Here is a 288,358-nt window from a genome sequence, read left to right as displayed (position 1 = left end):
GGTACAAGTGTACGGATGTTTGCAGCAGACCAAGTCGCCGACGCAACAAGGTGCAAATGTTTCAAACATTCACAATATTGTTCCTCTGGTTCTTACGCACTTGCAAGCAAAACCAATGCAAGAGCGCCTTTGTGAGAGGATGCCTATAGCTCAACTGCCGTTTCAAGTTTACACAAGCCGGTATTGCTGTATCACATCAAAAACACCATTAAATTGCCTAGGGAGATGTTTCAATGGAACCGAGAAGTAGTAATACGCCGATACTTAGTCATCTAATTTTCAGTATGGGGACAGGTGCAAGTGAGTCATCAGGAGTTGAGTTACCTTGTACACCAGAGTGCTGATCAATTTGGTCTCAAATATGTACCCCAGGGGGATCCAGTTCAGGAAACGCAGGAGAGTCTCGAGTGTGGCTTGGACCAGAGGGGCATTCTGGGAGTTTTCCTGCAGAAAAAAATGCATTTAACTTGTGTTGGGTATTCAACATGTCAATTTCATATCATATTTAGAATCCCTGAGCCATTGCTTACCATGACAAACTGGCAGAGCTGGAATATTTGCGAGAATTCATTGCACATACTGAAAGAAAAAGAAAATCATTACTAAATAGCATGTCAGTGTACAATTCCATCTTATCTACCCATGCCTTCGAATAATGTGATGATAACATTTTTACAATTCAGTTGCCATGAAGAGACTGGTAATGATACCAACCACTAACACTCAGGGAAACATACTCTTTGTGATATACAATACATCTCCAAGCAGCCAAAGCATTTATTGTATAAATAAGCATTCAATTGTACCGTGTAGACTACATTGTATCCTGCGCATATGACAAACTTGAAAGTTATTAGGTAGCTGGATAGGAGACGTTATGTACCTGTCTTTCAGGTGCTTGGCCTTGACCTGGGTCATCTGTCCACTGGAGAAGTCAAAGACCTCCTCACTGAGCAGCTTGAGGATGATCATGTTGTTCTGACACAGACTCTCGCTGGTGCGGCTAGCACCCACGATGTCACTGATGAAGGTAGGCCAGTGCTTGGGCCACTCCTGCTTCAGGATCTACACAAGCAGAGGAGACACGTTGCGTTTGATTGTTTCGGTTTTAACCATTTGTAATGACAGGACAGACGTGTTTCTTACAAAATTGCTTTTTTTTTTTTACCTGTACGAGGATCATGTTAAGTTTTGCAATGTACACTCCATCTTTCTGAAACACAGATTAAAAATGCAGATGAAATTTGGGAACGAGCACAGAATTTCAACATGGAAAACATTGCAGCGAGAACAGGGTCAAACACAGGAACGACTCTTTACCTCAACATTTGCGGCATCAGATGAGGTCTTGATAATCAGACCAACGACATACTTCTTTATTCCTGAAAACATTGCAGAAATGTTTGACTCAACATTGTCAAAGATCAAATGTTTGTGCCTGCATAACACGGAACATTAGCTATGTAGTCTAGCCACGTTATTCCCTTATCTTAATGTCACTGTTCATTCCCAAGGTTCGTATCTCACGCTTGGCCCTAATATAGTGGTGTTATTCCAAACAACCTATGCAGGGGGTGTTACCTTCACATTGATTTCTTGGAAGAATCTTCCAGCGTGTCTTGATCACAGTCTCCAGAATTTGCAGTGCATAGTACTGGAATGGAGAGGAGGGAGAGGCTTAGACTATCAAGAAAGGCATATCACTCACAACTTAATCTCCACTAATAAGACAGATCTTTTATGTTTGATACATTGGATAAAATACATCAAAAGCTAACAAATGTAATAAACCAGATCTACGCATCTCTATGGCTCCAACTGGACTGCCAATGCCTGGCTGTAATTAAATGCTTTTCGATGTTGACTTATTTATTCGCCCTGGTTAGAGGATGTAAACCGATCACAAGGAATGAATCACTGGCACACATACTTTAGTCTTCATGTTCTGAGAAAACTCCAGGATGGTGTCGACTCGTGTCCATGCGTCCGGGTGATCCTTGAGGTTGGTCAGCACCTCCTGGGCCATGCGTTGCTGTGGAAGACGAGGAGAGAGAAACTGTTCTGAGATCTGTGTGGCTTTAAAGGTCTAATCCGCAGTTGAAACAAAGCATGAACCCTGCCACTAAGGGATGGAGAAATGTAAACACTGAGTATCAAAGCCAATCAGAAATGATCCAATCACTGATTACTTTGTTTTTGTACAAAGCCCCTGGTTTTGAAGTCACTGCAAACAGCCTAAATGATGGCTGTCTGACTTAAGTATGTAGCATATGACAGAGCAGCAGAAGGGCAAGGAGCAGCTCTCACCTGTGATCCAATGTCATAGTACATGGAGTTGACTACATTGTCCAGCAGATTGATGTCCAGCTTTTGACTGAAGTCTAGCAGCTGTCTTGCTGCATGATCCGCCAACATTGTCATGTTTGCTGGCATAGAGCTCTAGCAATGGAGGGGTAGGGAAACATGAGAACAAATGGCAGAACTTAACTACAGACAGACCTGTAAATAAAACCTAACCAGAAGACCAAAGATATTATTTTCACTCCCGATATTACTACCTATGGCTACACCCACCCACGTAACAACAATGGCGAAATATTGAGTGTGACTAAAATTGCGACATCACTCGCAAGCCTGTAAACTTAAATAGATTTGGAAATTGCGACACCATGGACCACAAGTGGTACTTATGGCGCGTTCAAGTGCTCGTCGGAACCAGGAGAATCGAAAATGTCCGATTTATAAATGGGTTATAGTCAAACACGTGCCGGGTTTAAACCAGTTAGTCATTCGGACATTTCCGAGTTTTCTAGTTCCGGGAAGCACGTAAACGCGGCAATACAGCAACCCCTCCCTCCATCCAGCGATTCAAGAGTGCTGCTAGTTGATAACGTTACTGTTTAACTCAAGGCTAACTTAGCGTTTACTATTGTTAGCTAGCGTTACCTCTATTGTGTATACCACTTAGTTACGTCTAAATTAACTGACCTCAAAGTTGACACAGGTCTAGCTTATCGCATAAACAAACGTCTGGCTAATGTAGTTATGTTAAGTCTGTAAGATGATAAAATTTCACTTCACTCACTCGTATTAACAAACTAAGTAATATTCACAATTATAGCTAGCAAGTTAGTTTAGCTATAAAATCAGCCAGATAGCTAAAAGGCTAGTTAGCTACCACTAGTAGCTAGCTGGCTAACGTTAGCTACATCACTACCCAAACTCAAGAGATTCAACCCACTAAACAGCTAACTACCAAACTTACCTTATTTAGTTTTTCCGTTGTAATAAAAAAAAGAAGAGACTTTTGCCCTTATTTTTCAACTGTCGTCTGGCTGGATGTCAAGCTATCTCATGGCACACGTTCCAGTGTGGTTGACATTCACTAGCTAGCTTCCTGGCTAATTAGCTAGCTAGCCAAATTATTTATGTCCTAATAGCACGTCGTTAGCTGTATGTCCTGCCACTGAAGCGAAGTTTCAGTATGATAATGTACATGTAACAATTTACCAAATAGCAAATAAATGTCCACGGACTAGTCTAGAAGTAGCTTAGCAATGACTGAACCGTTGCTGACGGCGAGAAATGTTGTCAAGTTAGCCTGCTAATGCACAAGCCAATGATGACTTAGCTTCCCTTGGCTAGCAAACAATTTACGGAGTCACACGTATAGCGTTATTCCGGTTCATAATCACAAATTAAAATAATCTTGAATTTATTATTGGTTCTATTCGTATATAATATTTGATAGCAGGGCTGTGTAAGAGCTTGTACGCTAGCTCTTCATCTCATGCTTCAAACCCAAGACCGGTTGAAACCGGTTAAGACTGGGATATTCCATCTAGGTTTTTCGGCCCATGGCGCCGCGTAAAATTTGGACTATGTGCACGCCCTTGAGTGATCCGATTGGTTTGTCATAAAATTGTACAAGGGTTGTCCTGTTATTTTACGGGCTAAAGATGCTGTCAATCAAAATGAACATCCATCCTTCAGTACCCATGCGGCTGTGTTTTCCGTTGGTCTGCGGGGTCCACACACCCCAAAACATATATAATCAATTTGGGTTGGTAAATGACTTCAAGTCTATGTACTGTACATAGACTTGAAATCACTGGCCACTTTAATAATGGAACACTAGTCATTTTAATAATGTTTAAATGTTTTCATACGGCTTTACTCATCTCATTTGTATATACTGTTTTTAGTCCATGCCCCTGAAATTGCTCATCCTAATATTTATATATTCCTTAATTCCATGATTTTACTTTTAGGTTTGTGTGTATCAAATCAAATTGTAATAGGTGTAGACCTTACAGTGAAATGCTTACTTACAAGCCCTTAACCAACAATGCAGTTTTCAGAAAAGTATTTTGTAAAAAAATACTAAATAAATATTTAAAGAGCAGCAGTAAAATAACAATAGCGAGACTATATACAGGGGGTACCGGTAGAGTGTCAATGTTAGGTTAGTCGTGATAATTGAGGTAATATGTACCTGTATATGTAACTCTAATATGTAGGTAGAGTTAAAGTGACTATGCATAGATAATAAACAGAATAGCAGCAGTGTAAAAGAGGGGGTGGGGAGACAATGCAAATAGTCTGGGTAGCCATTTGATTAGCTGTTGAGCAGTCTTATGGCTTGGGGGTAGAAGCTGTTAAGAAGCCTTTTGGACCTAGACTTGACGCTCCGGTACCACTTGCCATGCGGTAGCAGAGAGAACAGTCTATGACTAGCGTGGCTGGAGTCTTTGACAATTTTTAGGGCCTTCCTCTGACACCGCCTGGTATAGAGGTCCTGGATGGGAGGAAGCTTGGCCCCAGTGATGTACTGGGCCGTTCGCACTACCCTCTGTAGTGCCTTGGGTTGGAGGCCGAGCAGTTGCCATACCAGGCAGTGATGCAACCGTTCAGGATGTTCTCGATGGTGCAGCTATGGAACTTTTTGAGGATCTGAGGACCCATGTCAAATCTTTTCAGTCTCCTGGGGGAGGGGGGGGGGGGGGGGGGGGGGGGGAATAGGCTTTATCGTGCCCTCTTCACAACTGTCTTGGTGTGTCTGGAGGACCATGATAGTTTGTTGGTGATGTGGACACCAAGGAACTTGAAGCGCTCAACCTGCTCCACTACAGCCCCGTTGATGAGAATGGGGGCGTGCTTGGTCCTCCTTTTCCTGTAGTCCACAATCATCTCCTTTGTCTTGATCACGTTGAGGGAGAGGTTGTCATCCTGGCACCACACGGCCAGGACTCTGACTTCCTCCCTATAGGCGGTCTCATCATCTCATAGGTTTTTATTTTATTTACATCGTTGTGTGTATTATTGTGAACTGTTAGATACTGCACTGTTGGAGCTAGAAACACAAGCATTTCACTACACCCGCAATAACATCTGCTAAACATGTGTATGTGACCAATAAAATGTGCTTTGATGATGATTTATTTCCAAATTGTTTTATGACAACTAGTACAGAAATATAAATATCCCTTAATGTACATGAAATACATAACACCTTTATGTTCCCAAATGTTATGTATATATGAAATGAAAGTATGATCCTGAAATATTTTGCAAATGTTAGGCTACACATATTTAGTCACAAAACATTGACAAATAATTGTCTAAAGAAAATGGATCACAAACATCCAAAAGTAAGTGGTCATAGTGTTGTATTTCCTGCATAGTAGGATATCACAAAACAAAGAGTACCCTAAACTGTTCAATGTGACAATTTGTATAACCATAACCTACTACTACAATTGACTCTGGTCTGTGTATCACACTAAATTGTATTTGCCATTTTCTTTTAATAAACAAGAAATTAACCAATTGTATTTACACATTTCCCATATATATATATATATATATATATATATATATATATACACACACACACACACACATATAGACAGATAGGCTAAATGTATGGTAGGATATTTTATAGTAGAAGCATCTCTACCACTGTGTGTCAGTGTTGTAGACGTTTGCGCACAATGTAGTCCGCCTACGTGTGAGAAAATGCACTCCTTTGACTTTTCAGTCATCCTCGTCATTTTTCTTGTCTGCTATTGCGGTGTTTTCCCTATCACTCTCTGACTTCTGACTGTTTCGGCTGTACTGGCCGCTTCTATAGCTTGGGCTGCTCTCTGTACTCTTGGGCCTTTTGATGATGTCACTCCCTTCATTCTTTTCATCGTCCAGGGGCAAGTAATGCTCATTGGCATCTGAGTAATGGTCATCATCATCTGAGTAATGGTCATCTGAATAATCACAATCATCTGAATAACGCCCAATGTCCTCCCTCTCCCGCCCTACTTCGTCATGGCCTTCATCCTCCTCTTTCATGTACTTTAATTCATCTTTCTCAGCCTCCTGCTCTCCTTCCAGTTCTTGGTCAGCAAAGCTGTCTTCATAATTGTCTGGGTAGTCATCCTGGAAGACCGTGTTGTAAATAGCTGGTGTATCGGTCTCATCCTTGTCACTGAGGAAACAAAATAAAAACATATAAACTCTTTTACCATGGCATTGTTGAATACTCGTTTCTGATTGGCTTGAAGTGCATTCTAGAGCGTGCATTATTTAAGAATGCTAGGATTCAATATATTTTGTTATTTCTTACATGTTATATGTTTGAGTGGCCTATGAAAGCAACACAAGTCGAACTGAAAACAGTATTGCCATTGTTGAATTCGACTTTTATAATAGCAAGCTAAACGTGTGTTCGTAAATTCAATCTGGAGTGCCAGAGTGCGCTCTGGGCGTCCGTAAATTCGGAGCGTTGTCAGATTGTCCTTTAGTGAATTCAGAGCGCACAGTGGACGCTCTGGCCAAGGAGAAACGTTGATCCGAGCGTTCTGACCTCACAACGGCAGTCAAGCACTGCTAGCTACAAATGAGAGAACAACTCACTCAGACCATTTTACTTGGCCTAGCAGAGTTGGTTAGGCTGTTTTCATGTTATCCAGATCGTTGGTGACTGTAACTGTACTGCTGGCAACAATTTTAATTGCGCCTTTTTGCCGACGTTTACCAGCCATATTCAACCGGTATTGAGTGGTCGTACATTCATCAGTTATTCTGCGCTAAAACTGATGGTTTGGATAGTTAAACTAGCAGTATGTTTGTTTCGTTACCAAGGCAACTACTGTAGCTATCTAGTACATTTGCTAGCTATTTCAGTGGATTTTGAACACATTTCTAGCGGAAAATGTGTACATTATAGCGATGGTATAAAAGGGATAATAAACTCGGGGCTCTATGCATTCTCTGTAAAGTAATATACACCTTCCATGTCCTTCATTATTTTCCACAGAACGCATATCCCTCATTGATTATCCCTTACACATGGCTCAACTACTTTAAAATAATATTTCTATTGATTATGAGTAACTTTACGACTGTGTTAAATATGTTATGTATTATATGTCTATTCACTATCACCATCTGAGACTGTAATACTGTATACAAGATCTAAGACCACAGCACAGGTTATGAAGTAGGCCTAAAACGTTTTTTTTTTTTGCAACGTGATACTGTATTGTCTTCGTAGAGATTTTGACTAATGAAGTATGTTTACAAAATGTATAATTCACTGTCATTGAGCCAGAAGTCTACCTTTGTTTGGAGTCACTGGAGAAGGAGGTCCTGCATGCAGAGTCTTGGCCACCTGGCCGCTGGGACTTGGGCACCTTGCCACTGACAAAGTCCTCACTCACTCCACAGCCTCGCAGGGTGTCTGTGTAGTGCTTCTCTGCAGCATGTTTGGCATTCATCTGTCAATAGACAGAAGTGAAAAATTGTATACACCATGACCAGTGATGGGTAAAATAGTCAGTCATACATTTATTATTCATGCAATATATATTTATTGTGTGAATGAGTGGACTGAGGAGATGAGGAAATAAGCCACTTATAACTACTGAAATGCAACCCATGTCATGTCACTCCACGTGTGTGTGTGTGTGTGTGTGGGGGGGGGGGGGGGGGGGTTCAGGCTCACCTGTGCGACCTGCTCCAACAGCAGAGGCCTCCCCTTCACTCTCTCCTGGATCTCCCTCATCTCCTCCCTGTATTCCTTCCTGCGCTGAAAGTCCTGCTTTCTGTTTGAAACACAGACAACCTCTCACCCCTGTGATCCCACAACCCTCAAATAACCCTCAACCCTGACCTATTCAACAAAAACATCACTTTTACAACCGCAGCTTACTGTTACTGATATGGAAATCATTCCGAAACAATTACTTGAAACTGAAATTGGGATAAGGAACAAAAGGGTATCCACACATTAGTATGTTTTTAATGTCTTATAAAAACAATGAAGAGATCCATCCATTTTCTTCAATATAATATACTAGAAAAAGAGTCACAATTGAGACTATTGAGGCAATGTTCGGTTCAGTCTTTTTAATAGTGTTAAATTAACACTTTAGGTTTGCAATTCCATTCACTACTTCCATATGAAAATGTGGGGCGGGCTGTGGAGTGGGTGTTAGTACTGGTCTCAGGTAGGGTGAGTTTCTTGGTTGCTACAAGTATTATTGTAATGTTATGGGTTTCTATGGGTACCTGAACTGCTTGAGCTTGGACTGGTTGGTCTGAGAGAGGGGCACGTGGGTGTCGTTGGCCTGGGCGCGCTTCGAAACCACCTTCGCAAGCTTCTTCTCTCTCTGCTTCTGCCTCTCACTCCATCTCGCTTCCTCTTCCTCTGCCTTCTTTCTCTGCTCAAGTACCTTTCTACTCAAGGAGACATGGTAGTCATCGATGACAGGAAGGCATGGGTAGAGGAAGGACTTTGTCAAAAGGGAAAATGAAGGCCAATGACACTAGAAGTAGGACTAGGGGGGTAATAATGTCAGAGGTTGGGCATTTGGTTGTTTTGGAGCTGGGAGTGTATAGGAAGTCCATAGGGATAGGAAGTCCACAGGATTCAACAGACAAGGGTTTCAACTTTCAGGGCATAACTATTCCTAAAAAGAGCAACTAAATTCTGAAGCTCTCACTAGCTCCTCTAAAAAGGAGACGCTCCTTGCTATTCTATGTGGGTAGTACCTTACGGCCTCTTGCCGTTTTTTGCTGGCATCGGTGACTTTGGCAGGCAGCTGTTCCAGACTGCCTGAGAGGGAGGAGCAGAGGCTAGAGTTGTGTGAACGGACATGCCCAGTTATGCTGATGTAAGGCCAGCGCTTGGCCCGCGGACTCATCTGCTCCTTCTCGATGTCGGCCAGGATGCGTTCGCGGTGCGAGGGGATCTGTGACGTCCGGAGCTGGAACGGCTCGCACGTCGTCAAAGGTTTCACGTCACGCCGGCTCTCCAGCTGCTTCTTGAACCTCCTGTAGCTGGCGTCGAAGTCGGGCACCTCCGTATTTATCTTAGGCCTGTAAGAGGCACTGTTGTCATCCTCAAATCCAGCGGTGTCCCCACTGGCTTCATCCTTGGCCCACTTCCTTTCGCTAAGGTGGCGTGCAAGCATGCTGGGTGGCATGGAGGCGCTGTTGAGCAACTCCTGGGCCCTCATCTGCATCTTGATGGCGCGGTACAGCTGCTCCTCCTTCAGTTGCTCACCCGACGCCGCCTCATACACTGCCTTGGGCACTGGCTTGGCCCTAAATGGTTGGACTCTCTCCTTGCTGTTTGGCTGGAGGTTGCGGAGCTGCTCCTCTCTCTGCTCCCTCTTGAGACGTTCGCGCTCCAGGAAACTGAAGGGCTGCTGGGTGGAGCACAGACGCTGCTGCTCCCGCTCACGCATGGCCCGCCGTGCCTCGTCGCGTTCTTGGAGCTCCTCATACAGGGGCAGGCGCACGTGGGCGGGTACGGAGCTGGCACGGAACTTGTGCTGGCACTCTGTCAGCTCCTCCAGCTGCTTCCGTAGGGCCGTGTTCTCCAGCTCAATCTCTGACCGTGTCTTCACACCTTTCTGGTGCTTCTGGTTCTCCCGCAGCGTCATGTGGAACGGCTTGGGGACGGTCACTTTGGGTTTCCAAGTCTCGTGTTCGACATCTTTTCGCCCTTGCTTCCGGTCTTTACCCTTGATGCCGTTCTTGTTGTCCCCAATGAGGCTCTGGTGGGAGGATGTGGACAGGTGACACTTGCGAGGTGACAGCTTGAAGTCCTGCCACATGTTCTTGATGTGCTCTTTGGGGGAGGACTGCAGACCCTTCTCCACATTGTTGTCGACAGTACCTTCCTCGTCAGATGTGTCCGACAGCCCAGAGCCCCTCCTCAGCTCCAGAGCAGAGTGGGCCTTCCTCAGACGCCTCACAGGCATGGGGCTGATCTTCAAGTACGACCTGGTGAGCGAACAAAGATTTTACACCCTTCTAATATTAATTGACACGTTAGAAATGGTAGACGCTGAGTACAGTACACTCCAGGAGCAGAAATAATGTACCCTACCAACTTCAGCTTATCATCTTGATGGTTAATCAAGAAAAACAACTAATTCCAAACAAGAGCCACAACACACCTGTGTGCCAGTGCCCCCTGCACATTTTCTGAGGGTGGTGTGCTTTTGAGCTCCAGCTTCTTGCGGTACATGCCCTCTAGCTCGGCCATGGTGCGAAGGTGGGCCCTCTTCAGCTCCTCCAGTTTACGATAGTACTCCTCGTTGGAGAAGTAGAACTCACGCAAGTCGATGTGATCCCCTGTCACTCGGTAGTCTTTGATAATCAGGGGGCTGCCCTTCCCGGGGGCATCCCCATCACCGTACTCAGACCCCGAGTCGTCATACTGCAGCTGAGAAGTCAAAGAAAGTCATGAGGGAAATTAAGCAAAAAACATTTACGTTGTGCACGGATTGTGGAGCATGTGTCTGGAATCCATTCCATACAAATAATAAAAGTAGCCTACAAAGGACATTATTGGTCAAATGTAAAATCGACTTTGTCTCGGACCTAACATCGGTGCCAATATATCCTCCAAACACCGGCTTCTCTGGCATTATCCCTTAAGTAAGTCATTGGAAGCAACGGGTATCTTGGATAGGATTATGGTTGCATGGAAGAAAGAGCCTTTCACCTGTATTTCTATGACGTTCAGATATTTCTTGAATGGGTGGCCCCATTTTTGTTAATATGCCAAATGTATGGAAGTGTGTCATCATGTAAGAGTAGTACTGATGACTGGACATATTGTGGATGGTTATGAAGTGTGTAGAGTAGAACATAATATGAGATGGCTACTTGAGGCCTAAGCTCATTATCCCCAGCTCTGTGGGTTTGGATGACCTATCCATATGGTCACGCACAGAATGTGGGTGATAATGGAAGGAGTGTGTTCAACTTTCACATTAGCTGCTCGGCCCCCAACCATCTCCATCTTTTTTCTAGGGGTGATGAATGGACGAGATCAAATCATACATTTACAAATATTAAGAAAATATGTCTAAAGCTTGGACAAGCAATTCTAACTAGTATCCTACTGGTTAGAGTACAAGCCAGATAAAAATGAATGTACTTTCTAATGTATTTATTTTTTGAGATGCCCAGATGTAGGGAAGATCATTGTCCAGTGAGGAAAAATAAAATGGGATTTGAAATAATGTTGTCCAAAGGAAATTAAGCATTTAGGATTACTGGCACTATGACGTCAGCGTAAGCTAGTCAATGAGGGAAGCCAAAAATAGGCCAGTCACAAGTTATACAGGTGAAATCCTCTCCCACACAGGCAGGTTGACCTGAAAACAGTCAAATCTCTGTAGTAACATTTGAGAAAAACATGGGTTTATGAGAATCCACCGACATAAGTACATGCTTGACCTGAATTTTCCCAATCTTTAACATGAGTGACATTAAATATATTCATTAATAGATTCTCCACTTAATTTACATCACTATCCAGTATCATAGGATATACATTAGGCCTACTTACATCAACTTGTATGCAATGTATGATCAATATGTTTCATGACTAAGCTATCTAGCAGATCAATGAGGGAGGACCAAAGAATTAGCTTATTGATTCCATTCCTCTCCAGATCAACATAAAGATTGGAGGTAACTTATAACGTTGATGGATTGGTTAGTGGGATGAATGGCATCTTGCCAAGTGTTGGATGGCGCTCCAGTCCTCTTTCCACCCTTATGCTGCATTTCAACCAATAATTTCAGAATATTTCTTGCTTGCTTAGCTCAGCTTTCAAATACCAAACTCATCTGCCGATATCTTACCTCTTTTTCGTAGTCTCGATTGTCAATACGACCAGCTGCTGGCGAACATGGAAGGGCTCGCTGCCTTTCATACAACGCCAACGGAGCCTTGGTATGTGGGTCTACCGGCGTTTTCAAACAGGAGGTAACCAGGACGTTGGCGCGATGGGCATTCGCCATTGTTTCCCCTGTTCTTGCTTTCTTTGTCAAAGTTTAATGTAGTAGAGACGCTACAACTACTTGGCAAGCGCTATCAAAAGAACAGCAGGTGCTCTCCAGAGCAACATCGACGCGTCGTGTGGTTGTGAAGGAAATGACTAGCTGTTTCAGGAAGTAAGAGTTATTTTTTTTAACTGTTAAGGTACACATTTATTAGTATTTAGAGCCTAACAGATTTCTTGTTGGCAGAGTATTTCATTTTCTTAACATATAGTTTAATTAATTTTTTTTCAAGGTATGAAAATGTGGTGTTTTGTTTCTAAAATTACATTTGTGAATATGAAATTTGGCCAAAAGAATAATTAAATTAATTACATAAAATAGTTTCAACTTATTTTCTATTATAGGTAAAGAATCCAAGCAGTACATCTCTCCAAATAGTGTAAAATCTTCATAAATGTAATTTTCAAATATACATCTACTGATGTCTTGGCACAGATTCCTTCTGGGTGGTCATTACAAAAGGTACAATTCGATTTTTTAAAAACTTCTTCATATAGTGGTTGGCAGGATAATATGTCTGAATCATTTTAAAAGAAACTTCCTTAATTTTGTTAATAAGTAGGTATATGTGTGGCAATATCCAAACTTTTCTCTAGCTGTTGAAAAAGTACCAAATTGTCATACTTGAGTAAAAGTAAAGATACTTTAATAGAAAATGATTCAAGTGAAAGTCACCCAGTAAAATCGTACTGGAGTAAAAGTCTTGAAGTATTTGGTTTTAAATATACTCCAGTATCAAAAGTAAATGTAATTGCTCAAATGTACTTAAGTATCAAGAGTAAAAGTATAAATAATTTCAAATTCCTTATATTAAGCAAACCAGAAGGCACCATTTATTTTTATTTTTTTAAGGATAGCCAGTTGCATGCTCAAACACTCAGATATAATTTACAAACGAAGCATGTGTTTAGTGAGTCCGCCAGATCAAAGGCAGTAGGAATGACCAGGGATGTTCTCTTGATAAGTGTGTGAATTATACAATTTCCTGTCCTGCTAAGCATTTCAAATGTAACAAGTACTTTTGGGTGTCAGGGAAAATGTATTGAGTAAAAAGAACAGAATTTTATTTAAGAATGTAGTGACGTAAAAGTAAAAGTTGTGAAAAATATAGTCAGGGAGAGTACAGATACGCCAAAGAACTACTTAAGTAGTGATTTAAAGTATGTATACTTAAGTACTTTACACCGCTGCTTTTTCCCAACCAATATTATCAAATAAACCATTCCAGTAAGGCATGACATAAGGTACAACATATCCTGTTGATACAAGATACAACATCCTGTTGAAACAAGGCTCATATAGCTCCATTGGACTAAAAGAAAAACAAATCTTTCCTACTGTTGAGTCAACAAGCTTAATTGTAAGTATGTTCTGAGGGTCAGGTCTTGACACGTTCCTGAATAATAAAGCAACGCCTGAGGGAATGGCATTTTAAACAATTGCAAAATCTTCAGGTGTTACAGGGATTTTGTAAAGTGATAAGAATTCCTTTTAAGTAAAATACTTTGCCTTAACAAGTTGGCTCAGGATATTATTTCAGAACCAATGTTCTAAAGACAAAGAAGTATTTTTATACAATATGTCCCGATTATTCCATATATAATATCTGTGTGGAGAAAAACTATGCTTACAAATTAAGGACCATGACAAGAAAACCTGCAATGAAAAGCAGAGAGTGTCACTGGAACTTTTAAGGCCACCAAAAGTAGACGACATGAGTATTAAAGTTCCACATGGTGGGTCTTCTTAGGAATTGTTTTATCCAATTGATCTTAAAAGTAGTATTTAAGGTAGTAAAGTCCAGAAAATGTGTATTCATTGGTTTTCCTAATGTAATGGGTACAGTGTCTCCACAGAAAGTTCAAAAGCATCTGGTCTCTCTCTTTGCTTATTTTACCTTCAAGATATAAAGATAGCGTAGCATGTCTAGAGATTCCTAATAACCAAGGCTGAAGGTCTCTTCCTTTTAAAGATAAGATTTCTGATACTTAGTAATGGTTATGCCTAAATAGGTAAGTTCTTCCACTGGAATACCATAATATGAGGTTGTCACACAATCTTTGACCACCATGAGTCCACATTTATTAATGTTAAGACATAGACCAGATGCTTTGGAAAAAGATTATCACATTAATCGAAATGGGAATCTGACTAGCATCTTTCAGAAAAAGTGTTGTATTGTCAGCCAGCTGGCTTATAATAATTTCTTTATCATCTATGGAAATACCTTGTACAGGACTATTATTTAAAGTATTTGGGTGATTAATAAAAACATACAGTGAGATAGACAACCTTGCCTAATTCCTCTCTTTAACTCAAAATGTAGGTGTGGTGCCACGTTTCAGTTTGACAGAGCTGTTACCATTCGTATATATCAGACCTCAGGATAAGACCCAGATGCAGACAGTTCAAAGTAACAAGAGTTTATTACAACAGGGGGCAAGTGACAGGTCAGGGGCAGGCAGAGGTCAGTAATCCAGAGCAGTGTCTGAAAGGTACAGAACGGAAGGGAGGATCAGGGCAGGCAGAATGGTTCAAACAGGGACTAGAGAGAAAACAGGAGTGCGGGCTTGACGAGACGAACTGGCAACAGACAACAGAAAACACAGGTATAAATGCACAGGGGATAATGAGCAAAATGGGCGACACATGGATGCGGATGGAGACAAGCACAAGACAGGTGAAACAGATCAGGGTGTGACAGTACACCCTCCCCAGGGACGTCACCTGGCATCCTACCCGGGCACATACCTGGTTGACCGGGGTGCCGGCGGTGGAATTCAGCGATGAGGGCTGGGTCCAGGATGTTCCTAGCGGGGACCCAGCACCTTTCCTCTGGACCATAACCCTCCCAGACAACCAGGTACTGCAATCCCCTGCCCCGAGATTGAACACTCAGGAGACACCCCGCCGTGTAAGCCGGATGGCTATCGATGAGATGGGGGGGGAGACAGAGGTTTAATCCCTGATACATGAAACATGGGATGTATACGGAAGGTGAGGGGCAACAGAAGACAAACAGCAGAGGGGCTAAGGACTTTGGAAATGGGGAAAGGGACAATAAAACGTTGGGAACGTTTGCGGGACTCTCCCCAGAGGGGCAGATCCCGAGTGGACAGCCATACCCTCTGCCCAAGACGATACGTGGAGGTGGTCTTGAGAAGAGCAGACCGAACTCTCTTCCAGGTACGCCGACGGCGGACAAACATCTGGGCCGAGGGTATGTTGACCTCTTCCTCGGGAAGAGCAGGGGTTGATAACCCAAGGAGCACTGGTGAGAGCCCAGTGGCCAAGCAGGGAAGGGTGTTCCGGACGTACTCCACCCACACGAGTTGCTGGCTCCAGGTGGTGGGGTTGGCCCGAGACGAGGCACCGAAGAGTCGTCTCCAGGTTCTGATTGGCACGCTCCAAACTGGCTGTTAATTTGGGGAATGAAACCTGGAGGACATGCTGGCCGACGATCCAATGAATGTGCAAAACACCTTCCAGAACTGGGATGTGAACCACGGTCGGGGGGACTCCCGGGTGGCGCAGTGGTTAAGGGCGCTGTACTGCAGCGCCAGCAGAAACTCTGGGTTCGCGCCCAGGCTCTGTCGTAACCGGCCGCGACCGGGAGGTCCGTGGGGCGACGCACAATTGGCCTAGCGTCGTCCGGGTTAGGGAGGGATTGGTCGGTAGGGATATCCTTGTCTCATCGCGCACCAGCGACTCCTGTGGCGGGCCGGGTGCAGTGCGCGCTAACCAAGGTTCCCAGATGCACGGTGTTTCCTCCGAAACATTGGTGCGGCTGGCTTCCGGGTTGGATGCGCACTGTGTTTTAAGAAGCAGTGCGGCTTGGTTGGGTTGTGTATCGGAGGACACATGACTTTCAACCTTCGTCTCTCCCGAGCCCGTACGGGAGTTGTAGCGATGAGATAAGATAGTAGCTACTAACAATTGGATACCACGAAATTGGGGAGAAAAAGGGGTAAAATTCAACAACAAAAAACACACAAAAAAAAGAAAATCACGGTCAGAAAGCATGTCCATCGGAAGTCCATGGATCCAGAAGACGTGCTGCACCATGAGCTGGGCCGTCTCCTTGACAGAAGGTAGCTTGGGGAAGGGAATGAAATGGGCGGCTTTGGAAAACCTGTCCACAACCGTGAGGATAGTGGTGTTTCCATCAGTCGGAGGGAGACCAGTGATGAAGTCCAGGGATATTTGTGACCAGGGACGATGAGGGACAGGAAGAGGTTGAAGGAGGCCAGCCGAAGCTTGCCGATGATTCTTGTTCTGAGCACAGACAGTGCAGGCGGTGACGAACGCTGAGACGTCCGGAACCATCAAAAGTGTTGTCGCACAAAGGCCAGGGTCCGACAAGAGCCATGGTGGCAGGCAAGCCTGGAGGAATGAGCCCATTCCAGGACAGGGGAGCAGGCAGCATCTGGAACATCCGGTTAGCCGTCTGGGAACCCTGCGCCACAGACATGGTTCCCTATTCCCCCAGATGCGGGTAGCCACCAGGCACGAGGTAGGAAGTATGGTCTCGGGGTTAGAGGGTGTAGAAGCGGGGCAATAGAGGCGTGAAAGCGCATCCGGCTTAACATTCTTAGACCCCGGGTGGTAGGAGATGGTGAAGTTGAACATGGTGAATAGCCTGGCCCATCGAGCTTGCCTGGAGATGAGACCCTTGGAGTTGAGACCCTTGGCGGTGCGGAGATATTCCAGGTTCTTGTGATCCATCAACACTATGAATGTGAAGTTCCACCCACTCTAACCAGTGTCTCCACTCCTCGATTTCCCACATCATAATTCCTCTCCATGGCGTTAAGGCAATGGGAGAAGGCGACGCAGAGATGCAGCTTAAAGTCCAGGGCAGAATGCTGGGACAGAACGACCCCCACTCCGATATCCGAAAAGCCTACCTCCACCACAAACTGACGGGACAGGTCCGGATGGATCAATATGGGAGCTGTGATGAAGCAGTGCTTAAGGTCCAGGAACGCCCGGTCAACAGCTGGGGACCACGTGAATGGGAACTTGGGAGAGGTGAGTGCTGACAGGGGGGAAGCCATGGCGGTGCTGTAACTCCGGATAAAACAGTGATAGAAATTGGCAAACCCTAAAAAAAACATTGCAGCTGCACTCTGGACGTGGGTTGGGACCAATCCACCACAGCTCTCACCTTTCCCGGATGCATCTGCACATTCCAGCAGAGATGTTGTATCTAAGGAAGGAGATGGTGGAGTGATGGAACTCACATTTTTCAGCTTTGGCAAACAGCTGGTTCTACAGGAGATGCTGGATTATTTGTCAGACATGGAGAACTTGTTCTTGAGCCGAGCGGGAAAAGACGAGGATGTCGTCGAGGTAGATGAACACGAACCGGTTCAACATATCCCAGAGAAGGTCATTAAACAGGGCCTGGAACACAGCAGGAGCATTGGACAAACCGATTGGCGGCACCAGGTATTCATAGTGTCCGCTAGCAGTGTTGAAGGCTGTCTTCCACCTTCCCATATCCGTAACAGGCGGTAGGCATTCCGCAGGTCTAACTTAGAAGAGATAGTGGCCCCCTGGAGTGGCTCGAAAGCAGAGGCAATGAGTGGTAGCGGGTAGAAGTTCTTAACCGTGATGTCATTGAGGCCCCGGTAGTCGATGCACAGGCACAGGGTTTTGTCCTTCTCCACAAATAAGAACCCTGCGCCGGCGGGGGAGGCAGAAGGACAGATACCCCCTGCAGCCAGGGAGTCCTCTGTACGTCTCCATAGTCTTGGTCTCCAAACCCGACAGTGAATACAGCCGTCTCCGGGGTGATGTAGTACCCGGGAGAAGGTTGATCCCGCAGTCATAGGGTAGATGCGGGGAGAAAGCGAAGTGGGCCGGGCCTTGCTGAAAACCTTATGGAGATCCTGGTACTCCGCAGGAATGGCGGAGAGGTCCGAGGCTTCTTCCGGGGCAGGCTGCGCCAACTTCAGGCAATGGACCTGGCAGAACAGGTTCCAGCCCACGATAATACCAGCAGTCCAGTTGATAAGGGGATTGTGGCACTGGAGCCAAGAAAACCCCAATACCACAGGAACCTGAGGAGACTTGATGAGCATAAACTGTATAGAGACACTTTGTGGTTTCCGGACACACGCAGGTGGATAGGAGTAGTATTATGGGTGACCCTGCCTATAGAACGCCCATCCAGTGCTCTAACGTCCTTGGGACTGGAGAGGGGCTGAGTGGGGATGCCCAGCTCAGACACCAGGGTGTTGTCCATGAAACTCTCATCGGCCCCAGAGTCAATGAGAACCCGAAGAGACTTAGACTGGTCGCCCCACAGCTGGATGGCATGGAGAGGGATGCGAGCAAGGGGAGAAGAAAAATTCTCCTTAAGGCCTACCAGAGTACTCGTACCTACAGAGGAGGCTGGTCTCTTGAAAGTACAGGTAGACACATAATGACCGGCAGTTCCGCAATACAGACAATTCTGGGTGTTAAGTCTGCATAAGCATTTGGCTGGAGGCAGCCTAGCTCTGAAGAGTTGGTGGGATCCTTGGGTGAATGATTGGGAACAGAATCAGACCTCCTCTCCCTCCTACGTTCCCGTAGCAACCCATCGATCCGGATGGTCAAGGCGAATCGAGATCCATAGGCACCTTCCGGGCTGCGAGCTCATCCTTAACCTTCTCCGATAATCCATGAAGAAATGTGTCGAACAGGGATTCCGGGTTCCAGGCACTCTCGGCAGCCAACGTGCGTAAATAAACCGCAGTCTGCCACACTACGAGAGTCTTGGCAAAGCTGGAGTAACTTCCGAGCAGCATCTCTCCTGGACAATGGAGAATCTAAAACCCTTTTCACCTAAGCCATGAACTCCTCCAGGCTGAAACACACGTCAGATTGTTGTTCCCACACCGCCGTAGCCCAGGCGAGAGCCCCACCCCCTGGACATTAGCATTATGAGAGAACTTTGAGCGGTCTGAGGGGAAGGACGAGGGCTGCAGCTCGAAGATGAGGGAACACTGGGAAAGAAACGGCCAACAGGTTCCTCCAGCAAGCATTCCGGAGGTGGTAAGCGGGGTTCTCGGGAAGCCGGGATGGCCTGGAGAGACGCACTGCTTATTGCAGTGTTTTGGGGGGGCTGGGAGGCTGTAGCTGTGGCCCGGCTGCCTCACAGATAATCTGTGTAATTGCTCCAGCCATGTATTCAAGGCACAGTCATGGCGTTCTGCCAAGGTCTGGAATCCGTCCATAAGACCTCAAAGTGACTCCTTGTGTCTTCCAATGGTTGCTCCTTGGTGGTGATGACGTTGCGGAGCTGGTCCGAGTCTGCTGGGTCAGTCATGGCCAGTTCGTACTATCAGACCCAGATGCAGACAGGTCGAAGTAACAAGAGTTTATTACAGCAAGCGACAGGTCAAGGGCAGGCAGAGGTCAGTAATCCAGAGCAGAGTCCGAAAGGTACAGAACAGAAGGTAGGATCAGGGTCAGGGCAGGCAGAATGGTCAAAACCAGAAAAACTAGAAAACAGGGACTATAGAGAAAACAGGAGTATAGGAAAAACGCTGGTAGGCTTAACAAGACTAACTGGCAACAGACAAACAGAAAACACATAAATGGATAATGAGGAAATGGGCGACACCTGGAGGGGGGTGGAGACAAGCACAAGACAGATGAAACAGATCAGGGTGTGACGGTATGGAGAGTCTTAATAGCCTTAGAGAATAAATCCACAAAGCCAAATTTCCCAAGGGAGTGGAAGAAGAACTGATGCTCCACTATGTCAAATACTTTGTAAAAATAAAAAATAATAATATGAAGCTATCCTCGGTTATTAGGTCTGAGTAGTTAAGTATGTCTAATACTAGTCTGATATTGTTAGAAATATATCTGTTCCTAATAAAGCCAGACTGTTTCATCAATGATTGCATCTAGGACTTATTTAATTATATTAGTAGTAAGGCTAATATGTTATAGTCATTATTAAGAAGACAGATTGGACGCCAGTTATCGATGAGCAGCACTTCTTTTTTAGGCTTAGGTATCAGTGTTATTAACCCCTGACTCATTGTAGGAGGGAGAACATTGTTTTTAATACTCTCTAAAAAAACTTCAAATAGGAAGGGAGCTACTTGTTCAGAAAATAATTTGTACAATTCTGCTGTAATTCCATCAATACCTCGGGATTTATTGATCTTTAGAGGTTTGATAGACTCGATAACTATGATGAGTTCATCACACTGTTTAGATTCTGTATCACTGATAGTGAACATTATTCAGTGAGTCAAAAAACATATCTGTGGATTCCTGAGAGAGCTATACAATTTCCTGTAAAAAATTGCTACAGTATTTAGTGATTCATTTTTGCTAATCTGTAATAACACAATGTTTAAATTATGGATAGTGTTATTTGTAGAGTGACATTTCTCAATGATGAATTCTGTTCTCCCTCCTCAAGCCATTTTTCCTGATCTAATAAAAGCTCCTTCTGCTTTTAATCTATGTACTCTATATTATCCAGTTTATTGAATCTATGTACTCTATATTATCCAGTTTATTGAATCTATGTACTCTATATTATCCAGTTTATTGAATCTATGTACTCTATATTATCCAGTTTATTGAATCTATGTACTCTATATTATCCAGTTTATTGAATCTATGTACTCTATATTATCCAGTTTATTGAATCTATGTACTCTATATTATCCAGTTTATTGAATCTATGTACTGTATATTATCCAGTTTATTGAATCTATGTACTGTATATTATCCAGTTTATTTCGTAACTCAATCAGTTCCATCTCTCCTCCCCTGAGAGGCTGGCTGGGGACCTCTGAGAAAGGAAGTTATCTTAATGATCACCTTTTCCTCCTCAGCTCTTTTGGTTTTAGCAAGATTACTACCATATTTTCTAAGGTATTTGGCCACTATTTGGCCACAAATTTAAAGAGCTCCCAGTTCTTGCAATAGGATTTTTCTAAACAAGCTCTTTCCCAAAAATGTGAGAGCAGATCTTTTTACCTCAAACTCAGCTATAATGAGGAGCTATTTAGCTTCCAGTTAGGATGCTCTACCAAGGTTAGTATCAGGGGTAAATATTTTAGCTTCCAGTTAGGATGCTCTACCAAGGTTAGTATCAGGGGTAAATATTTTGATATCAATGTAAATGGCACCTATGGTCTGTGAGGGGAGTAGTAAAAATATTTGTAGAAACACACTCACAATCAATACCTTTTCGATAAGCCAAAAATCTATTCTTGAACTATCTGGAACCTGTTTTATTACTCCAAGTGAATGATTTGTTGGAAACCTCTCTCTCCATATATCTGTGAGATGAAACATTTTCCATAAAGAGTTTAAACCAAAATTCTGATTGGTTGGCGCCGACCTGGTGGCCATCTATCTGTTAAATGATCTAGTGATATTAAAGTCCCCTCCTATCAATAATAACGAATCGGGAAATTTGGAAAACCAATGAAGTACTGTATATGTTTCTCTACAGATTCAAGCAACTCATCATCCTCAAAAAAGCAAACACAAAATATCGTTGCCCCATTGTGACTTCCAAAAGTTGGCATCAGCAGAAATGTAGTGCGACTCCTGAAAAAAAAACAAATCTGATCAAAGTTGTTTAGCAAATAAAAATAAGGCCTTGCACTTCACATTATCAGAAAAACAATTGGAGACCTCCACAAGTCTGGTTCATCCAGCACAACAGTTTTCAGCTGTGCTAACATAATTGCAAAAAGGGTTTTCTAATGATCAATTAGCCTTTTAAAATGATAAACTTGGATTAGCTAACACAACGTGCCATTGGAACAAAGGAGTGATGGTTGCTGATAATGGGCCTATGTAGATATTCCATTTTTTAATTTAATTTTATTTTTTTAATAAAAGCTGTTTCCAGCTACAAGTCATTTACAACATTAACAATGACTACACTATTTCTGATCAATTTGATGTCATTTTAAAATAGACAATTTTTGCTTTTCTTTCAAACAATGTCATTTCTAAGTGACCCCAAACTTTGGAACAGTAGTGTATATGGGGAAAGTTGCCGTTAACACCATTTCGTTGGTGTCATGACACAAGCCTGAGATTTAAAGATGAACAGCTGGTCAGTGGGGTCAGTCACTGAGGGAGCCCAAGGAGGAAGTACACAACAAAAACATGGTGTGTCAAAAAAAGAACTGTTTTATTAAACTACAGAGGACTTCTGGACATACGGGTCTTAGCAAGCTGCCGGTCCTATGACTCCTTGTGGCACAAGCACGTGCAGTAACACAGGCTGGGTTCTTGCTACATCGACAAATCTCCTCGTAACTCCTTATCGGGTGTTCACCTGCAAGAAAGGGGAAAATCTTATTACCTTATTAGGACACAGTTTAAGTGAAAGGAGGGGGGCTTTCAATTATTAGAGCAATTTATATAGTGTTGTGCGTTTTTTCTGGTGCTGTGTTCCATACTAAAATGGGCATACAAGATGTAATGCAGGTTGAATTAGAGGGCAGATCTCCACTAGTGACACCAGAGGGTTGTCTGGTCTCTTACCACGTCGTCAATCTTGAGGATGCTGCGGACCGTCTCGGTGGCGAGGGTCAGAGCGCTGACAGACACCAGCAGAGGCTGCACCACCAGCTCCTCTAGAATGTTGGAGATACCGCCCTGAGAGAGGGAGAGGAATGGGGAGACGAGTCAATTCCCTATTCTACATGATAAGACAATCGCATATCTGGTATGCAACTGCATTAATGTAAATCTTAATGACAAACTGTCAAAACGGAGGTTCTGTATCGAGCTGGTGAATGGCTGGGACACAAGAGACTACAGTCGATGAATAGGCAAATAGGTTTACTGCGAGCACACCAGGACAATGAGGTGTTGTCACGGCGTGACTCTAGCCTCACGAGACAATCACATTTGTTCTAAATCTGAATGTTCAACATTGCATCCTGAGAACAAACTATGGCAGGGTGAAAATAGGCATAAAACAAAACAGAATCCAGGAGAGAGTGGCAGGGCCGTACCTTGCGGACATTGATCCCGGCAGTCTTCTCGCCTTGGGCGTGCCTATTGCGGAGCTCTGTGACAGTGGAGATGGGGTTGAGGCCGGCGTTCTCGGCCAGTGTGGACGGCACCACCTCCAGGGCGTCTGCGTAGGCCCTCACGCAGTATGCCTCCATGCCTGGCAGCGTGCGGGAGTACTCAGCCAGGCGCAGGGCCAGCTCGATCTCAGGAGCACCGCCACCGGCGATCAGAGCCCTGGGAGGGAGAGAAAAGGCATCAGTCAAGGGAAAGAGAAACAAACTAGTGACAGCAAATATCAATTAGGCTGTCTTCTAAATAAAAATCCCTGAGTGTCACCAGCAAAGCACCACCACACCACCTCCATGCTTCACTGTGGGAACCACACATGCAGAGATTATCCGTTCACCTACTCTGCATCTAACAAAGGCACGGTGGTTAGAACCAAAAACCTCAAATTTGGACTCAGACCAAAGGACAGATTTCCACCGGTCTAATGTCCATTGCTTGTGTTTCTTGGCCCAAGCAATTCTTCCTATTGGTGTCCTTTAGTAGTGGTTTCTTTGCAATAATTTGACCATAAAGTCCTGATTCACGTAGTCTCCTCTGAAGTTGACAGTTGATGTTGAGATGAGTCTGTTACTTGAACTCTGTGAAGCATTTATTTGGGCTGCAATCTGAGGTGCATTTAATTGCCGATTTCTGAGGCTGGTAACTCTAATGAACTTATCCTCTGCAGCAGAGGTAACTCAGGGTCTTCCTTTCCTGTGGCAGTACTCATAAGAGCCAGCTTCATCATAGCGCTTGATGGTTTTTGCAACTGAACTTGAAGAAATGTTCAAAGTTCTTGAATTTTTTTGCATTGACTGACCTTCATGTCTTAAAGTAATGGTGGACTGTCGTTTCTCTTTGCTTATTTGAGCTGTTCTTGCCATAATATGGACTTGGTCTTTTTTCTTCTGTATACCACCGCTACCTTGTCACAACACAACTGATTGGCTCAAACGCATTAAGGAAGGAAAATTCCACAAATGAACAAGGCACACCTGTTAATTGAAATGCATTCCAGGTGACTAACTCATGAAGCTGGTTGAGATAATCCCAAGAGTGTGCAAAGCTGTCAAGGCAAAGGGTGGCTACTTTGTTAAACAAAAAATAAAATTATATTGAGATTCACTTTCTTGGTTACTAGATGATTCCATGTGTTATTTCATAGTAGAATAATAGTGAAGACATGAACTATGTAAAAAAATTAAAAATAAAGAACCCTTGAATGAGTCCAAACTTCTGAATGGTACGTAAGTTACCCAAACAAGGAATTTAATGACTGCATAGAAAATAGTTTATTGCAAATGACTGGTAAGCTGGATACTGGTGTGGCCCCACTTCTTCTGTTATAAAAGAGGGCATTTTAGATCTGACAAAAATGGTTGATATCAAAACAGAAATATCAATGTTTGGTTTCAAGATCTATTGGGATCACAAGGTCTGCTAAGCTCTTTAAAAAGGACAAAGTGCACATCCTTCACAGCCATTTTAGGTGTAGTTGCAGTCCTTCAGAGTATTATGTTCCTCTCAACAGGTCCAGAGCCAGAGGTGAAGCCCCTGACCCAGGTTGAAGAGAGGGTTGCTCTGTCCCCCGGAAATGGCCACTTGTGACATGGACAGCCACGAGTGGGCAAAGCTTAGAGGGACTTGTGCTTACTTGTCTATGTAATTATTCCACATTATCACGGCATGCATCTACAGAGGCTATTGTTGCTCAGACAGCTGACCAGAGTGGCCGCAGCACCATACCTCTTCTTCACCAGACAGCGGATGACACACAGAGCATCGTGGATGGAGCGCTCCGCCTCCTCAATCACCAGCTTGTTGGATCCGCGCACCACGATGCTGACTGTCTTACCAGGGCTGGTGCAGCCTGTGATCTATAGAGACGAACAGGCCAGAGAGAGAAACAGCATTAATTGACTTTCATTGGGAAACAGCGATCAGACACATGCCAAAGTCATCTTAGAATATGCTTTTCTAAAACCTTAAAAACGAAATTACAATGAACATTTTTTCATTCATGGAGGTTGGAATACACATAGGCTACATGCAATGCCTAAAATCATCACTGTTTTCAATGACCACTTAAAACATTCCAAGGGTATTAGCATTAGAATAAGAGTATTTTCTTGCATAGTTGTGATGGCAGCAAGAAAGCAGTCTCGTATCCAAGCCTGGGAAAGATTGAGATTAGTTTAAGTGAATTAGCGTACCTTGACCAGCTTGCCAGAGCCATCCAGGCTGACCTCCTCTGCCAGCTCGGCGGTGCCCATCATCTCGGGAAGGAACTGATCAATGTGGGCGATGGGCTTGGTGCCAATGGTCTGTAGGGGTGAAAAGTGAATTCAGATTCAACAGTCAGCCTTTGGCTATAACAGAATATCATGAACTACAAAGTAAAGACCAATAATGTGATTTATTTTTATACCTTGCAGATGAATTCAATATCCTCCCTCTCGATCTCCTTGACCACCATGATCTTCATCTTGTTCAGGAAGTGGAGGGCCAAATCGCTCAGAGCATCTCTGAAAGAAGTACGGAACTATTTTTTTTTAACCATGTCATCCAGTGATCAAGATAGCATGCAGACAGGAGGTCCACCTATGGGAAGAGTATAATATACAGAGGAACCCATGGTAACAGTGCTAATACCTGCCTTTCTGATTACACTCAAATACATTTCTAGACATTGTGAGAGCAATTGGACAAAGTGAATCGATGCCATGACGGTGATGATGTAACGCAATGCCATGACGGTGATAATGCGTCGGGTGTTACCTGAGGATGGACTTCTGGATGAGCAGGACGTTGCAGCCCGCCTTCTTGATCTGTTTGACCAGGTTGAGGATGTAGGCGCGCTCCTCGCGCAGCACACGGTCCATCTGGGCATAGTCTGACACTACTATCTGGTTGTCCATCTGGATTACGACATGAGGGACATAACAATAAAATAATAATAATAATAATAATAATAATACGGAGAAAGAATAACAAAACAATTGTAAGAAAATGTGAAGATTGAGGGGTAAGAAAGCGAACAGATAAAAAATGAATCGTCCACCATAACGTCAGGGACATTGACAAACATGGAAGCCAATTTCACGGAGACAAACAGTCAGTTTGTGATGTGATGGACTTACATCAGTTTTCGGCGGGGACAAGCAGAACTGGATGAGGGCGATCTTGGCCTTCTCCACACGGGACACGCTGGAGTTGACCACCTTCTGGGTCAGCACCAGGCCATCCACCAGCTCACAGTCATCAATGGTCCCACTGCAGAGAAACACACATTAGGTCATTATGGGTAGAACATCTGTCTAAGGGCAGCAGTTTCTACCTGGCTGATTCCAAACAAAGGTTCTCGACCATAAGGCAAAATAATTAATTAAATGTTGTTTTTTAAACGCAATCATTTGCGTTGTCGATTAAGATCAGATAAATGTGTGTCCATCCATGCACAAGGAAAAACACTCAAGTAGGACATCAGTATGGTTTTGTTGCTGATTACACAATTACAATTTTGTTGCGATAGCTTGTCAGAAGGTGACTGGCAGGGAAAGCAAAGTGGAGCCATTCTGCTAATTGACCGCCTGAGATTGATCTGGCACATCAGACATGTCCACATCCCCACAGAGAGAGAACTGGGGAGTGAAAATGTGCCTATCCAAACTGACTTTCAACTGTAGGAAGCTGTCAAAAGCTTTAGGAAAGGTATGGTATTAGTACAACACTGATCCTACATTAGTAGCCTAGGGTCTACTGCTGGATCATGTTCATTACACACCTAATGGCAGAAAAGGAACTGCGGAAGGAGGGACTATCTGGACTTTTCTAATAAGAAAAGCAAATTTTCCGTTGCAAAATGTTTCAACATCTCCTGTTGCGTGCCCTAATGAACATGACCCAGAAGTCAAAATAGGATTACAAACAGGGTTGTTTTCTAACATTTAAGTCCTTTTGCAGACGTTCTTATCCAGAACAATTTACAGCAGTGAGCACATAATCTGGACCCACCAGCCTTCCCCTCCCTCCTCACCCCAGCTTCTTGACAATGTGGATATCGTGCAGGTCCACGCCAGTGGCGGTGGCCGGGTCGATGACGCGCATCACGGCGTCCACGCTCATGGGCGCTAGCAGGCTGGAGTACTGCGACACCACCTTGGAGCACAGAGAGGTGGTGGCACTGTTCAGCAGTGTCTCGCGGTCGCTCAGGAGTACCGGCTGGCTCATGCCCGTCAGCACCTCGACGCCCTTGTCCACCGCCTTCTGGAACGACTCAGAGATAGTGGTGGGGTGGATACCTGGTGGATAAGCAGAGAGCAGGCAGTTAGTATTAAAGCTTTAGGAAGCAGGGACTCAGAACAGATTCTGGCCTAGGAGTTTATTGTGTAATCCAGGAGTCAGCAAGCCTGGTCCTGGAGATCGTCAACGATGCCATTGGTTCCACGTCACTTACCCTTCTGAAGCAACTTGCCGCATGCGTCAAGCAGGGCACCAGCAATCACCACCACCGAGGTAGTGCCGTCACCAGCCTCAATATCCTGTGCTTTGGACAGCTCCACCATCTGAAAGACAAACAGGCAAAACACAGCGTCAAACTCCTGATATTGATGATCTCTTAAAAGGGACAGAAGCTAGAAAGGAAAGTCCCCAAAGATGCCTTTCAGAAATAACCTTTAAAGAAATGTTGAATTTTAGCTCAAATGACAGTCCCCTGCCGGATGTTCAAATAAAATGTTATTGGTCACATACTTAGATGTCATTGCTGATGTAACGAAATGCTTGTGTTCCTAGCGCCAACAGTGCAGTAGTATCTAACAATTCACACAATTCTAAAAGTAAAAGAATGGAATTACTATATATAAATATTAGGACGAGCAATGTCGGGGTGGCTTTGACTAAAACACAGTAGAATATAATGCATACGACATGAGTAAAGCAGTATGTAAACGTTAGTGACCAGCGCGCTACAGTATTTTCTCTCCTGTGCGTTATTTCACTAACACGTCGCTACAACATCTGTATGTGACCAAAACAAATTTGATTATTAAAGTGGCTAGTGATTTTATGTCTACAGTGCATTTGAGAAGTATTCAGAATAGTTATGCACCAACACACATTTTGCCCCTAATTTATAATACTGTTCTTATTTGATTAATGGTGGTCGGACCCATCTATGTGAAGCTAGCCACAATAAGGATTAGCAACAAGTGGACTTTGTGGTTATCCTTCAAAATAAAAGTATGGCATAATTCTATTTGCATCACTGTCCAATCCAAGATGGTTGCCAATCAGTCTGTCCGTTTGTATGTCTGATCTTTGAGAGGAGTCAAGAGTTGTTTTAAATGACCCTGATCCTGTTTACTGAAGCAAATCATTTATGTGAAGGTGGCTGCTGTATATAACAACTATTACTTTTTTAGATCAGCATTTTACGAAATTTACTTGTACAAAGATTTCGGATTGAGAAGGCCTTAATTTTTTCCCTACACCTTTCTGGAGTTGGAGCTCGCCGAGTCAGGAGCGTCTGTCTGCACGCCGGGCCTGCTGCGCGAGCACAGGTGCACACTGAAGGCTAGGAGCGGAGAAGCGGCTATTGGATTGGAAAACCTAATGCACCGTGGGAAAATCTACATTGTTCTACACAACGTCTACGGGTCGTTGCACACCTGTGCTGAAATACCGCTCAAGCCGGCATTGTATCGGTTACTGTGCCTGCTCTTTACTCAATGCCATCCTGGATTAAATAGGCTGAATTAATTAACGTCGCCTTATGCCCTACAATTTGCAAACACTCAGAGACCATCATGTCAATACCACCAGGAACTCGGTCTCTCTGCAATTACATTTGTGCCCCTCTTAAACGCAACTGGACCTACACTATGGCATACTTCCAAAATCTCAAACTGTTGAATGACTTTGTGTCAAAAGACTGTTAGTTTTATTGACTGACAATGGTGCTGGCTCCACCAAGTCCTCACACACTGGGCAACAGATAAAGTGTTATGTTTTTACTGTTGATCTCTGGTAATGTGCGACCAAACCCTGGGCCGATAAGATACCATGCAATTTCTACCGATTCATGATTTGAAAAACAGAGCAGGTTTTGGCCTCTTGCATGTCAGAAATCCCAAAATAGACATGATTAGAATATGGGCCAAAACGACAAATGCAGACGCAATGGTTTATTCAGAAACTTGGCTAAAGAAAACTGTCAAATAACTTGATTTCTATTGATGGGTACAGGGTTTTTAGAACGATCGGATGAGTAAAGGAGGGGTTGCAACTTATGTGATATCCGAGTTGAACACCTCGGAAATTACCCTCGATTACCAAAGCCAAACATTTTGAATTGCTTGCGGTTAAAGTGACCTTATATAAGGACTCCCACGTCACTGTAGTTGGCTGTGACAGACCGCCCCCGGCGTCGAGGGACGCACTTAACTCTTGATGTCCTGCACAAGCAAAATGACTCTGAATGCAATCTTTTAGGAGATTTGAACTGGGACATGCTTACATCTGTACCAGACTCTTAAAAGAACCTTGTGACTCTGAATCTCGCTCAATTAATTAATGCGCCTACAAGACCGAATCCCAGAGCACCTAACAAATCAACGCTATTGGACATTCTTCTAACGAATACCCCTCACAAATACACATGGACTGGGATATTCTGTAATGTCAGTGATCACTGTGCAATTGCGTGTGTTAGAAATACAAACAAAAATATGACCAAAGCCAAACACATATTTATTTTTTTAAACAAAAAAAAAAACGACATTTTAGACAGTTTGATGAGCAAGCGTTTTTACATGATCTGTATCATACTGTCAATATTAAGTCTGATTCCCGACTGACACTGCCTGGAACTATTTTTATATGAAATTTGTGTTGATTTGTGATAAGCATGCCCCTGTGAAGACATTAAGAATCAGTGGAAGGGACAATCCCCGGTGTTCAGAGAACTTGGCAGAATTAATTAGAAAGAGAAATCTCTTGGGCTCAAGCTAGACCTACAAATGCAAGCACTTAATATCTGCTGGTTCAGTTTTTGATAATGGTGTAGCCCAGGCCTCAATTGTAAGCTCTGTTACAGTCCACTATGATATAGGCCCTCGTGAATATGATATAGGCCCTCGTGGCCCTCTTGACCAATTCCATACCCAGCATTTGGAAATCAGCTTATGCCGTCCCACTGCTAAAGGGTGGAGATCCCTCAGATGCTAATAACTATCGTCCTCTCTCTAAACTACCTACCCTGGCCAAAGTCTATGAATCCCTAGTGAACTCAGTTAAACTTCTAAATTGAAAAGAACATACTGAGTGGGGTTCAGTCTGGCTTTAGCTTGGGGCACAGCACCACAACTGCAGCTATGGCAGTGGCAAATGACATCATTAATGCGCTTGATGAAAAGCAACATCGCGCTGCTCTGTTTGATAATAATCCACAAAGGCCTTTGATTCAGTTGACCATGAATTGTTGCTAGCTAGACTCAAACGTCGGTCTCAGTGAAGGGGCAGTAAATTGGTTTAGGAACTATCTTTCTGACAGAACACAATGGGTATATACTGACAATCACAAGTCTAGCTTTCTGGAGATTAACAGAAGTGTGCCCCAGGGTTCTATTTTAGCACCTGTGTTCTTAATTTGTATTAATGATTTGGGAAATGGGATGCAACCAGCAAAGTTCTATCTATATGCAGATGATAGTCATACACTACTGTTCAAAAGTTTGGGGTCACTTAGAAATGTCCTTGTTTTTGAGAGGGGCGCCCATTATCAGCAACCATCACTCCTGTGTTCCAATGGCAAAACGCAAATTCCACTATTGTGCCTAATCCTTGTGGCTAGCTTCACAACACATAACCCGGTCTGGTCGAGCCTCACTAGCCAGATGAAGCTAGCTGGCTGCTTATAACGTTAGCTTTGGGCAACAGTGTTAAGTAGCTGGCTAGCTATTTATTTTCAATTAATTGAAGTTCAATTTCAATAGGTGAACAACAAGTGGCAACCTAGCTAATAGTTACAAGGATTTCTAAATCATTGCTAAGAATAAATTAAAATTACTGCAGTTCCTACTGGTCATTGTTTTCAGGCTGGTTGTATGGGTGCTAGCTATCTACCAAGCTAAAGCTAGCTACCCCAGAAGTTGCGGTCAAACAAATGATGCTTTATTACCAACATGGTATTGTAAACATTGTTTGTGGCCGGTGTTTGCAGACTTTTTTTGTGCAGCTTAGACAGTGTTACTGTATATTTTGTGACACGCAAAAGACCCAAATGGCGTTCCATGGTATGCATGTCGTGAAGCTATTACTGTGTAACTCCGGTTGGGCAACATCTGAAAAACAGCGCACTTAGTGTGTACAGGTGCTTGACCAGTCGGCGAAAGCCAACTTCACCCACGACAAAACGGTTGATTGTCAAGGGCAATGAATTCCATTATCTAGGCTTTAAGGGATTTGGCCTTTGAGTTGTTTCGCCAAAATTTTCTTAATCTTTCAAATGACTGCGCAACTTGTTGACTGCTCGATCCACAGCACACAGCAGGCCGATACCAATGTTGGCATTTAACTAATATCGCCCAAACTTCTTCCATTTAAGAATGATGAAGGCCACTGTGTTCTTGGGAACCTTCAATGCAGCAGAATTTTTGTTGGTACCTTTCCCCATATCTGTGCCTCGACACAATCCTGTCTCGGAGCGCCAATGACAATTCCTTCGAACCTCACAGCTTGGTTTTTGCTTGGACATGGCACTGTCAACTGTGGGATCTTATATAGACAGGTATATGCTTTTCCAAATCATGTCCAATGAATTTAAATTTACAACAGGTGGACTCCAAGTTGTATTACATCTCATGGATGATCAATGGAAACAGGGTGCACCTGAAATTAATTGCGAGTATCATAGAAAAGTGTCTGAATAAGGTATTGGTTTATTTTTAATACATTTGCAAACATTTCTAAAAACCTGTTTTCGCTTTGTCATTATGGGGTATTGTGTGTAGACTGCTGAAAACAATATATATTTAATCAATTTTAGAATAAGGCTGTAACATAACAAAACGTGGAAAAAGTCAAGGGGTCTGAATACTTTCTGAAGGGCAGCAGTATATAGGGCAGCAGCCTCTAAGGTGCAGGGTTGAGTAACCGGCTGGTAGCCGGCTAGTGATGGCTAGAGCAGTATTTGGCTAGAGCAACAATTGTAGAGGACAGCACAGAAACATATCCCCAGCTCCTTTCTCTCAAACCTTACCATCTTGGCTGCAGGGTGCAGCACCTGCATCTGTTTCAGGATGGTGGCCCCGTCATTGGTGATGGTCACGTCACCCTTCCCATCCTGAATCTGTAAGAATCAATTCCTCTTTTAGTTACAGACAAAATGACCAAACCTTGAGAGATGGTGATGAGAAGTTGATGTAAATGGTTACATTTAATTACCATTTTATCCATGCCCTTGGGGCCAAGGCTGGTTCTGATGCATTCAGCGACAGCTGTCAACCCAAAAGAGGTGTTACTTTCACAAAGAAGACCTACCCATCTAACAGTAGGATACCTTCTATAGAAAATGTTTACTGCTTGACTACTGAGGCAGACAAGGGGACCCCAAACGACTATTGGTTAAAGAGCACATACATGGATGTTCATGACAGTTCATTTGGCCAATTCTTGATCCCAACAAATCTAAGCAACTAATGGCTAGTTTAGCTAGTGCACTAATGTCAATCACAATAGTGTTTGGTGCTGCATGAAGGGTGTACAGAATAATGATTTGCTCTGTAACAGATTCTTGTGGAGTCATGCTAGCTAACTGGGTACCAACTTGTGGCTAACGGTTACACTGCCCATACTGAGCCAGCAGTAGCATCCATTCATTAGCAAAGGGAGTGTCGCAGCAGCTGATGCTATGGCAACTCACTGTGGGGTCAGTTATTCGTCCAACAACGCAATACGAATGCTGTATTTGTAGTTTACCTTTTCCTGCGGAGATGTTACTGAACCGAATCTGTGCTGGCTTGTCACGGTCTACATATGCCCCTCGTCCTTTGTTTTTCATCCCACCACTTGGCATCTTTGGTGCAGCCATTGCTTATTTTCGACGGAATATTTGACTAAAATACTTATGATGGGGACAGCTGTACCCCAAAACACAGAAACGGCTGCTCGACTTCAGATGGGTTGAGATTCAGATTTATCTCCCGCTCTGACTAGAACCTTCCAGAGCCACCGGTTTCGACTCTTGTAGAAAAAGGACCCTCCTGTCAACTTCGAAGGCGCCTTGATATGACGTTTTAGATGTCCAACAATTTGCCTTGCGGTTTTATATGTTGGGATGAGACAAGGCTAGTAGGTCACTGTGTGCATCGAATGCATATATATATTCATATTTAAGGTACTGGTAGTGATATTGTATACAATTAAAGGGACCTGTGGTGTTGATCAAAATGATAATGTCCACCCTCATCAATATATTAATCTATCTGATTCGACTAGTTTTGTCTACTTCTGATGAAGTCATGTTCCTGTAACATTTGCTGCATGCTGAGAAACCAAATGACTGAACCACAGAGTTTTGAAACCATCTTTGACTGAACTGTGTTCTTGCTCTACATAGACATCTGATTATCGTACAAATACTGTAATTCATTTGCCATTCAAGGTTCGTAAGCTTGTGCTTATTTGTGTTCTCAGATAAAGCTAACTAGCTACCTTAAGAACTAGCAGCACATCATAACATCAAATGCATCAACATCCACACAGGGCTGCGAGTGTGACCTAGTGCTAGCAATGTGTAGACAGGTCTCAGAGCAAGCAGCCTTTTCCAGTATTGTACAGTAGTACACATGAGATTTTACTTCTGAGTTAACAGAGATTATAGCCCCCATATCTATCTTTGTAATGCAAAGTGTGCATGCAAGCTTTGCTTCAGCTACCAATGATTGTAACCTCACCCTACAGTGTGTGATATGTTATTAGCATTGTGATGTGCATATTATATTACTCTTAGATAACCTACAGTAGTACTGATTCTACTTAACTCTGTCAGCTAACTTGTTGTAGTAGGTTTGCCAGACATAAGTGTACTTTCATCTTTCTTACTGATCTCATTCATCTGTGATCTCTGTCCATTTTACAGCTGTATTATGTTGCCCCTGAAGGAGAAATATAGACCAATAGTGAAGAAGCTGCTGGAAGCTGGATGCTGTGCCCGCTGTGTCCTGAGGTTCTGCTGCTTGGGGGTGCAGTCAGCCTACCGCCAGTCTTATGAGGTCAGTGCTTTTGCTGCATTGGATTGTCTTTGTACTTAAAGCAGGGACAGACATACAGACATTTCAGATTCAAGTGCAAAGACAGTTAAGTAGCTCCAACATTCTTTTTTGTAGGTAGTCTCGGCTTAAGGCTTTGCGTGAAAGCCTGTGGCAGACGCTACTTTGTAGGTAACCTGAGTATTCTCCTTTAGAATAATTGTGCCCGTGATCTAACCATATATTGGGTGAACTGAACTGCTGGCAGACATTTGAATATATTTTTTTGATGCTGAATAATGTTTTTCTGTTTGTCCTGCTCAAGATACAGCAAAGGAGCTTTGTGCTTTCATCAGTGATTCAGAGAATAACGAATCCCAAGATGCAGCCGTGCTGGAGCAGCACACAGAAGACCCCCCTCGTAAAAAAATTAAGATGGATGCGGCGGAGACGGACGTCCAATCAGAAGGCGACTCTGCCGTGGTTCCCGCGGTGATGGAGGAAGGCGACTCCGAGCCAGCGGACTCGGACGTGTGTGCGGTGTGCCTGGGAGTTCTACAGGAGTTCTGTGATGAAGCCTATGCCATAAAGGTGTGTTTGGTCACTATTAATCCTATTGCATTCGGAGCCACTGTTGTTTTACATGATACCCATGACTAAGTATGTCTTTAGGTACGTCCCAAATGACACCCTGGTCAAAAGTAGTGCACTATATAGAGAATAGGGTACCGTTTAGGACACAACGTTGAAGATTAAAATAAGAAAGACCTTTGTATCTGCCTAGTGATCAAATACTCCATCATCGTCAATCAATGCTCCAGTCTACCAGAATCTGCCTCAATTACCACAGCTTGAGGCCTAGGAGGACTGAACCAACAATGGAATTTGGGGGGATTCATGACACTGTTTTTGTGTGTGCAGATATCGGATGTGGTGAAGGCCAAAAACTACCAGTTTGACACGATGGTACTGTCCGTCTCCCTGCCGGCCCAGCTGTCTGTCAGAGAGGTCAGTGGTTATATTGTAGGCCTTAGCTGATAACTGATGTCACGCAATTGTGTAGCTATCAGCTTTTTATTTCACCTTTATTTAACCAGGTAGGCCAGTTGAGAACAAGTTCTCATTTACAACTGCGACCTGACCAAGATAGAGCAGTGCGACAAAAACAACACAGAGTTACACATAAACAAACGTACAGTCAATGACACAATAGAAAAATCTATGTACATGTAACAGTATAACTTTAGACCGTCCCCTCGCCCATACCCGGGCGCGAACCAGGGACCCTCTGCACACATCAACAACAGTCACCCACGAAGCATCGTTACCCATCGCTCCACAAAAGCCGCGGCCCTTGCAGAGCAAGGGGAACTACTACTTCAAGGTCTCAGAGCAAGTGACGTCACCGATTGCAACACTATTTAGCGCGCACCACCGCTAACCAAGCTAGCGTTTCACATCCGTTACATACAGTGTGTGCAAATGTAGAAGAGTAGCGAGGTAAGGCAATAAATAGGCCATAGAGGTGAAATAATTACAATTTTGCATTAACATTGGAGTGATAGATGTGCAGATGATGATGTGCATGTAGAGATACTGGGGTGCAAAAGAGCAGGAGGATAAATAACAATCTGGGGATGAGGTAGTTGGGTGTGCTATTTACAGATTGGCTGCGTACAGGTACAGTAATCGGTAAGCTGCTCTGACAGCTGATGCTTGAAGTTAGAGAGGGAGATATAAGACTCCAGCTTCAGTGATTCTTTTTCAATTCGTCCAGTCATTGGCAGCAGAGAACTGGAAGGAAAGGCGGCCAAAGGAAGTGTTGGCTTACAGTATATTCAAATGGTTTGTCTCAAAACAACTTCCATTCAATAGAAAAGTATGATTATTTGAAGCTCAGTTGATTCTGTCATAGCCACACGATCAGTATAGCCTGGACCACAGTCGTTCTATTCAGTGTGATGTGTGGCAGTGCGAGACTACTTTACAGTCAATAATGCAGTATCTTGTCCCTGGGTTGGCCATTAGAGGGCATAGTTACCTCATAGTTAGTGGTACTGCTTCTGTCTAGTATAGAGACTAGAGTAGACTAAAGTGCAATCCCGAAAGCCATTGTTTCTACAGATGTGGCATTCCCATTAAGGTGAGCATGACGGATGCTTGTAAACAGACAGGATGTTACTCAGGACATTTCTGAACATGTACCCTCCTCTCTCTCTGCCACACCCCTACAGCACTCTTGTTGGCTGCATGTAAAGAAGGAAGTGAGGTAAGTTCGCTTCACCAGAGTGGCGTCCATCTATCTAGCCTGATTTCTTTCCGTTAAATAAATAATTCTAATCCCAAAGTATCATCACATCACTCCAAAACATTGAAATATTACAGTGTTCATTACTATATTATGAACACACATCTTTACCTTTTCTAACATGTCATGTCTTAACCCATAAGAGTCTAAGGGGGGGAGGGGGAGGGGAGGGCGGGGTTCTACTAAGCTATATGGAATTGTCTTAAGGAGGTCATACCAAGGATCATTTAGCTATTTGATTTTGAATTTTAAAGACCCCTTGAAGTATCCCAACAATATATTAACACATTTTTTGAATGAAAAATGTTATTTGGCCTTACTGCTATTAGCCCATACAAACGCATTGAATAACAGATTCACTACATGAAACAACAGATAGGATGATGTCATCCAGGTGAAGGAGGCCTTCAAGTGGACCATACAGGGTCTGATGTCCAAAGAGCTTGGTGGCGTACCTGTGGTGACCAAGGTCAGTGACCAGTGACCCGGAAGTAGCCATCCAGTGGCCTCACATGCTGATGGGTCGGACACCACTGTTGAAAAATACTTATTCAACAAGTAGTGCCTTGTAGAGTAACTATCTATAGAAATAACCTGTAATGAGCTAGCCTGGATCCAGATCTGTTTGTGGCCTTGTCAAGTCAATTGCTATCATTGACAAGAAAAACATGACCGGGAGTTGACATTGCGGCACAAACAGACTTGCACTCAGGCTAGTAATGTGAGAAGTGTTCTCTTAGTAAATTTACCCCGGTAAAATGAAGGCAAATAGAGCCAATGTAAGTGACAAAATTCTATTCATTCCTGAAAATATTTATTCTTGATTTGATTTTATTTTCCTCTTTATCCCACAGATCAGTCGACAAACTGAACAGTTTGAGGTGGGCGTGGGGTTCACACATCCAGAGACGGACTCAGACTGCCACTTCCTGTAAGTTCTCCAAGCACACTCCTCCTCAGGGTATAGACCAGATGAATAGATTGACTAGACAGCCAGATGGATGGATGGATGGATGTGCGGAAGGACTGATTGACTGACAGATTGATGGATAGATTTTATAGGTGCAAAGGCATGGAGAACCAGCAAAATACATGTAATGTACCATTTTTACGAAACTAATTTCTACTTCTCTGCTTTATTCTTGCATTCAGGGCTGGCATCTGTTCAGACTGCTTCAGACCAACTAAGAACAAACAGGTGAGTGAAAAAGCCAATTGGAGCCATGTCACGTGACATTTGAACAAAATGGGTCATTGGTATAAATGGTTTTGATAAGTTCCATAAATGTTTTTGTCACCAATGGCGACATGCTGCTCATTCTTTGTCGTTCCATGTCTCTCGGTGTTACGGTCCTTTCTCTGATCTCTAGTTTGTCTCACAACAGAATGTAAATCTAAAGTAGGTGGTCACTTTATTCTCGCTTTTTGTTTCTGTTTCTCTGTCTTCACTCTTTTGAGGGAACTCACAATCTAACTGCATGCATTGCTTAGTGATATTTATTTTCTGTCTCTAGAAAGTTCCCCTGTCCCCCTACACGGCCAGCGAGGAAATGCATCGCTCAAGAGGTCCAGTGTCTTCACGTTTCTGTATTTGGGTAAGGTTGTTTATGACATCCCTTTTGGATGATTTGAACCAACGGAGGGCTTTGAGATGATCAAGAGTGGGGTCATTTCACTTCGGGAATGTATTCAGTTGGGGGCGAATACTAACGTCCTCTTAGGTAAGTCAAATGTTCACTTATTTCTCCGTTGACGTCAATGCGATGTAAAAGTTGGACTTAGGGAAAAGTTAGGATTCACCCTTCATGGTTAGGGGCTCGTAAGTAAGCATTTCACTGTAAGGTAAGGTAAGAAGCAAAACAGTGAGATACACAAATAGTCATACACAAACCCAAACACAAAGGGAGGTATTAAGGTTGAGAGACATTCACAGTGATATACTTACACACACACGATAACAAATTAATAAATGTTATTTTTTTATCATCAACGAGTCACCCAATGTCAGTACCTTAACTGTTCCCAGTTACATCAAGGAGTTTGTCCACGGAGACTTTGGTCGCACCAAGCCCAATCTGTGTGATATGCTGAAGACTGAGACTGATATCCTAGAGCTGGACGTTGATGTGGGTATTTTTTAAAAGTTGCCATAAATGTATCTACTTTTTTGTGGGATATTAAAATAAGACACTGTGCACAGTGATTATTGTATAAAAAAAATAGCGAGACACAGTTGAAAAGTTCATTCATAATATAAAGGGATAGTTAAGCATATTTCGATATTTGTTTCCTTACCTTGAAATCAGTCTGTTCTTTCAAGCTAAGGAAACAAATATAGAACATTGCAGGACTATGATTGAACATGCAGGTGAATCAAAAGGATTCTGATGAGTTCAGTCTTTCTCTCTCTGTGCGTTCCTCAGTCTGTAGATGTGGACTGGCCACCCTCCATCCCGGAGTGAGCCTCGTCTCACTGATGCTGTTGAGGATGCCAAAAGGAGCCCTAGTTCTTTCTGATGGGCCATACCGTCACCTATTAGGCTCCGTTCCACTGATCTCTAGATGATATGGATAGTGTCAATATATTTGTTTTTCTTTCAATAGATTATGTTGAAATGACTGAATCTGTACAGCACGTGCGCTGAGCTGAGGCCTTGAACTGATCTTAGATATACATGTCTTTGAGAGCCGTAGCAGGGACTGGGTGTGAATGGCACCGCTGACGGAAAGAACTACAATCCAAGTTAATTGCACTCACCTGGTGTCCCAAGTCTGAATTAGTCTCTTATTAGGAGAGGATGAAAACCAGAAGTGTTTCGGCCCTCCAGGTCAGACATTGAACAGCCCTTCTATATAGCTTAGGGGTAGTCTATGGTCAGTATTTTGTGTGTTTTTCCCTCAATTGATTTACAGAGGTTTTTGTTCAGCCTTAAAATAAATGGTTTACCTGTGGATTGTCCCGTAGGCAAAATGAGAGCAATGCTATACTTTTTTTTTTGTATGAATGAACATATTTGAATGTGATGTCTCCCATCAGTATCATGTTCCCCCATTGTAAATCCCATCCACATAAAGGCCTGGGACATGTTCAGTTGTGCACACAATGGAAAAAAAATTGGAACAGAAAACCAAAACATTTTATTTCATAAGTCCAGGTATGGTGCTTTTCCATTTTGACTTACCCCCACACCAATGTTTTATGTTAAAGGGAAACGTGAGGATTTTGGCAATCTACTTCCCCGGGGTCACAGGAACTCGTGCCTACCATTTTTGTCTCTGCGTGTAGTTTGAAGGGACTTGCTAACCATTGATACCGCATTTACTAACTAGCGTTAGCGCAATGACTGGAGGTCTATGGGTAGCAGATACCCACAGACCTTGTCATTGCACTAACGCTAGTTAGCATTTTCTCATGAAACTACCTCTAGCTTCCTTCATATTGGACATAGAGAAAATTGTATCCACAAGTTTGTGACTCTGGGAAAGTAGATAAAGGGCCTCATTGCCAAAATCCTGATGTGTCCCTTTAATGTAAGCTCTAGTGTTTTGTCCATCAGGTGTGTGACACTAAAGACTTGTGGCAAGCAGAATAACAAACCTCTGCATCATTCAAGACTGTTGCTTTTTGAGGTGTAAAAGTTCAGTTAACCATCTTTGTAAATTCAAGCTAAAAAAGTACCCAGTGCCTTGGCTCCAAGTCAGAGCATGTCCGTCGGAGCAATGGTCCAGTGAGACACGGGTGCCGGCCCACGTAGATGGAAAAATAGATTTACCCCAGTGTTTTACCCAAAAACATACCAGTGGGAATGCGCCAGTAGTTTCTTCCTCCCGGTTTTATTTGATTTGGTTCCTAATGAACATGACCCTGGATGAGACCCTTGCTGAATATTGTGTAGGGTATTGCTTTCCAAAGGGTACACACTCATTGAAATATCAGACGGGGGGGATTAAAATAAAACACTGATTTACGCCATGAAAAACCCTGAAATGTATTCTTTAATTTAATTCAAAATAAATACTACCACGGCATTGCAAGTTCACTATTGGTTTCTTGCCCTAATGTTTTGGTAAGAAAACAAACAAGCAAACAATCCAAAAAACAATTGGATAAAAAACAGACTTTAGTAATGCATCCAACAATATCATCCTTCAGCGGCTTAAAGAGAGGTGCCTTTTTGACTCTGAACAAGACTGGGTAACACTGCCTAGAATGACACAAACATAAATAAATCTAGTACTATGGTACAAAAAAGGAAGGGAATGATAACGACCTGATGTAACCACATATCACTGCAGAATTGACCATGGTCCCACTTGAACGGGTAAAAGAAAACATTACAGTGGGTGTCAATTTATTTGACCAACAGCGAAAAAGGGTCTCGTCTCCATGGAAACCTCTTCTGGAAAGACAGGTCGAGGCGACGCTGACACCAGTCACAAAATGGGAGCGTCCAGTCAGTCTTTAACGTTGTAGTTTACGTTGTTTTAACCCAAAATGTCATTCTCAGTCTTCCTTTTCCTCCGGTCTTGGTTCTCCTCAGCAAGCTTGAAGTACAGTCACACACAAAAGTTCATGTCTGGCCAAGATGCCACTAAGAACAAAAAAAGGCATTGCATATTTACATCAAAAAACGTGGGGGAACTGCTTTCCTTTTCTCTCTCCATTCTCACAGTCCTCATCATATCATCATACACAAGTATATTCATGGCTCAGTTACACGTGATCTGTGACCCGACATGGTTACTGATTATTGATGCCTTCCGCCCACATTGTCGCTTTGGGAAGATTGATGGGGAGATTCAATTTTTTTTACAGATACAGATTTCATAGTCTGTCACAAGCCATATCAGCAGAGCTCAGAGCTGGCTCTGATGTTAGAGAGTGTGTGTGTGTGTGAGCATGTGTGTTATGACAGCATAAGGTGGACCTGTATAAGCCACATTCCTTGTGTAAACATCTATACCACTATTTTTTCTATAGCTATGAAAATAAGTTATTAATCAAATGACTGTGGAAAAAGACGCAAAAAAGGCTTGTATATTCATAGTAGCTTTTCCCTGATGGGTGTGTAAAGCTAAACTGGTAGCTGAGTTGAATGCGGTTGTGCTCTGTGTTGCCTGAGTGAACCGTGCAGTATCTGGCAGTTTAGTGTTTCTGTCAAACAATAACCAAGTAGAAATCTCTGGCAGAAAATGAAAAGGTCAAAAAGGATGAAAAGTAATAACACTGACAATGAAATTGGAATGAAAGAAACGGTCAGTTCTGTCTTTTTTGTTGTTTTTAGCAGATAGTGACTCTCGTTTTCCATGGGATTGGAGAATGTGCACCGCCATGGCATTGTATATGAGAAAAATAATTGTTTGAATGAACCACGAGCCCCCCGACCTAAACCCTGTCTGTATGATACGAAACATCTGCACACATAAGGCAACATTTTTGGTTTTGTTCCCTAGAACGGCTCTTCCAAACCAAGTGCAAAAAAGTTCAAACTAAAATTTTAAAAAGACAAAGAACGTAACAGGTCGACAACCTAATACTGACGGATAAAAATACATAACAAAAACATTGCCTTCTGCAGTATATAGCGTTGAAAATGTAAGATACTTTTTTTGTGTGGAGAGACCAGCTTGAGTCTATCCCACTGTGCAAAACCCCTTTTACAGTCCCTAAAAAGACAACTTCTCCCAGTCTGCACTCGAATACAGAGAAGGAGAAAAGAGGGGAGACTTTTCCTACAATGGCTACGTGTTTTCCTCGAAACGGACGCACGGCGGGACGGGGGGGACAATACTGGCTGGTTGGCTGGCAATGACCTTCACTCTCGTCCGCTGGCCGAATACGAGAATTGTGGGAAATGAGGCCTCCGTTCACTGTCACCCTCACCCATTCCGTCTTCATCGTCTGTAGAAAGAGACAGAGTCAGCGAGAGAGGGGAGTGAGAAAGACAGGTAGGTCTGGGCTCAATAACAAACTATGACCTGCATGAGTTAAGTGTCATTACTTAAGCCTCTCACCGTTGCCGCTTCCTATAGACCACCCTCTGCCCCCAGCTGTGCCCTGGACACCATATGTGAATTGATTGCCCCCCATCTATCTTCAGAGCTCGTGCTGCTTGGTAACCTAAACAGGGACATGCTTAACACCCCGGACATCCTACAATCTTAGCTTGATGCCCTCAATCTCACACAAATTATCAATGAACCCACCAGGTACAACTCCAAATCTGTAAACACAGGCACCCTCATAGATATCATCCTAACCAACCTACCCTCCAAATACACCTCTGCTGTTTTCAACCAAGATCTCAGTGATCACTACCTCATTGCCTGCATCCGTAATGGGTCTGCGGTCAAACGACCACCCCTCATCACTGTCAAACGCTCCCTAAAACACTTCAGCGAGCAGGCCATTCTAATCGACTTGGCCCGGGTATCCTGGAAGGATATTGACCTCATCCCGTCAGTAGAAGATGCCTGGTTATTCTTTAAAAGTGCCTTCCTCACCATCTTAAATAAGCATGCTCCATTCAAAAAAATGTTGAACCAGGAACAGATATAGCCACATGCAACTTTTCAGGGAAGTTAGGAACCAATATACACAGGCAGTTAGGAAATTTAGGAAATTTGCATCCTGTAGCACAAACTCCCAAAAGTTCTGGGACATTGTAAAATCCATGGAGAATAAGAGCACCTCCTCCCAGATGCCCACTGCACTGAGGCTAGGAAACACTGTTACCACCGATAAATCTTCTATTATTGAGAATTTCAATAAGCATTTTTCTATGGCTGGCCATGCTTTCCACCTGGCTACCCCTACCCCAGTCAACAGCCCTACACCCCCCACAGCAACTCGCCCATGCCTCCCCCATTTCTCCTTCACCCAAATCCAGATAGCTGATGTTCTGAAAGAGCTGCAAAATCTGTACCTCTACAAATCAGCCAGGCTAGACAATCTGGACCCTCTCTTTCTAAAATGATCTGCCAAAATTGTTGCAACCCCTTTTACTACCCTCTTTAACCTCTCTTTCGTATCGTCTGAGATTCCCAAAGATTGGAAAGCTGCCACAGACCTATATCTATCCTACCCTGCCTTTCTAAGGTCTTTGAAAGGCAAGTTAACAAACAGATTACCGACCATTTCGAATCCCACCGTACCTCCGCTATGCAATCTGGTTTCAGAGCTGGTCATGGGTGCACCTCAGCCATGCTCAAGGTCCTAAACGATATAACTGCCATCAATAAGAGACAATACTGTGCAGCCGTATTCATCGACCTGGCCAAGGCTTTCGACTCTGTCAATCACCAAATTCTTATCGGCAGACTCAACAGCCTTGGTTTCTGAAATGATTGCCTCGACCTGGTTCACCAACTACTTCTTAGACAGAGTTCAGTGTGTCAAATCGGAGGGCCTGTTGTCCGGACCTCTGGCAGTCTCTATGGCGGTGCCACAGGGTTCAATTCTCAGGCCGACTCTTTTCTCTGTATACATCAATGATGTCGCTCTTGCTGCTGGTGATTCTCTGATCCACCTCTATGCAGGCGAGCACCATTCTGTATACTTCTGGCCCTTCTTTGGACACTGTGTTAACCTCCAGAAAAGCTTCAATGCCATACAACTCTCCTTCTGTGGCCTCCAACTGCTCTTAAATGCAAGTAAAACTAAACGCATGCTCTTCAACCAATCGCTGCCCGCACCTGCCCGCCCGTCTAGCATCACTACTCTGGACAGTTCTGACTTAGAATATGTGGACAACTACAAATACCTTGGTGTCTGGTTAGACTGTAAACTCTCCTTCCAGACTCACATTAAACATCTCCAATCCACAATTAAATCTAGAATCAGCTTCCTATTTCGCAACAAAGCATCCTTCACTCATGCTGCCAAACATACCCTTGTTAAACTGACCATCCTACCGATCCTCGACTTCGGCGATGTCATTTCCAAAATAGCCTCCAACACTCTACTCAACAAATTGGATGCAGTCTATCACAGTGCCATCCGTTTTGTCACCAAAGCCCCATATACTACCCACCACTGCAACCTGTACGCTCTCGATGGCTGGCCCTCGCTTCATATTCGTCGCCAAACCCACTTGCTCCAGGTCATTGACAAGTCTCTGCTAGGTAAAGCCCCGCCTTATCTCAGCTCACTGGTCACCATAGCAGCACCCACCCACAGCACGCGCTCCAGCAGGTATATTTCACTGGTCATCCCCAAAGCCAATTCCTCCTTTGGCCGCCTTTCCTTCCAGTTCTCAGCTGCCAATGACTGGAAATAACTGCAAAAATCACTGAAGCTGAGACTCATATCTCCCTCACTAGCTTTAAGCACAAGCTGTCAGAGCAGCTCACAGATCACTGCACATAGCCCATCTGTAAATAGCCCATCCAACTACCTCATCCCCATACTGTATTTATTCATTTATCTTGCTCCTTTGCACCCCAGTATCTCTACTTGCACATTCATCTTCTGCACATCTACCATTCCAGTGTTTAATTGCTATATTGCAATTACTTCGCCACCATGGCCTATTTATTGCCTTACCTCCCTTATCCTATCTCATTTGCACACACTGTATATATACTATTTTATACTGTATTATTGACTATGTTTGTTTATTCCATGTGTAACTCTGTGTTGTTGTATGTGTCGAACTGCTTTGCTTTATCATGGCCAGGTCACAGTTGTAAATGAGACTAGCCTACCTGGTTAAATAAATGTGAAATAAAAAATAAATAAAAAACTTAAGGTCACTTGAGTAACAGTGTTACCCTAGAATAATCACTAAATCAAAGCCAGTACCACAGCACAACACCCCCAACAATTCAACAGACTAATCATCCTATGGCAGAGTCTATGGCAGGAAACCCCTATTCCAAAGAAGTGGGCCGAACCGTGCAGAGGGATCCGATGGACACTTACATTTCTCCGGGGGAGTGATGGTGATCGTCTGTGCCGTGAACTCCTCATCGAAATACCGGGTGTCTGTCTCTGACGAGACCTGTGGCATGAAGGGGGGGACCAACTGTAGGGGAGAGAGAGAGGACATCGTTGTCACATGTAATATATAATTGATATGCCATTTAGCAGACGCTTTTATCCAAAGTGGATACATTAGTTTGTGGATACATTTTTGTATCGGTGGCATGAGGAGTCAAACCCAAGATCTTGACATCATGCTTTTATCAACTGAGCCACACAGGACCACAGTGACATGTGACACACTGATGTCTGTGGCTTGTGTGTGACATCCATATTTGCATATTTGACTGGAAAAATGCTAGTCATTTTCACCCGCGTGGAATATTCCGAATTCGTTCAGAAGTCGGTGGGAGGGCAGAGAACTGGTTTAATGAAATCCTAAGTGATCAGGTGTAGAAGAGGAGACTCACCTTTTTGTCGTAGACGTCTTGCCAGTCTATAGCCACAAAGAAACTGTGGCGCATTATCTCCTTCGCATCGTCTGGACCGCCACCGAGTCTGATGGAAATAAAGAAAAGTACAAATGTGAACACTTTCTAGAAAACCTGTCAAGAAACAAGACAACATGAGCTAGGTGCAAATCCTGGAATAACATCAAGGGGTGAATGAGAAAATGTTCTCCCTTGGGTTTACCACTAACCTAGCTGCCTCTCAAGCTTTTAGTGACAAAACAGCTTTGTAGCAGAACAATAAGCAAATGCAAAATTGTGATGAGCTAGTATTTCATAAAGCAGGATCAATGAGTGAGCCAGTTACTCCTATACAAAAAATACTAAATGATGGGAAGTTACAGTTGAGGACTGGTTAGCTGATTAGCATGAGTCAATAATCCACTTCAAGTTGATCTGTTACGAAGAAGGAAATGTGTTGTGTCAAAACTATTTGGCAGAGTTTGTTAGCTGATCACTGACCCAGCTTCGTATAATCCCCCACTGGAGCCTTGGTGTGTGTGTGTGTGTGTGTGTGTGTGTTCGTTCGTCTGTCTGCATACCTGTGCCTCTGTGTGTACATCTCTCTTGCTTCAATGCATGCATGTCTGTCTGTGTGTGTGCCCGAGCGTCTGTTTCTATCTCTCTGTACCGTTTGTTGGGGTCCTTGATGAGCAGGCCGGAGAGCAGGGACTTGGAGTCGGAGGAGAGCGTGCGTGGAAACTTGATCTCCTCCATGAGGATCAGCTCAAACAGCTTCTCGTGGTCCTGGTTGTAGAAGGGCAGCCGACCGCACATCATCTCATACATGACCACGCCCAGACCCCACCAGTCCACCGCCCGGCCGTAGTCATTGTCCTCCAGCACCTAGCATAGGGACATCATGACATAATACAGTATGTTTTACCCACTTCATATGTATATACTGCATTCAATTTTGACCGATTAATTAGGGCCGATTTCAAGTTACGTTTTTTTGCATGCCGATTACATTGCATTCCACGAGGAAACTGCGTGGCAGGCTGACCACCTGTTACGCAGGTGCAGCAAGGAGCAAAGTTAAGTTGCTAGCTAGCATTAAACTTATCTTATAAAAAACATTCAATCTTCACATAATCACTAGTTAACTACACATGGTTAATGATATTACTAGGTTAACAAGGTTGTCCAGCGTTGCATATAATCAATACGGTACCTGTTAATTTGTCATCGAATCACAGCCTACTTCGCCAAACGGGTGATGATTTAACAAAAGCACAACCTTTGCACAAATGTACCTAACCATAAACATAAATGCCTTATTTAAAATCAATACACAGAAGTATATTTTTTTAAACCTGCATATTTAGTTAAAAGACATTCATGTTAACAGGCAATATTAACTAGGGAAATTGTGTCACTTCTCTTGCATTCATTGCACGTAGAGTCAGGGTATATGCAACAGTTTGGGCCGCCTGGCTCATTGCGAACTAATTTGCCAGAATTTTACGTAATTATGACATAACACTGAAGGTTGTGCAATGTAACAGCAATATTTAGACTTAGGGTTGCCACCCGTTCGCTAAAATACGGAACGGTTCCGTGATTCACTGAAAGAATAAACATTTTGTTTTCGAAATTAAAGTTTCCGGATTTGACCGTATTAATGACATTAGGCTCGTATTTCTGTGTGTTTATTATATTATAATTAAGTCTAAGATTTGATGAAGCATGCTGACTGAGCGGTGGTAGGCAGCAGCAGGCTCGTAAGCATTCAATCTAACAGCACTTTCCTGTGTTTGCCAGCAGCTCTTCGTGTAACCGATGTGAAATGGCTAGCTAGTTAGCGGTGGTGCGCGCTAATAGCGTTTCAATCGGTGACGTCACTCGCTCTGAGACCTTGAAGTAGTGGTTCCCCTTGCTCTGCATGGGCCGCGGCTTTTGTGGCGCGATGGGTAACGATGCTTCTTGGGTGTCAGTTGTCTATGTGTGCAGAGGGTCCCTGGTTCAAGCCCAGGTAGGGGTGAGGAGAGGGACGGAAGCTATACTGTTACATTCGCAATGCTTGAAGCACTTCAAGCCTATCAACTCCTGGCAATACTAAAGAACATCCAATAGTCAAAGGTATATGAAATACAAATGGTAGAGAGAGAAATAGTCGACGCCTCATAATTCCTATAATAACTTGCGGCTCAACTTGAAAGGGGTTCCTTAGTTATTTTACCGTTCATGTCTTCCATAGAGAATGTCTTGGTCTACTTCAAACAAGGTCTGTCTTTCGTGCATGCTTAAACCGCCTCGATGTTTTGATACTCGTGTAAATCTCACTCGGATAAGGTAAAGTTTGTCAACATATTTTCATATATCAACTGTACAAAAAAAATTATTCGCTTATAAACTCAGCACAAAAATAAATGTCTCTTTTTCAGGACCCTGTTTAAAGGTCTTACTTTCAAAGATAATTCGTAAAAATACAAATAACTTCACAGATCTTCATTGTAAAGGGTTTAAACACTGTTTCCCATGCTTGTTCCATGAACAATAAACAATTTATGAACATGCACCTGTGGAACGGTCATTCTGGCACTAACAGCTTACAGACGGTAGGCAACTAAGGTCACAGTTATGAAAGGCCATTTAGGCCATTTTATTACCTGTTCAGGAGTCTTATGGCTTTGGGGGGATAAAACAACTGTTGAGAAGCCTTTTTGTCCTAGACTTGGCACTCCGGTACCGCTTGCCATGCAGTAGTAGAGAGAACAGTCTATCACTGGGGTGACAGGGGTCTTTGACAATTTTTAGGGCTTTCCTCTGACACCGGTGTAGAGGTCCTGGATGGCATGCAGCTTAGCCCCAGTGATGTACTGGGCCGTACGCACTACCCTCTGTAGTGCCTTGCGGTCAGAGGCTGAGCAATTGCAGCTGTAGAACCTTTTTAGGATCTCAGGACCCATGCCAAATCTTCACGACTGACTTGGTGTGTTTGGACCATTCTAGTTTGTTGTTGATGTGGACACCAAGGAACTTGAAGCTCTCAACCTGCTCCACTACAGTCTCGTCGATGAGAATGGGGGCGTGCTCTGTCCTCCTTTTCCTGTAGTCCACAATCATCTCCTTAGTCTTGGTTATGTTGAGGGATAGGTTGTTATTCTGGCACCACCCGGCCAGGTCTCTGACTTCCTCCCTATATGCTGTCTCGTCGTTGTCGGTGATCAGGCCTACCACTGTTGTGTCGTCTGCAAACTTAATGATGGTGTTGGAGTCGTGCCTGGCCATGCAGTCGTGGGTGAACAGGGAGTACAGGAGGAGGCTGAGCACACACCCCTGGGGAGCGCCATTGTTGAGGATCAGCGTGTGTTGTTACCTACTCTCACCACCTGGGGGCGGCCCGTCAGGAAGTCCAGGATCCAGTTGCAGAGGGAGGTGTTTAGTCCCAGGATCCTTAGCTTAGTGATGAGCTTTGAAGGTACTATGGTGTTGAATGCTGAGCTGTAGTCAATGAATAGCATTCTCACATAAGTGTTCCTTTTGTCCACGTGGGAAAGGGCAGTGTGGAGTGCAATAGAGATTGCATCATCTGTGGATCTGTTTTGGCGGTATGCAAATTGGAGTAGGTCTAGGGTTTCTGGGATAATGGTGTTGATGTGATCCATTACCAACCTTTCAAAGCACTTCATGTCTACGGACGTGAGTGCTACGGGTCTGTAGTCTTTAGGCTGCCTTTGTGTTCTTGGGCACAGGGACAATGGTGGTCTGCTTGAAACATGTTGGTATTACAGACTCAATCAGGGACATGTTGAAAATGTCAGTGAAGACACCTGCCAGTTGGTCAGCACATGCCCGGAGCACAAGTCCTGGTAATCCGTCTGGCCCCGCAGCCTTGTGTATGTTGACCTGTTTAAAGGTCTTACTCACGTCGGCTACGGAGAGCGTGATCACACAGTCATCTGGAACAGCTGATGCGCTCATGCATGCCTCAGTGTTGCTTGCCTCGAAGCGAGCATAGAAGTGAATTAGCTCATCTGGTAGGCTCGTGTCACTGGGCAGCTCGCGGCTGTGCTTCCCTTTGTAGTCTGTAATAGTTTGCAAGCCCTGCCACATCCGAAGAGCGTCGGAGCCAGTGTAGTATGATTCAATCATAGCCCTGTATTGACGCTTTGCCTGTTTGATGGTCCATTGCAGGGCATAACACGATTTCTTTTAAGCTTCCGGGTTAGAGTCCCGCAACTTGAAAGCGGCAGCTCTACCCTTTAGCTCAGTGCATATGTTGCCTGTAATCCATGGCTTCTAGTTGGGGTATGTACGTACAGTCACTGTGGGGACAACGTCCTCGATACACTTATTGATAAGGCCAGTGACTGATGTGGTGTACTCCTCAATGCCATCGGAAGAATCGCAGAACATGTTCCAGTCTGTGATAGCAAAACACTCCTGTAGTTTAGCATCTGCTTCATCTAACCACTTTTTTATTGACCGAGTCACTGGTGCTTCCTGCTTTAATTTTTGCTTGTAAGCAGGAATCAGGAGGATAGAGTTGTGGTCAGATTTACCAAATGGAGGGCGAGGGAGAGCTTTGTACGCGTCTCTGTGTGTGGAGTACGGGTGATCTAGAATTTGTTTCCCTCTGGTTGCACATTTAAAATGTTGATGGGAATTTGGTAGAACTGATTGAAGTTTCCCTGCATTAAAGTCTCCGGCCACTAGGTGAGTGGTTTCCTGTTTGCTTATTTCCTTATACAGCTGACTGAGTGCGGTCTTAGTGCCAGTCTGTGGTGGTAAATAAACAACCACGAAAAGTATAGCTGAAAACTCTCTAGGCAAGTAGTGTGGCCTGCAATTTCTCACAATATACTCTACTTCAGGCGAGCAACATCTAGAGACTTCCTTAGATTTCGTGCACCAGCTGTTGTTTACAAATATACACAGACCGTCCCCCCCTCGTCTTACCGGAGTGTGCTGTACTATCTTGCCAGTGCAGCGTGTATCCCGCTAACTTAATATCCATGTCATTCAGCCACGTTTCCGTGAAACATAGGATATTACAGTTGATGTCCCGTTGGTAGGATATTTGTGATTGTACCTCGTCTAGTTTATTGTCCAATGATTGCACTTTGGCGAGTAGTATTGACGGTAACGGCAGCTTTCTCACTCGCCTTTTCCGGGTCCTGACCAGGCACCTGCGTCGCTTCCTCTTGAAAATAACGGGGATGTCGGCCTGGTTAGGTGTTTGAAGAATGTTTCTTCAACAAACAAGACGCACAAGACAATCTTTGTCTAATCCGAAGTGAGTGATCACTGTCCTGATATCCAGAAGCTCTTTTTTGCCGTAAGATACGGTTGCACAAACATTATGTACAAAATAAGTTACAAACAACGCGAAAAAAAACATAATAGCACAATTGGTTGGGCGGCCGTAAAACTGCTGCCATTTCTTCCGGCGCCATGTTCAGTTTATGTCTCAGTTGTTGAATCTTATATTCATACAAATATTTATACATGTTAAGTTTGCTGAAAATAAACGTAGTTGACAGTGAGAGGACGATTATTTTTGTGCTGAGTTTATTTATCCAATATTGATCAGAGTTACCTTGTCCTATGGATATCTACACAGTTATCAAATTGGCAAGGTGGTATAAGCCTACACGAAACAGACCTTATTTGAAGTCAATCTAAAAATGTCCTATGAATAAATGAATGACGGAACCGCTTTTCAGATTTTGCTGGAAGGTGTCATGGAGATTATGACTCACACTTTGGTATTCAATTCTTACCATGCCCATTATTAAAATAGGATTTCCTGCATATAGAAATGACAGTTTTTGTTTTCAACATTCATCACAGGTAACTCTATTTTTATTATTCAAACAGTTGAGAGTATTTGTGTCTCCTAAGCAGACTCTTCAGTATCATTGTCACTTCAGAGAGCTCTGTGTGTATGTGTGTGTGTACACAAACATATTAATTTTACAGATGGCAGAGAAAAGCAGAGCACCACTGTGGGACTATTACATTGAATTGGCACCAGGGAAAGCAAGGTGTCTTATTTGTGATGAAGATGTAAGCATGGGGTCAGCAACTGCTAAATCAAAAAATACCACCAACCTGTGGAATCACCTTAAAAATCCCCCATCCAAAAGCCCATAAGGAAGCAAATTATGAAAAAAAGCAAACGCAAATTCTTCACAAGGAAAAAGTGATACAGACAAGTCACATACAGACATCGCAGGCTAAAATCTTACAACTTTTTAATAAAAAATCAAAATGGCAGGACAAAGACCCAAGGGCCAGGAAGATGGATGAAGCAATTATTGAGATGATTGCCATTGACAACCAGCCATTCACAGTGGTGTCTGACGTTGGTTTTCAGCAGCTGGATTACTCTTGATGAACCCAGGATCAAAATATAAATGATTTCGCACCGAAATGCTAGATAAAACACATGAAAGAGTTGTGATGAAAGTGAAGAATCTGGTGGCACCAGTGGATGCTCCACACATGGCATTCACAACTGACTGCTGGTCAGGCACTACAGAGTCCCTGATGCGTCTTACTGGACATTTCATTGACAATGTCTGGACAAGAAAGCAGGTTGTGCTGAATGTCAAGACTATGAATGGATCACAGATAGGAAACTACGTCAGAGAGATGTTTTTGACCATGTTGGAATACTGGGAAATCCACACAGAACGTGTAGTGCTGGTCCTCAGGGACAGTGGGGCAAACATGGTGAAAGGTATGAGACTGGCAGAGCTTCCAGACTTCAGCTACAGTGCACACACCCTACAGCTTGTAATCAATGATGGCCTGTCCAGTCAGAGAGCTGTGCTAGACATTATTGCCATGTTGAAGAGCTGTGCAACTCACTTCGACCACTCTGTACTGGCCAAACAGAGGCTGAGGGCCATTCAGGAAGAGCTTGGCCTTCCCAAACACAGCATCATCCAAGCAGTTCAAACTCGCTGGAACTCCACACTACACATGTTGCAGAGGATGTTTGAACATTGGCGTGCACTGAATGTGTTGGCAGGTGAATACGGACACATCAGCGGTTTGTCTGCTGCACAGTGGGACATTGTCTCAAACCTAAAGTTCCCTGGTGCTGGAAACTGTCCTGGATCCACGTTACAAGAGCTATGCCTTCACCTCTGGGACAGCACAGTGGCTGAAGGAGGAGTCTGACCTACTAAGGAAACCAAATCCAAGAGCCACAGCAGATGGGACAAGTGAAGAGGATGACCCAGATCCAGGCGCAAAAAGGCAGAATCTGGGTAGATCAGCCACCCAGTCTGGTGGACAACCTCTACGCTAGAATCCTCGGAAATCTAAGAGGGCAGGGATGAAGTTTTGAAATTGAGTTGGAGTGTTAACTCACAGCGCCTGTCATTGACAGAAAGAGCGGCTTGCCTTTTGAGTGGTGGAAGCAGAATGAGGACAGACTTCAATCACTCGCTCCGTTGGCAAAGAAGTTTCTCTGTCTCCCACCTTCTTCGGTCCCAAGCTAGACTGTTCAGTGAGGTGGGGATCATTTATGAGAAGCGGAGGAGCAGACTGACAGGGGACCATGCAGACAAGCTCTGCTATTTGCACTACAACTTAAAACTTCTTAACTGAGAACATTAACCTCTTGAACCTCTGGGGGCAGTATTTCATTTTTGGATGAAAAACGTTCCCATTTTAAACAAGATATTTTGTCACGAAAAGATGCTCGACAATGCATATAATTGACAGCTTTGGAAAGAAAACACTCTGACGTTTCCAAAACTGCAAAGATATTGTCTGTGAGTGCCACAGAACTAATGCTACAGGCGAAACCAAGATGACATTTCATACAGGAAGTGAGCCAGATTTCGAATGCGCTGTGTTCCAATGTCTCCTTATATGGCTGTGAATGCGCAAGGAATGAGCCTACACTTTCTGTCGTTTCCCCAAGGTGTTTGCAGCATTGTGACGTATTTGTAGGCATATCATTGGAAAATTGACCATAAGAGACTACATTTACCAGGTGTCCGCTCAGTGTCCTCCGTCGAAACTATTGCGTAATCTCCAGGTGCGTGCATTTTTCCATTTTGAACAGAGGAGAAACAAAACTGCCACGAGTGATTTATCATCGAATAGATATGTGAAAAACACCTTGAGGATTGATTCTAAACAACGTTTGCCATGTTTCTGTCGATATTATGGAGTTAATTTGGAAAAAAGTTTGCGTTGTAATGACTGAATTTTCGTTTTTTTTTTCTTAGCCAAACGTGATGAACAAAACAGCGATTTCTCCTACACAAATAATTTTTGGAAAAACTGAACATTTGCTATCTAACTGAGAGTCTCCTCATTGAAAACATCCGAAGTTCTTCAAAGGTAAATGATTTTATTTGAATGCTTTTCTTGTTTTTGTGAAAATGTCGCCTGCTGAATGCTAGGCTTAATGCTATGCTAGCTATCAATACTCTTACACAAATGCTTGTGTAGCTATGGTTGAAAAGCATTTTTTGAAAATCTGAGATGACAGTGTTGTTAACAAAAGGCTAAGCTTGTGAGCCAATATATTTATTTCATTTCATTTGCGATTTTCATGAATAGTTAACGTTGCGTTATGGTAATGAGCTTGAGGCTATAATTACGCTCCCGGATACGGGATTGCTCGTCGCAACAGGTTAAAGACCCATGAAGAAAAAAAGGAAGACCCGTGCTTCCTTTTAGCATATGTTCTGAGCTAGTAACTTAAACTTTAGCTTTTTTACATGGCACATATTGCACTTTTACTTTCTTGTCCAACACAGTTTTTTGCATTATTTAAACCAAATTGAACATGTTTCATTATTTGAGATTAAATGTATTTATTTATGTATTATATTAAGTTAAAATAAAAGTGTTCATTGTTCATTCAGTATTGTTGTAATTGTCATTATTACAAATAAATAAATACAAATCGGCACCTGCTTTTTTTGGTCCTCCAATAATCAGTATCGGCGTTGAAAAATCATAATCAGTCGACCTCTAATTCTAGTCAAGGCTCATCCTATATAACTACTGCACATTTATTGTCCATAATGTCTATACACACCACCATATACATATATATTTTGGACTGACATTGCTCGTTCTGATATTTCTTCTTTATATTGTGGATTTCTGTGTATTGTTAGGTATTACCACACTGATGGAGTTAGGAACATAAGCATTTCGCTGCACCTGCAATAACATTTGTAAAATATGTACGTGACCAATAACATTAGATTTTATTTTATTAGTATGTGACCTGACTGTATCCTCTTGGCCCCCTTGGGAGCATTCGGCATTCATACCGTTCTTCTCTACACCTGACTCTTTTCCGTGCAAGGGCTTTTGTCTCTTGGTAGTAGAGCTCTGCTTTAATCAGTACACTGATGTGGTTAGTATATTAGACACCTAGAATATTTCCTCCCATAAGAAAACATGGATAGATCTCACAACATGGCATTCTGGGTAGTGTAGTGTACATCAGTGTGAGCGCTGACCTCTGGAGCCAGGTACTCTGGCGTGCCGCAGAAGGTCTTCATGGTGGCCGTGTCGGTGATGCCCTCTTTGCAGAGGCCGAAGTCCGTGATCTTGACGTGCCCGTCTTTATCCAGCATCAAGTTCTCCAGCTGCCAATGAGAATAAATATCATGTTATATGTTGAATATACGCCCCTATAATATATCCATCCTCAACAGAATGCTCTTTTTATAAGTTTTAAGTCAAAATCTTCACTTTGTCTCCCATTGGACTTAGTTAGGATTGGAAGTAAGGATTCGCTTCTAAGAGAAGTCTACACATGGTGTTATGATAGATATAGCAATGACTGTCCAACAGTTTGGCTAATATGAATGAATGTACCTTCAGATCGCGGTACACTATCTTGGCAGAGTGAAGGTAGTCTAAAGCGGAGACGATCTCAGCTCCGTAGAATCGCGTGCGGTCCTCGGAAAACACTCGCTCTCTTGACAAATGGAAAAACAGCTACGAGGAAAAATATGTATTTATACATCTGCATATAAAAATATATAGTTCCATTCACTAATAGCTCTCTAAAAAACATGTTATGGGCCTGTATTCACAAATTGTCTCTGAGTAGGAGTGCTGATCTAAGATCAGTTTTGCATTTTAAATCAGAATGAATAGGAGAGGGACTTGATCCTAGATCAGCATTCCTAATCTGAGACGGTTCCTGAAAATAATTATTTAGAGTCCTGGAAATAATTCTGTATGGTGGAAGAGGAAGGTGCACCTGTCTCAGGGAATCCTCATCAACACACCTACAGTGTCTGTAAAAAAATAAAAAATGCTAATCTTTCCCCAGGCATCTCTTACCTCTCCTCCGTTCACATACTCCATGACAAAGCACAACCGGTCCTTGGTCTGAAAGGAGTACTTCAGAGACTAGAGAAAAATAACAAGAGTTGCACCATCGTTGTTGTTTTGTTTCTTTACATCCACACAAACAGATGTTCAATTATCTTGTGAATTCATATCTAATGACACGTGCAACAGTAGATCAGCTTAAATGTTTATTCAATCAGACTTTGCTTTGACTGAGTCTGTGGCTGTGAGTCTGTGGCTGCATCCCAAGTGGCACCCTATTCCCTATATAGTGCACTACTTTTGACCAGAGCCATATGGGTGCCATTTGAGACATGGCCTCCAAGTGAATAATACAGGCTTACAGTATAAAGTTTGCCTTCAAGTCTTTGCTAAACAATACTCACTGTTAGGAATGGATGCCGGGTGTTTTTCAACACTCTGCTTTCTGTGAGGGTGTGAGCAACTTCGTCCTGAGTTACAAGGAAAGAGAGGAAAATCCAGAAACGGGGGTAGAGAGAGAGGGAAAGAGAGTGGGAGAGAAAGACAGAATGTTAGGATGTAGAAGGTACAAGGCGCCAAATGGTGATATCTGAATCCATTCCAACAGGGCTCAGTTCTTTCTACCAGTGTTTCGACCACCGGTCTGTGGGATGGTCCCAGACACTCATTTAGTCAGTTCTATAGTGCTAGTTTAGTTTAAATGTACTTCCAAGCAGGAAAAAACATAGTTCTAGTTTGCTGATGTACATATTACCTCTACTAACCTGTACCCCAGAACATTACCCTGTACCGGTACCCCTGTATATAGCCTCGCTACTGTTATTATACTGGCGCTCTTGAATTATTTGTTACTTTTATTTAACATTTTTTACTTATCTATTTTGTACTTAACACTTATTTTTCTTAAAACTGCATTGTTGTTAAGGGCTCGTAAGTAAGCATTTCACTGTAAGGTCTGTTGTATTCGCCGCATGTGACATAACATTTTATTTGGTTGATTTGATCCCTAGACTAAAAAAGGTTGAGAGAAACTGCTTTAAAACCAGCCAGTACCTTGGCGATGATGACTTCTTTCTTCAGGATCTTCATGGCGTAATAAGTTCCGCTCGCCTTCTCCTTCACCAGAATGACTTTCCCAAAAGTGCCTTTTCCCAGTAGTTTCAGATAGTCAAAGTCATTCATTGTCTGTCAGAGAGAAGAGGAAAGTAGAGGAGAAAAGAAACGAGAAGAGGAGAAGCCTTCATTGAGATGAGAGAAACAATCTTGCTTGGTGTTTATGTGCCCATCTACCAATGTATGACCTGCGCTCAGTCCCCAGAGCGGCTCACCTTCCGTTTGTGTTGGCTGGTGGAGGTGTCCATCTCCTCCTCGTTGACCTCATTCTCGATCTGCGACGTGGGGCTGCACAGGATCCCCTCCTCCTCCTGCTTGGCCAGGGAGTCGGCCACCATCTGGATGGCTTCGGCCCACTCATCTCTGGAACCAACCAACAGCAGCTCACTTTACTGCGTGTGTATGTGTGCGTGTATTTGTGTGCTGAGGAAAGCACACATTTCAAAAAGTGCAGGGTACAAAATAAATGTCATGGAGAAATCTAGAGACATACCCCCATTCTGTCTGGATGCTCCTGTGGTTTGTTAAAACTAGTTACATCAAAACATGCAACTGCTGCTGTGGAAGTTTTATGCTTAGATTAACATGTTTTAGCAGCATCTAAACAGTGTAAAGGTATTCTTCTTCAATTTTCAATAGCGTTTTCCCTAATGGCGAGAGATGAGGAGGCAAGGCTGTAGTAGAGGAAGAGGAGAGAGAGGAGGGAGTGAGAGAGAGGGAGACCCACCTCTCATCGGGCGTGTCCACGTGGAATGTCCTCTCAATAACCGTTGTCCACTGTAAACAGCGGATGATGAACGTGTTGGGCTTTGGCCTCTCTGTCTTCATCAGCTGACACTCTAAGGAGAGGGAGAAAGTGGGGGGAGAAATAGAGGGTGTGTCGGGAAGGAAAGAGAGGGAAGAAAGAGGGAGCGAGAGAGAGAGAGAGAGAGGTGGGAGAGAGCAAGAAGGTAAAAAATAAACGAGTGATTGAATAAATCCTTCATACCATGGAGGTTGACAAAGCATCACAGAATAAACATTTGTCACTCACTACTGTTTCAGGAGATAACGGTGGCAACATAGTGTTGTACTATACTCAAGTAGCACTAATTTAACTGAACGTTTGACAGAGACACATTGGCTCTTGGGAATGCACACTGCCTAAAATGGGACCTTTAATGATATTTCAAAATTAAGAAAATTGTAGCACAATGCCTTAGGAAAGTATTCAGACAGCTTTACTTTTTCCATATTTTGATTTGTTACAGCCTTAATCTAAATTTGATTAAATAGTCCCCCCCCCCCCCCCCCCCCACAATCTACACACAATACCCTATATTGACAAAGCAAAAACAGGTTAAGACATTTTTGCTAATTTATTAAAAATTACAGCCTCGAGTCTTCTTGAGTATGACGCTACAGGCTTGGCACACCTGTATTTGGGAAGTTTCTCCGATTCTTCTCTGCAGATCCTCTCAAGCTCTATCAGGTTGGATGGGGAGTGTCGCTGCAGAGATATTTTCAGGTCTCTCCAGAGATGCTTGATCGGGTCCAAGTCCGGGCTCTGGCTGGGCCACTCAAGGACATTCAGAGACCTATCCAGAATCCACTCCAGCGTTGTCTTGGCTGTGTGCTTAAGGTCGTTGTCCTGTTGCAAGTTGAACCTTCACCCCAGTCTGTGGTCCTGAGCGCTCTGGAGTAGGATTTCATCAAGGATCTCTCTGTACTTTGCTCCATTCACTTTCATTCACCCTCCCCAGCAGGGACTAGTCTCCCAGTCCCTGCTGCTGAAAAACATCCCCACAGCATGATCCTGCCACCACGTTTCACCATAGGGATGGTGCCAGGTTTCCTCCAGGCTTGACACTTGGCATTCAGGCCAAAGAGTTCCATCTTGGTTTCATCAGACAAGAGAATCTTGTTTCTCATGGTCTGAGTCTTTAGGTGCCTTTTGGCAAACTCCAAGCGGGCTGTCATGTGCTGTTTACTGAGGAGTGGCTTCCGTCTGGCCACTCTATCATAAAGGCCTGATTGGTGGAGTGCTGCAGAGATGGTTGTCCTTCTGGAAGGTTCTCCCATCTCCACAGAGGAACTCTAGAGCTCTGTCAGAGTGACCATCAGGTTCTTGGTCACCTCCCTGACCAAGGCCCTTCTACCCGATTGATCAGTTTGGCAGGGCGGCAAGCTCTAGGAAGTCTTGGTGGTTCCAAATTTCTTCCAGTTAAGAATAATGGAGGCCACTGTTCTTGGGGACCTTCAATGCTGCAGAAATATTTTGGTACCTGTCCTCAGATCTGTGCCTCTACACAATCCTGTCTCGAGGCTCTACGGACAATTCCTTCGACCTCATGGCTTGGTTTTTGCTCTGACATGCACTGTCAACTGTGGGACCTTATATAGACAGGTGTGTGCCTTTCCAAATCATGTCTATTCAATTGAATTTACCACAGGTTGACTCCAATCAAGTTTTAGAAACATCTCAAGAATGATCAATGGAAACAGGATGCAACAGAGCTCAACTTTGAGTCTCATAGCAAAGGGTCTGAATGCTTATGTAAATAAGGTATCTGTTTGTTATTTTTAATACATTTCCAAAGGATTTTAACAACCTGTTTTCACTGTGTCATTATGGGGTATTGTGTGTAGATTGCTGAGGATTTAAAAAAAATATTTAATACATTTTCGAATAAAAATGTGGAAAAAGTCATGAGGTCTGAATACTTTCCGAATACACTGTATATTGTAATACAATATACCCAACACACTAAGAAGCGGTTTCCTGGGACAGATTAAACCTAGTCCTGGACTCAATCCTTTTCAATTGAGATTCTCCATTGAGCTTGCTTTTTAGTCCAGGACTAGGCTTAATCTGTGTCTGAGAAACCGCCCCCAAATAGTTTAAAATGGGGACTGATAATGGCAAGGAGAACCTACTTGCTACAGAGAAGTTATTGAGGGGATAGGCCAGGTCTGCGTCCTGGGGTTTGTCTTTGTAGCCGATGAAGGATCCGTCTGTCTTCAGCAGGAAGTAGCGCGGCCTCCAGTTCTTTATGTACTCACCTGCAACAAGTCCAGCAGGGATTGGGTCATACTGGAAACTTAGCCTATCAGTTTTTATAGTTACTGACTGACTAGCTGGCTGTAGCAGTGGTCAGACCTTCACTGCATTCTAAATGGTACTCTTCTCTTTATAGTTCCAGGGCTATGGGCCCTGGACAAAAGTAGTGTATTATAAAAGTGAATAAGATGTCATCTGGGATGTACCCCTATGTACGGCTTTAAGGAAGTGCATTTTTATTTAACAGCATGGCAGGATGATTCATCATGGTTCAAGAAGGTTAATACATAATTAATTAATACGACGGTCCATGCTTGTGTTTGCTTGCAAGATCTCCAGGCGGACCTTGTTGTAGAGGAGCTCCATTTTGCTAATAGCCTACATGGTATTATTTAACTTTTCTTTTACCACAAGTGACAGTGTGTGCAAAAAATGCAGTAACGACTTTGTAATGACAATTTAATACAAGTATAAAACTGATTGTTTGCTAATAGTTTAACTCTAAACCACTAGCTACCCTTCAGTGTTTAGAAGACTAACTGGATTTTGTACCCAGCACAAAAGTGCCTGTAACAATTCAGTGGCTCCCGGGCTCTGAAAGGAAGGAACTGGGGAGTTAAGCCATCCTCCGAGAACTCAAATTTGTCTCTCGCAGTGTCACAGCCAGAGGCTAAATAAATAACCACACACACACACTCCATGTGTTCAACCAGTCAACACAGCTTAAAATCATCCATACCACATGCTGTGCATACTAGCTATAAATGAGGGGTTGGAACCGGTTCAGGGAACAGATCCGAAAACCGGAAAAGAACAAAATTAAACGAAAGTGATCTAAACTGTTCCGGAACAGAACCGTTATATTAAACTCATGGGAACCAGTTAATAACGTTATTTTATGTTCCGGGCATTTTTTTATGGTCCCACAAAAATCTCAGAAATTCAAAGACATTAAAAGTTCCTCCATAGAAGCTGCTTCTCTGTAGGTATAGTTATGTGGGCCTAATTCAGATAATGCATGTCATAAGATGCCCAGCGCTTCAAGCCAAGCCTCCTCCATCTTCTCTCGACTGAACATTTTCAGTCGCATCTTGCGCCCTGCTCTATCCACACTGATTGGTGAAGTAATTTAATGCTGAACGAAATGTAAAAAAAATAAAACGTTTTCAGAGGTTACAAAAGGAACGATATATAGAGTATGTTTTTGGTTCGAAATGGTTCAGAACTTTATTTTGTTGTCAGAACGGGAAAAATAATGGTTCTGTTCAGAACAAAACGATTAGAAAATAATTTTGGTTCCAACCCCTGGATATCATAATACAATATTCCATTGATTCCCTTCCCTGTTGGTTCAATGTTTATGTATATACAGGTATTTGGGGACCCGGGGGTGTTTGAAAAGGGGTGTTTGTTTTTGAAAATTAAACAAATTCCAAGACAGTAAACATCACCGATCATCAATCAATCAATCGACTCACCTCTCTTCTGAACCCAGCCTTCCTTGACAACGTTTTGGTCACTCATAGTGGCGTCGCCTTGACCGTCAGCCCAGCGCTCAGACCCAAGGGGGTGGGGGGGTTCAGCAGTCCTGACCTTGCTGTCTCTTTCTCTTCCACAGACACACACCCACTCTCCTCACTCTGTCTCTGTGTGTTGTCTCTCTCTCTCCCTTACTCCATCTTTTTCCCCAACTCCCTTGGCTCTCTCTCTCTTCTCCTTTCTGCTACCTCCTCGCCACTCGTTTTCCTCTCACTCTCTGTCTTTACTCCCCTAGCCGTCTCTCTCTCACACTACCTTTCTCTCCACGTCTTCCTTCGCTCTCTCTCTTAAGGCACTCCAGCGGTGACTCAGCCTGGAAGGAAGCAGGGGAGAGAGAAAGGAGGGGGGGAAAGGTCCATGGATTGCTCCACACACACACACACACACACTACATCCCCACCCCCTCTCGTTCCTTTACAAACACCTACGTGAGAACTGGGGTCATTGTTAAGACCCAGAATGCGCTTCCCGTCCCCTCCCACCGGCAGATTTGTCCCCTTTCCTCCCTCTCTCTGCTCTTTGGCGGGCCAAATTCTGCTTATACAGCGCCATTGACCAGATTTTCTAGAGTAGGCCTACATAATGCTTTTGACATACTGGCTGCTTTTCCCATTGATCTCCAATTGGGATTTGGAGTGATTGACTGAGGTCCGTGCTAATGTTGTCATCATTGTAGCCAATAGCCAATATACTTAGATGTGACTAAATATACGCAGTGAAAAGTAACTGAAGATCAATGCTTTTAGAGATATCAGACTGGCCAGGTTGGGATTCAAGTTATATACAGTACCAGTCAAAAGTTTGGACACGCCTACTCATTCCAGGGTTTTTCTTTATTTTTAATATTTTCTACATTGTAGAATAATAGTGAAGACATCAAAACTATGAAATAACACATGGAATCATCTAGTAACCAAAAAAAAGTGTTAAACAAATCTAAAAATATTTTATATTTGAGGTTCTTCAAATAGCCACTCTTTGCACTGATGACAGTTTTGCACACTCTTGGCATTCTCTCAATCAGCTTCATGAGGTAGTCACCTAGAATGCATTTCAATTAACAGGTGTGCCTTGTTCATTTGTGGAATTTATGAAATGTATTTTCTTCTTAATGTGTTTGAGCCAATCAGTGTTGTGACAAGGTAGGGGTGGTATAAGGTAAAATACCAAGTCCATATTATGGCAAGAACAGCTGAAATAAGCCAAAATAAATGACAGTCCATCATTACTTTAAGACATGGTTAGTAAATCTGGAACATTTCAAAAACTTTTAAAGTTTCTTCAAGTGCAGTCGCAGTAACCATCAAGCGCGATTATGAAACTGGCTCTCAAGAGGACCGCCACAGGAAAGGAAGACCCAGAGTTACCTTTGCTGCAGAGTTCATTCGTTCATTAGAGTTACCAGCCTCAGAAATTGCAGCCCAAATAAATGCTTCACAGAGTTCAAGTAACAGACACATCTCAACATCAACTGTTCATAGGAGACTGTGTGAATCAGGCCTTCATGGTCAAATTGCCACTACTAAAGGACATCACTAAGAAGAGACTTGCTTGGGCCAAGAAACATGAGCAATGGACATTCGACCAGTGGAAATTTGTCCTTTGGTCTGATGAGTCCAAATGTTTTGATTTTTGGTTCCAACCAGTATGTCTTTGTGAGACGCAGAGACAGTTGATCTCTGTATATGTGGTTCGCACCGTGAAGCATGGAGGTGGTGTGCGAGTGCTTTGCTGGTGACACTATCAATGATTTATTTAGAACACTTAACCAGCATGGCTACCACAGCATTCTGCAGTGATATGCCATCCCATCTGGTTTGCGCTTCGTGGGACAATCAGTTGTCTTTCAACAGGACAATGACCCAGAACGAGAGTGATGGAGTGCTGCACTAGATGACCTGGCCTCCACAATCACCTGACCTCAACCCAATTGAGATGGTTTGGGATGAGTTGGAGTGAAGGTAGAGGCCAACAAGTGCTCCGCATATGTGGGAACTCCTTCAAGACTGTTGGAAAAGCATTCTAGGTGAAGCTGGTTGAGAGAATGCCAAGTGTGCAAAGCTGTCATCAAGGCAAAGGGTGGCTACTTTGAAGAATCTCAAATAAAAAATATATTTTGGATTTGTTTAACACTTGTTTTGGTTACTACATGATTCCATAGGTGTTATTTTGTAGGTTTGATGTCTTCACTATTAGAAAATAGTTTCAAAGGGTATGTCAACTTTTGACTGGTAATTTAATTTAACCAGGTACATTGACTGAGAACACGTAATAATTTACAGCAACAACCTGGGGAATAGTTACAGGGGAGAGGAATAAGCCAATTGGAAGCTGGGAATGATTAGCTGGCCATGATGGTATGAGGGCCAGATTGGGAATTTAGACACTGGCGTTAAGACCCCTACTCATACATAAGTGCTATGAGATCTTTAGTGACCACAGAGAGTCAGGACACCCGTTTAACATCCCATCCGAAAGACAGCACCTTACACAGGGCAAAGTCCCCAATCACTGACCTGGGGGAATGGGATTTTTTTTTTTTTTAGACCAGGGGAAAGTGTTCCTCCTACTGGCCCTCCAACACCACTTCCAGCAGCATCTGATCTCCCATCCAGGGACTGACTTGAACCAACCCTGCTTAGCATTAGAGTTATGACAGTAGTGGGATGCAGGATGGTATGCTGCTGCTAGATCGAGGCTATTTGGTTATTTTATTCCCATCAAAGCGCATATGTTGCTCAATCGAATAAAGTTTGTGTAGAGTTCTCAAGGCACACATTATCTAACAGTGTAGTAAAAGCGGCAAAGTCTTGCGTGGTCCTAATACGCAGCCCTGACCTTGCCACAGTCTCTGACGTTGTTTGTGCATATCCTAATAGACAACTTAGAATAATCCATTGGTACCAGAATAGACACAAGGTGGCCGTAAAGGATGTGTACCTTTTTAATAAAGGGATTTAATTCTGGGTCCACAATCATATTCAAGTTCAGGAACAGCTTCTGTGGTTAAATTCATGTCCTTTGTGGAGAGACAAAAATGTATTACCATTTACTTATCTCTAGTAACCAGTGATACAAGGGTGCCAAAATAGAGGCCAAACTGCCTGTGACAACCCATTAGTTTATTTTTGTTCAAAGTGAAGCACTACTACCGTACTAGGAGAAAACTGTCTTACATGCAGTATAGTGTTTTGTTGTCAGAGATTGGACGCCTGTCAAAAGCGGCCGACTGATGTGAAAGACCTGGCTCTGGGATGGAAAATAAATGGAATCAATCCAATGACAACAAAAACAATGGCTGACATGACCAGACTTTCCATTTTAGCGGCCATTACAGGTCACATGTGCAAACCTTTTCCGCAATAAGAGTCTCTGCCATCAATGTACAAGACATGGCTAGGCCTTGCACCGCATACAAAAATAAGCAAATATTGAAACAACAGCTTTTGTTTCAAGGGCGTGTGGTGTCATTTGCGCTTACATAATAACATCCGCCTGCCATATAACATTACACGCTTAATTATACAATAATAACAACAGGCACAAAGTCATTACTGGGTAAGGATGATTTTTAAACAATGTTCACGTGCCCAACAAACGGATAAAATGTCAAGTGATTGGGGGATAGAAATTGTAAATCGAGCCAACTAGCCACTGAACGCGGCTAACGAACGTAGTAAACGTGAGCTAGCTGACAGTGTCCTCTTGAGGTTTTACCTTTTTTTACGACTAACTACATTTCTTCCTAGGTTGTTGGCGTTAGATATATATATATATATATATATATCATATGAACATGTGGCGTTGTTTCAATAAACATATCATTTGTTTAGGGCGCAAAGACTGCGCCGAAGCCAGGCAGTAACACCACCCATCATTGTAGCTCACGCTTGAGAATGCCCGAGCCCTCCGGTTGCAGCATCCAAGCAGCATCACATCCCAAACTTGCAAATGACGTGCATTCATGCTAGCTAGCCCGCTACAGGCTAACGGTTGTGCCCATCCATTTTACGTTGACAATATGCTTCCACAGGCCCAATAAAACATTGAACCCCAACCCCAGCGCTTCTTAAACCCTTTCTGATTTTCTTTTTATAATGAGTATTTCATTAAATGTTACGTATTTTACCTGGCAAGTCGAATAACGATAGCTAGGGACACCCCCCCTTCGAGCGCTTGCGTGCTTCCAACGCAGCAAAATATTTGGAAAGAACAGTCAGTCAGTGATAAAAAATGAAGAAAAACCGGGATGTATCCATTGCTGCTGATGCTACGTCCAATTATAATGTCCGAAAATAATCATTTGTAGACAGAAATTGCTGCGACAGTCCTCCCGGCTCTGTGACTAGCTTCAGCAGCTGCCGCTTGGTCTAAGGAAATCTCGTGACGTCACATGTAGCCAGATTTCGGGCGACTTCCCTCTCCTCACCGCATCCATTCGCTTTTGTTGGTCCCCGGCTTTTGTTGGTCCCTCTTCCCGCTTGGCTTGTACGTTTGTATGAACAGATGCAATCCAGTATAGGTTTACACTTGGTCATGACAATGCCGGTAGGCCATTGAGACATTCGACAGTGTTCAAACCATTGAGATGAATTTGTGATTATTGATAAAACGTTAGGGATTTGTTATTTCCAATTAATTCATTTGGAATCCTATTAATTCAGGTCATATCTTTCACTATCTGAATGGGGGCTTTGTTTAAAGAGTATCATACCAGTCTAGCCTGGAACACATGCAACTCCTGGTACAGCAAGATCACAAGATCGTGCAACGAATCTATTCAAATAGGTTGTTGTATTTGCCGAAAATTTGAACTATAAAAAAATAAATATATATATCCATCTCCATCTCATGTTTGGAAATAACATGCCATTGTCTGATCATGTCTGATGTAGGGTAGCAGTGATGTTGGACTATGGGTGTGTTTGCATTCTGCCAACATTTTAAGATTAGAAAAACTTTTCTATTTGGCCTGACTGAAAGCACTTAGGGTGTGGTGCCTCCACCCATATAAAAAGGAGACAGTTTGACTTTAGAGTCGGCTACTTGTACAGAGGAGACAGAGCTGATGTTTCAAGAGAAACACTACCCTCTAGTGTTATTAAAGGAAAACTGAAGGAATCCAACACGAGAGAACCCTCTCACCCCCAACTGAGCACTACAGTATATAAGGAATTGGGTGTCAGTTTGGACGCAGACCAGCCTAGATTAGTTTTCATCCAATTACTTGTAGGTTACGAGTTGTACTGGTTTCCGTGAAACCGCTTGATTAAAGTGGTGAATGAGTTGACCCTTTCTCCCAGCGTCAGTTTGCTGAGTGCCATTGGTTTGCTGCAGGGTTGGGTTTCTCTCTCTTGGTAACTAAAGCAGAATGTGCTGCCAAGTCAGTATGTATGATGTGCATCCCAATGGCACCCTATTCCCTATAAAGCACACTACTTTTGACCAGAGTCCTATTGACCTTGGTCAAAAGCCATTTATAAGGAATAGGATGCCATTTGGGATATAGTCATTACCATATGAAGAGAGAGGACCGAGGGCTCTGATATGAACACAGATTGAGCAGCACATCTCCTCTCTCTCTGACCCCTAAAGCACCAGGTAAGACTGATAGAATTTAAGTCTGCTCCCGCTCCCCCTCTGGCACTCGAGGTCGCCAGGCTGCTCATCATTACGCACACCTTTCACCACCTTTACGCCCACCAGGGCTTCATCGGACTCACCTGGACTCCATCACATCATTGATTGCCTCCCCTATATCTGTCACTTTCTCAGTTTCACTTCCCTGTTGGCGTTGATGTTGTTTTGTCTCTCTTGTCCAGACTCTGTTCTTGTTTAGTTTCATGGCTGTTTATTATTAAATCCTCATCCTGTACTTGCTTCCCGTCTCCCAGCGTCTGTGGTTACGGAACCGTTACATTAATAGGAGGGAATACAAATGATTATAGGCCTAGCCACTATTTAACATAACCAGTTGATAGAGACCTGTATTGAACATATACATTTAGATTAATTCTGATTATGTTAAAACAGTTGTGGAATAATGCATTTGTTTTCCGGTCAATATAGAAGTTTATTTTGTATTTATAACTTTTTTGACCATCTACTTCTTACTGTTGGTTTCAAAATTCCTTTGACCGTCTTTAGAATTGTGTTGATTCAAGAGTTCTAGCCAAAGTTCTAAAATGCCTAGTAGCTGATTTTTGTGAATACAATCAACCGCTATAGCATCTCTTGGATAGCACGGTTGAGGGTGGCAGGGTTGAGGGTGGCAGGGTTGAGGGTGGTAGGGCTGAGGGTGGCAGGGTTGAGGGTGCTAGGGTTGAGGGTGGCAGGGTTGAGGGTGGTAGGGTTGAGGGTGGTAGGGTTGAGGGTGGCAGGGTTGAGGGTGGCAGGGTTGAGGGTGGCAGGGTTGAGGGTGGTAGGGTTGAGGGTGGTAGACACAATGTAGGGGGACTGGCTCGTTTAAAAGACAACCTGGAGCAACACTGATGTGAGAGAGAGAATGGTTTTACTCTTTTTCAACAAGACACTGTACAACTGGCAGCAATACGTTTAATTGCTTTAAGTTGTAGAAACAATACAGCCACAAATTGTATCGAAAAATATTTACATTCATTTTTCATTTACATTAAATATTTGATAGAACTTCTAACAAGTAGGCTTTTTTTAAAAGCTGTTCATAAGGGTACCTGCACAGAAGTGTGTGAAGGAAATAACTAACTACCACTATGATGATACTGTAGTTATGAGGAAGTCATGTCCATTTGAAAACACCTGTGTGCTGATACTGCTCGCTACCGCACTGTATTTAGGTCAGAGGATTCTTCCCTGTTGAGTCATGAGCTGAATATCTGGCGTTGTGTGCATATGCACATGTTGACATTGACCTTAACTTGCTACCTTACATGCAATATGTATGCATATGGTCTTTGACCTTAACTCTGCTCTTAGTTATTCTTATTTTTACTCTGAAATGAACTCTTCTCATTGTAATTGCAGAGTACCATGTCAGGGGAAGGATGTGCGAGGTCTGTACCCTGGTCAGCTGGGTAGAATCCACATCGTTCACTCTCAGGATCACAGTACCAAGGCACTGGACTCAGTGGATTAAAATCACACTGCAGTTTTTACGCAGTAGCTCTTTTCCCATGGTTGCATGGCGTTACGGCCCAAATGGCACCCTAATTCCCTACATAGTGCACTACTTTTGACAAGGGCCCAACAAGGGAAAGGGGTGCCATTTGGGACACGGCCATTCACTCGGACTGCTATTGGGTAGTGGTACTATATGAACATCTACAACTAGCCTACTACCAGGTAGACTCTCCACGTAGATATGCGTTCATCACTTTTCAGAATAACAAGTGTGTTGGCTCGGTGTAAGGTTTATAAACAAAGACACTGTGTAAAGATTTCCGGTAAATATTTGATTGACATCCAGACACTATCATTTGGGACTGAAGGGTTCTATATTGTGTTGATTTGTGTGTTCATATGTCGTGATTTGTTCTCGACTGTGTAGCTACATAATAAACTGTACAAGTAATGTAGCCTACTACATACAGTATATACTGTGGCTAGCAACTTGAATGTATAGGCTCTACAGTGCCCTCAGAAAGTATTCCTACCCTTGACTTATTCCATGTTTTGTGGTGTTACAGCCTGAATTCAAAATGGCTTACAGATATTTTTTTCTCACCCATCTACACACAACGACATAGTGAAAACGTCCCTTTTTTTAACAAATGTATTAAAAAGGAAATACAGAAATATTTAATTTACATAAGTAGAATCACCTTTGTCAGCGATTACAGCTGTGAGTCTTTCTGGGTATGTCTAAGAGTTTTACACACTTGGATTGTACAATACCTGCACATTATTTAAGAAATCCTACAAGAGCACCTCCTCCCAGCTGCCCACTGCACTGTGGCTAAGTAACACGGTCACCACCGATAAATCCATGATAATCAAAAACTTTAACAAGCATTTATCAACGGCTGGCCATGCCTTCCTCTTGGTTACTCCAACCTCGGCCAACAGCTCCACCCCCCCCCCCCCCCCCCCCCCCGTACAAATCAGCTGGGATTGACAATCTGGACCCTCTATTTCTGAAACTATCCGCCGCCATTGTCGCAACCCCTATTAGCAGCCTGTTCAACCTCTCTTTCATAGCGTCTGGGATCCCCAAGGACTGGAAAGCTGCCGTGGTCATCCCCCTCTTCAAAGGGGGAGACACCATGGACACAAACTGTTACAGACCTATATCCATCCTGTCCTGCCTATCTAAGGTCTTCGAAAGCCAAGTCAACAAACAGATCACTGACCATCTCGAATCCCACCGTACCTTCTCCGCTGTGCAATCTGGTTTCTGAGTCGGTCACGGGTGCACCTCAGCCACGCTCAAGGTACTAAACGATATCATATCCACCATCGATAAAAGACAGTACTGTGCAGCCGTCTTCATCGACCTGGCCAAGGCTTTCGACTCTGTCAATCACCATATTCTTATCGGCAGACTCAGTAGCCTCGGTTTTTCTAATGACTGCCTTGCCTGGTTCACCAACTACTTTGCAGACAGAGTTCAGTGTGTCAAATCGGAGGGCATGTTGTCTGGTCCTCTGGCCGTCTCTATGGGGGTGCCACAGGGTTCAATTCTCGGGCTGACACTTTTCTCTGTATATATCAATGATGTTGCTCTTGCTGCGGGCGATTCCCTGATCCACCTCTACGCAGACGACACCATTCTGTATACTGCTGGCCCTTCCTTGGACACTGTGCTATCTAACCTCCAAACGAGCTTCAACGCCATACAACACTCCTTCCGTGGCCTCCAACTGCTCTTAAACGCTAGTAAAACCAAATGCATGCTTTTCAACCGTTCGCTGCCTGCACCCGCACGCCCGACTAGCATCACCACCCTGGATGGTTCCGACCTAGAATATGTGGACATCTATAAGTACCTAGGTGTCTGGCTAGACTGTAAACTCTCCTTCCAGACTCATATCAAACATCTCCAATCCAAAATCAAATCTAGAATCGGCTTTCTATTTCGCAACAAAGCCTCCTTCACTCACGCCGCCAAACTTACCCTAGTAAAACTGACTATCCTACCGATCCTCGACTTCGGCAATGTCATCTACAAAATGGCTTCCAATACTCTACTCAGCTAACTGGATGCAGTTTATCACAGTGCCAGCCATTTTGTTACCAAAGCTCCTTATACCACCCACCACTGCAACTTGTATGCTCTAGTCGGCTGGCCCTCGCTACATATTCGTTGCCAGACCCACTGGCTCCAGGTCATCTACAAGTCCATGCTAGGTAAAGCTCCGCCTTATCTCAGTTGAGTGGTCACGATGGCAACACCCACCCACCCGCTCCAGCAGGTGTATCTCACTGATCATCCTTAAAGCCAACACCTCATTTGGCCGCCTTTCCTTCCAGTTATCTGCTGCCTGTGACTGGAACGAATTGCAAAAATTGTTGAAGTTGGAGACTTATCTCCCTCACCAACTTTAAACATCTGCTATCTGAGCAGCTAACCGATCGCTGCAGCTGTACATCGTCTATCGGTAAATAGCCCACCCAATTTACCTACCTCATCCCCATACTGTTTTTATTTATTTACTTTTCTGCTCTTTTGCACACCAGTATCTCTACCTGCACATTGCCATCTGATAATTTATCACTCCAGTGTTAATCTGCTAATCTTTTTTTTCCTACTGTGTTATTGACTTGTTTATTGTTTACTCCATGTGTAACTCTGTGTTGCTGTCTGTTCATACTGCTTTGCTTTATCTTGGCCAGGTCACAGTTGTAAATGAGAACTTGTTCTCAACTAACCTACCTGGTTAAATAAAGGTGAAAAAAATGTTTTTATTAAACTGTCAAGTTGGTTGTTGATCATTGCTAGACAGCCATTTTCAAGTCTCGCCATAGATTTACAAGCCTATTTAGTTCAAAACTGTAACTAGGCCACTCAGGAACTTTTAATGTCATCTTGGTAAGCAACTCCAGTGTATATTTGGCTTTATGTTTCATGTTATTGTCCTGCTGAAAGGTGATTGTGTCTGTTGGAAAGCAGACTGAACCAGGTTTTCCTCTAGGATGTTCCCTGTGCCTAGCTCTATTCCTTTTCTGTTTATCCTAAAATACTCCCAAGTCCTTAAAGAGTGGTTCTCAGTGATGTGTTGGATTTGCCCCAAACATAACACTTTATATTCAGGACAATAAGTGAATTTCTTTGCCCATGTTTCTTTTTTCAGTTTTATAGTGCCTTACTGCAAACAGGATGCATGTTTTGAAATATTTGTATTCTGTACAGGCTTCATTTTAACTCTATCATTTAGGTTAGTATTATGGAGTAACTACACTGTTGTTGATCCATCCTCAGTTATCTCCTGTCACAGCCGTTAAACTCTAACTGTTTTAAAATCACCATTGGCCTCATGGTGAAATCCCTGAGCAGTGTCCTTCCTCTCTGGCAAGTGACTAGTTGTAGTGGATGGCTGTATTGATGCACCATCCAAAATGTAATAAACAACTTCACCATGCTCAAAGGGATCTATGTCTGTTTTTTTGTTTTACCCATTTACCAATAGGTGCCCTTTGCGGGGCATTTGAAAACCTCCTTGGTCTTTGTGGTTGAATCTGTTTTCAATTTCAATATTGCACACAGTGAGTCCATGCAACTTATTATGTGATTTGTTAGGCACATTTTTACTCCTGAACTTCTTTAGCCTTGCCATAACAAAGGGGTTGAATACTTATTGACTCAAAACTTTTCGCCCTTTCATTTTTTACTAATTCTACTTTGACATTATGGGGTATTGTGTGTAGACCAGTGACACAAACGGTGAGTTCGTAAATTCACTCTGGCTATCTACTGAACTCTATCTACTGCTAACCCTATCTACTGCTTTCAGAGGACTCTTGTTTGAGTGTACCAGTGCTGTAAAGTCTGCTTTCAACTCACCCTCAAACACGTAGATCCACTGAACGCAGCTTACTCTCCAGATCCCAATCACCTGAATTCTGATCACCTGTTCACACACCTGTATGTCATTATCACACAGTATTTAATTATGTTCTTTGCACCCCATCATTGTGAGATATTGTTTTGTAACACGTCTTTCAGATCGCTGGTTTCCCCCCCCCGCCGCCGCCTGTGTATGATAGTTTTTGGCTGCCTTATTAACAATGACTTTTGCCTATTCCCTGCCTATTCTTTAGCCTATCAGATTTCCTGTTATCTACCTATTTCCTGATCTCCAGGACTACGTTACTAGCCTTTTCCCTGCCTGTACTGTTGCCCTTTTGGATCCCCTGTGTGTGACCTTCTGCCTGCCCCTGGACCCAGCTACCTGCCTCCTCCTGTGGTCCTTTACAATAAACACTTGCTGCTCCCTGCGCTTGATACCAGGTCGGTCTTCCCTCATGTTCATCACAAGTGCAGAATAACTGATGATTTTACAAAGGCTCAATACCCGTTGTATATGCAAGTCCTGTTAGTAAATGTCGCAAAAAAACGTAATTAAATTATTGCCAGCAGCACAGTTAGTCACCAACGCTCTGGATAACATGAAAACAGCCTAACCAGCTCTGCTAGGGTGAGTGAGGTGTTCTAGCATTTGTGTCTGAAAGTAACTACCAAGGTAGCCAACGTTAGCTAGTTAGCTTGGGTGCTTGACTACCGTTGTGGGGTCAGAACGCTTGGACCAACAACTCCTCAGCCCCAGTGTGCGCTCGGAACGTTCGGCGAGAAAAACGCTCTGAATTTAAAAACGTCCGGAGCGCACACTCTGGCACTCCAGATTGAATTTACAAACATGCCTATAATATCATCTTAATCATTTTAAATTCCGTCTGTAACACGTTTGTGTGAAAGTCAAGGGGTGTAAATATATTTTGAAGGCAGTGGTATATGGTTCTATGTAAAGCAACTTGAGACGTCTTATTCAAAACACTGAACTCTGTTACTCTATTCCATTCTGTAACATCTGTTTTTACCCCGCAGAGTAAAGTTTGCATCCTTGGATTACTCTCCGGAGCCTTACCGTGAACACTATGAAGACTCCCCGAGGAGTTTCGACCTCCAGACATTCCACCTCTACCTTCAGTGTTGCTTCACTACTAGCTCTGGAACCATGGTGTTACGTTCGGTTTGCTTATGCTTGAGAATCTCAGAATCAGCAAGCAACACAGCGTTACGCGCTGGACTAGAGCTACTTCACTACCTCTCTTTTCATCTCTTGATTTGGTCCTTTACATCAGAGTGTAATGGATTCCAGGTGACTACCTCATGAAGCTGGTTGAGAGAATGCCAAAAGTGTGCAAAGCTGTCATCAAGGCAAAGGATGGCTACTTTTAATTTTCTTCACTTTTTTTGGTTACTGCATGATTCCATATGTTATTTCATAGTTTTGATTATTCTACAATGTAAAAAATAAAGAAACCCTTGAATGAGTAGGTGTCAGTACATTTATGAAAGTCCAAAAGTGTAATTAAATCCCAAAATCTCAGCAACCGTTAATCAAATGACTCTTTATTTATAAAACACATTTCAGACATGGATGCAGCACAATGCTTAACAGGGGAAATGAATAAAAAATTAAAAACATAAATATTTGCTACACGAGGATAAACTAAAGAATAACAAAAACTAAAGGATGAAAAGCAGAACCCAAATATGTTTATAGATCCCCTTTAAATATGTTCAGTTTCATCCCCATCAGGTCCTCTGGCAGGCGATTCCAGAGGCTGGGGGCATAGTAACTAGAGGCTGCCTCGCCATGTCTCTTGGTCCTAGGCTTTGGGATAGTTAAAAGACCAGTGCCAGATGACATCAAGGACCTACTGGGTTCATAACTGGCATGTATTGGGGTGCACAATCGTGGATTGATTTCAAAACCAATAGAATCTTAGAATGAATTTTAAAACTCAACGGCACCCAGACCGGAAAGCATCACAAGTAGGCTTGACTAGGCATAGATGAGTGTCTCTGTATCAGCCTGAGAGAAACAGCTGCACCGTGGCAATGTTCATCAGTGTCACGGCTGTTCCCTCTCCCCCTCACCAGGCTGCCCATCATTACGCGCTTCATTGGACTCACCTGGATTCCTTCACTTTGCTGATTGACCCCTCTGTCTGTTCCTCAGTTTGATCCCTGTGTCAGCATTAATGCTTTGTTTCCCGGTCCAGATGCTGTCTGTGTTTTTTGTTTTGTGTCCATTAAATGTCCACTCTCTGTACTTGCTTCTCTTCTCCCAGTGTTTTTGTTTGGTGACGCCGGGTCCGGCTGCCTAAGGAACCGGGGATGCCTCAGCTGGCTCGTCAGGCTTCCACCCCGTAGCTGGCTCGAGAGGAAAGCGAGAGGTTTGCTTTCCTCGGTTGGCTCGACAGGCTCCCATCCCGCGCAGCTGGGCATGATACTCAAAAGACTCAGTCGCCAAACTAAATGTCCTTGCAGCTGAGAGCATTAGTAAAAATAGTGGCTGTCTCCCCTCCCTTTTCCCCTTTTCTGAGTATGAAAAGCTGTAGTCCGTGGGAGGCTTCAATAAGGGCGGCACTACAATCTGAAGACCCATATGTTTCAGTGAGAAACATGCAATGAACTTTGCACTCAGTAATGAGGTCATTCACAATAATGGTTTTCTAGTGATTGCTCTAACATTTGAAAGCGCCATATTCAATGTGTGGGCCACTCTGCCACTAGGGCATCAGTCTCAAGGTAACCAATGGAACGACAAATAAATGAACGTTTACAACCATGTTCTCTGAAAGTCTCCAATCTATCAGAATGGTAGGAGATGACAGTTTGTATAAACTCTGTAGAAGGCGGATTTAGAGGAACATAATTTAGGTTACTCACAATCAGTGGCGGTTCTAGCTTGTGTGGCTAGACTAAACCAATTCACCTTGGTGGTGTGCAGACTGGTTTTATATTATTTTTAATGATTTCGGCACAAACCAGAAAAAGCAATATGTCTGTGAAACTATATATTCACAGTATTATGAATGAATTGTGGTTTATTTGGTAGCATTTCGTAGTGTGACTGATTTTACTAATTGCATTAGTACTGTACAAAGTTAGAGGTGCGCTATTTGATAGATGCCCCCACTCCCCCTACACCGGGCTTCCAGTGGGGTGACCTGAGGTCAACCAACCCTCGCCCCCCTCCCCATCTTGTACTTCTGAGTGGGAGATCTTCCCAGGTAGTAGCCTGCCTAGCTCACAAACTACAATCAGGGTGCCCACTCCGACAAGGTTAATTGACCCACAGTCCCACACGGTGACATGATATCATTGACGTGACGTGCAAATGAGCGATAGAAAACCGATGGCGCAAATGACACCATTCCGATTTTTCTTTTGTGCGGGCGCCCCCTGCCACCCCCGGCAAGATGCCCATGTCGCCTACACCTAAATCCGCCACTGCTCACAATAACCATAGAGCCATTTCTACGGGAGTTGATATGGTTTCCAAGTCTTCTGTTACTTAGTCTGCCAGGGAGGACTGGAGCACTACCAGACCCTGTCTGTCAATCTCTAAAACAGTTTGATGTTGCTGGGACTGGAGCACTACCAGACCCTGTCTGTCAGTCTCTAAAACAGTTTGATGTTGCTGGGACTGGAGCACTACCAGGCCCTGTCTGTCAGTCTCTAAAACAGTTTGATGTTGCTGGGACTGGAGCACTACCAGACCCTGTCTGTCAGTCTCTAAAACAGTTTGATGTTGCTGGGACTGGAGCACTACCAGACCCTGTCTGTCAGTCTCTAAAACAGTTTGATGTTGCTGGGACTGAAGCACTACCAGACCCCGTCTGTCAGTCTCTAAAACAGTTTGATGTTGCTGGGACTGGAGCACTACCAGATCCTGTCTGTCAGTCTCTAAAACAGTTTGATGTTGCTGGGACTGGAGCACTACCAGGCCCTGTCTGTCAGTCTCTAAAACAGTTTGATGTTGCTGGGACTGGAGCACTACCAGACCCTGTCTGTCAGTCTCTAAAACAGTTTGATGTTGCTGGGACTGGAGCACTACCAGACCCTGTCTGTCAGTCTCTAAAACAGTTTGATGTTGCTGGGACTGAAGCACTACCAGACCCCGTCTGTCAGTCTCTAAAACAGTTTGATGTTGCTGGGCCTGGAGCACTACCAGACCCTGTCTGTCAGTCTCTAAAACAGTTTGATGTTGCTGGGACTGGAGCACTACCAGACCCTGTCTGTCAGTCTCTAAAACAGTTTGATGTTGCTGGGACTGGAGCACTACCAGACCCTGTCTGTCAGTCTCTAAAACAGTTTGATGTTGCTGGGACTGGAGCACTACCAGACCCTGTCTGTCAGTCTCTAAAACAGTTTGATGTTGCTGGGACTGGAGCACTACCAGACCCTGTCTGTCAATCTCTAAAACAGTTTGATGTTGCTGGGACTGGAGCACTACCAGACCCTGTCTGTCAGTCTCTAAAACAGTTTGATGTTGCTGGGACTGGAGCACTACCAGACCCTGTCTGTCAGTCTCTAAAACGGTTTGATGTTGCTGGGACTGGAGCACTACCAGACCCTGTCTGTCAGTTTCTAAAACAGTTTGATGTTGCTGGGACTGGAGCACTACCATACCCTGTCTGTCAGTCTCTAAAACAGTTTGATGTTGCTGGGACTGGAACACTACCAGACCCTGTCTGTCAGTCTCTAAAACAGTTTGCGATGTTGCTGGAAATAATCCTGGAAGCCCTGCGGTTAGGGTAAATCCTGTCTCTTTAAAAAAAAGTGCTGGTTACTCCCACAGCAAATCAAAGTTGTCACAAAACGAAACATTCCTGTCATTGCAAAGTTTCTTCGGGTACTCATTTAGGGCAACAATCATTATTTGGAGGGATGATACTGGTGTGAAACAAAAGATTAAAACTATAAGGAAGTACAATGTTATGGCCCTTGGGCCATTGAATGTTTGGCACTTAAAAAAAGAAGAAGAAAGAAAGTAGTAACAACAAAGACTTAAACTATTCAACAAGCAAACGTGACATGTGCTTTTATCAAGCGACTACCCAAATTCATTATGCAAACCCAGTGAACCTGATAGGAAGACATGAGCCTGGATTGTCTGAAAAATAGGCCGTGTACACACAGATTGTACAACACGTTTGAGACAGTGTTTGTGATACAATGGAGAGTTTGTCTGCACAAAAATGTTTACACACCCGTTGTCTCTGGTGAGTTACACATCATTTGTACAATCTGAGTGTATAGGGGGCCATAGTGTTTGGTTACTGAATACAGAATCACATTTCTCAACGCTTTGTTGATCAAACGCAAAGAAAGACAAAGAAAAGAGGATGGCATCTTAAGTACTTGCTTGATTGGTTATGCTTTCCATTCAAGGTTTTGTGAGTTAAATGGCAGGAAGGATGGGGCTCATTTTACACGTTGTTATAGCTCCAGTCTTGAGTTCTCATCTCGACACCCACAGTAATTGACATAATCAGGTGATCACAATGACTATACAAAAAATAGAAATGCCAGCTAACTGGTTAACCATGTATGCTTAGTGTGGTACACATTGCAAACGTGTTTTCATTGTGTTCAGTTGTGTAATACACAGTACTATCATCGGATCGTGTGTTTGTGGAATGTTTGATTTTGTGCTAAAGTGAAGTTCATTTGAACAGGTCACAGTTGGTCTTGGATGGACCAAAGTGTTAGTAACCTAAACCACAAACACAGATGGATAGTAATGATAAAATGAGGAGTCAATTATGACAAGAATCCTGTCAGGTGTAGCCCACTACTGCTTACCAATCCTGGTTTAAAGTGATGGTTAGAGTTTGCATCATCTTCATGTCACTGTTCTCCTCATTCATTATGCTAACGCAGACTTGCCCTTTAACGCCTAAGCTTCACTCCCACCTTTGCAATTAAGATCTACAGTGTCTGTGTACATACTGTACTTTCCATTACTTTGCTGACGTGATGGGTTATTACCCAATGGCCTGAGAACAAAATGTGAAGAATTGGCTCACCTGGCTACCCGTCCTGCTACCCATCCTGCTACCCATCCTTCCCGTATAAAAACTCTGATGTGTTGTCTGTCAGACACAGAGGAGTAGGTACAGCTTGATCAGCTGTGTTATTTTCCACTGAACACTGTTCATCGCTTACCTGAACGACTGGTAAGGGCATTTTTATTGAACGGACTCATTGTTTTGACCTGTATTGAGTTATTGAATGTTGAATGTTCAGTGAAAAAGTCAATATTATGGTTGTAGAGGTACTTTGAGAAATATGGAAATACTTTGAGAAAATGTGTGTTTTGGTAATTGAGGTCTCACAACATCGCCGATTTGCTAGCTCAGAAATATACAAACGTAAATACCTAAATAAATATACATTTTAGAATGTAAATACAAGAATAAATGAAAAAGTACATGTTGTTTTCATCCCTCACGGGTGATAGCTTTGAAATACATTGGTTATGGGGAATACACTATGCGCACAATTGACAATACATTTTGAAACATACATGAGTGTTGGTTGAAAAATCCTCAAAATGATCTGCTCAGGTTTCATCTTATTTGCCTACAACAACGCAAAGCCTCTCATGAACTTGAAGAGTTTCATTCCAGAATTATATCCTGTAGGTACCTTCGTGTGTGTGTAAAATATTACTGTTCTCAGATTTTTTTATTAATAGATTTTAGATGTGTATTCAAATGGGTTTTGTTGCAAAAATGCTACATACTGTTAAGCTGGAATGGAATGTTGGTATCCTGTATATTTGACTGTGATACGTGGTTGTCTCCCCTAGTTATCTTAAGATGAATGCACTAACTGTAAGTCGCTCTGGATGAGAACATCTGCTAAATGGTCAAATGTAAATATTTTACATACAGATCTCCTATTATCATATTTATTAGTTTGTTTTATATATTGACTTCACAAATATATAATTTGTACAGATCTTTATTACAAAAAATGTAGTTATTTATCACATTTGACTGTGTAAAACCCCAGCAGTACTACTTATTCCTGTGAGAGTGAGAAGGATATATAGCATTTTGCAACGAAACATGATTATTTGCCTCTCTGAAATGAAACCGTCAAGTGATAGATTTCAAACAAATACACGTCTGTCATTGAACACCGCGCCATGATTAGACGGTGAAAAAACGTCCATCTTTTTCACAAGTTCTTTAAACAATAAAAGCTAATTTACCAACATTTCAGAAAATGGATATACTGTAAGCAATCATTTCTGATGAAAAAACACAAATGTGAAGAATTGGTTTATACAGTGCATTCGGAAAGTATTCAGATCCCTTGACTTTTTACACATTTTGTTACGTTACAGCCTTGTTCTAATGACAAAGCAAAAACAGGTTTTAGAAATTGATACAAAAACTAAAATGGAAAAATCACATTTACATAAGTATTCAGAACATTTTACTCAGTACTTTGTTGAAGCACCTTTGGCAGCCATTACAGCCTCGAGTCTTCTTGGGTATGACGTTACAGGCTTGGCACACCTGTATTTGGGGAGTTTCTCACATTCTTCTCTACAGATCCTCTCAAGCTCTATCAAGTTAGATGGGGAGTGTCGCTGCACAGCTATTTTCAGGTCTCTCCAGAGATGTTCGATCGGGTTCAAGTCTGGGCTCTTGGCTGGGCCACTCAAGGACATTCAGACACTTGTCCCGAAGCCACTCCTGCGTTGTCTTGACTGTGTGCTTAGGGTCGTTGTCGTGTTGGAAGGTAAACCTTCGCCCCAATCTGAGGTTCTGAGCAAGTTTTCATCAAGGATCTCTCTGTACTTTGCTCCATTCATTTTTCCCTCGATCCTGACTAGTCCGCCAGCCCCTGCCGCTGAAAAACATCCCCACAGCATGATGCTTCCACCACCATGCTTCACCTTAGGGATGGTATTGGCCAAGTGATGAGCGGTGCCTGGTTTCCTCCAGACATCTCCCATCTCCGCAGAGGAACTCTGGGGATCTGTCAGAGTGCCATTGGGTTCTTCGTCACATCCCTGACCAAGGCCCTTCTCCCCGATTGCTCAGTTTGGCAGGGCGGCCAGCTCTAGGAAGGGTCTTGGTGGTTCCAAACTTCTTCCATTTAAGAATAATCGAGGCCACTGTGGTCTTGGGGACCTTCAATGCTGCAGACATTTTTTGGTACCATTTACCAGATCTGTGCCTCCACACAATCCTGTCTCGGCACTCTACGGACAATTCCTTCGACCTCATGGTTTATTTTTTTTGCTCTAACATGCACTGTCAACTGTGAGATCTTATATAGACAGGTGTGTGCCTTTCCAAATCCTGTCCAATTGATTGAATTTCCCACAGGTGGACTCCAATCAAGTTGTAGAAACATCTCAAGGATGATCAATGTAAACAGGATGCACCTGATCTCAATTTCGAGTCTCATTGCAAAGGGTCAGAATACTTATGTAAATAAGGTATTGCTGTTTATTATTCATAATACATTTGCAAAAATGTCTAAAAACGTGTTTTCGCTTTGGCATTATGGGGTATTGTGTGTAGATTGAGGGAAAGACTGTAACAAAATGTGGAAAAAGGGAAGGGGTCTGAGTACTTTCCGAATGTGCTGTATAGCGTTTTGGAATGGAACTCTTCAGAAAAGCCTTACAGCTTCTCTTTGTAGGATAATCATGTATATTTTTATCCTATATCTTTCCATACCATTCTAAACAGATCACCCAAAGACAACATGAAGCTGGAGCTGCTGGCGGTGTTGGCTGTAGCAGCCCTGGTTCCCAGCCTGTCTGAGGGGCTGCTTCTCTCCAAATGTGAGCTGAAGCCCAAACTGACAGAGGCTGCTGACCAATTCAATCTGACTGAGAAAATTGCAGCAAAGGGAGTCGAACTGGACGACGCCTTGGCCAAAAGTGGGTTGTGAATTCTATGTAGGCCTATTGTGTTTGTGTGAGTTTCGAGAGATGACTTAAAGGTGGTGTGAGAGCATAAAACATCAATGTCACTGAAAAAGGTCTCAAATTTAGGGGAAGTTCAATATTTTACAACTTAATGTTAAAGGGGTCGTCACCCTAGTAGTCTATGGGCCATTTTCTTTAAAGAGCCACTACAAACTTCAGCTAAAATCAATGGGGGCAATTTACCAAATTGAATGGCCAAATCAAATGAAATAAACTCAATTATTTGACCAATTTGATCAATTATTTGGCCATTTAAAAAAAAAAACATTGCATGGTTGCCCCTAGCCAGGTTAGCGGAAGTTTTTAGTGGCTGTTTAAAGACAAACTGTAATCCATGTTTTGTTTTATCTTATAGACTACTTTCAGGGTGAGGAAAAATCAAGTAAAATACTGAACTTCCCCTTTAAAACGTCCAAATATATAATCTCTCTCTCTATTCTCTTCCTGCTCTCACTGTGACTTGGTTGGTCCAGTTATCTGCAGTTTGGACCTAAAGTCTGGTTTAAACACCAGCCTTATGACCAACCTTGTCCTGCGCAAACCTTTCCTGCATAAATCCAAAAGGCGCCCCATCAGCAGGAGACCTGTGAGACTGTTTGGGCACAAACGTCCAGGTAGAGATGTTGAGTCAAAGGAAGATCGAGTCAGTTCTGAGGGAGAAGAGGACAAGCCTAGACCTACAGGAAAGCCTGGGGGAATGAAACCCAAACCTACCGGGAAAACAGAGGGAGTGAGCCCAAGATCAGAGAGGCCCGAAGGGAAGAGGACGAGACCAGGGAGTCCCGCGATAGGAAGGAACAAGCGTGAGGCTGAGGAGTCCGCTGGTGATAAGGAAGAACATGACAAAGTTGAGGCGCAAGAAAGCAAAGGGGCTGAGGTGGAAGATTTTCGCGGCTATGAGGATGAGGGTGATGAAGACGAGGTTGACGAGGATGAGCTAGACGAGGAGAACCTGGAAGAGTTAGAGGCGGAGCTGAACGAGCAAGTAGGAGAGGAACCGAAAGAGAGAGAGGGGAACAGGAAGAAGAGATGCATCCCAAAGCAGTTCAGAGGTCCCGGACAGAGCCGCAAGCCGAAGCGCAAGCCATTCAAGCCGATCAAGACCCTGTCCTTCAGCTTTTTCGGTCTCTTCCAGCTGAGCAATCGCCTCGCCTGCGTCTCCTCCAACACCACTCGCTCTCTCAATCTCTGTAAGACAGAGTGCAGCTGTGAGTACAAACATCTTTCCTTCCTCAGCCTGTTTAGCAGAATGTCAACAAATGCCTGCATGTATGTACAGTACATGTATGCATGAAAGAATGAATAGGCCTGCCTACATGAGTGAGTGAGTGAGTGAATGAATGAACGTCAGGCTTGTGATCATGTCAAACCGTTACGTTGGTGTTCAACAACACACCTCCAGGTACTGCTGTTTTAAAACTTCCAAATATATAATCTCGCTCTATCTCTCTCCATTTCCTGCTCTCACTCTGACTTGGTTGGTCCAGTTATCTGCAGTTTGGACCTAAAAGTCTGTCTTAAACACCAGCCTTGTAACCAACCTAGTCCTGCATATATGAATGAATAAATGAATGAATGGACAAACAAACAGATGGATTATTCTTGTGTCATGAACAAAGACAAGAGATTAGAACTAGTGGGTTTCGTAATCAACCTCTCACTTCTCTGTAATCACACTCACTCTGTTTAGTCCTACATTAGCGAACATTTTCAAGGTGCAGGGCTAAGATACCTGCAACGTGCACACAAAGACCTTAAGTAATTGACGGGAACTGTACTGACTGTATGACTGTGTTTCTGCCCTTCCAGCCTTCGTTGATGATGACATCCGTGATGACATTGCCTGCTTTGTGAAGTCTCGTGCCTGGATGTAAGTTAACTGCCAGTACTAGTGAATAGTGAGGACAATGACATTGATGCCACACTGATCTTGATCCATGAAACATGAATTAGAGTGAAGCAGCCCCCTGACAGCACAAAAGAGGTGTTGTTTGGGCCTTAATTAATGCAATCTAATTCAATAGAAATTTGACATTCAAAATGCAATAACATAAATGGTTACTTTTGTACGGTAAATAGTCTTTTAAACCGTTGTACAACTTTGAAGCAAGCTGTATTATTGACAGAAAAATATACAATAACAAAATAATAACCATTTTAATTTGTGTATCACAGGAAGGCTCTGAAGTTCCCATGGAAATGTGCCAAGCTGCAAGCCTCTGAGTACTTTGAGTGTGACCAACCACTTAACAGTACTATGAGTACTTTGAGTGTGACCAACCACTTAACAGTACTATGAGTACTTTGAGTGTGACCAACCACTTAACAGTACTATGAGTACTTTGAGTGTGACCAACCACTTAACAGTACTATGAGTACTTTGAGTGTGACCAACCACTTAACAGTACTATGAGTACTTTGCAAACAACTGTTTAACAGAGCATTTTCCTTCTTTCTCTCAACTCTTATCTTCTGCTATAAGCTTCACAAATATGCTACTTTCTATTACCACTAGATGGCGTGCTAGGAATTATTTGAGCCGTTATCCCTTATATTGGGACAACAAGTGCCTCCTACAGACATTAGGCAACAGCATCATATTCTCCTTCAACTGTCCAACTACCACGAGTAAATACATAAAATGATCATAAAGACTTTTGGTTTCCAGTGAATTATTTTCTATATGCCAACACCTGATTTGCTTGTGTTAATTAATCCAATTCTGTTAAATTAAGTATTCAATTTTAATCTCAAAGAAATGAAACCCAACATGTATTATTAAGTTGTCATTATTTGGAGGGATGATCGTGGTACGAAATGAGATATGTAAAAGAAGCTACCCACTGGGTATAGACATCAATTCAATGACATGGTGGGATAAGTACCCAACTATCATACTTGAGTTAAAGTAAAGATACCTTAATAGAAAATGACTCAAGTAAATGTGAAATTCACCCATTAAAATACTACTTGAGTAAAAGTCTAAAAGTATTTGGTTTTAAATATACTTAAGTATCAAAAGTAAATGTAATTGCTAAAATACACTCAAAAATAAAAGTATAAATCATTTCAAATATCTTATATTAAGCAAACCAGAAGGCTCCATTTGATTTTTTTATTGACGGATAGCCAGGGGCACACTCCAACATTTAGACATAATTTACAAATGAAGCATGTGTGTTCATTGAGTCTGCCAGATCAGAGGCAATAGGAATGACCAGGGATGCTCTCTTGATAAGTGTGTGAACTTGACAATTTTCCTGTCCTGCTAAGCATTCAAAATGTGCTTTTGGGTGTCAGGGAAAATGTATGGAGTAAAGAGTACATTTGTTTCTTTAGTGAAGTAAAAGTAGTCAAAAATATACATACTAAAGTAAACTACAGATACCCCAAAGAACAACTCAAGTAGTACTTTAAAGTGTTTTTACTTAAGAACTTTAAACCACTGAGTCAATGTCTATCCCATGTTGGTTTAATGTCATTTCATTGAAATGATGTGGAAACAACATTGATTCAACTAGTGTGTGCCCAGTGGGGATTAACAGAACATGTTATGAGCCTTGGGTCAGTGGATGTTGGGGCTTTAAAAAAACAAAATGGGGGTAACAATAACATGGAAAAATTACAAACATACTGTTAGATGAATTTAGTTCTTATGTGTTCATTAACCAATTCAATTAAAACACTGTCCATTTCTAAGAATTTGTACGGTTCTTAATTGCATAAAATGGACAGAGACCAGCCACCAAAATTAGCCAATAGCGTTTATTCTAGAGAGCTCTGGTCATAATACTATGTACATTGGTTTATATACCTCACATTTCATCGTAAATGTCCCTCCTCCTCTCAGATACAATGGAAATATAGTTCACAAGCCTTCTCACATTGTCTGCCGCCTGTTAAACAATCTACTACAAGCCCAAGGTCTCTCCCCTCCCTGGGTAGGGACAGAATGTCCTGTAAGGAACACAGTATTCCAGACGGTCTGACGATAGCTCCATTAGTTTCTAACAAGGAACAGAAAGTCCTTGTTCTAATTCTTGACTAAAACTACACACATTATATTCAGTGTTATGATTATAATAAGATTCATACATTCATACAGTGACAGGGTAGTATTCTGTTTAGTTATAGTTCTAAGCTAAATGTATACATAATTCAGTCATTATTCATAAACATCCCATAACACATACCTAAGAAAAATATAGCCTGTGCACTGATTCAAATATCTTGTGGTTCCTCTAATCACAATTTTGTCATTTTGAAAACATGATTAACAAAGAAATCTGTACACGTTGCATAACTTGATTCTTCATCCATTGATAACTGACTGGGAGCAGAAATCAGCCCAATATTAGCCAAATAATGGTAATTCTGCACAAAACCCCTGATTTAGACAGGCCCACTGGGCTAAAGATGGACCAGCTCTCATTTGCCAGAATTCCACTATGGCCATTCTGCCTCTGATTACTTATAAATCCCACTGACTACAGCACAGCCTCCAAAGAAACACGCTGAAGAAAGCCACTGAGTGCTGGAGCTGGGGTGCTGGAGAATGGGAGCAACTGTAATGATATGACAACAATGACAGTCAACCCAGCAAACCAAAACTGGTTCTGTGAATGTTTCCAGAACATTCATTAGGTTGCCCCAAAAGTTATAATAACACAAAACGGTCCAGTTGTGCTGATGATTATACAATGTTTGTATAAAACATTTGCCTGATGTTAAAAGAACGTTCCCAGAACACAGTTTCTTATTACATTACCTGGAAACCCAATAAGAACATTAGTGGAATGTTCTGTGGTGCTTTTTACAGATGTTGTGCACAACATTTGAGTGAATGTTAGAACATTCTAAGGATGTTTCATTTTTTTTAATTCTGAAAAAATCCAAAACAACATTTCAAAGTTTTTGGGATATTATCATCCGAATGTTAGATAAAACCCTAAGTTAATGGGAATGTTATTTAATGTCCTGGGAATGTTCCTGGTTTTCTGTTTGTTCTGAACACTCCATAGCCTTAAGGCAGGAAACACACCATTACAAACGTTGGCCATGCAAAACAGGGTTAAAACTATCATGTTGACCTAATGGACTGTCAGTCCTTGCATCCCTTAGCACTACAGAAAATCAAGTGGCAGGGCTGATGTTTTGTTCTTTTTAAAATTAAGCAGTAGTCCTTTTTTCCCCCTTCCAATGACGGCCTGTAATATATTCGTTGTGGGGTTTATTTTCAAGCCATTTGACAATACATCTATAAACAATGAGGTATGTGAGTGTTTGTTGACAACTCCTTTAACGATTTGCTCAGGTTTCATTATTGTATTTGTCTACAACAGTAAAGTTATTTCATCAGCTGGAACCCTGGGAGGTATTTAAAGCCGCAATATGACGTTGTTTAATGTTATTGTTTCAGTGTACATTTCCGCTGTGCCCATGGTGCAGACGACCGCATTATAACCTCAATATAGGATACTATATCCTTGGTTCACAGCATTTCACACTGCTCTGAACAGATCACCCAGATACAACATGAAGCTGGAGCTGCTGGTGTAATTAGCCGTAGCAGCCTTGGTGGTCCCCAGGCTGTCTGAGGAGCGGCAACTCTCCCAATGTGTGCTGAAGACCAAACTGGAGGAAGCAGCCCTCAAAGTCAGGCAAAGAAAATACATGAAAAGGGCATCAATGGATGACACAATTTTTTTGTAATGAAGTTTGTTGATTGAAGTTACCCCGAAGATCACTTCAAATATCAAGACCTGTCTTTGATGTCCATTACTACCTATTAATGTAGCATTGCTTTAAACCTTCAAATATCTAATGGTCTTGGTCTTACTTTCTATGTTTCCTTTCTGTTCATAACATGACATGGTTGTTCCAGTTATCTTACAGTATTCTGCGACATAACCCTGTGGTGAAAGACAAGGTCCCTTCGACGAATAGGCATCCTGGCCATGAGGGCCAGATACCCACAGTTTAGCTGGAGGCCACAAGATACCATTCAAAGGACCCGAAAACAAGGAAGAAGATGGTAGCCATGAGTCAGAAAGAGACAACGGATCTGAGAGAAGTCAAGCCAACCTCTCACAGAGAGGTAGATGCCAACGACGAGAGATGCAGACGAGACAGAGGGAAAACACAACGAGCTCAGAGTGAAACCTTCAGTGAAATGCAGACGTCCATTGTTCAGGAGGCCGTTCAATGACTGGCCAAAGAGAGACGCAAAGTCGAAGGAAAGTGACGATGAGAGCAATAGCAACGAAGAAAGACGGAGAGCGAAAGCGGCGAAACTCAGATCGCAAAGGAAAGTCGGAAGTCGGAATGCAGATGTCGATAAGCCAGAAAGTGAATGTTATGAGGAAGACGCAAGCGACGACTAGTCAGAAGGAGGAGGGGGAAAAGAGAGCCATCCACAACCCGGGGAGAAAACACAACTAACTACAAATGGCCAAACCCATGAGTCTCTATGTTCGGGCGGTAGGTAGTCTAGCACTTGGGAGCGTTGGTGCCAGTAACCAAAAAGTCGCTGGTTTGAATCTCGACTAGGTGAAAAATCTGGCGATGTGGCCTTGAACAAGGCACTAACCTTAATTGCTATTGTAAGTCCTTATGGATAAGAGCATCTGCTAATTGACTACAATGTAAATATGGTCTGCAGGGCGATCAGATTGCCTGTGCTTTGATTACTCGATCTCTCAATCTCTGCCAGACAATGTGCAGTGGTGAGCAAAATACATCCTTCTGCCATAAACCTATTTAGCATAATGTTAACATATAATGTATGATTGGTTATTCATATATTCTACATTGAGATGAGTGTTCGTGGACTTGGCTAATTGAACAGAACCAAAGCTGCAGACCATACTATTTACCAAGAGAGTTTTCATCTGTATTTTTTTGTAAATGTCTATCTACCACCACAAACCGATGCTGGCACTAAGACCGCACCGATGTGAGTAAGACCTTTAAACAGGTTAACATTCGCAAGCCTGCGGAGCCAGACGGAATACCAGGACGAGTACTCAGAGCATGCGCTGACCAGCTGGCTAGTGTCTTTACCAAGGTCATTATAGTAAACTTAAACTAAAATTGGAAAAAACGATTTAGTAAACTGGAATAAAATAATTAAGAAAAACATTTGTAAAACTATACTGAAACTACCATATTTGACTGCAAAACGAAATAAAATAAAAAAAACATAATATTATGATGTTCAGTTGTATTTTGTTTTGGGGGGTTTTCAAATGGGCTTTTCAAGCTTTTTTTTAATGGGTTTTTTCAAGCTTCTGATTCTGGCTGGTAAATGCTGCCAGTAGATAGCAATGTTTCAAATAGGCCTAGCTTGTGCATCACTATCACTAGCTATCACCAGAGTGGAAGAGGCGAAGCGAGAGGATTAACTCGGCCCAAAATCTGTCCCTGCGAGATAAACAGATTATTTTGCAGGAAAGTCTATGAGAGAGTATCAAATTACGTGAGGGTTATTTGATCAAATAGAGTAATGTTTAGGTTGTTACAAATGTACTGATATAAGTGGACGCATGTGGCATTCGGCAACTTTCAGAAAAACGACTTGTACCTGTTCACACGCGTTTCTGCCGTCTCATTGCTTAGAATGGTCCCACCTGATCTTGTCTCCTCCCATCTGCTTTCCATCTTTGAGGACATGTATTTTCATTGTCAGAATGGTTTCTTGAAATCTTGTCAATATAATAAATAATCTTTGCTATCACTAGCTAACAACAGGGAATAATTCTGAAGCAGAGACAGTAGAGAAAGCAAGACACCCCCTCATTTTTTTCTGATTGGGGCGGGGCCACTCTGGTGTGCTTATTGCCCCTGCCCCGCTGAACAGGAGTCCCAGAGGGAAACAACTCACTGGCAATTTTTTTGTTGGTCGAGGCGGGGGCAATAAGCAGACAATGGTTGCGTTCCCCTGGTCAGAAGTTGCATGCATTAACCAATGGTTGCGTGCCACATCATTGACTGTGTCATCGACTGACAGATTGCTATAACATATGATGTGATTATATGATACTTAAATACCTGTCCAGACTTTGTAAGATTCATCAGGCGTCAGCAATGTCTGAACAGAGGAACGCGCCCCAAGTCACAAATAGGGCGCCTCCCATACAGTGGGGCAAAAAAGTATTTAGTCAGCCACCAATTGTGCAAGTTCTCCCACTTAAAAAGATGAGAGAGGCCTGTAATTTTCATCATAGGTACACTTCAACTATGACAGACAAAATGAGAAAAAAAATCCAGAAAATCACATTGTAGGATTTTTTATGAATTTATTTGCAAATTATGGTGGAAAATAAGTATTTGGTCAATAACAAAAGTTTATCTCAATAATTTGTTCAAGTTCCTCTGTGTCCACATCACTAAGGAATTAACATGGTCCACAAACACCCACACAGTTCTGAAGATGGCACGACAGCGCCTCTTCTCCCTCAGGAGGCTGAAAAGATTTTGGCATGGGCCCTCAGACCCTCAAAAAGTTTTACAGATGCACCATTGAGAGCATTTTGACTGGTTGCATCACTGCTTGGTACGGCAACTGCAAGGCACAAACGCTACAGAGGGTGGTGGCCAAGCTTCCTGCCTCCAGGACCCCTATACCAGGCGGTGTCAGAGGAAGTCCTAAAGAATTGTAAGACTCCAGCCACCCAAGCCATAGATTGTTCTCTGTAACCTTGGTACCAGTGCACCAAGTCTGGAACCAACAGGACCCTGAACAGCCATAAGACTGCTAAACAATACTACTAAATGGCTAATCAAAAGGCATCCAGGACCTGCATTGTTGCACTAACTCTCTTGCACACACTCACACTGACACCCCAGCATATTGGCAACACACACACACACCACACCACACACACCACACACACCACATCTCACACACACACACACACACACACACACACACACACACACACACACACACACACACACACACACACACACACACACACACACACACACACACATGCTGCTGCTACTGTCCATTATCTAGCCTTTTGCCTAGTCACTTTATCCCAACCTATATGTACATAGCTGCCTCAATAACCTTGTACCCCTGCACATTGACTCGGTACTGGTACTCTCTGTATATAGCTTTGTTATTTTTACTCATTATTGTTATTCACTGTGTATTTATTCATTTTGTCACTATGTCAGTTTTTGAAATGTATTTGATCTTTAACTCTGCATTGTTGGAAAAGTACCCGTCAGTAAGCATTTCACAGTTAGTCTACACCTGTTGTTCACAAAGCATGTGAGAAATGACATGTCATTTGATTTGTTTGTCTTGCCCTCAAGCTTTACTTGATGATGAAATTAGTGATGACATCGCCTGTTTTATGAAGACTCGTGACTGGGGTGATTTGGTCCTCATATCATCTCCTTTGAGGTACCACTTTATGTTAAATGTTGCCATTTACTTGCTACATACTATCAGCAGGTCAAATTTAGTGTGATTTCACAGATGTAATTTTGAGGTGTTCGATTAGTATACAAACTCAAATGTGACGTGTCAATCAAGTTAGAAGTTGTTTTTCAATGAAGGTTTCCTCTCTATTTCTATACTACCTAGCTACTTGATCATATCAATACTAATACAAAAATATATGTTTTTTTTACGTGTGTATTACAGGAAGGCTCTGCACCTTCCAGGGAAATGGGCCAAAGCGCATTCCTCTGAGTACTTTGAGTGTAAATGAGTAACCAACATTCAACAGGGGATTTTCCACCTTCTACTTTCAGGTCCACTTAGCAAATGCAGTTGAAGTCAGAAGTTTACATACACTTAGGTTGGAGTCATTAAAACTGGTTTTTCAACCACTCCACACATTTCTTGTTAACGAAGTATAGTTTTGGCAATCTGTTAGGACATCTACTTTGTGCATGACACAAGTAATTTTTCTAACAATTGTTTACAGACAGATTGTTTTGCTTATAATTCACTGTATCACAATTCCAGTGGGTCAGAAGTTTACATACACTAAGTTGACTGTGCCTTTAAACAGCTTGGAAAATTCCAGAAAATGATGTCATGGCTTTAGAAGCTTCTGATATGCTAATTGACATCATTTGAGTCAACTGGAGGTGTACCTGTGGATGTATTTCAAGGCCTACTTTCAAACTAGGTGACTCTGCTTGACGTCATAGGAAAATCAAAAGAAATCAGCGAAGATCTCAGAAAAAAAGTTGTAGACCTCCACAAATCGGGTTCATCCTTGAGAGCAATTTCCAAATGCCTGAAGGTACCACGTTCATCTGTACAAACAATGGTACACAAGTATAAACACCATGGGGACCACACAGCCACCATATCACTCAGGAAGGAGACACGTTCGTTCTGTCTCCTAGAGATGAACGTACTTTGGTGCGAAAAGTGCAAATCAATCCCAGAACAACAGCAAAGGACCTTGTGAAGATGCTGGAGGAAACAGGTACAAAAGTGTCTATATCCACAGTAAAATGAGTCCCAAATCGACATAACCTCAAAGGCCGCTCAGCAAGGAAGAAGCTACTCCTCCAAAACCGCCATAAAAAAGCCAGACTACGGTTTGCAACTGCACATGAGGACGAAGATCGTACTTTTTGGAGAAATGTCCTCTGGTCTGATGAAATAAAAATATAACTGTTTGGCCATAATGACAATTGTTATGTTTGGAGGAAAAAGGGGGAGGCTTGCAAGCCGAAGAACACCATCCCAACCGTGAAGCATGGGGGTGGCAGCATCATGTTGTGAGGGTGCTTTGCTGCAGGAGGGACTGGTGCAATTCACAAAATAGATGGCATCATGAGGAAGGAAAATTATGTGGATATATTGAAGCAACATCTCAAGACATCAGTCAGGAAGTTAAAGTTTGGTCACAAATGTGTCTTCCAAATGGACAATGACCCCAAGCATACTTCCAAAGATGTGGCAAAATGGCTTAAGGACAACAAAGTCAAGGTATTGGAGTGGCCATCACAAAGGCCTGACCTAAATACTATAGAAACTTTGTGGGTAGAACTGAAAAAGTGTGTGCGAGCAAGAAGGCCTTACAAACCTGACTCAGTTACACCAGCTCTGTCAGGAGGAATGTCCAAAATTCACCCAACTTATTGTGGGAAGCTTGTGGAAGGCTACCCGACACGTTTGACTTGAGTTAAACAATTTAAAGGCAGTGCTACCAAATACTAATTGAGTGTATGTAAACTTCTGACCCACTGGGAATGTGAGGAAAGTAATTAAAGCTGAAATAAATCATTATCTCTACTATTATTCTGACATTTCACATTATTAAAATAAAGTGTTGATCAGGAATTGTGAAAAACTGAGTTTAAATGTATTTGGCTAAGGTGTATGTAAACTTCCGACTTCAACTGTATGTTCTGCCCATCGCCTAGATGGAGTGCTATGGAGGATGTTAGCCCCTGATGCTCGAACAAAGTTGACAAAAGGCCTCTAATAGACAACGGTCATTGCTATGCAGGATCCTTGGGACATCCCTACCATAAACCCTAACCGTAACCCCTACCCCTACCATTACCCTTACCCTAACAATAAACTTAACAATAACCATAACCTAACCCTAACCTAAACATTTAACCTTACCCACTTTACGTTTCAACTTCAATGGGTTAGCACAGACCAATAGACAATATCCTCTCCTGCAACTGCCAGGAATAAGGAAGCTGAAACCAACAGATGCCATCTTGCTGCCTTTGTTGTTCCCTAGAGCTGTACTTGTAACATGTCCTACTTTTTCCCCCATTATCTTTCGTATACCCACAGAGTTCAATTTGAATGTTAGTAGTTACGTGATTGTCCTTGTAAGCTTTCGTTGTTTATTCCAGACAAGTTATCTGTCTGCAAACACGGCATCCCTTACATGAGCAGTACACATGAAAACAATGCATAAAAACAAACCACATTCATGGGTCTCGTATTACTCTTGAGCTGGTGTCATGTGACCCCGTCAGAACATGAAAATGAAGAGACGCTGATCTTTAATTCTCAGTCGTGGTCATGAGATACCCGTGAGAATTGTTATGTGTGTCAATCTAATTCACGCCCAACTTACTTCTCAGGTGTCACACAAAGGAGGACCCTTTGTGATACCATCGAAGAGACGTTTTTTCAACACATTTTCTGGCCTGAATCGAATGGTGAAACACAACACTGGGTGGATCTTTGGTACATTTAGGTAGTCCTTTGACCCATTTCAGAGAGCCAGATGTATTGCCTTACCTTGGATTTTTTTTAAAAGGAGACAAGAACGAGTTTTAGTCAAAGGTCACTCTCAGGGGGCTAGGGCGCCAAGAGTATATCTACTGTGTAACTCTCGTCTTCCCCCTCACAATTGAGGAAAGACCAGACAGAGACAACATGAAGATGCAGATGCTGCTGGTGTTGGCTGTAGCAGTCTTGATGGTTCCCAGTCTGTCTGAGGGACGGATCCTCTCAAAATGTGAGCTGAAGAGCTTATTGGAGGAGGCGGCCTTCAAATTCAACCTGACTGAGAAAGCCAGAGAGAATTATCTGACAAACAAGGACTTTGTGGCAAAAAGTAAGTTGCATAACATAACTCAATGATTTTTTTCATTCAACAATCTGAACAATTTCTTAAATGCTATGGGCTGGTTTCAAGGAACACGGATTAAGCCTAGTCCTGGACTAAGAAACATTTCTCGAGATTCTTAATTGAAATGGCTTCTTATTCCAAGACTAGGCTAAATCTGTGTATGGGGAAATCGGCCCCTAGGAGTCCGATTGTAAAGTAACTCTCAATTGTCATTGCCTCTTCCAGTCGTCTGCCACGTAGAGAAGGCCACAGGTTTCAACACCAGTTTTGTGTCTCCTTGGAGGGATGATGATGGCCCTGATGGCAGCCCTACCCACCCTGCTAAGGATGATAACCGTCCGACCCGTCCTACCCACCCTCAGCACCCTCCTAGGAGGGGTAAGAGACACGCTGGGGATTCTCACGGGGATTCATCCAGTGCTGAAAGTCATCAGTTCAGCTCATCAAAAGAGGACTCCAGAAAAGAAGACTCCAGCGAAGAGGAGACCAGCGAAGAAGAGACCATGTGGACCCTCTACGGCTTGTTTCAGCTGAGCGACCGTGTGATCTGTGCCAACGGCTCCACTCCGTCTCTGAACCTTTGCCAGATGAACTGCAGTGGTGAGTTCAATAAATTTGACCTATCAAAACTAAATATGACAAATAACACAACAAGATCATTAATAGAGTAGTTGGATGTTAGATTTGATCTTGAGTTTGGTTTTTATTAAAATGGCTTGTTCGAGAGTCAGTGGTGTATCCCTGTTGCGCCTTTTTTTTTCTCTCTCTCAAGATTTGATCGACGACGACGTCAGTGACGACTTGGACTGTGTGGAGACAATCAAACAGACAGTGTAAGTGTTTGGTTTTGAGGTTGATGCTTTTTCTCCATTTTCTTATTGTGTTAATATACCGTGTGCAAGTGCAGCAATTCTTACTAACTTTTGGATTGTCCTTTTTTCGTTTAAACAGGGAAAGTGGGCCCAGGGATCATAAAATGGCTTTAATGAGAATGTAAGTTATGCAAATGCAAAATGTGTGTTTTCAATTTTAAAAAGAAATCTATTCTATTTCCGTCATGTTGAGTTGAAATGGTATGATATTAGAATGTCACTTTAGGTTGTCCTTGTGTGATTTTTTTTGCGAGCACCTCTAGGGGTGTAACTGAACATGGAAATGGAAACGCTTTCCGATGTAATCATTAATATTGTTTTAATGATCCTTATAGGTTTAAGCTGCTCTTCCAGAAGGAATGTGTCATGACGGTTGCCTCTAGCTACTTCTCCGAGTGTTGAATGAGAAGCCATGTCAGATGACGACCCCCCCAAAGTGTCTTTTCGCACACTAATCGTTCACTCTTTAAGCAATACATTGAGTTACATAGGGTGAATTTACACAGGCAGCCCAACTCTAAGCTTTTGCCCAATTATTAACCAATTGCAAAAAATGACCAATGCCAAAAGATCATAATTGAGCTTCCTGTGTAAATGTAGCCATGGTGTGTAACAATTAGTTCTCATCAGCCTCATTTTCACAAAGTACACCAAAATAGAATGTATGTAGAAAGAATAAAGTTTAACAGTATATTTCTTTGGTTTGTTTAATTCTCATTTGTTGTTGTTGTTGATGTGAACACCTGCACCAACTTTTAAATGCAATTGGGATAAATATATAACAGGTTAAAGCAAGGCATACCTTGGATGTAACACTGGGATAAACTGAACAGGAAGAGGGTTTACTCCGCCCAAAATCTGTTCACAAAATTTGATCAACAAAATTTGCTACATGAGACTTACAGTGGATATCATAAGTATTCACCAACCATAGATTTTTTTAAAATTGTGTTGCATTACAAAGTGGGATTGAAATGGATTTAATAGTGATTTTTTTGTCATTGATCTAAAAATAAAAAAAAGACTCCCTACTTGTCAAAGTGAAAAGAAAATTATACAGTTTACAAATGAACTATTCACCCCCTTTGTTTAGGAAAGACTAAATTAGTTCAGGAGTACAATTTGGCTTAACGAATCACATAACAATTTACATCAACTCACTACCCGTTCCTCTGTCCCTCATACATACAACATCTGTAAGGTCCCTAAGTCAAGTATTGAATTTCAAGCACAGATTAAACTACAAAGACCAGGGAGATTTTCGAAAGCCTCATTAATATTGGTAGATGGGTAACAATAACAATTCAGATATTGAAGATCTCTTTAAGCATGGTCAAGTTAATCATTATTTTGTGGATGATGTATTAAACCACCCAGATACAACAAAGATACAATCTTCCTTCTGAACTGAGCTACAAGACAGGAAGGAAACTGCTCAGGGATGTTACCATGAGACCATTGGTGATTTTAAAACAGCTACAGAGTTCAATGGCTGTGATGGGAAAAAACAGAGGGTCGATCAACAACATTGTAGTGACTCCACAATAATGACCTAATTCAAATCCCAATCAAAGTTTATTTGTCACGTGCGCCAAATACAACAAGTGTAGTAGACCTTACAGTGAAATGTTTACTTACAGGCTCTAATCAATAGTGCAAAAAAGGTGTTAGGTGAACAATAGGTAAGTAAAAAAATAAAACAATAGTAAAAAGACAGGCTATATACAGTAGCGAGGCTATAAAAGTAGCGAGGTTACATACAGACACCGGTTAGTCAGGCTGATTGAGGTAGTATGTACATGTAGATATGGTTAAAGTGACTATGCATTTATGATGAACAGAGTAGCAGTAGCGTAAAAGAGGGGTTGGCGGGTGGTGGGACACAATGCAGATAGTCCGGTTAGCCAATGTGCGGGAGCACTGGTTGGTCGGCCCAATTGAGGTAGTATGTACATGAATGTATAGTTAAAGTGACTATGCATATATGATAAACCGAGAGTAGCAGCAGCATAAAAATAGTGTTGGGGAGGGGCACACAATCCAAATAGTCCGGGCAGCCATTTGATTACCTGTTCAGGAGTCTTATGTCTTGGGGGTAAAAACTGTTGAGAAGCCTTTTTGTCCTAGACTTGGCACTCCGGTACCGCTTGCCATGCGGTAGTAGAGAGAACACTCTATGACTGGGGTGGCTGGGGTCAGCCCCTGTGATGTACTGGGCCGTACACACTACCCTCTGTAGTGCCTTGTGGTCAGAAGCCGAGCAATTGCCGTAACAGGCAGTGATGCAACCAGGATGCTCTCGATGTTGCAGCTGTAGAACCTTTTGAGGATCTCAGGACCCATGCCAAATCTTTTTAGTTTCCTGAGGAGGAATAGGCTTTGTCGTGCCCTCTTCACGACTATCTTAGTGTGTTTGGACCATTCTAGTCTGTTGTTGATGTGGACACCAAGGAACTTGAAGCTCTCAACCTGCTCCACTACAGCCCCGTCGATGAGAATGGGGGCGTGCTCGGTCCTCCTTTTCCTGTAGTCCACAATCATTTTCTTAGTCTTGGCTATGTTGAGGGATAGGTTGTTATTCTGGCACCACACGGACTCCTCCCTGTAGGCTGTTTCGTCATTGTCTGTGATCAGGCCTACCACTGTTGTGTCGTCTGCAAACTTAATGATGGTGTTGGAGTTGTGCCTGGCCATGCAGTCGTGGGTGAACAGGGAGTACAGGAGGGGACTGAGCACGCACCCCTGTGGAGCTCCAGTGTTGAGGATCAGCGTGGCAGATGTGTTGCTAACTACCCTCACCACCTGGGGGCGGCCCGTCAGGAAGTCCAGGATCCAGTTGCAGAGGGAGGTGTTTAGTCCCAGGATCCTTAGCTTAGTGATGAGCTTTGAGGGTACTATGGTGTTGAACGCTGAGCTGTAGTCAATGTGGATCTGTTTGAGCAGTAAGCAATTTGGAGTGGGTCTAGTGTTTCTGGGATAATGGTGTTGATGTGATCCATTACCAACCTGTCAAAGCACTTCATGGCTACGGACGTGAGTGCTACGGGTCTGTAGTCTTTAGGCAGGTTGCCTTTGTGTTCTTGGGCACAGGGACAATGGTGGTCTGCTTGAAACATGTTGGTATTACAGACTCAATCAGGGACATGTTGAAAATGTCAATGAAGAAACCTGCCAGTTGGTCAGCACGTGCCCAGAGCACAAGTTCTGGTAATCTGTCTGGCCCCGCAGCCTTGTGTATGTTGACCTGTTTAAAGGTCTTACTCACGTCGGCTACGGAGAGCGTGATCACACAGTCGTCTGGACCAGCTGATGCGCTCATGCATTTCTCAGTGTTGCTTGCCTCGAAGCGAGCATAGAAGTGATTTAGCTCATCTGGTAGGCTCGTGTCACTGGGCAGCTCGCAGCTGTGCTTCCCGTTGTAGTCTGTAATAGTTTGCAAGCCCTGCCACATAAGACGAGCGTCGGAATCCTGTGTAGTGTGATTCAATCTTAGCCCTGTATTGACGCTTTGCCTGTTTGATGGTTCTTCGCAGGGCATAGCAGGATTTCTTGTAAGCTTCCGGGTTAGAGTGCCGCAGCTCTACCTTTTAGCTCAGTGCAAATGTTGCCTGTAATCAATGGCTTCTGGTTGGGGTATGTATGTACAGTCACTGTGGGGACGACGTCATCGATGCACTTATTGATAAATCCAGTGACTGATGTGGTGTACTCCTCAATGCCATCGGAAGAATCCCGGAACATGTTCCAGTCTGTGATAGCTAAACACTCATGTAGCTTCGTCTGACCACTTTTTTATAGACCGAGTCACTGGTGCTTCCTTCTTTAATTTTTGCTTGAAAGCAGGAATCAGGAGGATAGAGTAGTGGTCAGGTTTACCAAATAGAGGGCGAGGGAGAGCTTTGTACGCGTCTCTGTGTGTGGAGTACAGGTGATCTAGAATTTGTTTCCCTCTGGTTGCACATTTAACATGTTGATAGAAATTTGGTAGAACTGATTGAAGTTTCCCTGCATTAAAGTCTCCGGCCACTAGGAGCGCCACCTCTGGGTGAATTGTTTTCTGTTTGCTTATTTCCTTATACATGCTGTCTGAGTACGGTCTTAGTGCCAGCATCTGTCTGTGGTGGGAAATAAACAGCCACGAAAAGTACAGCTGAAAACTCTCTAGGCAAGTAGTGTGGCCTGCAATTTCTCACAATATACTCTTCAAGCGAGCAAAATCTAGAGACTTCCTTAGATTTCGTGCACCAGCTGTTGTTTACAAATATGCACAGACCGCCCCCCCTCGTCTTACCGGAGTGTGCTGTACTATCTTGCCGGTGCAGCGTGTATCCCGCTAGCTGAATATCCATGTCATCATTCAGCCATGATTCCGTGAAACAGGATATTACAGTTTTTGATGTACAGTTGGTAGGATATTCGTGACCGTACCTCGTCTACTTTATTGTCCAATGATTGCACGTTGGTTAGTAGTGTTGACGGTAATGACAGCTTTCCCAGTCGCCTTCGCCGGATCCTGACCAGGCATCCGGCTCTTTGTCCTCTATACCTGCGTCGCTTCCTTTTGCAAATAACGGGGATGTCGGTCCTGTGGGGTGTTTGGAGAATGTCTTGTGCGTCGTCTTTGTTGTAGAAGAAATCTTTGTCTAATCCGAGGTGAGTGATCGCTGTCCTGATATCCAGAAACTATTTTTTGCCGTAAGATACGGTTGCAGAAACATTATGTACAAAATAAGTTACAAATAACACGAAAAAAACACATAATAGCACAATAGGTTGGGTGTCCGCAAAACTGCTGCCATTTCTTCCTGCGCCATTTTAACACTCCTGACATAGTGAAAAGAAGGAAGCATGTACAGAATACAAATATTCCAAAACATGCATCCTGTTTGCAATAACATACTATAAAACTGAAAAAACGTTGGCAAAGAAATTAACTATTTGTCCTGAATATTTGGGCCAAACCCAACACAACACATAACTGAGTAACTGCCTCCTATTTCCAAACATGGTGGTGGCTGCATCGTGGTATGGGTATGCTTGACATTGGCAAAGACTGGGAGTTTTTCAGGATAAAAAGAAACGGGATGGAGCAAAATCCTAGAGGAAAACCTGCTTCAGTCATGTAAGGGAATTTTTATGTTTGTGCTTTTCTGATAACTAACTATCTAATGCAAGTAGCTGACTGTACAAATCCTCTCTATCAGTAGCTGCAATTTGGCAGTAGGACAAGACCTTGTTTTGAGAACGAACTAAATATATCTCAGTTTCAAGGTCTCAGCTTAGAGAGAAGAAGCCTTGTGAGGTATTGGTCTGTCACATGTTATGAACCAGTATTTGTTGGTCACATGAATTAAATAAAATGGTAATGATTAATTAATTATGCTAAATCATGCAAATATAACTTGTCTGTGCATAGCCATATATAGCCAGCAGCATACCACCCTGCATCCCACTGCTGGCTTGCTTCTGAAGCTAAGTAAGGTTGGTCCTGGTTGGTCCCTAGATGGGAGACCAGATTCTGCTGGAAGTGGGGTTGGAGGGCCAGTAGGAGGCACTCTTTCCTCAGGTCTAAAAAATATGTATTTATCTCAATGACCCAGGGCAGTGATTGATACTGCCCTGTGTTGGGTGCTGTCTTTCGGATGGGACATTAAACAGGTGTCCTGACTCTGAGGTCATTAAAGATCCCCTGGCTAAACTCCCAAGCTGTCCCTCATACAGTCACCTAATCATCTCCAGCCTACAATTGTCTCATTCATCCCCCTCATCTCCCCTGTAACTATTCCCTAGGCCGTTACTGTAAATGAGAATGTGTTCTCAGTCAACTTACCTGGTAAAATAATGGATAAATAAAAAATAAAACAACTGCTGGGACTGCCCATTCAGAGTTTCTGATTGACATGTGTACTATGGTGCATTGAGTTGGTTGGAACCTCTCCAGTGCGCTGACAAAAAACATTGATTCATTTAAGATAGACTTTGAGTGTTCATCTGTATAAAAATAAACAAAAATGATCAAAAGGAAAATCAAGGCGAGTAATACATAAAAAGGTACCCATAGTCTTAAAGAGAGAAGACTATTCAATAGTTTCAATAGTTACTCAGGCCCAGAAGCTAGGATATGCATATAATCGGTAGAATTGGTTAGAAATCACTCGGAAGATTCTAAAACTGTTTAAATAATGTATGTGAGTATAACAGAACTGATATGGCAGGCAAAACCCCGAGGAACATCCATTCTGATTTTTTTTTTTGAGCTCCCAAATCATTCCTATGTCGGCCTATTGAATTTCCAACCAAAAAGCGCCCAGATTGCAGTACCTATGGCTTCCACTGGATGTCAACAGTCTTTAGAAAGGGTTTCAGGCTTATTTTTTGAAAAATGAACAAGTAGTTGTAGTTTTTCTAAGGTGTCCCTCATTAGGACGCTAGTCTTGTGGCGCGGGTGAATGAGGGAGCGCACTTCGTTATTTATCTCCGGTATTGAACATACTACATTCCGTCTTAAATTGTTTCATTCATTTACATATTAGGGTACTCAAGGATTGATTAGAAATGTTGTTTGCCTTGTTTGGACGAAGTTTACCGGTAACTTTTGGGATTCTTTGTCTGCATGTTGAACTGGTTGAACGGGTGGATTACTGAATCAAACGCGCCAACTAAACATACTTTTTTGGGATATAAAGAAGGACTTTATCGAAACAAAACAACAATTTGTTGTGTAGCTGGGATTCTTGGGATTGCAAACAGAGGAAGATCTTCAAAGGTAAGTGATTTATTTTATCGCTATTTCAGATTTTTATGACGCCTCTGCTGGTTTGGAAAATATTTTTACTCTAGGTGTATGCGGGGCGCTGTCCTCAGACAATCAAATGCTATGCTTTCGCCATAAAGCCTATTGTAAATCGGAAAAGTGGTTTAATTACCAAGATTCTAAGCTAAAGAATGATGTGTGACACTTGTATTTTCATGAATGTTTAATATTAAGATTTTTGTAATTTGAATTTCGCCCTCTGCAATTTTACCGGATGTTGTCGTAGTGGAACGCTAGCGGGACACCTAGCCCAAAGAGAAGACTAGAGTGAGGGCGTAACGGTACCATGAAAAGCCCCGCTGACACCTGTCTTTAGGCATTTAGAAATGTCTTTGTGGTCTGCAGCCACTAATAAATAACTCAAGGTATTTTTGAGTATGTGGTGTTATTTATATGTATAGTGAGTAGCAGCAAGAAAACCGATTACCGAGTGTGTTTAGGAATAATACTAAGTGAATGTGGATGTGAAAGTTGTGTGACTGTGAGATATGGGATGTTAAGCTGAAAGATTGGTATTTGGATAACAAGAGTTGATTGCGCAGTGGTCTAAGGCACTACATCGCATCTGTGCCACGAGAGATTCTGGGTTCAAGTCCAGGCTCTGTCGCAGCCGGCCGCGACTGGGAGACCCATTGGGCGGCAGACAATTGGCCCAGCATTGTCTGGGTTAGGGGAGGGTTTGGTCGGAGGGTTTGTCCTTGTCCCATCGCGCACTAGCGACTCCTTTGGCAGGCCGGGCACAGTGCACACTGACACGGTCGCCTGGTGCACAGTGTTTCCGCCAACACATTGGTGCGGCTGGCTTCTGGGCATTGTGTCAAGAAGCAGTGGGCATTGTGTCAAGAAGCAGTGCGGCTTGGTTGGGTTGTTTCGGAGGACGCACGGCTCTGTACAAGAGTTGCAGCGATGAGACAAGACTGTAACTATCAATTGGATACCACAAAATTGAGGAGAAAAGGGGGTAAAAGTAAAAAAATATATATATAAAAAAACAAAAACAAGAGCTAATTCAAATTTTGAGAATATATGGATTTAAATGATTTACTATTAAGATAATAAGATTGAAATGTGGATAATAAGAGGAATGAAATTGAGCTATTAAGTATTGAGTGAATGAGAGCTGTCATGTGTGAAAGAGGTGAAGGAATGCCACAACCAGTTCTGTGTGAGCTGACTTTTCCAGTTCTGTGTGAGCTGATCTGTAACGTTATCTAGCGGTATGTCCAACACCGCCGTTGGATCTACAGGTAGAGTATAACATGTCTCAGAAATCAGATACTGAACATGTCTCAGAGGACAACGTCTCGTTAGGAAAGAGGATAACGTCTCGTTCAAAATGAGGATAGCGTGTCTCATTGGTAACGAGGGTAACATGTCTCTGAGGTTAACATGACTTTAGATTACATGAGGATAACATGTCTCATCAGTGGAGTTTGATGTATAACGTTATTATGTATGGAGATATGAAAGAAGAGAGAACTATTTCCGAATATGCTGTTAAACAGAGCTAGTGTAAATATCTAAACCCCTGTATGAATAGAACACTCGTCTTGATGAGGAATTTGTGATGTAACACAAATGTAAAATGGTTATTATGATGATCTGATGAGGTAAGAATAGAAAAATAATATTATGCAACTAGCACACCCACACGTAGACGTACGTAAGTGGTGAAAAAAAGTATTCTGAGGAGTGTTCAGAGTGGTCCTTTTAGGTTAAAGCATTGTACAGGACTTGACTTTCCCTGACCAATAGAACTAATGAACGCTTGGAAGATTTCCTCCACCCTGGTAATGCATTTTGAAATAAGCCCATATACCCTGTTAAATAGAATCAATGAATGTTGAACATGATTTTCTGTTAACTAAACTTAAAAGGCTACAATTTATTGTACTCCCGATGGAGTTTTCGTTGCTATCCCAAATGATGACGTTCTAAACCAATTCTCAGGTGCGAGACTTATTATGGACGGAGGGAAATCTACTGGGGACTGAGACAGTTCCAACCCAGTTAATACATATGGATCCCTCCAAGCCATTACATAGGAATCTTAAAATAACAGACATTTAATAAATATTGAAGCAGAAAATTAATATCCAACAGAGATTGGTAACATAACAATGTAGTCACTTTTTGAAGGTATACTAAAATGAAAACAATGCCTTCCAATATGGAGAAAGTTATGATGTTTGTTTTGTTTTAACCCTTGCAATAGGGGGAAAAGCATAACATTGTTTGAGAGTGATCCGAGTGATCCGATTTCTTCTACTGGAAAGAGTAGAAGGGTTTTAGTTGATGGAGACTAGTGAAAGTAACAAAGTGAATGATACTTGGCTTTAAGATAGCAATCCATTAATGCAATATTTTAGTAATTTGAAGGAGTATAACAGAGGGATTGAGCATTGATTTTAAATGAGAGGCTGCTCACTCTTCCAAGGCCTGGTCCACTGCTCTTGTGTTTAAATCATCTGTTGTTTGTGATTAGAGATAACCTTCCTGTGGAACAATTAATAGCCGCCAGTACACACTGAACTCAAACAGGCTGTAAGAGACACAGTGGGGACATTTTGGACAGTTTGTACATGATTGTACACTACCGTTCAAAAGTTTGGGGTCACTTGGAAATGTCCTTGTTTTTGAAAGACAAGCACATTTTTTGTCCATTAAAATAACATCAAATTGATCAGAAATACAGTGTAGACATTGTTAATGTTGTAAATGATTATTGTAGCTGGAAACGGCAGATTTTTTTATGGAATATCTACATAGGCATACAGAGGTCCATTATCAGCAACCATCATTCCTGTGTTCCGATGGCACGCTGTGTTAGCTAATCCAGGTTTATCATTTTAAAAGGCTAATTGATCATTAGAAAACCATTTTGCAATTATGTTAGCAGAGCTGAAAACTGTTGTCTGATTAAAGAAGCAATAAAACTGGCCTTCTTTAGACTAGTTGAGTATCTGGAGCATCAGCATTTGTGGGTTTGATTACAGGCTCAAAATGTCCAGAAACAAATAACTTTCTTCTGAAACTCGTCAGTCTATTCTTGTTCTGAGAGATGAAGGCTATTCCATACGTGAAATTGCCAAGAAACTGAAGATCTCATACAACGCTGTGTACTACTCCTTTCACAGAACAGCGCAAACTGGACCTAACCAGAATAGAAAGGAGTGGGAGGCCCCGGTGCACAACTGAGCAAGAGGACAGACGCCTCTCAAGTCCTCAACTGGTAAATTATGATATACCGGTATTGATGCAGGGACTGGTTTGGGTTTTTACTTGACCTTCTATACCGGTATTTGAATGTTTGGTTTGTTAAATATGATACGCCATATGTAATGTCCATTTTGAGGTTACGTCGCTACTTGAGTCATCTCTCTCCGCGCCACTTTCCACTGACCTAGCCACGCCCCCTGTCACTCAAGGAGCATAGTTGATGTTCTTCAACCACGAGACACTTGCCTTCGGTCTGCATGGTCAATGTAGCAAATTCAAGTGTTGATGGTAATAATGCTATTTTCACTTTGCTTCTTAATATAAATCCACTAGCGTTCTATGTCACTATTAGTTTGTGTTGCTTACATCAGCAAACAACTAGTTTGTATTTTCTTAGCAAATAGCCCTAAATCTTGTGAGACGCTAATTGTTACCGGCTAATAGCTAGGTAGCTAATAAAGGTACTGAGTAAGAGCAAACGTAGCTAGCTAATACAGCCCGAAAAGACCTAAATCAGCATGTTGTTTGTGAAACAGTATCTTATAAATCAAAGAGAAATATGCAAAGCATGAACATGTTAACAACATGAAGTAACGAAAAACATGCAATTTAGCCAAAGTTTATAGGGTCCCCTAGGAAACACGTATCAACACTTACGTTCCTACACTGTCACAAATCCTCCCTGGCATTTTAATTTGTTGTCATCTCAAACAACACTATTCAAAGTGCCCACTATTATATTCTAACGATTGAATTAGATTAGTCATTCTATTTCCATGATTCCAACAGTTTTGCTCTAATTCGCAAGTCAAATCGCAATTGCAACATTTGGTTAAAAATAAAATAGGTGCAGCACTTACGTGGCAGTTCGGAAATTATCTAAATTGAGCGGTGGTGTAAAGTAAAAATACTTTCAAGTACTACTTAAGTCGTTTTTTTTTTGTATCTGTACTTTACTATTTATATTTTTGACTACTTTTACTTTTACTACATTCCTAAAGACAATACTGTACTTTTTACTCCATATGTTTCCCTGACACCTAAAAGTACTCATTACATTTTGAATGCTTAGCAGGACAGGAAAATGGTCCAATTCGTGCACTTGTCAAGAGAACATCCCTGGTCATCTACTGACTCTGATCTGGCAGACTCACTAAACACAAATGCTTAGTTTGTAAATTATGTCTGAATGTTGTTGTGCCCCTGGATATCCGTAAAAAAAAAAATTTTAAAAACAAGAAAATGGTGCCATCTGCTTTGCTTAAATAAGGAATTTGACATTTGTATACTTTTACTTTTTATACTTAAGTACATTTTATCAATTACATTGACTTTTGATACTTAAGGATATTTAAAACCAAATACTTTGACTTTTACTTGAGTCATTTTCTATTAACATATCTTTACTTTTACTCAAGTATGACAATTGGGTACTTTTTCCTCCACTGCAATTGAGTGCAGGAAATGCAGAAATGATAAAAGTGCTGAAATTTGTTTTGGTTGAAGTTGAATTGAACAGTATAAAACAATCGGAATGGAGAAAGACTCATTGAAATCACATTTGCAACCCTAGGATCACTCTTTAGCAAATGTGGAAAATTATTATTCAAAAACAAAAAATACAGTCAAATACCGTCATACCACCGGCCTGAGAAGGGAAACATGAAAAGATGGTGAAATCGGGTAATTAGTGAGGAGTTGTGATCTGTAAGTTACCTTGTTGACACTCCAGAGGACCCCACAAACTGGGGACTCAGCTTCTTACAGGTCAAGCGGAGCAGGAGGTTCCTGGTGGAGAGCAGTGGCGATCCGCTTGCTCCTTCTGGCTGCGGGCTGGAGTCTCACGTGGGCATTGTTCCATAACTCTTCTGCACACCTGAACCACTTCGGTCTGAACTTCGGTCTGGCGCGGAGTAAGGGCAGGCTGATAACCCAGAACATACTGGAAAGGAGTCAGCCCAGTGGAGGAGTGTCATAATGAATTCTGGGCGTATTCTGCCAAAGGAAGGAATCTGGCCCACTCCCCCTGCATGTCCTGGCAGTGACTCCCTCAGGAATCTCCCCAGCTCCTGGATCATCCTCTCCACTTGCCCGTTAGACTGAGGCCGGTACCCAAAAGTGAGGTGGACAATGACCCCCAGCTTCTCTATGAAGGCTTTCCAAACATGGGACTTGAATTTGGGGCCGTGGTAAAAAATGATGTCCTCCGGAAGGCCATAGTAACGGAAGACCTGCTGGAACATGCCTCAGCGACCAGGAGAGTGGTAGGTAGACCAGAGAGGGATTAAACAGCAGGATTTAGAGAATCTGTCAACAACAACCAGAATAGTGGTAAAACCATCAGAAGCGGGAGATCCGTTAAAGTCTATGGATAGATGTAACCAAGGCCGCTGAGGCACGGGAAGGGTAAGTTGTTTCGCTGCAGGAGCATGCCGGGGAGTTTTGGATTGAGTACATACTGAACATGTACACCTTACATTGGTATACAATATACAGTATACATTTATTTCCAATGGATCACATCTTACTAAGATGAGCAATTTACTGAAAGTACCAATGCAGCCATTTTTAATCTCAATATCAAATAATTTCTGGGTAACATTACTGTGTATGTTTTCAATTAAAAAACAGGCAAAAATAAACTTTAAGAGCAATTTCTCTACAAAGAATTTGCTGGGAGTGGTATGAGTGGGGAGGGGAAAACTGATATTAGCAGAGGTTTGGAACTCTTATTGGTCTATTAAGCAATTTACCAGCAGCCCAAACTAATAGTGGAAATATCAAATACAGGATGATCGTGTTTTTGACTGCACTGGGCCTTTAAGCTCATTCTTGTACCTTTACACAAGTATATCCTCAAGTTACTATTGAAACTGTCTTATTTTGGTTGCTTGGTTTATTAGACCTATCCTCCACATCCACCCTTCATAAGGCCAAGATATAGCTGTAGTCACCCACTTGACCCAACAGGCTTCAACACACATGGAAGAGGTAAATAGTAACAGCAGTGAGTCTAGAGGCCTGGCAGGTGTGAAAGGTGAGAGTAACTAACAAATGATTGAGACTTGCGCTGGTGTTGTACTTCACTTGTCACAGAGCCACGCAGCAGATATTTGAACATCCTGGGCCCGGAATGAAGATCAGCCCCGAGACTGAACGTCCTGTGGTACCCAACGGACCAGCTCAAAGTCCTGTGGTCCAGAACAAACCAACAGTGGAGCCCGTTTGTGAGGTCCAAGACCAGCAGAAAAGCCTGGCTTGGTTTAGGGCATAAGGCACACCTCCCGGTTGACATTTCTCACACCCTGTCCAGAAAGACTAGAATAATATACAGAACCTTTGCCCATTTTGCACACCGAATTGTTTGTTTGGCAACGGTTGAGTGATATGGTCGGAGATTGTCATCTTCCACAGGTCGTCTGGGATCAGACACTAAATAGATGGATAGGAGCTAGAGGCAAACTTTCATTAAAATAAAACTGACTGTCAAGGTATTTGAATGGTGAGCATTTCATAGAGTATGTTTAGATGTAAATTGCATTGCTATTTCATTTGAGCAAGCCTTTACCAATAGGGATTGTACCCCCCTTTCACCAGTGGGGAACAGGCTGTGTGTCCTCCCATGGGTAACAATAGTAGCATGTACTCTGAAAAATGACAGGTTAAAGTCTCAACTTAAGCCTCATGTAGGATTAACTCCTCATACTGCATCAGCCAATCATGGCTCTGCCTGGTGTTCAACCCCCCCCCCCCCCCCCCAACAACAGCTGTTTGTGCTCGACCATTTAGCCTGGGAATACACAATTGAATGTTTTATCCATGTTTAGAATGCTGGGCACTGCCACGTACAATATGTGCATGTTATGTAGTAAATAGTGGTGTAGATTACAGGAACCCCAATTTAAAAAAAAAAAAGTGCTGGAAGCATCAAGCTTATCAATAACCCACCAATTTGACAGCACATATTGTAATAAAGTTTATTTACAGGCTGTAATAGAACAAAGAAATGTCTGTACACTTGTGAAGTTGGGAGGGACTACAGGACACATAGAAAAAGAAAAAAAGACAGGAAACAAGGACATTTAAAAGTTGAAAGTGCTTTGGTTCTCAGGGATCTGGAAAGCGTAGCCGTCAGTTGTGATTTCCGGAGCAACAGTCTCATCCTCCTCATCCTGAAAGCAAGACAGATGGTGTCACCAGAACAATAGTTTGAATTGCAACTTCAACCACTCATTTACCATGGCCCACGTTTCACTCAACAAAGCTGTTCTCTACCAATCTGCTGCACCATACCAATAACACATGTTCACATTATTGCGACTGTAAAAGGTCAGATGTAAAAAGGCCAACTTGAGGAATAAAACCCAGCTCATGTTCAATGTCTCCTTGAATGGACCTGAAGGAGACGAGCTAAAGAGGACATAAGTGTATATGGACTTAGTCATTGCTTGGTAAATGTCTCACCTCGCCAGAGAAGTACTTCTCAATGAGACTGAGAGATGCCTTGTAGACCATCTCGTTCTCGTGGGACTGCAGAGCCTCGATCCTGTCCAGGCCGCCACACTCCTCGATCATCACGCACAGCTTCTCCACCTCGCCGATCTTCTCTCCTGCCTGAGAGCACGAGTCACTTATTATGGGCTTTTACACACAAAACCATTTTTAATTTTAAACCAATAAACAAATCAAATTTGAAAATAGCAGATCAATGCTAAAACATGAATGTCTCAACAACCGGGCTATGGGAGATACTTGGAGTGGTAGCTCCCATGCATAAATCGCAGAGATTAATATTTGCCAGTCAATCAAAACCCACAGATCAGCACAGTGCAGCTGTCTCTAGGAACCACAAGGCAAACTGTCAGTGTTCTAGGGTGCTCATTAGCCATAATGTGTTACTGATAGAATTCTGGGTTGCAATAGGAACCTCTTGACCTTCATACTGAGCGTGTCAGACTTAATTAAAAGCACTACCCATTGTCTCTTCTCACATACCAGAAACTGACTTACCAGGAAGATGTTGGTTATGGCATCCAGAATGACCAGGATGGTCTTGCTGTCCTTGGCAGAGAGCAAGTTGAGCAGGGGCTCCAGCACGTTGGCCTGGACCAAGTGAATCACCTGCTCCACCGTTCCCCCGCTGGTGTAGTTGGTGATAGCCCACACCGCCTCCTTCTGGGTCTTATAGTCTGCCTGGTTGAAGAAAGAGACACAAGGCAGGGTCAAAGAGATAGCAAGGACTCATCTTTGTATTTGTGCCATTATAGTGTCTATGACAGCACGGTCATCGAGGCAATATCCACCAGAGTAGTACATTTCCTTCACGATTGGTTGATCATTCCTGATGACCCAGTTGGACATGACACCAACAGGGTAACCAGGAGGGATCAGCCAATGAAATCCCACCCAGTCAAGTACATTCAAATTGTGGGAGCTCTTATTAACGGCACTGCCCATGCTAACACAGCATTTTGGCCACTAGAGGCCCCCCATCACTATGGGCAGGGCTCCCTTCATGTATAGACTCATTCACAGCTTTAATTTCTGCTGTCGGCAAGGAGTGCTGATGTTTGCGGAGCAGCACAAGACATAAACCAGGCGTAAGGTCAGTAGGCATGAAACTGAAGAACAGTCAAAACGGGGAGGTAAAATCTGGGGCTGCATGTAGCAACCATCTAGGATCAGGTCCTAAAAGGACAAATCAACCTAGTCCATCAGCCCTTGATGCATACTAGCCCATGAATGGTTTGCCCCCTAATGAACAACCCACGAACCCTTGTCATACCTTTTTGAGAACGTCCACCAGCAGTGGCACGAGGCCGGCGTTGACGACTTCCTGGATCTGGGTGTCCTTGCCAGCTGTGACATTGGACAGGGTCCAGGCCGCCTCCTTCTGGATGTTGGACTTGTGGTGGCGGAGAAGCGCGGGGAACATTGTCAGCGCGCCAGAGTTCAACACACACTGAGTCTGCTCATCGGTGCCAGTCACAATGTTACCCAGCGACCGCAAAGAGGGAGTCTGGGAAAAAGGGGGGGGGGGGGGAATTAGGATGCAAGCTTCACACTTGATTGATGTCTGACAACAAGCTTTCCTCAGCAACTTGGAATGTCTCAACAACCGGGCTATAGAAGCTACTTGGAGTGGTAGCTCCCATGCATAAATCACAGAGATTAATATTTGCCAATCAATCAAAACCCACAGATCAGCACAGTGCAGCTGTCTCTAGGAACCACAAGGCAAACAGACAGTACAGGGACAATAAAATAAAAAGCCTAGTAACCGCGACAAAGGGACGTACCACGATGGTGAGCTCCCCGGAGCCGAGCAGCTGGACGAGGCGGGGCACCAGGCCGGACTGCACTACCACCTCGATGCGCTCGTTAGGGCCGTCTGTCAGGTAGGACACGGCCCAACAGGTGTCAGCCAGCACCTCCTTGTCGTTGTGATGGAGCAGGCACACCAGCGTGGGCAGCAGTAACTGCACAGCCGCCAATGGCGGGGCAGGGTTCTTGTTCCGACACAGGTTGGACAATGTCCATGTCACATTCCTCAGGTAACCAGACTAGAGGGAGCAGGGAGATGTCTTTAGAGATCAATAAGCCACAGTTATCAGCTATATTTAGATTTATGGATGCATCAAATTGAGGTAATGTGCCAAGATAAGATAAAACAGTCAACTGTATATAGCACGATATCATAAATAGTTGACGTCAGAAGTTTACATACACCGTCACCAAATACATTTAAACCCGGTTTCACATCCTGACATTTAATCCTAGAAAAAAATTGCCTGTCTCATGGCAGTTAGGACCACCACTTTATTTTAAGAAATGTGAAACGTTAGACTAGGAGAGAATGACCACATTCCCAGCAGGTCTGAAGTTTACACACTCAATTATTATTTGGTAGCATTCGATTTAAATGGTGAAACTTGGGTCACGTTTTAGGTCGCCTTCCACAAGCTTCCCACAATACGGTGGGTGAATTTTGGCCCATTCCTCCTGACAGAGCTGGAGTAACTAAGTCGGGTTTGTAGGCCTCCTTGCTCACACACTTTTTCCAGTTCTGCCCACAAATCTTCAATAGGATTGGGGTCAGGACTTTGTATGGCCACACCAATAACTTGACCTTGTTGTCCTTGAGCCATTTTGCCACAACTTTGGAAGTATGCTTTAACCAAGCTTTAACTTCCTGACAGGAAGATATGGATTTATTGAAGCAACATCTAATTTTCCTGCCTCGTGATGCCATCTATTTTGTGAAGTGCACCAGACCCTCTTGCAGCAAAGCACCCCCAACAACATGCTGCCACCCCATGTGCAGTTACAAACTGTTGTCTGGCTTTTATTGGTACACACCCAATAGGCTAATTGGCGTAATATCAGTCAATCAGGAGCTTCTAAAGCCATGACTGTTTAAAGGCACAGTCAACTTAGTGTATGTAAACTTCTGGCCCACTGGACGTGTGATACGGTGAAATAATCTGTCTGTAAACAATTGTAGGAAAAATTACTTGTGTCGTGCACACAGTTGATGTCCTAACCGACTTGCCAAAACTATAGTTTGTTAACAAGAAATGTGTGGAGTGGTTAAAAAAACGGTTTTAATGACTCCAACCTAAGCGTATGTTAACTTCCGACTTCAACTGTAGCTGATGACAGAGTGGTATTTCCTGCAGCACTTGCTAACAAATTCCACAACAACCCATAAGCTTCCTCATATGTAAACAGCTTACAGAGAACACAGACAGGTCAGGAGCAGCCAGCAGAGTCAGGAGGGGTTCAATTGCACCGTGCTTGATGACCAAGTCCCTATAGATGGAGCCATCACCTGAGGAAAAGGGAGGAATCAGGCCAAGTAAAAAAATGTGGTCACAGAAGACAGTTGATCCGGCATACAACCACAGAGTAAGGCTTATTGCAAAAGGTATATTGAATTAAAACACGATCATGTAGTAGTATTTTCAAAAGAATAATGCTGATAAATTGATATTGTTACCTGCCTGGTAGCAATAATCTTTATCAGAATTTATAGTTCAACAAACAAAGATGTTTGAAAGATACAGGGTTTGACAGGAAGTTATTCCAACAAACACGGGAAAATCTTTCAGATCACTGTTCCTGTACTATCAATGACAATGGCAACAGTCATGCCATAGTCACTTTCGATACAGGTAAAAAAAAAATAAAAAAAAAATAGTGTGCCTTCTCATACCAGCGATGTTTCCCAGGGCCCAAACAGCCTGCTCGCTGATGTGGGGGTGCGGGGACATCACCAGGCTGATGAAGGCGGGGATGGCCCCTCCGGCCACCACTGCGGTGGTTTGGTCCGAGTTTCCAGAGGCGATGTTGGTCAGGGCCCAGGCTGCCTCGAACTGTATGGGAGGACACTCTGCAAGGCCCAGAAAGCTGACAAAGTTTGAGATGAGCCCGGCGCCGATGATGCGATCAATGGGAGGGTGCCTCTCTCTGGACAGCAGCTTCCTGTGGTGAACGGCCAGGTCAAATGTAACGGTTAGGGACAGACAAGGCAACAGAACAGAAACAGTGATTACTCAAAACCAGTTTCCAATGAAACGCTTACTGACTTACCTGGCTGCCTGGGTAGCCTGCACCTGATGATCAAGGCTTTGGCTATTTACGCCAGCCACAATCTCCTCAACCGTCCAGTGCTGTGCAGGCTATGGAAACATGACAGGATTACAGATGAATTACGTGACATGCCACCTGTGGAGCGTCTGCATGTGTAACAGTATAGCTTCTCGCCCCTACCTGGGCTCGAACCAGGGACCCTCTGCACACAGTTGCCCTCGAAGCATCGTTACCCATCGCGCCACAAAAAACGCGGCCCTTGCAGAGCAAGGCTGAAACGTCACCGATTGAAACGCTATTAGCGCGCACCCCGCAAAATAGCTAGCCATTTCACATCGGTTACACATGCATGTCAATGGAACAAAGTGACGAATATAAGTGCTAACAGGCCTCTGAGAGTACAAGACAACAAGGCGCCAAATCAATCTCTTGAGAAAAGGTCCATCATTGGCTTGCTCACCCTCTGTTGATGGCCTGTACACAGTCATAATCCAAAGCTTGCCGTTGCCTGTTTGAGTTTCAAATAAGGGTAGTTACAGTATGGATGCAAAATAATACCTGTGCATTTTGGTCCTTCTCTTGGAGTGGAGACGTAGGCTCATCTGGGCAGATACTGACGTTCCTTCTTTTGAGAAGCTGGTCATCTTTCTTTGCCTTTCGAAGTTCAACGTTGACCTCGACTCTTCTGCGCCTCAATTCCTGCACATAAATAATGTCAAGTTGAAATACTGTAAACTATGTGTCAATCAAGATTAGGCAACAAAGGCGGTATCAACTTACGTTGGTATCTTTGCCCTTGTTTTTGAATTGGGTGATTCGATCGGCGTCGTTAGCAGTTGTCGACATTGTTTTCGTTGCTTATTGAACAAGGCGATGACTTCGCTGTAGTATTGATTACTAACGTGAAGGGGAAAAGTTAAAATATTAGCTATGTGCGTGCTTTAAAAAAAAGAACCAACGTTTTTCCTAGCTAGCAAGACAGTGTCGCTTTCCTGCTGCCCGGCAAACTATAATCTAACGTAGATCACCATGTGGCCGGTTGAAATCGCGCAAACTGACCATTTAATCATAACCAGTACACCAGAAAACAAGTAATAATTTAACAATATATCAACGCATATCATTTATATCGAATGCACCCAGTAACTGCTATATTATAACCATTAAAATAAACAATAACTAACAAACGCATGAAGACCAGACTCACCTTGTTCTTGTTCTTACTAGCAATGACGTTAAACGTGAGGCCACCTTTAAATTTCCGGCTTTCTCGATCTGTGATTGGCCCATTCGAGTCAAAGCACCTCTTCATTGGCCCCTATTTGAAAAAGTCGGAAATGAGTCGCTAGTGGTGATGCGCTGTTATCGCGAGACGATACTACAGCTTTTCACGAAATTTGACGATATTTGCCTGCGACATGTCGCAGAGCACAGTAGTTGAGCTAAAATTGGCAGTAAATATGTTGATCATGAAACCAAATATACACAATTCTATAGAACTTTACACGCCTTTATCATCACGTTTTTAATTTTATAAACTGTGCCTGCGATAACTGGGAACGTGATGACCCAGTGGCCTAATGGATAAGGCATCAGCCTCCGGAGCTGGGGATTGTGGGTTCGAGTCCCATCTGGGTCGTATTTAGCTTCCGTTTTACGTGAAAGGACACAGAAAGAAGTAAATGATAGCAAATGATTGTTCATAGCTACATGGGATGATAAAACCGGGGAATTGCACTCCGACTCCAATTTGTCTCTTACGAATGTTACTGCATTAAACTATGGAGCCTTGACCCACGAAAATGTACCATACAAATCAATCAAATACGTAGCAATAAGGTTTAATCACGACTTTAATGCTAATGTTTGAAATCTGCAATACCGCAAGCATCCAAGCGTCGCCTCAAAGTTTGTGACATTGTGACCAAAAGGGGGCAGTGGTTCTATATGCGTATGACTTTTACCTGTATAGGCTACACATTCACAGTGGCAAACAGAATAAATCAGAAACAATTAGTTGACGAATTTCTATACAGTATTTATCCCGGTGTTTCACCCAACAGGCACATACTTCTGTTTCCATCTATGCAGTACGGTGTTGTGCCGAAATCTCCACCTTGACAGTGTATTAGGCAAAGAGATTTATTTATCGACTAATACACATGAAGCAAATAGCCAAACCGAAAACTGCAGACATTACAAGTGCCTCCCCGCGATCAAACCGCCCTAAAAATGTTTTAATGAAACGCAGCCTAACGCGATCATTGACAGCTTCCATAAAGGACACGTTTAAAAAATAGCTTTCTGCTACTAAGATCAGTGAAATGTAGGCTAAACTGACAACGGAGTGAAGAGCAGAAATCTCAACTAGCAGGCAAGCCGCAGCAATGAAGAATTGAGTGTGTGCGCGTTCAGGCGGGGGTTCTGGCAGAGGGGGAGATTTTCGGCACAACACCGGCACCGGTGTCTGACTGGGCGATGGATCTAGCGGACCTGCTCTCATTTCCGGCAGAGAGGAAGAGGCGAAGCCAAAGGCAATGCTTTGGCAATGTTAACATATGTTTCCAATGCCAACAAAGCCTTTTGAATTGAATTGAATTAATTGGGTCCAAAATCTGTCTTCTCCAGCAGGTGGCATTTTAAAGTTTTTGCATGGAGGTCAATGAGCGTGTCGAATTTAGTTAACAAAAACATGTAATGCCTTATTTGCTACGTGTGGATTATTTGATCGAATATACGTTTCGTAATGATTACGTTGTTACGAGTGTACTGATATAAGTAGAACACGTGACATCCTGGCAATTTTGAGAAAAACGCGTTATATCGGAATTGTGCCTGGTCGTCACTAGTTACTACAGCCACAAAGTAAAAAAAAAACGCTTATTTCTAAAATGTCTATTTTTAAAATGTTATTTTAAACCTAACCATTACCACATTGCTAACCTTATGACTAACCTTAACCTTAAATTAAGACCAAAAACAACATTTTTGTTTTAATTAATATTAAAATATTTAAAATTAATATTAATATTATATATTAATATTAATATATTAATATATTAATATATATAACCTTAACCTTAAATTAAGACCAAAAACAACATTTTTGTTTTAATTAATATGTATTCTAAACATGTTCTAACTTTGTGGCTGAAGTAACTAGTGGAAACGTTCACACAAGAATCTGTCCCACCTGATCTTGCCTCCTCCCGACTGCCTCCCATTTTTTAAAGACATTTATTTTCACTGTTTGAGCGGGCACTAGAGTATCTGGTCAATATCATGGATAATCTGTATTGAGGATCAAAGCCAGGCCACGGGTACTTTTCAGAAGCAATTTACATAACAATGGCTAACTGTGAACTTTAAAACCATGTTACTTAAAAAAAAAAATACTGTTCAAATGCGACAGCCTATGACAATCCGTAATCACTAATAATCATTACCATCAGTAATTAGTGGAATTAAAGGCTAAAGTCTGAGCCACGTTTTTTTCCAAAGGCCCCACACACAGTAGCCAACTAAAGACCGAAGGGTGTTGCATGCATATAATTCGGAATTTAATAGGCCCTCTATGGCTTCATGAATGAAGTGTCTCTGATGTCACTTTGTTTACCTCTGCGTCGGAGTGACACGCCTTCCATTCCAGGCATATAAACCTCAGGAATTCAGAGACACTCCAGCAGACTTCGAAATTGATCCAAAAGTACTTTTCAGGATGACAGTGATTATTCTACTCCTGCTGGTACTTGCGTTGACTTTTTCTGAAGCGGAGGACAATGGTAAGTCGAGTAACAATTCTTGCTGCTTTCCAACTGTGTCTAATCACATTTACATTTTACATTTTAAGGAGAAGAATGTTGACCGTGTTATTGTAGATCAGAAGATCCATTAGGAAATAGCAATTGCTTTTAAAACCAATACACTTAAACTTTTTTTTTTTTTTTGTATCTATTGTAAATGTGATGACATGGTTTTTTAAAGCAATCGAAACATTTTCTCAGAGGTGCAATAAAGAAATAGATGTATTGGCTTATCAAATCGACATTTTATTTATTTATCACTTGCGCTGAATACAGCTGATGTAATAGACATGACTAAATGCTTGCTTACGAAACTTTCCCGGTGATGCAGAGTTTAAAAATAATCATAAAAAATAGTAACTAACACACGAGGATTCAAATAAAATACACAAGAAGGGAGCTATATACAGTGAGTACCAGTAGCCTACCAGTTCAATGTGCAGAGAGAGGTACGACGGATTTGAGGAAGATGCAGTACGCACATGAAGTCAAGGTAAAGTGACTAGGCATCCGGATAGATAAAGAAAAGATTAGCAGCAGAAAATTACGAGTGTAAAAGTGTGTGTTTGTTGGTATGCGTTTGTTAGGGTTTTGTGTGGGTGTGACCGTGTAGTGTGTGTGTGTGTGTGTGTGTGTGTGTGTGTGTGTATATAACATCTAGCAAGTGTGCGTCGGGTCAGTCAGTGCAAGGTAGAGTCAGTGCAGAGAGTTTGGGATCCAATAATTGACTATTTAGCAGTCTGGCTATTTAGCAGTCTTATGGCTTTGGGGCAGAAGCTGTCTCTCAGCCTGTTGGTTTGAGAGCTCTCTATGGCTTAAGTGTCTGGAGTCCTTGGCATTTTTTCTGACCTTTGACACTGCCTGATATAGTTCCTGGATGGCAGGACTTTATGTATGTTTATGTATGGAATTAAAGTACATTTTATGATTGATATCGCATTTTTTGTCTTTCACAAATAAGCCTATACATCTCGGACATATCTAATTCAATCTTTGTATAGGTCACTTTACAAAAATATAATCATCTGAAATGTGCATATCATAAAGCTGGAGTTAACAAAAAGAGTTACATTGTCATAATCTGACAATTTTTTTACAACTATCGTTGTCAGGAAGTTAGATCTAGTTCGTATTACAAAGCATACTGCCACTAGAAATGTACGTATATCTAGTTCGTATTACAAAGCATACTGCCATTAGAAATGTACGTAGTTTAGCAGACGCTCTTATCCAGAGTGACTTACAGGAGCAAGTAGGGTTAAGTGCCTTGCTCAAGGGCACATAAACAGATGTTTCACAAAGTCGGCTCGAGGATTCGAATCAGTGATCTTTCAATTACTGGACCAACATGCTTAACAGCTAGGCTACCTGCCACCCCATAATGTCGATTTTGATCGTTGAGGCTACAACGATTAACCTGTTAATGTTTTACTTTACTTTTAAGTGTTTGGCTTCTGCTGGCGTACTTAATAACGTCTGGATGAAAATGTCTTTAGAAATAACTATGTAATATCAGTAGATTAGATTATATGGTTAATACTCAAAACAAAACAAAAATCACAATTGAATATGTGCAGTGCATTTAGCATGCTTTAGTTCAGTGCACGCACTCGATTTATTTTAAGTGACTAGGTTAGTCTTACTGAGATGAAATATCTATTTTACAAGAGACCTGGAGACCTGATACTGCTGGGTGTAACTGGATTGTCCTTGCCTGCTTTATCCAGAGCTGTTCTCCGTGATCAGCACCCCCCCTGAGAAGGGCCAGAGTGTTTTACCTGGCCAGAATCAGAGCACGAGGCTAGGGGTCAAAGACCCCTCTCTCCCCATCAACGAGCTCCTGGAAAAGGGCAGCAAAGTCGGGGACTCCAAGTACGCCCTCCACCCCCTTCCCTCGGGGGTCTGGCCCAAGCACAGTGACCCTCGCCCCGGCCTCCACAACAAGAGCAAGAAGGGCCCTAAAAATGACCGCCTGATTGAGCACAACAGCGAGAAGAACCGCGGCGAGGCGAGTCTAGTGCTTCCCAAAATGCCACTGACCGCTGCCACCAACCGCACACAGAAAGTAAACGTGGACCCTCACCGGGACCCCCACACCAACTTCAACAACCCTACACAGAGTGACCCGGACAGTCACCCCAACTCCAGACCCAGGGGCCAACCTCACTCGGCCCCCTCCCCTCGCAGGGACCCCTCAACCAGAAAGCTGGACCCGGAGGAGAACCGCCCTGGGGGGAAGTCCAGTCTGTACCAGTCCGGCGGCGCCACCCGGAATAACAGCCGCTCATCTGTGCTCCTCAACCGTCGCTCCTCCAGCCTGCTCTACCATTTCGACATTCTGAAACGAGGTACCGAAAATGACACCACACCCCCACACTATGTATGGTACAAATTGAGCTGTGACAGTGCGAGACTGCTGCGATTTCAGTATAGTTAGCTAATTACCTCTCCAGCCACAAATTGCTGCCTACATCCGGAGTGAATGTGTCCCTTTGTGTGAAGTCTTGGGGAGTGAGAGGTTATGATATCAATGCTAAATATGCCTAAGTGAGATCATTTATAATGTAGTAATTAAGGGGCTAGGACGGGAAATGTGGATCCCCCTCCTGCGGAATGCGACGCCTGGGTTCAGTAATGACAACTCTGGTCCTTCTAATGACACTGGAAATAAGTCTGGCTCCACACAAGCAGGCACGGTCGGTCACACTCTCTCCTTCTCATCTCCTCCTCTCTCTTCCTTTCTCTTTGTCTCCCTCTCTCGCAGAGTCTGACTTCCCTCACGAGGCCGTCTGCATGAGTGAGTGCAGGAAGGAGAAGGAGGAGAGAGAGCACTACTGCTACAGTGAATTTGGTAAGTGTGTGTGTGAACGAGGTTAGACTATGGTATGAAAGTGAGATGGGTGGCCTGGCCACCATCTTCCAGTGATCTCTCCATAAAGACCAAGTGAAGTGAAGGGTAAAGGGGACAAAATAAGGGCATGACACAATGTCTGGTGTTGTCTATTTGAAACCTGCCAATCATGCTGTAGTTTAGACTAGAGTGACAGACATCCCCTTTGGTCATGTTGAGTCTTCTCACCATGGCGCAGGGTGAAGTTGCCTCCAAAACGCTGATCTTGGGTCAGTTTTGTTGAGCCTAGATCTGTCCCTATGAGTGCTCTGTGCTACTCTCCACTTTAGAGTTACAAACAATGACCTTTACTTTCATTTGACCGTTTGCCTTTCCATTTCAGCCGTCAATGGGGTCGTTCACGACATAGACGTGGTGCGTAAGGGGATTAGACTCCTCACACTGATGGTGAGCAGCGATGGCTTCTACAAGATGAGCCGCCTCTACGTCACTCCAGACAGCTTCTTTCTCAAAGTGCGTCTCCTTGTCCTGGACACCTACAAATGTAGCAAGCCTTGTCCTGACATCAAACTAGGTAACTGTCAACTTAAGGAACCAATGAATGCATCCCAAATAGCACCCTATCCCCTAAATCAGGGCACTCCAACCCTGTTCCTAGAGAGCTACCCTCCTGTTGGTTTTCAATCCAACCCCAGTAGCAACTAACCTGATTCAGTTCATCAACCAGCTAATTATTAGAATCGGGTGCGCTAGATTAGTGTTGGAGTGAAAACCTACAGGAAGGTAGCTCTCCAGGAACGGGGTTGGAGTGAGAACCTACAGGATGGTAGCTCTCCAGGAACAGGGTTGGAGAGCCCTGCCCTACATGGTGCTCTCTGGACAACAGTAGTGCATCATATAGGGCAGGAGTATTCAAGTCCAACCCTGGAGATCTGAGGTACTGCTGGTTTTCTCTTCTACCTGATCATAAATTGCACCCATCTGGAGTCCCAGGTCTAAATCAGTCCCTGATTAGAGGAGAAGAATGGGGGGAAAAAAGCAGTGGAACTGGCTTTGCGGTCCATATTTGAATTTGAGGGATATAAGGTGCCACCATGGCTACGTTCCGATATCAACACTAGCATATTAATGGATTCCCAATACATTTCCCCATGCTATGTGGTATGCTAGTATAGTCAATGGTACTGAACTCATGTCTACCAGTTGAGCAGAGAGACCAAATACTGAATTCACTGACACCCTCTCTACCTCCAATGCTATTCTATAGGTAGCCGGTACATTATAATGGGTCAGATCTACCACCGGAGGCGCCACCTCCCCAACGACCTCCTGGCCCTGCTGGGGGGAAAACTGAAGCCAGGGGACGGCCTCCTGCGTAGCAACAACTACGTCAAGCGCTTCAACAAGAGGAGACACCAGAAAGCCCTGGAGGCCACCCGCTCCAAGTGTAGGTAAAACCAAAACAGACTATCGCCCCCCCTGCAGTGGCGGAAAAGACATTGCAGTCGTCAACATGAAGTGACTGAGACCTATAACCCCTACAGCATTTCAGCAGAGACGTAGATGGACGAGGCCAATATGTTGTTTTTTTCCGGCATGGACCTCCTGCACTTGTTTGTGTCATAATCCAGGTTGAGTGGTAATGTTTTTGCTTGTCTGTCTTTACCTTGAGGCTTTGCGTCCTCCTTGATAGAAGACACAAGTGGAGTCTATATCAAAGGTTCTCGTCTTTCAACCTCTGCTTGAAGTATTGCCCCATCAGATTTCCTAAATGGATTTTTATTTTATTTTGTTTTTAAACCTTTATTTAACTAGGCAAGTCAGTTAGAACAAATTATTATTTACAATGACTGCCTACCCGGACCAAACACGGACGACACTTATTATTGTGAATGAGCATAGAGTTGGCTAGAGGGCACACTTAACAAAGATAAAATATGAGCTCTCTAGTATTTCTCTACTCTAGTCATTTATTAAGATGTCATAGTACTGAAAATTATAATTTATTCATGCCTGGTACTTGAATTGGTCAGATCAGTGCCTCTCAAATTGGTTTATTTTACGATTGAACAATTCTGCCAGTGAACCCAGAGTTCTGGTTCAATGGAGTAATTCAGGTAGAGGACATTTTCATTGGCTAATCCGATGTAAAACAAAGTTTCATCAGAATGTTTTGGTTGTCCCGTATCAACACTTGAAGATGGTGTCTGAGCATGTGAATGAAGCCCATATTTACCCCGAGGGAGGAAGACTTCCAACTCCAGCCCCACTATTCACACGAACACACCCGCACATCTTCAATTTGGCTTGTTCCAAGGTATCCTAATCATCCATGTTCCAAGTTATCCTAATCATCCATGTTCCAAGTTATCCTAATCATCCATGTTCCAAGTTATCCTAATCATCCATGTTCCAAGTTATCCTAATCATCCATGTTCCAAGTTATCCTAATCATCCATGTTCCAAGTTATCCTAATCATCCATGTTCCAAGTTATCCTAATCATCCATGGGAAAGACGATCTGTTCAGATCTAGATCTAATCACACTGGTGATTCTCCAATGGCAAGTGTCTAATCACATTTCCCCTTTAGCACTTGGTAGGAAACTTTAAAGGACTTCCTATTGACTGAATATACAATAACAGCAAACTCCTATTTATGCCTGTAAGAAAAGCTGTCAAATTTTCATACTGTTTTTTTGTGCCTGTCATTTGATTGCAGGAAATGCACTTTTACTGTATGTGAAAAATAAGGGGGGGGGGGGGGGGGGGGGGGGGTAGGATGAAAGACTGGAAAAGCATCAACAACAAACCCCAGAGGATGAAAAGTTGAGAAGACAGAAAATAAACTAAAATCAACCTATTTTTCTAATATTAAAGATGTGTACAGTTTGAAATATCCAATGGAGAAAACAGACTTCATAAGGGAACCTGGTGGTATTAGTGAGTGTTTTTGTAAATCTAATCAGGGGAATCTGATCCCCAGCGCACCTGGACACACAGGGCTTCAAAAAAGTGCGGCTCTCCTTGCCGGTTCTCTTTGGAGATGGTGGGGTGAAAGCTAATGCCACCTCTGGCCCTTATTTTTTCATACACACACACGCACATCCGATGGGGCAAAAGCTCAAAGGAGGCATTTGAGAGTGGCAAAGGGAAGGTGAGAGGGGGAAGGAGAGAGGGAGGAGGAGAGATGGAGGGAAGGTGAAAAAGAAGGAAGGAAAAGGTTATAGCGCCTTCAAAGTATTCACACCCTTTGACTTTTTCCACACTTTGTTGTGTTACAAAGTGGGATTAAAATGGATTTAATTATCATTTTTGGAAGGTGGAAGAATTTTTAAAAACATTTATTACAAATTTATGACAAATTAAATATTAATATCTTGATTAGGTAAGTATTCATCTCACCATAGACAATACATGCTAGAAACACCTTTGGAAGATATTACAGAGTCTTTGTAAGTCTCTAAGTGCTTTGCACACCTAGATTGTACAATATTTGGCCATTATTCTTTGTAAAATTCTTCAAGCTCTGTCAAGTTTGTTGTTGATCATTGCTAGAAAGACATTTTCAAGTCTTGCCATAGATTTTCAAGCCAATTTAAGTCAAAACTGTAACTAGGAACATTCAATGTCGTCTTGGTAAGCAACTCCAGTGTAGATTTGGCCTGGTGTGTTAAGTTATTGTCCTGCTGAAAGGTGAATGTGTCTGTTGGAAAGCAGACTGAACCAGTTTTTCCTCTAGGATTTTGCCTCTGCTTAGCTGTACTCCATTTATTTTTATCATAAAAAAACTCCTGAGTCCTTGCCGATGACAAACATACCCATAACATGATGCAGCCACCACCATGCTTGAAAATATGAAGAATGGTACTCAGTGGTGTGTTGTGTTGGATTTACCCCAAACATAATGCTTTGTATTCAGGACAAAATGGCCTCATGGTGAAATCCTTGAGAAGTGTTCTTCCTCTCTTGCAACTGAGTTAGGAAGGACGCCTGAATCTCTGTAGTGACTGGGTGTATTGATACAACTCCAAAACCTAATGAATAACTTCCCCATGCTCAAAGGAATATTATTATTTTATCCTTCTACCAATCGGTGGCCTTCTTTGAGAGACACTGAAAAACCTCCATGGTCTTTGTGGTTGAATCTGTGCTTGAAATTCACTACTCGATTGGGGGACCTTACAGATAATTTTATGTGTGAGGTACAGAGATGAGGTAATCATTCAAAAATAATGTTAACCACTATTATTGAACACTGAATGAGTCCATGCAACTTATGTGATTTGTTAAGCACATTTTTACTCCTGAACTTATTTAGGCTTGCCATAACAAAGGGGTTGAATACTTAGACTCAAGACATTTCAGCTTTTCATTTTTTTTTATAATTAAAAAAGTGTTCTACAAAAAAAAAATCAATTTTTACATTATGGAGTACTGTGTGTAAATCGGTGACACAAAATCTCAATTTAATACATTTTAAATTCAGGCTGTAACACAACAAAACGTGGAAAAAGTTGAGGGAAGTGAAAATTTCCTGAAGGCACTGTGTGTACATACATCAAGACAGAGAGAGACCCCGGGCTCTCTCCATTCCTGAGGGAAAACTTTGACTGGATGATAAGATAGACATCCAGGCCACAGACCCTTGGTCTAGCCTGTCATCTTTGACTATCCTCATACTTAAAATGAGCAAAAAGCCAAAGGTTTGCACTGTGTGCACATATCTCATCTCATACTACATGGAACTAATAAAGATGCATTTGTTATTTACTCATTGGGTGTCGGTGTGGTCTGTGGGTCTATTCATGTGCTATCGGTGGGGGCTAACACTCAGCCGAAGCCTTGCAAACACACATTCTTGAATGGCACCACAGAATGACATATATAATCACTTCTGGATTCATTCCTGACCAAGATGGCTGCCATAATGAACACATTCTGGAATTATGAGCGTCTATGACATCAGCCTCTCTAGTGAATTATAGGATCTCTATGTATGGTGCACACAGATTTGAACTGGAGTGTATATTAAAACAAAATACTGTTTCAATCCTGATGATAACCCCTGGTGATTAAGTGCCCCAAAACAGGGTCATAATTGTGGTGTAATAGGGGCTCTGTCTGGCCTAGGGAATCATTTTTGAACCGAGCCGTTCCCATGCTTTGAAGTCCATCTGGGAACATAGCTGGAGAGAACAGATGCAGTCGGGCAGGAAACGGGAGCTCGCTCGCATCTCGGCTACCATCACAGCGGGACAACATTCCTTATGGAGAGGAATAGGGATAAGGGGTTGGGGTAAGGGACGAGGTGGGAATTTGTCCTAGTTCCTTCCTGTGTGACAGAGAGAGCGAGAGAGTTCCAGCCCCCAAGCCACAGAGAGAGGAATTGATGGGACTTGTGGTCATCTGTAGTCCATTTGGTGTCCATGCAAAGCTCTGGATTCAGTTAGGGGTTTGGAGTGGAGGAGGAGCGTGAAGAAGGGAGCGGTGTGTGGGTCTCTTGGTGAGAGGAGAAGGTTAAATGAAAACTCCACCCAAACTATCTTTTGGTATTTGTTTCATTAATCTATTGTTGATATAGTCCCAAAATGTTTTGCATGGCAGCAGTCAAGTTTTCAAGCTATGTAACTTTGAAAATACAGAAATCTAGCCCATATGATGCATTTTGCAACATATGATGAAAAACACAGAATCATATCATGCAAAATGCATCATACAGGACTAAATCAACAATGAACGAAAGAAACAAATTCCCCCCCCCCCCCCCCCCCCCAAAAAAATGTTTTGGGGTGGAGTTTTTGTACAGGGGAAATACAATGTGTGTGTGTGTGTGTGTGTGTGTGTGGGGGGGGGGGGGGGGGGGGGGGCATAAGTGCTGCCCTCAGGCATCATCCCCTGCTCTTGTCTGGGTAGAAGTTGCCTATAGGCCCAGATCTAGGATCAGCTAATCCTCCCCGAATGTCTTATCTTTTGTGGAACCCAGGAAGAGTAGCTGTTGTTTTCACAGCGGCTAATGGGGATCCTACTAAATACCAAAAATACCTGAAACATTTACAGGAGGAAATGCAGAGGAGCTGCCTCTAGATCAGTGTCTGAGGCAACTTAATCCAACTCCACTGCGGAAAGGGATGAGAAAGGTACAAACTACTTAATATTCATGACATATTCCTGACCAAAGTGACCTGACAGGATAAACACGTCTGGACAAAACTCCTGGCCCTTTAAACACAAATGAATTACAACATAAGCACGTAAAAACAAAGATGACAGCACATTGGACAATTGATGTCAAAAACATGACTTTATTATCTAGGATGAAATGTCCTATCAAGTACAAAAAAAGGATCTCATAAGAGTTGCCACAATCTGTTAAAAACATAGAGTATTTTCCCCCAGTTATGTTTCCTCTTACATTTACTAAAAAAAAATGAAATATTTTCAGCGATATGAATAAATAACAACAGATATTGTGATGAAGTTATTAAGAGATGTGTAGAACTGGTTGGTTCTTAAAAATAAAATAAAAAAAACTCTTCAAAAAGAGTCAACATTCCCCGCCCGGTTTTAAATCAATATGCACACAATATGCAGCACTTTTAATATAAAGGGCAATTTTACCTAAATGTAGAGTCCACTATGACAAAAGATATTCTCTATCTATTGAATCTACAGGTAGGCTTAGTTGCTGGTTAAGACGGTCAAAAAGAAAAGTACTAACGCTATAAAAACCTCTAAAATCTCTTTGTTTATCGACAGCCATATTATACAACATGAAATACAAAATGGTGGACGATGCATGTAAGAATAGAAACTGGAGTGCATGGTTTGAAATGCAAACAGGTCTGTGAACAGGACCTGACAGACAGACTTCGGTCACCTCATCTCTCAACTCAGTCCACCTCAGAAAAAGTTGTTGGCACTTCAAACCAGGGTTTCGGTTATTTCCATTTCAATTTAGGAAGTAAACTAAAATTCCAATGAAAATGGTTCAGTTCACTTCCAAAATTGAAATGAAATTTACCCCAACCCCTCTTCAAACCTAAGCCTAAGAGATTAACTAAGAGCACCAATGACAACTCCAAAAATGTTCTCCCCCCAACAAACAGTACTGCCTCGACACAATTATTACAGAAGAGTTCCAAATATGATCAAAATGGCCAAGAGTTCCTAAAGAAATCTTCATACAAACCCCAACTTAGTATGAAGATTCTTCAACGAAGGTTGACTTCCTGATTTACTGTTGTAGACCACAGCATGTTTACTTGATGCAGTGCAGAACTCAAAAGCATTTGACTTAATCCTTTATAGGGGGCCTGTGAGTTGAGGGGGGGGGGATTGCGGTGTGGATGGTCAGTACACTTAGGTTAAATATGCCCTTTTAACGGCTTTCACATTCTCCAAGTCCATCCTCTGTTATTTTCCTGTCGAAAGACTTGGAGAGCTTTTCTTGTTTTCATCGGATGAATGTCTTCAATTAAAAATGTTCGAGAAGCCTCTACATGGCGAGAAATAGAGCTTGTTTTCTGAATGTCGGCTGTCGTTTCATATACACCAATATTCCCGTCTTAGGTGGTAACAAAGAAAAAGGAAAACAGGTTCAACATCTGAAAAAACAAGGTTTTACAAACAGGATAGCATTTCCACATTGAGACATGACATAGAAATGGTAACTTGGACTCTCTATGGCCTGTTTGGAGGTCAGGGCACATGCATCTTCAAGGTGGCACCATGTGGGATCTGATCTAGGATCAGCTCGTTCCAAACACAAGCAGCCAGACAGGTGTGTGTGTGCTATTTAGACCCATTTTGAATGAGGAAACAAGAGACAGCTGGAAAATGTCCGTGGTTGTCTTCCCAAATGGCACCCTATTCCCTTTATAGAGCACTACTTTTGAACCAGGACCCATATGGCTCTGGTCAAAAGTGGTGCACTATATAGGGAATAGGGTGACATTTGGGACATACACAGTCTGAAATGGGAGTTGACCCCAGGGAAGGATGAATAGCTGATACAAAAGAGATGTGAGATTAGTTAAGGAATTAACAACTTGAAAAGAGTCTACTGCTGCCTTGTTTCGTACTGCCCTTGAACAGCCCATTAGCTTATTGACTTCAGGGGGGTTTTCTCCCGCCATCCCTCCATTTCATCCACCAGATCGGAAGTGTTTTGAAGGGAAGGAACCAGGCTGTGAACTGAAAGTCTGAGCCTCCCTCCCCCTGTTTGTTGGGGATGTGGTATCACCCATCATGAACACTAAGGGTTTGGATAATGGAGCCTTCCACTGCCAGTCTCTTCTCTTTCCACGGCCATAGAGGTGGTTGAGGAGTGGCGAGGGCTCATCCGGTTTGGTACCAAGGCCGTTCGGCCTGAAGCACGCGTCGGCTACGATCTTCGAGGAGTGTGTGCTGGTTTTAAACAGGGGGTGTGACTCCCACTCCCAAGTCCGACAGGTGTGGTATGTGTGTGGGGACAGGTAAGAAGTAGCCTGGCTTCCCCATTGGAGTATGAGTGTTCAGGGGGAACCACATTGGCAGCCATTTTGACAGTAAGCTTTAGAAGGAGTGCGGTCTGTGTATTCTAAGAGGCTGTAGACTGCAGTTTGTTGTTATGAGACCTACAGAACGCAGAGAGAAGGGGAAACAGTTGATGTGATCGCTTGACGTGTTTAAAAAAAAATGAAAAATGAAATTAAAAGCTTGACAAATCACAAAATGTGCATGAGGGAATACAACAACTCTTATTGGATGCCAGTGGGGTCAGACGTTTGAGCAGAGAGAGCAGCCATGTTGGTGTTACATTAGTTTAATGTTCTAGAAGGCTTGTATGTACAGTGAGAACATACCATTTAAAACGTGGGACAGTCGAGTTCATCAGAAATTAACTGCAAAGCTACACAAAATACTATGACCTATATATATATATATATATATATATATATATATATCTTAGCATTTTTTCTCTCCTTTTGAACACATAATACACCTTCACAAAAGGATATAATATGCACACAAAACAATAACGTTATATATGAATAAATCAGATAAAAGACTAACTGGTAAACGTTGCTAATCTTTTTAAAAATGGCCAGCTAAGAGGAGGTACAATCTTTGCACTTCATCAATACAATAACCGTCCTCCGTTAAATTAAGTGACAGGTCATCTGCACATGTGGAACTGACTTGAATGCAACATTACATGTGTGAGAAATAAGTTCCGACATTTGAGCAAAATCTAATCCCAATGATGAGGTTGTCAACTAACCTTTTCGAAAACTTGATATTGTGCCTCACAAGTCACCGGATTGAGATATAAACAGGAATGAACTCAACTTCCATCGAATGTCTGTTGTCTGTGAAATGAATGTAGGAAAAAAAAACCTAACAGATGTTTCCCTTGATTGCTGTTTGTGACCAACATGGCTGCCATTGTCAAATGGAGAAATGTTTTTAAAGTGTCTTTCCTTCTAAAAATACAAAAAAACACACCAGTGTGGTTTATACTGTAAATATACTTTCTTACAAATAGTTTGACGCTGTTTTAAAGAATTAAAAACAGCAAGGTCCAGGATAGCCTAATGTTTTTTTTTTTTTTTTTTAGAGTGACCCCGGCACCCAGCTCAGATTCCAACTACAAGGCCAGACTTATGACATCACAATCTGTAAGAGAGGGAGAGAGAATGGATGACATAAACACATGCAGGTGGAAGCACATGACCATAAGGACACAAACACACAATGCAAGGGAGGAGGTATAGATGCAGAACTACGCGCTAAAGACAGGAGATGGGATGCTAAGGACATTGAGCGTGTGAAAGTGAATTGAAAGTGAATGCCAATAGAAAGCTGGCGCCACACGCGTACACAAACAGGCTCCACACAACAGACCACAGACAGATCTGTGTGGAAGGGCTGGCGGTCTGGTGGCAGCTAAGGCCCTCTAGGTTGGACCCCAACGGCAGATGTGACAGAGACTAAAGCACTACAGATGGCAAAAACAACCCCCAAAACACCAAACTTCACAGAATCATCCTAAAGTTGGGGTTATGTCTGAAGGAAGGGGTGGCCGAGAGAGGGAGGGATAAGAGAACAGCACAAAGAAGAGGCGAGGACGGAGGAGGAGCGCAGGCGGATACGACAAAGACGGGGGAGGGGCGAAAAAAGGGTGGGATGAGCTCAGAGTTTAAAATGTCAGAGTTGACTGACGAGGCCAAGGGAGAGGTCAGAGGTCTTACCTGCTGGCTTTGAACCCTTTGAGCTTCTGGACGAAGAAGTTCTCGAGGACCTCGGCGCACTGGTAGAACGGCGAGTCGCTGGGGTTGTAGTATCGGCAGTTGTCGAAGACTTTGGTCATGTCCGCCACGAACTCCGTCAGCCTGATGTAGTGGCGCTTCTGCAACCGCTCCTCCATTGTAGAAAGGTCTAGAAAGAAGGGAGGAAGACAAGAACAGAACACAAATCACCTCCGGAATCATCAAGTTGACTCTTCCCGACATCCTCGCAGAGTCGCTTCAAAAGGAATTGCAGTTTATGTGGTGTAAATATTTGATAGTATGCGTCGAAAAGCGCAATACATCACTTGTACGTCAACTTGACCGTCAGAAATACTAGCTCAACGCTAGTTTCGACCCTCGATCACCAGGCTCGGGCCATTTCAAAGCGAATTACACGGGATGTGACCGAGCGGCCGACGCGTTGATTCTGGCAACATGATGTCACTGTTATGAAATTTGCCTTTGAAAGAAGTTGAAAGTTGACACTCAATTATCACGATAGTTAGCTAGGTAAGCTAGCAACAAGCTATTATGACCCTATGAAGGATCATAATTCCCCACAGGGCAGCAGTGGTTTTCTCCCGTGTCGTGCCCCGGGGCTCCATTTTAAATAAACATATCCGATTCTTAACCTTCCCTCACCCCCCACCCGGTCAGCAGGCTGACCCCGTGCCCATATCAAAGAGGGCCTTCTTCTCAGTCATCAGACTTCATCAACAAACACCAAACTTATGCCGACCGGACAGCCGTGGCCAGACTTGGCTTTTTCTTCTGCAGGGTGAAAAGGTTTCTTTTTTGCGGGCGGTGGACTAGAGTTTCCAGGCCCAAGTCGAATGCACTGTAGTGTAGAAGGGGGCTACTGTTGTGTCCAAGTGTAGAAGTCTCTGGGGTTTTTCCGGCAGCTCATTAACAGGTTTGTTTGTGTGGAAGTTCAAAAAGGCCCTGTTGACGCAAGTCCGCCTTTTACATGGGCAGTTTGATCTGAGTTGGAGGCCTTTCCTCTCTAGCAGGGCGATGGTGTGTGTGTGTGTGTGTGTTTGGGGGTGTGTTTGTGTGTGTAACAACTTAGGAGTCCCTTGTGACGACTATTCCAATTTATGACAACAGCACCTCTTTTTTTTTACAACGTTGAATCAATGCAAATAAGCAGAACTATCCCCCCCACTCACCCATTGGTTCCTTAATGACTCCGTAGTAGTCTGGGGCGTCGTTCGGGTCCACCGGCTCCAGGAACGGCCACGCCATTTTGTGAGCCTGATGAGAGGCAGGGAGAAAGAGAGAGAAAGAGAGAGGAGACACTTGAGAGACGTGCAGCAGCAACAGCAAAGAAAAGGAAGGAAAACAAACAAGAGGTTGAAAATGGCATTGGAAGCAGCTGGTTCAACAGAGATGTGCTCCGGCTACGTCCGTGCCATGCGGACAGAGAGGAGGAGGGGAAGAAGAGAGGGAAAAAGAGGAGGAGATAAGGAAGAGGAGGGTGGAAAAAACCCTGTAGCCAGGGCAGTTGTCCAAGTGCCGCCCAGGGGACCAGCGTCACAGATCAGATAAGAGTTGAGAACAGAGGAGGGCTTTGTTTCGTATCGTCCCGACGCCTGGTAGAGGGGGAACGAGGGCGAAGGGAGGAGCAAAGGAAGGGGTGACATACCTGTAAGGAGCGCAGGATTCTCCTTAACCCTTCGTTATCCTTGTCGGTGAGCGGCGTGAGCACGGTCATGGCGTCCTCTGTGGACTGGCACTGTGGACACACGTACTGGTCGATGTGGTTGGCCTCGCTCTGCAGGATGCCCACGCAACGGCCGTGGTACCAGTTCTGGCAGCGGTCGCAGCCGATGTAGAACCTGAGCGGGGGCGAGGAGGAGGGTGGCAGGGGTGGGTTACGTTCATTGTGCCTGATGAACACGACCCTGGTTTCTGTTCCAAGTCCGATTGTAGAAATAGACTCTGGCGTGTCCGAATACCCATAGCTGCATTCTAAATAGTAGGCATTTTGGGTTTGTGAAATTAATACATTTTATAGTAAGGAACATTGCAGAAAGTGTGTCTGCTTTAAAAGCCAGGGTGATATAGACATACTAATTTCTGGTTTTCATCAAGTAGAATTCGCTGCACACTATTGAGGGAGAGAATAGTCTTTGGAGTCCCATGTGTATAGGGGAAGAGGGGATGTGTTCTATCAAAATGAACGAATGGCGGGAATCAACGCAATTGCGCATTAGATGACGCATTCTCAGTACGGATGAGCCTAGTATGCTGATACGTGTTGCTTGGAGGGTTGTTTTTAGTAAACAGAACGCCTAAATAGCACGTAGTGCGATTAGTACACAGTATGTCGTTTTAGTAAGTAGTAGGCAAGACAGATTTCAGAGGGCCAATGTCTTTACATAAGGAATTCAAGCTCTGTTAGACAGAACAACCTTCAACCCTAGACGTCAAAGGAAATATGAAACAATACAACGTTTCACTGAAACTAAACATCAAAAGGTCAACAGATATCACCATCTAATAGGTAACACTGTACGTTTTTGCCACTGAGAACCCCAATACACCACACACACTCCTATGCACTTACTGTGCTTCGTCGTAAGGCGTTCGGCAGATGCAGTAGAGCTCCTCGGTCTTTCCCTCCTGGGCCCGCTTGCACTCGCTGCAGATGTAGTCGTCCATCTTCTTGGCCTCCTTCTCGGTGACGCCCACACACTCGCCGTGGTACCAGTTGGTGCACAGGTCACAGCCAATGTAGAACCTGGGAGAACACAGGACGTGAAAGAATGCCAAATCACTATGGGGGTCAAACGAGGTCATTCTAACCCCCATGGTTTCAGGTACGTTTGTTAGGAATGTATCGAATGCCATCTGTGTGTTGCCAGAGTGTTTCAACTTCCTGGTTGAGGGCATTTCAGGAAGTTAAATAATGAAGAGTTATCAGTTAAAGTCCAAACACACCGCAATAGTTTCAGGTGAAATTGATCTTGACTTGTGTTAATGTTTGAGCTTCCTCGTAAATGGTTAATGGTATACATTTTGACTGTCTCTTCAGAGAGGCATTGGAGGAAGCTTACTATACATTTAACGTGTTTGAACTAGATTGACGCTCCTCAGAACGGCTTTTGGACAAGGGTCACGTTTGCGGTACATAAAACGTTGGGGTACGGCCCAAATGGCGCCATGTTCCCTAGCGCACTACTTTTTGACTGGAGCCCAATGGACACCTTAATTCGTGTATAGTGTAGTGCTTTTGGCCAGGGCCCTGCATAGGGAATAGGGTGCCATGTAGAGCACAGCCGGTCTCTTACTTGGACTCGTCGTAGGGCGTTCTGCAGACACAGTAGAGCTTGGTCTCCTTCTTGCTGTCTGAGGTAGTGGTGGTGATCATCTTCTTCTTCTTGGCGTTAGCCGTCGACGCCGCGTCCCTCTCCTCCTCCCGCTTCCGCTTGTGGGCGAAGGCCGCCGGGTTGAGTTGGGAGGTGTGTGTCAGGGCGTGCTGGGCGTGATGCGTGTGTGCGGTGGCGGCGTGGGCGGCCGCCTGGGCCCTTTCCTTGTCCCGTCGCAGCTTGGCGAGGTCCCTCCTCAGCTCATCCTGTGGAAGGAGATACGGGTAGAGAGTGAGATCAAAAGTGTGTGTGTGTGTGTGTTGGACATCTGTGTGCAGCTCTGCTACCATGTGTCCATCGTGAGTACAAGTACGTTTATGGGAGAATGCCGTGTGTGTGTGTGTGTGTGTCTGACCTGCGTCTCCAGCTGCAGCTCCTTGTCCAGCAGGGCTCTCTTCTTGAGGATCTCGGCCTTGAGCGTCTCCTTGTGCCGGCAGAGCAGCGACGACAGCTTGGTGGCGTTGGCCTTGGTCCTCTTCTGCTCGCCTGCTTCCTCCTTCTTCCTCTTCTTGACCGCCTGCTTCTCGTCCTTGTCGATCTTGTCCAGGATGAACTTCATCACCTGGTTGCACACAATCATCCTGGGTGGAAGGGGAGAGAGACAACATGTTATAGGCCTTATAAGACATTATAAAGGCTCATACATGCTTATAGCCATTTATAAAGCTGAATACCACCAGGAACACAATCATCCTGAGGGGAGTGGTGGCTGGGATTTTAAAACGTTTTTAGGTGACAGTGGATCGTCTTCATTTCAGTGTTCCCATCAATGTAACAGGAGAGTTAGCTATGAAGATCATTTTCATCCATAGTCCAGTGAAGGACATTTGAAGTGAATATATATATATATATATATCTTTTTTTTTTGGGAGGGGGGGGAATTCAAGTGATCAAATCTAAATGGACTTGAAGGAAATGTAAAGTATAATGTTTCCATACATCATGAACCTTTCCATGACCCGTAACCTCACACTACGAGACAAAACATTGTAAGCCAATCGGTAGCCATGTCACATGTGACAGATGTCAAGAGTGTTTTTGTTCCCTGTGTTTATTTAGAGGTGGGGCCAGAGAGCAATGGAAAGAGAGACTAGCAATAGGAAGCCGTTGCTCTCTCGCACACTTTCTCTCTCTCACACACACACACAAGCTGGGGAGGTCAAGGTCAACCATGGTTCCCAGACTGTGTCCACTGACGTGACTGACCACAAAAGAGAGAGATGGAGGGAGACAAGACCCAAAAAATTGGCCTGCGTGTGAGCCCTGGTCAAAAGTGGTGCACTACATAGGAACCAGGATGCCATTTGGGATACAAACCACAGTGCCCTGGCTCGCCCTGCTCCAGGACTGTAGGTCTGGTTTAAACCCAGTGAGGAGGACACAAACACATGGTCTGTCTGAGGTAACCTTTCCCATGACCCAGACACGTTAAATATAACCCCTGGCTTTCTCCACAGGGAGGGAACGGATGACACCTCCACACACACGGCGGGTCAACACAAGGTCTGATCGTCATGGCAACAGCACTAGCTAGCTCCTAGTCCCTCACCTCTGGTTCTCCTCTCTCTCGGCGGGGGATATGGGCTTCTTCTGCTTGAGGTGCTCGATCACGGCGTTCTGCTTCATCACCACCTGTCACAGATGAGACAGAGGGGTCAGAGGTCAACTCAGGCCTCACACGGTTGCGTCCCAAACGGCACCCCGATTCCCTATGAAGTGCATTACTTTGGACCAGGTTCCATAGGGATCTGGTCAAATGTAGTGCACTATATAGGGAATAGACGTCAAATATACAGGAAGCAGGTGTTAATTACAACGCAGGCAAAATACATGCGTTGCAGAACGCAAGACGCATAAACACACAATAAAGAAACCTTATGCATAGGGTACGTCCCAAATGGCATCCTATCCCCTATATAGGGCACTACTTTTGACACGGGCCCATAGGGCTCTGGTCAAAAGTAGTGCACTATATTGGGAAAAAGGGTGCCATTTCAGAGGTACCCATAGTGTGTATGCACTAGACTAGGGGTGCACGCAAGCCACAAACATGCTCACACACACGCACGCACGTACACACACCCCTAAAACAGACAAAGACAGTGGCGGTGGACAGCTTGGAAAATAAACCACAATCGTGGGAGCAGGCTGTTTGAGAGTACTGTTTATGTGCTGATGTCAAAGAGAGATGGGCCTACTATACTGTTATACCACCTGTGTCTGGCTGGCTGCCTGAACACACACACGTCCCCATCATCCAAACACACAGACATGCGAGCAAAACACACGTAAGTACACGTTTCTGATATTGACCACCGCGCCCTCACCTGTTTCTGGATGATGTCGCTCTGGCTGGCCGCCGCCAGCGCCTGCTCCCGCTTGGCCTCGGCCGCCAGCCTCTTCTTCTGCTGTTGCTGCTCCCTCAGCTGCTGGATCCTCTGGAGTTGCTCCTGCACGCTGGCCGTCTGGATGGCCACCACATTCTGGATCGAACCTCCAGGCTGGGATCCACCGACCCCGGGTTGCTGGATCTGGATGGGAAGCTGGAGCTTGATCTGCTGGGGGAGAGAGCCTCCGGAGGTCCCCTGTTGGGCCTGGAGCTGAGCCAGGACCTGGACCTGTTGCTGGAGGCCCGGGACAGTGATGAGCTGGTGGGGGGAGCCCTGGAGCTGAAGGGTCTGCTGGGGCCGGCCCGTGGGGGTGCCGGGGGGGTGTTTGAGGGACTTGACCTGGAGGGGGGTGGGGGATTGGATGGGCATGTGGGCCTGGGTCTGGGAGGGGAGTTGGCCCTGGGGGGTGGCGGATGGGGGGGTGCTGGTGGCCAGGGCGGCGCCGGCCTGGATGGGAGCTGCAGCCTGCTGGGCGGGCTGGGCAGGGGTCTTGGTGGTCTGTCCCGGGGCGGTAGCGGCTGAAGGGAGGAGAGAAAGGGGATGGGCAGACCTTTAGAAGACACACAGGCTATGAACCAATGATCTGCGAGTGTATGTGTGGCTGCTGGTAGGCTACATAACATTTGGGTACTGGGTCCTGTTCAGTCGGCACCAAACAGGATAAAACACTTGACATACCACCGTAACATACCACCATAACCTCCGTTACATACCACCGTAACCTCCGTTACATACCACCATAACCTCCGTTACATACCACCGTAACCTCTCACTGTCAGAAAACATTCTCCCATTTTGTGTCCACAGCCCTGCAGTGGATGATGGAGACTGTGTGTCTGTATCCGTATCAATAATAAACACTATTATTCACTCTTTAGACTACCTGTGGAGGTTGGGGTAGCGGCAGGGGCCATGGGGGTGAAGAGGAAGCGTTGGACATGGCCGTTGGGCATGGCCGCCTGCATGAGCTGCTGACCGGGCCCGGGGATGACCGTGACCCCCTGGGGGATGACCTGCAGCTGGCCCGTGGCCTGGCCTTGGCCCTGGATCATCACCGTCAGGCCCTGGGCCCCGCCGCCTGGCCGCTCTACTGCCTGGCTCTGCTGCTTCTGATGGGGGGGGGGGGGGGGGGGGGGGGGGAGACAGGGAGATGAGGGAGGGGTGATGCTTTTGGAGGTAATGTAGAGGTACAACGGCAGCCTGGTCCCAGAACGGTTTGTCAGGCAATATATAGCAACGACCATAGGAGTTGGCTAGACAAACTGATCTATGATCAAAAAAAAAACAGACCATGTCAAAACTAGCACATATAGATTATACATGAAAATGAGTTATTCCGATCTTTCCCGTTGAATAGGACTAAAATCAAAACATACTCGTTTTGAAAAGTGCAGAATTACGATACACAAGGTGGGCAGAGCAGAAACCTATTGTCCCACTGTTGCCTGACATCAGGTTATTATGGGGTAGCTGATGGTACCTGGGTGAGCTGGGTGAGTTGTGCCAGGGTGAGTTTGACCTGGCCCTGGTGTACCCGCTGCGGCGTCTGGGCCGTGTTGGGCTGGCCCGGGGTTTTGGGGGCGCTGCCCATCCTCTGTCCGGCCACGGTGGTGACGGGGCTGGCACCTGAGATGGCCGTGGACACGGCCTGCCCACGGATGATCTGGGTCACCACCTGCTGGCCTGCCTGACCTGGAGGAGGAAAACACACACACACACGGAAGTGGACACACACACAAGTCCAGACACACAAACAGACCGAAAGGCAGACAGACAAGAGTCAGAACTTGCATGAACACAAGTAAGTGAAAGACACTATTCTAAATGGCCTATCAAGCTGTTTAATGGAGTAGATAAATACAAACAGCCTACCTTGCTGCACCATGAGGGGGGTTCGGAGGATGCTTTTACCCATGGCGCCTGTCTGATGGATGGGGGTGCGGATCACGGTCATCCCCGGACGGATCTGGCCTCCAGCGGTGAGCACCTAGAAACACAGCCAAGATCAGAACCACTGGGACTTCCCCTTATACCACAGGGACGACACTGACTCCAGTGAAGGGTTGCTGTTAATACTGCACGGGAATTCTTTCAATAACGTGTCAATCACGTGGTCCTGCTAATGACCTGTTTTAGAGGGATGTGTGTGTGTGTGTGTGGGGTGACAAGGGAGCAGGGTGGATGTTGGTAAGGAAGGGGGAATTTGAAGATCTTAGGCGGGGTTATCGTAAAGCCCTTTGTGACAACTGATGAGGGGAATAGGGCTTTATAAATAGATGTGATTGATTGACTGACAGATGGAGAAAGATGGTCTATGGGGTGTTACCTGCTGTGGTGAGCCTGGCATGCCCGGCCTGATGTTTATGGTTGTGGTGCGAGGCTGGAACGAGGCAAAGGTCTGGGCGCCGCCAGCTTGGCTTGAGGGAATGATGCCCAGCACCTGCTTCTGAATCATACCTGGGGAGTGGAGAGGACATATTATCACTGTGAACCCACACATACAGGATTGGTTTTTATCTAATACTTGTTAAATATTCAGAATACACTTGTGTGTTATTCTGACTTTTGATGATTAAATGCGTCACACTTAAAAGATAGAAATGAATTTACTCAAAATTCAACATCTCTTTAAAAGCGATAATCCTACTCTAGCTTTTCACTTTTGCCTTTTGGAAATGAAGGAAACTGAAATGTCCCCTCAAGGCTAGACCGGTATCCCTTTGATCAGGTATAGAAACAAACTATCCATTCTGCGCATTTCATGATGTATCAAAACGTCACTCAATAAACGACTTGTGGATTTTGTTCCTTTCAAGTAGCAACCCTCTCTGATCTTGACCACAGTCAAAATGAACCCAGCAAGTAAACAACGTGAAAACAATCTTCAAACGGGGTATGTTGATTTGAATCCATCACGTATGACCCGCTCTTAAATTATGTATGGATTTTCCTTGAATTCTCCTCCGACAAAGCAAGTGTTTCATAGTCGTTACTTTGGCCGCGCTTCAATATTTTCGAACTCACGTGGACACAGGACGGCAACCGAAAGAAAAATGCGTTTCCTCAAAAGATCTGAAATTGTTGTCTTTTTCCCCCCTTCTCTTCACCATCTCCTCGCTCTGTGTTTTTTGTTGTTGTTGCCTTTTTTTCTGACCACAAAACCGATAAGGTAAAGCTATACATCAATGGCTTCCCCTCTTCAAATAGCAGAGGTTAAACCAGCTACAGTAGAAGACTGGGGAGTTTCAGTTCTGGCACCGACAATCAAACGTCCACTTCATAAGAGTAGCTGTTTGGAGAGTCGGTGAGCTAGCGAGCAAGCGAGCAAGCGACACAGAAAGAAGGAGGGAGGAAGGGGGATGGGGGGGGAGGGAGGGAGGGAGGGAGGGAGGGAGGGAGGGAGGGAGGGAGGGAGAGGGTAGAAATCCTTCCATCCTCCATCTCTCTATAGCGGGTTACCTGTCTGACAAACCAGACCTCAAGGTAAACTTGATTTCCTGCTCCGCCTTCCTTAGCACGCTCCAAAACAAACATGCATTGAAACAGTCACGCTGGAAAAATATACTACTGCTCTTTTATTACCAGCTCTCTCGCTCTCCCTTCCTTCCTGGTCGACAGGATGAAACAAGGGTGTCCCTCGGCAGGAGCGCTGTTTGTTTGCGGAGTGATGTAGCCTATCCTCTTGAAACATGGATGTGTCTTGTGTGTGTGTGAGGGCTTCTTAAAGAAAAACTAACAGGTCTGTGAGAGCCGGAATTCTTACTGGTTGGTAGGTGATCAAATACTTATGTCATGCAATAAAATGCTAATTAATTACTTAAAAATCATACAATGTGATTTTCTGGATTTTTGTTTTAGATTCCGTCTCTCACAGTTGAAGTGTACCTATGATAAAAATTACAGACCTCTACATGCTTTGTAAGTAGGAAAACCTGCAAAATCGGCAGTGTATCAAATACTTGTTCTCCCCACTGTATATATATATTCAAAGAGTGTAGTCATGAGCCTGACCACCCTTTTATATAGATAATTGGAAACACGTTCGGGACAAGGTCATGTTTTTGCATCGTATGAGTTTTAGTATTTGATTTGATTTAACTAGGCAAGTCAGTTAAAAACAAATTCTTATTTACAATGACGGCCTACCGGGGAACAGTGGGTTAACTGCCTTGTTCAGGGGCAGAAGGACAGATTTTTACCTTGTCAGCTCAGGGGATTCGTATTGGCCAGTAATAATGACAAAAAAACTAAGCAGCCTTGTTGAAGTCAGAAAACGTTTCGGATAAGTCTACAAGCATAAGTTCGGCATCTCCCCCGTTTAGCCACTAGAAGACTGCCTCACCTACAATCACTCACACACTAACAAACCAAGTACTAGTCCAAGTCAGTCATCGTGAAGCATTAATACTTACAGATATTCAATGGGAATTTCAATAAATTGCCATTTGGCTGAATAAACAAATGAAGGACGGTGCCTTTAAACAGTGTTGTACACTCGTCATCAACCCACTGTTAAAAAGGTGAACTCAAACGGGACACTGGTGCTAAAAATATGAACCATCACCTCATCCGATGAGTCAATATTGACTTCTAAATTAGCTAGCGTGCTACTTCAAAAGACGGTCTGGCTAAGTTCTTAGACTACACAGTCTACCGTTCTGTCCCACCTAAAATAACAACGTTCCGTTCGATTGCCATGCCGACAGGGCACAAATAGACATGATGTGCATGTGCCACTCCAGACTGAGACACTGACTAATGGGTTGGCGCGTGGCGGGGCACCACAATGGGGCTGGCATCGAGTGGGCACCGCACCACTAGCCTGGTCAAGAGGACAGACCTTACCACAGTCTTGTGCCACATCAGGTGTGTGAGACAGTGCTTCTGTCAATAGTGGTAAGTTAGGCTAGTGGTCGGAGAAGACGGGGGTTGGTAGAGTAAGTTAGGCTAGTGGTTGGAGAAGATGGCGGGTGGGAGAGAAACATTTTGCTTTCAGTCATCTATCCTTGACATCATGGAGAAAAAGGGAGGAATGAACGATGCATTTGAACAGCATTTAAAACAACACCACTCCCTCTCTTGTTTAATTTAACATGATTTTATCAGGTTGTCCCATTGAAATCAAAATATCCGTTTTTCAAGTGAAACCTCTCTCTCGCCGTGTCTCTGGTGTGGGCACAGGGGAATCACTGTACCTCCTTGAGTGGTTGGCACGTTGACAGTGACAATCTTGCTGTTGGCGGGCAGCGGCAGCTTGGCGGTGAGCACCTTGCCCCCCATGGACGTGCCCGTGATCTGGAAAGTCTGTCCGGCCGTCGTGGCCACCGTGCCCGGCGAGGCTACAGGGAAATATGCAAATGAGGCTCCGCTCGAGAGTCAAACAACAACTGCGGCTAAACAAGCACAGCTACTAACGCTAACGAAAACAGATTTAGTTTGTCAGGGGTTGATTCATACACCAACCACTACTACTTTCTATTTGCAAAGATTCCCTACTAAGTAAAAAATATCACTTGAATATAAATAAAATTGAGACACATTTGACTGAGATTCAGTGAAAGTAATTCTCTTTACCAATCTACTGGCTTGTGAACAAAGAAAATGACCTATGACCTTTGACATACCTCCACTGGGCTGCCCCTGCTTGACCCAGGAAGCAAACGACTGCTGGAAGTTCTTGTTCTGCTGGAAGGTGACGGGGGTGCCCATCTTGGTAGCCAGTACTACTTTGGTTCCGGGGGTGGCCTGGCCCGACAGGGTCACTACCTTGGGGGTGGAAGCGGGGGTGGCTGGGCTCCCCGTGGTGATGACGGTGGTAGATCCAGTGCCTGTTTTCTGGTCCAGACGCTTCTAGAACAAGAGAAACCGTGAAATAATCCAGAAAACACAACAAAACATCCCTATTATTCACACGGCTAGTGGTCCTACTCACCTTGGCCTGTTCCGCCGCCTGGACTTTCTCCTTCTCAACCCTGTGAAGACAAAAATAAATGTATCATACACAAACCACAGAAAGAACTGGAACTTAACTCTTTTCCCCCCAAATGAATGCAGTTGGCTATACAAAAACTATAGTAAATCAAATGTAGAGAAATTATGATTATTATAAAAAAATAAAAATTCTTAGTCTTAGAGAGTCGAAGTGAGTTCATAACAGAAGATAATGACCGTATGAATTTACAGTTCACTCAAGAGAATAGCATGGAGTAGGCAGTTACTATGCACCCTAGATCTCATGCCCCTGTGCCCTTTGCCCTCTGACCTCTCGGAGAAGGCCCTGATCTCCCAGAGGTCCAGCTCCTCCTCGGCCACCCAGGACTCAATCACCACCGGCCCAGTTTCCTTTTTGGGCTCCGGCTTCTTGGGCCGCAGGTTGCTGGAGCGCAGGCCTTTCCTCTGTGGCGTGTGAGTCTCTGTATGTGTATGTGTGTGGAATGGATGCAAGAGAAAGGGGGACGGTAAGGGTGGTGCAAGAAAGTAGAGGGGGAAGGAGTGAGAGAAGAATACGAGAGAGAGCGAGAGAGAGTCAAGAATGACATAAAATTAAGTAACCTTAATGAGAAAAAAACATCACCACTATCCTCTCATTTACATTCCATGTGTAGTTTTATTCTAGCCGGCTGCTTCTCCCTCACCTTTCGGGGTCTCGGGAGTGCCGAGGGGGCAGATGATCTTGCGGATGCAGTATTCCGAGCGGATGCCGTAGGGCCCCACGTCACGGCGCTTGATAATCTCTGTGGTGGTGATCTCCGTCTCGGAGGTCTCTGTGGCAATGAGTGGGGATAGGGCTGGGTTGGTGTAGGATGAAAGAGGAGGAAGATGCAGAGAACAACTCCCAAGACATGACACAGTAACGACTTAATACGCTGCCATTCAATACAGTACACAGGAATGATATTCCATGGGAAAAGCCTCAGACATTTGAGTAAAAAGTCAAAAGGAGCAGCAGAGGAAATAGGCTTTATAGTGGATATTTTAGGATATATACTCCCCTAGGTATTTATTTGAACAGTAAAACTAAAACCTTTAATTTGGCTCTATACTCCTGCATTTTGGATCAGAGGTAAAATTGTTCATACGAGGTGACAGCACAGAATGTCACCTTTTAATTTGAGGGTATTTTCATACATGCAGTGCCTTGAGATAGTATTCATACCCCTTGACTTATTCCACATTTTGTTGTTACAGCCTGAATTCAAAATGGAATAAATATATATTATCACATCCTTGAGCCAATACCTTGTAGAAGCACCTTTGGCAGCGATTACAGCTGTGAGTGTTTCTGGGTAAGTCTCTAAGAGCTTCCACACCTGGATTGTGAAACATTTGCCCATTACTCTTTTCAAATTCTTCATGCTCTGTCAAATTGGTCGTTGTTCATTGCTAGACAACAAATTTCATGTCTTGCAATAGATTCTCAAGTAGATTTAAATCAAAGCTGTAACTCGGCCACTCAGGAACATTCCTCTCTAGGTTTCTTCCTAGGTTCCTGTCTTTCTAGGGAGTTTTTCCTGACACAAATATACATTTTCACGAAGTCTGCTGCCTCAGTTTGTATGATGGCAATTTGCATATACTCCAGAATGTTATGAAGAGTGAGCAGATGAATTGCAATTAATTGCACAGTCCCTCTTTGCCATGCAAATGACCTGAATCCCCTAAAAAAACATTTCCACTGCATTTCAGCCCGGCCACAAAAGGACCAGCTGACAACATGTCAGTGATTCTCTCGTTAACACAGGTGTGAGTGTTGACGAGGACAAGGCTGGATATCACTCTGTCATGCTGATTGAGTTCGAATAACAGACTGGAAGCTTCAAAAGGAGGGGTGCTTGGAATCATTGTTCTTCCTCTGTCAACCATGGTTACCTGCAAGGAAACACGTGCAGTCATCATTGCTTTGCACAAAAAGGGCTTCACAGGAAAGGATATTGCTGCCAGCAAGATTGCACCTAAATCAACCATTTATCGGATCATCAAGAACTTCAAGGAGAGCGCTTCAATTGTTGTAAAGAAGGCTTCAGGGTGCCCAAGAAAGTCCGGCAAGCGCCAAGAGCATCCCCTAAAGTTGATTCAGCTGCGGGGTCGGGGCACCACCAGTACAGAGCTTGCTCAGGAATGGCAGCAGGCAGGTGTGAGTGCATCTGCATGCACAGTGAGGCGAAGACTTTTGGAGGATGGCCTGGTTCTCAAGAAGGGCAGCAAAGAAGCCACTCCTCTCCAGGAAAAACATCAGAGACAGACTGATATTCTGCAAAAGGTACAGGGATTGGACTGCTGAGGACTGGGGTAAAGTAATTTACTCTGATGAATCCCCTGTCCGATTGTTTGGGGCATCCGGAAAAAAGCTTGTCTGGGGAAAGACAAGGTGAGCGCTACCATCAGTCATGTGCCATGCCAACAGTAAAGCATCCTGAGACCATTCATGTGTGGGGTTGCTTCTCAGCCAAGGGAGTGGGCTCACTCACAATTTTGCCTAAGAACACAGCCATGAATAAAGAATGGTACCAACATATCCTCCGAGAGCAACTTCTCTCAACCATCCAGGAACAGTTTGGTGACGAACAATGCCTTTTCCAGCATGATGGAGCACCTTGCCATTAGGCAAAAGTGATAACTAGGTGGCTCGGGGAACAAAACATTGATATTTTGGGTCCATGGCCAGGAAACTCCCCAGACCTTAATCCCATTGAGAACTTGTGGTCAATCCTCAAGAGGCGGGTGGACAAACAAAAATCCACAAATTCTTACTAACTCCAAGCATTGATTATGCAATAATGGGCTGCCATCAGTTAGGATGTGGCCCAGAAATTAACTGACAGCATGCCAGGGCAGATTGCAGAGGTCTTGAAAAAGAAGGGTCAACACTGCAAATATTGACTCTCTGCATCAACTTCCTGTAATTGTCAATAAAAGCCTTTGCTCCTTATGAAATGCTTGTAATTATACTTCAGTATTCCATAGTAACATCTGACAATCTAAAGACACTGAGGCAGCAGACTTTGTGAAAATTAATATTTGTGTCATTCTCAAAATGTTTGGCCACGACTGTACATCTGCATTTCTTGCTGTTTGGGGTTTTATGTTGGGTTTCTGTATAGCACTTTGTGACATTGGCTGATGTAAAAAGGGCTTTATAATTACATTTGATTGATTGATTTATTCACAGTCTTCTTGGTAAGCCAACTCACGCGTAGATTTGGCCTTGTGTTTTAGGTTATTGACCTGCTGAAAGGTGAATTCATCGCCCAGTGTCTGGTGGAAAGCAGACTGAACCAGATTTTGCCTGTGCTTACCTCCATTCCATACATTTTTTATCCTGAAAAACTCCCCAATACTTAACGATTATAAGCATACCCATAACATGATGCAGCTACCACTACGCTTGAAAATATGGAGCGGTACTCAGTAATGTTAACACTTTGTATTCAGGACAAAAATGTCCTTGCTTTGCCTCATTTTTTGCAGTGTTTCTTCAGTGCCTAGTTACCAAACAGGATTTACATTAAAAAAATAAACCTTTATTTAACTTGGCAAGTCATTTAAGAACAAATTATTTCTTACAATGATGGCCTACAGGGGAACGTTGGGTTAATTGCCTTGTTCAGGGGCAGAACGACAGATTTCTACCTTGTCAGCTTGGGGATTTGATCCAGCAACCTTTCGGTTACTGGCCCAATGCTCTAAACCCTAGGCTACCTGCCGCCCCGCTACCTGCATGTTTTGGAATGTTTTTTTATTCTGTACAGGCTTCCTTCTTTCCACTCTGTCATTTAGGTTAGTATTTTGAAGTAACTACAATGGTGTTGATCCATCCTCAGTTTTCAAATATCACAGCCATTAAACTCTGTTACTGTTTTAAAGTCCCTATTGGCCTCATGGTGAAATCCCTAAGCAGTTTCCTTCCTCTCTGGGAACTGAGTTACTCCTGTACACCTGTGTCTTTGTAGTGACTGGGTGTATTGATACATCATCCAAAGTAGAATTAATAACTTCACCATGCTCAAAGGGATATTTAATGTCTTTTTTATTTTATTTTTTAAAACCCATCTACCAATGGGCACCGAAGACGTGGATGTCGATTAAGGCAGCCCCCAGGCACCGCTCTGATTCGAAGGGGTTGTGTTAAATGCGGAAGACCCATTTCAGTTGAAGGCATTCAGTTATACCAACTGACTAGGTATCTCCCTTTCTAGGTATCTATGAAAACATCCCTGGTCTTTGTGGTTGAATCTGTGCTTGAAATTCAATGCTTGACTGAGGGACCTTACAGATAATTAAATTGTATGGGGCAGAGTTGCGGTCATCTTTCAGAAATCATGTTAAACCCTATTATTGCACAGAGAGTCCATGCAACTTATGTGACTTGTTAACCCCCTAGAGTCGATTGACGCGCCGGTGCGTTAATCTAAATTATATAACAAAATAATCCCCATCAAAATCTGTCAGTTTAACCCTCCTGTCGTGCTTGTTCCATGTTAATTAATTCTGTGTTCCCAGTCCAAAATGACTGCCCCATTATAGCGGATTATAAATCCATAATAATAGATATATTATCACCTAATGTTGTGTTAGATCTTTTTATCAACTTAAGTTCTTGTGAACAAGACACGTTTTGAACTTCTATTTGCTATTTATGGCCTGTAGGCCTCATTGACCTGAGCTCATACAACTCGTTTTTGAGTTAAAAAAAGCATGATGTATGGATTATTTTGACTATAACAAATACTCAGATGAAATGTATTGTGCTATTTATCAGACTCATTTGTGTCAAAGTTTAACAAGGACTCTCTCCTCCTCACCAGTGTCATGATCAAAGATATGATCAAGAGCCTCACATACAGTATATCGTTTGGTCATTGTGCTGCCACAGAATGGATTGTGAGCAAGGCCTCAAAAAAGCTTTATATACCAGAGGTGCGAGAAAAGTTCTATATTATTGAAACAATGCTGCGATTGTTTGTGAGAATGCCGACAGGTGTGGTTCCCGTGGGGGAAAGATTCTATTGGGGAAAGGTTCCCGTGGGGGTTGCCATGGAAGCCAAGAAGGGGAGTGAGGTGTGTGTGTGTGCTCAAACACACATACATGTGGGGGTCTGGGAGAGGAAGTGTGTCCATCTGATGAATGGGCATGTGCCTGAACTCAATTTTATACACTAATTGTAGTCTCACCCATTCATGTCTAATGACAGGCCATTTTTGACCGGGAGCTCCACAGGTGTACAAAAGTTAAATATAACACCCAGAATGTAATGAAAATCACCCAAATGTATTTTGTGTGTTCAGATGCCCTGTGTGGACAAAGTCATGGAACCTTATGACAATCAGATTTAAATGAACTACATTTTTCAGAGAGAAAACTTGTAAATCGGTCCAATTCGACCGGAACTCAGCAGGAAGGCAAAGCTAGAGATATCTGTTTAATTGAACTGGATGCGTCTCAATCCAGCACATTGTCGCACTTCCACATTGGAGGTGAAAGGTGGTAGAACTAGAGCGCTGTTTGTCAGACCATGAGACATCCAGAAAATCCTTATTCTCACGTAAACGTCTGTAGAGTCCGAACGGTGTGGCCAACAAACTATTACGGCCACTCTATGGAAAAGGGAGATACCGTTTTGCTATACGACCCCTACAAGTGTCAGGAGACTAGTCTGAAATCGGTACCGTAGATGTCATTTGTTTGGTAGCAACCAAACCGTTTGAGCTACAAATTAATGGGCAGCACATTTTTACTCCTGAACTTATTTAGGCTTGCAATATCAAAGGGGATAAATACTTATTCACTCAAGAAATTTCAACAATATTTTTGTTCAATTTGTAAAAATGTTGAAAAACATAATTTCACTTTGACATCATGGGGTATTGTGTGTAGGCCAGCAACAAAAAAAATCTCAATTTAATCATTTTAAAAATGCAGGCTGTAACACAACAAAATGTGGAAAAGGTCAAGGGGTGTGAACACTTTCTGAAGGCACTGTATCAGTTTCACGGTTTAGAAATTAAAGCCCTTTATGTATCTAATCCCCCCCCCCCCCCCCCAAAAAAAGGTGTCATAACTATTTGGACAAATGCACTCATATGTGTCGTAAAAAGTTTGGTAATTGGTCCCATATTCTTAGCACGCAATGACTACATCAAGCTTGTGCACTTGCCCTATAATGTACACTAACGTTCAAAAGTTTGGGGTCACTTAGAAATGTCCTTGTTTTTTGGGGGAAAAAGCACATTTTTTGTCCATTAAAATAACATAAAATTGATCAGAAATGCAGTGTAGACATTGCTAATGTTGTAAATGATTATTGTAGCCAGAAACAACAGATTTATTATGTAATATCTACATAGGCGTACAGAGGCCTATTATCAGCAACCATCACTCCTGTGTTCCAATGGCACGTTGTGTTAGCTAATCCAAGTTGATCATTTTAAAAAGGCTAATTGATCATTAGAAAACCCTTTTGCAATTATGTTAGCAGAGCTGAAAACTGTTGTTCTGAATAAAGAAGCTGGAGCATCAGCATTTGTGGGTTCGATTACAGGCTCAAAATGGCCAGAAACAAATAATTTTCTTCTGAAACTTGTCAGTCTATTCTTGTTCTGAGAAATGAAGGCTATTCCATACAACAAATTCCCAAGAAACTGAAGATCTCGTACAGCGCTTTGTACTCCTCCCTTCACAGAACAGCGCAAACTGGCTCTAACCAGAATAGAAAGAGGAGTGAGAGGCCCCGGTGCACAACTGAGCAAGAGGACAAGTACATTAGAGTGTCTAGTTTGAGAAACAGACTCCTCACATGTCCTCAACTGGCAGCTCCATTAAATAGTACCCGCAAAACACCGATCTCAACGTCAACGTCGGTAATCAAAACCACAAATGCTGATGCTCCAGATACTCACCTAGTCTAAAGGCCAGTTTTATTGCTTCTTTAATCAGAACAACAGTTTTCAGCTGTGCTAACATAATTGCAAAAGGGTTTTCTAATGATCAATTAGCCTTTTAAAATGATAAACTTGGATTAGCTAACTCAACGGTGCCATTGGAACACAGGAGTGATTGTTGCTGATAATGGGCCTCTGTACGCCTATGTAGATATTCCATAAAAAATATTTCTAAGTGACACCAAACTTTTGAACGGTAGTGCATATGGGTGGGTGGGTGTTGAGATACATGCAGAGAAAGGATGGTCTACCTGTGCGCGTGGTGCCTACAGCGGCGGAGGGCTTGACGGCCATGTCGTCCCACCTCAGACAGGCCCACAGTAGCCTCAGCATCAGACTGACCCCTGCCAGGGACTTCACTGTCTGGAGACGGTACCTGCAGAGAGAGACAAACAGGTTACCACACACATATACGCACGCGCAAAGACAACTGGGGTCACCAACACACACAGCCTGTGTCTGCTACCGTAAAGGTACATGGAAAAGAGCACACACACACACACACAGTTCATAAAATTCATAAGTCAACCCTGGCAGCCAGGTGAAATGCCCGGGTTAGTTCCTTGTTGCCGAGGTTGGCTATGAACCTGCCTCTTTGGTAATGCTTCCAAAGCTTCCTCAATTGGCCATTTAAAAAGATTGAACAAATGTTTAATTTTTTTAAACAAAAAAAAAACATATTGGGACAGTAAAGGAGTGCATCCCAAAAGGCACTCTAATCCCTATAGAGTGCACTACTATACCATAGTATGCCATAGGGCCCTGGTCAAAAGTAGTGCACTATATAGGGAACAGGGTGCCATTTGGGATGCACCCGGGGAAAGACATTCCTCCTTGTCCAGTGTGACTGACTGACCACAGGCAGGGAAAACATCCTCCGAGTGGTTAATGCGCAACGCGAATATCCTGACACTTGCAGACCGCCAGTATGATTCACGTCCAGCAGTAAAAAGGCAGTAAAAAGGCGGAGGTCAAAATAACCTGAGGTCTCTCTGCGAGAGCCACGACAGAGTCACGGGGGCCAAACCCACTAACGGCAAACAGAAGGCATAACCGACAAATCAACAGGACAAGACGTGAATATCGTTTGCCGGAGCATTAATGCTCGAGAGGTCCCAGTTATTGTGGTGCAGTGACTGTATCATAGCTCAGAGTTGATGGAGCGCAAGGCTGAAACTAACGCTAATCATAAATCAGATGGGGCACTAGAAAACCCATATATTTAAAGCCCTGAGTTCTCTCTAGCCAGGTAGTCTGGCAAAACTCAGGGCCTTAATCATATCAAATAATGGCAATTAAAGCGCTAACCCGTTGAAAACAGGGGCGCCAATGAGAAATCTCAAAAACTGTGTTCTCACCTCCATGTGATGCCATAGGTGGGCCTGGGCGAGGGGTAGGGCCAGATGTCCTGGGCCGGCTTGGCGTTGTAGCTGAAGATGGACACCTCACGGGTGCCACCCCGCCGTGCCAGCTTCTTCAGGTCGTTGTTGGGCAGGACAAAGATGCTCTTACGCTGGCTCTTGGTAACAAACTTGCGGTAGGATGGCAAGGCGGTTCCCGAGCGCGTCTTCTTGGTGCGTGAGAACTTGAGGAGGCGAACGCGGCCCTTGGTGGAGGTCGACGAGGTCATGACCCCCGAAACAGAGGAGGTTGAACGAGAGGACTCCTTGTGGGCGGCGAAGAGCGTGGTCTTGTACTCGGTCACCGTTTCGCTCTGGCTCTCGTCCGATTGGCTGTCGGGCGTGGGTGAGCGTATTTTGGTCACAGTGGTTTTGGTCATGGTGGTGAGCGTGGACACCGCGCTGCTCTCGGTGGTTGAGACAATGGGCGCGGGCGTTGTCCCCGAAGAGCTTGAGACCCCCGCCATTAGCCGAGACTCTGTGGATACCGTGGTGGTTGTTGTGGTGGTTACCTGGGTGAGTATGGTCTTACAGAGGGATCCCACCCCACTGTTGCTGCTCTCCTCCGCAGAGCGCACCGACGAGGGGGACATTTTGTTGGGTGTGGCAGCATCAGGTTTAACTTCCATGGGCTGGGTGTTGTTGAGCTGCTGGGTGGTCGTAGATCCGAGCGCCTCCATGTTGTTTTCCAGCCTGGCCACCTTCACCGGGGGCTGGCAGTCCTGCCCTGACACTATGACCTTGCTCTCCACCTCTACCCTTAGAACTGGCCTTGGTTCCGTGCTGTCAGGCCCGGTCATCTCGGCTAAAGGGGCCACATTGCCGTTGAGCAAGGGCTTTAGGGGTGAGACTACTTGACCCTCTCCCTCCGCCTTGCCTAGGCTGTTCACTTTGACCTCAGAGCTGTTAGTGTGAGCGTTGGAGGGCTCGTTTGGAGTTGGTAAAGAGTTGATCAAGGCTTTAGCCTCCATGCTGTCATTTCCATTGATCTGAGGTAGAGAGGAGGGCTGGGACCCAGTGGCGATGGCCTCAGTGCTGCTCTGTCCGTTGCCCTGCCTCTCCTCGGGCCCCTTCCCGTTCTTCTCTGTGCTTTGCTGGGGGGGTTTAGGAACGGTAGCTGCACTATGGCTGCCCTCCTGGGTTATACTGCTTGGAGGAATTGTTGTGGAGAGGGGTTTAAAAATGGCCACTTCAGGTCCTGCACCCTCGGTGGAAGCGGGCATGTCGCTGGTAGACTCTGATGGTCTGCCAGTGTAGTGGATCCGACCTGAACTCTGAGTTTCCATTGGTTCCGCTGTGCTGCTGGGCCTTTTAAGGCCTTCCTGCCCTGAACCGGCCCCTGTGGGCCCTATAGTCCTCTCAGGGAGGTCTCCCTCCTGTTTCTGGGGGGTCATTTGGTTTTGTGTCCTAGGGAATGCTTCAGCTGCAGGCTCTTTGGCTGGGGTCGTTGTGGCCGGGTGAGGGAACCCCTCAGCGGTCTTTGAAGGGCGCGCCTGCACCTCCCCTTTGACTGACAACGGAGCAAGCGCAGGTGGCACCGAAGGGGTGCTGAACTCCAATTTCACTGTGGGACTCTGGGCCTGGGTCGGAGTTTGGGGCTGGAGTGGGGACTGCGGCAGGGCCGGGGTGGTCTTCGCTGGGGTAGGCTTGGCCAGGGAGCCCTGAGCCCTCTGCTTCTCCTCCAGGGCGTGTTGCTTGACGCGCCGCTCCAGCAGACCGTCCAGCTTGGAGGCCTTGACCTTCTTCTCGTAGGCCACGCGCGTCAGGAAGCCCTGGGCCACATCCACCACGTCGTAGTTGAAGGGCCTTGCATTCCCCTCACCGAGCTCCTGCCTCACGCACGTCGTCTCCGTCCCCGGGCTGCTGCAGGTCCCTGAGAGAAAAACAAAATGGACACATAATTTACTGGATCGTTTTTCTTATCCTCTCTTGTCAGAACAATGGCGAAGAAGCTTAGTGCCCAAGTTTGGAAGTATATGAGCCTCCCTTCACATTGGCATGTAGAGCAGTATAAGATCTGATTGATTCAATAATACGTTTGACTGATATTGCATGCGTTTGTTAGCTTTAACTTCGCTAACTATCAACAAGGGAGTCAATGACCATCTATAAAAGCGCTAACCTTTTTCATCGTCTTGTCCTGAGTCTGAGAGGCTAGGGTCCAACTCCATCTTGTCAGCAGCCTCCTCTGCAGCGGAGTCTTGCATCTTCACCTTCGCTGGCCTGTCACTCTCTTCTTTCTTTCCCTCCTCTGACTTTTCCTTGGTCTGCTCTCCTGACAGGCGGTCTGCTGAGGGCTCTGGGGTGGTCGTGGTGGTGGTGGCTGCACCCCCATCTTTCTCTAAGGGTCTTCTGCTTCCCTGGGGTTCTGAAACTACAGTTGTTTTGAACAACCTTGGCCTTGAGCCCAAGTCCAGCAAGTTGCATTTCTCGCCACGTCTGGCAGCTGCAACGGAAGAAAACATACATGTTTTAGTTATCATAGCCACATGTATATTAGTAGTCAATTTCACAGGGGACGTTATCCCATGTGACTTAATAATTGAATCGTACATTTATCACAACTTTTGGCAATTAGGAAATAAGAGGTGTTTGACAGCTACGGGTACATTTGTCCACTGAATTCCATGATTTCTTTCAAACCAAATCATAGCGATGGATAAAGATCTCTATTTGGATATATTTTGTTTTTGCATTGACATTGTCAGTGCTGTCACAGATGCCATAAAGGCACAGATACCAAGATGAGAGCTCTATCTATCTCTATGAAGAGGACACAAACTAGAACGCTCCTGCTGACCTTCCAGCTCGGCGCGGTAGTTGGCGTTGGTGTTGCCAGGCAGCTTGGTCAGGAAGCGGTGCACATGCGTCTTGCTGATCCAACTCCAGCCGCCCCAGCCCGTCACGCGATACTCCTCTCCCTTCTGCTTCCACACCTTCACACGGGAGAGAGAGAGGCGGAAAGAGCGAAATTACGAAAGTGAAAAGGAGAGAGAGGGAAGAAGGGAAGAAGAAATCGGGCAGCAGAGAGAGAAGGGGGGAGCGAGCGATAAAGGAAGAGGACAGTAGTGAGAGGAGGAAGGGAAGAGAGAGAGAAATGAGAGGGCCAGAGGGTATTCACACCCATTAAGTAAACACATCTAGTAGGGCCACTATGTGAAAGTTGACACTTCCCCCGGAGCTCGGACACTCACGCCTAATCAAAGGGCTTTTTTAGCACCGTTCGCCATTCTGGGAGGCAGGAAGTTGCAATTAAACACGTCCTGGCGATTAGGGGTGATGGTGAACGGCCCCGGTCATAAATAGAGTGGTAGCGCTTCGACTTAAAAGGGCCCGGGCTCGGTCGGTAAACAAGGGCCAAATGAAAAGGGTGTACCTTGCGAAAGTATTCGGCCCCCTTGAACTTTGCGACCTTTTGCCACATTTCAGGCTTCAAACATAAAGATATAAAACTGTATTTTTTGTGTGAAGAATCAACAACAAGTGGGACACAATCATGAAGTGGAACGACATTTATTGGATATTTCAAACTTTTTTAACAAATCAAAAACGGAAAAATTGGCCGTGCAAAATTATTCAGTCCCCTTAAGTTAATACTTTGTAGCGCCACCTTTTGCTGCGATTACAGCTGTAAGTCGCTTGGGGTATGTCGCTATCAGTTTTGCACATCGAGAGACTGAAATTTTTTCCCATTCCTCCTTGCAAAACAGCTCGAGCTCAGTGAGGTTGGATGGAGAGCATTTGTGAACAGCAGTTTTCAGTTCTTTCCACAGATTCTCGATTGGATTCAGGTCTGGACTTTGACTTGGCCATTCTAACACCTGGATATGTTTATTTTTGAACCATTCCATTGTAGATTTTGCTTTATGTTTTGGATCATTGTCTTGTTGGAAGACAAATCTCCGTCCCAGTCTCAGGTCTTTTGCAGACTCCATCAGGTTTTCTTCCAGAATGGTCCTGTATTTGGCTCCATCCATCTTCCCATCAATTTTAACCATCTTCCCTGTCCCTGCTGAAGAAAAGCAGGCCCAAACCATGATGCTGCCACCACCATGTTTGACAGTGGGGAGGGTTATGAGCTGTGTTGCTTTTACGCCAAACATAACGTTTTGCATTGTTGCCAAAAAGTTCAATTTTGGTTTCATCTGACCAGAGCACCTTCTTCCACATGTTTGGTGTGTCTCCCAGGTGGCTTGTGGCAAACTTTAAACAACACTTTTTATGGATATCTTTAAGAAATGGCTTTCTTCTTGCCACTCTTCCATAAAGGCCAGATTTGTGCAATATACGACTGATTGTTGTCCTATGGACAAAGTCTCCCACCTCAGCTGTAGATCTCTGCAGTTCATCCAGAGTGATCATGGGCCTCTTGGCTGCATCTCTGATCAGTCTTCTCCTTGTATGAGCTGAAAGTTTAGAGGGACGGCCAGGTCTTGGTAGATTTGCAGTGGTCTGATACTCCTTCCATTTCAATATTATCGCTTGCACAGTGCTCCTTGGGATGTTTAAAGCTTGGGAAATCTTTTTGTATCCAAATCCGGCTTTAAACTTCTTCACAACAGTATCTTGGACCTGCCTGGTGTGTTCCTTGTTCTTCATGATGCTCTCTGCGCTTTTAAAAGGACCTCTGAGACTATCACAGTGCAGGTGCATTTATACGGAGACTTGATTACACACAGGTGGATTGCATTTATCATCATTAGTCATTTAGGTCAACATTGGATCATTCAGAGATCCTCACTGAACTTCTGGAGAGAGTTTGCTGCACTGAAAGTAAAGGGGCTGAATAATTTTGCACGCCCAATTTTTCAGTTTTTGATTTGTTAGAAAAATTTGAAATATCCAATAAATGTCGTTCCACTTCATGATTGTGTCCCACTTGTTGTTGATTCTTCACAAAAAAATACAGTTTTATATCTTTATGCTTGAAGCCTGAAATGTGGCAAAAGGTCGCAAAGTTCAAGGGGGCCGAATACTTTCGCAAGGCACTGTATGTGTCTGTGCATGTGTAGCAGCCCTTAAGTGTGTGTGTGGGTGTCTGAGTGAGTGTGTCTGTGTGCGGGTGTTTGTGTGTGTGTGTGATACCTGGTGCTTGATGGGGAAGGTGTACTTGACCCAGGTGGCCTGCTGCATGGTCTCCTCGTCCTCCAGCTTCTTCTCCCTCTTCTTCACCTTCTCCTTCTCCTCCCGCTCCATGGACGTCATACGGTGTAGCCTGCATGGTGGCACAGAAAGGGGGACGAGAGAGAAAGTCAAAACACGGTCAGTTCAAAAGCGGCTTCCTTCAAGAGGAGGGTAAAACTCCCTCGTTGCTCTTGGCAAGGCCCCATGCAACACACACACACACAAATGATGCGAGCCCCTTGACTGACTCTGCACACCCACCCTTACTATAACATAATCAAGTCTTAAGAGGAGGGTTGGGGTCTTTACCCATCAGTAGAACAGGTAGCAGTGTTTCCCCTAGTTTATAAATAATGTGCTACATACCGGGGGTGGGCCATTTTATCTGCTGCTAGTCACCTCTGGGTAAACTGGTCTTAGTGTGAGGGACGGGAGGGGAACAGAGGAGCTGCTAGAACAGGGCAACGTTCCATGTGGCGCACTATTCCCTATGTAGCGCACTACTTTTGTAGTGTACTATATAGGGAATAGGATTACATTTGGAAGGTACTGTGTGGCAATGTTAATACACGCATATCACTTTAAATGCATACTGAATGCATTGCTTCATACTATTTTTTACTTTATATTTAACCAGGCAAGTCCAGATTTGATTCTTATTTACAGCCAGGGATCGATCCCGGGTCTGTAGTGACGCCTCTAGCAGTGCCTTAGACCGGTGCACCACTCGGGAGGCCCACTGGGGATGTAACGAATCACCGATACACAGTTGAAATGTCTCGCGAAAGACGGCTTCCTTCCCCACGTGAGGCTAGATTGGCACTAAAATCAGGTACAGATTGCGCCAAAGCAAAAAGCTAATTGTAATTCCTAACAGTCATGGGAGCCTGGGACTTGATAAACCGGAGAAGTTTATCCAACAAGAGTCCAAGGACAGAGGGATACACTAGCTAGAACCTTCTCAAAAAAAGCACGACAGTGGCTGGCCAATTGCATTGTTTCCCCCCCACAGTGATCATCAGGTTGTACTGTAGGTGACAGGGAAACATGTGTGGACTAAAAAAAGAAGAAGCATAAAACCGCATGTATCACAAAGCATGAGCAAATTAATTAAGACAGTTACAGTAAAACAGACAGCTACAGTAATTTTGAGAAACATTGATAAACTGTTTGGTTGATTTTTGGGGTAAAATTAAATGAGTTTGATAAGCAGCTAGCTAGCAGTTTGCTAGCTCCCATGCCAATGTCAAGTCTTTCAAAACGAATATCTGACTAACTCTGAAAATATGAAGTTATTTCAGAATTAAAAAGTTAACTGCCTAGCACACTATGCTTTGAGACATTATGTTAGCTACTTATCCCCAGTAACATAGCGTTTTCACTTATTGCATCTGCATGCTTGTTGCGTTCTTCCTGGTGCACTTTGTGAGCTGGCTGCTCGTTCTAAACAGTATCATTTAATCTGTTCAAAGCAGCATGTTCAGCAGTGGCGTTAACTCAAAATGACACCGACAAGGTTCCAGTTTAACAACGTTTACTCAACCGTTTCAGCACAATACATAGTTGCCATCGCACTCAGGCCAGGTTCATCAACAAGACTCCTGCGCAGGCGCATTAATAACGGCGTGATAGCACTGTAATAACAGAAATATAGGGATACTTAAAACATGAATTTAACAATCCCCTTTTCTTTAAAGAATAGAACATCAAAAACATAATTAAAACGTCACAACTATTATTTAAGTTACCCATTACAGATGGGTTGTGTGACAAAATTATTTGTATAACTTTCCATTACTGAGTGCCTTTAGGAGTACGCCATTTGCGTGGCAGGTAGCCTAGTGGCTAGATCTTTGGACCTGTAACTGAAAGGTTAAGTCTGTCGTTCTGCCCCTGAACAAGGCAGTTAACCTACTGTTCCTAGGCCACCATTGTAAATAAGAATGTGTTCTTAACTGACTTGCCTAGTTAAATAAAGGTTCAATAAAAAAGACCGGATGTTCCCTTTTTAAATCAGACAGCCAGCAAGCTGCTCCTTTGTGGCCGACCTGGAAAACAGCTTTGAGGTGTGGAATCACAGTTGTAGCAAAGGTCTGTGAGCCACCCCAGATGAAGTCATCAACATGACAGGCAAGTACTCCAGTCACATTGCAGTCTTGATCACGCCAATAAGACTGCAGGATCCACTTGTGACATTTTTCTACCTGTACTCAGCATTGCTGCCTTGACTTTGTACCAGTAGGGATGCATCTGCCAGGCCATACACAAACCTTTTTTTCCCTCCAGTGTTCCTTCGCTGTTAGCTTCAGGCGGAGGTCGGATGTGAATGTCCCTTGACAGCTCTATTCCCTTCAAAAATGCAGATTTGATGTCTATGGAATGAAGTTTCCATTTTTTCTGTCAGATCACTGTCAACAGCAATCTGAGTGACTCTGAGGCGCATGTTGGTGAGTCTTTTGGGAGTTCTTTAGCAGCCAGCTCCTCAAAACCTCTAGCCACTAGAGACGTGCTTTAGGCACTATTCCAGTTAAGGATTCTTTAAGGGTACACACCGACCTTTTTTGAGACACATTCTTGGCCAATGTCTTTGACTTCCACAAACACTCAATTTTTCCTCCAATTACAGGGCTCATCTAGTTCAGCTGCGTCAAAAGACACGTCCTATGTTTCTCGATTTTCCATTGGTTCAATTCTGAGCTTATTAACAAGTCACAGGTCAGCTGACCCTGTTGTACCAGAAAGTGTAGCTGGTTCAGAGTACTGCAAGTTGTACCAGTTCTGGTGTTTTCCTTTGGCTTTTCCTGCTCGTCCAATGACGGTTGCTGTGTGTGGAATACCACTTTCTCTGTCCATGTGTTTAACAGTTTGTCCAGTTTTCAGATTGGAACAACCATGCTGTCTTAACACATGTGACTGTTGTTGGAGGTTTTCCTAACTTGAACTCTCAATAGTATTACCTGTGTCATGGTTGAAGGTCTCTGCTCCATTTCCTGTATCAGTTTCAGTGACCATTAGGGCACGATATATCGGTGAACATTAGCTAAAAATGCCAACATCGGTATCAGCTGATGTCTAGTTGAACGCTGATGTGCAAAACCGATGTCAAAGCTGACGTGCACACCTATATAACGTAGGTAGGTACATGACGTAATGACACCACGTAAAATGTTGCGCTAAACATGCAACACAGCATTCATAACCTAGCCCACAATGTCTGCTGTGTGGATCGAGCAGTCAACGAGTCGACCAAGTTCGACCCGACCGGAGTTACACAGTAATAGCGTCACTGCTATTAGCTTTAAGACTACTATGGAACGCCGTTTGGGTCTTTGCGTGTCAAAAAAAGATACAGTAGCACTGTTAAAGCTGTACAAAAATGTCTGTAAGCAAGCAAACACCGGCCATGAACGATGTGTTTACAATACCGCGTTGGTAATAAAGCATCATTTGTACGACCACAACTTTTGGGGTAGCTAGCTTTAGCTTGGTACCTAGCTAGCACCAATACAAACAGCCTAAAATCAAATGACCAGTAGAAACTGCAGTCATATTCATTATTCTTTGCAATGATTTTGGAATCCTTGTGAGTAAGTATTAGCTAGGTTGCCACATTGAAATTGAACTTCAGTTCATAAAAATAAATAGCTAGCCAGCTACTTAACCCTGTTGCCCAAAGCAAACGTTATAAGCAGCCAGCAACTTCATCTGGCTAGTGAGGCTCAACCGGACTTGGTTATGTGTTGTGAAGCAATAAGGATTAGGCATAATAGTGGAATTTGCGGTTTGCCCTCAAAATAAAAGTAGGTTATTGACAGTGATGCAAATGAATACGAATAGTAGAATTATGCCATACTTTTATTTTGAAGGCTAACCGCAGTCTACTATTGTGGCTAGCTTCACATAGATGGGTCCGACCACCATTACTCAAATAAAAACTGTCTTATAAATTAGGGTTATTTTAGATGATGACACCTAGCTATACAGTTAGCAGGCTAACTATAGCTACTGAAACAGATTGTCGTTTTGCTATATTTTGGGGAAGAACATTGTTTCCATTCATGAGCTAGACCAGCACTGCGAGACAACTTCACCAGCATCATAGCATACGTCGATTATCGATATCGGGGTTTTTGTCAAGGAAAATATTGGATATCGGTATCGGCCAAAAATGTCATATCGGTGCATCACTAGAGTCCATATTCTTGGATGCAACATCTGGTAGGTTTGTGTCTGTTAATGTGTCCTTATGGTCATTTTCAGTAGGAGGCTGATTCTCAGCAACAGCCCCTCCATCTTGTTGATCATTTACTTTCCGCAATCTTGAGTGATGCACCCTGACAATGGTGCCTCACAAATATCCCCACACCATCTTAGCCAATGACTACTCCCGGTCCTTTCCACTCTTGACAGTCAACACGTTTATCGTGCACTTTGTTTCCAGTCTCATACGTCTCATCCGTGGGTCGAAGAGGTTAATGCAGAGTCCTGTAATTCTCTCTGAACACTCTGCTTCAGTGAAAGCTTTTCTTGCTGTATGTCATGCTGAAAGGTGCTGTCCCACCCATGCACTCACACTGGTCCCTTCTAGTGCTGTTGGCTTGTCACCCAGTACAGAGGGAAGATCAGGGTTCTGCCCCAACACTAGTTGGTATGGGCTGTAACCATGAACATTGTGCATTGAGTTTTTAATAGTAGGGACCACCTAATTCAATGTGACTTTGTCTGACCAATTTTGCAAGTATCCTAACTCTCTTGGTAGAACGGACAATTCTCCCATCTCCAAATTTGAAAGCTTGGTTGCTTAGTGTGTCAACCATAGTTTGTACTTATTTCATATTTAGTTCACTGACATAGCTATCAAGCCATTTTGCACCACACACTGTGTGTGTACACGCAGTATCAATCATAGCAGATCCTAAGGATTCAACTAGGAAGAAGATTGGTTTGAAAACAGTGTAATGTTACACAGCTCTATCTCTGTGTTTACATTTTTACTCTGTTAGTTTAACTTGTTCATTTTATGAGGACAGTCTTTAACCAAACGGTAAGTGCATTGACAAAAAGCACATTTTAATCTCCTTCCATATCTGTCCAGTGGATTTGTGCCGGGCAATGGCGCCCTCATCTGGTTGTCATGAGAACGTGACTTTTTGGCGCCTTTTCTCTGCTGCTCAGTGTAATATGCTGCGTCACTCACTCGCATTCCATCTGTTATTGGCACGACAGGTCTTTTCACCCAAATGTATTTTTAGTGCCGACTTCATTGACGCAAAAGTCAGCACTGTACAAGCAGTCAAAAGCCAACTGTCCAGACAGGCAGTATCTATCAACTTGAAAGTTAACACTGCATCCGGGAGAACCACCTCGTACTTGCGCATCCTATTGTACCTCTGTTCGAAATCAATTAACGTTATGTAGTCAGTCATTGCAACCGAAATGTCTCTAGTAACACTGTCAACGTTTGAATATGTCTCGTAGGCACGGTATTTCGCATCTTTAAGAAACACAGAATCCAGCGCTCTAATCAAAGTTCCCGTACCATCATCCTTATTCAAATCCTCAACAGATATTTCCAGTGCTGTATCTCTCGCTCATCTTCCGAGCGATAATACCACCTCAAGTGCTTGCTTTTTCTTGTCCAGATTAGTAACCCGTGTCCAGATTCCAAGTTCATATTCCCACTTTCATGCGACCTGTTATCGTCGAAGCGAGGTGGCACATTGTAGTTATTAACCATCCTCTGCTGCCAATGTTAATTCAAAATGACAACGACAAGGTTCCAGTTGAACAACGTTTACTCAACCGTTTTAGCACAATACATAGTTGCCATTGCACTCAGGACAGGTTCGTCAACAAGACTCCTGCGCAGGCGCACTAATAACAGAGTGATAGAGCCGTAATAACATAAATATAGGGATACTTAAAAACATAATTTATTATTATAATTATTATATATATATATATATTATTATTATAATTATAATTTATTATTTTTTTTTACATGCAAAAGTGAAATAGGTGTATTTATGCTGTTGCACAGATTTCTTTATATACATCTATTCAAAGAAAGTACAGATAGTTTGAGAACTTGGCATTATATTTCTGCTACTTTGTTCACATCTCCAACCACCCCACCCTGGGTATTCAGCAGCTGCCACTGGTCTAGGATTTGCACTTGTTCTAAAGAAGTCCGACTTTGAAGTGGCTGCAGACTTGTATGATTAAATGGTATTAAGGAATTATTTGAAGTGGTAATGTAAGGATGGCATAACACGGTAAATTAGGTTCCCTTGATGACTTGATGCCAGTTTAAAGTGAAAGACGTGACTGTGTGTGTGTGTGTGTGTGCTCTGAGTCTACTCACCTAGTGTGTCCCAGAGAGTCCTTCCAGACAGGGAGCAGGGCCACAGGTTTGATGGCACACTCCAAGATGGCCATGGCCAGGGCAAACTCCCTGGCTTTACTGCACATCTGCACCGCCTTAATCCAGTTGTTCCTGATGAAAACCAAAACAAAGCCAAAGGGAGTCAGACAATGGTGTTATTCATCATGTGGAAGCATGGTGACATCAAATCACAACAGTGTGATCTGTCACCTGGGACTGCTGTGGTCAGAACTGAACAAGAGCAGCGTACGCTAACTTCAATGAACATGTAAAAACAAACACGTTATCACCAAATTATGCCACACATTAGTATCTAAATAATAGCCTGTGCCCCCTCCCCCGACGAGAAAGAGCACACAATGGTTAAACGAACACTTAACCCCCTACGGTCGATGTCCACGCCCCCTGTATAAATTCAATTAGCATAACACAACAACAGAAAAAATGAAAAACTCAGTTTAAGCTAGAGATAGTTTTTTATGCATTGGATCAGTCTCAATTCACCTAATCCGCCTATGTTGCACTTCCGCATCTGCGGTGAAAGAGCTAGAGCGGTGTTTGTCAGACCACGAGCCTTCCCCGAAAATCGGTCTTCTCACAAAATCGTCTGTAGCATTCCAAACGGTTTGGCCTACAAAACTATAGAAAGATGACTCTCATAAACACGATGGTGTTCTCCATTTTGCTCTACAACCCCCCCACGGGCATCTTTGGACCCGTCTGAAGTCGGTACAGCCCATCTACCAACTTCTGTTTGTAGTGTCCGAAGAGTTTGGGCAACAACACTAACATGAGTCCTCTGTGGAAAGGTGAGACTCTCACGAACATATACATCTTGGTTGTTTTGTTCTAGGACGTCCACAGGCCTCACAAGATTCGTCTGAAGGTCCCCCGGTGCCAGTTGAAAACATTTATGGAAGTTTAAATGGAGACTGTTTAATGCCAAAAATAAGGGGTTAAATACATGTCCAAAAAAAGTTATGTTTCCTGATCTTTCTTCTCTCTCTCAGGTATAGGACAGACACTTAAAAACAAACTTCCCTTTCATTTTTTGGGGGGGACTGATGTTCAATGTAGTGAATCTGCTATTCAAAGCGTTTGTATGGGCTAATAGCAGTAAGGCAAAAAAATATAATCATTCCACTTTTTTATGACACTTCAAAGGGTCTTAAAATTCTAAATCAAATAGCTTAGTAGAACCCACCCCTGGCTTAGACTCTTATGGGTTAAAAACATTTTGATCATATTCTTTCATAACACATAAATCAACCAACTAGGATCTCAAACACACACACAGAGCCCACATTCCACCCGTACCTGTGTGAGGCCCAGTTGGGGTGCATGAAAGGTGCGGGCACATTGGTCTCCAGCTGGATGATGGTGAGGCGCAGCGTGGAGATGGTCAGCACTTTGGAGCCGTGGATGGAGCCGTTCCACTTGAAGTCGCCTGCCGGCGTCATGCAAAACTGGATAATAAAATACGTTTTATATGTAGAGAGCTTTTCATTACATGGGGAAATCACAAAGCACTGTACATCTAAAACCAACTTAAAAATGCTTTAAGGATCAACAATTAGAAAGAAGAAAACAGCTCAAATCAAACAAGAACAGTAACAGGATACAAAGAAGACTGAAAGTTGGCATCAAAGGCTTAAAGGGATTTGGGCAATGAAGCAAGTTTTGGGCAATGAAGCACGTTATCTACTTCCCTCACTGTCAGACAAACTCATGAATACCATTCTTATGTCTCTGCGTGCGGTTTGAAGAAAGTTGATAACTAGCGCAATTGCTATCCTATAGACTTCCAGTCATTGCGCTTACGCTAGTTAGCATTGGCTAGTTAGCACTACCTCAAACTTCCTTTATAGTGGACTCTGAGGCAAAAAAAAAATATATATATATATATATAAAAATAAATACCTATCCACAAGTTAATCGGACTCTAGGGAAGTAGATAAAGGACTTCATTGTCAAAATCTCAAAGTATCCCTTTAAACAGTTGAACTTAAAACTTATCGCAAGTGTTTATTTGTTCAAGTTTTTGTTGACTCCTTCAGGTGTGTGCAAGCTAAAGTTATCTTAAAATAAGTTTTATCTTAAAGTTTACCTTGTGCGAGAGGTGTCGCCGCTTGTCCAGGTCCTCCCGGTGCTGGGGCTTGTTGAGGGCCAGCGTATTTCCACTGTATTGGTTGTGGTAGACTCGGTACTTTCCCTCCTGGCCCAGCTTGAAGAAGTGGCTGAGTGTGCCCTTCATCACCACCTCCTTGCTTGTTAGGCTGCGGGTGCTGAGACGCGACACGTCGCCCGCCGGGGTCACCACCAGCACCTGGAGTGAGGAGAGGGGGGTCAAATCAAAGGTAAATCAAATACATTATATTTTGATAACAGACGAGCGACACTTGGATTGAAATAAATGCATGATATTTTTAGAACAAAACAAAACATCTGGGTTGGCGCCCTCCCTTGGGTTGTGCCGTGGCGGAGATCTTTGTGGGCTATACTCGGCCTTGTCTCAGGATGGTAAGTTGGTGGTTGAAGATATCCCTCTAGTGGTGTGGGGGCTGTGCTTTGGCGAAGTGGGTGGAGTAATATCATGCTTGTTTGGCCCTGTCCGGGGGTATAATCGGATGGGGCCACAGTGTCTCCTGACCTCTACTGTCTCAGCCTCCAGTATTTGTGCTGCAGTAGTTTATGTGCCAGAGGGCAAGGGTCAGTCTGTTATATCTGGAGTATTGCACCTGTCTTATCCAGTGTCCTGTGTGAATTTAAGTATGCTCTCTCTAATTCTTTCTTTCTTTCTCTCTCTCGGAGAACCTGAGCCCTAGGACCATGCCTCAGGACTACCTGGCATGAGGAATCCTTGCTGTCCCCGGTCCACCTGGCCGTGCTGCTGCTCCAGTTTCAACTGTTCTGCCTGCGGCTGTGGAGCCGTGACCTGTTCACCGGAAGTGCTACCTGTCCCGGACCTGCTGTTTTCAACTCTCTAGAGACAGAAGGAGCAGTAGAGATACTCTCAATGATCGGCTATGAAAAGCCAACTGACATTTACTCCTGAGGTGCTGACTTGTTGCACCCTCGACAACTACTGTGATTATTTTTATTTGACCATGCCGGTCATTTATGAACATTTGAACATCTTGGCCATGTTCTGCTATAATCTCCACCCGGTACAGCCAGAAGAGGACTGGCCACCCCTCATAGCCTGGTTCCTCTCTAGGTTTATTCCTAGTTTCTGGTCTTTCTAGGGAGTTTTTCCTAGCCACCGTGCTTCTACACCTGCATTGCTTGCTGTTTGGTGTTTTAGGCTGGGTTTCTGTACAGCACTTTGATATATCAGCTGATGTAAGAAGGGCTATATAAATACATTTGATTTGGCCCATGATTACGAAAAAAGTTTGGTACACCGGGCAACAACCTAAGGATAGCTAGGAATCCAACGGCTAATCAGTATTTTTTGTAGATTAATAGTGATCACCTCTTTGCCCTCCTTGTAGCCCTTGTTGGCCTCGTTCACGGCTTCCTCCACCTTCTTGCTCTTCAGCTGGCTCAGCTTACTCTCCGGGTTACGCAGGCGGGTCACCATGCGGCCACCTGGCGTGACTGCCGACCGCTTTCCACCGGCCTCGCCGTTCACCCCCTGGTCGTCCTGGCTGTTGATAGAGGACTGAGAGGACCTGTCAGCCAGGTCGGGCTCTTCCGGGACCCTGGGGGCCTCCCTGGCAATGGTGCTGCTGTTACTGTTCTCCTCACCACTGGGATGAGGTGGCTGGCTCAGGCTGGGGACCCCCTCTCCCCTGGGAGAGCTAGACTCAGAACGTGCCTTCTCTAAAACCATAAATACATAAAAAAAAAAAAATCACAACATAAGTCACTATTTAAAATCATGCTTTAAAGGGATGGTACAATCAAAATCAAAGTTTGACTGTTATTTTTCAGACGTCGAAGTTAGTCATATGTCAAAATGAGTCCACATCCCACACAATCATGCATGTGGATCCAGCTACATGCCTCGACCCAATTGAACGATAAGCACCAGGGAGTCCGGAAATGATATGGTGCCCATCTTTTTCTGTTCATTTTGGATTGGGGCATATAATCAAATCTATATATTTGTGTTTGCCTGGGATGTGGACTTCTCAAGAGAAGACCCAACCAACAGTCCCTTCAAAAGTTCAAATGACATGCAATAGTGCCCTCTAGTGTCATGAAGCAACATGCGCGTCATTCCTGTAGTGCCCACACACAGCCAATAGGGGTATGATGATTCATAGTAATAGTGATCTGGACACATGCATTAATGGCCTGTTTTACACGCAAGGTTCAGAATCAAATGCTTTGTCTTAAAGTCATTGTGATTCATGCCAAGCTATTTAGTCTGATTGCATATCAAAGCAATTCGCTTTAAGCGTTCTTTTGGAATGAAATAAAAGCGTGTATTCAGCAGAGTTGCGACCAGCAACTGGTCATTGACAGCCAATGAAATGAGGGATGCAAAAGGGACAGCGACCAATGGTAGAGCGGTCCGACATGGGGGGAGGCGGGATGTGTGGGGAGGAACAACCCAGGCACAGGAATTGAATGGAGGGGGATCATGAATGGGGTTCAAAGTTCACAGAGACACCACCCCCTTGGTACCTTCAGCCTCCTGCACGCCCTCGATGTTGGTTTTGGCCTCGTCCCCAGGCTCTCGGGCCCCGGTAGGGAGGTCTTGCCCCCCCACGGCAGGGCTGGGGGCCTCCGTTGCCGGGAGGGGGGGTTGTGGAGCCGGGAGATCAGGCTTACTCCCCTCAGGGATGGAGCAGTCACCAGTAGAAGGAGCCAGCTCGGCTTCAATCAGAGAAGCAGATATTCAGAGTTTGGCAAACTATGCTACATGTTGAAAACATTTTAACTGCATTCTCGCTAGAACGTAAATTATCTTGGAACTTGTGGTGCCAAGATGGCAGCCAATAAAATGACACATTTCAAACAGAGTTGGTCAAAGTGTATGTATCAGACTTTGTGTGGAATATGCGCAACAAGCACCTCCAGCGTGTGCATATAGAAGATGCTGTATTGTAATGAGACTAGTAGGCATTGCGTAAAACTTGGTGCGAGGACACTTATTACGGAGGGGTTATCAGTAGTATTGCTGAAGGCATTGGTTTAAGTTGACAAAGTGGTCTCCGATGGGTTGACAGCGCAACACAAGGGATTTCTAATTGGCTCAGAAAGAGGAGAGCGCAGTGGGAAACGGATCAATAATTCATTAGGCCTACATCGCTCTATATCAAAACGCAGTAATATCAAACAGCCCGTAAAGCCTGTAGGACCACGATGTAGCGGTAGCTGTAGTTAGATGGTGGGTGTGTGTGTGTGTGTGTCTCTTACCTGTAATGGTAGTCCCCTCTTTGGTCGCCTTGTCCTTGTCAGCCTTACCCTCCCCTGCTCCCTCCTCCTCTCCCTTCTTCTCTAGGTCGCCAGTCTTCTCCTTTGGCTCTCCCCCCTCCGTCTCCTCCTCCTTTCGGAGAGTTCCCTGCGCCTCCGCCTTCTCTCTCTCCTCGGCCGCCCGGCGCTTCATCTCCTCCAGCTCCTGCTCCTGCTTGGCCCTCAGCCGGTTCAGGATCTCCTCTGGAGAAGGGAGAGGACACCGATGGGTTGATTCATTTCATTGATCAGATCGTTAAAATACATATTATGCATGTCTAAATGTTTCATTGTGGGAAAACTAAACGTCCTTCAAAACACTCAGCCCCCCAAAAAGATCAAATAACTAGCCGTGTGTAGACTAAACACGATCAAGGACAACACAGAGTTACGGTGATTAGTCGTGTAGAAACTGAAACCAGCAGGACTGTAGGAATCCAGGTGCTGCGTTATGCACCCCTGAGCTACACCTCGACTGTCTCATACGGTCTGAGCATAAACTACGGTTTTATTGACCAGCCCATAAAACAGTTCTAACTCAGAGCATTCTTCTTATTCTTACCAGCAAGCGATTGTTTGTGTGTGTAGAGTCAGTCAGCCTATGCATTCGCTAAAGCTTTATCCCGCACTAACAGAGCACGCTGAAATCGATACATCTTCTGATTTGACCACGGCGCAATTCTGCCAGACGAATCAAACATTCACACCTGTGCTTGAAAGCCCGCCACTAACAGTGCATCTCTCTGGGCTATACTATAGGAATGGCCATGGAGTCTGTCTGGGAATGAGCACCTTATAGCACCCAGCTGTGCTTTGACTTGAACACCGCCTCAAAATGACACTTTTCTGAAATGATAGCCGCATAGCGAGAACTTGTCACGGTTTATACAACTGCTCAATGCGGTAGAACAAAGAAACAGAGCCTGTATTCATGTGTGACTTCCCCTCTATGGCAGGACCACATGGGGAGTAATTGAAATCGGACTCTGTGACGAAGCAGGTGATTTCATATTTCGGGGGAGTGGGATGGTGACAAAGAAAAACGTGTTGTTTCAGGCATCAACGAAAGCCTACCCTCTCTGTCATTTGTCGCCGGAGTGTGTGTGTGTGTGTGTGTGTGTGTGTGGGCGGTGGAGAAGCCTTGACAGCAGCCTGAAGTGTCTTCCTAGGGGGCTCAATCTGGGATCTGTCATCGCTTTCCTGATGCCAGTGTGTGTGTGTGTGTGTGTGTGTGTGTGTGTGTGTGTGTGTGTGTGTGTGTGTGTGTGTGTGTGTGTGTGTGGTGTTTGTCTACGTGGGTGTGAGAGAGAAAGTGGTTAAAAGGCTCTTTCTGACTTCATGTGATTTCCACAGTGTGTGTGCAGGAGTGAGTCGTAAGTAGACTCACTGGTGAGATTTCAAACCACTCATTCTCAATGGGAGGCACACCAACAGAGAACTGGATCTCAGTCTGTATACGAAGTCCATCACAAGTGTACCGTTACAATAGCCTGGGTCCCACATCTGTATATAACTCTATAACAAAGTCCTACGGTCATTGCCATGTCAAACGTAAAACAGATCTAGGACCAGGCTACAGACACAAGTCCCAATCTAAAAAGACTCAGCAATAGCCTAATAGCTGTTACAACAGCTTCCTATTATTGGCGTCACCCTCGAGGCCACTTATAGGTAAAAGGATTGGATAGCCTTAACACCCTATCACATTCAACCATCCCATTTGTTCTTTAATCAGATCAGTTGTCATGAAGGAGAGGAGGTAACAGTTTGGAGCCCAGCCAAACTGGGACTGGAGAGGAAAGTTGTCATGGAATGGGTACTGGTTCCTATGGCCCTTCAACATGACTGAGTAGTATTCACTTAACTGGGGGGGGAGGGGGAGAGAGATCGAGGGAGAAGGAGATATGAGAGAGAGAGGGGCAGAGAGAGAGAAAGAGAGCGAGCAGGATAAAGAGAGAGATAGATTAGAGGCGAGACAGACGGGGCAGAGGAGGAGTCATTGGCAGGCTCTCTGGTGTTAGACAATGGAGCCCCTCACACGCTCAGAACCAGGGACCTTTGGCTCAGCCGGACTGTCCTGGCTAACTTGGCTACATATAGAAGACAGGAGGACACCCGGCACAGCCATGTCCCTCCTCGTCTTCCATCTCCCTCGCTTTCTTTGTCACTTTTATCTCTCCTCTATCTCCGTCACTCTTTCTCCATCTCTTCCCTCCCCTTTCTTGACCTTTTGCCTCCATATTCTTCCACTGTTCCTCAACCCCCCCCACCCCCAACCAACGACCATTGACTCTCTATCTGACCATCTCTCCCTCTTTCCACCTCTCTCTGCCTCAGAGGCATTCAGTCCTGCCATCTTGGACCTCGTCCCAGTGAAGCATGCTGGAACAGTGCCACAGTCCCCAGAGCCTACAGCCAGGCCAAGTCAGCACAGGAGGCTATAGAGGCACTTAAACACAACCAGCCAGCCAACCCGCCACTGCCCCACTGATTAGGGCCTACTTACCCAAATATGAGGGGTGTGGAAATATTTAGGATTTTGCTTTGGGAAGACATGGGTAAATCCACTATGATAATCTGACAGAGGCAGGGGGAGAGGGATAGCGGTATGATAGTCGCATACATTAGTGCTTTTTGAGGTCGTTTTGGTTTGATTATCAAAAAATAATTACGATTTCAGATTTCAGTTTCAGTGATTTTTTTAAACATTAAAATGCACTGTGGGTTGAATGCTATAACAGATAATAAAACTATGAATAAAAGTTCCACGTTGGTAGTGACTGCCCATCACGAATTAACCATTCGTTGTTCACATTACTTTACTCAAACATTTCAGTTGTGTAGATCACATTTCTTTAATTTGGCAAATGTATTATTGAATTCAAAGTCATCATCTCATCTCTATAAAGCTGCTACTTATACCTGACAAATGTATTATTTTAGTAATTCTTCAAAGTAATTATTCATACTTTTATGACTGCTGAATACCAACTATCAATCACTTAGATCATGTATTTTCAGGTAGAGATACCTCGAAGAAACTGCTCTCTATGTATCCCCTCTTGATCGCACAATCTTCTGTCTCTTCCGTAGCACAGGTAAAAGAAACAGACCGGACAGAAGTAGTCGTGCAATGGATTATGGTCAACGTAGTTAATTATTGGAAACTATCATTATTATTGACCTGTTGGAAACTACAACTCCCTACTACAGCGCACAGCTCGGGCATGATGTGATTTATCTCTGGAGAAACTGCAGCGCAATGTGCTGTAATGAATACTCAGGGAGAAAAAAGGTGTAGATTCACGCGCAGGGCGCGGCAGGTGTTTATTTCGCCCTTGCAGAAGGCAGGAATCGTGGTCACAGGCAGGCAATGGTCATACACAGGCAGGCAATGGTCATACACAGGCAGGCAATGGTCATACACAGGCAGGCAATGGTCATACACAGGCAGGCAATGGTCATACACAGGCAGGCAATGGTCATACACAGGCAGGCAATGGTCATACACAGGCAGGCAATGGTCATACACAGGCAGGCAGTGGACATACACAGGTAGGCAAACAGGCAGGTGAATCAAAACTAGGACTGAAGGCTATAACTGGTTCTCACAAACGAGCTAGGAAAAGGCTTAGTAGAATCAAAACTAACAATACCCCACAAAGGCACAAACAGAATCAACTGAACTAAATAAGGAGCTGATGAGACCAGGTGAGTAACTAACACAGGTGAAATCAATTAACAAATATTTAAGACAGGGCTACCTTCAAGAACACAAAGAAACAGGGCTACGTTCAAGAACCCAATGAAACAGGGCTACGTTCAAGAACCCAATGAAACAGAACACAAGGTTGACTAAGAAAATAAATACAGAACCTTACATGTGCACATTGAGCTCACAGAAAAAAACTGAACGAAATAGAATTCAAATAATTGAACTGACATGATCAATTAGTTGTTTAAAAAACAAAAAAAATGACCAACAACACTACCATATATGGACTACTATATCTATAGCCTTACATGATGTGCATATCCCTCTCAACATATGCAAACGTACAGACACACACACAAACACACACACACAAAATGCTAATGTGCACAACTTGCACGAGTCATTACTGTAAAACCCATACACACCCAATACCATGGATCTGAAATGTGTGTGTGCGTGTGTATGCTGCCATGCTGATCAGTGCCCTCACATTACCAACTTAGAGACCGACAACATTGTGAAGTGCAGCCGTGGGCAGGAGGCAAATCGGCAGCCTCGTTGGAACCAACCGAACAGAGAAAATGATGCAGATGATGAATATCACACACATCAAGAGACAGAGTTTCTGCGTCCCAAAGGGCACCCTATGGGCCCTGGTCAAAAGTAGTGCACTACATTTGCCATTTTGGGACACACCCAGAGTAAGTGTTTGCTCATCTCTCAAACACCATTCATTCACCATAGGGGAATAACTGAAAGAAGAATAGAGCAGTAGACGAGAAGTTCTCTCAAAACCTCTGAGCATTATCAAGAGGCAAAACCAATGACTGATGGAAACAGACAAACAACCAATGACTGATGGAAACAGCCAAACAACCAATGACTGATGGAAACAGACAAACAACCAATGACTGATGGAAACAGACAAACAACCAATGACTGATGGAAACAGCCAAACAACCAATGACTGATGGAAACAGCCAAACAACCAATGACTGATGGAAACAGCCAAACAACCAATGACTGATGGAAACAGCCAAACAACCAATGACTGATGGAAACAGCCAAACAACCAATGACTGATGGAAACAGACAAACTAATCATTGATTTTGTTTGTCAGAGTCAAAACACTCCTTACTGGAAGTACCCGCTCTTGACTAAGTGTGCATCCCAAATGTCACCCTATTCTTTTTATAGTGCACTTCTTTTGACCAGAGTCCCACGGGGCCTGGTCAAAAGTAGTGCACTACATCAGGAATAGGGTGCCATTTAGGACACACACAAAACAGTCTTATTTGAAGAAAAAGCCCAAACTTACTTTACAATGGAAAAACAAATACATAACAGCTTTTACCCTACCAAAATGTGCTCAGAATTCCCTGGGCTCTGAATTCCCTGGGGTCTGAATTCCCTGGGGTCTGAATAGATTCAATGCAAAGCTTTCACCCTTCCAATGATAGTAACACAATGATAAGACTTCAAAAGGAAGGAAACAATAGGGTGTGTACTATGATAGAGCCTTTATAAGTTAGTTATCTAACAGCGTACAGAGAGCTGCATTCAACAGACACGTTGTAAGTGTGTAAGACAGGTAGTTTAATAGTAAATAACTACGCCAACAACTGCTAAAACATTCTTCTGAAATGACTGTAAATGACAATACCAGTCCTAGAATAAAATATGAAAAAAAATCCCAACACCCCCGGTGTACTGTGTTCCGTGGGTAAACGTTGCAGAAATGTCCTTAATAGAGATTTGTATTCTACATGTCAGATAGATATAGGTGACGGAGAACAAACATGCCCTATCTGAACGTGTCCAACATCTCTTACCGTTGGCGGCGGTGAGGAAGCACTTGTTGACGCCGCGGGCCTTGTTGGTGAGCTCCTCGGTGATGTCCATGTGCGTGTGCACCTCGTCCCTGATCTCCTCCAGCGTGGCGTACAGGTCGGCCTCCCAGTAACCCTTGTCCAGGCAGTCGATCAGCTCAGCCAGCTGCACCTTGGTGCTGTAGTACCAGATGGTCTTGTCCTCCTGCTCGCCGTCCTCCTCACTGGCGTGGAGGAAGGGAGCGAGACAGGGGTGGAGGGTTGTGGAGAGAAAAAGGAGGAGGGGAGAGGGATGAGATGGAGGGGAAAGAGAGAACATGAGAGTAGGGAGACAGAGGGAGAGAATAAGAGAGGATGGAGAAAGATCGATGTCTTTGATTAATTGATGCCATCATCAAATGACAAGCAGTAGAATGAAGAACAAGCAGACACCTATAGTAAATTGTCCATTGTTAAGGACATAGTACTGACAACTATTTAATACACGTCTCGTCTATGGTGCCAGTTCTCCTTAAAAAAAGGGTCATTCCGCCACTTTACAAACTCATAGTCATTATCTAAAGCACCATACCGGTGTCTAGATATGTGAAAACGGCATGTTTCTGTGATTGCAAAAATAAAAGGTCCTAAAAATAAATAAAAAAGCTTTTCAAAACCTGCGACAAATTTCTATCCAGAGGGGAAGCTATTTTCTTGCTCCATGTCACCGTGAATCTCATAGTGTTTGAAAATCCCAGTTTTTTTAAAACGTTCCAACTTTTGGTTACGTCATCGGGTAGAACGTAGAAATGCACCGTTTTCACATACACTGTATGTCGACCCTGGTATTGTGCTGGAGACGATGAAAATGAGTTTGAGAAGTGGTGGAATTGCGCTTTTAAGTTTCAACATCGACTTAGCTGCAATCTTGGGAAACATGATTATAGGGAAATTAGAGTTGTAACACCTTTGAGCACTCTAGGCATGCATAAGACATAGGCCCACATCAAATATCAACAAAACGACACATTTGACCGTTTTGTGCACAGCACGATCTAGGCCTGAGTCTCACTGGCCTTAGGCAGTATTCTAACAATCTAGTCAGCATCCTCTTAGGATGCAACCACCCACTCGAGACACACACATTCTCTCTCTCTCTCTCTCTATGGGGATGGTGTAGATCTATTACGCTACACCAGGTGAAAGACACTTTCTTGAGTGGGAGCGGCAATGAGACAGTGAAGGCTAACTCCGAATCCCTCTGTTCAGGTGTGTGTGTGTGTGTGTACATGAGTGTGTGACACTCCTCTCAGGTTAAAGGAGTCTGCTACCACACCATCTGTGACTAGTGCTTAATAGCTGGCGTATATGCTATCGCTTACTAACATTTGTGTGTTTACATTGTCATTATCCTTCAAACAAGTGAGGGCATTGGCCTTCCTATACCTTACCAGAGAAGCTAAACAAGTGATGTAAGTCGCTCTGGATGACCGCGTCTGCTAAATGACTAAAATATTCCTGTAAACGTTTCAATAAAAATCAATCATTGCCACCTGTCATGTAAACAAAGCTCCCAGCTTGAACATGATCACGTTTGACAATTGCTCACGCTTCTGCTTCAATTTGGATTCAGGGTTATCAGTGTTTCTTAGGTGGAGAACGTCAGTGCCTGATTGAAATTGACACTGTACACATGAATAAATAAGTAACAATAACTTTTTTAATAAACTCAGCAAAAAAGAAAACGTCCCTTTTTCAGGACCCTGTCTTTCAAAGATAATTTGCAAATATCCAAATAACGTCACAGATCTTCATTGTAAAGGGTCTAAACACTGTTTCCCATGCTTGTTCAATGAACCATAAACATTTAATGAAAATGCACCTGTGGAACGGTCGTTAACACACTAACAGTTTACAGACGGTAGGCAATTAAGGTCACAGTTATGAAAACTTAGGACACTAAATAGCTCTTTCTACTGACTCTGACAAACCCCAAAAGAAAGATGCCCAGGGTCCCTGCTCATCTGTGTGAACGTGCCTTAGGCATGCTGCAAGGAGGCAAGAGGACTGCAGATGTGGCCAGGGCAATAAATTGCAATGTCCGTACTGTGAGACGCCTAAGACAGCGCTATAGGGAGACATGACAGACAGCTGATCGTCCTCGCAGTGGCAGACCACGTGTAACAAACACCTGCACAGGATCGGTACATCCAAACATCACACCTGCGGGACAGGTACAGGATGGCAACAACAACTGCCCGAGTTACACCAGGGACACACAATTAGAGGTCGACCGATTAAGATTTTTCAATGCCGATACCGATTATTGGAGGACCAAAAAAAGCCGATACCGATTAATCGGACAATTTTATTTATTTATATGTAATAATGACAATTACAACAATACTGAATGAACACTTATTTTAACTTAATATAATACATCAATAAAATCAATTTAGCCTCAAATATATAATGAAACATGTTCAATTTGGTTTAAATAATGCAAAAACAAAGTGTTGGAGAAGAAAGTAAAAGTGCAATATGTGCCATGTAAGAAAGCTAACGTTTAAGTTCCTGGCTCAGAACATGAGAACATATGAAAGATGGTGGTTCCTTTCAATATGAGTCTTCAATATTCCCAGGTAAGAAGTTTTAGGTTGTAGTTATTATAGAAATTATAGGACTGTTTCCCTCTATACCATTTGTATTTCATTAGCCTTTGACTATTGGATGTTCTTATAGGCACTTTAGTATTGCCAGTGTAACAGTATAGCTTCTGTCCCTCTCCTTGCTCCTACCTGGGCTCGAACCAGGAACACAACAGCCATCATTGAAGCAGCATTACCCATGCAGAGCAAGGGGAACAACCACTCCAAGTCTCAGAGCGAGTGACGTTTGAAACGCTATTAGCGCGCACCCCGCTAACTAGCTAGCCATTTCACTTCGGTTACACCAGCCTCATCTCGGGAGTTGATGGGTTTGAAGTCATAAACAGCGCAATGCTTGACACACAACAAAGAGCTGCTGGCAAAACGCATGAAAGTGCTGTTTGAATGAATGTTTACGAGCCTGCTGCTGCCTACCACCACTCAGTCAGATACTTGTATGCTCAGTCAGATTATATGCAACGCAGGACACGCTAGATAAACTAGTAATATCATCAACCATGTGTAGTTAACTAGTGATTATGATTGATTGATTGTTTTTTATAAGATAAGTTTAATGCTAGCTAGCAATTTACCTTGGCTTACTGCATTCGCGTAACAGGCAGTCTCCTTGTGGAGTGCAACGAGAGGCAGGTGGTTATAGCGTTGGACGAGTTAACTGTAGGGTTGCAAGATTGGATCCCCCGAGCTGACAAGGTGAAAATCTGTCGTTCTGCCCCTGAACGAGGCAGTTAACCCACCGTTCCTAGGCCGTCATTGAAAATAAGAATGTGTTCTTAACTGACTTGCCTAGTTAACTAAAGATTAAATAATGGTGTAAAAAAAAAAAAAAAAAAAAAAACAATCGGCCAAATCGGTGTCCAGAAATACCAATTTCCGATTGTTATGAAAACTTGAAATCTTCCCCAATTAATCGGTCAACCTCTACGCACAATCCCTCCATCAGTGCTCAGACTGTCCGCAATAGGCTGAGAGAGGCTGGACTGAGGGCTTGTAGGCCTGTTCTAAGGCAGGTCCTCACCAGACATCACCGGCAACATTGACAAAAGCTGCTGCTCTTCCTCCCTGGAAAGGCCTGCCTGCTCCAAGACCTCTGTCACACTTAACAACTCCACTGTGGCCTCCTACCAGACTGTATAAAAAAAAACTCCTTCCCACTCTCCACTGGCTCCCATCAGCAGTGTCCATCAAATGTAAGTCCCTGTTGCTTGCCTATAAGGTAGCAAGGCGAATCGATCCTGGCCCAATCTGCACATTTTCGTTTTTGCCTTAGCACTACACACCTGATTGATATCCTCAAAGCTTAATGAGTTGATCCTTTTAAATCAGCTGTGTAGCGCAAGGTCAAAAACAAAAATGTCACCAGGACCAGGTAAAGGGTCAACCATAGCAGTACATCACCCCTGGAGCAAATTAGGGTTAAGTGCCTTGCTCAAGGGCACAGACAGATTTTTCACCTTGTCGGCTCAGGTATTCAAATCAGGGACACTTCAGTTACTGGCCCAACCCTCTAACCGCTAGGCTACCTAAGAAACACTGGTTTAGGTAAAAATGTCAAATATATGCCCCACATTCTTCCCCCAAAGGACCTTTCAATAGAAAGACCGGGGTAGCCATTAGAAGTTGACTTCAACACTCATCCTTTTCGTTTAAAAAGGAGTTTGGACACTATACTCAGTTTAGTATCGTGGTCTTCATTTCACAGTGTGATGACAACGGTTTTTATGTTCCTCCTAGTGTCAGGACAGCAAACAGTTCACACAACAGCATCCTTTCAAAGACTGAGAAGGCGTCGGTAGGCAGGGAAATTATAGACCAGGCCCAGTCCTGCACAACAGCCACAGGTGAGACAACAGCCCTAGCCCATCATCCCATCCCTCCACGCTATCACATAACCCCGTATTTCCCAATCCGTTCCTCCAAGGCCCGTAGCAATTGCATATTTTGGTCCTATCACACCTGATCAAACTAATCAATTGCTTGAGAAGAGATGTCCATGGAGAGATAACATTACAGAATATTCAGATATTAATGTATTGTCTAGAAGAGACATAATTATCTGCCAGGTAGAATAGGAAATTGTAATAACCATTTATTACACTGAAGATATAAACGCAACATGCAACAATTTCTAAGATTTTACTGAGTTATAGTTCATAAGAAAATCAGTCAATTGAAAGGCCCTACAGAACTGTCAAAGGGATTCCTCTCGGGGAGGTTGAAAGGCCCTAATCTATAGATGTCACATGACTGGGAATACAGACATGCATCTGTTGGTCAAAGACACCTTTAAAAAAAAAAGGTAGTGGCGTGGATCAGAAAGCCAGTCAGTATCTGGTGTGACCACCACTCCTCTTCAATGGCTGTGTGAAGTTAATGGATATTGGTTGGAACTGGAACACACTGACGTATACGTCGATCCAGAGTATCCCAAACATGCTCAAATGGGGGACATGTCTGGTGAGTATGCAGGCTGGGACACTTTCAGCTTCCAGGAATTGTGTACAGATCCTTGCGACACGGGGCCGTGCATTACCACGCTGAAACATAGACACTTTCTGCCATTTGCTCGGTACAGGAACTAAATCTCCCACATATAAAGTGTTAGTTTTATGTTTCATGACCTGAAATAAAAGATCTCAGAAATGTTCCATACCCACAAATAGCTTATTTCTATCAAATATTGTGCACAAATTTGTTTATATTCCTATTAGTGAGCATTTCTCCTTTGCCAAGATAATCCATCCACTTGACAGGTGTGGCATATCAAGAAGCTGATTAAACTGCATGGTAATTACACAGGTGCACCTTGTGCTGGGAACAATAAAAAGGCCTCTAAAATGTGAAGTTGTGTCACACAACACAATGCAACAGAGGTCTCCAGTTTTGAGGGAGTGTGCAATTGTCATGCTAACTGCAGGAATGTCCCCCAGAGCTGTTGACAGAGAATTTAATGCTAATTTCTCTACCATAAGCCACCTCCAAAGTCATTTTAGAGAATTTGGCAGTACGTCCAACTGGCCTCACAACCTCAGATCATTGTAACCACGCCAGCCTAGGACCTCCACATTTGGCTTCTTCACCTGCGGGATCGTCTGAGACCAGTCACCCAGACAGCTGATGAAACTGAGGAGTATTTCTGTCTGTAACAAAGCCCTTTTGTGGGGAAAAACTCATTTTGAAATCAATAGATTAGGGCCGAATGAATTTATGTAAATTGACCGATTCCCTTATATGAACTGTAACTCAGTAAAATTCTAGCATGTTGCGTTTATATTTTTGTTGAGTATAATTTTGGAGTGAGTGAACGTCTGTTTGTTGTTGTCTACTTACACCACAATGCGGCGGTCCAGGAACCAGTACTTGCGGCGGTGGCGGTCATAGCCGATTGGCAGCTGGCGGATGTATGGTCGGCTCTTCTGCGCCTCCGTCACACAGTCCACCACGCCGGGCACCTTGTGTGCCACGCACACCTCGCACTGCCACTCGTCCTCGGGTACCTCCACCAGCGGCGGCTTCACGCACTCCAGGTGGTAGACGGCCGAGCACGTCTCACAGCAGAGGAGGTCCCCCAGCCGGTGGCACACCCTGCAGTGGTCGTCATACGCCACCACCCCCTCTGACATCAACTCTTCTCTAGCCAGGTTGGTGGCCAGGAACTGGTCCACGAGAAATTGAAGGACCTTAATTTTGCTCTCGAGGGGCTCGTAGGGGTACTCCTCGCCCTCCAGTAAAGGGAGCACCTGGCGGTACTCTGGGTCGCTCTCGCAGTAGGCGCGCACCATCTCGGGCCAGGTCATGCCGTCGATGAAGTAGAGCGTGGAGTTGACGCTGTCCTTGAGGTCGGCAGGACCGAACGTGGTGTTGGATGTGTCCTCCTCGCGCAGGATGGCCTTGAGCAGGGCGGTGTGGGTCTCAGCCAGCAGGGTGCACTGCTCCTGGCCCGCCAGCGCCGCACAAAAGTCCTCAAAGCGGAACGGCGAGAGGCGCAGGACCGAGCCGAAGTTGCGCAGCACCTCATAGACGGCCGAGATGTTGAGAAGCTGACTGGCCGGCACCAAAAGGTCCTCTGAGGACTTGGGCAGCTCAAGGGGGGGCACCTCCTTGGCCTCGAAGATGGGCGAGCGGGGCCGGTGTGGGCGTCTGCCCCTCCGGCCTGAGACAGAGAGGGATGGAGAGAGAGAGAGAGTGATAAATTATGTAAAGAATTAAAATCAATCAAGAGACAAAATGGGGTCAAGAAAAAAGGCCCTTCAATATTAAGTGCTGGACTCTGAGAAACACAACAAAGACAGGTGAAGAAACAAAGACAAAACTAGATACATAGTGAATGAGCCAAAGCAGGCAGCACAATTCCCATCAACCATAACTGCTGTCGATGTTTCTATCAAACAGGCAGGGCTTCTTATTCAACACATTTGAGTGTGTAACTATTTTGTTACTGTGTATTGATAACAGCTCTGAATGTGTGCATTACTTTCCTTGTATCAACTTTTAAGTATAGCCTATTGGTTATAACCAACTTGTATTTTTTACCCTTCCATAAATCCCACGGTGTATATCAAGTCTGAATCTCTTCTATAAACAGAATTTCTCCCTTTGGAAAGAGAACTTTAGATTTACTCAGTAAATTTTTTTTTAAATATCAAGTCTTAAAAATTTAAATAAGCGAACCTAGCACCTGGTACTTGAGTATACACCGTGCAGTGGAGAATTTGGCCTTCCTTCATCGACGGCATGACCTGACCCTAGGCCAGAATATGGGTGCTGAGCTAGGGTCAGCGCCCCCTGTCCATGTAATCTTATTCATTATGATCGAAAAGGCTAAACTGATCGTAGATCAGCACTTTTTATGAATATGGACCCGGATCAAGTTCAGAATCTGAAACATGGATCCACACACTGATATCAGCTGGAGTAGTTATGTGTAACAACTAACATACTGTAGTTTTACATTAGATTTCAAACATTAGACAGGGTGTAGGCATAGACGAGGTGACATGAAAATGACCAACAAGCACCACTCCCCTGAGCTGTGTACAAAAACCTCTGCCTTCGTTCCTTCGGCCCTATGCACAGAGTCTCTATGTATGTGTAAGCATGTATTTGTGACTCAGTGTGCTAAAATGAGTGTGTGTGATTATAGGTCATAAGAAAGGCACATTAACCACTCTTTGCACAATTCAGCCATATTCGCATGGAAAGCGAGCCTATTTGGGGTAGGAGGTTATTGGCCTAATCAGTCACTGGGGTGCAATGGAGAGAGATAATTATGATTCAAGAATTCTAGGCTGTACACATCTGTGCTTATGAGATGTGGGGCAAGTTATGAATAATACACAGACATTTTAAGATGAATACCATATCAATAAATCTATAATTTTATGGAAATATAATTCCGCATTGAATTACAAAATGGTTCCTTAATAATCCAGAAATGGCTTGACAAGTGTTTATGCGAAGAACAAAGTACATGAATGACATCAAAGTCACTTACACAAATGGTTAGACATTATGCAAGAACAAAACTATTGTTCTTTACAGTTCAATTATTTTTCAAATAAGTTTGCCATTGCTCTTGCTCGTTTACACTGATAGATTGGCTTTGCTATGGTTACCGTACAATTTACTACGTGATATTATAACGAGTTAAAACTGCAACAGGTGAAATTAGAGCGCCTCTTTTCAAAACAAAGGGCCTTGGCGATTATGTCCCTGTCAAACTGATTTGACCACAATCTCGCGAAATATATCGCAAACACTTGCTTTTCTAAAGGAAAAAACGGTTGAAATTAAGGGAAGGGTGATAAATTACAACTGGTTGATTAAACTGCGCATTTATTGTTTACATCTACTACAGGAACTGTATAAAAGGTATATTCATGCCATGCAAGACAACGCGACAAAAATATCAAAAACAAATGGTATAAATCTTCACGTGAAATTTTGTAGCCAGATAGTGCAGCATGGCATGCTTGTTGACGCATATATGTTAATTAACGGATATTGCTAAATTAATGAATGGAAAGTAGCTAAATGTTTATCTTGAACTAACGCCTCAGCAAATAATGTTGTATGCAAAATGGTGCAATTATGCAAATTAACAATTCCGTTTTACAATAATTCCCATCGTCAAATGCGTGTTCATTTTTGCCTAAAGTTGCTGATTTTTTATAACAGAAAACATGCGAGGCGACAGTAGTGTTCACTGTGCGGGAACTAGCAAAGGATCACCAGAGCTCCTAAACAAAGGCCTGTTTATGAGTGCAATCTCCATTTTGAACAATGCACATTGCTTACCAAATGTGCTAAATAAAAACTGTAACACTTTGGCGTGCATTTGAAAAAATGCTTCTAAATTGCAAGCAAACGTACCTGGAGTGCTGCCGTGCGTGCTATCATGGCTCCGAAAGCTGCTCTCTGTACAGTAGCTAGCATCATCCTCATCTGGTAATTCTTCCAGAAAATCGGACTCATTGCCCACGGCCTCCTCTTCGTAGTCTGAGGGATTCTCGTGTAAAAGTTCGTCTTCCTCCGACCTCAAACTAATATTATCCTCTTCCTCGTCGCTATTGTCATCGTAGACCACCTTGCACAGTGGCCGTCTCCCCCGACCACCTCTCGAACCCCTGCCTCTTCCTCTGCCCCGCGATGTCGTCGCTGCTCCAACTTTCCTCCGGCCCCTGGACGAATGGTAGTTCTCTCTCGGATGAATTTCTGTATCACCGGTATCCACCAGCGAGCCTCGTCCGCGGCCACGTCCTCGGCCCCTTCCCCTACCACGGCTACCTCTCCCTCTCCCTCTCCCTCTCGAACCGCGAACTGGCACAGGGGAAACCTCCTGCATCTCCGCTGCCTGTTTAGGCGGCCTTCCTCTTCTCCCTCGCATTGTAGCAGATGTATTATTTTTTATTTCAATTTTAGCGCGCGACTAGTCCACGCAAACCCGAAAAAACGGGCACCCTCGGAAACCCTAACCAACGTCGCTATAGTCTCAATTAGCCCCACCAAGCCCCGGGCTCAATTTTTAGTAGAAAGTTCAAATAGAATGGCCGGCTTCCCGCTTTAGGTCGCCTGCAGTCGCCATTTTTCTTCGGATCTCTCCCTCCGCTGAAAACAGACAGCAGGCCCTGTACGGAGGTCACGTGACTACTATTCTACAGTCGACGCATTTAGTTCATAAAATGTGTTATCCATGCGAACGTGATGCCCCCACGATTGTTTATTTACATTCACTTGTCATGTCAAGTCACACAAATCAAGAAAACATGGATTTATTACAATGTAACAGCATTGTCAATTTGCAGCTGACGTCGTCATTCTAGCCAGAATGTAGACCAGCATACGTAGTCGGACACGGGAAAGATCAGAATCATGAAACCAAGTTGTTGTTAAGTCAGTTCCAGAGTTCCAGCACATATTAGGGATAAGTTCACTATATGTCAACATTTGAGTCATGTAGGTATTGGTAGTTGATGTGTTGCTATTATCAAAGAGACTCCATTTGTAATTTTGCTAATGCAGAGTGGAGTTATTCAATAAACTTATTTTAATGGCAAAAAATACTCATATTGTGTATTGCATTGGATAATTGTATGCCTTTATTTAAAAAATAGGATCGGAAAAAAATATTCAAATGTTGTGTTTACTTATTGATGCAAACAGCGGATATTATGAAGAGGTCATAAAACATTCTGGATCAGAACGAAGAACATCAGAATAGTTCCATCACCATGAATGATGGTAACATAACCTACCAATGTAGTAGTTGTAGTGCAACATTGTTTCTTTTTTTCTCTTTGTTGCTACAATGTTTCCTAAATCCCTCTCTTATGTTAGGGCCTAGCTACATTATGTTAAATTACAGTCTATGGTTTATGCTCTCAATGTAGCCTATTTAGATCAGGCCTACTGCGTATAGTGAGTGTACTGGTGGTGCCTGCTCTCTGTAGTTTATCTATGCCAAGGATTTTATCTTTAAAACAAGCACATAGCTTTATTAACTCCAGCAGGCAGACGTCTAATTATTTCGATGTTATAGCTACATTGTTAATAGAAGCAGTCGGCAAAGTGAATGGTCGTTCAAAAAATAGCTAACAGTCTTAAAAACGATAAATAGTAGCAGGTTTAACATGGGTATGGGTTAAATTGCGAGTGCTTTAATGTATAAACTATCAAGTTGTCGTGGCCGAGTGGTTAAGGCGATGGACTAGAAATCCATTGGGATCTTCCCGCGCAGGTTCGAATCCTGCCGACAACGATCTCTTTTGACGATGTAAATTGGAAGTTTCCCTCTAAAGGGCAGTACTTCCAATGCCCAAATCTTTCTACTATACATTTGTTACGTCCATTTGAATGTAATTAATGTCTTGATATTACCTACTGTCGTCATGCAAAAGGCGGTACAACACAATGGAAAAGGGCACCTCCAAGTGTTCAAAATTAAATACTTCATTTTCTGGTTGCATGTTCCACGTAGCCTTGAGCAGTATTGCAAAAATATTGATGTGGATATCTAAATTACTACATGACCAAAAGTATGTGGACACCTTCTTTTCGAACATCTCATTCCAAAAGCATGAGCATTAACATGGAGTTTGTCCCCCATTTGCTGCTATAACAGCCTCCACTCTTCTGGGAAGGCTTTCCACAATGTTAGAACATTGCTGCGGTGACCTGCTTCCATTCAGCCACAAGAGCATAAGTGAGATTAGGCACTGATGTTGGACGATTAGGCCTGGCTCGGAGTCTGCGTTCCAATTGATCCCAAAGGTGCTCGATGGGCTCGAGGTCAGGGTGCTGCGCAGGCCAAGTTTTTCCACACCGATCTCGACAATCCATTTCTGTATGGACCTTGTTCTGTGGACTGGGGCATTTCCGTGGTGAAACAGGAAAGGGCCTTCCCCAAACTGTTGCCACAAAGTTGAAAGCACAGAATAGTCTAGAATGTCATTGTATTCATAGACTGTTCTCTCTGCTACCGCACGGCAAGCGGTGCCGGAGCACCAAGTCTAGGTCCAAAAGACTTCCTAACAGCTTCTACCCCCAAGCCATAAGACTCCTGAACAGCTAATCAAATGGCTACCCAGACTATTATGCTGCTGCTACTCTCTGTTTATTTTCTATTCATAGTCACCGGTGCCCCTGCACATTGACTCTGTACTGGTACCCCCTGTATTCAGCCACACTATTGTTATTTTACTGCTGCTCTTTAATTATTTGTTACTTTCATTTTTTACTTAACACTTATTATTTCTTAAAACTGTATTGTTGGTTAAGGGCTTGTAAGTAAGCATTTCACTGTAAGGTTGTATTTGGCACGTGACAAATATAATTTGATTTGTTATGTAGCTTTAAGATTTCCCTTCAGTGGAACTAGCCTAGCCCGAAACCATGAAAAACAGCCCCGGACCATTAATCCTCCTCCATCAAACTTTACTGTCGGCACTATTCATTGGTGCAGGTAGGGTTCTCCTGGCATCCGCCAAATCCAGATTTGTCCATGGACTGCCAGATGGTGAAATGTGATTCATCATTCCAAAGAATACATTTCCACTGCTCCAGAGACCAATGGCAGCAAGCTTTACACCACTCCAGCCTATGCTTGGCATTGGGCATGGTGATCTTAGGCTTGTGTGCGGCTGTTAGACCATGGAACCCCATTTCATGAAGCTCCCAACGAGCAGTTCTTGTGCTGACGTTTCTTCCAGAGGCAGTTTGGAACTTGGTAGTCAGTGTTAAAACAGAGGACAGATGATTTTTTTACCCACTTCAGCGGTCCTGTTCTGTGAGGCTGCAGCCTACCACTTTGTGGCTAAGCCATTGTTGCTCCTAGACGTTTCCACTTTACAATAACAGCACTTACAGTTAACCGGTGCAGCTCTATCAGGGCATAAATTTGACAAATTGACTTGGTGGAAAGGTGGCATCTTATGACTGTGCCACATTAAAAGTCAGTGAGCTCTTCAGTAAGGTCATTCTACTGCCAATGGCGATTGCATGGCTGTGGCTCGATCCTATACACCTGTCATCAGGGGCACAACTTTCACTGGGGACAGTGGGACCCACATTCTGAAATTGTATTTTTGTCCCCCCCAGTTTTATCAATGGCATGTGATAGACGCCTCCGAGCGGTCAGGTTTGGAGATCTTATCTGACTGGATAATTTTTTTAAATATATATATATATATATATGCTACCCCCACTTTTAAAATCTAACTTGTGCCCCTCCCTGCCAGCAAGAATGGCTGAAATCCACTAATTTGAAGGGGTGTCCACAATACTTTTGTATATGGTACAATGTACCATGTTATCTTACCTTAGACATACATATAACCATTCATGATGGGACAAAAACAAGGGTCATTTTGTGCATAGGGTATTTTTAATACAAATACTGTCATATGAATTCAGAATTGACTTTGTTAGAATGCAACACAAAATGTATCTATAGAAAACATGGTGCTACACTACAATGTGATTGGGAGATGTACAGTTATTCACAGTCCAAATAGCCTTCAGGAAATACAACATTTAACCACAAGATTGTCAACCATATGGAAGGTTGATTCCCATTTTTAGACATGTCAGTATTTTGTATATTCCTATAAAGGGGCAGTATGTTACATAGGTTAAAAATATCGATGCCATGTTGCAATATCATGGGACTATATTGTTTACATAATTCATATTAGCAAATATTTCTACCACACATGCCCTCAGATTATACAAACAAATCACATGGCTATAGGGACCGAGGCCTCGGCAATGCCACAGCTCAGAACTAGAAAATAATTTGCTCTACATACCTGAAAATCTACTAGACTGATCCCAGATCTGTTTGGGCGCTGCACAGCCAACTCCTATGCTCATCGATGAAAGCACAAGCAGATCTGGGACCAGTGTAGGCATCTACAGTACGTAGGTATGATACAGCAGTTGAACCATGGCCCTTTTGGTAGTGGACCAAATACAAAGTGGAACACAACGATGCAACTGACCAAGAGAAATGGGGAGAGAAGGTCAACGGCAAAATTTGATTGGAAATAATCTGTAAATATGGCCTAAAACAGCTCAATGACTTCTATGGAGTACTGGCTGATGTCCTTGGACAGCTTCATTTTGTGGAGCTCTTGAAGGCTGCTCTCAATCTTCCCCAGTTCAGAGAATAGTTTCACCTGGAATGGGTAGATGGGGATAGACGTTAAATGAAACCTTATAACAAAGAACCATAGACAGCATGGGCGTCGGCGAGATGAAGTAGATGCAAAGTAAATTGCAGTAGCGTGTCCATTTCCGCAACAAATAAGAGCGTTGAAGCGCGTGTGTAAACTCCTCAGCTGGGTTGGTCACGTAGCTAGCCCGTTTTAGAAGCGTGGAGCGAACCAGTGCACATGCGCAGATACTCTGTGTGTCAGCAAAGTCTTGGATCGAGCTCATCCTAATATCGTCGATGTAGCAACGTGAAAATAAGAATTTGTTCTTAACTGACTTGCCTAGTTAAATAAAAGGTTAAAAAAATAATAATTAAAAAAAAAAATGCAGAGTCTACCGTTGTGAAGTTCTGACACAAAACGGCTAGCATTTATAATTGCAACACTTGCTTTTCCAGTTTGAACCACTGGAGATGTAAACATTACTCCCTGGGTGCCTCAACGGGTTTTATTCTCACGGAAATAAAAACACATTATGACAAAAATGCTAAAATATAATGTGGACCAAAGAGAAAGCATATACCTGGGACTTGACAAAGCTTTGGAGATTAGACAACAATCCTTTGGCATCAGGAGCCATGACCAAGACTGTGAAATGAGCATCCAACAACAAGCACACCCAGTCAATGATCTAGAAAGGGAAATTCAGAACACACACATTAAGTTAAATGCTATAAAATGTCATTATATGCATTCACCTCTTGTATTACTTTCATGCTTCCATGTACCAACCTGTGTCATCGTGGGCGATCTCAAACCTGCCGTTTGTGTGTAGACGTCTTGGGAATATTTCAAATAGACAAACTGGAGGTACTGAAGAAAGAGCTAGGAGAGGAAAGGAAACAGAAGGATGCAACCATCAGTCTTTCAATGCATCCTCATAGCTAACTGCAATTAATAAATTGGTAGTAAATAGAAGAAAAAAAACAGGTCAATTCAGGAAGTAAACAAATATTCACATTTTACTGTTCTTCAACGAGGAAGACTGGAAATTGAATTTTACTTCCTGAATCAACTTGAATGAAATGGAATTGATCCCAACGATGGCATATTGTCAAGGAGATGGGACACAGGTATCTACTCACAATAACCTGCTGAGTGTCGAGGTCCTTCAGGTGGGGGAGCAGGAAGTTGTCACTGTACGGCGTCTGCAGGACCTCATTACTATGGCAGCACAGTTAAGTTATAACACCTCCACACAGGTTTAAGAGTCATTTCTATGGACTGCTGCTGTATATTAGCGCAAGGTAAACATTATGGTGCATTGCAGCCGACTGTTGACAATGAAATGTGCCATTGTTATTTCATTTAATCTATCCCTATTAAATGAACAATTCAACGAAACAACCAATTCAACAAACCTATAGTGAGAGGATAAAGTAACAGCCTTGTGTTGGTTCAATCCCTCTGACTAGTGATGATTCTGTGTGCCAATGTATGTCTATCAAATACACTGTTCAATCAATAATAACATAAGCAGATATTACTGTAGTCTTGCAATGGAATAGTGTTTAGGGAGATGGTTGTCCAGACTACAAAAGGATACAGTAGCACAGCCTTGTGTAGACCCACGGGGCAGGCCTCTAGCTGCAGTGTGTGGTTCTTCTTATCCTGGGGAGGTTTGGGCTGGTGGTTGGCGTCACAGCTGTCCTCCTCAAACAGAGGAGGGCTGAAACCGTTCTGTTGGCCCCCCCGGGCCCCCGCCGCCACCAGGCCCTCCATGAAGGACACACTGTCCGGCTCCAGACTGACCATCTCCACGTCGCCGTCTGGCACACTTGAGGAGGGAGAGTGACACACGGCCGTTACAACAACAATCCTGACTTCAGGCTATTTATATGAGTTGACAAACTATTGTATTTGCAGGAACAAGACTTGGAAGCATTGGAAATGGTTCAAACGAAACAAGTTGTAGAATTAAAGCACTTCAAAATAAGCATCATTTAAAAGCAACACACAGCCACAAAGAGACCGCTTGGTTTACAATGTGGTGGAAAAAATATGCATTGTACACAATGAATAGAAACTTCAACCATCAAAAGAGAGGACAACAATTAGGCCAACAAATACATAACCAAGCTCCTGCACTGGTAGGAAGCACTAGCCTGAGCTTCACCAGAATTAATGTTATTCACAACGTATAGGTTGTCACAAAAGACGCCCCCCCCATACACTATCGAGTTAGACTGACCTGATGAAGGTTTTGAGACAGGCACACGTGACCACCTCAGGGATGTCTGGGAAGAGCTGCAGGCACAGCTGACACAGGAAGTAGTCCTTGTGCTCCAGGGACAGCAGCAGGAGGCCGGGACACACGCTGCAGAAAGACACACAGAACAGGTCAGAACCAAACCAAGGGACTCAACAACAGTCTGTGTGAAAATACTAGTATCCTTTCCTTCATTGCTACTGATGGGTGCGGAAACTGGATAGGTACCCACCCACCACAATGTCTTCACCTATCATCATTCGAGACCACCTAAAGCGAGACCGATTCAAGTCCAAGCCCAGAGAAAAAAAATACCAAAACCGGATTGGGGGGGGGGGGGGGGGCGACTTTGTCAAGACTGAGACCGGGAGGGTGACAAGCGGTCTGAGTCAAGACCGAGCCACAAAAAAGTCAAATTCAAGACCATGATTGTAATTGTCAAATCACCACCATAATAAAAGCTCAACATGTCCAGTATTTCTGTGTTCATATTTCAGAACAACATATGGATTCTTTATACATTCAGATGTTAAAAAATGCATGCTGAGGGAATAGAGCCACTCAAGAAATTATTACTAACTCAAACACAGTGGGGAACAACGGACCTACACCAAAGGATTTATAAAATAATTACAACAGTAATTCTAATTACATTATTCTTTTCAGTGATGTTCTGATTTAATCTCTTCAGCTTTTGTTTGAATGGAAAGGTTAACACTGAAGAGAGAGAAAAAAGATCCAATCATGATTTTTAGTTTTTGTGGTCTCTGGGGAGATAAATCTAGCTAAGACGAGCCATTGGCTAGGCCATCAAACTAGATAGAAGGCATCTGCCATTCAACTGTATTAGGGGCAACATTTTGGAGTGACAGTTTAATCAACCAACCAACTTTTGACGTAATAGGTGGTACCATTGACAAAAAAAACATATGGTAACTTCTGCCTTCGCAAAGGCCAACTGTTCACGGTACAATAATGAGCAGTAGTTTTCCCACGGTACAATAAGGAACAGTAGTTTTCCCACGGTACAATAAGGAGCAGTAGTTTTCCCACGGTACAATAAGGAGCAGTAGTTTTCCCACGGTACAATAAGGAGCAGTAGTTTTCCCACGGTACAATAAGGAGCAGTAGTTTTCCCACGGTACAATAAGGAGCAGTAGTTTTCCCACGGTACAATAAGGAGCAGTAGTTTTCCCACGGTACAATAAGGAGCAGTAGTTTTCCCACGGTACAATAAGGAGCAGTAGTTTTCCCACGGTACAATAAGGAGCAGTAGTTTTCCCACAGTACAATAAGGAGCAGTAGTTTTCCCACGGTACAATAAGGAGCAGTAGATTTCCCACTGTACAATAAGGAGCAGTAGTTTTCCCACAGTACAATAAGGAGCAGTAGTTTTCCCACGGTACAATAAGGAGCAGTAGTTTTCCCACTGTACAATAAGGAGCAGTAGATTTCCCACGGTACAATAAGGAGCAGTAGTTTTCCCACGGTACAATAAGGAGCAGTAGATTTCCCACTGTACAATAAGGAGCAGTAGTTTTCCCACAGTACAATAAGGAGCAGTAGTTTTCCCACGGTACAATAAGGAGCAGTAGTTTTCCCACAGTACAATAAGGAGCAGTAGTTTTCCCACGGTACAATAAGGAGCAGTAGATTTCCCACAGTACAATAAGGAGCAGTAGTTTTCCCACAGTACAATAAGGAGCAGTAGTTTTCCCACAGTACAATAAGGAGCAGTAGTTTTCCCACAGTACAATAAGGAGCAGTAGTTTTCCCACAGTACAATAAGGAGCAGTAGTTTTCCCACGGTACAATAAGGAGCAGTAGATTTCCCACTGTACAATAAGGAGCAGTAGTTTTCCCACTGTACAATAAGGAGCAGTAGTTTTCCCACTGTACAATAAGGAGCAGTAGTTTTCCCACTGTACAATAAGGAGCAGTAGTTTTCCCACTGTACAATAAGGAGCAGTAGTTTTCCCACGGTACAATAAGGAGCAGTAGTTTTCCCACGGTACAATAAGGAGCAGTAGTTTTCCCACGGTACAATAAGGAGCAGTAGTTTTCCCACGGTACAATAAGGAGCAGTAGTTTTCCCACGGTACAATAAGGAGCAGTAGTTTTCCCACGGTACAATAAGGAGCAGTAGTTTTCCCACGGTACAATAAGGAGCAGTAGTTTTCCCACGGTACAATAAGGAGCAGTAGTTTTCCCACTGTACAATAAGGAGCAGTAGTTTTCCCACAGTACAATAAGGAGCAGTAGTTTTCCCACAGTACAATAAGGAGCAGTAGTTTTCCCACTGTACAATAAGGAGCAGTATTTTTCCCACAGTACAATAAGGAGCAGTAGTTTTCCCACTGTACAATAAGGAGCAGTAGTTTTCCCACAGTACAATAAGGAGCAGTAGTTTTCCCACTGTACAATAAGGAGCAGTAATTTTCCCACGGTACAATAAGGAGCAGTAGTTTTCCCACTGTACAATAAGGAGCAGTAGTTTTCCCACAGTACAATAAGGAGCAGTAGTTTTCCCACTGTACAATAAGGAGCAGTAATTTTCCCACGGTACAATAAGGAGCAGTAGTTTTCCCACTGTACAATAAGGAGCAGTAGTTTTCCCACGGTCTAGCTAGCCATCTTCTGTTGTAGACTAGTTGCAGAGGCTGCAGCAAGTGTTATCAAAGAGGATGTTGTTCCTAATTTGTTAGCTTCTCCCTTTTCAAGAATAACTTTCAACAAGAAGATAAGTCGTATGTACATCCACTACACTACTTTGCACCAGTGGGGATTAAGGGAGTACACGCAATGGCCATAAAAAAATAAAAGTGCTTATATGGCATAAAGAGACACTCTTTTACAAAGAGCGCACTCTCCTACGTGTGCTGGTATTACGGTTGTTTACCTTTCAGCATCATTAAGCTGGTCTCACATACTGAAGACCAATAGGTTCACCACTGTACTAACCTGTCACACACTGAAGGCCTAGAGGTTCATCACTGGGCAAACACGGCTATAATAGATATAAAGACTTCAGGTATTAATGTTTCAAGAAAGGAGTGTATATATTTGGCCTGGCGAAGCAGTTTTATGTGCTTACTGGATAGATGCGTATCATTCTGACTTTTTTTTACTCCGCTGATCTCAGGAAGAAATGACGAGTCTCAATGTCCGAGACCGAGTCAAGACCGAGTGCAAATGTATCCGACAAAGAGACACTCAAAGGGTGGTCTCAAGTACTTCAACACTGATGCCTTGCTAGATCGGTGAGGATGGAAGCAAGACACACACCCCAACTTGCATAACAAGTGGATGGCACCAACACTACCACGAGCTGATGACCCTGTTCACATTCACTTTCCATGCACCCAACATAGCCCATCATCCTGATAACCTCCCTGTCCAAAGGACCGATACTACCGTGCCGTAGGAGGTCCAGTCAACTCAATGCCACCCTCACCTGTGGCAAAGAAACTGTGTTTGCACCAGCTGTGCCAGGGCCACGGGAGTGTAGAAGGCTGTCTCGGCCTGGCTTCGGGCCACCAGGTGGCAGGCCAGCTGGCCCACCGAGAGCTGCAGGTCCTGGGCATCGCCTCTGGAGACCAGGACCTCCACCTCCCTCTGGACCTCATCCACTGGACCAGTCTGGTGGGGTTGAGGTTGAACACAGTTAACACCCAACTTAACATTTCCTTGAGAACAATTACATTTGATAGAAATACGCGATGAAAGGGACAGGTCATTTGTCATTCACTCAACGTACAACATCAATACCTGTTTGAGACTATCAAAACAGAAGAGCAAAATGAATAGCGGATCTAAAATACCTTGATAAGCTCCAGTACTTGGTCCACTGTGAGGGCTTGCGCTGATTGGCTCTTCCGGCTCAGCTTCTGTACAGGGGAGGACCAATAAGAACAGGTGAAATTAACATGAATCCATTCCGGTGGTAAAGTACTTGGGTTAGGATCAATCAATTCTGGAAGGCAGGTTAACTTACACTCTTCCTGGTCTCCACTATTTTGGTGGGCCCCTGTGGCTGATCCCCATGGAGTAGGGTGTTCCAAGAGGGCACAGCCACCGACGATTTGGATACTACAAAGCCGCAAATTAAATAAAATCCAATTCACTAAACTGTTTGTTTAAGATGACATTTCAAGGGATGCTATTCAGATGCAATTTCAAAACAGTAATGTACAGATTCAGTACATTAGATAGGTGAGGGAAAGGTGAGGGAAAGGTATGCAATGCCGTGTAAACAGGAGTGATATAGCTTCATCTTAAATGGCTTCCTATTCACTACTTTTGAGCAGGAACACTAGGACTTGTATTAAAAGCAGTGCACTGTATAGGGAATTAGGGTGTCGTTTTAGATTCAACCAGGCACTGTCAGGGACGACTAACGCCACTCGGGTGACTGTTTTACTGAGGAAGTGCCGCGTTACCTGCGATCCCAGTGTGTCGTAGTTTCCCCAGGGCCGAGGCCAGAGACGACTTCTGACACTCGTAGGGAATGATGGAGAGGGCCTTGCCATGAGGGACAAACAGCTTTCCCAAATAACACCAGACCTGAGGGGAAATGAAGGAATGATCATTGATATAAATAGGAGTGAAGTGGGTCTTTAGTACAAGATACAAGCATAGAGTCATTTGGTTGAACTTTGTGGGGCAAAAAAAAAAAACGAAACTCCAATTTCTGAGTATTCCTACCTGTCCATGGATTCTTCCCGCCATCTCCTTACCAGCCTGAAGAGTCTGGAAATTAGTATTCCAGATGCAGAGGAAATCTGAAATTGAAAAAAAAAAGAATGAAAAGGATCGGATGGATGTCAGCAGTGTGGTGAAAGCTCCCGAGCAAACACAGGGAAGATATCACCATGTTGTTTACACGCGACAAATCAGAACTTTGAAAAGTAAGTATCTAGGGGGTTGATGCTGGATTGGGCGAATGTGTGTGGAAATCATGATTCAATCAGTTCATGAAGTAAACTACAACTCCACTTTTCCGCATGAGGAAAATTGACATTTCTGTTGAGCTCCTGAAATGACACGGCATTGATCTCAACCCTGATATTTACCTTTGCCAGTTCTGGCGGAGGGATGGGGCACCCCCACCACAGCCACATGAGCTTCGTCCAGGGCTACTGCCGAGGCAGCTCCCAGCTCTCCCTCCCCCACGGGCAGCCTCAGGCGCAGGCTGCGAGGCAGGTCCTGCACCCCCTCCAGCCCCACATACCCCCGCGCCGCCACCACACTCTGGTACACACAGCCGTTAGGGTCTGGAGAGAGTGAGATAGACGACAGAGATGCAAGCCAGGTCAATCATAGCCTTATGTCATCAGCACATCACTGAGAGCGCAAGTTTCTCATTAAAAAACTAAATGCTATCATGAGGCTGTAGCTACGATGTCCGACAACTGCGTTTCATTGTTTGTTAAGTGCTTCATTGATATCAAATGCAGTACCATTTCAACAGTATGCTAATTATCTGAGGGGGGAAAAAACACCATTAAAGCTGTAATATGTAACTTTTTGGGCTACTCGATCAAACTCACATAGAAATGAGAGTTATAGATCTGTCACGCCTTTGAAAGCAAGTCTAAGTGGTACATATGTTCTATTTCTATGCCTTCGGTTCTTAAGTTTAGTTTCCCCGTCTTTTACTTTCGGTTTTGCACACCAGTTTCAAACAGCTGAAAATACAAGATTTTTGGTTATTGAAAAGATATTTCACTGCATTTGAGATGGTACGTTGATTCTCTACACATCGCTTGTTTTGTCACAAACTGAAAATAGGCTAACTATTAGAATGTTAACCAGGAAATGCCAGAACGATTTCTGCATAATGCACATTACTACTTGGACATTTCTAACACATTACTTTGGCAGGGAAGTGATGGCCGTACTCACACAGGTAGAGCAGGTTGAGGTGTTTGTCCCGGAGAGAGGCAGAGAAACTCAATGGGGAAGCTCCAGAGTCTTCTCTCTCCAGCCTATACTTCTGTAGGGTGTTGGGGTTGAGCCTCTGCACATAAAGGCAGCACTCCCCGTTCTGTGACGGACAACAGGGAAGCTGTGTTAAAGACGACATTGTGGCACAGAATTCATACTTGCACAAAACATTGCGTGCTGCAGATGGCACTGCGTTTATGCCTGCAGGTGGCAGGTCACCGAGTACACGGCTATTCAGCGTACTGGTGTACCGCAAGGAAAGGATATTCTACCTGCTCTGTCGTGAAGAGGACAAAGTGCTGTTCCTCTGCCACGATGCTGGCGCTCCACCTAGGGGGTAACATGAGGACATTGTCAACTGTGTGCATCTCACAAAAAAAAACAGTTGTTTACTCAAATGAGCCAAGTATTGACAGCAATGTGGACAGAATTATCATAGTCGCTGACTCACTGTAAATAAATATGGGTGCAAGTTTAAAAAAAACAATGTTCAGTTGATGGGGCGGCAGGGAAGCCTAGTGGTTAGAGCGTTGGACTAGTAACCGAAAGGTTGCAAGTTCAAATCCCCAAGCTGTCGTTCTGCCCCTGAACAGGCAGTTAACCCACTGTTCCTAGGCCGTCATTGAAAATAAACATTTGTTCTTAACTGACTTGCCTAGTTAAATAAAAAAAGGTTAAAATAAAACAATTAAATGTCGGAAGTTTTACATACACCTTAGCCAAATACATTTCAAATCAGCTTTTCACAATTCCTGACATTTAATCCTAGTAAAAATTCCCTGTTTTAGGTCAGTTAGGATTACCACTTTATTTTTAAGAATGTGAAATGTCAGAATAATAGGAGAGAGAATGATTTATTTCAGCTTTTATTTCTTTCATCACATTCCCAGTGGTTCAGAAGTTTACATACACTCAATTAGTATTTGGTAGCATTGCCTTTCAATTGTTTAACTTGGGTCAAACGTTTTGGGTAGCCTCCCACAAGCTTGCCACAATAAGTTGGGTGAATGTTGGCCCATTCCTCCTGACAAAGCTGGTGTAACTGAGTCAGGTTTGTAGGCCTCCTTGCTCGCACACGCTTTTTCAGTTCTGCCCACACATTTTCTATAGGATTGAGGCCAAGGCTTTGTGATGGCCACTCCAATACCTTGACTTTGTTGTCCTTAAGCCATTTTGCCACAACTTTGGAAGTATGCTTGGGTTCATTGTCCATTTGGAAGACCCATTTGCAACCAAGCTTTAACTTCCTGACTGATGTCTTGAGATGTTGCATCAATATATCCAAATAATTTTCCTACCTCATGATGCCATCTATTTTGTGAAGTGCACCAGTCCCTCTGCAGCAAAGCACTCTCACAACATGATGCTGCCACCCCCGTGCTTCACGGTTGGGATGGTGTTCTTTGGCTTGCAGGCCTCCCCCTTTTTCCTCCAAACATAACAGCGGTCATCATGACCAAACAGTGGTATTTTTATTTCATCAGAGCAGAAGACATTTCTCCAAAAACGACCATCTTTGTCCCCATGTGCAGTTGCAAACCGTAGTCTGGCTTTTTTATGGCGGTTTTGGAGCAGTGACTTCTTCCTTGCTGAGCGACATTTCAGGTTTTGTCAATATAGGACTCGTTTTACTGTGGATATAGATACTTTTGTACCCGTTTCCTCCAGCATCTTCACAAGGTCCTTTGCTGTTGTTCTGGGATTGATTTGCACCATCTCCAGGAGACAGAACGCGTCTCCTTCCTGAGCCGTATGACGGCTGCGTGGTACCATGGTGTTTATACTAGCGTACTATTGTTTGTACAGATGAACGTGGTACCTTCAGGCATTTGGAAATTGATCCTAAGAATGAACCAGACTTGTGGAGGTCTACAAATTTCTTTCTGGGGTCTTGGCTGAATTCTTTTGATTTTCCCATGATGTCAAGCAAAGAGGCACTGAGTTTGAAGGTAGGCCTTGAAATACATCCACAGGTACACCTCCAATTGACTCAAATGATGTCAATTAGCCTATCAGAAGCTTCTAAAGCCATGACATCATTTTCTGGAATTTTCCAAGCTGTTTAAAGGCACAGTCAACTTAGTGTATGTAAACTTCTGACCCACTGGAATTGTGCCAAATAATCTGTCTGTAAAAAAATGCACAAAGTAGATGTCCTAACCGACTTGCCATAACTATAGTTTGTTAACAAGAAATTTGTGGAGTGGTTGAAAAATGAGTTTTAATGACTCCAACCTAAGTGGATGTAAACTTCCGACTTCAACTGTATATATTTTTATATCCATATCGTATTTATATCCAATACGCCAACCAGCCTCTATAGTGGTGGGACTAAAGCCAACCAACCCGAAGGTTACGGATCACTAATCCAGACTGGTGTCCATTGTCTGACCTTATGACCTCCTCCTCTGACAGGACATCCTCTATGGGCTGTTGGGGGGCGGAGAGGAGGGAGTCCAGGAATCTGACTGCGCCTCTCTGAAAAAGCACCACAGGCTCTCCCCCTGGGGCAGAGTGGACCCGCCATACATCAGCAGTCACCTAAGAGACATGCAGACACAGAGCTAGTTAAGAACGATAACTGCGAGACATCGCGAAATGACCGCAAAGCCAGAGGAAAGCCTGAGATAAAAAAGGAAATGGCATAATTTGATTCAATTATGGTACAATGACTTCTCACAGGCACAGTTCGTGTTACTGTGCAATTAGCAGAGTATGTCACCATATTGACAAAGTCAAAGCAGAGGAGGTTGAAATTGTATGCGTGTGTGAGAGGGAGCTCAAACTTACAGTTGCTTTAAATGCTTTGTCTAAATTGAGGTCTTCATCTTTCCAAACTCTGATGACCTAGTGAGTAAACATTTATTGACCATGAACAACATGAAGACAACCACTTTATTTAAAGAATCAAGTCCAATTGTCAAGTCCAGATGTTTTAAATGTGTTCAGTTTCTATGTTGGTGGAAAGTGTACACAAGTGTCACCTTGTTGTCGGAGACCACTACATACTCCTTGGTCTGAAAGTTGAACACTGCAGGACAAGTCAACAACTGTCCCTGTTTCACCGTCCAGCTGCCCAAAGGCTTCTGGTCTGAAACCTGTCAACACAGCACCTCATAAGTAAACAACACATGCATTTTACAACACAAACACAACCTTTTGTCATATTATTGCGGTAAGTAACGTTCATATTCAAATACAAGACTTGTGTGACTACCTTTTTGACAGTGGCACCAACTTCAGCTAACCAAACAAACCCACGCCAAGCAGCTATCTAGTAGTACTGTTCTCATTGAAAGAAAAGTACGTGTGCTAACGTCCACCTATGTGCATGTCGATTGATTCAAGGAAACCGTCTGCATACGCAATGTGTTGCTAGGTAGTTGATGAACATCATTGCAATACTGGTAAGAGAGGGATAAATTGTTATATGTAGCTAGCTATATTTTGAAACGCTTCGGATCCCCCCACTTCAATGGACACGAGTGTCCCATCAGCTGAGCTGGTTCAACATTTCAGCCACGTATTTTGGTCCACATTACCTTGTATAAAGTGACAGATCTCGTGGAATCGGTGACGACGGCATGGTCACTGTCTTCATCCAGTTCAATTCCCTGAATTGGCGAATCTGAAGCATTTTGAGTTTGTACAAGTCCGCACAACGTGAATCCCTCACACAGCGTCGCCATGCTGGATGAAGAAAATGAAAAGAGCAAACCTCGCGAGACTTACCCACTGCTACCATAGAGTGTTGTGTTTGAAAATGGGAAACTGCAGTAAAATAAGACAGCGCCCCCCTGTGACTAGGTTATGGTATTTCATATTGAGTGTGGTAATGTTATGTGGTGCCTGTAGCGTTCAGTGACCCTGTGGGTAAATATTCAATATACACTATATACAGTGGGGCAAAAAAAGTATTTAGTCAGCCACCAATTGTGCAAGTTCTCCCACTTAAAAAGATGAGAAGCCTGTAATTTTCATCATAGGTACACTTCAACTATGACAGACAAAATTAGAAAAAATAAGTATTTGGTCACCAACAAACAAGCAAGATTTCTGGCTCTCACAGACCTGTAACTTCTTCTTTAAGAGGCTCCTCTGTCCTCCACTCGTTACCTGTATTAATGGCACCGGCATTATTAGGAAATGGAAGACATACAAGACCACTGATAATCTCCCTCGATCTTGGGCTCCACGCAAGATCTCACCCTGTGGAGTCAAAATGATCACAAGAACGGTGAGCAAAAATCCCAGAACCACACGGGGGTTCCTAGTGAATGACCTGCAGAGAGCTGGGACCAAAGTAACAAAGCCTACCATCAGTAACACACTACGCCGCCAGGGACTCAAATCCTGCAGTGCCAGACGTCCCCCCCTGCTTAAGCCAGTACATGTCCAGGCCCGTCTGAAGTTTGCTAGAGAGCATTTGGATGATCCAGAAGAAGATTGGAAGAATGTCATATGGTCAGATGAAACCAAAATATAACTTTTTGGTAAAAACTCAACTCGTCGTGTTTGGAGGACAAAGAATGCTGAGTTGCATCCAAAGAACACCATACCTACTGTGAAGCATGGGGGTGGAAACATCATGCTTTGGGGCTGTTTTTCTGCAAAGGGACCAGGACGACTGATCCGTGTAAAGGAAAGAATGAATGGGGCCATGTATCGTGAGATTTTGAGTGAAAACCTCCTTCCATCAGCAAGGGCATTGAAGATGAAACGTGGCTGGTACTTCAGCATGACAATGATCCCAAACACCCCGCCCGGGAAACGAAGGAGTGGCTTCGTAAGAAGCATTTCAAGCTCCTAGTGGCCTAGCCAGTCTCCAGATCTCAACCCAATAGAAAATATTTTGGAGGGAGTTGAAAGTCTGTGTTGCCCAGCAACAGCCCCAAAACATCACTGCTCTAGAGGAGATCTGCATGGAGGAATGGGCCAAAATACCAGCAACAGTGTGTGAAAACCTTATGAAGACTTACAGAAAACGTTTGACCTCTGTCATTGCCAACAAAGGGTATATAACAAAGTATTGAGAAACTTTTGTTATTGACCAAATACTTATTTTCCACCATAATTTGCAAATAAATTCATTAAAAATCCTACAATGTGATTTTCTGGATTTTTTTCCCTCATTTTGTCTGTCATAGTTGAAGTGTACCTATGATGAAAATTACAGGCCTCTCTCATCTTTAAGTGGGAGAACTTGCACAATTGGTGGCTGACTAAATAGTTTTTGCCCCACATACATAGGGTATGTGGACACCTCTTCAAATTAACGGATTCGTCTATTTCAGCCACATGTATGAAGTCGGGCACACAGCCATGCAATCATAGACAAACATTAGCAGAAGAATGGCCGTACTGAAGAGCTCACTGACTTTCAATGTGGCACCATCATAGGATGCCACCTTTCCAACAAGTCAGTTCATAACATTTCTGCTATGCTAGAGCTGCCCCGGTCAACTGAAAATGCTATTATTGTGAAGTGGAAATGCCTAGGTGCAACAACGGCTCAGCCGCGAAGTGGTAGGCCACACAAGCTCACAGAATGGGACAGCAGAGTGCTGAAACACTTAAGCGCATAAAAATCGTCGGTCCTTGGTTGCAACACTCACGACTGAGTACTGGAGCGCCAAGTCTAGGTCCAAGAGGCTTCGAAACAGCTTGTACACCCACACCTAATCAAATGGCTCCCCAGGTTATTTGCATTGCCCCCCCCCCCCTCCTTTACACCGCTGCTACACTGTTGTTATCTATGCAAAGTCACTTTAATAACTCTACCTACATGTACAGTGCCTTGCGAAAGTATTCGGCCCCCTTGAACTTTGCGACCTTTTGCCACATTTCAGGCTTCAAACATAAAGATATAAAACTGTATTTTTTTGTGAAGAATCAACAACAAGTGGGACACAATCATGAAGTGGAACGACATTTATTGGATATTTCAAACTTTTTTAACAAATCAAAAACTGAAAAATTGGGCGTGCAAAATTATTCAGCCCCTTTACTTTCAGTGCAGCAAACTCTCTCCAGAAGTTCAGTGAGGATCTCTGAATGATCCAATGTTGACCTAAATGACTAATGATGATAAATACAATCCACCTGTGTGTAATTAAGTCTCCGTATAAATGCACCTGCACTGTGATAGTCTCAGAGGTCCGTTAAAAGCGCAGAGATCACTCTGGTCCGTTAAAAGCCCATGATCACTCTGGATGAACTGCAGAGATCTACAGCTGAGGTGGGAGACTCTGTCCATAGGACAACAATCAGTCGTATATTGCACAAATCTGGCCTTTATGGAAGAGTGGCAAGAAGAAAGCCATTTCTTAAAGATATCCATAAAAATTGTTGTTTAAAGTTTGCCACAAGCCACCTGGGAGACACACCAAACATGTGGAAGAAGGTGCTCTGGTCAGATGAAACCAAAATGTAACTTTTTGGCAACAATGCAAAACGTTATGTTTGGCGTAAAAGCAACACAGCTGAACACACCATCCCCACTGTCAAACATGGTGGTGGCAGCATCATGGTTTGGGCCTGCTTTTCTTCAGCAGGGACAGGGAAGATGGTTAAAATTGATGGGAAGATGGATGGAGCCAAATACAGGACCATTCTGGAAGAAAACCTGATGGAGTCTGCAAAAGACCTGAGACTGGGACGGAGATTTGTCTTCCAACAAGACAATGATCCAGAACATAAAGCAAAATCTACAATGGAATGGTTCAAAAATAAACATATCCAGGTGTTAGAATGGCCAAGTCAAAGTCCAGACCTGAATCCAATCGAGAATCTGTGGAAAGAACTGAAAACTGCTGTTCACAAATGAAATATCCAATAAATGTCGTTCCACTTCATGATTGTGTCCCACTTGTTGTTGATTCTTCACAAAAAAAATACAGTTTTATATCTTTGTTTGAAGCCTGAAATGTGGCAAAAGGTCGTAAAGTTCAAGGGGGCCGAATACTTTCGCAAGGCACTGTACATATTACCTCAACCGGTGCCCCCGCACATTGACTCTGTACCGGTACCCCCTGTATGTAGTCTCGCTATTGTTATTTTACCGCTGCTCTTTAATTACTTGTTACTTTTATTTCTTATCCGTTTTTTAAAAACTGCATATTTTGTTAGGGGCTCATAAGTAAGCATTTCACTGTACCTGTTGTATTCAGTGCATGTGACTAATAAAATTAAATTTGATTTCCAAATTGCCTCTGAAATCAACGCCAGCACAAGAACTGTTCGTCGGGAACTTCATGAAACGGGTTTCCATGGCAGAGCAACCACACACAAGCCTAAGATCACCATGCGCAATGCCAAGCGTCGGCTGGAGTGGTGTAAAGCTCGCCGCCATTGGACTCTGGAGCAGTGGATACGTTCTCTGGAGTGATGAATCACGCTTCACCATCTGGCAGTCTGACAGACAAATCTGGGTTTGGTGGATGCCAGGAGAACGCTACCTGCCCCAATGCATAGTGCCAACTGTAAAGTTTGGTGGAGGAGGAATAATGGTCTGGGGCTGTTATTCATGGTTCGGGCTAGGCCCCTTAGTTCCAGTGAAGGGAAATATTACCGCTACAGCACACAAGGACCTTCTAGACGATTCTGTACTTCCAACTTTGTGGCAACAGTTTGGGGAAGGACCTTTCCTGTTCCAGCATGACAATGCCCCTGTGCATAACGCGAGGTTCATACATAAATGGTTTGTCGAGATTGTTGTGGAAGAACTTGACTGGCCTGCACAGAGCCCTGACCTCAACCCTTATATTACACATTTGGGCTCAATTGGAACGCCGATTGCGAGCCAGGCCTAGTCGCCCAACATCAGTGACCTGACTAATGCTCTTGTGGCTGAATGGAAGCAAGTCCCCGCAGCGATGTTCCAACATCTATTGGAAAGCCTTCCTAGAAGAGTGGAGGCTGTTATAGCAGCAAAGGTGGGGGGGGGGGGGACCAACTCCATATTAATGCCCATGATTTTGGAACGAGATGTTTGACAAGCAGGTGTCCACATACTTTTTGTCATGCAGTGTATATATATCAAAATGCTAATTCCCCTTGCTCTTTATCTTTCACTCTCCCACACACAAACCCACCAACCCCTGCGAGCACGCACACACACACAAACTTTAAAAAAAGGCACCACATCATCTGACAACCGACAATGGCAAAGTGTAGTAGCAAGTAAACTTTATTTAATACAAGAATTAAGAAAGAAAAAAAGTTAAACAATAATTACAACGGAGAACCAAATATACTTCAAGGAGGGCAGTAAAAATATAACATATAAATCAGTGGAAGAAACCCAGAGCGACTTCCAGTAGCCGAACAAGGATGGCACTTCAGATAGGGAGAGAGTAAGCTCTGGTCCAGGGTGTTAGTGTGGATTGCTAACGCTCGTCCTGCTCAGGAGGCTCAGTGACAGGAAGCAGCAGTGACAACCCGGACCAGAGCTAGGGAGACAGCGCGACATCCTGGCAAGCCGCATCAGGAGGGACACAACGAAAAGCTTGGTCCTTTTCTTAGAATGAACAGATGCCATTTGAAATACAGCAAACCACAAAATCAAAACTACAGCAGTTGTGAGAATTATAACAGAAAACCAACCTCCGAGTCAAGATGCATTGTATAAATTCAAAAAGTAGAACACAGTCACCCCGATAAAAAGCAAAAAATATTGATTGAAATATTGTTTTCATAGATAAATGTGTCATGTCAAAGAGCTGTAGGATCAACAAAAGCAACCGGAACGTTTGATGCACACTACAATGGGGAGGTCGCAAATTCAGAGTAAATATTTTCACAGTGAGCACAATATGTTGAAAAATACGTATTTTCAAAGTACTTTCAACCAAAAAGGAAATAAAAAAAAAAAAGTATTTTGCTCATAGGGTTGTAATGTACATCATGTAGTTACAATGGTCTTTTCTCCTGTGGATTTTTCAACAGCTCGATAAAGAATACTAACAATGGGACATTGCACCGTAAAATGTTACAGATTCAAACCAAACTTTTGCACTCTCAAAACGAATGCAAAATGACAAGTATAATATCAAGAGTTGGTTATTTTTCCCGAGTGAAGGACTCGGTTTTATAAATAGTGAACTCTTTAATTTTCTGTTCCATGCTCCACATACGTTTCGTGCTCAACATAAATTCACGGAAACTTTTTGAGTGAGTTTATGTGGAGAATGCAACTGAAAATGAAAGTTCACTATTTACAAAACCTAGTCCTTCACTCTGAAAAATAATATACTTGTCATTTTGCATTTGTTTTGATATAGGCATTAGCTTACTGGCACTCAAACATATCCCTGGATCTATTTTTTTATTCCTGATAGTCAATATCATTTAACACATGTATCCTGCAGGAAATTTAACGGCAAAGACAAGTACAGTTTAGTGAGCGTCTTGTGTAAAGAGGAGACATTTTGGGCTTAGACACTGTAGAGTGGTCTATATCTGACAAACAAGTAGGCTTGTATAAATTTGGTCCAACAAAACCCTAAAAACAGAGATATAACAGTCAGTACATTTGTTAACAGCTAATTTCGTTCTCTCATCACAAAATGCAAATGCCCACATATGTAATGTCTTTAGGACAAAACAATGGTCAACAGGTACGACAAACGTCAGCTATTTCTCTCAATATCTTGTACATTTTGATGAAAATAACTAACATGAAGCTGTATTTCAAATCAATGTTTTGACATTGCAATAAATTGAAAATTAGGCTTAAAAAGGGCAAATCCACCATTTTTCACACTCATATTCATGATCTCCGGCACCATACCGGTGTCTAGATATGTGAAAACGGCATGTTTCTGTGACCTGTGGTTGCAAAGACAGGAAGAAGTGTCCTAAAGAAATGCTTCTCAGTGACATCACAGGGTAGGATTAAAAGTAAAGAAAAACAGCGATTATCAAAACCTACAACGAGTTTCTAGCCAGAGGGAGGCTATTTTCTTGCTCCACGTCACCGTGAATGTCAGTGTTTGAAAATCATAGTTTTCAAAATGGTTGACGTCATCGGGTAGAACTTTGTAACTTCATATATTATTTCGTAGAAATGCACCATTTTCACACGTGTAGACACTGGTATTGTGCTGGAGATAACGAACATGAGGTTGAAAAGTGGAAGAATTCTCCTTTAACGTTACAATAAAATGGGACGTTTTTTTCCCTTTATTTTAAATGTTTTGGATGTTGTATACAGACGAGACAATATAGACTTTTGCATGCAGAGGCACTGAGAAGAGAGTTTTATTCTCAGAACATGCTCCGTTTCAGTCTCCGCTAAAACTCTGCTTTACTATACAACGGTTACACTGCAGAGCCTAGGACAACGTCACATGTGCTTTCTCCACCATTTCGCATCAACAATATATCCTGCCATTTATATACACAAATACTTTACATATGTATACATGTTTGTGAATGTTTCATGCGGCATATGGAGACCCCTTTATGCATCTATGTGATTGTATAAAATAGTAGCTAGGGCATTACACAAAGACAAACCTTCTGTCCTCAATGTTTCTTCCTCCCCCCAAAAGTTCCTGATGAGGCTAGAGCAGGGGGAAACAAGATGGCCGCTGCTAACGTTGTTGCTTCAAAATAACTTTGAGCCCACCAAAACGGGTACAGTACCAACATTGGCAAGCAACATTATCGGCATTTCTAAAAACACAATGCAAAGATAATCAAGCACATACAATAAGGCCATGTTGAAGCAAGTGCCCTGCGCAAGCATGGAATTTCCACTGTGCTCCATGTTCACTTATAGTTGAAGTCGGAAGTTTACATACACTTAGGTTGGAGTCATTAAAACTCATTTTGCAACCACTCCACAAATTTCTTGTTAACAAACTATAGTTTTGGCAAGTCGGTCAGGACATCCACTTTGTGCATGACACAAGTCATTTTTCCTACAATTGATTACAGACAGATTATTTCACTTAATTCAGTATCACAATTCAGTGGGTCAGAAGTTTACATACACTAAGTTGACTGTGCCTTTAAACAGCTTGGAAATTTCCAGAAAATTGTGTCATGGCTTTAGAAGCTTCTGATAGGCTAATTGACATCATTTGAGTCAATTGGAGGTGTACCTGTGGATATATTTCAAGGCCTACCTTCAAACTCAGTGCCTCTTTGCTTGACATCATGGGAAAATCAAAAGAAATTAGCCAAGACCTCAGAAAAATTATTTTAGACCTCCACAAGTCTGGTTCATCCTTGGGAGCAATTTCCAACCGCCTGAAGGTACCACGTTCATCTGTACAAGTATAAACACCATGGGACCACGCAGCAATCATACCGCTCAGGAAGGAGATGCGTTCTGTCTCCTAGAGATGAAAGTACTTTGGTGTGAAAAGTGCAAATCAATCCCAGAACAACAGCAAAGGACCCTGTGAAGATGCTGAAGGAAGCAGGTACAAAAGTATCTATATGCACAGTAAAACAAGTCTTATATCAACATAACCTGAAAGGCCGCTGCAGGAGGGACTGGTGCACTTCACAAAACAGATGGCAACATGAGGAAGGAAAATTATGTGGATGTATTGAAGCAACATCTCAAGACATCAGTCAGGAAGTTAAAGCTTGGTCACAAATGGGTCTTCTAAATGGACAATGAACCCAAGCATACTTCCAAAGTTGTGGCAAAATGGCTTAAGGAAAACAAAGTCAAGGTATTGGAGTGGCTATCACAAAGCCCTGACCTCAATCCTATAGAAATATTGTGGTCAGAACTGAAAAAGTGTGTGCGAGCAAGGAGGCTTAGAAACCCGACTCAGTTACACCAGCTCTGTCAGGTGGAATGGGCCAAAATTCACCCAACTTATTGTGGGAAGGTTGTGGAAGGCTACTTGAAACGTTTGACCCAAGTTAAACAATTTAAAGGTAATACTACCAAATACTAATTGAGTGTATGTAAACTTCTGACACACTGGGAATGTGATGAAAGAAATAAAAGCTGAAATAAATAACTCTACTATTATTCTAACATTTCACATTCTTAAAATAAGGTGGCGTTCCTAACTGATCTTAGACAGGGATTTTTACTAGGATTCAAATGTCAAGAATTGTGAAAAACTGAGTTTAAATGTATTTGGCTAAGGTGTATGTAAACTTCCGACTTCAACTGTACATTTACAGCATTTTTCCTAGTTATATCTGTTCTGTTGCTATACCAATTTGATTAAACTGAATGCATCACTCTCCAATGTCAAACTTTATGCCCAATATGTATTTTATCATGGCTTATCTAATGTTGTGTAAACGTTCCAAAGGCTAGTTAAGTAGACAGGTGAGTATAGATGCAGGTATAAAAATTGTGTTTAAAAGCAGGGAGAGAATGGTTACGTTCTCTGCCCTTCCTAAAGAGGGCCGAAGCAGAGCTCTGGAGACCTGAGACGGGATCTCTTTCTGTGGTTGTACTGACATTCCACCTGTTTCAATTGGAGTGTGGAGTGGAGAGACATGAACACACACAGCTCTGGGTTCAGTTTTGAATGGTCTCTCCTCCGTCCAGGTTAAAGGTGGTGTCTTTTTAGTGAATCATTGTAGTAATAAAACTAACTATACTACAGTATTTCTACTTCCATTTTGTTAATTTAAAAGTTGATTTATTTCAAGGTCAAAATTATAATTTGATATTTGAGAATTCTATGAAAAGATGTTCATTCACTCAAGTGAACAAAACAATATTAATATCATTGTTTCTCTATTTTCATGTTGTTATGGCAGCTACATTTACATTACATAAGGTTTATCAGCTGACCGGATAAAAAAAATAAAAAATCCATCTGGCATTTTGTCAATAACATATTTTATGACAAACGCAGGGATCGCTAATTGAGAACAGCACACAAAACCCCTTGTGGATATGTTCTCTTGATGGACAGCTTGGGTGGTTGTTACAGTAGATCAGACAGCTGATTGGCTAGATCTCAGGAAGCCATCCATTTGAAGGCTGACAAAACAGAATTCTGTTGAGGATGTAGGAGATTGGAAACTGGTGGTAAGACCTTTGACCTCTGGAGATATGTGTAAGAAGCACTGACCTCTGGGATATGGTTAGTTGGGCCTGGAGGACTGGGCACTGGGGTGTAGAGGCTAGTCTTGCTGGGCTACTAAGACAGTGAGGGGGCAGGGCATATGGGGGAAAAGAACATCCCGTCTCTCCTATTCCCCCCCTAACTCAGCCTGGTCAGAGTCAGAGGAGGGCCAGGGGGAGTGATTTGGAAGCGGCACCAGCATAGAGCCTTGGGGGACTCCACTCTGGTTCTGGGCAGCGGTGTCGGGCAGGGTGAGGGTCTCAGGGGCGGACTTCTTGCGGGCTCTGTCCTTGGGGACGGAGAGGAACTCGGGCGCGTCAGTGCAGAGGGGGGTGGTGGGGGCGCTGGCGGGGCCGGAGAGGGTGCAGGAGGACAGGGGCATCTCGCTGATAGAGATCGACGGGGGGAAAATCCCGATCTTCTCGTTGGTGGCTTCCTGGATGGTGCGCTCATACTCTCTCACCTCATCCATCGTCATGTCTGCACGGAGAGAGAGAATGAGGGGGGGAGACAGCACTCCAAAGCATTCTAACGCTTCTTTCTAATCTTAGTCTGCCCTCACACTACGTTATGTCATAATCAAAAGTCACTTTATATTTTTCTCAAGTTGTGAATATTTTTTACTTCATGTTTTCCCGATATAGAAACTAGAAAACTATAACCATAAAGCTCGCAAGAACCACTTATTTCAGAATTGTGATTGGTTACCTCCTGAGTCACGTCGACATGAACAACAGAACACGTCAATATGAAACAGAACAAGAGGAAATGAAACGACACATACGCTGGCTTTGTCATGAATCTCTATGTCATCCAGTGATGGGGAGTTCGTGGAATGCTCTTGCTGCTCATGGCAAACTTTAATGTTGGTTTGTTCATGCATACTTTTCTCGTATTCCCGCACGTCATCCAAGTTCATATCTGCAAAGAGGGGAGGAGGGAGGTGGAGATGTTGGCGTCTTCCCGTTAGGACACTCAAGACGAAGGTAGAGGAGGGGTTAAGTGAGGAGGGGCACGCCGTGGGTGAGTAGAGAGCGCTGGGTGGTGGATTAGTGCTTTTGGGAGGGGCCGAAAGGTCGAAGTTCAAGCACAATCAATAGGAGGTGGAGAGGGCAGAGCTAGCTTCCCACGACCGAAAAGAGTTGGTGTCGAGAGGAGAGAGCTAGTCAGGCCAAAGCTGGGTTGTGAAGATGAAGATGAAGAGGGATAGAGGGAGAAGGGAAAGGAGAGGGAGAGTCAATGATCCAGAACCCTCAGAGTCAGACGTGAAGGGTTGGGAACATCACCGGAAAAAAATGACATTCCCAAAGAAGAGTCCTAGGCAAGGTCATCCCAAATACATCAGGAGGATTTGGGTGAGGGGGAATCATCCAAAATAGTGCATAGGAGGGAAAGTTATCCCCCCCCCCCCAGGAGTAGAGGAGAAGGGAGAGAGTGAGTAGCGGTGTCCCATTACAGCAGTAATGGCTTGTTTTGGACTTACCCTGCAGCCATGGAAAAAGCTGAGCGCTAATCAGAGTCCTGCTAGTATCACTGCTACTGCTCTCATTGCCATGCAGTCACGACCCACATACACACAACTGTCATGATTCAACGAGTGCAATATCTATCGCCCGATACGTTCAGCAATTGCTATTCTCTTGAGGAAATTGTAGCAAATTCAGCCATTTGTGTTCACTATAGACATCGTACAAGTCTAGATGCCAACAAGAATGAAAAATATTTCTGACGCAAGAAGACACAGACCAGTGTACAAGGAGGGACACTGTTTGATTGAACGCCAATACAGAATTGGTTTTACAGACAAACATGGAAGGAACTGCAGTCCAGGTGTTGTCTGTGTATGACTGAAGTAGTGAGCTAGTGAACACAGATCAATCCTGGACATGACAGTACTTCTCGGGGCCATTTTCCCAGACACAGATTACGCCAATTGAGCTTCCTTCTTAGTCCATGACTGGGCTTTGAATCTGCCCTCTAGGGTATGTGTTCTAAATTGGGTTATTGATATCAGCGAGGTCAGCCAGCGCATATGATGGAGAAGGGTTAGATGCAGTGATGGGGAGTTGAATGTTGTTCAGGATTTCACATGCCTTATTTAGTTCTATAACACACAATGATACAGACAGTAGATTCGAGACGGCATCAACAGTAACCACGTAGCTCCCAAACGGAGTCAAATCTTATTGATGACATTCTAAGGAAAGAGTGACTTCATAGGTCCCAGTGTTTAACTTGGGCCATGTTAATTTGGTACAGAAGAAAAACTGGAAGGGACTACCTAGTCTTGTCCAATAAGTAGCACTCATTCCTTTTAACTTTCAACACATAAAAAAATGAATTGCCCTACTGAACACTACCCAGTGACTAGTTAGTGAGAGGACCAATTGAGCAGTGCTTGTCGACCTACCGATCCACTCATCCACCCAGGCAAAAGCCTGCCTGTGGCCTAGGAGCAGCACATCACGCACCACCTATGGGGAGAGACAATAGAGGGGGTCAGAGAACACTGATCTCAGAGCAGTTCTACAAAAATTAACCAGCACTATCTATGAAGTAAGTGGCTGCTATTTGTGTGCGAGTGACCTCTGACCTTGTGTACAAACTGCTCCACACGCGTCTGCAGGCCCCACACCTCAAACTTGACGGTGACCAGCTTGTAGGAGCACATGATGGGCTCCTGGGTGTCCCTCCAGCCCTCCTGCAGCATGCCCCTCGACGTCTTCTCTGACTTGAAGTACCGCAGGTCCTGTTGGTGTGGACACACACACATGAATGTACGCACACACACACACGCACTCACACAAACGTAGATCTCAGTAATTAATCCAAACCCCTGCGCCCTGAGAGAAATGCATTATGGGAAAGCTACAAATAGAAAGCCAACGTTAAATAGGAATCCTTCCCTCCAGAAATGTTTCCCTAAATCTCAGGGGCTGAGGCAATTTATCATTCAACCACCGCTTACTGCATCTACTATATTCAACAGTCTAACTATACTTACACAGATGCTATATGCTAACATGCTAATTTCTAACACTGAAAATTAGATATGGAAGAGGTGTATGGGGAGAGAATTAGAAGGTGACGCTAAAGTTAGCTTAGCATGATCTGGTCAGAGCTGTATTGCAGAGTCTATCGTGGGTTTACCTGCAATACAAAGTCAATTCGGGAATATAACAAAATTCTAACTTATTTGAATCATATTCCAACCCAATAAAATAGTTTATGATATTTGGATGACTAGGGCAAAACTAATTATAGGTCGACCAATTATGATTTTTCAATACTAATAACAATTATTGGAGGACCAAAAAAAGCCGATAACGATTAAATATATATTTGTAATAATGACAATTACAACAATACTGAATGAACAATGAACACTTATTTTAACTTAATATAATACATAAATAAAATCTAGTCTCAAATAAAAAATGAAACATGCTCAATTTGGTTTAAATAATGCAAAAACACAGTGTTGGAGAAGAAAGTAAAAGTGCAATATGTGCTATGTAAAAAAAAGCTAACGTTTAAGTTCCTTGCTCAGAACATGAGAACATATGAAAGCTGGTGGTTCCTTTTAACATGAGTCTTCAATATTCCCAGGTAAGAAGTTTTAGGTTGTAGTTATTCTAGGAATTATGACGCATCGACTATTTCTCTCTATATCTTCGACTATTGGATGTTCTAATAGGCACTTTAGTATTGCCAGCCTAATCTTAGGAGTTGATAGGCTTGAAGTCACAAACAGCGCTGTGATTCAAGCATTGCTAAGAGCTGCTGGCAAACGCAGTAAAGTTTGAATGAATGTTTACGAGCCTGCTGCTGCCTACCACCGCTCAGTCAGAGTGCTCTATAAAATATCAAATAGACTTAATTATAATAAACATAGAAATATGAGCCTTTGGTCATTAATATGGTCAAATCCGGAAACTATCATTTAGAAAACAAAATGTTTATTCTTTCAGTGAAATACGGAACCGTTCCGTATTTTATCGAACGGGTGGCAACCCTAAGTCTAAATATTGCTGTTACATTGCACAACCTTCAATGTCATAATTATTTAAAATTCTGGCAAATTAGTTCGCAACGAGCCAGGCGGCCCAAACTGTTGCATATACCCTGACTCCACGTGCAATGAACACAAGAGAAGTGACACAATTTCACTAGTTAATATTGCCTGCTAACATGAATTTCTTTTAACTAAATATGCAGGTTGAAAAAAATATATACTTCTGTGTATTGATTTTAAGAAAGGCATTGATGTTTATGGTTAGGTACAGTTGAAGTTGTAAGTTTACATACACTTAGGTCGGAGTCATTAAAACTGGTTTTTCAACCACTCCACAAATTTCATGTTAACAAACTAGTTATGGCTAGGCTAGGTATTTTTCAAGTAATTTTTCCAACAATTGTTTACAGACAGATTATTTCACTGTATCAGAATTCCAGTGGGTCAGAAGTTTACATATACTAAGTTGACTGTGCCTTTAAACAGCTTGGAAAATTCCAGAAAATGATGTCATGACTTTAGAAGCTTCTGCAAATTTTTTATTTTATTTATTTATCCGTTATTTTACCAGGTACGTTGACTGAGAACACGTTCTCATTTGCAGCAACGACCTGGGGAATAGTTACAGGGGAGAGGAGGGGGATGAATGAGCCAATTGAAAACTGGGGATGGTTTGAGGGCCAGATTGGGAATTTAGCCAGGACACCGGGGTTAACACCCCTACTCTTACGATAAGTGCCATGGGATCTTTAATGACCTCAGAGTCAGGACACCCGTTTAGCATCCCATCCGAAAGACGGCACCCTACACAGGGCAGTGTCCTGGGGCATTGGGATATTTTTTTAGACCAGAGGAAAGAGTGCCTCCTACTGGCCCTCCAACACCACTTCCAGCAGCATTTGGTCTCCCATCCAGGAACTGACCAGGACCAACCCTGCTTAGCTTCAGAAGCAAGCCAGCAGTGGTATGCAGGGTGGTATGCTGCTGGCCATAATTGACCACATTTGAGTCAATTGGAGGTGTACTTGTGGATGTATTTCAAGACCTACCTTCAAACTCAGTGCCTCATTGCTTGACATTATGGGAAAATCAAAAGAAATTAGCCAAGTCTGGTTCATCCTTGGGAGCAATTTCCAAACGCCTGAAGATACCACGTTCATCTGTACAAACAATAGTACGCAAGTATAAACACCATGGGACCATGCAGCTGTCATACCGCTCAGAAAGAAGACGCGTTCTGTCTCCTAGAGATGAACGTACTTTGGTGCGAAAAGTGCAAATCAATCCCAGAACAGCAGCAAAGGACCTTGTGAAGATGCTGGAGGAAACAGGTACAAAAGTATCTATATCCACAGTAAAACGAGTCCTATATCGACATAACCTGAAAGGCCGCTCAGCAAGGAAGAAGCCACTGCTCCAAAACTGCCATAAAAAAGCCAGACTACGGTTTGCAACTGCACATGGGGACAAAGATGGTAGTTTTTGGAGAAATATCCTCTGGTCTCATGAAACAAAAATAGAACTGTTTGGCCATAATGACCATCATTATATTTGGAGGAAAAAGGACGCTTGCAAGCCGAAGAACACCATCCCAACCGTGAAGCACGGGGGTGGCAGTATCATCTTTTGGGGGTGCTTTGCTGCAGGAGGGACTGGTGCACTTCACAAAACAGATGGCATCATGAGGGAGGAAAATTATGTGGATATGTTGAAGCAACATCTTAAGACATCAGTCAGGAAGTTCAAGCTTAGTCGCAAATGGGTCTTCCAAATGGACAATGACCAAAACCAAAATGACCAGAACTGAAAAAGCAAGGTATGGAGTGGCCATCACAAAGCCCTAACCTCAATCCTACAGAAATATTGTGGGCAGAACTGAAAAAGTGTGTGTGAGCAAGGAGGCCTACAAATCTGACTCAGTTACACCAGCTCTGTCAGTAGGAATGGACCAAAATTCACCCAACTTATTGTGGGAAGCTTGTGGAAGGCTACCCGAAACGTTTGACTCAAGTTAAACAATTGAAAGGCAATGCTACCAAATACTAATTGAGTGTATGTAAACTTCTGACCCACTGGGAATGTGATGAAAGAAATAAAAGCTGAAATAAATCACTCTACTATTAATCTGACATGTCACATTCTTAAAATAAAGTGGTGATCCTAACTGACCTAAGACAGGGAATTTTTACTAGGATTAAACGTCAGGAATTGTGAAAAACAGTTTAAATGTATTTGGCCGAGGTGTATGTAAAACTTCCCACTTCAACCGTACTATGATTGTGCATTCTTCACGAATGCGCTTTTGTTAGTAGGCTGTGATTCGATGAGAAATTATCAGGCACCGCATCGATTTCACGCAACGCAGGACACGCTAGTTAACCCAGTAATATCATCAACCATGTGTAGTTAACTAGTGATTATGTGAGGATTGATTGTTTTTTTTAATAAGTTAAGTTAAACGCTAGTTAGCAACTTACCTTGGCTTCTTGCTGCACTCGCACAACACGTGGTCAGCCTGCCACACAGTTTCCTCGTGGAATGCAATGTAATCGGTGTCCAAAAAAGCTGATTACCGATTGTTATGAAAACTTGAAAATCGGCCCTACTTAAATCGGCCATGCCGATTAATCGTCGACCTCTAAATAGACTGAAAGACTGAAATGGTGTCCGTCTGTCGTATCATTGTATCTTTGAGTATTACTGAGTGTCGGTAAATGTCCTTGTATCCACTGTCATGTCTGAATCATGTTGCTGGTTCTATTTTCAGACCAATAATAAGACTCCAAGTACCAGTGTTTGACTACCGAGAGACAGGCTGCCTCGGCTGCAATAACCCTTACAATAACCCGTAATACCCCCCCCCCCCATTACCTCTAACGAAACAACACACACACACACGACAGACTCACCTCAGACTCTTTATAGTATCTCTCAGGGATCTCGTCGTAGGCGATATCCACAAAACACACTTCCCTTTCCTGGTCTTTATTTTCACTGTCTGAGAAGATCTGAAAAGAGACAAAAATTCCCCAGAGGTACAGTTAGTGATCTATGACCTCAGGCATCAACAACATCCTCTCTACACAAAACTACACGGCTCACTGATATTGATTGTGCCTCCCAAATCTTTGTGTTATCATTCAAGGCCCTGTTTGTTATTTGACGGAAGCTAGTCTACTTCAGCCAGATTGGTCCGAATATCCACAGGGTCAGATATTTGATTTGATTTATCATTGTCCATATTCGCTAAGCATCTCATAGTAAGAGTGCTGATCCAGGAACAGTTTAGCCTTTTAGATCATTATGAATAAGATTACATGGACGGGGAGGAGACCTGATCCTAGATCGGCACTACTACTCTGAGATGTTTGATACATACAGGCCCTGATCTTAGGTCTTAGATTACGGACCACTTTACCTTAGCTGCTCCACTAGGCTACTGCAGGGACATGTCATTGTGCAACGCAGCCAGAAGGGAGCACTCTAAGCTTGGTGTTGATTGACATCCACTGTACACAGACACACAGACAGACACACAGACAGACACAGACACACAGACAGACACAGACAGACACCTCATATATAGCCACAGGGCAAACAGACACCAATTAGCCACTCTCTGTTTCCATCGTAGGAGCTAGAGGTGTGTGTGAGTGAGAGAGTGCGTGTGAGAGAGAGCTAGGCTCAGTTATAGAGAGGAATACTCCAGTACGTTAGGCCTAAGGGGATGAGTGAACGAATGCTCAGACAGGGCAGAGTGCAACATTTCAAAGTGTGGTTCCAACGTCTATGTTCCACACCATGCTTCCAGCTAGCGGCGGATGTATTGGAAGTTGCCGAGTAGGGATAACTAGTGCACGAATGTCAGGAAATAAGAGCTTCACACCAGTGATCACAACCGAAGAGAGACGGGCTTCACGCTCGTAGCTGTGGGTGGGTATTGTAGCTACGGATGGATATTGTATGGCCTTGCTGCCGAGTCCAGCGGAATAATAACTACATAAAGAAAACTGTACAATTATGTATGACTTAACATAAATTAAATATCATATTTGGAAGCAATATGATCAGTAGATTTTTTTGGTTCAGCTCATGTGCTACATTTGGACTAGTCTCCAATGCCAAAACTTCCGGATGCCCTATGGGTATGCCCTATGGGTATGCCCTATGGGTAGAGGAGGAAGGTTGGGTAGAGGAGGAAGGTTGGGTAGAGGAGGAAGGTTGGGTAGAGGAGGAAGGTTGGGTAGAGGAGGAATGCTGGGTAGAGGAGGAACGTTGGGTAGAGGAGGAACGTTGGGTAGATGAGGAACGTTGGGTAGAGGGGAGAAGAAAGAGGGAGAAAGGACAAGGGAGGTGGAGGGAAGAAAGAGAGTGTGCAAGAATGAATGAAAACGAGCAAGTAAGAGGGAGAGAAAGAAACTATGCAACTGTCTAATGGTGAAGTCTCAAGGAGAAAGAGAGAGATAATGACAACCATAAACCATTAGGAACAGTATTTAAAGCAGTGGCTCTTCTCCAAGCCTAACGGCAGCCCTGCCCTGTCACGGTACCTGATACGACAGTGGAATTGTCAATCACATCCTCTAACCACACCCTCCATTCATACAGACAGAATATGCAGTCTGCTCACACACAAACACTACTCCATTCACACACTGTCATTCACACAGACGCACTTCATTCACACAGACGCACTTCATTCACACAGACGCACTTCATTCACACGTGTATGGATGTATACACAGGCACGCACACAAACACAAACTGAATCCAAACAGACATTCAACCCCTTCTCGGTCAGGAAACGGGACTGTGAGTGCGAGAAAACACATTTTTTACAACCTGACATTATCTTTCCTAACACCGTGAGCACAGAAACACACGGCTGCATATTATTTCATAACGTACAGCATCTTGGCAGAGAAGATTCTGAAATTCGGACCAGATTATACAGTGTCGTAAAAGATGCAGAGCTTGTGCTGCTGGTCAGCCCTGAAGCTGCATTGTCCGTGGAAAGAGTCACATGGGAGCTTTTTAGTGGAACTTGTGCGTGCAAACACATACGTCTGTGTGTCTGTACGCGACACCAAATGTGTACTTGATATGTGCACATGTGTGATATGACTCCAGGCGTGTATGTGTGCGAGTGTGTGTGCACGCACAGGGACACTGGCCAGCAGTTGTTAGAGACGAGAGGTAGGCTGGGGTCGGATTACAGATGTAGAGACCAGAGTGTCTGCCTTTTACATTCAGTCTGCCTAACATCCTCTCCTTTACATTCAGTCTGCCTAACATCCTCTCCTTTACATTCAGTCTGATACAACATCCTCTCCTTTACATTCAGTCTGATACAACATCCTCTCCTTTACATTCAGTCTGCCTAACATCCTCTCCTTTACATTCAGTCTGCCTAACATCCTCTCCTTTACATTCAGTCTGCATAACATCCTCTCCTTTACATTCAGTCTGATATAACATCCTCTCTTTTACATTCAGTCTGATACAACATCCTCTCCTTTAAATTCAGTCTGCATAACATCCTCTCCTTTACATTCAGTCTGATACAACATCCTCTCCTTTACATTCAGTCTGCATAACATCCTCTCCTTTACATTCAGTCTGCCTAACATCCTCTCCTTTACATTCAGTCTGATACAACATCCTCTCCTTTAAATTCAGTGTGATATAACATCCTCTCCTTTACATTCAGTCTGATACAACATCCTCTCCTTTACATTCAGTCTGCATAACATCCTCTCCTTTACATTCAGTCTGCCTAACATCCTCTCCTTTACATTCAGTCTGATACAACATCCTCTCCTTTACATTCAGTCTGCCTAACATCCTCTCCTTTACATTCAGTCTGCCTAACAACCTCTCCTTTACATTCAGTCTGCATAACATCCTTTCCTTTACATGCAGTCTGCCTAACATCCTCTCCTTTACATTCAGTCTGCCTAACATCCTCTCCTTTACATTCAGTCTGCCTAAGATCCTCTCTTTTACATTCAGTCTGCCTAGCATCCCCTCCTTTACATTCAGTCTGCCTAACATCCTCTCCTTTACATTCAGTCTGCATAACATCATCTCCTTTACATTCAGTCTGATATAACATCCTCTCTTTTACATTCAGTCTGCCTAACATCCCCTCCTTTACATTCAGTCTGCCTAACATCCTATTTTACATTCAGTCTGCTTAACATCCCCTCCTTTACATTCAGTCTGCCTAACATCCTCTCTTTTACATTCAGTCTGCCTAACATCCTCTCTTTTACATTCAGTCGGATATAACATCCTCTCCTTTACATTCAGTCTGATATAGCATCATCTCCTTTACATTCAGTCTGATATAGCATCATCTCCTTTACATTCAGTCTGATATAGCATCATCTCCTTTACATTCAGTCTGCCTAACATCCTCTCTTTTACATTCAGTCTGATATAACATCATCTCCTTTACATTCAGTCTGATATAGCATCATCTCCTTTACATTCAGTCTGATATAGCATCATCTTCTTTACATTCAGTCTGATATAGCATCATCTCCTTTACATTCAGTCTGATATAGCATCCCCTCCTTTACATTCAGTCTGATATAGCATCATCTTCTTTACATTCAGTCTGATATAGCATCATCTCCTTTACATTCAGTCTGATATAGCATCCCCTCCTTTACATTCAGTCTGATATAGCATCCCCTCCTTTACATTCAGTCTGCCTAACATCCCCTCCTTTACATTCAGTCTGCCTAACATCCTCTCCTTTACATTGTCTGATATAACATCCTCTCCTTTACATTCAGTCTGATATAGCATCCTCTCCTTTACATTCAGTCCGATATAACATCCTCTCCTTTACATTCAGTCCGATATAACATCCTCTCCTTTACATTCAGTCCGATATAACATCCTCTCCTTTACATTCAGTCTGATATAGCATCCTCTCCTTTACATTCAGTCTGATATAGCATCATCTCCTTTACATTCAGTCTGATATAGCATCATCTCCTTTACATTCAGTCTGATATAACATCCTCTCCTTTACATTCAGTCTGCCTAACATCCTCTCCTTTACATTCAGTCTGATATAGCATCCCCTCCTTTACATTCAGTCTGATATAGCATCCCCTCCTTTACATTCAGTCTGCCTAACATCCCCTCCTTTACATTCAGTCTGCCTAACATCCCCTCCTTTACATTCAGTCTGCCTAACATCCTCTCCTTTACATTGTCTGATATAACATCATCTCCTTTACATTCAATCTGATATAACATCCTCTCTTTTACATTCAGTCTGCCTAACATCCCCTCCTTTACATTCAGTCTGCCTAACATCCTATTTTACATTCAGTCTGCCTAACATCCCCTCCTTTACATTCAGTCTGCCTAACATCCTCTCTTTTACATTCAGTCTGCCTAACATCCTCTCTTTTACATTCAGTCGGATATAACATCCTCTCCTTTACATTCAGTCTGATATAGCATCATCTCCTTTACATTCAGTCTGATATAGCATCATCTCCTTTACATTCAGTCTGATATAGCATCATCTCCTTTACATTCAGTCTGCCTAACATCCTCTCTTTTACATTCAGTCTGATATAACATCATCTCCTTTACATTCAGTCTGATATAGCATCATCTCCTTTACATTCAGTCTGATATAGCATCATCTTCTTTACATTCAGTCTGATATAGCATCATCTCCTTTACATTCAGTCTGATATAGCATCCCCTCCTTTACATTCAGTCTGATATAGCATCCCCTCCTTTACATTCAGTCTGCCTAACATCCCCTCCTTTACATTCAGTCTGCCTAACATCCTCTCCTTTACATTGTCTGATATAACATCCTCTCCTTTACATTCAGTCTGATATAGCATCCTCTCCTTTACATTCAGTCTGATATAACATCCTCTCCTTTACATTCAGTCCGATATAACATCCTCTCCTTTACATTCAGTCCGATATAACATCCTCTCCTTTACATTCAGTCTGATATAGCATCCTCTCCTTTACATTCAGTCTGATATAGCATCATCTCCTTTACATTCAGTCTGATATAGCATCATCTCCTTTACATTCAGTCTGATATAACATCCTCTCCTTTACATTCAGTCTGCCTAACATCCTCTCCTTTACATTCAGTCTGATATAGCATCATCTCCTTTACATTCAGTCTGATATAGCATCCCCTCCTTTACATTCAGTCTGATATAGCATCCCCTCCTTTACATTCAGTCTGCCTAACATCCCCTCCTTTACATTCAGTCTGCCTAACATCCCCTCCTTTACATTCAGTCTGCCTAACATCCTCTCCTTTACATTGTCTGATATAACATCCTCTCCTTTACATTCAGTCTGATATAGCATCCTCTCCTTTACATTCAGTCTGATATAACATCCTCTCCTTTACATTCAGTCCGATATAACATCCTCTCCTTTACATTCAGTCCGATATAACATCCTCTCCTTTACATTCAGTCTGATATAGCATCCTCTCCTTTACATTCAGTCTGATATAGCATCATCTCCTTTACATTCAGTCTGATATAGCATCATCTCCTTTACATTCAGTCTGATATAACATCCTCTCCTTTACATTCAGTCTGATATAGCATCCTCTCCTTTACATTCAGTCTGATATAGCATCCTCTCCTTTACATTCAGTCTGATATAGCATCCTCTCCTTTACATTCAGTCTGATATAGCATCATCTCCTTTACATTCAGTCTGATATAGCATCATCTCCTTTACATTCAGTCTGATATAGCATCATCTCCTTTACATTCAGTCTGATATAATATCCTCTCCTTTACATTCAGTCTGATATAGCATCCTCTCTTTTACATTCAGTCTGCCTAACATCCTCTCCTTTACATTCAGTCTGCCTAACATCCTCTCCTTTACATTCAGTCTGCCTAACATCCTCTCCTTTACATTCAGTCTGCCTAAGTTCCTCTCTTTTACATTCAGTCTGCCTAGCATCCCCTCCTTTACATTCAGTCTGCATAACATCATCTCCTTTACATTCAGTCTGATATAACATCCTCTCTTTTACATTCAGTCTGCCTAGCATCCCCTCCTTTACATTCAGTCTGCCTAACATCCTCTCCTTTACATTCAGTCTGCATAACATCATCTCCTTTACATTCAGTCTGATATAACATCCTCTCTTTTACATTCAGTCTGCCTAACATCCCCTCCTTTACATTCAGTCTGCCTAACATCCTATTTTACATTCAGTCTGCCTAACATCCCCTCCTTTACATTCAGTCTGCCTAACATCCTCTCTTTTACATTCAGTCTGATATAGCATCCTCTCCTTTACATTCAGTCTGATATAGCATCATCTCCTTTACATTCAGTCTGATATAGCATCATCTCCTTTACATTCAGTCTGATATAGCATCATCTCCTTTACATTCAGTCTGATATAATATCCTCTCCTTTACATTCAGTCTGATATAGCATCCTCTCCTTTACATTCAGTCTGATATAGCATCATCTCCTTTACATTCAGTCTGATATAGCATCATCTCCTTTACATTCAGTCTGATATAATATCCTCTCCTTTACATTCAGTCTGATATAATATCCTCTCCTTTACATTCAGTCTGATATAATATCCTCTCCTTTACATTCAGTCTGATATAGCATCCTCTCCTTTACATTCAGTCTGATATAATATCCTCTCCTTTACATTCAGTCTGATATAATATCCTCTCCTTTACATTCAGTCTGATATAATATCCTCTCCTTTACATTCAGTCTGATATAGCATCCTCTCTTTTTACATCTGCAGGGCTTTCACTAACATTGTCTGTCCATGGAAGTGGGACTCACACACGATAAATGACCAGACAGGTTGATGCCCGCCTACTCTCTCTTACGACATTGAGTGGATTTTTCTAAGGCCAAGACTGACAACTCCTTACACACACACACACACACACACACACACACACACACACACACACACACACACACACACACACACACACACACACACGCTTACATAATAGTAGAGATATTGTTCTGTAGAGAAAGGAGTTTGTGAATTGGTAGAGAGAGAAGGACAGGGGTATACATGAAATGGCCTCTTCAATTAGCAGAGCTGCACTTGGCAGACACTGAGGGGCCATAAGGCCCCTATTATGGAATGACTATCATACTGAAGGCCTCAGAGCAACACACACACACGGTCTTCACTCACGTTGTCATTGCTGCCTTTGTTGTCCTCGTATTTCGTCTCTATGTGAATGGAGAACTTGGGCAAGAAAGAACACTGCAAAACAAAACAAACAGAAAATAAATGTCTCAGGTGAGATACTTGAAAATGGTGGAAAAACAACAGCTTTCACCTGAAATTGGTGTTTAGTTTCAGAATGGTTTGTGTGGACATTTAGTCTCTAGACTTCTTGTACCAATATCCCCACCAACTGATGCGTTTGGTTCTTTGTTCAGAAAAGGGGGAGATGAACGTATGGGAGTATGCTCGTGTCGGAGTGGTGTGCATGTACCCCCCCCCCCCCCATGACTCACACACAGCCTTTTATTGCGCCTGAAATGGGCTCCGTCACTGTCAAAGCCATGTCTCCCCTCCACCCCCCTTTCCCCTCCATCCTCTCCTCCTCTCTATATTAAGCCATATGACTCAGTGTGGTGGCATTTATCACTTTCAGAGGATTTGAAAATGCCACAGCTCAAAGGCTTTAGAAGTTTCAGACATTATGTAACAGGTGGCAGACGGTCATCGGTCTTAAACCCTTCTCAGACATTAAAACACAGCTACGGTAGAGTTTTATAATGGGTTGAAACCGATGTTGGTTCTTAACACTTCCTGTGAACTACCAGTGTATAAAGCATCATTTGTATGTATTATGGATCCCCATTAGCTGCCAAGGCAGCAGCTACTCTTCCTGGGTTACAGCAAAATTCAGGCAGTTAATGCAATATTAAAACATTACAATTACAATCCGTCCATGTTGCTGCATTGAATGAGTCCGGACACCCCGCCCACTACTGGACTGCGGTGGCTCTCTTCACAGCTCTGACCAATCAAAAGGAAGGGATACTTACTGTGTACTCTAGAGAGGCAGGCGCAGGAGGGACGCGTGGCAGCAGAGCGGGGAGAAAACACAACACAGATTAGGGCTTTTCAATGACGCGACAACACGGTAGCAACGCAGACAGGTTACGATGTGACACGAGAAACAACCCAGCTCACACATCCAGGAAACGCTTGCTGAACCTTTTCCACGCTCTTTTGAAGAAGCTTTTCTGGGAAATGGTGCTGACCCGACGTTCTAATAACGTTACGAGAATAATAGTCGGACATATGTTATTTCAAAACCAAATGGGGACCGGACAGAAACGTTTTTTGTGGGGGGGGGGGGGGGGGGGGTAGCTAGCCTGGCCATGCTATGAGCTCAGTGCCACAGTAACTGGATTAGGTTGAGGTTAGCCCGGTGCATTTCCGCTAGGGTTACGGTCGATACGTGGTCAGAGTTCATTTCTGACCTAACACAAGCATTAGTGGTGCCTGGTATGAATGGATCCTGGTTCTACAATGAGACGCCGGTGTTGAGCGTGCGCTCACCTGTGATGGTGTAGGGGTAGTAGTTCCAGGCCTTCTCTGTTACGTAGAAGATGTTGGGCACCACTGCTCGAGCCCAGCTGGGCAATTTACTGTAGATAGATAGATAGATAGATAGATAGATAGATAGATAGATAGATAGATAGATAGATAGATAGAGAGAGAGAGAAGAACAGATGGAGAGAGGAGAAGAGATGGAGAGAGGAGAAGAGATGGAGAGGAGGAGAAGAGATGGAGAGAGGAGGAGAAGAGATGGAGAGCGGAGGAGAAGAGATGGAGAGCGGAGGAGAAGAGATGGAGAGCGGAGGAGAAGAGATGGAGAGAGAGGAGAAATGAAAAGCAAGAGAGGAGAAGAGAGAGGGAGAGAGAGAAAGAGAGGAGAGAGAGGGAGAGATGGGAGATGGAGAGAGGAGAGAGATGGAGATGAGAAGAGATGGAGATGAGAGAGATGGAGAGAGAGGAAGAGAAGAGATGGAGAGAGGAGAAGAGATGGAGAGAGGAGAAGAGATGGAGAGAGGAGAAGAAGAGATGGAGAGAGAGGAGAAATGAAAAGCAAGAGAGGAGAAGAGAGAGGGAGAGAGAGAGAGAGAGAAAGAGAGGAGAGATAGAGAGAGGAGAGAGATGGAGAGAGGAGAGAGATGGAGATGAGAGAGGAGAAGAGATGGAGAGAGGAGAGAGATGGAGAGAGGAGAAGAGATGGAGATGGAGAAGAGATGGAGATGGAGATGGAGAAGAGATGGAGAGAGATGGAGAGAGGAGAGAGATGGAGAGAGGAGAGAGATGGAGAGAGGAGAAGAGATGGAGATGGAGAAGAGATGGAGATGGAGAAGAGATGGAGAGAGATGGAGAGAGAGGAGAAATGAAAAGCAAGAGAGGAGAAGAGAGAGAGGAGAAATGAAAAGCAAGAGAGGAGAAGAGAGAGAGGAGAAATGAAAAGCAAGAGAGGAGAAGAGAGGGAGAGATGGAGAAAGAGAGAGAGAGAGAGAGAGAGAGGGAGAGAGGAGAGATGGAGAGAGGAGAGAGATGGAGATGGAGAGAGGAGAAGAGATGGAGAGAGGAGAAGAGATGGAGATGAGGAGAAGAGATGGAGATGGAGAGAGATGGAGATGGAGAGAGGAGAGAGATGGAGAGAGATGGAGAGAGGAGAAGAGATGGAGATGGAGAGAGGAGAAGAGATGGAGAGAGGAGAAGAGATGGAGATGGAGAGAGGAGAAGAGATGGAGAGAGGAGGAGAAGAGATGGAGAGAGAGGAGAAATGAAAAGCAAGAGAGGAGAAGAGAGAGAGGAGAAATGAAAAGCAAGAGAGGAGAAGAGAGGGAGAGATGGAGAAAGAGAGACAGAGACAGAGAGAGAGAGGGAGAGAGGAGAAATGAAAAGCAAGAGAGGAGAAGAGAGGGAGAGATGGTGAAAGAGAGACAGAGACAGAGAGAGAGAGGGAGAGAGGAGAGATGGAGAGAGGAGAGAGATGGATATGGAGAGAGGAGAAGAGATGGCGATGAGGAGAAGAGATGGAGATGGAGAGAGATGGAGATGGAGAGAGGAGAGAGATGGAGATGGAGAGAGATGGAGAGAGGAGAAGAGATGGAGATGGAGAGAGATGGAGAGAGGAGAAGAGATGGAGATGGAGAGAGATGGAGAGAGGAGAAGAGATGGAGAGAGGAGGAAAAGAGATGGAGAGAGATGGAGAGAGAGAGGAGAAATGAAAAGCAAGAGAGGAGAAGAGATGCATCATGTCTGATTAATTGGAGCCATCCTCATTTCTAAAGTTGGAGTGGTTTCTCTTCCTTCCTTGTTTCCTTCTCAAGGTGAGTGGGCGTGTAACAAAAGAAGCTTGAAAATGAAACTAGGAACATTGAAAAAAGATGACGAGAGACAGCAGCACTTACCAGAGCCGTCTATAGCCTCACGACACTGCCTCAATGGGTTTGGGTTTTTTATTACAACGGCAAGGTTCAGTGGGAGAGGTTGAGCTCTCTTTTTCACGCAGGTGCACCGAAACACATGTAAGCCTCCAATCTCTAATAAAAGCTGTAGAAATTCAATTTTCTTTGATCACACATCGATAGAGAAGTCAGCTACATGACTGAGTGTGTGGCGACAGCTGATATGAAAAGAAACAAAAACGCCAAAGAAATGTTGACAGGCCGACTATTCACAGCCTGTCCCCCAAAAGCAAATGACTGTCACTCCATCTGCTCATCTTCTCTCATTCTTCTTTTAAAACAATCCCTCGTGCCCGTCCACACATTGGTACGTTACACTGCGCCCGCCGAGCTCTGAAAGCGGTGGTAAGGTATCGCTATCCCCACACCCCACACTTTTCACACCTCACCCATTTCCTACAGTATTTAAAGACTCTGGCAGGGAAACCAGTCATTTGCGCTTAAGTTCGGAAAGTGTGGACTAGTGTGTGTGTGTGTGTGTGTGTGTGTGTGTGCCCGCAAAGTAAACCCACTCATTTTATTCCAGCACAAAATTAACTATCCGAGTCAATGTGTAAATGAAGACCATTGAAATAATGAATTCCTAAATTCATGTTTAAAGTTAAGAGGTTATTCAAGCCAGAACAATAATCTAGCGAATCAGAAAGGTGATTGAGTGCTGGGGACCATGACGCAATGCCCACTGGCTTCAATTTCCTGCTTGCTTTGGAATGTTAGGGCCAGTGTATTTCTATTAAATAAATCACATCTGTCCTGTTCTTGTTGTGATGCACGAGACATAACTGGCCCTAAACTAAATGGTCTTCTATTCCACTTAGAATGTTCTTCTCATCTTCAAATCATTTTCCATGACATTTATGTTTTCCCGACAGAAAGGCCTTGGTTTGCACGGAGGGTTGAGAAGAGCTGGCGGATTCAGTGCGTCTAGGAGTAGTCTCTCCCTCCCACGTTCTCCTCTCTCTCCCTCCCACGTTCTCCTCTCTCTCCCTCCCACGTTCTCCTCTCTCTCTCCCTCCCACGTTCTCCTCTCTCTCTCCCTCCCACCTTCTCCGCTCTCTCTCTCTCTCTCTCCCACCTTCTCCTCTCTCTCTCTCTCTCTCTCTCCCACGTTCTCCTCTCTCTCTCTCCCACGTTCTCCTCTCTCTCTCTCCTCTCTCTCTCTCTCTCTCCCTCCCTCCCTCCTTACATAAGGCAGACACCTGGTTCACTAAGCCTGAGATGGATGTTTATGGAGAGGTTGCACTTGTAGTAGTCAACATGGACACACACACACACACACACACACACACACGGCTGAAAGGCACCCATCTGCTGTAAAGAACTAGAGCAGGGGGGAGTGTGTTTAAGAGGTGGTAGGGGCTTAGGTAACTGCAGCCGTGGTTGCACAATGAGTGGAGAGTTAACATATGCACACACACACTGTCCCTGCTGTTGCTCAACCTCACTAGATAATTCCCTCATCGTCATACTGTGTCCTCTGATGTACTGTGTCACCATTAAGACAGTACTTCACGTGTTCACCCCTTCTCTTACAATAATGAAAGGTGAAGGTTTTCCTCCTGGGAGTTGGGTAGTGACAAATTGTTATGATCGTAGTACTGTAGTCTATAGCCAGTCCTTATTCAAACTGTACGTGATGTATTCCCATGACAGATTCAAGCGGGACGGACTGTCATAAGACCTGACCCAAGGATGTGTCGTTTTGAAGAGCCTGCAGCAGGTTTTTTTATGATCATGTTAAAATATGTCTCCTGAATATGCATATCTCTCTCTCTCTCTCGTCTCCCTGTTCTTCTCCCTCTCTCTCGTCTCCCTGTTCTTCTCCCTCTCTCTCTCTCGTCTCCCTGTTCTTCTCTCTCTCTCTCTCTCTCTCTCGTCTCCCTGTTTTTCTCTCTCTCTCTCTCTCTCGTCTCCCTGTTCTTCTCTCTCTCTCTCTCTCTCTCTCTCTCTCTCTCTCGTCTCCCTGTTCTTCTCTCTCTCTCTCTCTCGTCTCCCTGTTCTTCTCTCTCTCTCTCTCTCGTCTCCCTGTTCTTCTCTCTCTCTCTCGTCTCCCTGTTCTTCTCTCTCTCTCTCGTCTCCCCGTTCTTCTCTCTCTCTCTCGTCTCCCCGTTCTTCTCTCTCTCTCGTCTCCCTGTTCTTCTCTCTCTCTCTCTCGTCTCCCTGTTCTTCTCTCCCTCTCTCGTCTCCCTGTTCTTCTCTCCCTCTCTCGTCTCCCTGTTCTTCTCTCTCTCTCTCTCGTCTCCCTGTTCCCCTCTCTCTCGTCTCCCTGTTCCCCTCTCTCTCGTCTCCCTGTTCCCCTCTCTCTCGTCTCCCTGTTCCCCTCTCTCTCGTCTCCCTGTTCCCCTCTCTCTCGTCTCCCTGTTCTTCTCTCTCTCTCTCTCTCTCTCTCTCTCTCGTCTCCCTGTTCTTCTCCCTCTCTCTCTCTCGTCTCCCTGTTCTTCTCCCTCTCTCTCTCTCTCGTCTCCCTGTTCTTCTCCCTCTCTCTCTCTCTCGTCTCCCTGTTCTTCTCCCTCTCTCTCGTCTCCCTGTTCTTCTCCCTCTCTCTCTCTCGTCTCCCTGTTCTTCTCTCTCGTCTCCCTGTTCTTCTCTCTCTCTCTCTCTCTCCTTCCCCCGGTCTCTCTCTCTCCTCTGTGTCCCTCTGTTCCCCTCCTTCACTCTCTAGGATGAGCTGTACAGCAGGGCAGACCCTGCGGACTCAGCACCTTTAGGTCCCGGGCATCCTGATCGCTGACACAGGTATTTGCGATGAAATCTAGCTCTCTCTGTCCGTAGATCTTGCACTTAGGAAGTTTCTGTCCTTGGATGCTCAGCGATGCGCTGGGAAGGTCACGCACACACACACACACACACGCACGGCTGAGAGCCAAGAAGTGAAGGGGGAGTATTGTGTGTTGCACAGCTGTGAGGGCTGAGTAACTCGGGGCAACGCCACAGCAGCAGTCTGTCATGCGAAGCCTCGAGTGTGTGAGGAACAACACTGTCGGCATTCCAAATGGCACCCTATTCCCTACATAGTGCCCTAAACCTATAGATGACATTCTCCCCCCCCCCCCCGGGTTTTATTTTCAGTAGAAGAGCAGCCCCCGCATCATGTTTTGGCATACAACCCTTGACCACAGATTGTACCTTTAACGTGGGTGGATGACGGCCACTCACCTGTTGAGGTAGACACGTTTCTCAGTGAACTGACCCTGACCGTGGGCGGGGTCCTCAAACGGTTCATTCTGGACCACCTCCACCCCTTCGCCGCGGTCACTCTGCTCATGGCTGTGTTTGCTGATCATATATAGCTGACCAATCCTGTACTGGAGAGAACAGAGGGAGACTATGTTTAGGGTACGACCGCCGACATGAACACGCTCCGTTTAACAAAAGGAATTTAATACAGCTGATCCGAGTCCTGTAAAACGGAGGAAACAGAGAGGTGGACCCGACCGTGACGTGAACATTAACAGGCGTGACTAGGAAGAACACGCGTGGATTCTAAAACAGGGCCTTTGGAAAGTATTCACACACAACATCTACACAACATATTGTGTAATGTCAGAAAAAAAAAAAAAAAAAAATGTAAATAAACACTTGATTACTTTTTTTTTCTTCTTCCCTCTATTGTGTTATTGACTGTATGTTTGTTTATGTGTAACTCTGTGTTGTTGTTTGTGTCGCACTGCTTTGCTTTATCTTGGCCAGGTCACAGTTGTAAATGAGAACTTGTTCTCAACTTGCCTACCTGGTTAAATAATAATAATAATACTTTTTTAATTAGATAAGTATTCAACCCCGAGTCAACACGTGAGAATCACCTTTGGCAGCCATTACAGCGGTGTCTGTGAGAGCTTTGCAAACCTGGATTGTACAATATTTGCCCATATTTTTTTTTTTAAGTATTCAAGCTCTGTTAAGTTGGCTGTTGATCATTTCTAAACAGCCATTTTCAAGTCTTGCCATAGATTTTCAAGCCGATTTAAGTCAAAACTGTAACCAGGCCACTCAAGCATTCTTGGCAAGTAACTCCAGTGTATATTTGGCCTTGCGTTTTCGGTTATTGTCCTGCTGAAAAGTGGATTTGTCTGGAGGAAACAGAGAGGGGACCAGACCAGAGAAGGGTTAGGCTTATGCCAGCAGCATGAACATGTTCAGCAACAGAATAAAACAAATAAGAGAGAGTTCAACCGACAACCACACAGATATGATCATCTCCTATGACACGTCAACACCAGATAAATGGCGGTTTCTGTTTTTGTGAGCTTTAAAAAAAAAAATCGGTCACAAATGCTTTATTAAAACAGTTGAGTTTGAGGTAGATTTCATTTCACCCTTCAGGATGTCAACCACCAACACTTTCAAGTCATTGTTTTCAGGGCTCTTGCCCTTTCCTTTGAAGACGACTAGAAAGACCACCAGTGAAGTGCTTCTGAGACTTCCTGACCAATCTATTGAGGCTTTAATAATTCAAGGTTAATCCACAAAGACTGGCTTTTGATCAGAGCTGCTATCCCAGAGCAAGAGACAAAGGATGGAAAGAGAAGAGGAGGTGGGAGGGGGTAGGCAGAGAGAGGAAAGGACAACGAGAGATGGAGAGGGAGGGGAGGGTGGGGCTGGGAAAGGAGTGGAAAGATACAGAGGGAAAGAGAGGGGGCAGAGAGGTTGGGAGAAGAGGGAAGGCATTAGAAAGACAAAGGGGAAAGATAAAGATGGGAAGAGGATTGAGAAAAAGAGCCGGCAGAGAGAGAACGATAGGCAGAGAGAGAGGCTGAACGAAGAACCAGGATAGGCAGAGAGAGAGGATGAACAAAGAACCAGGATAGGCAGAGAGAGAGGATGAACGAAGAACCAGGATAGGCAGAGAGAGAGGATGAACGAAGAACCAGGATAGGCAGAGAGAGAGGATGAACGAAGAACCAGGATAGGCAGAGAGAGAGGATGAACGAAGAACCAGGATAGGCAGAGAGAGAGGATGAACGAAGAACCAGGATAGGCAGAGAGAGAGGATGAACGAAGAACCAGGATAGGCAGAGAGAGAGGATGAACGAAGAACCAGGATAGGCAGAGAGAGAGGATGAACGAAGAACCAGGATTAGCAGAGAGAGAGAGAGAGAGGATGAACGAAGAACCAGGATAGGCAGAGAGAGAGGATGAATGAAGAACCAGGATTAGCACAGAGAGAGAGAGAGAGAGAGAGGATGAACGAAGAACCAGGATTGGCAGAGAGAGAGAGAGAGAGAGAGAGAGAGAGGATGAACGAAGAACCAGGATAGGCAGAGAGAGAGGATGAACGAAGAACCAGGATAGGCAGAGAGAGAGGATGAACGAAGAACCAGGATTGGCAAAGAGAGGATGAACGAAGAACCAGGATTGGCAGAGAGAGAGGAACGAAGAACCAGGATTAGCAGAGAGAGAGAGAGAGAGGATGAATGAAGAACCAGGATAGGCAGAGAGAGGATGAACGAAGAACCAGGATTAGCAGAGAGAGAGAGATGACGAATGAAGAACCAGGATAGGCAGAGAGAGAGAGAAGAGAGAGAGGATGAACGAAGAACCAGGATTAGCAGAGAGAGAGGATGAACGAAGAACCAGGATTAGCAGAGAGAGAGGATGAACAAAGAACCAGGATTAGCAGAGAGAGAGGAACGAAGAACCAGGATTAGCAGAGAGAGAGAGAGAGAGGATGAATGAAGAACCAGGATAGGCAGAGAGAGGATGAACGAAGAACCAGGATTAGCAGAGAGAGAGAGATGACGAATGAAGAACCAGGATAGGCAGAGAGAGAGAGAGAAGAGAGAGAGGATGAACGAAGAACCAGGATTAGCAGAGAGAGAGGATGAACGAAGAACCAGGATTAGCAGAGAGAGAGGATGAACAAAGAACCAGGATTAGCAGAGAGGATGAACGAAGAACCAGGATTGGCAGAGAGAGGATGAACGAAGAACCAGGATTAGCAGAGAGAGAGGATGAACAAAGAACCAGGATAGGCAGAGAGAGAGAGAGAGGATGAACGAAGAACCAGGATAGGCAGAGAGAGAGAGAGGATGAACGAAGAACCAGGATAGGCAGAGAGAGAGAGAGGATGAATGAAGAACCAGGATTGGCAGAGAGAGAGAGAGAGGATGAATGAAGAACCATGATTGGCAGAGAGAGAGAGAGGATGAATGAAGAACCAGAATTGGCAGAGAGAGAGAGAGAGGATGAATGAAGAACCAGGATTGGCAGAGAGAGAGAGCGGATGAATGAAGAACCAGGATTGGCAGAGAGAGAGAGAGGATGAATGAAGAACCAGGATTGGCAGAGAGAGAGAGAGGATGAATGAAGAACCAGGATAGGCAGAGAGAGGATGAACGAAGAACCAGGATTAGCAGAGAGAGAGAGAGAGGACGAATGAAGAACCAGGATAGGCAGAGAGAGAGAGAGGATGAACGAAGAACCAGGATAGGCAGAGAGAGAGAGAGGATGAATGAAGAACCAGGATTGGCAGAGAGAGAGAGAGAGGATGAATGAAGAACCAGGATTGGCAGAGAGAGAGAGAGGATGAATGAAGAACCAGAATTGGCAGAGAGAGAGAGAGGATGAACGAAGAACCAGGATTGGCAGAGAGAGAGAGCGGATGACTGAAGAACCAGGATTGGCAGAGAGAGAGAGAGGATGAATGAAGAACCAGGATTGGCAGAGAGAGAGAGAGAGGATGAATGAAGAACCAGGATTGGCAGAGAGAGAGGATGATAAATGGAGGGAAAGAGAGATAAGACATTCAGGAGAGCGAGGGAGAAGTTGGAGAGCGGCAGCACGAGAAAAAGTGGAGTAGAGGTAGAGGACATGCTGAGATGATACTGAACGACGCTAATCCTCTTATCTGTGGCCAGCTGAGAACAAGTGACGCCCTCCACTCATCCCCTGCTGAGTCACTCCTCTACCGCATCCCCCTCTCCACTCATCCTCCACGCATGACCTGCCAGGCTGCTGCTCAGTAAAGCTTTGGGGAAGAAGAGAGGAGGAAGAGGGGAAAGGGGAAGAGGAGACGGGGATTGCAGTGGAAGAGGGGGTTGAGGTTTCTAACTTTTCCATCGGCACTTAAGGTGTTGAGGAAGCTGAAGGATTGACCCCAAAAGCCCAAAATGGTGTCAAAGATCACCAAGGGTCCTCGAGTGTCACAGTTTTCAGGATGCATAGGCAGCACGCACACACACACACACACACGACACACACACTGCCCAACAGCAATCATCTGAAAGTTTGTCACATTGCAGTAGAAGCCACTTTGTCCAGCTCTTTAAACTACAACCACTTCCCACCCTCCATTCCGTGACCTCCACGGTCAGCTGGTTTCTCCTTTAACCTTGCAAAGATTGGAGACTGCACCGGAATGACTCCCTCCATTCCTCACCAGCCGGAACCCAAGGTCTCCCAGGGGCTATGGAGAGTGAGCTTGAGTCAGAAATGGATGCCTCAGCACAAAAGTGCACTCAGGAACCACCTACAGTAGCACATTGCTGCACATTGCAGCCCGAGACGCAATCAATTATTAAGACCGGTGTCGCCCGCGTGGGTGAGACATATCACAGACAGGGTGGATGGGGGACACTGCCATGTCATCATCCAAGGCCAGGAGTGTCCCTTTGGGGGGTGGGGAGCAGGAAAGCAGTCCTGGCTGGATGTCTAACAGGAACACAGAGAATCCTCGGAGAGGATGTCCATCTTAATGAGTGGATTGACACACTCGTGTGGCTTTAGCTCAATCCCCTCTTTCTTGCCGATATAAAGTTTGAGTTTATTCCATAACGTGGAGCTTGTGAAAGCGGTCTTTTTCTACACGCAATTGGCTGCAAAACGCAAACCGTGTGAGCTACAAACTAGTAGTCGTCACCACCACCATCAAAAGGGGAGACTCTCACGAACATGAATGTTGTTCTGCTTTACGACGCACACAAGCATCATGGGAGTCCTCTGAAGGTAACCCATTACCGGGCTGTAAAAATGGCAAAAAGTGAATAGGGGGTAAAATGTGCCACAAATAAGGTGCCCAAACATGGGTAAAAAAATGTAATTACAATCCCTGATCTCTCTCAGATATAGGACAGGCACTTCAAAACCTTATTCCTTATGATTTATTTTTGGATTGCCTGTTTTTGCCATGTACAAAAATGTGCTATATTCAATGTGCTTCTATGGGCTATAGTAGTAAAGGGCAAATTCAATGTTTCATCAAATATATATATATATATATATATATATATATGTTTTTATACCTACAGGGCCTTACAATTCTAAATCAAATGGATAAATTATTAAATTTTATGATCATCTTAAAACAATTCCATATGTAAACTTAGTATATATTGCAATCTAAGGGGCTTAGACCTACAGGAGTTTGGGCGACTGACTTCATATGGCCCAAACTGGAGAAGTACAGTAGGAAAAGTGGGTAGGGCCTACAGTGAACACCATTCAGGTATGTGGACACCTGCTTGTCGAACATCTAATTCTAAAATCATGGGCATTAATTTGGAGTTGGTCCCCCCCTTTGCTACTATAACAGCCTCCACTTTCCACTCCAAGGCTTTCCACCTGATTTTGGAACATTGCTGTGGGGACTTGCTTCCATTTAGCCACAAGAGCATTAGTGTGGTCGGGCACTGATTTTGGGCGATTAGGCCTGGCTTGCAGTCGGCGTTCCAATTCATCCCAAAGGTGTTCGATGGGGTTCAGGTCAGGGCTCTGTATAGGCCAGTCAAGTTCTTCCACATCAATCTCAACAAACCACTTCTGTATGCACAGACCATTATTCCTCCTCCAAGCTTTACAGTTGGCACTATTCATTGGGGCAGGCAGCATTCTCATGGCATCCGCCAAACCCAGATTCGTCCACCGGACTTGCCAGATGGTGAAGCGTGATTCATCACTCCAGAGACAGGTTTCCACTGCTTCAGAGTCCAATGGCGACATGCTTTACACCACTCCAGCCGATGCTTGGCATTGCGCATGGTGATCTTAGGCTTGTGTGTGGCTGCTCGGCCATGGAAACCCATTTCATGAAGCTTCCGACGAACAGTTCTTGAATTGACGTTGCTTCCAGGCAGTTTGGAACTCAGTAGTGAGTGTTGTGAGGACAGATCGTCTTGACACGCTACGCACTTCAGCGGTCCCGTTTCGTGAGCTTGTGTGGCTTACCACTTCGAAGACGAGCCATTGTTCCACTTCACAATAACAACACTTACAGTTGACTAGGGCAGCTCTAGCAGGGCTGTCACTGGACTCGTCAGTCACTGGACTCTTCAGTGAGGCCATTCTACTGCCAATGTCGGTCTAAAGAGAATCCATGGCTGTGTGCTCGATTTTATACACCTGTCAGCGACAGGTGTGGCTGGAATCCACTCATTTGAAGGTTGCCCACATACTTTTGTATATACAAAAGTATCATACCCCCACAAAAATACTAACCTCCCCTGTTATTGTAATGGTGAGAGGACGGCATGTCTTGGGGGTATGATATTTGTGCGTCTAACTTTCTCACTCATCACTATTCACGATTCATTCAGGATTATCCGTAATCATGTGTTTAGCAGAGCTTATTTATAATAAAAGTGACTTCAAAATGACAATACATTATTTACCATTCATTTCTGAATCCGGCCCAAAATAATCTGTAATGCAACAAAACAAAACAGAAAACGCACCCAACAAGTTCGTAGAGATACAAGCTTGATGTAGTCATTGTGTGCTAGGAATATGGGACCAAATACTTAACTTGGTACTACTTTAATACAAATACATATGTGACTTGGTCCCAATACATTTGGTGTCCTAAAATGGGGGGAGAAGACTATGTACAAAAAATGCTGTAATTTCTTAACGGTTCATCTGATATGAATGGAAATACGCCTCAAATGAAAGTTCTCACAACAAAACATATTTAATTGAACTGTTGACAGCCCCTCTCACTGTGTTCTCAATAAAGGAATGAAGGAGAGAGGGGAGGAGATGGAAACGCATGGTGGTGAGATATTATGTAGCTAAAAAGGGTAATGTGTCAGCCTATTAATTATGAGAATATAATGCGCTATTACCGAGGCTATTCAAAATCAAATACAAATTCACTATACTTGTAGGCGAACTACGTAAGCCGCCCTGCACAATCAGTGAACCAACAGCATCGCCTAGGCCTCTCCGTTTTCTCCCAGACAAAAAGTTTGGTGCTTAGCATAAGGTAACCAGTCCATCCATGTGCAGCTCATCCTAGTGAGTGAAGGAGAGTGAGTGACAGAGTGAGTGACAGAGTGAGTGACAGAGTGAGTGACAGAGTGAGTGACAGAGTGAGTGACAGAGTGAGTGACAGAGTGAGTGACAGAGTGAGTGAGAGTGAGAGAGAGAGAGAGAGAGAGAGAACAGAGGGACACAGAGGAGAGAGAGAAAGAGAACTGAGGGACACAGAGGAGAGAGAGAGAGACAGACAAACCGGGGGAAGGAGGGGAACAGAGGGACACAGAGGAGAGAGAGACCGGGGGAAGGAAGGGAACAGAGGGACACAGAGGAGAGAGAAAGAGAGGGGTAACCAGGTAACCAGTCCAGTCCATATGCGGGAGCACTGGTTGGTTGGCCCAATTGAGGAAGTATGTACATGAATGTATAGTTAAAGTGACTATGCATATATGATAAACAGAGTAGCAGCAATGTAAAAAGAGGGGTTGGGGAGGGGCACACAATGCAAATAGTCTGGGTAGTCATTTGATTACCTGTTCATTGATTACCTGTCTTATGGCTTGGGTGTAAAAACTGTTGAGAAGCCTTTTTGTCCTAGACTTGGCACTCAGGTACCGCTTGCCATGCAGTAGTAGAGAGAACACTATGACTGGGGTGGCTGGGGTCTTTTACAATTTTTAGGGCCTTCCTCTGATGCCGCCTGGTGCTGAGGTCCTGGATGGCAGGAAGCTTGGCCCCAGTGATGTACTGGACCGTACGCACCACCCTCTGTAGTGCCTTGCAGTCAGAGGCCGAGCAATTGCCGTACCAGGCAGTGATGCAACCAATCATTATTTTAATTCCGTTTTTTGGATGAGCTTGTGCTTTTATATAGGCCTATGCGTATGCATAAGCTCTAATATGTATGTGGATATTTTTAATGAATCATTATCTTAGAAAGCGCTGTCCATTTCATTGTGTTAGGCTTTGAAACAACATCCACAACGACCATGTTTCCCACTCAGTTCAACCTGTTGAACTTCTTTCTTCAAATTGATCAATCACAGTGAGGTGAGCTTTAAAAGCACATTCTGTTTTGATGATACTTATTTGATGTGATTTTCCATCTCACTTGCATTGACGTCAGAGTGGCTCGAAGGACAAAAGAGCCTCGAGTGCCAGGCCATTAGCGACCTGATGATCATTAGCAAGTTGGGTACTGCCAACATATGTCCAGAGTGCATAAGAGGAGAAAACCGGGACTCAACGGTCATGTGGAATTTTACTAGTCAGGACTCATGATGACTGCCAGTGTGGTGGCAATATGGTCACCGCAAACAGCCCTAGTGACAATCTTTGTTGACGAGGGGCAGCAGTTTCAAAATACAGAGAGAGCGAGAATACAGTATCTTGTATTGGTTGAATGAGCCATTGTCCATGTTCTCATTTGAAACAGTGATGAGGGGCAGGGGATCAATGTTGAACCAGAGGAGGATGGTGGGAGAGATATAGTAGGACAGGCTGGAATGGAATAGACAGAAAGGTGTCAAAAACATAAAACACATGGCTTCCATATGTTTGATACCGCTCCTGCGATATCTCTGCCCACCAGCCACCACTGGTTTGAATTATTAACTGAGAAAAAGCAGTGGTGTTCGCAGGCTAGTTGGAAATGTTTGCAGGACAAACAACGTTTGGCACTGATCGCTTGAATATCGTCTTTCGGTCTGTAACTAAAAATGGAGCGCTTCAACAGTCCACAGAATTTGCGTTAAAACATACGCTACTGGCCTCCCGGGTGGCGCAGTGGTTAAGGGCGCTATACTGCAGCGCCAGCTGTGCCATCAGAGTCCCTGGGTTCGCGCCCAGGCTCTGTCGTAACCGGCCGCGACCGGGAGGTCCGTGGGGCGACGCACAATTAGCGTCGTCCGGGTTAGGGAGGGATTGGTCGGTAGGGATCTCCTTGTCTCATTGCGCACCAGCGACTCCTGTGGTGGGCCGGGCGCAGTGCGCGCTAGCCAAGGTTGCCAGGTGCACGGTGTAGCCGGCTGGCTTCCGGGTTGGATGCGCGCTGTGTTAAGAAGCAGTACGGCTGGTTGGGTTGTGTATCGGAGGACGCATGACATTCAGCCTTCGTCTCTCCCGAGCCCGTACGGGAGTTGTAGCAATGAGACAAGATAGTAGCTACTACAGCAATTGGATACCACAAAATTGGGGAGGATAAAGGGGTAAAAAAAAAAAATAATAATAAAAAATAAAAACTTGATCAAACCCACATAATCCAGGATATGTCCCAAATCCCTATAGTGTACCCCTATGGGCCCTGGTCACAAGTAGTGCACTATATAGGTGTCCCAAATCCCTATGGCCCTGGTCACAAGTAGTGCACTATATAGGTTGCCATTTGGAACACACTCCCCTAGTTTCTTAGGAGATGTGAAGAATAAAGATGAATCAAAAGAAGAGGCCCAACCAACAACCCTGGCCTGCTTATGCAGTTTGCCTGATGACAATGCAACTGACAGCACTGGCCCTGTTAGTCTCGGTCACTGAACAACAGCTTCATCAATACGGCTACAGATTAGAATGCTGCTGCTCGGTCAATACCATGGATTCAAAAAACAACCGGGCTTGGCAATACCTTTATACCAAGGTATGATCTAGGCCAAGATAGTGTGTTAGTAGACATCAGGTTTATGTTCAGGGTGACCTGACCAGGATACACTATGGGACTGGGTTATGGAGTATGACGTTAGCCTATGGGCTAAAGGCTAACCGGGAGTGTTCCTGACAATGTGACTTGACCAGAAAAAGCTGCCCTGTCGTGTGGCCTACACTACTTCTCAGACAACCACAGTCCGAGTGGACAGAGATATGAATAAACAAAAGCAGCATTTTCCCCTTCAAAATTTCCCCACGGGGACAATAAAGTCAGTAAGTAAGTATAAAACCGCAACAATCGATGGTGGCTAGTATCAGAATTCCCCTGGTGAGTATGTACGGTCGATGAGGCACGCTTCGCCCAAGAAGCGATTTATGCTGAGCCCGGAGGCAGACAAAGTGGTGCATATATCATTGTACAAGCCTTCGCCTGGGTCGGAGAGAGGGAAGTGAGAAGCTGGGGGGCGATAAAAGAGGGAGGGGAGAGTGGAGGAAACCTACCCGGAGATTATCTCCACCCGTTATTCTATTTGGACGTTGCTCATCAAACACACGGGGCCTCCAGCTCTCAAGCTTCTTCACAAATAGACGTGCTAAAAGCGGTAGCCGGCGAGCGCTAGCTGCATTGTTTTTAATTGGGTGTGGAAACGGACGCTTGGCCCAGAGCCAACCGCTTCTTCTTCCCCCGTTTCTGAACATCTAATGGAAAAAAAGTAAACGCAGAACGATTCATTTTGGGCCTCGAGATGAACGGAAGACTTGGTGCACTAATATGTTTAAACACAGCAACAGCTGTAAGGCACACTTGTGATGCATCTAGAATAGCCTACACAAGAAGGCTATAAAGAGTTGCTGGCGTCATTGTTGACATGGCAAATAATGTTGCAAAAGATGGCGTCTTACAGTTGCTGAATACTAATAAATCTTTTATTTTTTTTATTTTAAAAAACAAAATATGTATCCGCCTCTGTGCATGTCACGGAAAGCACTGGAAGACTAGCCTACAAAGTAGGCGATCAGTGAACCCTCTTTCCACTAACCCAATTATGCAACGCCACCTACACCTCTACTCTTTGCCCCTCTGGATCACTTCAACGCTAATAGCTACGCTAATTGCGCTGTTCCACCTCGTGAACCAGATGAGTGTCGACCACCAAGGAGGTCCATAGCAACTCTGGGAAGAATCCATTACCGCGACCACTACGCCCTGGCTGGTAGCAAAAAAATACACGCTCCCAACCAGAGAATGGCTTAGACAAAAGAGAGAATGTCAACAAAAAAATCCCTCCCCTGCCCCAAAGGCAGACTGTTCATATGAATTCGTGCCTTACTAATTTCTGTTTCCCCATTTCTCAAGTTCTCTCATCTCCGCTACGGCTTGAACGGGTCTCTGTCGGCAGAGCAGGAGAGACAAGAGTGAGAGGAAGGACATTCCTGGTGCAGCATACAGTCCAAAAGGTAGGCATCAGAACCAGTTCAATCCCTTCTCTTTCAGAGTAGTCTAATACTGCCAAGAGGTCATCTACAAACAATGTATGGCTCATTTTATTCTCCATGGGCCTCTTAAACCCCCCTCCAATAGGCAACAATGAGACCTGCCAACAATTAACCTGGTGGATTAGCTAAGCCTTAAATGGGAGACACCATAAGAGGAGGAGAAGGGCTACATGATTAGATCAGATTGCCTGTAACAGCCTTCCTCCACTGAAAAAAAGAAGGCATGGTGAGTAAAAAGCTGGCTCATAACACCGGCCTGATCGAGATCTGTTCTCAGCTCCCACTGCAGAGGGAGCGACAGTGGCAGAGCACACACACATCTATACACTCTCACAGGTTGGAATAGTACACACAAGCCCCCCCCCCAACACACACACACACATTCCCCCTCAATACTGCCTGGCTAGGATTACACTGATGGTCCCCTTACGACATGCAATACAGTAACCCCCCCCCCCCCCTTTCCACCCTCCGCTTCCAGATACTGCTGTCTCAGCTATGGCGCCATCACTCCCTCGCAGCCTCATTCACTCAGCTGGGAAATTTATTCCAATGATGTGCACATTTAATCAATTGTGCAGCGCGCAGGGGTACTGCTCTCTCAAGATAAAATTATCCATGTGTGCTTCTGAGTCAATAGGTGCAGGGGGTTCAATTAGTGTGTGTGTGCGCGCGCATATGTGTAAATCAGGGTATCATCAGTGTGATAACATGGTCAGTAGGGAGGGGGCTATGAGCCAGATGAATGCTTGATTAAGTCTGTGGGGAAGGGAGTGAGTGTGTGAGAGTGAGAAGTACAGCATTTCCCTTTTCTCATGTACTCAATATAGCTGCAATGAGAATTGTTCTCAATGGCGGTTGCTTTGCCCTGTTCCTCTCATCTCAGACGCAATGCACACATCCCATGAGCCTCAGCACAGACACAGTGACAGGACCAGATTAGGGCCTGAGCCAGCAGCTCACGTAACACTTCCACCACTGGCCTGCCTGCTCCTCTCTCTCTGTGTGTGTGTGTGTGTGTGTGTGTGAGTGAGTGAAATGATAATTGGTCTATGATGAATGCAAACACAGAGAAACCAATATGAATTATTAAAATTGGGTTTTGAATATCCTTTTGGTCTCTGTTTCGGAAGCCAAAGCAGCCATTAGCATACAACATAACGAGTTGCTTTTATCCAAAGCTGCTCACAGTTACCATATCCAATAGAAAGTAATGGCACACATGAGAATCGAACCCACAACCCTGGTGATGCAAGAATACAACCCCCCCGAATTCACTTCCTGTGTACACAACCCTCTCAGTCGGCCCCTCAGACTCTGGCCGTATAGCTATTTTTCATGGTCCTTCGAGCCGGATAGGAACAGCAAACAAACCATCGGATTCACAAGTCACGCTAGCATCCATGTTTGAAGTGAGCATTTAGCATGTATTACCTGTAGTTCTCTGTCTCAACAGATGCGTCACACAAGGTGGATTGACATTATACAGCAGTGTCACTGAATGATGTAATGACTCCACTACCCACAATTCATCCCTCTGGCTCAGCAGGCCAATGCCCAACAGTGTCCTTTCCAGACATGCTTCCTGTTCTTCGACATGGTTATTTATATGGGTTAGCCCACCAGATGGACACACACACGCCAACACACAAACAAACATCCTTTCTGACACCAATACATCCACTTTGGTCAGGCCTTACCCACAGTCCATGAAATTGACTAAAGCTGATACCCCCAATAACATGGAGGATAGAAGTGGAGGGGGGCCAGGCTGTGGCCTTGTCTGGGCTGAAGTGAGACAAACAGGGCCGAACTTGTCTACCTGCTGCCCAGGATCCGGCCCGGGCCTAGGCCCTGACACTTTCCACATGCTTAATTGGCCTAAATCTGATTAAGTGGCAAGCATCCCAGCTGAGTCGCACACCCAGAACACATATCACCACCGTAATCACTATCCATCGTCACAGCATTGACTATTCGTCATCATACGTGCCCCCAGGGGACGCCAGCGGATGAGGCCGCCCCTGAGTCAGCGGAGAGGGGCATTCTGGGATGAATGACTTCCTGTGACGAAGGCCATGGCCATTCTAATGGGATGATGGAAGAGGGGAAGAGATGGAGGGATATAATTATGTAGTTGTGAGAGAAAGAGAGCACAAAACAAAGATTGTAAAAACTCCATCTATCCTCCATCAAACCACCATAGCCTCCACTTAGATATAAACCTACTGCTGCATTAGAAAAGCACTCTGTGAAGGGAGATTACTATGTACGTGAATGACAGGAGGGAAGGTGAGGATACAGCCAGGCAGCCCATCATGGGATACGTTTCAAATGGCTCCCTATTCCCATTATAGTGCCCTACTCCCATTAGAGATCTGGTCAAAAGTAGTGCACTACATAGCGAATAGGGGGCCATTTGGGACCTAACCTCCACAGACCAGAAGCATTATCTTCAGCAGTGGCGGTCATGTCAACCTTGAGGAGAAGGTCACAGTGAGCGTATATGAATTGCAAATTCACGCCCACAGCTGTTGAGGCCGGTGGGTTGGGCGCACAGGAGCAGTGTGAAGAGCAATCTGAAACGTGCCGTCGCGCTGCGGGAGAGGCCCTGACATATGCACTCAGTCTACGCTCTCTCTCTTGGATGTGTGTTGAGAGGTGGGGAGAGAGACAGTGTGTGTGTGTGTGAGTCAGTGTCTTGCTGTGCGTGTGTATGTCTTCCTCTAATGGTCTTGTTCATTCATTGGTTAACACGCACTCCTTCGTTCCGCCTCAGAACACACACGTCCACATGATCACGCCTACTTGTCACAACAAGGTCTAAATCAATACCTCAGTGTGGTTTTACCTCAGTGCTTTGGATTTGAAAGCAGTCAATTACCCGTAATGCACCTCTCTGACAGGACAGTGTTCAACCTCCACCATTTCTCTCTTTGTACTTTTGTCCTCACATTTGTTCACTGTTTTGATATTTCAGAACCGTTTCATGAAGAGCAAATGCATACTTTCCATTCCTCTCTTTTGAAACGGTCAGGCTTTGGGAATCTTAAGAGCCAGATTTTTATTTATTTATTTTAAATCGACCTAATTGCAAGGCTGAGTAGACATCTCAACATCCAATTATGTTTGTGTTCGTGAACTCACATCCTCATAAAAGCCTTAACGTTACCCTTTTTAAAAAAGGGGCAGACAGACAGGAAAAGACACAGGGGCACATTTTGTTGTAATACCGTCACGCAAAACTTAATTACACACACAACACCGTGACACAAGTTGACACACCCAGGGGAGGAACAAGAATTAGGAAGGTTGTCAAAATTATTCAGGACCTCTCGAAAGATTAACCCGGCGTGAATAGACAGGCCTACATTTGTGCTGGGTTGAAGTTTAACAACAACAGGAGGGAAGCAGGAGAACTGAGCCCAGAGCACATTAAAGGAAGAAATAGAACTGGGGTGGAGAGAAACAGGAGGAGTTACAGTGCCTTGCGAAAGTATTCGGCCCCCTTGAACTTTGCGACCTTTTGCCACATTTCAGGCTTCAAACAAAGATATAAAACTGTATTTTTTTGTGAAGAATCAACAACAAGTGGGACACAATCATGAAGTGGAACGACATTTACTGGATATTTCAAACTTTTTTAACAAATCAAAAACTGAAAAATTGGGCGTGCAAAATTATTCAGCCCCTTTACTTTCAGTGCAGCAAACTCTCTCCAGAAGTTCAGTGAGGATCTCTGAATGATCCAATGTTGACCTAAATGACTAATGATGATAAATACAGTCCACCTGTGTGTAATCAAGTCTCCGTATAAATGCACCTGCACTGTGATAGTCTCAGAGGTCCGTTAAAAGCGCAGAGAGCATCATGAAGAACAAGGAACACACCAGGCAGGTCCGAGATACTGTTGTGAAGAAGTTTAAAGCCGGATTTGGATACAAAAAGATTTCCCAAGCTTTAAACATCCCAAGGAGCACTGTGCAAGCGATAATATTGAAATGGAAGGAGTATCAGACCACTGCAAATCTACCAAGACCTGGCCGTCCCTCTAAACTTTCAGCTCATACAAGGAGAAGACTGATCAGAGATGCAGCCAAGAGGCCCATGATCACTCTGGATGAACTGCAGAGATCTACAGCTGAGGTGGGAGACTCTGTCCATAGGACAACAATCAGTCGTCTATTGCACAAATCTGGCCTTTATGGAAGAGTGGCAAGAAGAAAGCCATTTCTTAAAGATATCCATAAAAAGTGTCAGTTAAAGTTTGCCACAAGCCACCTGGGAGACACACCAAACATGTGGAAGAAGGTGCTCTGGTCAGATGAAACCAAAATTGAACTTTTTGGCAACAATGCAAAACGTTATGTTTGGCGTGAAAGCAACACAGCTCATAACCCTCCCCACTGTCAAACATGGTGGTGGCAGCATCATGGTTTGGGCCTGCTTTTCTTCAGCAGGGACAGGGAAGATGGTTAAAATTGATGGGAAGATGGATGGAGCCAAATACAGGACCATTCTGGAAGAAAACCTGATGGAGTCTGCAAAAGACCTGAGACTGGGACGGAGATTTGTCTTCCAACAAGACAATGATCCAAAACATAACGCAAAATCTACAATGGAATGGTTCAAAAATAAACATATCCAGGTGTTAGAATGGCCAAGTCAAAGTCCAGACCTGAATCCAATCCAGAATCTGTGGAAAGAACTGAAAACTGCTGTTCACAAATGCTCTCCATCCAACCTCACTGAGCTCGAGCTGTTTTGCAAGGAGGAATGGGAAAAAATGTCAGTCTCTCGATGTGCAAAACTGATAGAGACATACCCCAAGCGACTTACAGCTGTAATCGCAGCAAAAGGTGGCGCTACAAAGTATTAACTTAAGGGGGCTGAATAATTTTGCACGCCCAATTTGTCAGTTTTTGATTTGTTAAAAAAGTTTGAAATATCCAATAAATGTCGTTCCACTTCATGATTGTGTCCCACTTGTTGTTGATTCTTCACAAAAAAAATACAGTTTTATATCTTTATGTTTGAAGCCTGAAATGTGGCAAAAGGTCGCAAAGTTCAAGGGGGCCGAATACTTTCGCAAGGCACTGTACATTTGCTTGGAGAGCAACAGTGGAGGTGGATACACTGCAATAAAAAAAACGTCACTCTTAGAGAGGGAGAAAGGGAGAGAGACTTGGGTGGAGGGCCGGAAGGGGTGAGGGAGAGACCGAGGGAGCAGAAATGAAAGCGAGAACAAGAGAGAGAGAGATGATGAGAATGTATCTCACTCAGAGTTCAAGAGTGAGAGAGAGAGAGAGAGAGAGAGAGAGACAGAACAAGAGAGTTATGGCCTGGGGGAGGGAGCTGGCCCTGGGACTCTAAATCCCCAGAAACTTGAGAGGAGGAAAACAAAGCATTAGCCGCCCAGCTCTCCTCCTCGCTCTTCTCCTCCTCCTCTCTCCTCTCGTGACATTCGTCCATTACACGCAGCAGGAGGATGGGGCACTACCTGTACAGTAACCCTACCTGTACAGTAACCCTAACTTAACTGTAATACTGCACATACACATCAATAAACTTTCGAGATGAAGTGCCATTAATATATTATTTAATATAATATAGACTTTTTGGGTATATTTGAATAGATTTGAATACACTTACATCCTAATGTCTAACCTGTGCATGACAACAACAAATTAAACTTAGCTACAAAACATGACTTACTGGGGAGGATGAAAAATACATGAACCTAGTTGTCGGCGGCAACCTCAGCACGAACCTATGGCGGTGACCTCAGCACAAACCAAAACCTGCGGGCTCTCCTTCACTGCAGCCAACGTGAGGAAAACAGTTAAATGTGTTAACCCTCGCAAGGCTGCCGGCCCAGACGGCATCCCCAGCCGCGTCCTCAGAGCGCGCGCAGACCAGCTGGCTGGTGTGTTTACGGGCATATTCAATCAATCCCTATCCCAGTCTGCTGTTCCCACATGCTTCAAGAGGGCCACCATTGTTCCTGTTCCGAAGAAAGCAAAGGTAACTAAGCTAAACGACTACCGCCCCGTAGCACTCACTTCCGTCATCATGAAGTGCTTTGTGAGACTAGTCAAGGACCATATCGCCTCCACCCTACCTGACACCCTAGACCCACTCCAATTTGCTTATAGCCCCAATAGGTCCACAGACGACGCAAACACACTGCACACTGCCCTAATCCATCTGGACAAGAGGAATACCTATGTAAGAATGCTGTTCATCGACTACAGCTCAGCATTTAACACCATAGTACCCTCCAAACTCGTCATTAAGCTTGAGACCCTGGGTCTCGACCCTGCCCTGTGCAACTGGGTACTGGACTTTCTGACGGGCCGCCCCCCAGGTAGTTAACATTGAGTGGCTGCTGCCAACATACTGACTCATCTCTAGCCACTTTAATAACAATTGGATGTAATAAATGTATCACTAGCCACTTTAAACAATGCCACTTTATATAATGTTTACATAACCTACATTACTCATCTCATATGTATATACTATACCATCTACTGCATCTTGCCTATGCCGCACGCCCATCACTCATCCATATATGTATATGTATATGTATATGTATATATATATATATATATATATATATATATATATACACACTTGTGTGTATAAGGTAGTTGTTGTGAAAATGTTAGATTACTTGTTAGATATTACTGCATGGTCGGAACTAGAAGCACAAGCATTTTGCTACAGTCGCATTAACATCTGCTAACCATGTGTATATGACCAATAAAATTTGATTTCAACCTACAGCGGTGACCTCAGCATGAACCTGGGAGCTAAGACTAAAGGAAACTGGGTCATAAAATTGTTGTTTACTATGCTGCAGACTTTATCATTGTGGAAGTTGGAATATTTTGAAGGTACAACTGTCATGCACACAACTCTTCATGTTTAGTAATAGAATTAAACTCTTAAGGACTGGGTTCCCGGAACCAGATTAGACTAAGGCTGGTCCTGAACTAAAAAGCAAACTCAATTGCGATTCTCCCTTGAGCATGCTTTTGAATCCAGGATTGATCTGTTTCCGCGAAACCGGACTGAAATACTCCGTATTAGGCAACGAGTGAATTACCGAAATAAGTAGCTAAGGCTTTGAAAATATATTACCATCGTTAAGTAAGTTTATGTTCCTATTCATTCGGCAAAATCATTGCCATTTGTTTGGTAAAAACCGTAGGATAAAACACACATGCAGGTAGAGTCCATTCCATTCTCCTTTTCGTTCTCATTTTCTTTTTAAGAACTTTGGCACAGCGGACCAGTCAGTCATCGCATCTTGCAGTCGGATCAGGAAGCACCTAGCCACACACACAATGAAGCCCAATGATGTCATTGACAACGAAATCCAATAAAAAAGGTCTAAACAGAATCAGTGAATTTATTCAAATGGAAAGGACATTCTGTTTGTTTCATTTTTCTACTCAATGACGCAAACGCTGCTAAACCCATTTACTTCAGTGAAAGGTAGTAGCAATACGTTCCTGTCGCCGACTGCCTCGGCACCTTAAAAAAAAGGAAAGCGGTTGATTTACGAGGATACTGCTCCGGACGCTTAGTGGGACACAAAGTCCCATTAAAAGCCATAAAGCATTCAAGGACCAGCGTGTCCACTTTGTCACAGGGACACTCCGACACCTGCTGCATTGGGATTACACTAGACAAGTCTGCCCTATCTCACTTTCCTTTCCTCCACTGTCTTTCACTCCCTCTTCCCCGTTCACTTTTCAACCTATTCACGGTCTCTTTTTCCTTCTCTTGTCCTCTGGTTCTTAAAATGTGCTTTTTTTCTCTCCTCTTCCACTCTCTCCCATTATCTCATTTTCCCCTCTTCCTCCTCCACAGTTCATTCATTCGGATGTCTCTACCGCTCATATTCTCTCCATATTGCTTTCTCTCTTCTCCTCCTCCACTCTCTCCCCTCATGTATTCTCATTCTCTGCCTCACATCCATTCCCTCTTTCTTTTTCAGCCACTCTTCCTTTCTAGTTTGCTCCTCTGGCAATTGTCATCGGGGAGCTCATTTTACCTCTCATCATGGAGGATAATGGCAGCTGAATAGCAGCTCTGTGTTCCCCAGAGTGGAGAGAGGGGGACAGTGGGACACTCGCGTGGTGAGTCTCCTGTTTCACACCTGAGACCCACCCATCTGTCCTCGATAGAGATAAAAACATGGTTTGTGTGTGTGTGTGTGTGTGTGTGTGAGAGTGAGAGAGAAAGAAAGAATGAAAGAGAGAAAGAGCGTAATAGCGTATGCATGTGTGTGCGCGTTTTAGTGTGTACTGTAAAGTGGTTTATATGTGTCTGAGTACATAGCACTTTTCCCACAGGGTTTAAGCCATACCTTGAAATCCCATTTACTGTGCGCCACTGAAAACATAGCGTGATAGGGGCTTGGAAACCACAACATAAAGGAAACATCATGATAGGGGCTTGGACACCACAACATAAAGGAAACATCATGATAGGGGCTTGGACACCACAACATAAAGGACACATCATGATAGGGGCTTGGAAACCACAACATAAAGGAAACATCATGATGGGGCTTGGACACCACAACATAAAGGAAACATCATGATAGGGGCTTGGAAACCACAACATAAAGGAAACATCATGATAGGGGCTTGGACACCACAACATAAAGGAAACATCATGATAGGGGCTTGGACACCACAACATAAAGGAAACATCATGATAGGGGCTTGGACACCACAACATAAAGGAAACATCATGATAGGGGCTTGGAAACCACAACATAAAGGAAACATCATGATAGGGGCTTGGAAACCACAACATAAAGGAAACATCATGATAGGGGCTTGGACACCACAACATAAAGGAAACATCATGATAGGGGCTTGGACACCACAACATAAAGGAAACATGAGAGTCTTTTCAAGAGCGGGCTAAAGGTGGTGAAGGACATAGATGTCAGGAAGTATTCGTATATCTCACCTTGCATGTTCTCGCTCTCTTTCGCTCTCTCTCTGTTGCGAGAGTGGAAATACAGAGTCGAACAAACAAGTGAACAAACTGCTATTTTAACTCCCCTGTGTGTCACTGTGGTCAGAGCTAAGCTACAGCATTCCCCGCTGTTATTGGGTGCAGAGGTGTCACCAATGAGGCAGTGGAAATGTTAGCACAAACAGCCACAGAAAACAGTGCTGAAAAGTACACCACGACAGCAACCGGAGATACCCTGGTGTTGTGTCAAATTCACTTCACATCAGCCACACACTAAGTCCCATAAGGAGGTAAAGAAACAGTGACGACATACTGCAAGAGATCTTGTCCAATCATGGGTCTCACTTTGCACCCACAGAGTTCCATCACTTTCTGTTGTTCCCCTGCCCCTTTATCCTTAACTCCCCCCCCCACCCTCTCTCTCTCTCTCTCTCTCTATGTGTGTAGCACCCTGTCCCCCCCCCCCTCGCTCTGTTGCTGCCTCCCCCCCACCATCTGTAGCTCCCTCTCCCCCCCCTCTTTCTGTCGCTCCCTCCCCCCTCTCTGCTGCTGCCTCTCTCTCCCTCTCGCTCGCTGCCTCTCACACACCCACCCACACACACACACTTCTTGAACTGTTTCCGTTAGGTTTGCCAGTACTTAACAGACGGAGACGTCAGAAACACCATAATCCGCTGCGTCCCATAACATCACTCTGGCCTTCATGCCAAACGGCAACCTTTCCCCTACAGGACCCTATGGGCCTTGGTCAAAAGTAGTGCACTATATAGGGAATAGGGTGATATTTGGGTCGCAGTCTTAAGTGGCTGGTGGGGAGGGAGCATCACTAAAGAATTCTGTCTGCTGAAGACTTACGCTAACCCCGAGTGTTGGCGAATGGAAAAACATTATGCAATGTGGAGAATGGCATATTTAGTGAAGATTCTCACATTGGGAACGTCCCTACATGGTGGAGAAGAATCATCCTCAACACTAAAGATTGTTTATACTGTGCGGGTGCTTGACTATGAATGAGAATGTGTGTTTATGAGGCTGTGTAAGAGTGTGTGTGTGTGTGCACGCGTGTGTGTGTGTCAGCGCTATAAATTGTGTATGCATAAGTATAAGGGAAAGGTCAATGAAGGCAGCTTTGATGGATATCCCCAAGGGTGTGTTTGTGTGTGTGTGACTCAAAGGGCTGTATTAATCAAAGAGAGGTCAGGGGCTGATGCTATTTTTAGCCTGGTGGCCAGCGTTTAACACACTCTCCATCGTAAGATGGCAAGGACAGTCACAAGACTCCCTAAACACACGGACAGAAAAATGAATTCCGTCACACACATACACTAAGTCCTATGCACAAATTCTCTCTCACACACAAACACACACACCTCCACACTCCTGTCTCCTCTCCCACGATCCGCTCTGTGTTACCATACAAGGCGGTGTAGGTCTACAATTGAAACAGGTGTGATGGCAGAGTTCCCGCCAGCTACGGTCAACACTCTTGACCATCACCAGAAACGACCCTACAATACAACTCTCTCTAGGGCCGTGATTTATGGTCTGTTGACATTAACGCCTCCCAACGTGATCCACATCCAGCAGACATGGTCTACGGTCGTAACATTACAGTAATTGCAATTGCTGTCACAGTTACATGAATGTACAAAATGAATTAAACATTCCGTAACTGCATATTTTTTTTTACATATCTACTAATGATTAATAAAAATAAATACATTAAACATTTCCAGATAGTATGCTCATATTCTTTTACTAGCGAGCTGTGACTATTACATGCTAGCGACGACACACTTGTTATGAACACATTGCTTCCGCGTTTTACAACAGTTCAACAGGTTCCTCAACTTAATGACCATGTCCAATGGCGCTTAGCCTACGTTCCTTTTCCGGAGTGTAATCGCCTAATTAACGCAACCTTTTTCGATCTTCTTTGGTGTACAAACACAGCATTCACATACACCCAATACCACTTTTTCCCCCCCACACGAAAAAAAACATTAAATTGTTTTTAAAAAGATTGTGTAAATGGGCCGTTTCAGATAGCTCCACATTGAACTCAGTCAGAGCGGTGACTGGTGGTTACTCCTATGATGTGCATGTTTGTTTAAAAGATTCATTTTTTAAATATTTAACCTTTATTTAACTGCGCAAGTCAGATAAAGAACAAATTCTTATTTACAAATGACGGCCTACCCCGGACAAAACCTAACGCCGCTGGGCTATGTGACTCCCGATCACGGCCGGTGGTGATACAGCCTGGATTCGAGTGACCCCTCTTGCGCTGAGATGCAGTGCCTTAGACCGCTGTGCCACTCGGGAGCCCTCGTCTCTGTGTATGGTGTCTGTATGGCAACATGATTAGGCAGTGATAACTCACCTTGTGTCTCTAATGATACTAAGAGATATACGATACGTGAGAATGAGCTCAGGCACGCAGGCATGTACCTTGGGATTCTTAATCTATTCACGCGTGAGTTCGAAATATCTAACAGTCACCCCAGCTTGAGTTTTTTTTTTTATGAGTGGGATGTCAGAATGCACCCCTGTTCTAAAATGGGATTGTTACGCAACAGGCCATTTAGCCTATAGATAATTAGCAGGCAGCTCGGTTTATGTTCCAACAGTTTGAAAGTTTTTTTCCTTACAAATAACTATTAACTTTGGGAAAATGTGCGCGTTCCTATCAAAGTAAGTGCCTTATTATCTGTATATCATGTTGTGGTTTCTACTGTAGCATGGAGCATAAAATATTTACTGTTTTATTCACTTTTTCAAGTGCTGGTGACAAATAATGCATTCAGATTCTTTAAAAAAAAATGCTTTTATTACTTTCCAATAAAAATGTAATAAAAAAAAAACAGCGATACAAACATTGACATTCATTGTACTGTTGAATGGGATGGCCAATTTAGAGGACAACACAAAATCCTATTAGGTGGTACATGTATAAGAAGACAGCATATAGTCATTACAAGCAGTGTAGTTAAGCCCAAAATAAATATTGAGTTGAGTACAGCACAGAGTAGCAGCAGATCGTCAACCCAGTTATGAAGCGGGACTAGACCATTTATCCAGTATCGGCTGTCATATTTTGTAAAACATTGGACTGCTATCTAATCTTTTTCACATGTATACATTTCAAAGGTAGGTACAGTCTCCAATTACCAAAATTACAATATGAGCCTTTTGGCTAATAGAGTACAAAGAGAGACAGCTTTTCCTTCGTGGTTATTCCCATCAACTGTACCAAACAGAGCGATCAATGGGTCTGGGGCTATAACTCGATCAAAGGCATTAGATAAGTAATCAAAAATGACATCCCAGTAAGCATGTAACTTAGGACATGTCCAAAATAAGTGGGTCAACGTCCCCTCATCCTGCTTGCACCTCTCACACAGTGGTGAGGTGTCCGGGAATATTTTATGCAGTTTAATCTTTGAGTAATGTAACCGGTGTATCACCTTCAACTGTACAAGGTTGTGTCTGGCATTCACTGAACTGTGGTTTATATTCCTGAGAGCTTCTACCCAGTCCTCATCTGAGATTTCTGAGCCAAGTTCTTGTTCCCAAGCCCTTTTAAATGGTGACTGTGGATACCTCTATGCGGGCCTGTAGCACATCATACAGTCTAGAGACCGACCCTTTTGAATGGGGTTTGACAAGGATCAGGCTATCTAATGTAGGATTATTTGGCCTAATGCCACACTGAGGGATATGTGTCCTTAAGAAATTCCTAATTTGGAGGCATCTGAAAAAATGTGTTGTTGGCATGTTAAACTTAGCTTCATTTCAACAATTACTGGGTAATTGATCATCAATGTATAAGTTACCAATTGTTGTGAACCCCTTCTCCCTCCACTGTGAAAACACCACATCATCCAATGCAGGGTGGAAAGCATGATTCAGGCAAATCGGGCTGTCTATGTAAACAGTGGGTATGTTAAGAAAATACCTAATCTGTTTCCAGATCCTATGACAAACGAGTATGACAAACGACTGGATTAGAGTCATAAGTGGCTTTTTCCCCACCTATGCTAGACTATTAACAAGTGCAGGGAGTGAGGAACGTTGACAGGAGGAGGCCTGCTCAATCAAAAGCCATGAAGGAGTATCATTCTGTTGCATCCCAGGTAAACTTTCACTCCAGAAAGCACAATGTTCAGATTAGCATCCCAATAATACAGTTTAAAGTGAGGAAGGCCAAAGCCCCCCTCTATTTTGTACTTGCATAAATGCTTCTTTGAGATTCTGGCTGCCTTGTTGTCCCATAAAAATGGAGTTACTATTGAATCCAGTTTCTTAAAATAGCTTTGTGGTATGAAATTGGGTAGACATTGGAAGAGGTAAAGAAACCTGGGTAGGACAGCCATTTTAATAGCGTTTATACGGCCAACCAAGGAGATAAACAAAATATACATTTTTGGAAAACTGCTTAAGCTGATACATTTTCATGTCCAAATTCACTTTCAATAGCTGATCAAGGTCTCTTGTCACTCCAATGCCAAGGCTTGTGAATTTGACCAGCATTATTCTAAAATGGGGTAGATTGCAGAAATTGCATATCCACAGACCGTGATATCGGCATCAATTCGCTTTTTGGACTGTTTATCTTGTAGCCAGAGAAGGAGCCTAATGTGTTTATCAAGTTTATTAAGCGGAGAAAATACGTTTTAGGCTTGGATAAAAAACAAAATAACATCGTCTGCATATAGGGAAAGTTTGTGCTGCGTGTCTTTTATTTTAACCGGAGCTATATCGGCACATGCACGAACGATAGTAGCAAGGGGGTCAGACGAAATAGGACACCCCTGTCGGGCAGCCCTTGAACAGGCGGAATGCCTGCGACATTTCCTGATTGGTTACCACGGACGCCATTGGGTGTGCATAAATAATTTTTTATCCAATTAATACGTTCCTTTCCAAACACGAAGTGCTCCAGAACCGACATCATATACTCACACTCAATCTGATCACATGCCTTATCTGCGTTAAGAGCAATTACCGCTGCCTCAACTTTATGATCATGATACATTACGTTGAAAAGGCGTCTCGAAATTGTAGTATATATGTCGGCCCGGGATAAAAACCTGTCTGGTCAGGGTGTATGATGTCAGAAATATATCTTTGTCAACACCTTGTTTTCTATGGGGAGTAACGACACTGGGTGATAAGACCACATCTCTATGGAATCTATCTTTTTTCAAGATCAGTGCTATTGTAGCCTCATACAGTGTTTGCGGGAGTTTGGCATTTTCTTTGGATTGTTTAAACATTCGCAACATAAGTGGAGCTAGACTGGCGCAGTACTTCCAGAATTCTAGTACATATCCATCGGGCCCAGGGGCCTTACTGTTTGGAAATTGTACTATCGCTGTGTTAATTTCCTCTAAAGTTATCCCAGTAACGAGTGTAGCAGCTTCCCCCGTGTCTAGTTTAGGAAGTTCACATTCAGCGAGAAAGCGTTCCATAGTTTGTGGATCAGTGGCATCGCATTTTGATTGGTATAGCTCCGAGTAAAACTGCGCAAAGCATTTATTACTATCATGCGGATCTGTTACTATTTTACCCTTATTGTCCTTTATTTTGTGAATTAGCTCTAGATGTGGTTTGCATTCTTGTTATAGATTGTAATGGACACGTATGATGCGAGTAAAATCCTTTTTTGAATGTGTGTGTGGTGCCGTGTTTGTTGACAGTATAAAATGCATCCTGGGTGTCACGTAAATGTCTGTCAGAACAAAGATGTTATAACATGAGGTGAAGGGATGTTTCACTCCTCTTTCGAGTAAACTTCTGGAAGTGAATGATGGTAGAAGACACAATCTCTTCAACATGCATACCGCAAACAGACCAGTCTCCTCTTATGGTCGGCTGACGCGGGGGAAAAAAATACATGGCGCACACAAACTACCCACCATCAGATTACTTTCGATTTTTAGAAAGTGCTTTACTTGATTATCTCGATCAATGGTGAGCTCACCCGTGATGTGATGAATTGTAAATAGTAATTGCTATTGTGTCTAATGTAGCCTACATTTTCCTGTTTGGATAATTGTGTTATGCCGTCTCTACTTCTGTGAATATCTGAACACTGCATCCAACAATTAACTAGTCACATTCAGAACATAACGTTGTAAGGACTGTGTTTGTGCAAAATGTTTCGGTGAAAGAAAAGTGTGGCCAGCTCAAACTGACTGTTGCATGAATAAATCACATCGGTTTGAACGCGCTCTGCAGGGTATTATGATCACACCCGTGGTTGGTACGTGCGAAACGGTTAACGGTATTCTTGGGGATTTTGGCAATGAGTCCCTTTATCTACTTCCCCAGAGTCAGATTAACTCGTGCATACTATTTGTATGTCTCTGCATTCAGTTTATTCAGTGTGAAGGAAGTTGCTAACTAGCGCTAGCGCAATTGCTGCAGGTACTCATAGACTTTCAGTCATTGTGCCAACGCTAGAATCTGTGCGTCACACTGGACACAGATACATAAACATGATATGCACAATACCATGGTATCTAAACTCTGGGGAAGTAGATAAAGCCTCATTGCCAAAATCCTGAAGTATCCCTGTACTAGATAGGTGTGTGGGTTCCACTGATTCTTGCCGAGTCTAGGCTCTCTTATGTTCCAGCGGTGTTGCGCTAGACTCCATCCTTTATTTATCTCCTCCTTTCCCTTACTCTCCCTGCATTTCCCTCTCACCCACTATTTCACTGTCTCACTTCATCCCACCACAGGCAGAACCTTCTTCCCTGCCTCTCACTTCATCTGATTTTCACTCTCTCCCTTCCACCCATCTCCAAACCCCTGCGGTGACCTTTTATACTGTACCCTGAGCAGTACTTTGCTTCTATTAACATAACTTTGCATTGGATAAGCAAAACTAAGCTAGTCGTCTTAACACTGCTCCGGACAGACATTCCTATAGTCAAAATCCTGACCACTGGCAGTGAAAATCTTGAACCTGACCTTAGGTCAACTTAATTCTACCCCCCCCCCCCCCCCAATCGCTACAAGCAGCTATACTAGAGGTCATTTTATGGGGCTCAATATCTACCACAACAATAAAATGGCCTGAGCCATGGTGAGCTGTGGACCAAGGCCAAGAACATTGACATAAAAAGCCTCAATTATTTCTCTACCTTTCCCTCTCGCTTTCCCTTGTAATGGCATCCTGCCGTTTAACGACCTGGATTTCATGGAAAAGCCAAAAGATTAAATGAATAAGCCGTGGTCATTACGGCTAACAAGTGGGCGACCTTGATAAATGCTAATGACTAGATAATATGAGTCTTAAAAGGTGAGATAAGGAAAATAGCAATGAATTAAAAAGCGGAGAGAATTAAACACTAACTTTTGGCCAGTTAGCCGAGAGTTCGGCCTTGCTTACCCTCTCTTTGATGCTAGGGGTTAGCGTGTTGGCCGCTAACTGCTTGTTCAAAATAGGTCTTCTTATCCTAATGCATCAAAAAGTGCCCCGTCTGTTTTTAGTGCCTCCAACATTCCCTACTGATGTGCCAAGAATGCCAGCAGTTTCCCTTCGCTGAGAATGGGGAAAACCGTTAAGGAGAAAACAGAAATAGGTGAGGTCTTATGAGGGGCACTGGGTCAGAGGGCGAGAGTTCCCCTTCTGGGAACTCACGCTGGGAAGAACAGAGAACAAATATGGCAACTTTCCCGGCACTGGAACGTTCTTCCCCTGGGAAGAACATTAAAAAGTCAATCACAGGTATTTTTTGCCATATCCTCTTCAGCGTTCTATGGTTTTAGATTTCTAGATTCCATATTGTCTGAAATCCCCTTTTCAATCAAAATGTGGTAACGAGAAACATAAAAAAGGGGTTTGGTAGGCTGGAATTTGGTCACTGGAGTGACCGTTGTCTTGGGGACAGAACAATGACCTCTTCTCAAGGGTTGCCAACAAGACCAGAGTGTCAGCACAGAAAACAAGTGCTACTTTAAATACAATTAAAACCGACCCCGAATACACACGTGACACTAAAAAGGGACACTTAGAACTGTTCTGTGTTCAGAATGGTTACGATGGAGTCACTGGTGATCCTAAGAACTGGTCTGAGATCAGTCAATGGGCGTCACGTTTAAGCCTGTCCCTCACCGCAGGTAATTTGCCAATATGGATATCATAGCATATGGATGTCAATAAATGAATCCCTGGAGTAAACGGTTATTCACGCAGAGAGGAAATTGAGCCCTAGGCTTTTCAGGGGAAACAATCAATAGCAACAATCCAAACAACCAAATAAGCCAACGGCCTAGATAGAGAGGGTCCATACGGTTTAAACGCAGTCATCAATTTCCACATCTGACCAAAAACACCAGGGCAGAAACATGACACTGAAAAAAAATATCAAACGTTTTGACTGTAAAATAGTGCCCTATTTACCTCTCCTTCGACAACAGACAGAGAAAGAGAGAAATAGAGAGAGCTCCTCAGCCCGAAAAAAGGACAACAACCACGTGAAAGGAATGAAATATCATCCAAATTGTACAAATGGAGTTTTCTAAAAAATGAGACAACAATCAAGTTCCTTTAACCAAATCGACCGCTAGTGTCAAGTTAAGGGATGGCAAATTGATACAATGACTTCAGTGCTGGAGACAGATGAGGGATGCGATAGACATCCAGTGTTGTCTCATTTCAGGGCCCATTAACTAGCACAGCATCATCAAACAATACCAATATTCACTTTCACACGCATTCAGCTCCACGCACCCACACACAAACATGCACAGGCGTACATGCAATTGCACACACACACACACACAGCGCTAGAACCATACACCCCTCAGCCAGCAAATTAGTGACAGTAACCATGTCAAGAATGCCAAGCAGCTGGATTCCCTTGTGACGTTCCTAATGTGCTCTCTCAGTCAGTTTCAGTCATCATGCATTCTGTGGGCCACCCAGTCTGTGCAACTGGCCAGCTGTAGAGCCAGAATGGCTGGGGAGAGGAGTTGGTTAGTGGAGTAATACTACTCTCACCTCTACCTGCACCAATCGATACACCACCTCAGCCTCAATCAGAGTTGCCATAAGGAGACTGGAGTAGAGGAGACTATGGTGGTAGAACTGTCAGGCCTCTACAGGCGGTGTGTGTAATATATATTATATATATAATATATATATATATATATATATATATATATGTGTCACGGTCAGCATCGCAGTTGAGTGAGATGCAAGACTTCGCTCTCACACAGTCACACACAGTATCGGCGCACGGGCATGGCTTTCGCTCCACGGGACCAAAACAGTGGAGAAGTTTAGCCTCAACGCTCTTAGTTGTGGAAATTCACCCACTATGCTGTTTACTTTCTGCATCAAATCGCTGAGTCTACCTTTAATACGCATGTGTGAATTGTAAATGTTTTTTTTTTTGGGTTGCATATCCCACTCTCCCTGAGACACCCTCGGAGAGTGTGGTCACGGCCAGGGTCTGCCATAGTCAACGGCGACCCTGAAGCGATTAGGGTTAAGTGCCTTGCTCGAGGACCCAAAGGATTCGAACGAGCCACCTTGCATGCTTACATGACGTGTGTTTTCTCCTAGGACATCAGTAGCCTCTTTGATTTTGGCCCTGGTCTCCGTTAACATGTTAGTATATCCACTATGGGGCATGTAACACTGTGTAGGAGTCCTGACAGTGAGCCTAGTCACAATTTCTTGTATTCAATTGGGTTGGGATGGGTATCATTTAGGCTTTCAGTGTTGTGTGTGCAGTAACATTTGGGTGGGATTGAGTGTGTGTAGGGTGCATTTTGTACACAGATCTCTCAGCTATCCAGAGTGAAAACTGATGCGAGATCCTCAACAATCTTGGCTGTTTCCTCTTGAGCAGACTGGCCACACAGCATGACTGACACAAGTGGACCATTCACTCTGAAAAAGTATTGTAAAGCTTCCTCTCCTTGTCTCCTTTCCTCCATGACCAATGAGCTGAAACCACTGATTCTCTAATCTCTAGCTCAACCCCCTCTCTTCCTCTCCTTCTTCCCCCACCTCTCCTCACAGATCCGTGGAGTTCCATTCTCACACAGCCATTTTCATTCACCTTCAGAGTGTACACACACACACACACACTGAAGGTGAATGAAAATGGCTGTGTGAGAATGGAACGCCACGGATCTGTGAGGAGAGTCACCTTGCCTGTGACTCAATCTAACCCATATTAACCTCGTAGCCAGGCGGTCCACTGCCCTGCATGCAGTACATCACTGGGGCCCGAGCTCCCTGCCATCCATGACCTCTATATCAGGTGGTGTGAAAATTGTTAAAGACTCCAGCCACCCAAGCTTCACACCACCTGATATAGAGGTCATGGATGGCAGGGAGCTCGGGCCCCAGTGATGTACTGCATGCAGGGCAGTGGACCGCCTGGCTACGAGGTTAATATGGGTTAGATTGAGTCACAGGCAAGGCCAAAACATACGTGTGTGTGTGTGTGTGTGTGTGTGTGTACACACACACACACACACACACACACACTCTGAAGGTGAATGAAAATGGCTGTGTGAGAATGGAACTCCACGGATCTGTGAGGAGAGGCGGAGGAAGAAGGAGAGGAAGAGAGGGGGTTGAGCTAGAGATTAGAGAATCAGTGGTTTCCGCTCATTGGTCATGGAGGAAAGGAGACAAGGAGAGGAAGCTTTACAATACTTTTTCAGAGTGAATGGTCCACTTGTGTCAGTCATGCTGTGTGGCCAGTCTGTTCAAGAGGAAACAGCCGAGATTGTTGAGAATCTCGCATGTTCTCGAATGTTCTCTCTGCTTCCGCATGGCAAGAGGTGCTGGAGCTACAAGTCTGACACCAACAGGCTCCTGAACAGCTTCTATCCCCAAGCCATAACACTGCTAAATAGTGAACAAAATGGTTACAGGGACTATCTGCATTGACCCTTCTATTTCATTTGAGATTTTTGCACGGACTCTATGCATACTCACTCACAATCACACACACACACACTTAATTTGCGCACACACATTCACACACTCATTTACAATCTTTTGTTTTATTTTTTTTACCTTTATTTAACTAGGCAAGTCAGTTAAGAACAAATTCTTATTTACAATAACATCTTACCTCGGCCAAACCTGGACACCGTCCTAAGGGGACTCCCAAACACAACCAGTTGTGATTCAGCCTGGACTTGAACCAGGTGCAGTGCCTTAGAATGCTGTGCCACTCTGGAGCCTATATACACTGCTGCTACTCTGTTGATCAAATATCCTGATGCCTCATCACCTTATCCCTATTGTGGACCATCTAAACATGAAAGCCTACCACTCCAGTATCCCCCTGCACATTGTAAATATTCTAAACATGGTATTGGTACTGACCCTAAATCTGACCCTGTAAACAGCCTACTTTCTAATGTTCTTCTTATTTCTAAGTTTGTGACCAACTTTTTCTTTTTTTCTCTCCAGGTACAGGTACAAAAACAATCAAATAAATGCAAACAAGGATACCGACGCACCCCCCCTCCCCCAAAGCATACATGCATCCCACCCCTTCCCATCCCTCCCCTTCCCACCATCTCCTCAGTCTCCCCTTAGAAGCCAAGAACAGAGCGCTGTGCCACACAAACATGTTATTTAAGTATTTTTCCTCCCTCTCAGACACCGCTTGTGTGTGTGTGGGCGCAAGCAACTGTGAGCGTGTGTGAGGGAAGGAGTATAAGAAGTGAAAGAAAGAACCTGAGCGAGAAAACTATAACATATAGGCCAAAGACAGAAAGAAAGAGGGATGGAAATGGAAGATATAAAAAGAGAGAGAAAGACATTTGAAGGCCTGGGTGGACTGCAAAAGCCTAACCCTCAACTGTTCACATCAGCTCTGTATAGCTCAGAGCAACTACACAACGTTAGTTTATTTCTTTCACAGGTTGTCCCTTCTGTAACCCACACAGCTCTATAATACAATTTCCTGTCGCTCTACAGATGTCAATGAAATTCTATTTTCCGTGGAACACAAGCACCGCACATACACGGCAGCAGGCACACTCGTCTCTCCGGGTTATAACGTCACGTTTCAGTTTCCTTCCCTGTTGGCGATCGCCAGAAACACCGGCGAGCAAAACGATGCGTCGTGACCCACTACGGCTCAAGAGCTGCCACGCTGTTCTCACTAATATGTCTGCCTGCCGTATGCTGCCACGATGTTCTCACTAATATGTCTGCCTGCCGTATGCTGCCACGGTGTTCTCACTAATATGTCTGCCTGCCGTATGCTGCCACGGTGTTCTCACTAATATGTCTGCCTGCCGTATGCTGCCACGGTGTTCTCACTAATATGTCTGCCTGCCGTATGCTGCCACGGTGTTCTCACTAATATGTCTGCCTGCCGTATGCTGCCACAGTGTTCTCACTAATATGTCTGCCTGTCGTATGCTGCCACGGTGTTCTCACTAATGTCTGCCTGCCGTATGCTGCCACGATGTTCTCACTAATATGTCTGCCTGCCGTATGCTGCCACGATGTTCTCACTAATATGTCTGCATGTCGTATGCTGCCACGGTGTTCTCACTAATATGTCTGCCTGCCGTATGCTGCACATGGTGAATTAAAGTACTGCACTAGACGTGGCTCATTCCTCGCTTGCTTTTGGGGTGTTTTATATAAAAGATGCTTACAAGACATTAGTATACATTTCCAAAACAACAACAAAAAAAAGGTACATTTGGGGTTGAAGTATTTCAACACATGAATAACAGTCCATGCTGCACATGGGCGTAGCCTCTTCAGAATCACAATTCAGGTTACAAGAAACAAAATAAAATGATAAATAAATAAATAGAGAGAGAGAGTCTACCCTCTATGTACTTCTGAATGACTAGCACTGTGCTTCGAGCCCCTCCACCTGAGCCAGCTAGCTGTGTTTGGGGTACAAGCACCGTACAGCCTAGTCACCTGCCCTTTACCCCTCTACTGTGGACCATCTAAACATGAAAGTCCTGCCCCTGCTGTGTTGACAGACCAAATAAGACTGAAAGGGCTTCGGTCTATGGCTCAACGGCAGCATTGGTGAGAATGTTTCCAAAACACTCCAGACGAGAGCTACAGTTAAGCCAAGGCAAAACAGATACTCTGAAAAGGACAGACAGCAAGCAAGTGGATAAAGTAGATGTAGTAAAATCTATTTCAAAAGTGTTTAATGAAACACAATTGTCCGACTCTGCTTTCAAGACTGGTTTGATGCATTTTACCATAACACATGCCCGAGTGAGCACTGACCTTGAAATATGTACTTTTGTTAGATTTTATTCAAAACAACAACCGCCGCAGACGACTGCAACTCTAAACAGCCGCCCACTCAACACACACACAAAAGTCATGATTTGCACCCTTATCTAAATGAGGCTACATCCACAAGCCCGCTGGCATCACCACGCCAGGACGCTGTCATCGCCCTCTCAGATAAAACAATGGATCAACCGGAGGGGAGGAAAGTCTGTTTACCGCAAACCTAAGTACACTGGACCCATTTCCCTGGCATACTTCTAAACACGTAAACAATAAGACAGACCGCTGGCTCCAGTTTAACATCCTGGATGTTTGTACGCTGTTTTAGACTCGCTGTGTAGTGCTGCAGGGTGGGTACACCCACACCCAACCGCAGTTGCTAATAACCTTTCCGCAACTGCCCAACTATGTGATAAAGTGAACATCTGAGGACGGCACCCGAACCTAAATGTACCGTACAGTTCCCCCTTTTTTCCTCTCTTGAACATTTATTGAACAATGACGTTTATCTTCGACATGTATTCATTTAATATTTAGGCCTATTGAACAGTAGCCTAATGTTTTGCTGATACAAAAAAAAAAGATCAAACAGCCTAAATTGACACCGTGCGCAAATTTGTGTGAAAATTAAGTCTAACAAGCGTCTAAATCACATGCTTTTGTGAAAACGCACTGTACAATTAGGCTACTCTGTCCTTGAACATTTGATTTAACAATGACGTTTTTCGTTTAAGCATTCGGGCCTTTTCACTGTCGTTTTGCTGAAACGAAACATGTGGCATAGAAAATGAATATAATATAACAACGTTTAGAAAATCAAAGTACCCACTGTCCAGCTATGAGGCTATGATTGCCTACTTTTGTCTTCCTTTCCTTTGCGTCACAGAGTAGCGTCCACTGTGTCAGGTTTCAGTCAGGCCCTAACGTTTAGGCTTATGCACGAATGGCAGATAAACATAATGAAAGAAAAACCTCAATGTAGCCACAAGAATAAGTCATTTTTGTCATGCATTGTCTTTCTCGTTATTCGCCACCCACCAGCCCTTCACCCACACAATATTTATTTACCTTCAACCCACCCGCCCCACGGATATAACCACGGCCACTTCGGGTTATGAGTCAACTCGCGCATCACTATCGCTGTGGCGTGCGTCAGTGATGCATTACCGCTGGATATAAAATGTTTATTTAGGACAAAAAAAAAACGCACATTTACAGCTTCTTAGATCCAGCACATGCCCAACTTTAGAGCTACTTGGGTTTACAGTGGAGAAGAAAAAAGAAAGTCATTTGAAAACAAAATGGCAACCATACTGAGAAAGGAAGTAAGGAAAAGTTACCACTAACACAGGGCCAGATAGGGGTAAGCTAAAGTGGGTGAGACAGAGGCAGCCAGATGTATAAAGTAGTCTGCACATGAGCCCGCTGCTGATTTTCCATGATGGGGAGCCAATTCAGTGCTTTATGATGTGTCATAAAGCTAAAACAAATAAAGCTTCAAAGGGAGGCTAGCCATGCTGCGCTAGCACAAACAGATAGGCTATATGGGAGTTCTGTTTGATGGCCAGATTTGAAATAAAGCTGCATGACCACTTATGTTTGCCTAATGATTGATGTTAAAGCCTCGAGCATGAAAACAAACGGACAATGGTACTATCTTTTTAAAGGTAGACTCGTGACTTTACCACGAGCAGCACCGCAGATATTGTGACGAGCAAGATGCAAGACTTCGTTCTCACACAGTATCTGCGCACAGAACCAAAACAGCAGAGAAGTTTAGCCTCGCGCTTCAACGCTCTTAGTTGTTGCGGAAATTCACCCACTATGCCGTTTACTTTGCGCACCTACGTCATATCGCTGAACCGTTGATATAGCACTGAATGGTGAACTATGTCATGGACCACAGTATATTCTTACCACTCCCACCATTGTAAGCAACCAACTGGTATCCACAAAACGACAATGTTTTTCTAACTTTCATGGTCTGACGTTCACTCAATAGGAGGTGTGTTAACAATAACATAGCCTGCTATCCGTTTTCAAAGACTTACTAGCAAACCTGTTCATCTTTAAAAACAGGCCAACTGTACCCTTCACTCTAAAATAGAGCCTATAAGCCAAGAGATATAGAGTACGTGGACTTCTGAGGTAGAGGTACGTCTGGCTGTGGTGTTGCTCGCCCGTGTACGTTGTGTCTATGGTGTTTTACATGGCCTTGGTTGTCTAGTCCTGGGTTGTGTTCCAAATGGCACCCTGTTCCTTATTTAAATGCGCTACATTTGACCAGAGCCTTAGTGGGCCCTGGTTCAAAAGTAGCGCACTCTATACGGAACAGGGTGCCATTTGGAATGTAGACCTGGTTCCCTTCCCAGTGGTAAACAAGGTGATATGAGAGGCCGTGTTACAGTTACAGTAGCTGTTGTAGGGCCTTCGGCCAAGAATAATGGAAAGTGGAGTGGAGTGACTGGGCACGCAAACAATCACACGCAGACACACACGCAGGCAGCCACCACCTTCAGTGCACCCTCTCCCATTTGTTCATGATCAGCGAAAGAAACTTCAACAACAAACTCCCTTTGGAACAGCGAAGTCACACAGTAGAGGAGTACAAAAACTAACGTCCTTTAGTAACATAAGGCTCTCCTCACAGCTCCAGTTCCCACTTCCTAAACTGGGGCTTGCGTCATCGATCGCAAACAGAGCCAAATGTGCTTTTCACACATCTTGACCGGGTAAGGGACAGACGCACACACACTAAGTGTGCAGGCATGCACACACACACACACACACACACACACACACGTTTTCTACATTAGGTTAAGTCTACGCAAACAACAGCTGGGCCTTACACAAACCGACCGCGTTGGCATTTAAAAGGCGAGGGATTCACAATTCACTCATTCAGTCACGCCAGTCATATCCTCTGGCCCTCACAAAAATGTCCCTTTAACTCAAACCAGCCAAAAAAACACAGAAACCCTCCAAGTACGCACACACACACACGGCTCAAAAAAGGGCTTTTTGGAGAAAAATAAATAAACATCTTTCAATCCAGTCTCGTTTGTCTCTGACGTCAAAACCCAAACTGAACCACATGAGAGGAACTCCCCACTTAAACATCCTTTGAGGAGGTTGATGCTTGTCCACAATCCCTGTGTGTGTGTGTGTGTGTGTGTGTGTCTGAGAGAGCGTGTGTGTTTCTTGGACGGGCTCAGGAGTGACGGCGTCACGGCGTTCGCAGGGGAAGAGTCTGTTTGGAGAGCAAGCCAGCTCTTATTAATTACCAAGCAAAACATTCCTGGCTTGGAAAGCGGCCAGCAAGAAAAGAACGCGGCAGTTACGAAGTCAACAGTCAAAACCCTGAGCTCTCTCACCCTCTCTCTGAGCTTTCTTTGTCAGTCTCTCCTTCTCTATTTGAGCTGGTCTGGATGCGCTTTGTGGGTTTTTGTAACACTCTTAGAGCTTTTGCGACCTCTCTCTCCCTCAGTCTCTCACACTCAATTTAATACACTTTATTGACATGAAAGGTAAAACCCTCCCTCTCCCACTCGCCTCTCGCTCTCCCCGTCTCTCTCTCTCTCCCCCTCTCTCTCTCTCGTTTCCTCTGACAGCAACAATTTCCAAGAGCAAGACGGGGACAGACAGAACAGAACAGACAGGATGTCAGGACTGATAAATCGGAGACGGGCAAAGTTGAGGAGGAGTTCAAAGGAGCTAGCACAAAACACACACACAGGAACACACACACAAACACACGCCACGACAGAGACAATAGGAGATTGTAGTAAATATTGACAAAGGATGAGATCCTCTACAGCAGGCCATTGATCATAGGGGATGTTTTCCATAGCGCTGACTCGTGAGTTTTATTCGCCAGGTTTAAAGAGACACACATCCCAGACACACAGGCATACTGCAGAACACAGAGACATGGGCATCGATGCCTGGTAGATCAAAATCCATTAAAAAAAGTGCTTACATGTGAACCATAAGGATGTACACAAGGATCAGACCAGGGAAATCGTCAACCTACTCTTCTGCAGAGTGCCCAATGGCTGAGATCCATTGGGGATGTCTATCAGCCACACAAAATGAAGAGGAGTGTGGGTGGGTTAGCTCCTCTGTACATGCCAAATGGGTGTGGGGGTTCAGTTGGGAGGCTGAGGGTGTTGGTGGGCTCCACAGCTGTGTACCCAATGCCACCCTGCAACCCCTATTAAGAGGGAGTGAAGTGGGCAGCGGGAGATGTGTCCCAGCCCCTCCATTGGATCATAATTACAGCGGTGTGTGTGTGTGTGTTCGTGCGTGTGTGTTCGTGCGTGTGTGTGTCTGACAATGGAAGCAGGTGTGTCCGTGCATGTATATGTGCGTGCCTGTGTGTGCACCCACTGCCCACACACACTTGCCACAAAGCAGGTGGGGGGTTGATGATGATGATGGGGTAATGGCAAGACCCAGCTGACATCTGCAGCACGGAGAGAGTCTGGGAGGGAGGTAGTCACGACAACGCTCACACAGTGGAGCGCTGGGCTGTAATCAAGCAGAAGGGGGAGGGGTCAACACCCCCAGAGCATGCTGGGCAGGGAGCCAAGGGCTTTAAATACCAGCATCTCCCAGGAGGGAATAAATTGTCCAAAAACTATACATTTGGGGGTCAGAGAGCACCGGGAAACCGCACCGAATAATCAATGTTTGATGAGTCATCATGTTGTGTCAATACAATGGTATATCAGGACTAGTTTATTAGATCACATTCTGGTGGGGTATCCCACTGAGGAATTAAACCTGCATCCATCAGCCCAGCGCTTGTCACATAACATATATTAGGCTGCATCACATCCGGCTGTGACTGGGAGTCCCATAGTGCGGCGCACAATTGGCGCAGCGTCGTCCGGGTAGGGTCTGGCCGGGGTTAGGCCGTCATCGTAAATAAGAATCTTTCCTAAAACTGACGTGCCTAGTTAAGTAAAACAATTAAAAATTAAAAAGCTGAGCCGCGGGACTAAATGAAATATGACCACTACGTTTTTAAAATGTCTATCTTTATTTCCCAAACACAACTCAACACAATCCCAATCACTTTGTCGTTTAATAAATGTAAACATCTTTTAACATAGGTATTAATACCTAACAAACACATTGTACTTAAAAGAAAACACATTTAACATGTTAAGTGTTTTTTTTTTAAAAGTACTAAGTGTGTTAGGTATTAATACCAATGTTAAAAGATGTTTACATTTATTAAAAAGACAAAAAAAGTAATTGTGTTGAATTGTTAAAAGTGGCCCTGTTGTTCCCAGAGATAATGCCTTGATTTACACCTGGGAAGAAGACAATTCAATTTTCTCAACTTGACATTGGCTCAACCAACCCCAAGGCAAACATTCTGACTATATTAGCACACACAGCTACAAGGATGCATTTTCATGCTAGGTTTAAGACCTCATATGTAAGCTTATAGACACCCTAAATGATTTAGAGAACAATCTTAAAACTTTTTTGAGACTTAACTTGCTTACCACTTTTTCCATGTGGTTTGATCCTTCACTGACCTCAAATTATACACAAAATGTATGTATTCCTAGAAACAAGAGAGGCTCAACATACCCCACTCTCCCCTACGTGTGTTAGTTCCTGCCTATGCTTCCTTCCTCTATGAACCAACAAGGATCCACCAAACAAACGTGACCACATAAGACAAAGTCAGCCCTCTTCTTCTTCGTTAGAACACGCGCACACACACACGCAAAGTTATTAAATGTCTCTGAAATGCCCGCTGAAACATTCACCCAAGGCCACTTTTTTTGGGCTTCATTACCATGGGAACTTGATTACCAAGCCTTTCAAGGGAATGACATCGTTCCGTTCCATTTCAAAGCTAAGCCACCAGAGAGTAAATGCCTCAGTCAATACTTGAGACAATTAGGTCCCACTTTATATAAAAAGGCAGCCTTTATTAAGGTTTTGTAAAGACTTTGACATGGCACGAACATACCTCATTGAACCAATCAAGGTCTTGATATATTAAAATCACACAACCACTCTCCATTGAAGAATGGATCTCCTCTCCAGGGCGTGTACTTGTACATCAAGCTGCCTCGCGCTACAGAAACAGGAGATATGCTCCGGTCCTATGGGCCGTTCTGGCTCGGACAAGTCTCCCTTTCATCTCATTTTGCTCAAATGAACAGCAAACCTGGTTTTAAACGAACAGCTAAAGCAACACCTCCACGGCGCAACGCCTCTCCCCTATTTGACCTTGATAGCTCGTGTGCATGTATTGGCATGTAGGCTACGCGTGCCGTTTTGAGATGTGTGTAGTACTGTCCTTGTCTATTGATGTTCTGTATTATGTCATGCTTCCTGGTTTGTGTGGAACCCCAGGAAGAGCAGCTGCTGCTTTCGCAACCGCTAACGGGGATCCTAATAAAAAGGGGAGGATCACGGCAGAGTTCAAAGTTAACCTTCCTTAGCGATACCTCTATCCCGCTCTTCTGAAGAAATAAAACAGGCCCTGCTCCCCCTCTCCCTGCACCCCCTCTCCCTGCACCCCCCCCCCTCCGTCAATAAATCTTAGCAGGCGTTTTCACTCCCTAATCCTCTAAATCACACTCCCAATCAGACCAGGATTCAACAGTCTGCTAGAGAGGACATGGACTGACAAGCATGAAAACACACACACACACACACACAGGCTATGCAGTGACCCTGGCTATGGAGTAATTAAGATAAGACTAACAGTCTATTAAGCTCCATTTGATTAGGCTGACAGGACGGATGGAGGAAAGATGATGATGTTAACGTTCCTAAGTTACAATCCATTTGTTTTCCTAAAGCTAACAGAATGAACCACAGCTAAGTTAAAAATGGGATAGTCCACTCCAAAATCAAACGTTTGACAAACGTGTCCAGACCTTAAAAAAGGTGGGTATTTAGTCCACGTCCCAGCTATATGTATATCCAGCTATACATGTCTCAATCGCAAACGAATGGGAAAGCTATGGACTGTCTAATGTAAATCATTTTAGCCAGTGCCATTCATTTCCAAATTCTCCTTCCGGTCTGTAATCAAAATGTCCTTCCAAGCGTCTATCACAGCTACCGAGATCCCAATCAGTGCTTTACCCCGTGACCTTGGGAGTGAATCTCAGCCAGAACACTTGGCAGTGTAGCGAAATTACAGCCATCTTTACGTCGAACAAATCAGGACATTCGTAAGCTGGCCAGTGGAAATATTTACACTGACAAAACTACCCCCAGAGCCAACAAACATCCAAGCACATCAAATGCGAACGTCCTCAAAAGTTGTTAAACAATTGAGCGTCGGGGCGGGTTTGTCGGGGCGCGCTAAATATATGTACCACTGCTGTGACGCTAATTGCTCCCCGGTAGGTGGGCAAGAGCGAGAGTCAAAAGGCAGAACTTTTTGCCTTTTGATGTTATTGTAAGACTCAATTTGGCTTGATTTCTCTGTCGGAAGCCCGACTGAAAAAGCATAAGTGGGAGTGGTCCCCTGTAGCTCCCATCTGTTCAGAAAGCTAGAGTGGATTCTTGTATTGTTATTTTAGGAGATGAGGGGTTTGAAGATATACATAGTCCCAATTCATAGTCTTTTTAGCTATTGGAGGTAACGATTTGTAGTCCTAACCAATCTCAGGCATTTTTTTGTGACAAGTACCCTACATTTGGGACTGGGAGCATTTTTTTTTACTAAACATACCATGTTAAAAATGTTATAAGATTGATTTTTTTTTTAAATTACAAAAGGATTAGATGTGGCATGGAAGCATTTCATTCAAGACTTCCATCATGGACTACTTGCTGTAGAAGTTGAGGGTGGAGTAAGACATGAAGACACCAGCTAATATCTACTATGCTGTCACAGACATTGGGGACTGGGTGAAGATGCGGTGCACACACACATACAGACAATGCTATGGTTCGCTGGCCCCTGCTGGGAAGGGAGGCAGTGGCACTAACAAGCTCCTCCTATACATGCCCTCCTATCAGGAGAGGGGTCCAGGACATGGCAACAACACAGCAACGACACCAGACAACCAGGGACTTGGGATTGCAGCGGCAATGTCCATTTTATCCATCAGCCTCAGGGGTAGTGTGGGATTACAGTCACTTGAAAGGAATGGAACTTTAACTGGAAATGCAAGGACTTTTCTAGGAAGGATAGGATATCATAGAGCTAGGAGTATGATTTTATCGCTAACATCCCATAGAGCAAACACAAACTGATGAAGTGAATTAAATACTTGAACACTTTAATTAAATCGTACTGTTTCATTAAAAAAGCACACATTCACATTGGGCAATCATGAAACTGGATAGCATATGGGGTATTTGGGGATACTGACAAATACATCTTTTTATTTTTTACAAATGTATATTTTGTACAACGCGATTCGAAAGGAGCCAAAAACTCTTTGTGAACAATAATTGACCGATAAGTAACATTCTTCTCGTCCATGATCCCACCTGGTACAGTGTTGGTACGGATATCACTAGTTAGTCAAACTGTACCCAAGTCTCCACACTGGAGAGTAGAACTCCCTACTAAATCCTGGCCTTTAGGGAACGCAAGACTATTAAATATCTCATTTGACAGTTAGCCCTGAAATGGTCTTAAATGATAAACTGTGTAATCCTACTTCTATTCAGGGAATGGTAAACGGCCGATGGTTGCCATAGAGACGGCGATGATGGTAACAGATACAGGCAACATAGACAGTAGCTATCTATAGCCCGTCTGTCTGTGGTGTGGGTTGAGCTACTGTTGCTGTCCAAATGCATATCACCTACATATTGGTTTGAAGCAGATCAGAGTAGCAAGATGTGTGCGTCTCTCTGACAAGCGGCCCAAATCGCACCCTTTTCCATATATAGTGCACTACTTTTGACCAGGGCCCAGACCTGAACAGGCACGCGCGCACGCACACACACACACACACACAAACACACGCATGTGAACACACACAAGTAAACACATACCAACGGCACATGCGCACACACACACTGTCTCAGGGTCCATTAGAGCTGTTAACGTCACACTAACAGAGTGCAGAGAAACATTCTCACAATTATGCTTCAATGGCCACTCTGCCAGACCCATCTGCTGCTAGAGAGGCCAGACGATGTTCTTTACAGCCGATCTGGGGCCTGTGGGTACGCGACTGCGTCAAATATCTCCCACCCTCCAGACTTTTCTCTCACAAGTGTAGCATAGGTTGTGCGCTCCGCAAACAACGTGTCCACTCCGACAATGACAACGGTAAAAGACTGGAATAAATACATATTGACTCTATTAACAGAAATTACCGTAACCAAACAAACGTTGTAGATTAGAAATTAAAATGTACTACTGGTGATATGTAATAGGGAATTGATAGACACTAACAATCAAACAATTCACACAATGGAGAGAGAGATGCATTGTGCCTAACAGCCACACTCCCCTTCTTCTTGGACTGTGCGATCCGCGCGGATGAGTCTCGGCCTCCTCAATGGATTGGTTCACTGAGAAGGGCGCGAATCAGACAGGTGTGCCAATTCTTTAAAAAAAATAATAATAATTTTTACATCTTGGTCGACCAACAGACTATTGACCAAACAATCGACTAAATGGGGTCAGCCCTAAAAGAAAAGCAGAGAAAGACCGGGAGAAAAAGGAGAAATGAGCGAGAAGAGAGAGAGAGATCGAGAACAAGAACGAAAACGAGAGAACAGAGAGGCAAAACGGAAGCTCCAAATGAACTCATCAAGCCAAAGGGCCCATCCCTCCTGTCCAAAATACTCGTTAAAAATGTGGCTTAGCCCGACTGTAATTACACTGCCAATGGCTACCGGTTGGGGACAACATTTCTCAGAATGAGGACATGTTTATACATGTATTGTCGTCTCATATTCTATTCATTTCAATCCCAAAGCAACAGATTCAGCCTGTGTGTGTGTGTGTGTGTGCCTGTGTGGGGTGTGTGTGTCTGTGTTTACTTGTTCAGTTCCCAGCTCCCCTATAAACTCTTCTCAATAATTCATAATGGAAAGTTGGTAGTTAAAATTCAGCATGGTGCACACATAATAAAATTGGGCATGGTATGACCAATTTAAAATGACAAGAGAATCAGGCGGCTAGTCAAAGTGGACTGTGATTTAAGGTCAAGTCAAATATCCACTTGGTTGACTGCCTGATTGTCTTCAGTCAATACAAGAGTGCTGAATTATGAATGATGTGATGTTTGCATTGGGGTTGATACTAAAAATCATTTTTAAATGAAAGTCTGAAAACGGAAGGCTGCTGGAGTGAAAGGGAGACCTGTAGCGGAAACGCTAAAGACAGACCACAGCTACAACAGGATGAATGGGCCGAGTAGGGAAACCACAAGTATGTGCATCTGTGAGAATCACATCTAATTTTATTTGTCACATGCGCAGAATACAACAGGTTTTCATTACAGTGAAACGTTTACTTACAAGCCCTTAACCAACAATGCAGTTAAGAAAAAGCGTCATGAAAGTATTTACTAAATAAACTGAAGTACATACATACGTGATAGTGTGTGTGTGTGTGTGTGTGTGTGTGTGATCTCTCTCCAGTTAATTGAAATGGCTTCTGTCCAAGGAAGAGAGAGTGACTGTCAGCAACGTGTGACGATCACCCTGGAATGGCCTGACGAAAAAGCCTTCCGCAGCCTACGCACACCACACACCACACACACACACACCATCAAGGAAATGGCCTCATCCGTGGATAACTGTCTATCAAAAGCCATGATGGTACTTCTGCTGGAGGAGCAAATATCATCTTATCAAATCACAACACTGTCATGAACACCAGATGACAACTGTGTCTTGCACCGATCCACCCATGGAAAATGTTAGGTCCATTTCCTCATCAACACAATATTGAATATCCACAACTAACTATTAAAATGGACAATTTCAAACCAGGCGCTGTATGTGTCAAGCGTCTCAGAATAGGAGTGCTGATCTAGGATCAAGTCCCCCCCGTCCAAGTAATCTTATTCATTGTGATCTAGAAAGGCCAAACTGATCTTAAAATCCAGGCAATTCCATGGTAAGAGTGACGCTGAATTTCACTTTTTCACATTAAAAATGTATGCCAAGGAAAATACACTTATTAAAGTTGAACAAACTACACACAGTGTGGCAAAAAAAGTATTTAGTCAGCCACCAATTGTGCAAGTTCTCCCACTTAAAAAGATGAGAGGCCTGTAATTTTCATCATAGATACACTTCAACTATGACAGACAAAATGAGGGAAGAAAATCCAGAAAATCACATTGTAAATCAAATTTATTTGCAAATTATGGTGGAAAATAAGTATTTGGTCACCTACAAACAAGCAAGATTTCTGGCTCTCACAGACCTGTAACTTCTTCTTTAAGAGGCTCCTCTGTCCTCCACTCGTTACCTGTATTAATGGCACCTGTTTGAACTTGTTATCAGTATAAAAGACACCTGTCCACAACCTCAAACAGTCACACTCCAAACTCCACTATGGCCAAGACCAAAGAGCTGTCCAAGGACACCAGAAACAAAATTGTAGACCTGCACCAGGCTGGGAAGACTGAATCTGCAATAGGTAAGCAGCTTGGTTTGAAGAAATCAACTGTGGGAGCAATTATTAGGAAATGGAAGACATACAAGACCACTGATAATCTCCCTCGATCTGGGGCTCCACGCAAGATCTCACCCCGTGGGGTCAAAATGATCACAAGAACGGTGAGCAAAAATCCCAGAACCACACGGGGGTTCCTAGTGAATGACCTGCAGAGAGCTGGGACCAAAGTAACAAAGCCTACCATCAGTAACACACTACGCCGCCAGGGACTCAAATCCTGCAGTGCCAGACGTGTCCCCCTGCTTAAGCTAGTACATGTCCAAGCCCATCTGAAGTTTGCTAGAGAGCATTTGGATGATCCAGAAGAAGATTGGGAGAATGTAATATGGTCAGATGAAACCAAAATAGAACTTTTTGGTAAAAACTCAACTCGTCGTGTTTGGAGGACAAAGAATGCTGAGTTGCATCCAAAGAACACCATACCTACTGTGAAGCATGGGGGTGGAAACATCATGCTTTGGGGCTGTTTTTCTGCAAAGGGACCAGGACGACTGATCCGTGTAAAGGAAAGAATTGGGCCATGTATAGTGAGATTTTGAGTGAAAACCTCCTTCCATCAGCAAGGGCATTGAAGATGAAACGTGGCTGGGTCTTTCAGCATGACAATGATCCCAAACACACCGCCCGGGCAACGAAGGAGTGGCTTCGTAAGAAGCATTTCAAGGTCCTGGAGTGGCCTAGCCAGTCTCCAGATCTCAACCCCATAGAAAATCTTTGGAGGGAGTTAGTTGAAAGTCCGTGTTGCCCAGCGACAGCCCCAAAACATCATGGGCCAAAATACCAGCAACAGTGTGTGAAAACCTTGTGAAGACTTACAGAAAACATTTGACCTCTGTCATTGCCAACAAAGGGTATATAACAAAGTATTGAGATAAACTTTTGTTATTGACCAAATACTTATTTTCCACCATAATTTGCAAATAAATTCATTAAAAATCCTACAATGTGATTTTCTGGATTTTATTTCTCATTTTGTCTGTCATAGTTGAAGTGTACCTATGATGTAAATTACAGGCCTCTCATATTTTTAAGTGGGAGAACTTGCACAATTGGTGGCTGACTAAATACTTTTTTGCCCCACTGTATATGCAGAAGTCTGCTTTTAACAATTGCCACTGAAAATGTCACTAAAACACAAAAAAACTGAGGGAGATTTTATGTGTCCACGTTTTCCCAAAACTCTGTTAAATATGTAATTTGAATTAAGATTCAAAGATGTCTGCAGAAAGAATTGGGTGTCCGCTAAGATATGACAACTTGAGTTTGAAAAAATAAAATCTCTTCTGGCTATTGAACTACAGTAAGTGAAGTGGATCAACACCCGGTAACAGAATGACATCATGGGTCCTTGATTTGTATTCAACAGAAATCCATAATTTTGAATGTCATTCTCTTCATGGTGATGTATCCTAATTATGTACACAAAAAAGGTAGAAAAATGCAATATCTTCCTTATTCTAATGAGCTCTGACTCAAACAAGACCAAATGTGGTTGTTCCAGACTGGACCAAATCTGTACCAATCATAGACATCCATGTTTCATAAGTTTAGACTTCACAGAAGAGCACAGTGGAGTACAGGACTGCACAACCCAGTACAGGGGGAGGCAGGTAGCCAAGTGATTAGAGAGCAGAGCCAGCAACCAGAGGGTGTCCAGTTCAAATCCTAGATGCCATTGCCTGCCATTGTGACCTTGAGCAAGGCAATTATCCCCCCACAACAACATCTCTCCAGGCACCCAGTGAGGAAGCCTCTCCACACCTCTACAAAACTACTCTACTGCAACCATGGTTTGTGACTACTATGGTTTCTCCATTGTGGCTAATTCAATTGCAGTCATCCTGTTACACATTTTTCAGTCACTATTACCAATTTGGAGTGATGCGTTTTAAAACACTTAATAATTCATAAACAGGGGACTCCCAGGTGGCGCAGTGGTCTAGGGCACTGCATCACAGCGCTAGCTGTGCCACCAAAGAACCTAGGTTTGCGCCCAGGCTCTGTCGCAGCCGGGTGCGACCGGGAGGTCTGTGGGGCGACGCACAATTGGCCCAGCGTCATCCGGGTTAGAGAGGGTAGGGATATCCTTGTCTCATCGCGCACCAGTGACTCCTGTGGCGGGCCGGGTGCAGTGCGCGCTAACCAAGGTAGCCAGGAGGCCCCTGTGCACGGTGTTTCCTCCGACACATTGGTGCGGCTGGCTTCTGGGTTGGAAGTGTGCTGTGTTAAGAAGCAGTGCGGCTTGGTTGGGTTGTGTTTCGGGGGCGCATGGCTCTCGACTTCGTCTCTCCCGAGCCCGTACGGGAGTTGTAGCGATGAGACATGATAGTAATTACTAACAATTGGATACCACGAAATTGGGGAGAAAAGGGGGTAAAATGTATTTAACAAAAATAAATAATAAATTAATAAACAACATTTTTATCAGTACAAACACTATAATTAATGGGTACTTCTGTTACGTATGTGAACTTTCCTCATCCTCCCTCCTCATGAGGGAGGGATTAGAAAATATCTTAAAGATATGTGGGTTTTTGGTAACAGAATGACAAGACACTAGGCAATATTTCTTAAACTTACAGAAAGCAAACCATTTCTGCAAAATGAAATATAAAATGTTATTAATCAGCCTTCAACATTGAATTTTGATGAATTTCTAGACGGAACAAAAATACATACACAACATGAGCTGAAATTTTTTTTAAATCCCAGAAATGTTCCGTATGCACAAATAGCTCAGATTTTGTCCACAAATTTGTTCACAAATCCCTGTTAGTGAGCATTTCTCCTTTGCCAAGATAATTCATCCACCTTACAGGTCTGGCATATCAAGAAGCTGATTAAACAGCATGGTCATTACACCGGTGCACCTTGTGCTGGGGACAATAAAAACCTACTCTAAAATCTTCAGTTTTGTCACAACACCTTTGCAACAATTGTCTCAAGTTATTGGGGAGCATGCAATTGGCATGCTGACTGCAGTAACATCCAACAGAGAATTTAATGTTAATTTCTCTACCATAAGCTGCCTCCAGCGTCATTTTAGAGAATTTGGCAGTACATCTAACCCGCCTCACAACCACAGACCAATCAGAATCACCGATTGTCTGGGCCTGGTTCCCCTGTGGGTGGACCTATGCCCTCCAAGGCCCACCCATGGCTGCACACCTGCCCAGTCATGTGTAATCCATAGATTAAGGCCTAATGTATGCATTTCAATTGACTGATTTCCTTCTATGAACTGCAACTCAGTAAAATCTTTTAAATGGTTGCTTTCATATTTTTTGTTCAGTAAAATACCTTAAAAACCATATACTAGAATAAGTCTTACGAGCCCTTTTCCACCTGTGTGAGCAGAAATCAAAGCCTTTGCTTATTCCAAATTTTCAGGAACGAAAATGGTTGAAAAATGTAGACTTCTAGCTTTCATTTGACACCAAATTTGATATGCTCCTATGAACGTGTTAGTGCTCATGGATCCTTTTACATGGAAATGACCATCAGTTTTCCTCCTCTGAGACGCTTGATACACACCCCCAAAAAGCAGCGAGAAAGACAGACAACCCATTTTGAGGAGTGAGGTAATTTGGTTCTTACACTTCTGAACACGCTTGACAACACCTTGTGATGCTCGCAATATCGCTATTCTCATCTCACCCGGCCAGTGAACACCCACGGGATTAGTATTTTTCTAGTTTGTCCGTAAACCGACAACAGCCACTAAAGAGACCGACTTCCATTTCAGCACCTCTCTATCTCTCTCTGCCTCTGGAGCTGCAACATCGCAGCAAGATGTGAGATTAACTCCAGGCGTTATGGAAACAGGGTTGGGGGATCTAACAACTGCAAGCCATCGAGTTAAAGAGCCTTTAAAGGAAGTTTTACAGTCTTTACAGAAATTTGATGTGGAGGGAGACTCATCATGATGAGGCCACGTAACTACTTTCCTGACATTAAACCCCCCCACGGGCCTCATTGGACAAAGTAGTCCCTTGAGGTAACTGTGTAAAAATACTGTATGCCTACAATACACCCCTTTTTAATTTGTAATGTTCAGTAACATTGCACCAATGGAACACATTACACCTGTTTCACATTACCGCAACTGTTGGTGGCTAGTTACCAGCACAGGGCTGATTGGCAATGCCCAGGGGACTAGTATTCTACGCCAGGCTGGAACAAGACAGCAATCAGGCAAAAGCAGCAGCTTGCCGAGAGGGAGGCTAAATCCCAATTCAGACGGCAGATAAAGGAGTGGCTGATTAAATCAACGTATACGGCAGATGGGGCACGGTGAGCAGCGTTTGACACACCGTATGGGAGCTAGCTGAAATCCCCCTGCTAATTTCAGGGGACGTTAGTTCAAATTAAACCAGGGTCAATGGTCATTAGGGAATAACGTAGCGGGAATGTATTGGCTCCGTTGGCTCTGAAGGTTGGACCATAGTGCTAGCAACCGAAGTTTAGGTTTGATTCCCACATAGGCCACATACTTACTGAATGTGTGAACTGTAAATCCCGTTCATAAATTACTGTGAATGATGATTCATCAGAAGACAAGCTAACAGACGTGGAGGATGTTTGATCACACAGCCCTACCCACAACAGACGGAGTGAGTGATTGTGTGTGCGAGCGCGTGTGTGCCACTAAAGCGGAAAGGTAGATGACATCTCCAAAGGGACACTCGAGCATTTCATCAACGTTACCATGAACTTCGCTAATTGACTTTTTGATAGGCACAGATGCTTTCTCCGCCACTGTTCTGGGAACATCACCGTTCATCAACTAACTTAACATACACGAAAACACACGAGCTTCTATCATCCACTTCTATAGAGTACATTCCCTGTGATGGCTAGCAGCCATCCATATTCAAATTCAACACATATACTCCACTACCTGAAATAACCTTCTCTGCCAGAGAGTGAGATGGCTCAGTGATTAAGGGGGTAGAAATAGACAGTTGTTACACATTTGGGCTTTACCCACTTCAACTCACACAGAAAACTAGAGCTTATGTCCCAAAACCAGAAAAGGGAATTGGATTCCATTTTTCTTTGCAATGAACACCATCCACAACCGTAGGGACTATCAGCTTTTACGTCAGACCAGCGTTATAATCCCTCCAGTTATAGCCGAAGCTGGAAAGCGGAGACATTTCTAGCACGGCAAAACGCATTTCATTTGGATTTTGTTTCTCCAAAAGGGATAGAGAAAACCCGCATCGCAGTTATTTTAAAACCTTCACAAAGGGAAAGTGAACAGGCTGCTATGAGGTCGCATGGTGTGTTCGAACGGTTCACTGTGGATGAGTCGCAAATTACATCCTATTCCCAATACCATTTGGGATGCATAGAAAACACGTTTCTGGTGTAGGCGGTAGTTGGCCCTAGACACTGCTCTGGGGTCAGTTCTTATTTCCTGATGATTCAAGTTACCATTACTGGGTTGGAGAAACCTTGGCGACACCTTATTGTGAATTTTCCATAATGCCTAAGGTCACACACGCATTAGTATCACATATCTGCAACATTAGTAAGTATTGAGTAATGGTGGGAAATGAGGCATGTTGCCCTAGGTAAGAATGATGAATCATCACCCTTTTAAATCTGTAGGACCTAGATGGGAGGAGTGATATCTTGAGAGAGAGTTCATTAGTCTGTCTGTGTCCTCTGAAATGAATCACTGTTCCATCCTCTGACTGAAATATACAGGCGTGGTGGCTGATAAATTACTATGGGAAATGGCAAAGCATGACGTTAACAGCCTAGAATATGAGCCAATGTCAATTTAGCATTTCCTCCCTAATGGTTAAGATTAGGATTTGGGGTGGGGTAAGCTGATCCAAGATCTGTGCCTAAGGATGACAAGGTCTGATTGGTGTGGGTTGAACAAGGTGACTTCATCAAGTGAAGATGTACAGTGGGGGATAAGATAGGAGTTGGGGTTCACAGAACTTTTCTTATACGTTATCCAACCTGCAGTAGTAACACATGAACGTACATGCTTTCGTGAATAGAAACATGCTGTAAAAACAAGTTTGTAAAATTCCACAGTAATAATTTGCCACATTTCCAGAGTTACCATCTGCACTACGCTGAGGCCAGAGCCAGGCCAATCACTTCCCAGAAAGAGACAATGCAAAGAGAGGGGTGACCTCGCATGTCCCCATTACCACACACACTTCATTAAGCCAGTGGCCCTGGGGTTTTCAGACAAAACAGACTTGGCCAGAGAAGATATCTGGCCTGAGGACACTTCCTCCCCCGGTCAGGAAGCAGCCATTCATGTTATCAGAGAGATGGACTCCCAACTCAATGCGTAGTCATGATAAGCGCAATTTGTTTGAATGAGAGAAGGAAAGAAAGCAATCTTCCCGACGACAAGTCAATGTGAGAACTGAATGCTAGTGACAATGGGTGTCAACACGCGTTGTTGACAACGTTATGTGCCCTTCCAATGACTCCTTCACATGTGTTGACTCTGTGATAAGAAACCTTAAAGAGACAAAGATAGCTCTTTATATTGTCTCTGCCCTTACATACCATAGTTCACCAGAGGCTCAACGTTTAATTGAGCCACACACAAAGTTCAGAAGCAATTGTAAAAAAAACGTGTGACTTCCTTACAACTTACAGTTGTGCTGCTCCGTGTCCTAGCGGCCTATTAGGAATAGGTACTCCTTCATACCTTGAGTGCCTTCAGTGACGCTATTTTGCATGTTAGTCAGTAAGCTATTAGTGTCTGATGTGAGAAATAGATCATTTGAAGAGACAACACACAAAGGCATCTTTTTAATCACTTCGAAGACTCACAATGAAAAAAAACGATTCTGTCACTTGTCTTCACTTTGACCATACTCTCGGTCAAAATGACTGACTGGGTGCGGAGTTGAACCCACGCTGGAAGACAAAAAGTGTTGCTTCATGCCAAACAGAGAAACTGAGCCCTCAGTCAATGAACCGGTGCCTCTGTTACGAAACTGCTGATACCAAATAAAGCGTTTTGGCTGACACTCGTTATTAAATGTTGAGGGAGGTTATGGAAAGTACATGTTTTTATGTCCCGTGTTCCATTAGGTTGAAATTCTGAGAAGACCAGAGCAGTGTTCTAAGAAAACCGAGCAACACTCATGCATTTCTAATGGACAATGTCGCAAGGGCGAAGGCAGGAGGAATGCAGTAATGCAATCAACATGAGTGACAACACCATAAGGTGTTATTACCATCATTTACATTGAAGACGTCACGGGCATGACGGCTATGCAGGACTAGAACTATATTATCTAGGCAACAGTGTGAGATGGAGGACAAACTGACACATTGACTGATCAGAGAAGAACGAATCCCCCTTTTCACAGAGAACTACAAGCATGCACAGATGACTGGCTGAGAATTAAGTGTAACTAAGCAGATTCTTAGGGGAGGTGCTGCTCATTCCTATGAATAAAGATGAGTGTTGTGGACCCAACTGTGCTCAAGCAGGAGCAGAATTATGCTAGAGCAACCTAAAACAGCATTAGGCCTACTAAATAGACCACATATTATTAAGAATGTTCATAACAGTGGCCTATACGATTATGGTTATGGTGCAATATTACTGTGTCATCATTATTGATGAATTGATTTGAATTCACCATACACTAATAGGCTATACACTAAACGGTAGTTACAACAGCCCCATCCTGTGGTATAGTCTCAAAGCCATTGATAAGTAACAGTAGCCCAGTGACCTCTAGACTCAAATACTATTTAATATAAAGTTCGAGTAAATTGCCTCTAGCATGCTGAAAACACAAGTGGGTGTTTATATGTTCATCGCAGATTATAAGTGTTGAATTTACTTCCGGTCTATCGTTTTTCTTACATTTAGTCTAATAAGCAGATCTGGTGTGTGTGTGTTCATCCCACACGGCAGCTATGACACATGAACATGGCATTTACTTTCAAATAGACTGACAATTGAGGCTATGGGTGGGATAGGTTAGGCTGGCTTACTGCAAGACAAAACATATATCATCTAAAATGTTACTTCCACCCCGCCCTTCCTATCCGTTCCTCTTCTCGCACGAGAAAGTTAGCTGAAAGTCAACTTGAATATTGTTTGACAAATTTAAACAATCAAACAATGGAAATGCTACAATTTTACAACAAAAAAATGTATACACTTACCTCCTCGACAGTCAGCGGCATGCATATCCTGTACTCCTTGAGCAACATCTTATTTGATATAGCTCTTCTTGTTCTACAATGTAGCCCGTCTAACAAGTTATGACCGCCAAAGCTTTAGCTAATAAAAACGCAGAGTTTGGCAATGCATGTGGATCGCCTTGAAAACAGATGACCACTGTGAGTTGTCTTGTCTCATCGGAACGAATGGAATTTTCGCTGGGGAATTTCTCACAAGCAGCGTTCAAAAACGAGCCTTTTTTTAATATTCCGGACAGGACGTGGGTAAAGAAAAGCAGTTAAAAAACGTACCTAACTGCCCTCTGCGAAATACATGAGAATCGATTGAAAATCGGCCAAACAGATGTTGCTTTCAAAACGTGTGCGGTAACAAAACGGCCAAGTTGCTTTAACTGCAGTTTTCTCAAACCAAAAAGAAATAGATACAAGGTTTATCTAAAAAAAAAAAAGCGAGGGTCAGGTCCGTCCTTGCAGAGGCTAATTCGCTAAAATGTGCTGTTCCTCACGCTTCTGAGTTCCTGCACATACGAGTCTTCTTTACAAAGGCTTGGCTTTATGTTGCGGTGTCCTCTCTTTGGATGTGAAAAAAATGGGACGAGCTCTTCCTTTGGCTGTCCTTTCTCACTCGGTGCGACGACGAGCTATTTTGCCGCTGCCACGGAAACATGCGGGCAGGAAACAAGATGCGTGAAAGTAAGCGCATCAGAGTTCATGCTCCCTTTCATTGTCACTGGTTCTATTCAAATGTGAACAATCCTCTCCCCTAGAAAGTGTTTGGAACCACGGTAAAAGATTGGGCTACACGAGTCGACTATGCAGCCTGCTGAGTAGCCTGTGTTATTTGACCTTGGCCTAAATAACGGTTTTTAATGACTGTGTCCATCATCCATCCAATCAAATGTTATTTGTCAGATACACACGGTTAGCAGATGTTAATGCGAGTGTAGCGAAATGCTTGTGCTTCTGGTTCCCGACAGTGCAGTAATATCTAACAAGTAATCTAACAGTAACCCAACAACTACCTAATACGCACAAATCTAAAAGGGGTGAATGAGAATATGTACATGTAAAAAAAAAAATAATGGCGGCATAGGCAAGGCGCAATAGATGGTATAAAATACAGTATATTATATGAGAAATGTAAGATATGTAAACATGATCAAAGTGGCATTATTTAAATTGACATTGTTTAAAGTGACTAGTGACTGCTTGTTCATAGGTCTTTGCCCCGACTTGGCCATAACAGGCCTGGTGATAGAGATTGTAGGATTACAACAACATACAGATCTAATGCATTTCTTAAAAACCAAGGTCTAATTGGAATTAAATAAATAACAATAACCGACACAAATCGTTTACTTAGCCTACAGGCTATTCTCTTTTTTGTCTATAATGTTCTCTCTGGTGTGCAATCTGGTTTGCGCTCAGGTTATGGATGTGTCACTGCAACCTTAAAGGTCCTCAATGATGTCACCAATGCCCTTGAGTCTAAGCAATGTTGTGCTGCTATTTGTATTTATTGACTCGGTCAAAGCTTTTGATACGGTAAACCATTCCATTCTTGTGGGCCGGCTAAGGAGTATTGGTGTCTCTGAGGGGTCTTTGGCATGGTTTGCTAACTACCTCTCTCAAAGAGTGCATTGTATGTCTCAGCCACTGCCTGTCACCAAGAGTGTACCCTACTGACAGGCAGTAGGCCCCAAGCTCTCTCATCCATTTATATGCAGATGATACAGTCTTATACTCACCTGGCCCCTCCCCAGATTTTGTGTTACACGCTCTACAACAAAGCTTTCTTGGTATCCAACAAACTTTCTCTGCCCTTAACCTTGTTCTGAACACCTCCAAAACAAAGGTCATGTGGTTTAGTAAGAAGAATGCCCCTCTCCCCACAGGTGTGATTACTTCCTCTGAGGGTTTAGTACTTGAGAGTATGGCTAGGCGGTACACTGTTCTTCTCTCAGCACATATCAAAGCTGCAGGCTAAAGTTACATCTAGACTTGGTTTCCTCTATCGTAATCGTTCCTTTTCTCACCCCAGCTGCCAAACTAACCCTGATTCAGATGACCATCCTACCCATGCTAGATTACGGAGATGTAATGTATAGATCGGCAGGTAAGGGTGCTCTCGAGTGACTAGATGCTCTTTACCATTCGGACATCAGATTTGCCCCCAATGCTCCTTATAGGACACATCACTGCACTCTATAATTTTCTGTAAACTGGCCATCTCTGTAGACCCGTCGCAAAACCCACTGGTTGATGCTTATTTATAAAACCTTCTTAGGCCTCACTCCCTATCTGAGATATCTACTGCAGCCCTCATCCTCCACATACATCACCCGTTCTGCCAGTCACATTCTGTTAAAGATCCCCAAAGCACACACATCCCTGGGTCGCTCGTCTTTTCAGTTCGCTGCAGCTAGCGACTGGAACGAGCTGCGACAAACACTCAAACTGAACAGTTTTATCTCAATCTCTTCATTCAAAGACTCAATCATGGACACTCTTACTGACAGTTGTGGCTGCTTTGCGCGATGTATTGGTGTCTCTACCTTCTTGCCCTTTGTGCTGTTGTCTGTGCCCAATAATGTTTATACCATGTTTTGTGCTGCTACCATGTTTTGCTGCTGCCATGTTGTGTTGCTACCATGTTGTTGTCATGTGTCGCTGCCTTACTATGTTGTTGTCTTATAGGTCTCTCTTTATGTAGTGTTGTCTCTCTTGTCATGATGAGTTTTTTGTCCCATATTTTTATTTAATTTATTTTTATTTTTAATCCCAGCATCCTTCCCCACAGGAGCCCTTTTGCCTTTTGGTAGGCTGTCATTGTAAATAAGAATGGGTGATTAACTGACTTGCCTCATTAAATAAAGGTTAAATAAAAAAAATTGTGGGCAAACTGATCAAGCAATAAGAAGTGGAATAAATGAACCAGTTACATGTTTCAGGAAACATGACTTGCTTATATGGTTTAATCTTTTAGGATTTTATTCCAAGTTCCAATGTCTATAGGACTTTGTGCCAATTTGATTCAATGGAAAATAACAATGGATCTGTCCCAAATGGCACCCCATTCCCTACATACTGCACAACTTTTGACAAGAGCCCTATGGGCCCGGGTCAAAAGTAGTGCGCTATACAGGGGACAGGATGCCATTTGGGACACAGACAATAGCTTTTCATGTGATCTAGTTTGTAGTTTGACCAGCATTACAATAATGATGTAACTCCAACATTTGAATAACGTCTGTTTTTGATTAGAAAGGGTGTTAGGCTCTATGTTAGATATATGACCTTCTCAACGCACACAATAGCCCTGTATGGCTTCCTAAAGCTCTAGCTCAGAACAGCACATCCTCAAATTAAGTCATGTTACGCAATACCTGTGGCCCACTTTTCAGAAGTAGACAATGGGCATGGGTCGGACTCAAGCTCTCAGCCGTGTGTTTGATAAGAGTGCTGGACGTGGTTTCATCTTCAGTCTGTCAACGGATCTCAAATCGTTTCAGTGCAGGGTAACAAAAAGTGGATTCAGGATGATAAAATTAAAATGCCCTCATTATGATTTGCATGGTCACACTCACAATTGATTTCTCGTTCTCCATATCACTTTAAACTTCTATGCTTATAAAAGTGATTAAATTAGTTCTCAGGCAGTCTCTTCTCAGGCGTTTATTGTAGACACAACTCCATCATAAAGATGACATGGTTGTTATCGATGGAGGCTCGGTACTGTTGACATTTTCCCTACATTACTTGAATGAGTGCTTTAGGATCCTGTAAATATGTGGATGCCTCTTCAGCCCTGTTTTATTTGGCCAATATTTTCATTATTTCATATTTGGTCTCCTCTCTGAGCTGATACAGGCCATGTTTAATTTTCAAGCTGTTAAGGTTAAGGTTTAGTCTGTGTTGGGGAAATATGATCCTAGGCCAGCGCTTAGGTGCAGCCTCCCCCCAGAGCAGGAAAATCACTGACCTACATGAGTTGTATTTATTTCTGAGGGAAATCTTTCAAAGCAATGATCTGTGTGAATGAAACCAAATCATGAACAGTAATGTCCTAGTGACATCTGCTGGTTAACTTGAGTCAATACATGGAGATTAGGCCTGCACCTTCCTTCATGGTTTCAGCCGAGGTTTAAACAGCAACATACTGCTAAATTCTTTGTTCACCATTCAAGTCCAAGGTTCTAATCCATACACTTGTCATCTCCCGTCTGGACTACTACAACTCTCTGTTGGCTGAACTCCCCACTTTTGCTATCAAACCCCTGCAATTTATCCAGAACACCGTAGCTCGCCTGGTGTTCAACCTTCTCAAGTTCTCCCATGTCACCCCGCTCATCCGCACACTCCACTGGCTTCCAGTAGAAGCTTGCATCCACTTCAAGTCCCTTTTACTAGCCTATGGAGCACCAAGAGGAACTGCCCCTCCCTACTTTCAGGCTATTCTCAAACCCTTCACCTCAACTCCAGCACTCCATTCTGCCACCTCTGGTCTCTTCGCCCTCCTAGCACCCCAATGGTGGACCGAGCAATTCACATAATAAGTTGCGTGGACTCACTCGGTGTGCAATAATAGGGTTTAACATTATTTGTGAATGACTACCTCATCTCTGTACCTCACATATACAATTGTCTGTAAGGTCCCTCAGTCGATCAGTGAATTTTAAACACAGATTCAACCACAAAGACCAGAGAGGTTTTCCAATGCCTCGCAAAGAAGGGCACCTATTGGTAGACGGGTACAAATAAATTAAAAAAAACATTGAATAAGCCTTTTGAGCATGGTGAAGTTATTAATTAGACTTTGGATGATGTATCAATACACCCAGTCACTACAAAGATACAGATGTCCTCCCTAACTCAGTTGCCGGAGAGGAAGGAAACCGCTCAGGGATTTCACCATGAGCCAATGGCGACTTTAAAACACTTACAGAGTTTAATGGCTGTGATAGGATATCACTGAGGATGGATCAATAATATTGTAGTTACTATACAATACTAACCTAAATGACCGAGTGGAAAAAAAAGGAAGCTTGTACATGTTTTCACTTTGTGATTAAGGGGTATTGGGTAAAAATAAAATAATATATTTAATCAATTTTTCAATTCAGGCTGTAACACGACAGAATGTGGAATAAGTCAAGGGGTATAAATACTTTCTCAAGGCACTATAAGTGGTGTTCACATTTCAAGCTCAGGAAAGAAACTTAATAAATACATGAATTTAGTGTGAATTATTCACAACATTGTGTCAGTAGACTTTTCAGAATCATACTTTACTATGATAGGCTTCCTGAGGCAGGTTTCTCTATACAGTTGGTTTAATAATTGTAATAACAATAATAATCATTCATGACATTTGTAAAGCGCTTTTCATTAT

General features: G+C 43.7%; 12 protein-coding genes and 5 non-coding genes across 25 annotated transcripts in view; 6 read left to right on the top strand and 11 right to left on the bottom strand.

Annotated features, from left to right (window-relative positions):
* The window catches only part of LOC110485112 (exportin-1), a 15,456-nt gene extending 11,598 nt beyond the window's left edge, over nt 1–3,858 (bottom strand). The window contains exons 1-9 of the mRNA XM_036940652.1: nt 3,266–3,858; nt 2,308–2,439; nt 1,931–2,032; nt 1,582–1,654; nt 1,321–1,382; nt 1,169–1,213; nt 884–1,065; nt 531–579; nt 325–444 (exon numbers count right to left, since the gene is read on the bottom strand). Of these exons, the coding sequence (XP_036796547.1) occupies nt 325–444; nt 531–579; nt 884–1,065; nt 1,169–1,213; nt 1,321–1,382; nt 1,582–1,654; nt 1,931–2,032; nt 2,308–2,433 (759 nt within the window). The 5' untranslated portion in view covers nt 2,434–2,439; nt 3,266–3,858. The remainder of the gene's footprint in view (nt 1–324; nt 445–530; nt 580–883; nt 1,066–1,168; nt 1,214–1,320; nt 1,383–1,581; nt 1,655–1,930; nt 2,033–2,307; nt 2,440–3,265) is intronic.
* A 2,035-nt stretch (nt 3,859–5,893) lies between these two features.
* On the bottom strand, nt 5,894–12,449 carry fam161a (FAM161 centrosomal protein A). The gene is made up of 7 exons (XM_021557279.2): nt 12,166–12,449; nt 10,464–10,732; nt 9,049–10,287; nt 8,566–8,733; nt 8,000–8,099; nt 7,615–7,772; nt 5,894–6,481 (listed from the first exon to the last, which is right to left on the bottom strand). The coding sequence occupies exons 1-7, from the start codon at nt 12,322–12,324 to the stop codon at nt 6,037–6,039; spliced, it is 2,538 nt and encodes an 845-aa protein (XP_021412954.2). The 5' UTR covers nt 12,325–12,449; the 3' UTR covers nt 5,894–6,036.
* Nucleotides 12,450–22,513: 10,064 nt separating this feature from the next.
* LOC110485999 (T-complex protein 1 subunit delta) lies at nt 22,514–33,725 on the bottom strand. The gene is made up of 13 exons (XM_021557273.2): nt 33,397–33,725; nt 32,863–32,915; nt 32,678–32,767; nt 27,875–27,983; nt 27,455–27,719; nt 26,559–26,691; nt 26,197–26,336; nt 25,847–25,943; nt 25,632–25,742; nt 25,165–25,295; nt 23,370–23,604; nt 22,894–23,007; nt 22,514–22,684 (listed from the first exon to the last, which is right to left on the bottom strand). The coding sequence occupies exons 1-13, from the start codon at nt 33,506–33,508 to the stop codon at nt 22,670–22,672; spliced, it is 1,605 nt and encodes a 534-aa protein (XP_021412948.1). The 5' UTR covers nt 33,509–33,725; the 3' UTR covers nt 22,514–22,669.
* LOC110486002 (tRNA pseudouridine synthase Pus10) lies at nt 33,711–41,352 on the top strand. 3 transcript variants are annotated; one of them, XR_002468021.2, is made up of 10 exons: nt 33,711–34,081; nt 34,559–34,691; nt 34,993–35,258; nt 35,589–35,675; nt 36,902–36,936; nt 37,370–37,444; nt 37,830–37,906; nt 38,128–38,173; nt 38,490–39,101; nt 39,399–41,352. XR_002468021.2 is itself a non-coding variant. In XM_021557278.2 (5 exons), the coding sequence occupies exons 3-5, from the start codon at nt 35,103–35,105 to the stop codon at nt 36,938–36,940; spliced, it is 282 nt and encodes a 93-aa protein (XP_021412953.2). In that variant the 5' UTR covers nt 33,711–34,081; nt 34,559–34,691; nt 34,993–35,102; the 3' UTR covers nt 36,941–37,120. The 3 variants fall into 3 exon arrangements, 1 of the variants encoding a protein (XP_021412953.2); XR_002468020.2 differs by having other exon boundaries at nt 37,351–37,444; XM_021557278.2 differs by lacking the exons at nt 37,370–37,444; nt 37,830–37,906; nt 38,128–38,173; nt 38,490–39,101; nt 39,399–41,352 and having other exon boundaries at nt 36,902–37,120.
* On the bottom strand, nt 40,954–66,830 carry LOC110486000 (RAC-gamma serine/threonine-protein kinase). Of its 2 annotated transcripts, XM_036940650.1 has the most exons (15): nt 66,507–66,799; nt 65,318–65,396; nt 62,317–62,690; nt 60,715–60,840; nt 58,526–58,637; nt 58,014–58,161; nt 57,739–57,870; nt 57,090–57,155; nt 56,695–56,763; nt 56,221–56,343; nt 55,860–55,988; nt 47,039–47,253; nt 46,369–46,456; nt 45,899–46,001; nt 40,954–42,877 (listed from the first exon to the last, which is right to left on the bottom strand). In XM_036940650.1, the coding sequence occupies exons 3-15, from the start codon at nt 62,360–62,362 to the stop codon at nt 42,792–42,794; spliced, it is 1,443 nt and encodes a 480-aa protein (XP_036796545.1). In that variant the 5' UTR covers nt 62,363–62,690; nt 65,318–65,396; nt 66,507–66,799; the 3' UTR covers nt 40,954–42,791. The 2 variants fall into 2 exon arrangements, with proteins under 2 accessions (XP_036796545.1, XP_021412949.1); XM_021557274.2 differs by lacking the exon at nt 65,318–65,396 and having other exon boundaries at nt 66,507–66,830.
* Nucleotides 66,831–79,173: 12,343 nt separating this feature from the next.
* LOC110485997 (nucleoplasmin-like protein ANO39) lies at nt 79,174–84,984 on the top strand. Its single transcript, XM_021557271.2, has 5 exons — nt 79,174–79,546; nt 82,088–82,281; nt 82,803–83,537; nt 84,139–84,199; nt 84,505–84,984. The coding sequence occupies exons 2-5, from the start codon at nt 82,104–82,106 to the stop codon at nt 84,626–84,628; spliced, it is 1,098 nt and encodes a 365-aa protein (XP_021412946.2). The 5' UTR covers nt 79,174–79,546; nt 82,088–82,103; the 3' UTR covers nt 84,629–84,984.
* Nucleotides 84,985–87,876: 2,892 nt separating this feature from the next.
* Nucleotides 87,877–96,475, top strand: LOC110485996. The gene is made up of 7 exons (XM_021557270.2): nt 87,877–88,809; nt 91,654–91,744; nt 94,417–94,895; nt 95,136–95,510; nt 95,683–95,743; nt 95,862–95,903; nt 96,118–96,475. The coding sequence occupies exons 3-7, from the start codon at nt 94,715–94,717 to the stop codon at nt 96,182–96,184; spliced, it is 726 nt and encodes a 241-aa protein (XP_021412945.1). The 5' UTR covers nt 87,877–88,809; nt 91,654–91,744; nt 94,417–94,714; the 3' UTR covers nt 96,185–96,475.
* Nucleotides 96,476–109,778: 13,303 nt separating this feature from the next.
* Nucleotides 109,779–115,757, bottom strand: LOC110485995 (importin subunit alpha-1). The gene is made up of 11 exons (XM_021557269.2): nt 115,615–115,757; nt 115,188–115,304; nt 114,966–115,106; nt 114,408–114,496; nt 114,031–114,299; nt 113,552–113,646; nt 112,115–112,378; nt 111,601–111,834; nt 110,826–111,008; nt 110,280–110,429; nt 109,779–109,987 (listed from the first exon to the last, which is right to left on the bottom strand). Exons 2-11 carry the CDS (start codon nt 115,251–115,253, stop codon nt 109,898–109,900), a joined length of 1,581 nt encoding a protein of 526 aa, XP_021412944.1. The 5' UTR covers nt 115,254–115,304; nt 115,615–115,757; the 3' UTR covers nt 109,779–109,897.
* LOC118938639 lies at nt 110,536–110,670 on the bottom strand. Its single transcript, XR_005035846.1, has one exon. It is a non-coding gene; the product is annotated as a small nucleolar RNA SNORA84 (small nucleolar RNA).
* On the bottom strand, nt 111,920–112,054 carry LOC118938638. The gene has a single exon (XR_005035845.1). It is a non-coding gene; the product is annotated as a small nucleolar RNA SNORA84 (small nucleolar RNA).
* Nucleotides 113,866–113,991, bottom strand: LOC118938564. Its single transcript, XR_005035773.1, has one exon. It is a non-coding gene; the product is annotated as a small nucleolar RNA SNORA71 (small nucleolar RNA).
* A 216-nt stretch (nt 115,758–115,973) lies between the features above and the next one.
* On the top strand, nt 115,974–116,046 carry trnar-ccg. Its single transcript has one exon. It is a non-coding gene; the product is annotated as a tRNA-Arg (tRNA).
* A 1,684-nt stretch (nt 116,047–117,730) lies between these two features.
* On the top strand, nt 117,731–123,833 carry LOC110485994. Its single transcript, XM_021557268.2, has 5 exons — nt 117,731–118,189; nt 119,938–120,558; nt 120,975–121,061; nt 121,444–121,635; nt 122,329–123,833. The coding sequence occupies exons 1-5, from the start codon at nt 118,126–118,128 to the stop codon at nt 122,514–122,516; spliced, it is 1,152 nt and encodes a 383-aa protein (XP_021412943.2). The 5' UTR covers nt 117,731–118,125; the 3' UTR covers nt 122,517–123,833.
* A 3,504-nt stretch (nt 123,834–127,337) lies between these two features.
* LOC110485993 (nucleosome-remodeling factor subunit BPTF) lies at nt 127,338–183,686 on the bottom strand. 5 transcript variants are annotated; one of them, XR_002468019.2, is made up of 33 exons: nt 182,915–183,686; nt 179,873–180,695; nt 173,898–174,118; nt 168,314–168,553; nt 167,579–167,770; nt 166,419–166,768; nt 165,051–165,269; nt 164,261–164,409; nt 162,923–163,054; nt 156,520–156,649; nt 154,235–154,370; nt 153,557–153,880; nt 151,393–153,307; nt 150,286–150,410; nt 143,731–143,883; nt 143,358–143,508; nt 143,028–143,067; nt 142,720–142,945; nt 142,291–142,434; nt 139,422–139,552; nt 138,968–139,082; nt 138,576–138,787; nt 137,979–138,204; nt 137,033–137,613; nt 136,255–136,337; nt 135,061–135,286; nt 134,628–134,911; nt 133,904–134,077; nt 132,980–133,172; nt 132,504–132,588; nt 131,296–131,482; nt 130,326–130,720; nt 127,341–129,678 (listed from the first exon to the last, which is right to left on the bottom strand). XR_002468019.2 is itself a non-coding variant. In XM_021557263.2 (32 exons), the coding sequence occupies exons 1-32, from the start codon at nt 183,426–183,428 to the stop codon at nt 129,642–129,644; spliced, it is 8,718 nt and encodes a 2,905-aa protein (XP_021412938.2). In that variant the 5' UTR covers nt 183,429–183,686; the 3' UTR covers nt 127,338–129,641. The 5 variants fall into 5 exon arrangements, 4 of the variants coding, with proteins under 4 accessions (XP_021412938.2, XP_021412941.2, XP_021412940.2 ...); XM_021557263.2 differs by lacking the exon at nt 130,326–130,720 and having other exon boundaries at nt 127,338–129,678; XM_021557266.2 differs by lacking the exon at nt 130,326–130,720 and having other exon boundaries at nt 127,338–129,678; nt 143,731–143,859.
* Nucleotides 183,687–184,717: 1,031 nt separating this feature from the next.
* trnas-aga lies at nt 184,718–184,799 on the top strand. Its single transcript has one exon. It is a non-coding gene; the product is annotated as a tRNA-Ser (tRNA).
* Nucleotides 184,800–186,904: 2,105 nt separating this feature from the next.
* Nucleotides 186,905–199,635, bottom strand: LOC110485992 (nucleolar protein 11-like). Its single transcript, XM_021557262.2, has 18 exons — nt 199,450–199,635; nt 198,892–199,005; nt 198,698–198,754; nt 198,300–198,448; nt 196,180–196,237; nt 195,866–196,007; nt 195,034–195,234; nt 194,666–194,742; nt 194,401–194,524; nt 193,956–194,050; nt 193,783–193,848; nt 193,416–193,600; nt 189,944–190,069; nt 189,299–189,529; nt 188,838–188,916; nt 188,485–188,577; nt 188,276–188,383; nt 186,905–187,716 (listed from the first exon to the last, which is right to left on the bottom strand). Exons 1-18 carry the CDS (start codon nt 199,594–199,596, stop codon nt 187,603–187,605), a joined length of 2,166 nt encoding a protein of 721 aa, XP_021412937.2. The 5' UTR covers nt 199,597–199,635; the 3' UTR covers nt 186,905–187,602.
* Nucleotides 199,636–207,812: 8,177 nt separating this feature from the next.
* pitpnc1a (phosphatidylinositol transfer protein cytoplasmic 1a) lies at nt 207,813–283,805 on the bottom strand. 2 transcript variants are annotated; one of them, XM_036940647.1, is made up of 10 exons: nt 282,949–283,802; nt 229,679–229,827; nt 224,583–224,671; nt 224,063–224,070; nt 223,197–223,268; nt 215,890–215,988; nt 211,559–211,714; nt 211,376–211,439; nt 209,750–209,886; nt 209,308–209,445 (listed from the first exon to the last, which is right to left on the bottom strand). In XM_036940647.1, exons 1-10 carry the CDS (start codon nt 282,994–282,996, stop codon nt 209,440–209,442), a joined length of 828 nt encoding a protein of 275 aa, XP_036796542.1. In that variant the 5' UTR covers nt 282,997–283,802; the 3' UTR covers nt 209,308–209,439. The 2 variants fall into 2 exon arrangements, with proteins under 2 accessions (XP_036796541.1, XP_036796542.1); XM_036940646.1 differs by lacking the exon at nt 209,750–209,886 and having other exon boundaries at nt 207,813–209,445; nt 282,949–283,805.
* Between the last annotated feature and the right edge of the window lie 4,553 nt (nt 283,806–288,358).

The sequence above is a fragment of the Oncorhynchus mykiss genome, chromosome 13 (assembly GCF_013265735.2).
Source record: "Oncorhynchus mykiss isolate Arlee chromosome 13, USDA_OmykA_1.1, whole genome shotgun sequence".
In the NCBI taxonomy this organism is placed as follows: Eukaryota; Metazoa; Chordata; class Actinopteri; order Salmoniformes; family Salmonidae; genus Oncorhynchus; species Oncorhynchus mykiss.
The sequence above is the reverse complement of the archived record's forward strand: the minus strand, read 5'-3'. Positions and strand labels throughout refer to the sequence as shown.

Coding starts and splice junctions, on each gene's coding strand:
- LOC110485999 (XM_021557273.2), bottom strand. CDS start 33,508: ATGGCTGCACCAAAGATGCCAAGTGGTGGGATGAAAAACAAAGGACGA. Junction 32,768..32,862: donor CCAAGGGCATGGATAAAATG/GTAATTAAATGT, acceptor TGATTCTTACAG/ATTCAGGATGGGAAGGGTGA. Junction 25,743..25,846: donor ATATTGAATTCATCTGCAAG/GTATAAAAATAA, acceptor TCACCCCTACAG/ACCATTGGCACCAAGCCCAT.
- pitpnc1a (XM_036940646.1), bottom strand. CDS start 282,996: ATGTTGCTCAAGGAGTACAGGATATGCATGCCGCTGACTGTCGAGGAG. Junction 229,828..282,948: donor TGCCGCTGACTGTCGAGGAG/GTAAGTGTATAC, acceptor TGTTCTCTCCAG/TACAGGATTGGTCAGCTATA. Junction 209,446..211,375: donor CTGGGTGGATGAGTGGATCG/GTAGGTCGACAA, acceptor CTCTCCGTGCAG/ACATGACGATGGATGAGGTG.
- LOC110485997 (XM_021557271.2), top strand. CDS start 82,104: ATGAAGCTGGAGCTGCTGGCGGTGTTGGCTGTAGCAGCCCTGGTTCCC. Junction 82,282..82,802: donor GGACGACGCCTTGGCCAAAA/GTGGGTTGTGAA, acceptor TGGTTGGTCCAG/TTATCTGCAGTTTGGACCTA. Junction 84,200..84,504: donor GTGAAGTCTCGTGCCTGGAT/GTAAGTTAACTG, acceptor TGTGTATCACAG/GAAGGCTCTGAAGTTCCCAT.
- LOC110486002 (XM_021557278.2), top strand. CDS start 35,103: ATGGATGCGGCGGAGACGGACGTCCAATCAGAAGGCGACTCTGCCGTG. Junction 35,259..35,588: donor ATGAAGCCTATGCCATAAAG/GTGTGTTTGGTC, acceptor TTGTGTGTGCAG/ATATCGGATGTGGTGAAGGC. Junction 35,676..36,901: donor CCCAGCTGTCTGTCAGAGAG/GTCAGTGGTTAT, acceptor ACACCCCTACAG/CACTCTTGTTGGCTGCATGT.
- LOC110486000 (XM_021557274.2), bottom strand. CDS start 62,362: ATGAGTGACCAAAACGTTGTCAAGGAAGGCTGGGTTCAGAAGAGAG. Junction 57,871..58,013: donor CCAGCCAACACAAACGGAAG/GTGAGCCGCTCT, acceptor TCTCTCTGACAG/ACAATGAATGACTTTGACTA. Junction 56,764..57,089: donor CCCGGCATCCATTCCTAACA/GTGAGTATTGTT, acceptor ATTTTTCTCTAG/TCTCTGAAGTACTCCTTTCA.
- LOC110485994 (XM_021557268.2), top strand. CDS start 118,126: ATGACAGTGATTATTCTACTCCTGCTGGTACTTGCGTTGACTTTTTCT. Junction 120,559..120,974: donor TTTCGACATTCTGAAACGAG/GTACCGAAAATG, acceptor CCTCTCTCGCAG/AGTCTGACTTCCCTCACGAG. Junction 121,636..122,328: donor TTGTCCTGACATCAAACTAG/GTAACTGTCAAC, acceptor GCTATTCTATAG/GTAGCCGGTACATTATAATG.
- fam161a (XM_021557279.2), bottom strand. CDS start 12,324: ATGGCGAATGCCCATCGCGCCAACGTCCTGGTTACCTCCTGTTTGAAA. Junction 10,733..12,165: donor ATCGAGACTACGAAAAAGAG/GTAAGATATCGG, acceptor TTGACTTCTCAG/CTGCAGTATGACGACTCGGG. Junction 6,482..7,614: donor TCCAGTGACTCCAAACAAAG/GTAGACTTCTGG, acceptor TTGTTTCCTCAG/TGACAAGGATGAGACCGATA.
- LOC110485996 (XM_021557270.2), top strand. CDS start 94,715: ATGAAGATGCAGATGCTGCTGGTGTTGGCTGTAGCAGTCTTGATGGTT. Junction 94,896..95,135: donor CAAGGACTTTGTGGCAAAAA/GTAAGTTGCATA, acceptor TGCCTCTTCCAG/TCGTCTGCCACGTAGAGAAG. Junction 95,511..95,682: donor TTGCCAGATGAACTGCAGTG/GTGAGTTCAATA, acceptor CTCTCTCTCAAG/ATTTGATCGACGACGACGTC.
- LOC110485995 (XM_021557269.2), bottom strand. CDS start 115,253: ATGTCGACAACTGCTAACGACGCCGATCGAATCACCCAATTCAAAAAC. Junction 114,497..114,965: donor AGAAGGACCAAAATGCACAG/GTATTATTTTGC, acceptor ATGTTTCCATAG/CCTGCACAGCACTGGACGGT. Junction 110,430..110,825: donor CCATAACCAACATCTTCCTG/GTAAGTCAGTTT, acceptor TCGTGCTCTCAG/GCAGGAGAGAAGATCGGCGA.
- LOC110485993 (XM_021557263.2), bottom strand. CDS start 183,428: ATGCGAGGGAGAAGAGGAAGGCCGCCTAAACAGGCAGCGGAGATGCAG. Junction 156,650..162,922: donor GACTCTCTGGGACACACTAG/GTGAGTAGACTC, acceptor GCCACCATGCAG/GCTACACCGTATGACGTCCA. Junction 143,068..143,357: donor ATCAGGGCCTTCTCCGAGAG/GTCAGAGGGCAA, acceptor TTGTCTTCACAG/GGTTGAGAAGGAGAAAGTCC.
- LOC110485992 (XM_021557262.2), bottom strand. CDS start 199,596: ATGGCGACGCTGTGTGAGGGATTCACGTTGTGCGGACTTGTACAAACT. Junction 196,238..198,299: donor TCAGAGGAGGAGGTCATAAG/GTCAGACAATGG, acceptor GTTACCCCCTAG/GTGGAGCGCCAGCATCGTGG. Junction 188,384..188,484: donor GATCGCCCACGATGACACAG/GTTGGTACATGG, acceptor TTCCCTTTCTAG/ATCATTGACTGGGTGTGCTT.